The sequence below is a fragment of the Pristiophorus japonicus genome, chromosome 8 (genome assembly GCF_044704955.1).
Source record: "Pristiophorus japonicus isolate sPriJap1 chromosome 8, sPriJap1.hap1, whole genome shotgun sequence".
NCBI classification, from domain to species: Eukaryota; Metazoa; Chordata; class Chondrichthyes; family Pristiophoridae; genus Pristiophorus; species Pristiophorus japonicus.
Window position 1 is genome coordinate 17,938,466 of NC_091984.1, and position 288,358 is coordinate 18,226,823.

The window sequence follows — 288,358 nt, forward strand, 5'->3', positions numbered from 1 at the left end:
AGCATCGACACGGAGGAACCTGAAGAAGACCATGAGATGGAGCTCACAACACCGCCAGTGAACGAGCAACAAGAGCAATCAGAAGAATGCACAGTCCCTTTGGTCAGCCCGGACAGGGCGGAATCACCACAGGTGACAGACACTCATGTCAGTGTCCAACAACCAGAGCCCCAACTGCGGTGCTCCACGAGGGAGCATAGACCACCTGAAAGACTAAACCTATGATCCCAATAAGACTTTGCGGGGGTGGGGGGGGAGGGGGGGGCGGGGTGAGGAGGTGATGTCATGTATGTAACCACAATGTAACACCACTGTATTACTGTATACACTCAACCTAGATGCACACCTTGACCACAAGGGGGTGAACTTGTGGGAGACACTCCTTACCTGATCACACAGGTATATAAAGGGAGGTCCCACACAGGGTCATCGTCTTTGGAGCCTATGAATAAAGAGTCAAGGTCACAAAGTGACTTTGTCCCCAGAATGTGCCCCGTGTGGTTTCATACTTTAGAGTAAGGACTTTTCAGCATTCTGGGACAAATGTGCACGGATTTAGGAGGTGGCAACAAGTTCAAGCATTTTGGAGAGGAAAGGGAGGTTGGAGATGGGGCGGTAGTTTGCAAGGACAGAGGGGGTCAAGAGAGGGTTTTCTGGAGCAGAGGGGTAATGACAGCAGATTTGAAGGAGAGGAGCAGAGTACTTCAGGAAAGAGAACTGTTCGCATTATCAGCTAACATGGAAGTCGGGAAGGGTTCGCCAGTGTCAGTCATTGCTCAGTCGTAGCACTCTCACCTCTGATTCATACGGTTATGAATTCAAGTCCCACTCCAGGGATTTGAGCATATAATCTAGACTGGCTCTCCAGTGCAGTACTGAGGGAGTGCTTTTGAACGAAGCGTTAAACCAAGGCCCTGTCTTTCTTCTTGGATGGACGTAAAAGATCTCATGGCACTGTTTTGAAGAAGAGGAGGCAAATTCCCTCTGGTGTCCTGGCCAATATTTATCTCTCAAACAACATTAAAACAGATGAACCGGTCATTATCACAGTGCTGTTTGTGGGATCTTGCTGTGCACAAATTTGCTGCTGTACTTCCTACATTACAACAGTGACTACACTTCAGAAATAATGGCCCGATAATTGCGGCCTCTCCGGGTGCGTACGATGTGCGCACGCACCCGAAGACGCCTCGCAAATGTTGGTTCTCAGCACGCAATGCGCACGTGCCGAGAACCAGCTTTTGTTTCATTTGCTAGATCCCCGCAGGAAGCACATTTGCAGGCGGAGATTTGGACTATTTGCCCAACTCTTGCCAGCAAATGTCCTTCAAACTCTTACGCCTGGTAAAAGCAGGCGTGTAGCTTACTTTTACCAGCACAAGAGTTTTAAAACATCCAAAAATTAAATGTTACTAATTATTTTTATATTAAAAACCCTGTCTATGAAGGTAAGTTTATTTTTAACACTTATTAAAACAGTTTTTTTTAATTTCAAAAAATTAAATTTTTCTCCAAAACATTTAATTTAATGCAATTTCTATTCATTTAAAAAAAAGTGAAGTATTTTTTAAAATTTATATTGTGTTGTAGTTGATTTTAGGAGGTATTCTCATTGATAATAATGGGAGCTTGGAGCTCCCATGACTATGAATGAGAATACTACACTGTGATTGGTGGTCCAGGCCCACATGATCCCAGAATACACATATGATCCTGGAAGACATGTTCCCGTATGCTGGACTGTGCCGCTAGGCCTCAGAGCACAAGTCTACGTTGCTCCGGTCGGAGGTGTTCGCCCGCAGCAAGCCTCCAACCGCAATTTCCCGCCCAATATGTTGGCTGAGAAGTGCTTTGGGATCTCCTGAGGTTGTGAAGGGTGCTGTACAAAGTTTTTCTTTCTTTCATGTTAACACCCTCCACACAATTCGCATGTTAAGCAAAGATCACAACCCGTCGGTGCAGAAAAATCAGTTTTCACAAACCCACATTCTACCTCTGTCAGAGTATCAGAGCAATGACATGTTGCACCAGCATAATGTCGAAAACATAAGCAACCACCAGATTAACATCGTTCGATTTTTATATCTGGGCGTGTAGGAAGAATGCAAACAGCAAGGCAGACAGAGTCAGGATTTGGGAATGTTCTGGAACCTGCTGAATCTAAAATTTAAAAAGAAATTGTTGCAATAAAGATCTTACTCAGTCCCAGTCCAATCTGTTCAATCAGTCTACAACTTCCAGCTTGTAAAAGCAGATTCAGCAATGCTCAGCTTTTGAGTCCTGGCTTGCATGTTGTGAAGTAATCCAGTGCCATGCACAAGCCTAATAAGTGACCTAATCAAAACTTAAGGTATTAACTGTGACTTATAGTGACACAGTGTGAACTCACACAGCTCAAATTGTTCACTATGTTACAGAAATATTCTAACAGTCTGTGAAAATATGTTGTTCGTTAAAAGGAACAAGTGCTCACAATTAAAAATGCTGTTTTTCTGTTAGAGGAGTTGGATGAGAAGGCTATCAACTCCTATCCTATTTAGGTACACAGCTTTAAAAAGACCACAGAGGTACCCTCCTATGTGTCAGCTATGGCTCCGTGGTACCACTCTTGTTACTGAGTCATGAGGTCATGGGTTCAAGTCCCACTACAGAGACCTGACTACATAATCGAAGCTGACACTCCAGTGCAGTATGAGAGAGTGCTGCACAGTCAGAGGTGCCATATTTCAGATGAGACGTTAAACCAAGGCCCCATTTGCCCTCTCAGGTGAACATAAAAGATCCCATGGCCGTATTCAAAGAAGAACAGAGGAATTCTGTCTGGTAGCTTGGCCAATATTTATCCCTCAACCAACATCATTAAAATTAATGATCTGGTTATTATCTCATGACTGTGTGTGGGACCTTGCTGTGCACAAAATTGGTGGCAATGTTTCCGACATTACAACAGTGATGGCATGTTGTGAAAGGCGCTATATAAATGCAAGTACATTTGAAGTGTAATCACCGTTGTAATGTAGGAAATGCAGCAACCAATTACTGTACACCAAGCTCCTACTACAGCAATGAGATAAATTACCAGATTAATTTGTTTTTAGTGATGTTTGTTGAGGGATAAATATTGTCCAGGACACCGGGGAGAACTTCTTTGCTCCTTCAAATAGTGCCATGGGATCTTTCACGTCCACCTGATAGGGCAGACGAGCCTCCCTCAGTACTGTACTGGAATGTCAGCCTAAAGAAAGAAAGAACTTGCATTTATAGAGTGCTTTCAGGACCTCAGGAAGTCCCAAAGACAATGAAGTACTCTTGAAACGTAAACACTGTTGTAATATAGGGAATTACGGCAGCCAATTTGCATACAGCAAGCTCCCACAAACAGCAATGAGATAATGACCAGATAATCTGTTTTATGTGCTAACGTCTCTGGAGTGGGGCTTGAACCCATGCCCCAAGAGCCTCTTTACTCAGAGTGTTAAATGTTTGGAATAATTTGTTGGTTGTGGCAGTAGAGACAAAGCAATGGGGTTATTCAAGTACAGTTGGGTGTTCGGATGAGCACTAAAGTGATGAACTTCAATAGGCCAAATGGCCTTTTAAAAAAAAAAACATTTTCCACTCACTTCTTGGTCTGTGTTGAGTCAGGATATTGGTAGGGACACTACAGTTGGCCTCATCAACCCAACCCTCAGGAGAGAAAAAATAAATAAGCTAAGAAAAGCCACTCCTGATCACTATCCAATGACTTGCTGGAAAGTGCAAGTGTGAGGGCATCAAGTAAGGACAGGATGGGGCTATGAAGAATTACCACTGAAGAAGACTCATATAAAGAATGGGCACTTGGGGTGAAGGATCAGAGGGCTGCCAGCAGCTTCAGGAGAGGATGAGAAACAGACTGGAGAACAAAAGGCCGGTGTTAGTGGGGTCATTTTCCAAGATGGCGTTTCTGGCTGGGCCACTGCCCCCTGGAGGCGCCTTTTGGAAATTCGGGCAAAAACGATGCATGATTTTCCAACTGTGCGGAATATAGGAATTGCTCGATGAAAAAAGACCAAGGCCTATCTTGTTCACTTTCTACCTTGCTAATACAGGTGTTTAAGATGATTAAAGGATTTGATAAGGTAGATAGAAACTATGGGGCCGAATTTGGTCAAGGCCTCCACCCACCCAAGTGCCGCCCAAAGTGCCGCCGAGGTACCAGGACAGTGGGATCACTGAGGTCCCTCGAAGGTTGGCGGGTGGCAAGAACGATGATGGAAGGATTTGATAAGGTAGATAGGAACTATATCCTCTGGTGGGGAGAACAAGAAGGCCAAACCTACAAAATTGAGCTCGGTTTCAGTTGTGAAGTCAGGTACATCTTCTTCATACAAAGGGTGGTGGAAATCTGGAATTCTATCCCTCAAAAACCTGTTGAGGCTGGGGGTCAATTGAAAACCTCAAAGCTGAGATTGATAAGATTTTTGTTAGGCAAGGTTATTAAGGGTTATGAAACCAGGGCGGGTAGATGGAGGTGAGATACAGATCAGCCATGATCTAATTGAAAGTCGGAACAGGCTCGAGAAATTGACCAGCCTACTCCTGTCCGATGTTCCATCCTGGCAGTAGCATGATACAATGAAAATGGAGTTTTTGACTAATCATAGCAATCAGTCTTAATTAGTCTACAACAGATCCAGACATGAAGTGAGGACAATCCCAGTTGTGGAGAGCTTTAGGAACCATGGGTCCAAAGTTACCTGTTCCTCCCAAGCACACTACACTTACCACATGTCATGTCTCAAATTACTCCTATACTGCATCCCCAAACTGTTATTTTCTGAAAGTTAAAGTCGGAATATTAAGTACAGCGCGTACCTGAGCTTCTGATGTGCATTTCCCGTAGGAATGATTGCCTCCCAGCAGTGTAAAGTTGCATAACTGCTCTTCAATGTCATCCGACAACCAGTTCATCCAATAATCTTTTCCAATCGATCACAAAACAATTTTTTTGTCACTTGAGTTGGGTAAAGCAAAATACGCTTTTGCTTGTCTCCCCTCCAAACATCCTGTAAAGATGATCGAATTGCTCATGCACATATCGATCCTCCAAGTCAGTTATTGTATTTTTGCCAAGAATGAGAGGTGGTCCCATAAATTTAGATCCTTTTGTATTAATTTTACTCTGAAAAACTTTAACATTTAAAAATAATCTGATTATGTGGGACAGTTTTGAGGATGGGATGATCAACACACTATGGGCCAGACTTTCGCCTTCATTGTCGGCGATTTTCTCGGCGGTACAGCTGTTTATGCGCCCGGCGAAAGTTTCCGCTTAAGTTTTTCCATGGTACTGTCCACATCTGAACACGCCCGCTGGGACCAAACCGCCCACGTGCAACGCCAAGAACAATCGCCAGGGCGTAAGTTTGGCCTCAACCGCCGATGTCCAGATCGCCATGAGACCCACCCTGTAAAAGCTGCTTAAACAGGAGTGGTAAGGGGGGGGGCCCTGCAAAGAAAGGTAAGTTACAGTTTATTTATTTATTTATTTTTCATTTTAAAACAGCGATTAGGTATAAAAATGTCTTCGGAATGCTTTGTACGTTTTTATTATCTTTTTTATTGAAATTTTTTAAAAAAGTTATCCCCCCTCCCTAGGCCCAATCGCAGCCTCGGACTAAATTTTAGTACTTACCATCCATTCCAGTAACGACCACCCATGTTACATAGAAACATAGAAACTAGGTGCAGGAGTAGGCCAATCCGGCCCTTCGAGCCTGCACCACCATTCAATAAGATCATGGCTGATCATTCACCTCAGTACCCCTTTCCTGCTTTCTCTCCATACCCCTTGATCTCTTTAGCTGTAAGGGCCATATCTAACTCCCTCTTGAATATATCTAATAAACTGGCATCAACAACACTCTGCGTTAGAGAATTCCACAAGTTAACAACTCTCTGAGTGAAGAAGTTTCTCCTCATTTCGGTCCTAAATGGCTTATCCTTTATCCTTAGATTGTGACCCCTGGTTCTGGACTTCCCCAACATCGAGAACATTCTTCCTGCATCTAATCTGTCCAGTCCCGTCAGAATTTAATATGTTTCTATGAGATCCCCTCTCATTCTTCTAAACTCAAGGGAATACAGGCCCAGTCGATCCAGTCTCTCCTCATATGTCCAGCCATCCTGGGAATCAATCTGGTGAACCTTCGCTGCCCTCCCTCAATAGCAAGAACGTTCTTCCTCAGATTAGGAGACCAAAACTGAACACAATATTCCAGTACCAAGGCCCTGTACAACTGCAGTAAGACCTACCTGCTCCTATACTCAAATCCCCTAGCTATAAAGGCCCAACATGCCATTTGTCTTCTTCACCGCCTGCTGTACCTGCATGCCAACTTTCAATGACTGATGTACCATGACACCCAGGTCTCGTTGCACCTCCCCTTTTACTAATCTGTCACCATTCAGATAATAATCTGCCTTCCTGTTTTTACCACCAAAGTGGATAACCTCACATTTATCTACATTATACCACATCTGCCATGTATTTGCCCACTCACCTAACCTGTCCAAGTCACCCTGCAGCCTCTTAGCATCCTCCTCACAGCTCACACCACCACCCAGCTTAGTGTCATCTGCAAACTTGGAGATATTACACTCAATTCCTTCATCTAAATCATTGATGTATATTGTAAATAGCTGGGGTCCCAGCACTGAACCCTGCGGCACCCCACTAGTCACTGCCTGCCATTCTGAAAAGGACCCATTTATCCCGACTCTCTGCTTCCTGTCTGCCAACCAGTTCTCTATCCATGTCAATACATTACCCCCAATACCATGTGCTTTAATTTTGCACACCGATCTCTTGTGTGGGACCTTGTCAAAAGCCTTTTGAAAGTCCAAATACACCACATCCACTGGTTCTCTCTTGTCCACTCTACTAATTACATCTTCAAAAAATTATAGAAGATTTGTCAAGCATGATTTCTCTTTCATAAATCCATACTGACTTGGACTGATCCTGTCACTGCTTTCCAAATGCGCTGCTATTTCATCTTTAATGATTGATTCCAATATTTTCCCCACTACCGATGTCAGGCTAATCGGTCGATAATTCCCCATTTTCTCTCTCCTTCCTTTTTTAAAAAGTGGTGTTACATTAGCTATCCTCCAGTCCATAGGAACTGATCCAGAGTCGATAGACTGATGGAAAATGATCACCAATGTATCCACTATTTCTAGGGCCACTTCCTTAAGTACTCTGGGATACAAACTATCAGGCCCTGGGGATTTATCGGCCTTCAATCCCATCAATTTCCCTAAAACAATTTCCTGACTAATAAGGATTTCCTTCAGCTCCTCCTTCTCGCTAGACCCTCGGTCCCCTAGTATTTCCGGAAGGTTATTTGTGTCTTCCTTTGTGAAGACAGAACCAAAGTATTTGTTCAATTGGTCTGCCATTTCTTTGTTCCCCACTATAAATTCACCTGATTCTGTCTGCAAGGGACCTACGTTTGTCTTCAACTAACTGATACTAATTTTCCACTTAACCATCGAGAAAACAGCTGACAATGAGTGTGCAACACCCATTTTCTCGTTGGGTGATTAGCTTTTGTAGTGTATGAATAAAGAGTCTGACCAGATACTGTGAGCTCAAAGTAAAGTGTGACCTTAGTCTTTTATTGCAGGTCTCCAGAGTGCCTCTCCAACCTGTGAGGCCTCCTTAAGTACCAGGTGCTCCCAAGGGATTGTGGGATCCCTTGGGACTCCAGGGGATGAGCCCTCTGGTGGTTAAACAAGGTATTTACAGGTTTACATATATAACAGTTTTCATTACTTTTAACATAAAAATGGAAATTCTCATCAGCGTTACTCACCGCACATTTTGTGGTTCTTCTCAGCGGGTGTTGAGGGGCTTTCGGGAAAGTCTAGCCCATGGGGATGACAGTCAGTTCTGTGCTTCAGCGATTATGCTGTCATCTGTGGGCCAGGAGTCCATCCTGGAGTTTTAGAAAGTCATGTTAAACCTTTATAAATCACCGGTTATGACTCAGCTGGAGTATTGTGTCCAATTTTAGGCACCACACTTTGGAGAGAATGCAGAGGCGATCCTCCAGAATGGTACCAGGGAAGATCATTTCAGTTATGTGGAGAGACTGGAGAGGCTGCGGTTGTTCTCCTTAGAGCAGAGGTTAAGGAGAGATTTAACAGAGGTGTTAAAAATCTTGAACGTTTTGATCTACAAGCACAAGTCAGGAGTGTGTTGGAATACTTGCCACCTGCCTGGATGAGTGCAGCTCTCAAGACTCAACACTCAAGAATCTCCCAGGAAAAGTGGTCCAACCATGGCTAACAACAGAAGTTAAAGATAGTATTAGATCAAAGGAAGAGGCTTTTAATGTTTCCAAAAAGAGTAGTAAGCCTCAGGATTGGGAGGATTTATAATTCAACAAAGGAGGGCCAAGAAATTGGTTAAGAAAGGGAAAATATAATATGAGAGTAAACTAGCGAGAGAACATAAAAACATAAGAAATAGGAGCAGGAGTAGGCCATTTGACCCCTCGAGCCTGCTCCGCCATTCAGTAAGATCATGGCTGATCTGATCATGGACTCAGCTCCACTTCACTGCCCGCTCCCCGTAACCCTTTACTCCCTTATCGCTCAAAAATCTGTCGATCTCCGCCTTAAATATATTCAATGACCCAGCCTCCACAGCTCTCCGGGACAGAGAATTCCACAGATTTACAACCCTCTGAAAGAAGAAATTCCACCTCATCTTAGTTTTAAATGGGCGGCCCCTTATTCTGAGACTATGTCCCCTAATTTTAGTTTCCCCTATGAGTGGAAATATCCTCTCTGCATCCACCTTGTCGAGTTCCCTCATTATCTTATATGTTTCGATAAGATCACCTCTCATTCTTCTGAACTCCAATGTGTATAGGCCCAACCTACTCAACCTATCTTCATAAGTCAACCTCTTCATCTCCGGAATTAACCTAGTGAACCTTCTCTGAACAGCCTCCAATGCAAGTATATCCTTCCTTAAATACGGAGACCAAAACTGTACGCAGTTCTCTATGTATATCCTCACCAATACCCTGTACAGTTGTAGCAAGACTTCTCTGCTTTTATACTCTATTCCTCTTGCAATAAAGGCCAACATTCCATTTGCCTTCCTGATTACTTGCTGTACCTTTTGTGTTTCATGCACAAGGACCCCCAGGTCCCTCTGTACTGCAGCACTTTGCAATTTTTCATCCATTTAAATTATAATTTGCTTTCCTATTATTTCTCCCAAAGTGGACAACCTCACATTTTCTCACATTATACTCCATCTGCTAAATTTTTGCCCATTCACTTAGCCTGTCTATATCCCTTTGCAGATATTTTGTGTTCTCCTCACAATTTTCTTTCCCACCCATCTTTGTATCATCAGCAAACTTGGCTACATTACACTTGGTCCCTTCATCCAAGTCATTAATATAGATTGTAAATAGTTGAGGCCCCAGCACCGAACCCTGCGGCACCCCACTAGTTACTGTTTGCCAACTGGAAAATGACCCATTTATCCCGACTCTCTGTTTTCTGATAGTTAGCCAATCCTCTATTCATGCTAATATATTACCCCAACCCCATGAACATTTATACGGAAAATCCCTAGAAATTATACAAATACTGTCTGTCTTCAAGGAAGAAGACGCAAAAAAGCTTCCTGAAAATAGTGGAGAACCAAGGGTCTAGTGAGAATGAGGAACTGAAACTAATTAGTATTGCCTAAAAAAATAGCACTGGAGAAATTACTGAGACTGCAAGTTGATCAATCCGATGGACTGATGGCCTACACTCTTGGGTTTTGAAAGAGGTGGCTATAACGATAGCGGATGCATTGGTTGTCATCTTCCAAAATTCCATAGATTCTAGAACGCTATCCGCGAATTGGAAGGTAGCAAATGTAACCCCAGTATTTAAGAAAGGAGGGAGAGAGAAAATGGGGAACTACAGACTAGTTAGCTTGACATCGGTAGTAGGGAAAATGCTAGAATCTATTACTAAGGACGTGGTAACAGGGCACTTAGAAAATAATAATAGCATTGGGCAGATTTATGAAAGGGAAATCATGTTTGACAAATCTGTTAGAGTTTTTTGAGGTTGTTACTGGCAGAATAGATAAGGGGGAACCAGTGGATGTGGTGTATTTGGATTTTCAGAAGGCATTCGATAAGGTGCCACACAAGAAGTTATTAAACAAAATTAGGACTCGTAATCCATGCTAATATATTACTGAGGGTAATATATTAGCATGGATTGAAGATTGGTTATCAGACAGAAAACAAAGAGTAGAAATAAACAGATTATTTTTGGGTTGGCAGGCTGTAACTAGTGGGGTACCACAAGGATCAGTGCTTGGGCCTCAGCTATTCATAATCTATATCAATGATTTGGATGAGGGGACCAAATGTAATATATCCGAGTTTGCTGATGATACAAAGCTAAGTCGGAATGTAAGTTGTGAGGAGGATGAAAATAGGCTTCAAGGGGATATAGACGGGCTAAGTCAGTGGGCAAGAACATGGCAAATTGAATATAACATGGAGAAATGTGAAGTTATCAACTTTGATAGGAAAAATAGAAAAGCAGAGTATTTTTTAAATTGTGGGATTGGGAAATATTGATGTTCAGAGTGACCTGGATGTTAACATGCAGTTACAGCAAGCAATTTCTTCACTCAGAGGCTGGAGAATCTTTGGAATTTACTACCGTAGAGGGCTGTGGAGGCTCAGCCGTTGAGTATATTCAAGACAAGAGATCAATAGATTTTTGGATATTAAGGGAATCAAGGGTTATGGGGATAGTGCAGGAAAGTAGAGTTGAGGTAGAAGATCAACCATGATTTTACTGAATGGCAGAGCAGGCTTGAGAGGTTGAATGGCCTACTCCTGCTCCTATTTCTTATATCCTTATGTTCTTACCATCCAGGACAAAACAGCTCGCTTGATTGGCACCCCATCCACCACCTTCAACATTCACTCCCTCCACCACCGGCGCACCGTGACTGCAGTATATACCATCAACAAGATGCACAGCAGTAACTCGCCAAGGCTTCTTCATCAGCACCTGCAAAGCCCATGACCTCTACCACCTAGAAGGACAAGGGCAGAAGGCGCATGGGAAAACCATCACCTGCAAGTTCCCCTCCAGGTCACACACATCCAGACTTGGAAATATATCGCTATTCGTTCATCGTCGCTGGGTCAAAATGCTGGAACTCCATCTCTAACAGCACTGTGGGAGCACCTTCACCTCACGGACAGCAACGGTTCAAGAAGGTGATTCACTACCACCTTCTCAAAGGTAATTAGGGATGGCAACAAATGCTGGCAATGCCCACATCCCGTGAATGAATACATTTAAAAAAAGACAGGGAGAAGCTGTTTCCACTGGTAACCAGAAGACACGGATTTACATAGAAACATAGAAACATAGAAAATAGGTGCAGGAGTAGGCCATTCGGCCCTTCTAGCCTGCACCGCCATTCAATGAGTTCATGGCTGAACATGCAACTTCAGTACCCCATTCCTGCTTTCTCACCATACCCCTTGATTCCCCTAGTAGTAAGGACTTCATCTAACTCCTTTTTGAATATATTTAGTGAATTGGCCTCAACAACTTTCTGTGGTAGAGAATTCCACAGGTTCACCACTCTCTGGGTGAAGAAATTCCTCCTCATCTCAGTCCTAAATGGCTTCCCCCTTATCCTTAGACTGTGTCCCCTGGTTCTGGACTTCCCCAACATTGGGAACATTCTTCCTGCATCTAACCTGTCTAACCCCGTCAGAATTTTAAACGTTTCTATGAGGTCCCCTCTCATTCTTCTGAACTCCAGTGAATACAAGCCCAGTTGATCCAGTCTTTCTTGATAGGTCAGTCCCGCCATCCCGGGAATCAGTCTGGTGAACCTTCGCTGCACTCCCTCAATAGCAAGAATGTCCTTCCTCAGGTTAGGAGACCAAAACTGTACACAATACTCCAGGTGTGGCCTCACCAAGGCCCTGTACAATTGTAGCAACACCTCCCTGCCCTTGTACTCAAATCCCCTCGCTATGAAGGCCAACATGCCATTTGCTTTCTTAACCGCCTGCTGTACCTGCATGCCAACCTTCAATGACTGATGTACCATGACACCCAGGTCTCGTTGCACCTCTCCTTTTCCTAATCTGTCACCATTCAGATAATAGTCTGTCTCTCTGTTTTTACCACCAAAGTGGATAACCTCACATTTATCCACATTATACTTCATCTGCCATGCATTTGCCCACTCACCTAACCTATCCAAGTCGCTCTGCAGCCTCATAGAATCCTCTTTGCAGCTCACACTGCCACCCAACTGAGTGGCATCCGCAAATTTGGTGATACTACATTTAATCCCCTCGTCTAAATCATTAATGTACAGTGTAAACAGCTGGGGCCCCAGCACAGAACCTTGCGGTACCCCACTAGTCACTGCCTGCCATTCTGAAAAGTCCCCATTTACTCCTACTCTTTGCTTCCTGTCTGACAACCAGTTCTCAATCCATGTCAGCACACTACCTCCAATCCCATGTGCTTTAACTTTGCACATTAATCTCTTGTGTGGGACCTTGTCGAAAGCCTTCTGAAAGTCCAAATATACCACATCAACTGGTTCTCCCTTGTCCACTCTACTGGAAACATCCTCAAAAAATTCCAGAAGATTTGTCAAGCATGATTTCCCTTTCACAAATCCATGCTGACTTGGACCTATCATATTACCTCTTTCCAAATGCACTGCGATGACATCCTTAATAATTGATTCCATCATTTTACCCACTACCGATGTCAGGCTGACCGGTCTGTAATTCCCTGTTTTCTCTCTCCCTCCTTTTTTAAAAAGTGGGGTTACATTGGCTACCCGCCACTCCATAGGAACTGATCCAGAGTCAATGGAATGTTGGAAAATGACTGTCAATGCATCCACTATTTCCAAGGCCACCTCCTTAAGTACTCTGGGATGCAGTCCATCAGGCCCTGGGGAATTATCGGCCTTCAATCCCATCAATTTCCCCAACACAATTTCCCGACTAATAAGGATTTCCCTCAGTTCCTCCTCCTTACTAGACCCTCCGACCCCTTTTATATCCGGAAGGTTGTTTGTGTCCTCCTCAGTGAATACCGAACCAAAGTACTTGTTCAATTGGTCCGCCATTTCTTTGTTCCCCGTTATGACTTCCCCTGATTCTGAGTGCAGGGGACCTACGTTTGTCTTTACTAACCTTTTTCTCTTTACATATCTATAGAAACTTTTGCAATCCGTCTTAATGTTCCCTGCAAGCTTCTTCTCGTACTCCATTTTCCCTGCCCTAATCAAACCCTTTGTCCTCCTCTGCTGAGTTCTAAATTTCTCCCAGTCCCCTGGTTCTCTGCTATTTCTGGCCAATTTGTATGCCACTTCCTTGGCTTTAATGCTATCCCTGATTTCCCTTGATAGCCACGGTTGAGCCACCTTCCCTTTTTTATTTTTACGACAGACAGGAATGTACAATTGTTGTAGTTCATCCATGCGGTCTCTAAATGTTTGCCATTGCCCATCCACAGTCAACCCCTTCAGTATCATTCGCCAATCTATCTTAGCCAATTCACGCCTCATACCTTCAAAGTTACCCTTCTTTAAGTTCTGGACCATGGTCTCTGAATTAACTGTTTCATTCTCCATCCTAATGCAGAATTCCACCATATTATGGTCACTCTTCCCCAAGGGGCCTCGCACAACGAGATTGCTAATTAATCCTCTCTCATTACACAACACCCAGTCTAAGATGGCCTCCCCCCTAGTTGGTTCCTCGACATATTGGTCTAAAAAACCATCCCTTATGCACTCCAGGAAATCCTCCTCTACCGTATTGCTTCCAGTTTGGTTAACCCAATCTATGTGCATATTAAAGTCACCCATTATAACTGCTGCACCTTTATTGCACGCACCCCTAATTTTAAGGTAATCGGCAAAAGAATCAGAGGAGGAGATGAGGAGAATTGTTTTATGCATCAAGTTTTTTCTGATCTGGAATGCACTGCCTGAAGGATGCTGGAAGCAGAATGAACAGTAACTTTCAATGGGGAATTGGATGTATACTTGAACAGCATAAACTTACAGCGCTATGGAAAAGAGCAGGGAGTGGGACTAATTGGATAGCTCTTTCGAAGAGCCAACATAGGCACAAGAGGCCGAATTACTTTCTGTGCTGTAAGGTTCTATGATTCTATAATTTTACATTATTTCGTGGATGGTAGAATGATTGGTGCCAAGGATTGGACAGACTATACATTGTCTGGGAAGGAGCAGGCATGATTGTTAATGTTTTGTAAGTACAGCATCAGTGTCTGTTTAGTACGTTAAAGTAGTTTCTGTTTGTAAACCATTGATTCCCACATTGTTTTTCAAGTGCCTGCACATATCAATGTATGTTTATTTTAATAAATGCTTTGAAGTTTTGGCTCCTTGAATCACAAGCTAATTACAGATGAGGAAGGCCATTCGGCCCATCTAAATTTATCCATCCGGAGAGATCATGCAATGGTAGTATCCAATTGTTGCTTATATAATTCCAGTGTTTTTTGCCTCCACTATTCTATCTGGAAGTTTATTCCATGTTTGCTCACACTCTTGTGTGAAGAAGTAAATCCCTGATATCTGTCCTAAAAGTACCCTTCTCTAGTTTGAACCTGTGCCCCCTAGTTCTGCTCTCGCAATTTAATGCAAAATAATAATCTGGGTTAACTTTTTCGCTACGTAGGTCACGCATAGAATTTCACTTCTACATATTTATTTTATATGTTTAGAAATATTGCAATTAACTGGATCTGCATTTCTGTAATTCAGTACAAACACATGGGGCTAGAAATTGCACTTAGCCTGTCCGTTTACCGCCCGAAATGACCAATGTGGAAATTACCGCCTGTATATCACCTGCGATAATTTCGGCATTCACCCTCCCACTTCTATCACCCAAAATTCACCCCCAGCTCGAAATTTACCCAATCACCCATTTTTACCGCCTGCTACCACTGCAGAAACATACCGCCCATTTTTCACAGACTGGCGGTACTTGTGCATGAAACACAAAAGTATGCAGGTACAGCAAGTGATCAGGAAGGCCAATGGTATCTTGGCCTTTATTGCAAAGGGGATGGAGTATAGAAGCAGATGTCTTGCTACGCTATATAAAGTATTGGTGAGGCCACACCTGGAATACTGCAGTTTTGATTTCTATATTTACGAAAGGATATACTTGCTTTGGATGCAGTTCAGAGAAGGTTCGCTTGGTTGATACCGGGGATGAGGGGGTTGACTTATGAGGAAAGGTTGAGTAGGTTGGGCCTCTACTCATTGGAATTCAGAAGAATGAGAGGTGATCTTATCGAAACGTATAAGATTATGAGGGGGCTTGACAAGGTGGATGCAGAGAGGATGTTTCCACTGATGGGGGAGACTAGAACTAGAGGGCATGATCTTAGAATAAGAGGCCGCCCATTTAAAACAGAGATGAGGCGAAATTTCTTCTCTCAGGAATGTAAATTTGTTGAATTCGCTGCCTCAGAGCTGTGGAAGCTGGGACATTGAATAAATTTAGGACAGAAATAGACAGTTTCTTAAGCGATAAGGGGTTATGGGGAGCGGGCGGATAAGTGGAGCTGAATTCATGATCAGATCAACCATGATCTTATTGAATGGCGGAGCAGATTCGAAGGGCTGTATGGCCTACTCCTGTTCCTATTTCTTATGTTCTTATGTTCTTATACCCTTAATAATCGCATATACCTCGGTAAGCTCACCTCTCAGACGCTTCCTTTCGAGTCTGTAAAGCCCAAGTTTCTCCAGTCTTTTCTCAAACCCTTGGCATTGGCGATCGGCCTTTGTTTTTTTTCTGCACTGCCTCCAACATTTAAATGTATCTGATGTACCCTGGTGATTGGAACGGGACACAGTATTCAAGGTGTGGTCTGGGCAGAGCACAAGAAAGTTTGATCATTACCTCCGCTGACTTGAGATTCCCTTGTTCTTGTTCACCATCCTATTGGTTTTGTTGAGTGCTGCTCTGTATTGGTTGGATTTATTGAGTCAAGTCTACTAAGGTCTCTTTCATCTTCATCCTTAGCTATTTCAATGCTATTCATGGAGAATGCAAGTTGATGTTTCCTTCCTCTGTGTAACACTTTACATTTGTCTGCATTAAATTTCATCTCCCATTATTCTGCTCACTTACATACCTTGGATGGACAATAAATGTTGGCCTTGCCAATGACGCCCACATTCCATGAACGAATTAAAACATATCTTGTCCAACTCATTCTGTAATTTATGAGTTGCCTCTCCTAGTTTGGCATCATCTTCAAATTTCACCACTTTGCATTATGTTTCTGAATTTAAATAAATTAGAAACAGTAGTGGTCCCCAGCTCCAAGCCCTGAGATACCTCCACTCAGTACTTTACCCCTACTCTAACATCACTCCTCTGCAAAGTATTTGCTGTTTCCTACCATTTAACCAGTTTCTTATCCATTCCCAGTGTTTAACTTGAATCCCCAGGGCTTTGAGGTTAATTAAAGTCTTTCATATGGAACTTTATCAAAATCCTTCTGGAAGTTGGGCTTCCTACAGTCCAGTTGGGTTGTCACTTCCTCAGAGAAATCGAGAAGGTTGGTCAGGCAGGATCTTCACCTTCTGAATCCACGTTGACTACTGTTAACATTGTTATTGTTGTGTAGATCATCCTTCAGTTTACTCCTGATAATTGATCCCATTATTTTACATGGAAGACATCTGTAAGGATCTGTAGTTGCCTGTGTCTGTTATGTCCCTCTTTTTAAAATATGGGCACCATGTGAATTCAAAGTATTTGAAAGAAAGAACTTGCATTTATATAGCGTCTTTCACAACCACGGGACGTCCCAAAGCGCTTTACAGCCAATTAAGTACTTTTGAAGTGTAGTCACTGTTGTAACATAGGAAATGCAGCAACCAATTTGCTCACAGCCAGCTCCCACTAAACAGCAATGACCAGATAATCTGTTTTTGAGTGATGTTGGTTGAGGGATAAATATTGGCCAGGACACTGGGAACTCCCCAGCTCTTTTTTTAATATTGCCATGGGATCTTTTACATTCACCTGAGAGGGCTGACATTTCATTCGAAAGACAGCACCTCTGACAATGCAGCAGAAGCTCCCTCAGCACTGCACTGGAGTGTAAGCCTAGATTTTGTGCTTGGGTGGGTCTTGAACCCACAGCTTTCTGACTCACTGGGCCACAGTGACAAAGCGTTGTTAGTTCAGAATTTCTCCATCGCCCGATTTGTGAGAGCTCTTTATTGGTATGCTTTAAACAGGTTAGCCTCTCAGTTAAAATATTGCACAAAAGAATATCATCTGAATGATCATGTGCTAGTCGTCAGAGCTGAATTTTAAGGCTAAGGTGACCCAGTTTCAGTACTTACAAGAGAGCGCTTAGATCCCAACACTGAAATGTGAGTCAGGATGTTAGAACTTGGCTTTTCTCAACATAATGACTTTAGCACTCCTTCGCACAAAGGATAGTGGAAATCTGGAACTCTCACCCCTCAAAAAGCTGTTGTGGCTGGAGGGGGGGTCAATTGACAATTTCAAAACTGAGATTGACAGATTTTTGTTCGCAAGGTTATTAAGGTTTACAGAACCAAGGCAGGTAAATGGAGTTAAGATACAGATCAGGCTCGAGGAGCCGAATGGCCTACTCCTGTTCCTATGTAACTCCCCCTCATCTTTCTCTTCTCAGGGTGAGCAATCTCTCCTCGTAACTCAGTTGTTGCACAAAGTTTGCCCAATGCACTCGGTGATGGACAATGTAGTGCCCTTAAAATGGTTCCTGTCCTCATTACATTTGGGTTGACTCAAGAATCATCATCATCATAGGTAGTCCCTCAAAATCGAGGAAGACTTGCTTCCATTCTAAAAGTGAGTTCTTAGGTGACTGAACAGTCCAATAAGGGAATTACAGCCTCTGTCACAGGTGGGACAGACAATGGTTGAAAGTAAGGGTGGGTGGGTAGTCTGGTTTGCTGCACGCTCCTTCCGTTGCCTGCACTTGTTTTCTGCATGCTCTTAGCGACGAAACTCGAGGTGCTCAGCGCCTTCCCCACCGACACCTGTCTTTGGCCAGGGACTTCCAGGTGTCGGTGGGGATGTTGTATTTTTATCAAAGAGGCTTTGAGGGTGTCCAATCATCAGGTTGGAAGTCCACGTTCAGGACCTGACTGATCTTTATTGGGACCTGACCAAAGAACAGAAACTCCAGTGTGGAGTTTCCTGTGCAGTTGAGGTATTTCTGGGGCCAAAAAAATCAAAAAATTCGAGGGCCAGTGTCATCTCACGCAACAGATCCTGCATTCCCATTAAACCACCCCCCCCCCCCATCTCCTTGCCCTGTATTTGCTCATCGTTACTGACTTCGTGTTCCTCAGCATTCCAAGGTCCCTCGCTTCATTTCCAAGTCTGTCCACAGCCTCACCTCTCCCCAGCTAAATGATCTCTTCCAAACCTATTTTCTAGCAACCCCTGTCTTACTGCCTGTTCCCCACACCCTTTACTATTGGTCACTACGTCACTGCCCTCTGCAACTCTCTCCCTAAACCACTCAGCCTTGCTGTTTCTCTCTGCTCCTTCAAAAGCATTGTTAAAAATCTGTCTTTTTGAGTGTGTAGCACCTCCACCCAACACCCCACCAATCTCATGTCCCTGCTCAGCGCTGTCTTATCATCGAATCTTACAGCACAGAATGAAGTCATTCAACCCATTATACCTGAGTCGGCTCTTTGAAAAAGCTATTCCATTATTTCAACTCCCCTGCTCTTTCCCCACAGCCCTGCAAAATTTTCCCCTTCAAGTTTTCATCCAATTCCCTTTCTGAAAGTTACGATTGTATTTGCTTCCGTCTTTTCAGGCCATGCATTCCAGATCATCTTCCCTCAGGTTCTTTTGCAAATGATCTTAAATCTGCGTCCTCAGGTTACCGAGCCTCCCTCCAGTGGAAAGTTTCTCCCTCAACACTCCAACAAAACCCTTCGTAGTTTTGAACACCCCTGTTAAATCTCCCCTTACCCTTCTCTGCCGCGAGGAGAACAATCCGAGCCTTTCTTCTTGTAAAGTGCTCAAGGTGCGGGCCACTGTCCAACTGCAGGTTGTTGTTGTATTTGAAATCATGGACAAAAGTGCACACATCGGGTCAATAAAACAACAGGGGACAGTTTGTTTTTAAAGTGCTTTACTTGCTGAAGACGCTGGTCAACTCATCGTGCTCGTTGACAAACCAGCTGCAACCACAAGGAACTTAAATTAGTGTTTTGTGACAGAAGTATTAAAAAAAATACACGGACATTTTGCGAGATTCTGTTACGGACCCACAAAGTATAAGGTACCTTTTACTAATTGCTTAAGTGCCCTAAAATGCCACGTACTAGTGTTTTTAAGGATTTATCATAGTGCAGTCACAGCAATACTTCCAGGGAGGGGTTAGCGCTGGCAAATGCAAAATTCAAGTAACCATTCTAAGAGTGAATACATAGTCGTGAGCTTTGTGGCGCTCAATAGAGAAGTGCTGAGATGTGGTGTTGCGGAAGAATCTATATATATATATATATATATATTTAGAGATATAGGTACAGATATATAACTATGTACACAGTCACATTATGGACTATAGAAAAGCAAACAATACTAAGCACATAAGCAGCTACTCGATAGAACAACAAAGTTGTCCAGGGTTGCCACCTACCCTGTTTAAGCAAAGGGCCAGGTCACTGGGGGTCATTCCCAACAGGTGGGTAACCAGATGGAGCAGAGTTCCCGCCCGCTCCAGAACCTGCCTGATTTTCATCCCGTTGAAATCAATGGAACGAAATTCGGGCGGGTTCTGCAACAGGCGGACAATCCGCTCTGCCGGGGTACCACCCCAGGCGGTGAAGGTGAAAATGAGCCCCACAGAGTGGTGTGACCAATGAGAATTGGGTGGTCAGAGTCAAATGTGTACCTTGCCACTGATATTTAACACACCGTCGAGGCGCTCTTCGTAAATTCCTGCCTCTGCTATTTTAACGTAGTCGTTAACTACATAGAATATACAGCACAGAAACAGGCCATTCGGCACAACTGGTCCATACTGGTGTTTAAGCTCCACACGAGCCTCCTCACAGCTCTCTTCATCTAACCCTATCCCTATCAACATATCTTTCAATTCCTTGCTTCCTCATGTGTTTATCTAGCTTTCCCTTAAATGCTTCAATACAAGTTCATTCTAAACAGGTTAACAGCTCTGATAAAGAGCACAGACCGGAAGTTTACAGAATGCATTAACCAGTGGTTGACAGAGAACCAAACCTCCACAATACTGATTTATTTTTCTGTGTGATGACCGGGGGACATCGGATATTTAGGTTTTCAATGAATTTTCACCATCAGCAAAGCAAACATCAGAACTCAAGATATGATTCCATCTCTTCTGCCACTCCATGCCCCAACATTATCCCACCTGTGTCATGTCCCATCCCATGCTCCTCCCCCACCCCCCATCCCACCCTCTATATCATCACTATCCCACCTCCCTGCCCTGACACTATTCCACCCTTTCCCATCCTCCACCTTGCCCCTATGCAGACCCTGGCCCAATCGTATCCTGCCCTTGCCCTGAACCTCCTGCCCCAACCCTATCCCACCCTCCACTGACTATATCCCAAACCCTGCCCCTTTATTATCCCACCTGCTACTTCAACCCTATCCCACCCTCGGCCCTGACATAATCCCACCCTCTGTTCTGTCCCACACCAACACCCGTCCTGCTCTTGACCTGTGCTCTGTCTGAAATTGAGATTGGTCAAAGGCAGCAACCCTAACAGTATTCCTGCTGGTCAAACTCATAACCAGAAAGGAATAACAAAGTGGCTGATAATCCAAAGTTTCACAAAGTTTATTGCAAGTAATATAAGTGCAGGAATATCCCATTGGCCAAGTAAAAGGTCTTTCATCATTGCAACTGCAATTTCCAATCTGGCAACCAATCTGGACACGGCCTTACAAAGCAACACAAAGGGGTCAAAATTCCCTTTATAACGCCGCCCATTAGCACTGGTGCTAGGCGGCTAACAGGCGGCAAAGGCCTACCGTTGGTGTTAAGCAGCGTCCACGGCTCGGGAAAAATTCAGTAGGCTCTTTGGTAGAAGCGCCAAGAGGCAATGCCGCGCCGTCTAATGCCACCCACGTGGTGATGTCATCCAGCGTGCAATGCCCCCGTGGCGCTGCTCCTGCGATATTTGGTTTGTACGGACGCCTAACGGCAAGGCATCCGTACTGCCGGGGAAAAGTGGAGGGAACATCGAGGTGCTCGGGTGTATTCGCCCAGGGATCACGGTAAGTTTGTTTCCATATTTATTTCATCTTCTTTTCATTAGTTGTAACAGTGGGGAAGTTTTTTGTGTCGATCGGAGAAGTTTGAGGTTTTTTGTTTTTCTTCCCTTCCTGTTTTCCAGCGAGCATGGCAGCAGCCTCCCATTGCAAAATTCAGTCGGCCTCCTGACTCCCGCCCGAGGGATGAGTGTGCAACACCACTTTTTAGCGCTGCTCTCTCATCTTCAGTAAAAACTGAATTTGGCAGTTGGAGCCTGCACCTAACGCCCGGCGGTAAAATCAACCCTCAGGCAGTGACAAAAACAGCGGTACCCAATTTCACCCCCAAAGACTTTATAAAAATCCTGGATACTCTCTTTTGGAAACCTCCCTGAGTCTATAATTAATTATAGGCACCGTGCAACATGATCCATCGTCTTTGCCCCAGGAGAGGTGCTTCTTCGAGGCTTCCCCCGTCGTGGGACAAGAACAGATTTGCTTCACTTTACTCTATCTGGTTCCCACAACGAAGTGGAACTTAGTCCCAGCACTGCCTTGAAAGTCAACTGTGCGAAAGCTCCCACGTGAACAATTTAAGAGTTGGTATGTAATATCCCGTCCGCTATTTTATCCAATGTACTAACCCATAGCATGCAAAAGGGCTAAGCAAGGGGCATCCCAGATTTCTGCCCTTGCCAATTGCAGAGAGCATGCCACAGAGGCTTGAGACCCTCAAAATCTCAATCCAGGCCCCCGATTAATTAATCACATTGTTGACACCAACAGATCTTAGCATCCTGATTTAGGATTAATCTACCAATGAGAAAGAAAGATCTTGCATTTATATAGCGCCTGTTACAACCTCAGGATGTCCCAAAGCGCTTTGCAGCCAATGAAGTACTTTTGAAGTGTTGTAATGGAGGAAACGCGGCAGCCAATTTGCAAACAAGGTCCCACAGATGGCAATGAGATACATAACCAGATAATCTGTTTATAGTGATGGTGGTTGAGGGATAAATATTGGCCAGGACACCGGGGAGAACTCCCCCGCTCTTCTTCGAAATAGTGCCATGGGATCTTTCACGACCACCTGAGAGAGCAGACGTGGCCTCGGTTTAACATCTCATCCAAAAGACGGCAGTGCAGCACTCCCTCAGTACTACACTGGAGTGTCGGCCTAGATTTTGTGCTCGAGTCTCTGGAGTGGGGTTTGAAGCAACACTGTGAAGAAAAAGCCCTTTGCAAACGTGCGGACCCACAAAATTCAAACGGGACAAAAGCAACGAGGAAGAAATACAACTGAATGGTTAGTGCTTCAAGGGCCATATTGCCAAGGCTTGGGGGCTGCAGATGGCCCATGAGCCGCAGTCGACAAGACAATGCGTTAAGCATTCGCACAGAGTCCGTTCAAGGTTGTGGTTTACTGTGAGTGTGCTTACAAGGGTCCATTGGGCAGAGGGACTCCAATGTACCCATTCAGATGCCTCATGGTGTCTGTTCCAAGGTAGGCCATCAGGAGCTCAGTGCGACGTTGTATCAGGTGCAAGATGTCCTCAGCAAGACACTCTGTGCTGGTGTACCTCACCTTTTCGAAATCAAAAATGTCCTTCAGGAAGAAAAGAATTTGTTCCTATAAAAAAAGATATTAAAACATCTCTTAGATTATCGGCTGCGTAACTTTATTCCGACTACTTTATCAAACAGCAACATCGGTTTACGACAAACCTACCATTAATTGCGCTTTCTGCCTGTTTTGGTGATTCAGGCTGGTCTTAAAGGTCCCGTGGTGCTATTCAAAGAGCAAATGTTCCGGCCAACATTCCTCTTTCAACCATCACCATCAAAAAAAAGATTAGCTGGCGTAAAATGGCTCTAGTGCAAAAAAATGACTGCATTTCAAGTGGTACTGAGCATCTGTACCAGAATAATACCATAGGAACAGATGCAGATTATTCAATCCCTTGAGCCTGCTCCGCCATTCAATTAGATCATGGCTGATCTGTACCTCAAACTCTATATACCCGCCGTAGCTCCATATCCCTTGATACCCCGACCTAAAAATCCATCAATCTCAAGTCTTGGAAACTCCAATTATCCACAGCTTTTGGGGGATAGAATTTCAGATTTCTATTCCATTTATGTGAAAAAGTGATTCCTGATTCCCCTCCTATACGGCCTTGCTCTAATTTTATGATGCCATCTTATTCTTGAATCACGCACCAGAGGAAATAATTTCTCCATATCTACCCCAGCAAATTCTTTTAACATTTTAAACACCTCGATCAAATCACCCCTCAATCTTCTATACTCAAGGGAATATAAGCCAAGGATAAACAACCAGTGCTACACCCCCTCCAAGGCCAACATATCCTTCCTGAGATGCGGTGCCCAAAACTGAACACAGTACTCCAGACGGGCTCGGAATAATACTCTGAACAACTGAAGCATAACTGCCTCCCCTTTATAGTCCAGCCACCTTGAGATAAAGAGGGCCTTTATTACTCATTTAGATATACACAAAATCCACGCCCCCCTCCACCCACCAAAACAAGTGACTTGATACACATGAAGGTCACTAACAAGTGATGTACTTTTAAAGAGAATGAGCAGAACTTTCAAATTCAGTGGGGGAGTACTTCAATGAAAAGAGAAATCGTGCAGGGGTTGGGGGATGGGGGCAGGGGAGAGGTGTAACAGCCGGCTGGTCCACTACTGCCTGTTTTACGCCCCCCCCCACAACCGAAGCTGAAAGTCCTGCCCGACGTTACAGCCGCACACAAAAAAGACGTGCATACCTTAAAGAAGCAGCACAAATCACAGAGGGAGTTTCTGGGCCCTAAGAAGCCCCAGGCCAGGACTGGGCTGATGTGTTCGCAAACAGCGTAGAAATGAGCGATGAAGCCATCGGGCACCTGTCACAGTCAAAGCACACAAGAGAGAGAAAGAGAGGTGACCAATGGTTTTACTGGAGTGATACGTTTCCCCAACTTCACCCGCAGACATTAACACCCGTCAATCACTAATTAAAGGCCTCCTCACTATTGCTGAGTTGCATGGAGACTGTCCAACTCATTTCACATAGGACTCTTACAGCCAGTTGACAGTGAAAGAAAGACTTACATTTATATAGCGCCTTTCACGACCACCGGACGTCCCAAAGCGCCTTACAGCCAATGAAGCACTTATGAATTATAGCCAGTGTTGTAATGTAGGAAATAACATTTGTGCACAGCAAGGTCCCACAAACAGCAATGTGATAATGACCAGATCATCTGTTTTTGTTATGTTGATTGAGGGATAAATATTGGACAGGACACCGGGGATAACTCCCCTGCACTTGTTACAAATAGTGTCATGGGTTCTTTTACATCCACCTGAGAGAACAGACAGGGCCTCAGTTTAACGTCTCATCCAAAAGCTGGCACCTTTGACAGTGCAGCACTCCCTCAGCACTGCACTAGGGTGTCAGCCTAATTTTTTGTGCTCAAGTCTCTGGAATGGGACTTGAACCAACAACCTTCTGACTCAGAGGCAAGAATGCTACCCACTGAGCCACAATTGACTGGAAATGTTCATCATAATAAATCTGGACTGGATTTGAACCCAGGTCCTAGAGGTGGCATTTAACCCACTGCACCACCCAGTTCCATAGGCCACATTCCCACTTTCTACACCACCAACCTGTGGAGTCTCTCTGTGTGAGGTTGCCAATTGAGCATCAACTAAAGCTAAATTAGGGGCAGTTCTGTGGGCCCAAGATTACTAGGATGAGAATGCTCAACTCATTATTTTAATTTCATAGAATCACACAGCACAGAAGGAGATTATTCGGCCCATCGTGCCTGTGCCGGCTCTTTGAAAGAGAGATCCGATTAGTCCCACTCCCTCTGCTCTTTCCCCACAGTCCTGCATTTTTTTTCTTTTTCAAGTATTTATCCAATTCCCGTTTGAAAGTTACTAATGAATCTACTTCCACCATACTTTCAGGCAGTGCATTCTAGATAACAACTCATGTGTAATAAATTATTCTCCTCATTTCCCCTCTGGTTCTTTTGCCGATTATCTTAAATCTGTGTCCTCTGGTTACTCACCCTCCTGTCAGTGGAAACCGTTTCTCTCTATCTACTCTATCAAAACCACTCATCATTTTGAACACCTCTATTAAATCACTCTTAACTTTCTCTGCTCTAAAGAGAACAATCCCAGTTTCTCTAGTCTCTCCATATTCCTGAAGTCGTTCATCCCTGGTAAATCTCCTCTGCACCCTCTCCAAGCCTTTGACATCCAGTTGTTCTTGAGATGTGGATTATACTGGCAGGGCCTCATTTATTGACTCTTATTTTAGTCAGGGAAAAGTCTACATTTAAACTTGCTCTTTGCTATATTCGGGGAAATACATTTGTCTCCTTCCATTTTCTTACAGTGATACATTTTAAGGAAAGTTGCTACTCAAGAGGTCGCTTGCTACAATAAGGCTAGCGACTGTCACAGTGTCACAGCTCGTGATTTATGTAACCTGCCATGACAATGTTTACGTACTTTAGAAGGAACGTCAGGGCCATGGACAGGGTGCAGAAAGATGATCCCAGGAATGGGAGGCACTAGAGAAACTGGGGCTCTTTTCAATAGAACAAAGAAGGTGAGAGGAGATCTGATGAAGGGTTTTGATCAAGTAAATGTTTCTAGTTGGTTGATGAGTCATTAGCTAGAGGGCAAAAATATAAGATTATAACCAAAAGAGCAAAGGGAGAGGATACGATCATTATGTTCACGAAGGGTTGTTAGGACATGGAATGCCCTGCCAGAAACAGTGGTGGGAGCAGAATCCATCGTAGCTTTAAAAAGAGAAGTCGATAAATATTTGATTTTGTTTTTAAAAGGCTATGGGGAAAGGGCAGTGGCATGGGATTAAGTGGATAGCTCTGCCAGAAAGCCAGCAAAGTCACGATGGACTGAAGGGGAAAGGGCAGTGTAATGGGATTAGTTGGATATCTCTATCAGAGAGGCACAGACAGGATAGACTGAAGGGGAAAGGGCAGTGTAATGGGACTCGGTGGATATCTCTATCAGAGAGGCACAGGCATGAATGGCCCTCTGTGCAGTAAGATTCTATGATTCTATGATTCTATAAGCATGAATTTACTCCCAAGTACTGTGTTATTTTTAACAAACTTATGACTTTTCATGAAATTCTTTTCTAAATCCGCTGCTATGGACAGAGTTGAGGTTGGAAATTGAGATAACCAGCAGGTAAGACGCCTGTCTGTAGCTTAGTTTAAATGAGATCGGCCACACGTTAACCAAGCCCGCCCGATCACCCCATTCCATGAACATCAAAGGTACGGGGTGTATAACGGGAGCCCCATCTGCTATCGTCCGTGTTGTGACCCCGCCCAAGTTGAACTACATCCCACCCCAAGCCGCTGGTTGCCTCCGCAGGGTAGGTGTGAAGGTTTGTGTACCACACTGCATGTTTTGGAGATTGTGAATTGTGGCACAGAGTATTTTAGGTTTTTTTATTAAATGGGAGAAATGGGAAACTATGAACATAGAACATCAATACATCTGAGTGCTGGGACTACTGTTGTTCACAATTTACATTAACGATTTAGACTTTGGAATCAAAAACACAATTTCTAAATTTGCGGATGACACCAAATTGGGGCGGAATAGTCAATACTGAGGAGGACTGCAACAAATTACAGGAGGACCTTAATAAACTTGCAGAATTGGCAAATGAGGTTCAACACAATTAAATGTACGGCATTACGGGCTGGATCTTTTGGTCTTCTGCACTCCGGGTTTCACCCCAGAGCGGCGGCCATGGCGGCGGTGAGGGCTTCTGGGCGGGGCGGGAGGGCAGGGCGGGGGGAGGGTTCAGTCTCCAGCGCCCCACAGCGATCCTCGAGTCCGGTTTTGTGGCAGCGCTCAGCAGCACCGGAAGAGTTGCGCCCTGTGTGCAAAGCACCTGGCCGACCCGTCCACCCAGAAACGTCCCGCAATGACCGCCTGGGAAATCAGGGCGGTCCAACCATCCCATCGGCAAAGCGGTCGGTAATGGACACCTAAGGTAAGTCTGATTGTTTTTTCTTTTAATTTTTTTTTTTAGCGATTTGTGTTGTGGTGGCACGGGCAATGTTTTGGGAATATTTTTGTGGGTTTTTTTAGGTCGTCTCCCCCACTCCCAGACGTTTTTCGGTGCGCTCCCGGCCCAGCTCTTTAGCTCGGGAGTTTCCCATCCTTGCGCCAAGAGAGGTGTACAACGCCTCCCTTAGCACTGCGCCCCCTGAAGCAGGGCCCAGATGCCCAAACTTATCTACTGAGGCGCAAACTATTCCTGGCTGCTAACTTTCCCACCTCGATGCCATTATCGCCCCAAAAACATAAAAGCCTAAAATCCAGCCCTACATTTTGGTAGGAAGAATATGGAGGTCTCTTATTATTTGAAGGGCGCGAGTCGAGGTGAGGTAGAGGAACAAAGGGATCTCGGAGTACAAATACACCAATCACTAAAAGTTGCAAGGCCATAAAAAAGCAAACTGAGCATCAGGGTTTATTTATAGAGGCATAGAATTGAAAAGTAGGGAAGTTATGCTAAACTTGTATCGAACCTTGGTTAGACCACACTTAGAGTACTGCGTTCAGTTCTGGTCACCATATTATAAAAAGGATATAGAGGCACTGGAGTCAGTGCAGAGAAGATTTATAGGGATGATAACAGAAATGTGAGGGTATACACATCAGGAAAGGATGAACAGGCTCGGTCTCTTTTCTCTTTTCTCTTGAAAAAAGGCTGAGGGTGACCAAGAATAGAATGGTTACAGCACAGAAGAAGGCCTTTCGGCCCGTCGAGCCCGAGCTGACTCTCAGCTCGTCCCAGTCCCTGCCCTAATAGGGGTCTTTATAATTATGAAAGGTTTTGATAGAGTAGATACAGAGAGAATGTTTCCAATTGCAGGGAAGAGCATAACTAGAGGCCATCAATATAAGATAGTCACCAAGAAATCCAGTGCGGAATTCAGAAGAAACTTCTTTACCCAGAGAGTGGGGAGAATGTGGAATTTGCTACCACAGGGAGTGATTGAAGCGAATGCATGCATTTAAGGGGAAGCTGAACAAGCATATGAGGGGGAAGAGAATAGAGGGTTATGCTGGTAGATTTAGATGAGGAAAGACGGGAGGAGCCTCGAGTGGAGCATAAACACCGGCATGGACTGGTTTGGTCGAATGGCCTGTTTCTGTGCCATAAATCCTCTGTAATGTAATTTGTGCTGTCAATGCAGCTTAAAATTTCCAGATATATTTTAGTGTTTTTTTTTCTATAGTTACCTTCATCTGCTGTCTCTTGCTTTTCAGAACTGACCAACAACTTGAAGCCACAGCCTGAAACAAGGGAACAAAATTAATAGATGAAGACGATTCAACTTGTAGCATTTATGATAGAAAGAACTTGCATTTATATAGCGCCTTTCACATCCTCAGGATGTTTTTTTTTTAATTTGTTCCTGGGATGTGGGTGTCACTGGCGAGGGCAGCATTTATTGCCCATCCCTAATTGCCACCTTCTTGAACCTCTGCATTCTCTGTGGCCGGTTTTATTCTTATTATTGTTTTCTGAAAGCGGTTTGATACAACTGAATGCGCACAGTGGTTCGCTCGGCCATTTCAGAGGGCAGTTAAGAGTCAACCACATTGCTGTGGGTCTGGAGTCACGTATAGGCCAGACTGGGTAAGGACGGCAGATTTCCTTCCCAAAAAGACATTAGTAAACCAGATGGGTTTTTAACGACAATTCGGTATCACCATTACTGACTGATACTAGCTTTTTTTAATTCCAGATTTTTATTTAATTAACTGAATTTAAATTCCCCAGCTGCTTTGGTGGAATTTGAACTCATATCTCTGGATCATTAGTCCAGGCCTCTGGATTACTAGCCCTGTAACATAAACACTGTGCTCGCACATAGCGGGGTCCCACAAATAATGACCAGGTAATCAACTTCTGGTGACGCGAGTTGAGGGATAAATATTGGAGAGAACTCCCCTGCTCTTCTTCAAAATAGTCCCATAGGATCTTTACATCCACCTGAAAAGGCAGACGGGACCTCAGTTTAACATCTCACCTGAAAGACGGCACCTTCAATATTGTACTGCAGTGATGGCCTAGATTGTGCGCTCAAGTCTCTGGAGTGGGACTTAGAACCCACGACCTCCTGACTAAGAGGCAAGAGTGCGACCAACTGAGCCAAAGTTGCCACATAGGGATAGGTATTCTGCAACACCCACTCCTGGTGCACACAGAGAGCGGGTATTGAATGGATATTGTAATTGTAGACTGGGGCCTAGGAGAGGCGTGAGTTTGGGGCCCAGGAGAGCCAAGGGCCCAGGGACAGCACGGGCCAGCCCACACTGCGATATGTGTGCGCACTAGGTCCATGCAGCAGAGCTTGGTCTTCAGTCGTCCTGGTTAATCCTTGCCACTGGACCAAGACCTAGCTTTGTCAAGCCCGTGTGATGGCTGTTGTGCAACGGTCACCACACGTTAAAAAAATCCACGCACAGGCATCTTCCACCCTTCAACATATAGTTCGGGACCTGGAATATTAGGTCCTTCATTGAAACACCTGTGCACTTTTTGGCGTGGAAGCAAGTCATCCTCGCTTCGAGGGACTGCCTATGATGAAGATGATTGTAATGGGCTGGGAGTGGCCAAGCTCTCTCGAGTGTGTGTCAGGAGCAGCCACAACTTGGCTCAGTTGGTAGCACTTTCAGCTCATGGTCAGAAGACTTTGGACTCAAGCCCCACTTCAAGTCATGTATACTGTGTCTGCTGCGCTCACATAAACAACAACAGTTACCGTGTTTCAAAGTACCGTGTGTGATATGCTTTGCAACATTTCTGAGACTAACTACAAGTCTTTCCGTTTTTTTAACAACATTTTGATTAGAGAAGATCCGGTATAAAATGGGGTGAAAACGTTCATCTAAACCTTCAGCAGTTTCAGGGAGTGTAAAGGTCTTGTGAGGTAAGAATTTCTTAGATCAGAGAATCTTACACAGGAGGCCAATCGGCCCACCGTGCCTGTGCCGGCTCTTTGAAAGAGCGATCCAATCAAGTCCCACTCCCCCTGCTCTTTCCCCATAGACCTGCAACTTTCTCTTTTCAATTTTTCTCTTATCTATCCGATTCCCTTTTGAAAGTTACTATCGCATTTGCTTGCACCATCCTTTCAGGCGGTGAATTCCAGATCGTAACAACTCGCTGCATCAAAAATTCTCCCCATCGCCCTCCTGGATTTTCCCTCCGCTATATGTTGCTATACTTGTAGCTATATCATAAATGTGTTGGTGAGGATTTCATCTGGCCAGTAGAAATCTTCGTGAGCTTACTCAGTGTCGCCACGCACAGTAAGCCGAGCTTTTTTTTTGTTTAATACGCAAGTTCAAATCGGAAAGCTACAGGAGAAATTCACACATATAATCCCGGAGGTAGATCGAAAACACAAATGAATTTGATTTGTTCCAGTTCATATTCACAAATGATTTTGTGATTTTTTTTTTCATATGGATGATCATTTTTATTAAATTAATTCTCAGATTATGGCATCACTGGCAAGGCCGGCATTCATTGCCCATCCCTAATTGCCCTTGAGAAGGTGGTGGTGAGGGGCCTTCTTGAACCGCTGCAGTCTGTGTGGTGAAGGTGCTCCCACAGTGCTGTTAGGGAGGGAGTTCCAGGACTTTGACCCAGCGGCGATGAAGGAAGGGCGATATATTTGCAAGTCAGGAAGGTGTGTGACTTGGAGGGCAACTTGGAACTGATGGTGTTCCCATACCCCTGCTACCCTTGTCCTTCTAGGTGGTGGAGGTCGTGGGGTTTGGGAGGTGCTGTTGAAGAAGCCTTGGCGAGTTGCTGCAGTCCATTATAACATGGAAAGCCACAAGAGGCTACTGAGTCAGAGACTATGATTGAGAATTGGTTAAGTATTTGAAAAGGAAGAAATTCTGGGAAAAGGACAAGGAAGCAGGTTTAGAGTTGACCCTTTCAGTGAAAGAGCTGGAACTAACAGAGGCTCCAAGGGCCAAATGACCTGTTTCTGCACTGATGGTTGTAATAAACCAAACTGGTTCACCAATGTCCGTCAGGGAGGCGAGCCGGCTACTCGGTTTGACCTAAATGTGTCTCCACCCCATACAACATGGTTAACTCATAATTCCCCTGACGTGGGCCGAGTGAGCTAATCAGCTGTAAAAACAATGGCTGTGATAGAAGGTTCACCACCATCCTCCCAGGGTAACGAGAGATGGGCAATAAATACCAGTGTTGCCCACATCCTAAGAACAAATACATAAAAAAAACTCTATGATTCTCAAAAAGGCGTCACTTCCAAAAATAAAATTTTTGTAACAAATTTCCCCGACAGAATACGTTTCCTCTCACAAACAGTGATTCGATCCCTGTATTATTTTTCTCCTAGTTCCACTGAAATTTATTTTGCTTTATTTGCCAAACCAGCTCTCTCATGATGACCAGCACTCCTGCAGTGTCCAACTGAGGCCTCCCTCGGACCCTTTGCCAGAATCAATCGATCGTGCTAAGTTTAAAACATAAACCAGTTATAGCTTATTAGGCCGCATTGGCACGTTTCGATGTGTTTTTCTGCTCCGATTGAGTCTTCGTTTCAAAAGCTGAATTTTTCTTATTAAGCTGCATACCACAGTAAGAAAACACTTTCTTTTTTTTGTCAGACACAAAGCCGGAGCAGAGGCCAAAAAAAGCAATTCCATTGCCAAGTTCTTAGCTATATATCTCAGAATACTTCAGATTACTTTAACCAAAACCATACAGCTGAAGTATGTGAGCTGGTTCTGATGATACTAATTTTTTTTTTAAACTAACATACTTTGGATGGTTAGAATGCGAGAATGCAGTTATGTCCATATAAGGCATTAACCCACCATGATTAACGGGAGTCCTGAAATACACCTCAAATATTGATCAGCGAAAACCTGATGACATAGAATTACATTTACACTTACAGCGTAGAAACAGGACATTCGGCATAACTGGTCTATGCCGTGTTTATGCTCCACACGAGCCTTCTCCTAGGTCTCTTCATGTAACCCTATCAACATATCCTTCTATTCCTTTCTCCCTCATGTGTTTATCTAGCTTCCCCTTAAATGCCTCCATGCTATTCATCCCAACCTGTGGTAGGAAGTTCCACATTCTAACCACTCTCTGGGTAAACAAGTTTCTCCAAATTCCCTTTTGGATTTATTGACTATAGAAAGGAGGAGGAACTGAGGGAAATCCTTATTAGTCGGGAAATTGTGTTGGGGAAATTGATGGGATTGAAGGCCGATAAATCCCCAGGGCCTGATGGACTGCATCCCAGAGTACTTAAGGAGGTGGCCTTGGAAATAGTGGATGCATTGACAGTCATTTTCCAACATTCCATTGACTCTGGATCAGTTCCTATGGAGTGGAGGGTAGCCAATGTAACCCCACTTTTTAAAAAAGGAGGGAGAGAGAAAACAGGGAATTACAGACCGGTCAGCCTGACATCGGTAGTGGGTAAAATGATGGAATCAATTATTAAGGATGTCATCGCAGTGCATTTGGAAAGAGGTAATATGATAGGTCCAAGTCAGCATGGATTTGTGAAAGGGAAATCATGCTTGACAAATCTTCTGGAATTTTTTGAGGATGTTTCCAGTAGAGTGGACAAGGGAGAACCAGTTGATGTGGTATATTTGGACTTTCAGAAGGCTTTCGACAAGGTCCCACACAAGAGATTAATGTGCAAAGTTAAAGCACATGGGATTGGAGGTAGTGTGCTGACATGGATTGAGAACTGGTTGTCAGACAGGAAGCAAAGAGTAGGAGTAAATGGGGACTTTTCAGAATGGCAGGCAGTGACTAGTGGGGTACCGCAAGGTTCTGTGCTGGGGCCCCAGCTGTTTACACTGTACATTAATGATTTAGACGAGGGGATTAAATGTAGTATCTCCAAATTTGCGGATGACACTAAGTTGGGTGGCAGTGTGAGCTGCAAGGAGGATTCTATGAGGCTGCAGAGCGACTTGGATAGGTTAGGTGAGTGGGCAAATGCATGGCAGATGAAGTATAATGTGGATAAATGTGAGGTTATCCACTTTGGTGGTAAAAACAGAGAGACAGACTATTATCTGAATGGTGACAGATTAGGAAAAGGGCAGGTGCAAAGAGACCTGGGTGTCATGGTGCATCAGTCATTGAAGGTTGGCATGCAGGTACAGCAGGCGGTTAAGAAAGCAAATGGCATGTTGGCCTTCATAGCGAGGGGATTTGAGTACAAGGGCAGGGAGGTGTTGCTACAATTGTACAGGGCCTTGGTGAGGCCACACCTGGAGTATTGTGTACAGTTTTGGTCTCCTAACCTGAGGAAGGACATTCTTACTATTGAGGGAATGCAGCGAAGGTTCACCAGACTGATTCCCGGGATGGCGGGACTGACCTATCAAGAAAGACTGGATCAACTGGGCTTGTATTCACTGGAGTTCAGAAGAATGAGAGGGGACCTCATAGAAACGTTTAAAATTCTGACGGGGTTAGACAGGTTAGATGCAGGAAGAATGTTCCCAATGTTGGGGAAGTCCAGAACCAGGGGACACAGTCTAAGGATAAGGGGGAAGCCATTTAGGACCGAGATGAGGAGGAATTTCTTCACCCAGAGAGTGGTGAACCTGTGGAATTCTCTACCACAGAAAGTTGTTGAGGCCAATTCACTAAATATATTCAAAAAGGAGTTAGATGAAGTCCTTACTACTAGGGGAATCAAGGGGTATGGTGAGAAAGCAGGAATGGGGTACTGAAGTTGCATGTTCAGCCATGAACTCATTGAATGGCGGTGCAGGCTAGAAGGGCCGAATGGCCTACTCCTGCACCTATTTTCTATGTTTCTATGTTTCTATGAAACATAGAAAATAGGTGCAGGAGCAGGCCATTCGGCCCTTCGAGCCTGCACCACCATTCAATATGATCATGGCTGATCATGCACTTCAGTAACCCATTCCTGCTTTCTCTCCGTACCCCTTGATCCCTTTAGCCGTAAGAGCCACATCTAACTCCCTTTTGAGTTAATCTAAGGGTTAAGTCATGGCAGGAGAGCTCGGACACGTGTTATGCTCCTCCTGTACTATGTGGGAAGTCAGGGACGCTTCCAGTGTCCCTGACGATTACATGTGCAGGAAGTGCATCCGCCTGTAGCACCTGACAGACCGCGTTGCGGCACTGGAGCTGCGGGTGGATTTACTCTGGAGCATCCATAATGCTGAGAATGACGTGAATAGCACGTTTAATGAGTTGGCCACACTGCAGGTAAAGGGTACACAGCCAGATAGGGGATGGAAGACCAACAGGAAGAGCAGTGGGAGGAAGGTAGTGCAGGTGTCCCCTGCAGTCATCCCCCTGCAAAACAGATACACCGCTTTGGGTACTGTTGAGGGGGATGACTCATCAGGGGAGAGCAGCAGCAGCCAAGTTCATGGCACCGTGGGTGGCCCTGTTGCACAGGAGGGCAGGAAAAAGAGTGAGAGAGCTATAGTGGTAGGGGATTCTATTGTAAGGGGAATAGATATACATTTCTGTGGCCTCAACCGAGGCTCCAGAATGGTATGTTGCCTCCCTGGTGCAAGGGTCAAGGATGTCTCGGAGCGGGTGCAGACATTTTGAAGAGGGAGGGTGATCAGCCAGTTGTCGTGGTGCATATAGGTACCAATGATATAGGTATAAAACGGGATGAGGTCCTACAAGACGAATTTAGGGAGCTAGGAGCTAAATTAAAAAGTAGGACCTCAAAAGTAGTAATCTCAGGATTGCTACCAGTGCCACGTGCTAGTCAGAGTAGGAATCGCAGGATAGCTCAGATGAATACGTGCCTTGAGGAGTGGTGCAGAAGGGAGGGATTCAAATTCTTGGGACACTGGAACCAGTTCTGGGGGAGGTGGGACCAGTACAAACCGAACAGTCTGCACCTGGGCAGGACCGGAACCAATGTCCTAAGGGGAGTGTTTGCTAATGCTGTTGCGGATGAGTTAAACTAATATGGCAGGGGGATGGGAACCTATGCAGGGAGACAGAGGGAAGTAGAATGGGGACAGAAGCAAGAGTTAGAAAGAAGAAAAGTAAAAATGGAGGGCAGAGAAACCCAAGGCAAAAAGCAAAAAGGGCCAAATTACAGCAAAATTCTAAAAGGGCAAAGTGTGTTAAAAAGACAAGCCTGAAGGCTCTGTGCCTCAATGCGAGGAGTATTAGGAATAAGGTGGACGAATTAACTGCACAGATAGCAGTTAACGGATATGATGTAATTGGCATCACGGAGATATGGCTCCAGAGTGACCAAGGCTGGGAACTCAACATCCAGGGGTATTCACCATTTAGGAAGGATAGACAGAAAGGAAAATGAGGTGGGGTGGCGTTGCTGGTTAAAGAGGAAATCAATGCAATAGTAAGGAAGGACATTAGCTTGGATGATGTGGAATCTGTATGGGTGGAGCTATGGAATACCAAAGGGCAGAAAACATTAGTGGGAGTTGTGTACAGACCACCAAACAGTAGTAGTGAGGTTGGGGACAGCATCAAACAAGAAATTAGGGATGCGTGCAATAAAGGTACAGCAGTTATCATGGGTGACTTTAATCTACATATTAATTGGGCTAACCAAACTGGTAGCAATGCGGTGAAGGAGGATTTCCTGGAGTGTATTAGGGATGGTTTTCTAGACCAATATGTTGAGGAACCAACTCGAGGGCTGGCCATCCTAGATTGGGTGATGTGTAATGAGAAAAGACTAATTAGCAATCTTGTTGTGCGAGACCCCTTGGGGAAGAGTGATCATAATATGGTAGAATTCTTTATTAAGATGGAGAGTGACACAGTTAATTCAGAAACTAGGGTCCTGAACTTAAGGAAAGGTAACTTCGATGGTATGAGACGTGAATTGGCTAAAATAGGCTGGCGAGTGATACTTAAAGGGTTGACGGTGGATAGACAATGGCAAACATTTAAAGATCACATGGATGAACTTCAACAATTGTACATCCCTGTCTGGAGTAAAAATAAAATGGGGAAGGTGGCTCAACCGTGGCTAACAAGGGAAATTAAGGATAGTGTTAAATCCAAGAAAGAGGCATATAAGTTGGCCAGAAAAAGCAGCAAACCTGAGGAATGGGAGAATTTTATGTTACAGGAAAGGAGGACAAAGGGTTTAATTAGGAGGGGGAAAATAGAGTATGAGAGGAAACTGCTGGGAACATAAAAACTGACTGCAAAAGCTTCTATAGATATGTGAAGAGAAAAAGATTGGTGAAAACAAACGTAGGTCCTTTGCAGTCAGATTCAGGTGAATTTATAATGGGGAACAAAGAAATGGTGGAACAGTTAAAGAAATACTTTGGTTCTGTCTTCACGAAGGAAGACACAAATAACCTTCCGGAAATCCTAGGGGAGCGAGGGTCTAGTGAGAAGGAGGTACAGAAGGAAATCCTTATTAGGCGATAAATGGTGTTAGGGAAATTGATGGGATTGAAGGCCGATAAATCCCTGGGGCCTGATAGAGTACATCCCAGAGTACTTAAGGAAGTAGCCCTAGAAATAGTGGATGCATTGGTGATCATTTTCCAACAGTCTATCGACTCTGGATCAGTTCCTATGGACTGGAGGGTAGCTAATGTAACACCACTTTTTAAAAAAGGAGGGAGAGGGAAAACGGGTAATTAGAGACCGATTAGCCTGACATCAGTAGTGGGGAAAATGTTGGAATCAATTATTAAAGATGAAATAGCAGCACATTTGGAAAGCAGTGAAGGGATTGGTCCAAGTCAGCATGGATTTATGAAAGGGAAATCCTGCTTGACAAATCTTCTAGAATTTTTTGAGGATGTAACTGATAGAGCGGACAAGGAAGAACCAGTGGATGTGGTGTATTTGGACTTTCAAAAGGCTTTTGACAAGGTCCACACAAGAGATTGGTGTGAAAAATTAAAGCACATGATATTGGGGGTAATGTACTGACGTGGATTGAGAACTGGTTGGCAGACAGGAAGCAGAGAATCGGTATAAACGGGTCCTTTTCAGAATGGCAGGCAGTGACTAGTGGGGTACCGCAGGGCTGGGACCCCAGCTATTTACAATATACATTAATGATTTGGATGAGGGAATTGAGTTTAAAATCTCCAAGTTTGCAGATGACACTAAGCTGGGTGGCAGTGTGAGCTGTGAAGAGGATGCTAAAAGGCTGCTGGGTGACTTGGACAGGTTAGGTGAGTGGGCAAATGCATGGTAGATGCAGTATAATGTGGATAAATGTGAGGCTATCCACTTTGGTGGCAAAAACACGAAGGCAGAACATTATCTGAATGGCGTCAGATTAGGAAAAGGGGAGGTGCAACGAGACCTGGGTGTCATGGTACATCAGTCATTCAAAGTTGGCATGCAGGTTCAGCAGGCGGTGAAGAAGGCAAATGGTATGTTGGCCTTCATAGCTAGGGGATTTGAGTATAGGAGCAGGGAGGTCTTACTGCAGTTGTACAGGGCCTTAGTGAGGCCTCACCTGGAATATTGTGTTCAGTTTTGGTCTCCTAATCTGAGGAAGGTCATTCTTGCTATTGAGGGAGTGCAGCGAAGGTTCACCAGACTGATTCCTGGGATGGCAGGACTGACATATGAGGAGAGACTGGATCGACTGGGCCTGTATTCACTGGAGTTTAGAAGGATGAGAGGGCATCTGATAGAAACATATAACATTCTGATGGGACTGGACAGGTTAGATGCAGGAAGCATGTTCCCAATGTTGGGGAAGTCCAGAACCAGGGGACATAGTTGAAGGATAAGGGGTAAGCCATTTAGGACTGAGATGAGGAGAAACTTCTTCACTCAGAGAGTTGTTAACCTGTGGAATTCTCTACCGCGGAGAGTTGTTTTTGCCAGTTCATTGGATATATTCAAGGGGGAGTTAGATATGGCCCTTATGGATAAAGGGATCAAGGGGTATGGAGAGAAAGCAGGAAAGGGGTACTGAGGTGAATGATCAGCCATGATCTTATTGAATGGTGGTGCAGGCTCGAAGGGCCAAATGGTCTACTCCTGCACCTATTTCCTATGTTTCTATGAATATATCTAACGAACTGGCCTCAACAACTTTCTGAGTAGAGGATTCCACAGGTTCACAATTCTCTGGGTGAAGAAATTCCTCCTCATCTCGGTCCCAAATGGCTTACCCCTTATCTTTAGACTGTGACCCCTCTTATATTTATGCCCCTAGTTTTAGTCTATGATACCTGAGATAAAATACTTGTTCCCTCAAAGCATTTTTAAGGATGTGAATAAGAACTGGAGTGATATAGAGGGCGGATTTTCAACTTGCCAAACCCGGACGTAAAACTATAGAAACTGCCCGATTCCCATTGCCCTTTCTTTCAATGGGGATGAGAATTGGGCAGTTTCTGTAATGGGCGGCTGATTCACAACACGCAGCGGTGGGGGTGGTGGAAAATCTGCGAACTTACCACATAGAGCCAAAAGGAAAATAAACGCTGCAAATGCTGGCAATCTGAGAGGAATACCCTGAAAGTTTGTGTTCAGCTCCCAAAGCACATCACAACCAGTCACTGTTGCTACAGAGGCAAATGCAGAGAGCCACAAACGGCAAATCGATGAATGACCATTTTGCTAGGCCCTAAGCTCTGGACTTCCCTCCCTAAACCTCTACACTTCTCTCTCTCTCGCTCCTCCTTTAAGTTGCGACTTAAAACCTACCCCTTTGCCCAAGCTTTTGGTTACCTGTCCCAATAGGTGGCTCGGTGTCAAATGTTGTATTATATCGCTCATGTGGAGCACCTTGGGACGTTTCACTACGCTAGTTGCTGTGGTTATTACACTGATTTATGGCGAGAGCATGCAGAAATCAAGTGCAGGCAGTGGAAAGAGCGTTCAGCAAACCAGTCCCACCCATCCCTTCCCTCAACGACTATCTGCCCCACCTGTGACAGAAACTGTGGTTCTCGTATTGAACTGTTTAGCCACTAAGAACTCATGTTAAGAGTGGAATCAAGTCTTTCTCGATTCCGAGGAGCTGCCTATAATGATGATGATGATGATTTATGGAGGGAAGTACCGGCTCGATGGGCCAAATGGCTGCTTTCTGTGCTGTAACCATTCTATGTAACCATTCTAAGTCATGTGTGCAATATTAGTAACTGATTACCAACGTGGAATGGAATTGGAAGTAGACAAGTTAACACGTTTGATACATTAGCAGACAATGGAGCTTCATTTAAACTTGTTAATGTGATTCACACAATGAGTTTCAGCCCAGTATATCAACATATTTTAGATTACTGAAAAAGTACGCAATAGAATTCTTAAAATCCTGTAATATTCATACCAGTCTGTTAACATTATGTACAATTTCCTGCTTACAGTTTCCTTGAAGGAAGTGTTCAGCCAGCGATTGTTGACTACATTCTGTATCGATGTAGGGGGATTGTCCAGATCCTCAAAGGAATCCATCAGGATGAAGTCCAGGACAACGTCATAAAAATTCATATGTTTAACCTGTTTGGGATATAAACGCAGTTAGAATAAATCAGTGTATCAATGCAACAAGCTCACCAACGCACCTTATGGAAGTAGATCTTTTGCTTCAGTGCTCCAAGCACTGACGTTCATTCCCGATACGTGCTGCTCGTACTGAAGCTCGGTACTGTGATCACTAAAAGTGGAAATTTACCCGATAGAACACAAAGACATGAGGAAAATGTTCAGCTCTTGAAGCTCAACCCTCGTTCATTAAACTTTCCTCAAAGCTATCCCTCTAGATCATTAATCTGCCATCAAACTCCATCAGTCTAGTATGTTAGCTCTCTTATTGAAGTCCATCTCAGTACAATATTATCATCATCATAGGTGGTCACTCGAAACGAGGATGACTTGCTTCCACGCTGAAAAGGGATGAGTTCATAGGTGTTTCAATGAAGGACCTAATATTCCGGATCCCGAACTACATCCTGAAGGGTGGAAGATGCCTGTGCGTGGATTTTTTTAACGTGTGGTGACCGTTGCACACCAGCCACCACACGGGCTTGACAGAGCTAGGTCTTGGTCCAGTGGCAAGGATTAACCAAGACGACTGGAGACCTGCTCTGCTGCACGGACCTTGTGCGCACACATATCGCAGTGTGGGCTGGCCCGTGCTGCCCCTGGGCCCTCGCCTCTCCTGGGCCCTGATCACATCCCTCTACAAACTCTTGCCATTCCTTCGCCCTGACCTCGCCACTCCTGCTGCATCTGCCCGCACTGCAGTCAGCCGTCGCCTTCCTGCAGCAACTCTGTAGTGGTATGCCATCACATGCTGCTCCCTCTAATGGCCATTGTAGTAATGACAGTGAGGGAGCTGAAGGAATTACCCTGTTGCTGAAGGTCTTCTAGTGAAATTAGCATGGTCCCGGCCTGCAAGACCATCAGCAGGCTGGGGCCATTCGAGTAGAATATTAATTCCTCCATCAAAGCCCACCCCTCCAGTACATTAACCTTCCATCAAAGCCCAACCCTCCAGTACATTAGCTTTCCGATTGAAGTCCATCCCACTAATACATTAACTCCTCCATAAAAGTCCATCCCTCTAAACATAGAATCATACATAGAAACATAGAAACATAGAGAATAGGTGGAGGAGTAGGCCATTCGGCCCTTCGAGTCTGCACCACCATTCAATATGATCATGGCTGATCATGCACTTCAGTACCCCATTCCTGCTTTCTCTCCATACCCCTTGATCCCTTTAGCCGTAAGGGGCCACATCTAACTCCCTTTTGAATATATCGAATGAACTGGGCTCAACAGCTTTCTGTGGTAGAGAATTCCACATGCTCATAACTCTCTGAGTGAAGAAGTTTCTCCTCATCTCGTTCCTAAATGGCTTCCCCTTATCCTCAGACTGTGACCCCTGGTTCTGGACTTCCCCAACATCAGGAACATTCTTCCCGCATCTAACTGTCCATCCCGTCAGAATTTTAAATGTTTCTATGAGATCCCCTCTCATTCTTCTAAATTCCATTGAATCTCAGCCTAGTCGATCCAGTCTTTCTTCATATGTCAGTCCGGTCATCAGTCTGGTGAACCTTCGCTGCACTCCCTCAATAGCAAGAATGTCCTTCCTCAGATTAGGAGACCAAAACTGTACACAATATTCAAGGTGTGGCCTCACCAAGGCCCTGTACAACTGTAGTAAGACCTCCCTGCTCCTACGCTCAAATCCTCTCGCTATGAAGACCAACATGCCATTTGCCTTCTTCACCGCCTGCTGTACCTGTATGCCAACTTTCAATGACTGATGTACCATGACACCCAGGTCTCGTTGCACCTCCCCTTTTACTAATCTGTCACCATTCAGATAATAATCTGCCTTCCTGTTTTTACCACCAAAGTGGATAACCTCACATTTATCTACATTATACCACATCTGCCATGTATTTGCCCACTCACCTAACCTGTCCAAGTCACCCTGCAGCCTCTTAGCATCCTCCTCACAGCTCACACTGCTACCCAGCATAGTGTCATCTGCAAATTTGGAGATATTACATTCAATTCCTTCGTCTAAATCATTAATGTATATTGTAAATAGCTGGGGTCCCAGCAATGAACCTTGCGGTACCCCACTAGTCACTGCCTGCCATTCTGAAAAGGACCTGTTTATTCCTACTCTTTGCTTCCTGTCTGCCAACCAGTTCTCTATCCATGTGAATACATTACCCCCAATACCATGTGCTTTAATTTTGCACACTAATCTGTTGGGACCTTGTCAAAAGCCTTTTGAAAGTCTAAATACACTATATCCACTGGCTCCCCCTTGTCCACTCTACTAGTTACATTCGTAAAAAATTCTAGAAGATTTGTCAAGCATGATTTCCCTTTCATAAATCCATAGTGACTTGGACCGATCCTGTCACTGCTTTCCAAATGCGCTGCTATTTCATCTTTAATAATTGATTCCAACATTTTCTCCACTACCGATGCCAGGCTAACCGGTCTGTAATTCCCTGTTTTCTCTCTCGCTCCTTTTTTAAAAAGTGGGGTTACATTAGCAACCCTCCAGTCCATAGGAACTGATCCAGAGTCTATAGAATGTTATAAATTGACCACCAATGCATCCACTATTTCTAGGGCCACTTCCTTAAGTACTAAGGGATGCAGGCTATCAGGCCCTGAGGGTTTATCGGCCTTCAATTCCATCAATTTCCCGAACACAATTTCCTGACTAATAAGGATTTCCTTCAGTTCCTCCTTCTTGCTCGACCCTCGGTCCCCTAGTATTTCTGGAAGGTTATATGTGTCTTCCTTAGTGAAGACAGAACCAAAGTATTTGTTCAATTGGTCTGCCATTTCTTTGTTCCCCATTATAAATTCACCTGATTCTGACTGTAAGGGACCTACATTTGTCTTCACTAATCTTTTTCTCTTCACGTATCTGTAGAAGCTTTTGCAATCAGTTTTTATATTCCTGCAAGCTTACTCTCATATTCTATTTTCCCTCTTCTAATTAAACACTTTGTCCTCCTCTGCTGAATTGTAAATTTCTCCCAGTCCTCAGGTTCGCTGCTTTTTCTGGCCAATTTATATGCCTCTTCCTTGGATTTAACACTATCCTTAATTTCCCTTGTAAGCCACGGTTGAGCCACCTTCCCCGTTTTATTTTTACGCCAGACAGGGAAGTACAATTGTTGAAGTTCATCCATGTGATCTTCAAATGTCTGCCATTGCCTATCCACTGTCAACCCTTTAAGTATCATTCGCCAGTCTATCCTAGCCGAATCATGTCTCATACCGTCAAATTACCTTTCTTTAAGTTCAGGACTCTAGTCTCTGAATTAACTGTGTCACTCTCCATCTTAATGAAGAATTCTACCATATTATGGTCACTCTTCCCCAATGAGCCTCGCACAACAAGATTGCTAATTAATCCTCTCTCATTACACAACAGCCAATCTAGGATGGCCAGCTCTCTAGTTGGTTCCTCGACATATTGATCTGGAAAACCATCCCATATACACTCCAGGAAGTCCTCCTCCACAGTATTGCCACCAGTTTGTTTAGCCCAATCTATATGTAGATTAAAGTCACCCATGATGACTGCTGTACCTTTATTGCACGCATCCTTAATTTCCTGTTTGATGCCATCCCCAACCTCACTACTGCTGTTTGGTGGTCTGTACACAACTCCCACTAGCGTTTTCTGCCCTTTGGTGTTCCGCAGCTCTACCCATACAGATTCCACATCATCCACGCTAATGTCCTTCCTTAATATTGCATTAATCTCCTCTTTAACCAGCAACGCCACCCCACCTCCTTTTTCTTTCTGTCTATCTTTCCTGAATATTGAATGCCCTTGGATGTTGAGTTCCCAGCCTTGGTCACCCGGGAGCCATGTCTCCGTAAACATTACTTTCCCATTATGGCATCTCAATTGTATTTTGAATAACTCCAACATGTTTCCCTTTATTACCCGTTTGATAGATAACTCTAAACAGCCCTTTAAATGGAGATTTTTCCTAAAAATCTGTTTTAAATTAACTTTTCACTAAATTCCAACTTCTGCTAATCTCTTGGCTTACTTTGTAAGGGTTTTCCTTATCTATGCAATTAATACTCCGCAATGACGCACACTCTTCGCAGCATTTCTAGATGGTAAAACTCACATTTCTCTACTTGTTCCTCATAGCTCATCCCCATTACATTCAGGGTCAGTTTGTTTCTCTTTACTAAACCTTTCTTTTAATGTTCAGCAAGGATGTTAGCAGAGGGAAGCAGAACTCCTCCCCATTTGAAGCCAGTGTCAACATCATGCAATCCCAGGTCAGGCATCGCATGGATTAGATGCAGAGTAAATCACCCCCTGCTTTATCCCAATAGCAGGCCTTGGGTCCAAATTCAGAACACTTGTTTTCCACTTCCTACACCAGTCAGCCTGCATGCAGCCTCTTTGAGTGAGAGTGCTGATCTGTGTCCATTTTGCACTGTGGGCTCCTGCCCGCTAGGAACTGACTGAGGCTGCCCAAACTCACTTCATGCTGAACCCTTACAAGCCAGGAGACATTCATCCCATCAGCTAGGCTGGAATGGTGCACAGCTCCCAGAGATAAAAGGCCAGGGTCTAACCCATTATGTCACCCATTCAAATGGGAGTATTACTTATTTGCGGTGTTTTGATTAAAACTAAACATAGTTATTTATATGAATACAAAAAAAAAGGCATATAAGAAATCTATTATATGAGACAGACCATTATGTATGGGCCATCATGACACTGAACATGGACACAAAGGACAATGTGAAAATATTTGGTCCCAATATGACATAGCATCAGGATCAAGTTGTTTAGTACAGCCCAGTGGCCATAGAATCACAGAAGTTAACTGCACAGAAGGAGGCCACTCGGCCCACTGTGTCTTTGCCGGCTGAAAAAAAGCTATTCAGCCTATTCCCAATTTCCAGCTCTTGGTCCGTAGCCTTGCAGGTTATGGCACTTCACATGCATATCCCAGTACTTTTAAAATGCAATGAGGGTTTCTGCCGCTACCACCCTTTCAGGCAGTGAGTTCCAGACACCCACCACTCTCTGGGTGAAAAAAGTTCTCCTCCACTCATCTCTAATCCTTCTACTAATTACTTTAAATATACTGGTTATTGACCTCTCTGCTGAGGGAAATAGGTCCTTCCTATCTGTTGTGTATCTATAAAGCATGCACTCCCATGTTCTGCCACCAGGGAGCTCATCCCTGAAGTCCCAAGGGATCCCAGAATCCCTTGGGAGCACTGTATATAAGCCGGCCCCTAAGGCCTGTTCCTCACTCTAGAGTGCCTTATTAAAGACTGAGGTCACTGTTACTTTAACCTCCCTGTGGGCAGCCTCATCTGTGTTAGGAACACAATAACTGGCGACGAGTACACGAATCCAACGCAAAGATGCAGCAAACTGTGGGCATCCTGGAGAAGTTCTTGGAGGGTGAGGACTGGGAAGCCTATGTCAAACGGCCAGACCAGTACTTTGTAGCCAACGAGCTGGATGGAGAAGCAAACGCTGCAAAAAGGAGAGCGGTCCTCCTCACAGTTTGCGGGGCACCGACCTACAGCCTCATGAAGAATCTTCTGGCTCCGGCGAAACCCACAGATAAGTCGTAGCCGAGCTAAGGCGACTTGCAGGACAATGTGAGTTTGATGGTTACCTGGAGCAAATGCGCAGAGACTTTTTTGTACTGGGCATTGGCCACGAGACCATCCTACGAAAACCTTTGACTGTATAGACACCGACCCTCAGTAAGGCCATTGCGATAGCACAGGTGTTTATGTCCTCCAGTGATAACACCAAACAAATCTCTCAGCACACAAGTGCTATCAATGTTCATAAATTAACTGGAACTGTGTTTGCGAGCAGAAATGTACAGGGCAGAAACCACGAGTCTGCAACTGCCAGCAGGTCTCAGGTGACCCAGATGACTCAGAGTCCGCAACAAAGGATCAATGCAAGGCAATGTACACCTTGTTGGTGTTGTGGAGGCTTCCATTCAGCCTATTCATGCCGCTTCAAAGGGTATGTTTACAAGAGCTGTGGAACAATGGGACACCTCCAACGAGCTTGCAAACGAGCTGCAAGCTCTGCAAAACCTGCTAACCACCACGTGGCAGAGGAAGATCGGCCCATGGTGGATCAAAGCTATTTCGAGCCTCAGAGGAGGCAGATGCTGAAGTACATGGGGTGCACACATTTTCGACTAAATGTCCACCTATAATGCTAAACGTAAAACTCAATGGCTTACCCGTAGCCATGGAACTGGACACTGGCACGAGCCAATCCATCATGAGTAAAAAGATGTTTGAGAGACTGTGGTGCAACAAGGCATTCAGACCAGCCCTGAGCCCCATCCACACGAAACTGAGAACGTACACCAAAGAGCTTATCACTGTCCTGGGTAGCACCATGGTCAAGGTCACCTACAAGGGCACGGTGCATGAACTGCCACTCTGGATTGTCCCGGGCGATGGCCCCACACTGCTTGGAAGGAGCTGGCTGGGCAAAATCCGCTGGAACTGGGATAACATCCGAGCGCAATCACATGTCGATGAGGCCTCATGTACCCAGGTTCTTAACAAATTTCCTTCCCTTTTTGAGCCAGGCATTGGAAACTTTTCCAGGGCGAAGGTGCGGATCCACTTGGTCCCAGAGGCACGATCCATTCATCACAAGGCACGAGCGGTACCTCACATGATGAGGGAGAGAGCGGAAATCGATCTGGACAGGCTGCAACGCAAGGGGATCATCTCCCCAGTGGAATTCAGCGAGTGGGCCAGCCTGATTGTTCCAGTACTCAAAAGTGATGGCACGGTCAAGATTTGCGGCGATTATAAAGTAACTATTAATCGTTTCTCGCTACAGGACCAATACCCGCTACCTAAGGCAGACGACAAATTTGCAACGCTGGCAGGAGGCAAGACATTCACCAAGCTCGACCTGACTTCGTCCTACATGACGCAGGAGCTGGAGGAGTCTTCAAAGGGCCTCACCTGCATCAACACACACAAGGGACTGTTCATCGACAACAGATTCCCGTTTGGAATTTGATCGGCTGCAGCGATCTTCCAGAAAAACACGGAGAGCCTACTCAAGTAGGTACCACACACAGTACTGGATGACATATTGGTCATGTTCGGCGGTGTCCCAACCCACCTACAAAATGTGAAGGAGGTCCTCCAGCAACTGGATCGCGTAGGGCTGTGGCTGAAGAGGTCGAAATGCGTCTTCATGGCAACAGGAGTGGAGTTTTTGGGGAGAAAGATCGCGGCGGATAGCATTCGGCCCATAGAGGCTATCAGGAACACGCCCAGGCCACAGAACATCATGGAGCTGCGGTCGTTCCTGGGACTCCTCAACTATTTTGGTAACTTCCTACTGGGGTTAAGCACCCTTTTAGAACCCCTACATGTGTTATTGCGTAAAGGTGAGAACTGGGTATGGGGAAAAAAAACAAGTAATTGCTTTTGAGAAAGCCAGAAACATTTTATGCTCCAACAAGCTGCTTGTATTGTACAACCCGTGTAAAAGACTTGTGCTAGCATATGACGCGTCGTCGTACGGAGTCGGGTGTGTATTACAACAAGCTAACGTTGCGGGGAAGTTGCAACCTGTCGCCTATGCTTCCAGGAGCTTGTCTATGGCCGAGAGGGCCTACAGCATGATTGAGAAAGAGGCATTAGCATGTGGGTTCGGTGTAAAGAAAATGCATCGTACCTGTTTGGCCTCAAATTTGAGCTGGAAACCGATCACAAGCCCCTCATATCCCTGTTCGCTGAAAACAAGGAGATAAATACTAATGCCTCAGCCCGCATACAAAGGTGGGCACTCGCGCTATCAGCGTATAACTATACCATCCGCCACAGACCAGGCACCGAGAACTGTGCGGATGCTCTCAGTCGGCTACCATTGCCCACCACGGGGGTGGAAATGGCGCAGCCGGCAAACTTGTTGATGGTGGCGCAGCCCACAGACTTGTTGATGGTCATGGAAGCGTTTGAAAATGATAAATCACCTGTCATGGCCCGCCAGATTAGGACTTGGACCAGCCAAGATGCTCTGCTGTCCCTAGTAAAAAATTGTGTACTGCATGGGAGCTGGGCCAGCATCCCCATTGAAATGCAAGAGCCAATCAAGCCATTCCAGCAGCGAAAGGACGAGCTGTCCATTCAGGCAGACTGCCTGTTGTGAGGTAACCGTGTAGTGCTACCAAAAAAGGGCAGGGAGACGTTCATCTCAGATCTCCACAACACACACCCGGGTATAGTAATGATGAAAGCGATAGACAGATCCCACCTGTGGTGGTCAGGTATCGACTCTGACTTAGAGTCCTGTGTACGGCAATGCAGTGTGTGTGCTCAGTTGAGCAACGTGCCCAGAGAGGCACCACTAAGTTTGTGGTCCTGGCCCTCCAGACCATGGTCGAGGATCCATGTCGACTATGCGGGCCCGCTTCTCGGTAAAATGTTCCTGGTGGTGGTGGATACTTTTTCAAAATGGATTGAAAGTGAAATAATGTCGGGAAGCACCACCACTGCCACCATTGAAAGCCTGAGGGCCATGTTTGCCACCCACGGCCTGCCTGACATACTGGTCAGTGACAATGGGCCATGTTTCACCAGTGCCGAATTTAAAGAATTCATGACTCGCAATGGGATCAAACATGTCACCTCGGCCCCGTTTAAACCAGCCTCCAATGGGCAGGCAGAGCGGGCAGTACAAACCATCAAACAGAGCCTTAAACAAGTCACAGAAGGCTCACTCTAAACCCGCCTGTCCCAAGTACTGCTCAGCTACCACACGAGACCCCACTCGCTCACAGGGGTGCCCCCGGCTGAGCTACTCATGAAAAGGACATTTAAAACCAGACTCTCGCTGGTTCACCCCAACCTGCATGATCAGGTAGAGAGCAGGCGGCAGCAACAAAATGTAAACGATGGTCGCGCCACTGTGTCACGGGAAATTGATCTGAATGACCCTGTGTATGTGCTAAACTATGGACATGGTCCCAAATGGATCGCGGGCACGGTGATAGCTAAAGAAGGGAATAGGGTGTTTGTAGTCAAACTAGACAATGGACAAATTTGTAGAAAGCACCTGGACCAAACGAGGCTGCGGTTCACAGACTGCCCTGAACAACCCACAGCAGACACCACCTTTTTCGAGCCCACAACACACACCCAAAGGATCAATGACACCACGCCGGACCCGGAAATCGAACCCATCACGTCCAACAGCCTAGCAAGGCCAGGCTCACCTAGCAGCCCTGCAGGGCCAACAACACGCAAGCTCAGCGAGGGCACAGCCAACACACCAGAACAGACATTTGTACCGAGGCGGTCCACCAGGGAAAGAAAGGCACCCGACCACCTCACCTTGTAAATAGTTTTCACTTTGACATTGGGGGGGCGGGGGGGGGTGATGTTGTGCATCTGTAAAGCATGCACTCTCATGTTCTACCACCAGGGAGCTCATCCCCTGAAATCCCAGGGGATCCCAGCATCCCTTGGGAGCACTGTATATAAGCCGGCCCCTAAGGCCTGTTCCTCACTCTGGAGTGTCTTATTAAAGACTGAGGTCACTGTTACTCATCTCACATCACAGCCTCATCTGTGTTAGGAACACAATACTATCCACTCTATCTAGACCCCCCCATAATTTTATACACCTCAATCAAGTCTCCCCTCAGCTTCCTCTGCTCTAAAGCAAACAACCCTAGCCTATCCAATGTTTCCTCAGAGTACAATTCTCCAGTCCTGACAACATCCTTGTCAATCTCCTCTATACCCTCTTCAGTGCAATCACATCTTTCCTGTAATGTGGTGACCAGACCTGCACGCAGTACTCTAGCTGTGGCCAAACTAGTGTTTTATACAGTTCGAGAATAACCGCGCTGCTCTTGTATTCTATCCCTTGGCTAATAATGGAAAGTATCCATAATAATGGACGGGATTAGGGGTTATGGGGAGCTGGCAGGGAAGTGGACCCGAGTCCATGATCGTATTATATGGCGGAGCAGGCTCGAGGGGCCATATGGCCTACTCTTGCTCCTATTTCTTATATTCTTATCCCTTATGTCTTCTTAACCATCTTATCTACCTGGCCAGCTATCTTCAGGGATCTGTGGACATGCACTCCAAGGTCCCTTTGTTCCTCTACACTTCTCAGTATCCTACCATTTAATGTGTATCCCTTGCCTTGTTAGCCCTCTCCAATGCATTACCTCACACTTCTCCGGATTGAATTCCATTTACCACTTTTCTGCCCACCTGACCAGTCCATTGATACCTTCCTGCAGTCTACAGCTTTCTTCCTCACTATCAGCCAATTTTTGTATCCTCTGCAAAATTATTAATCATGCCCCCCTGCATTGAAGTCTAAATCATTGACTGATTCAAAAGGAATAGGCTCGTCCAAGACTTGGACATAGATCATGGTGCAGCGCACCCAGCCTCGTATCCCAGCTCCCTCTCAATGCTCACTGAAACTGGTCAAGTGTGGACAATCGCAAGGTGGGTTCAAAGGCCGTTGGTCAATTTGGTCTTTTCCTTCAAGAATAACAGTCCTACTGTCTTCCCATCAAAGCTGCTAATGTCCACTGCCTAGGCCAACATCCCCAGCATCGAAGCACTGACCACACCCGACCAGCTCCGTTGGGCAGGCCACATTGTTCGCATGCCCGACACGAGACTCCCTAAGCAAGCGCTCTACTCGGAACTCCTACACGGCAAGCGAGCCCCAGTTGGGCAGTGGAAATGTTTCAAGGATACACTCAAAGCCTCCTTGATAAAATGCAACATCCACACCGACACCTGGGAGTCCCTGGCCAAAGACCACTCAAAGTGGAGGAAGAGAATCCGAGAGGGCGCTGAGAACCTCGAATCTCGTCGCCGAGAGCATGCAGAAAGCAAGCGCAGGCAGCGGAAGGAGCGTGCGGCAAACCAGACTCCCCACCCACCCTTTCCTCCAACGATTGTCTGCCCCACCTGTGACAGAGATTATAATTCCTGTATTGGACCGTACAGCCACCTAAGAACTCACTTTTAGAGTGGAAGCAAGTCTTCATCGCTTTTGAGCGACTGCCCATGATGATGATGAACAGGCAGACAAGACCCGGGATTAAATTTTCATTTGAAAGGCAGGTTTGCCCAGTGGAGCACAGACCAAGCAACAGGACAGCTTGTTCCTGGATCTGAGCTCCAGAAGTAGCAAGAAGACAAATGTCAGCACACCCATGGAAGCTTTAAACAATTTGTACTTAACTTTTGCAATTTGTTTGAAAATTAGTCACAGGACTGTGTTTATTAACTGGATACATGAGGACAGACTATTCTTTAAGGGCAGCTCTATTCCTAGCAAAGCTAGATCATCCGTAACAGAAATTTGAACAGTCCGATACATCCATGCACTTAAGGAAATTACCAGATGTCTCAGCTAGTTAAGGCAGTGAGTAGCCGACGTATGTCGACCAGAGGGCCAATCCCTAGTCTATGCTCATTTAGCTGCTTAGGTGTGACAATTTTCCTCAGTAACCCAGGGTTACAGGGGGAAGGAAATCAACTTGGACTCTTACTCTTGATCTCCAACCAAAGGAATCTGTTGGAAAAGCATACATATGTGGTCCAGAAGTGAGCATTGCCCCTCACTCAAATAATCAGGTGTCACTCACTATTATAGGAATCAAGCGATATGGGCATAGTGCAGAAAAGTGGAGTTGAGATAAAAGATCAGAACATAAGAACATGCTGACAAGAGTTGGGAGAGAGACTTTAGAAAAGTTGAATGGGAATTTACAATGCTAAGTGTGGGATTTTCACCCACTTGGTACATTTATTCAATTCCTCCTTCCCAGCCTTTTCCATTACTCTACAAGGCTCACCCCTCGTGTTGCCAGTTCTCGCTGGGTCGTCTCCCAGTGATCGGTTTGCTGCAGAAAGTACATCATCTCCTCAAAGACCTCCTCAAATCTTTTTGGATTCTAGAAAAATCGAGGAAACATTAAAATTAGTCCTCACCTTCATTTTGACCTGTTCATTTTTTCCCCCTTCTGGGGAGGCCATGATTTCGCAGGGAGTCCCTGAAATTTCACAAAGCCAGGGGAAGACACAATGTGCGATAGAGAATCAGCAGCCCGCCTCTCCAATGAAGTCAATGGAGATGTAAAACTGGCTGCCGATTCGCTATCACCCATTTTACAATTATCACACAAAGTCAAAATATATCCAAAGGAATTTTGCACAGGATTCTGCGAAGAACCCAGTTTTACAGTACCTCTGAAAAGATCGTGACTAACACTGACCTAAAACACCACTCCAATAGTGGGCTGGACATTTTATTTAAAGAAAATCTCTCTGATTAAAACAGAAACTGCTGGACAAACTCAGCAGGTCAGTCAGCATCTGTCGAGAGAACAGTCAAGTTAACCTTTCAGGGGTGGACTTTACATCTTCCGTTATTGTTTCAGATTTCCAGCGTCTGCAGTATTTTTCTTTTTATCTTTCTGTTGCTGTTGTTGCTTATGTACTGCAAATTCATGAAGACGTCTTTTTTTCGCGAAGGTGATCAGCCGTGGCTCAGTGGATAGCACTCTTGCATCTTAGTTAGAAGGTTGTGGGTTCAGAGCCCATTCTAAGCCTTGACACTCCAGTGCAGTATGGAGGGAGTGCTGCACTGTCCGAGGTTCATCTTTCAGATGAGGCGTTAAATCCACATCATCTTCTGATTGTTCAGGATTCCATTGCATTATCTGGAGAGCAGAGAGTTCTTCCTTTGTCCAAACCAACATTCCTCTCTCAACTAGCACCATCAACGATGCAAATTCACTGGCCACTCATATCATTGTGGGACCTTGTAGCCACAGAATGGCTGTTGTGGTTTTTCTGTAATGAACTTCAAAAGTCATTTATTGTGTGAAGAGGTTTATAGGGGTGCGGATAATGGGCGAGCCTGGCTAGTGGAAGAACGTGGATGATGCAAGCATCAATAATTGGTGCGGTTGATGGGACTGCATTAATGGACTAGCATGGATGGTGAGATTGCTGATGATAGGAGAGTGGGGATGATGGGGGAATGGATGTTGGGAATGTGGATCATATAGATGATCGAGGTCTTACTTTATACCAAAATCTCTGCTATAAACGCTAAAGAAAATGACTCTCCCATGTCATCTGATGAACAGCCCCCAATACCGTTTGCTTTATTGCGGCAAGAGATGAAGATGGGGGATGACCACTGCACTGACAAGTGTTACTACACAAAACAGTTAGAACCCGTACCTTGTGTGCTTTCATCATGATCGCGGACAGAATCTTTTTCCCCATCTCTGCGAAAAACTTTATATTTGTGGCATCAGAAAGAATTACCTGCAAAGGTGGAGTAATGAGTGTGAAACAGCTTCTGTACGTGTGTTTCAAAACTTCGACTTCTTAGCTAGTTTTGTCAAAGTACTATCACTTTAGGCTTTCCTGTTCCCTATCAGTTGGGCTCACTGCACAGCACTGCAGGCTCTGTATCAGGACACTTGGGGTTCGAGCCCCACTCCAGGATCTGAGTACATAGTCTAGTGTCGCACTGAGGGAGTGATGCATTGTCAGGGATACTGTCCTTCAGATGAGATGTTAAATATCCCGTGGCACAACTTGAAGAAGATCAGTAGGATTTCCTAGCCAACATTCTTTCTTCAACCAACGCCACCCAAAAAGGATTTATGCAAATACTCTCAATGGGATTTATGCAGTGCGCAAAATGGTTGCTGCATTTGCTACATAATAAGTTATTGCACTTTAAAGGAAGTCACTATATTGAATTGCTTGACTTGCATCAGCCTTGACACAGTGGGTAGCACTCTTGCCTCTGAGTCAGAAAGTTGTGCGTTCAGGTCCCACTCCAAAGACTTGAGCACATAATCCAGGGTGACACTCCCAGTGCGATGCTGAGGGAGCGCTGCACTGTTGGAGGTGCCGTCTTTTGGCTGAGATGTTAAACCGAGGCCCCGTCTGCCCTCCCAGGTGGACGTAAGAGATCTTGTGGCGCTATTCAAAAAGGAGAACGAAAGTTCTCCTGGTGCCCCGGCCAATATTTATCCCTTAACCAACATCACTAAAACAGATTATCTCATCATCATCATATTGCTGTTTGTGGGAGCTTGCTGTGAGAAAACTGACTGCCACGTTTACTTGTATGACAACAGTGACTACACTTCGAAAAGTACTTCCTTGGTTACCATGCTATTCTAAACTTAATTCATAGAATCATATAAGCTTACAGCACAGAAGGCCTTTTGGCCTAACGTGTTTGTTGGCTGTTGGCAAAATTTTCCATTTGAAATATACAGGTGGAGTGTCTGAAATCCGGAAACCTCGGGACCAAGGCCTTTCCGGATTTCGGGTATTTCCGACGTCCCGAATCCGGAAATGCCTGGGCCGAGGTACGGCAGGGCTGGCTGGAGGGGAGGGGTTTGGGGTTGGGGCGGCGGCGGCCAAGGCGGGGGGAGGTCGGGCGGCCGAGGAGGAGGCGGGGGGAGGTCGGCGGGCGAGGAGGGGGGGGGTCTGGATTTCGGAACATTCCAGATTTCAGAACATTCTGAATTTTGGAACTCTGGATTTCGGACGCTCAAACTGTATATCTAATTCCCTTTTGAAAGTTACTATTGAATCCGCATCCATCGTCCTGTCAGGCAGTGCATTCCAGGTCATAAAAACTCGCTGCATTAAAATATTCTCCTCTTCTCCCCCCTGATTCTTTTGGCAATTATCTTCAATCTGTGTCCTCTGGTTACCGACCTGCCTGCCAGTGGACACGGTTTCTCATATTTACTCCATCAAAATCCCTCATAATGTTGAACGCCTCTATTAAATCTGCCTTAACGTCTCTGCTCTGAGAACAATCCAGGTTTCTCCACTCTCTCTCCCTCACCCCTGGTACCATTCTAGTAAACCACTCCTGCAACCTCTCCAAGGCCTTGACATCCTTCCTAAAGTGTGGTGTCCAGAATTGGACACAATACCCCAACTGATGTAAAATGATACTCGTTTTCATATATGAACCAGTAGTTGAGTTCCGATGATGTTACCTGGAAAGCTTGACGCACGCAGTGTACCTTGGCCAGAAAGTCACTGTCCCCAACGCATTCGAGCAACTCGGTCCTTTAGTTAAACATGAGATGGAAACAAATATCAAGGATCAGCCATGTTTGTCAAGAATATTTAATAGCCGAACTGTATAGCACTTTGCCAATATTTGCGGCAACCCGCTATAGACTGGACATTTCTACTGCAGATAGTCAGAAAATGCTGGAAATAACACAACAGATCCATCAGCCTCTATAAAGACAAAAGAAAAGATCGTGTTACGGGAAAATCAATATTAATAGATTGAGTAAACGAGCAAAACTGTGGCAATGGATTTCAAGTGCAAGCAAGTGTGAGGTCATCCACTTTGGACCAAAAAAGGATAGATCAGAGTACTTTATAAATGGTGAAAAGCTAGAAACATGCACATAGGGTCCAGGTACACGGATCATTAAAATATCATGAACAGGTACAGAAACTAATCAAAAAGGCTAATGGACAAAGGCTAGAGGACTAGAATACAATACAAAGTGCTGGTTAGATCACACTTGGAGTACTGTGTTCAGTTCTGGGCACCACACCTTAGGAAGGATATATTGGCCTTGAAGGGAAAACAGCATCATTTTACCAGGATTATACCTGGATTCCAAAGATTAAATTACAAGGAGAGATGACACAAACTAGGTATATATTCCCTGGAATTTACATGGTTAAGGGGCGATTTGATTGAGGTTTTCAAGCTATTAAGGGGAACGGATAGGGTAGATAGAGAGAAACCCTAGTCTAGGACTAGGGGGTATAGTCTAAAATTTAGAGCCAGGCCTTTCAAGAGTATAGTTAGGAAACACTTCTACATGCAACGGGTGAAAGAAGTTTGGAACTCTTTTCCGGAAAAGGCAGTTGATGCTGGGTCAATTGTTAATATTAAATCTGTGATGGATAGATTTTTGATAATCAAAGGTATTAAGGAAAAGACGGCTATATGGAGCTAGGTCACAGATCAGCCATGATCTCATTGAATGGCGGAACAGGCTTTGTGACTTCAGGCTCAATGTCTTCAATCCCTAATCTCCAACTCATCCCAAACTCTGCTTCACACATCCTTCTGTATTCAAAGACCCACTTACCTGCCAGCCCTGTCCTCACTCAATCCAATGGCTCCCTATCCACCTACATACTGATTTCAAAGTCCTTGTCCATTTCCAAATCCATCCACGACCTTGCCCTCCCTCCCCACGTCTGCAGTATCTCAGATTGCACCCTCTGCTCTGCCAGCTCTGGCCTACGGTACCACCCCTGACCTACCCTGCCTCCCTTAGCCTGCTGCCACTCCCCTGGCCTACTGCCCCTCCCCCAGTCTACTACCCCTCCCCTGGCCTACTGCCCCAACCCCAGCCTACTGCCAATCCCCCGGCCTACTGTCCCTCCCCCAGCCTACTACCCCTCTCCCGGCCTACTACCCCTCCCCTGGCCTACTGCCCCTACCCCAGCCTACTGCCAATCCCCCGGCCTACTGTCCCTCCCCCAGCCTACTACCCCTCTCCCAGCCTACTGCCCCTCCCCCGGCCTACTGCACCTCCCCGGCCTGCTGCCCCTCCCCCCCGCCTACTGCCCCATCCTCCCTACTGTCCCTCCCCCGGCCTACCATCCCTGACCTACCCTGACTCCCCAACCCTATTGCCCCTCCCCCGGCCTACTGCCCCTCCCCCAGCCTACTACCCCTCCCCAGGCTTACTGCCCCTCCCCCGGCCTACTGCCCCTCTCCCCTCCCTCTGCTTCACCATCAGTGGCATAGATTTCAGCCAGCCTGGCCCTACTCTCTCCAAATCTCCTCCTAAAATCATCTCCCTTGCTACACCTTCAGGAGCCAACCTTACCTTCAGGCATGTCTTCTCATAACCCCTGCACAGTGTACGTTTCCATGTTCCCCTTGAGACCTCTCTCTCTCTCAGTCAAAGGAGGTACAGAAGCGTTGAGATGTTGATGGACCTGCACTGCATTTGGATTAACCGGCCAATCGCAGTGGTAGACTTGTTTACCTTAGTACGCGGCAAAAAACTTTCCCGTCTTCTGCCAAGTGCATCGCTTCTTCATAAAGTGGCAGGTGACACCATGACCCCAGACCGTAAGCAGTGCCTCGATTGTCCCTGTGCTCTGTAAGCTGTTGGGAGCATTGGGATAAAAAGGCAGACCATCAGACTCTTTTTAATCGTCATAGAACAATCCAAATTGGAGATCCAAGTGCCAGCTGTGGCTCAGTAGGTAGTAATACGTCCTTACTACACAGTATAAATGCACACGAGGCCCATGCTTGAGAGAAGGTCAGTCTGTGATCTGTCCTTTATTCCTTAGCACTCAAGAGATGAAGGTGGATGGAGCTCCCCTTTTATACCTGAAGGTCCAGGTTAGGAGTGTCTCCCACCTAGTGGTCATTGTTCTCACAGTGTACAACTTAGGTCAGATTATACATGGGTTACAATGCTGGTTGTCTACATGACAGGTAGCACTCGTGCTGCTGGGTCAGAAGGTTGTGGGTTCAAATCCCACTCCAGAGAATTTAAGCTGGAGGCTGGCACTCGAGTGCAGTGCTGAGGGAGTGCTGCACTGTCGGAGGTGCTGTCTTTCGGTCGTGGTGTTAAACTGAGGCCCCGTTTGCCCTCTCGGCACAATTTGAAGAAAACTTGGATTACAAAGAGCAGGGGAGTTCTCCCTGTTGTTTTGGCCAATATTTATCCTTCAGCCAACATCACTATAACAGATTATCTGACCATTGCTGTTTGTGGAACCTTGCTGTGTGAGAATTAGCTTGCTGCGTTTCCTACATTACAACAGCGACAACCCTTCCAAATGTTTTAATTGGCTGTAAAATGATGTTCTGAGGTCATGAAAGACACAATATAAATGAAAGTCTTTCTTTCAATCAAATGCACTGCCATTCAACTTTGCGACAAAATGAAACAAACATCCCAAGGAATTCATGAAACATTCAGACGTCTTAGTGTAGAATTTTGCGTTGCCAATCTCCTGTGGATGAATCTGGGGCTTCCATTCGTGCCACATATCTACACCTGGCTCTGCACTAAATCTTGGGCTCGGGGGCAATATTAATGATAGTTGATCGCTGTGTGTAGTGTAGTGGTTATGTTACTGGACGTGGTTATGTTATGTTAAACGACTTTTCGCTTGGACGCAGCACTGCTAACGACTCTCGGTAACCGATAGCAACCCCCTCCGCTGAGCCGTCGATGGTAGCGTCATCGCCGTGCGCAGCGCCCAATTTTTGGAACCCGAAGCTGCGTCAGGCGTTGCCAGCGACAACTTCAGGGGGCGTGCACCAGGCTGCAGGCCACTCGCGGGGCGAAATTTAAAGGGGATCGAGGGGTCCGTGCCGCGATCTTGCAGCCCAGCACTTCGCTTGTGAGCCGGGCTGCTGCCGTGACAGCCCGCTCCCTGGTGGTCCAGGGATGGACTCGTTTCCCACCCGCAGACTTGGCAGCTTGCCCCTCCCCCCGGGATCCCTCCCGGCCCGACCGTGCCCCACCCAGCAAGTAGAGCGCGATATTTTGCGCTCCACTCGCTCTCAGGGGCAGTGGTGGCGGGGCGGGACTTCCGAGCCTGGTTCAGGAACTCCAGCCTCGCGGCTGTTACCGCCCCCAAACAGGGCGCTACGCAATTTCACCCCCCTTAATGCTTCAAGTGGCCTATCCAGTCATTCAGCCATACAGATTCAGGGCAGCGAGGGATGGTAATAAATGCAGTCTTGTCAGGGGTCACCCAGATCCTGAGAGCAAATTTAAAAAATTATAATTTCCGGGATACAGTCAGGGTGCCGGGACCCCATTTCTAACATTCATTCTGGCGTGGAGATGTAAGATTAATTTAAATTTACATGTGGAACAATGTTGGATGAGCTACTTAAAGATATAAAATGCACTCTTATTTGTAGCCAGGTTAGCTCTTGGTACAATATTCTGAATTTCTTTGAAAAAATACACCCATATGTATTAAAATGTATATTCAGCTTGATTATTTCATTTTAGGTCATAGGTAAATTATAATACAGTCATACAGCACAGAAGGAGGCCATTCGACCCATCATGACTGTGCCTGCTCTTTGAAAGTCCCAAGCCCCTGCTCTTTCCCCAGAGCGCTGCTAATTTTTCCCCTTTAATTATTTGTCCAAATCCACCTCCCTTTCAGACAGTGTGTTCCAGACCATAACAACAGTGTAATGTATTTATTAAATGTGCTACCATTAGCCTGCTTTGCTAGGATGGATTATCTTGGGATTTATTTTTCATGATTTATTTGCAACAGGAATTGTTTGAAAGTTCTGTCTGAGTCACTGATTAATCGGAAGTTACAGCCAGCTTGTTGGAGTTAATCTCCAACTTACGATTACCCAACTTTCCTTTCTCAGCTTTCAAATAGTTTTACAAGGCACGAATCATACTGCAAAAAGCAATTCTGACCGCAAGTAGCTTATTTTTTATTATGTATAAAAGGAGGGAGGTTTGTATAGTGGCAGCTGTCAGAAGCAGGCAATTCTCTCCAAAGAGCTGTGTGTGTGTGTTGTTTTTGAAGATAAAGCAACGTTTTTTTCTCTCTTAACCGTCAGACACCAGGAAGAACAGAGCACAGACTGAAGTGTGACAGCTGGAACGTGCTGGCTTGCACGGCTGACCTCTTCCATGCTATCACCAAGAGCCAGCTCCTCTGTCATCTTAACTGTGGTGTAACTTTAATTGCTCCACAATTGGTGGCCATGCCTTCAGCTACCGAGGCCCTCTCTCCTCCTGAAAGTTGCTTCTTAAAACCTACCTCTTTGACCAAGCTTTTGGTCACCTGTCCTAATATCTCCTTATGTGGCTCGGTGTCACATTTTGTTTGATAACGTTTTTGCGAAGCGTCTTGGGATGTTTTACTACATTAAAGGCACTACATAAATGCAAGTTGTTGAAGTTGGTGATCATCATCATCATCATCATAACAGGCAGTCCCTCGAAATCGAGGAAGACTTGCTTCCACTCTAAAAGCGAGTTCTCAGCTGACTGTACAATCCAATAGGGGAATTACAGTCTCTGTCACAGGTGGGACAGACAGTGGTTGAAGGAAAGGGTGGGTGGGACTGGTTTGCCGCACGCTCTTTCCGCTGTCTGCGTTTAGTTTCCGCATGCTCTCGGCGACGAGACTCGAGATGCTCAGCACCCTCCCGGATGCTCTTCCTCCACTTTGGGTGGTCTTGGGCCTGGGATTCCCAGGTGTCGGTGGGGATGCTGCACTTTATCAAGGAGGCTTTGAGGGTGTCCTTGAAACGTTTCCTCTGCCCACCTGGGGCTCGCTTGCCGTGTAGGAGGTCCGAGTAGGGCGCTTCCTTAGTGATTCTCGTGTCGGGCATGCAGACGATGTGGCCCGCCCAACGGAACTGGTCGAGTGTGGTCAGTGCTTCAATGCTGGGGATGTTGGCCTGATCGAGAACACTGACGTTGGTACGTCTAACGTCCCAGTGATTTGCAGGGTCTTGCGGAGGCAGCGTTGGTGATATTTCTCCAGCGCTTTGAGGTGTCTATTGTATATGGTCCATGTTTCTGAGCCATACAGGAGGGCGGGTATTACTACAGCCCTGTAGACCATGAGCTTAGTGCCAGATTTGAGGGCCTGATCGTCGAACACTCTTTTCCTCAGGCGGCCGAAGGCTGCACTGGCGCACTGGAGACGGTGTTGGACCTCATCGTCGATGTCTGCCCTTGCTGATAGTAGACTCCCGAGGCATGGAAAATGGTCCACCTTGTCCAAGGCCGCGTTGTGGATTTTGACGACCAAGGGGCAGTGCTGAGTGGCTGGGTCAGGTTGGTGGAGGACCTTTGTCTTACGGATGTTTAGTGTAAGGCCCATGCTTTTGTACGCCTCGGTGAAGATGTTGACAATGGCTTGGAGTTCAGCCTCTGAATGTGCGCAGACGCAAGCGTCGTCCGTGTACTGTAGCTCGATGACAGAGGAAGGGACGACCTTGGATCTAGCCTGGAGGTGACGAAGGTTGAACAGGTTCCCACATTGGTTCTATAGTTTATTTCCACTCCAGCGGGGAGCTTGTTGAGCGTGAGATGGAGCATTGCAGCGAGGAAGATCGAGAAGAGTGTGGGGGCGATGAGACAGCCCTGCTTGACCGTGAATTACAGAGCATTCACAGTGCAGAAATGGGCCATTCAGCTCTACGCCAATGTTTATGCGCCACATGGGCCTCCTTCCACTCTAGGTACTTTATCTCAACCTATCAACAGGTCTTTCTATTCCTTTCTCCCTCATGTGTTTATCTAGCTTGCCCTTATATACATCGATGCTATTTGCTCCAACCACACCTGGTGTAGCGAGTTTCACATTCTCACCACTCGCTTGGGAAAGAAGTTTCTCCTGAATTCCTTATTGGATTTATTAATAACTATTTAATATTTATGACCCCTAGTTTTGGACTCCCATACAAGTGGAAAAATATTTTCCATGTTTACCCTATTGAACCCCTCCTAATTTTAAAGATCTCTATCAGGTCACCGCTCAGCCTTCTCTTTTGTCTTTTGCCCAAAAATGCCGCCTCTCACAATGTTGTGCTAGGATGAGTTTTTAGGCACACGGTGTGTGGTGGCTGGTGTGCCTAAAGATCCACCCACAGACATCTTCCACCCTTCAGGATGTAGTTCGGGACCTGGAATATTGGGTCCTTCATTGAAACACCTGTGAACTCATCTGGAAGCAAGTCATCCTCGTTGGATGATGTACCTGCTGAGACTAAAATGATAAATGTTCTTAGGATGGATTGAACCGGGAACTTAAAGAATCTTACAGCACAGAAAGAGGCCATTCGGCCCATCTTGCCTGTGCCGGCTCTTTAAAAGAGCGATCCAATTAATCCCACTCGCCCCGCTCTTTTCCTACAGCTCTGCAAATGTTATGGCCTCGAATAGTTTCTGATATAAGGGTAACAAAACTTTACAGGAAAGGGGATTGAGGGGAGACTTTCCTACGTAAACTGCAATGAAGGTTCAACGATTTCAAACTCGCGTGTCCAGTTATCAAGTAAATAGGATTCTGGAACAGGAACTTACAGTCTTCTCTTACAGCCAGACAATGCATGCACCCCAAACACCCATACTCAGAGACTCAAGAGGCGAGAGTGCTACCAAATGAGCCACAGCTAACATGTCGTAAAGCATTCCAAGGTGCTTCACAGGAGCCTAATCAAAAAATAAATTGACACCAGGCCAAAGGAGACATTAGGCCAGGTGACCAAACGAGGTTTGAGGAGGGAATTCCAGAGCCTGGGGCCTAGACAGCTGAAGGTGAGGCAAAGAAAGTTAGGGATGTGCAAGAGGCCAGAACTGGGGGAACGCAGAGATCTCGAGGGGTTGGCCGGCTGGAGGAGGTTACAGAGATAGGGAGGTATGGGGCCATGGAGGGATTTGAAACACAAGGACGAGAATTTTAAATTTGAGCCGTTCTGGAGTTGATGTCGGTCAGGGAGCACAGGAAGGTAAGTCCGCTTCCATCACACACAATGGATCTGTCAGTGGAGACGCTAGCACAGCACCTTGTGCTCTAGTCGAAGTGGCCGATTCATTTGTGGGCTGAAGACGCTAAGGACTTCTATTTCGGCAAAGATAGCAGTTCATATACTCGCCTCTGAGTCAGAAGATTGTGGGTTCAAGTCCCACTCCAAAGACGTGAGCACATAAATCTAGGCTGACACTCCAGTGCAGTGCTGAGGGAATGCTGCACTGTCGGAGGTGTCATTCTTCGGATGAGATGTTGAACTGGGGTCCCACCTTCCCTCTCAGGTGGCCATAAAAGATCCCATGGCACTATTCGAAGAAGAGCAGGGGAGTTCTCCCTGGTGTCCTGCCCAATATTTATCTCTCAACCAACATCTATAAAAACAGATCGGTCAGCTCAATATCACATTGAGGTGTTGAAATTGGCAGTCATGTTTCCTATTACAACAGTGAATACACTTTGAAAAGTACTTCATCGCTGTAAAGTGCTTGGGGACGTCCCACAGTCATGAAAGGCGCTATATAAATGCAAGTCTTTCTTTTTTTTCTTTTTCTAGGTTGCCATGGGGTTTGCAAGAAGCCAACCAAATATTAATTGCTCGACGGTAAATAGCAGAATTCCTTGAGTGGCAGTTTTGGTTCAGAAATTGTCTCCTTGTACAGTACAGTAACCAGAAACAGGTGACGGGACATCAAGTTCAGTTGAAAACTGACCCACTTATTTATTTGGTACTAAAAATAGACACATCTATCTTGATTTCAAATCCGTAATGAAGCACTGTGTATTCAAAAGCCGTGACTAATTTAAGTGAGGCCTACAGGAAATATGCGCCCAGTTTGATTTCCCTTTATACATTGACGACCATGGCAGTGAAATTCGATAGCGTGGCTAAACTGCCGGTGCCACCCGTAAAAAAACGCAGGCAGCCCAGTTATTTTGGGGCTGCCTGCTGACTTAAAATGATTAGAGCGCAGAACCTACCGTGTAATGCGCTGTTTTGGGTGGCAGTCTCAGCAGGAGGCATAATGTAGCACGACCACAGCGTCATTGGAGCGAGGCAGCGTTGTCTTAAAGCTGGCCTTTCATTGTAGAAAGCAGTCTCGAGCCCTTAAAGGGAAACTGCCTTCCAAAATGAAAAAAATAAAAAGAATTTAAAAACAGGCAGTCTTCAACTGCCTTCTGAAAAAAATGTTAAAAATAATCCCAAAATGGCTGTCTTTGGCTCCTAAAGCTGAACTGCCTTCTGCGTATAACAAAATGGTAAAAGTGCTTCAGCACTAACACAAACGGCTCAGCAAGCCAGGGAAGGGGCGCCCAGGGTCTCGCACGCAGCACTCCAACTTTGTGCAGGGGGGGGTCAATACTGCAAAAAAAGGTCCTCTACCCACAGTGGCCAGTTGGCCCTTACCCCCAGGACCTGGCTCCAGTGCCCAAAGAGGTTTCATGACCTCAGACGCATGGCCAAGGTCAGTGAATGCACCCTCAAACTTTGTCTCCTATCAACAGCACCACTAGCCTCACACACTGCTCACTGTATGACCCCCTCCACCACCCCGCCAATGACACACCTACCAACAATCTGTACCAAACACGAGGCACACCTCACACTTGCAGCTTCACCTCACCCCCGTGGAGGAGACGGTGCTGGCCATTCTGGGCAGGGGCATGGCTGAGCCCTTGGTCAATGGCAGGGCCCAAAGAATACAAGAGGCTGGTATCCTCATACGTCATCCTCCTTTTCACATCCCACTTCCTCCTCATTCCACAATATCGCCTGATTTACAAGCTGCACATGGTGTAAGCATGCACCTCTTCCTTTCCCCCTCCCCTCACCACAACCCTAACCCCCTTGGGCCTTCTTCATTCCAGACACCCAAGAAATCCAGCCTGCTCAGCCAGTGGGTCAGCAGAGAGTGAAGAAGAAGAAACACCAGACTTGATTTGACACGCCCAGCCACCAACTCCGCAAGGCCATTTACAGTGCCCCCCGCTGAAAGTCAGCAGCCTTCCACCAGCCATGCTACAGCCACTGGGGTAGTACTGCGTGACATCAGTAGGATAGGCAAAGGCACACACAGGACAGTCACTAAGGGAATGCACAAAGGTAATTAACTGATTTCATGCTACTACGTTGGATGGATAGATATATAAAGTTGGATTGGAAAGTTTGCTTTGTGGTGGCTTTTATTTCAGCATCGTAGCCAAGAGGACGCTGTGATGGTCAGTAACAGAAGGTAAGGTATGCGACAAATGTTGAAAGGGGCTGTCTGGGTTGCATCCTTCCTTCCCGCTTCCTCCTCTTCCCTCTGCGAACAACTTGTCCTCATTGCTACCTGTGCTTCATCTCCATGTCCCCAGGACTGTGAGCAAGTGGTCTTCTCCAAGTCGAAATACTGCGGATGCTGGAAATCTGAAATGAAAGCAGAAAATGCTGGAAACACTCAGCAGTTCAGGCAGCATCTCGACCCGAGACGTTAACTCTGTTTCTCTCTCCACAGATGCTGCCTGGCCCGCTGCATATTCCCAGCATTTACTGTCTGCTCAGAGGCCTTACTTTACCAGCCTAAGCATTGCAAGTGTCCCTGCATACTTTAACAACATTTAAAATCAATCGCACCAAGCCACTACTTCAATTTAATATATATTTTTTAAGTTGAAAAGCTGAAATCCAAACATAGCTAAAAGATGTGTGTTTCCCTTTAAGAAGCAATTGACAGTGTCTCTGCAGGGCTGCTTCACGCTCGCCTTTCTGTGCATGGTTAGGACCCGGCGTAGTGGTGAGCGAAAACGTCCAAATTAGCAGTCGTGGTGTCAAGTCAGGCATTGCACTCCGATTGTGCTCACGGTGTGCTTATGTAAATTTGAGAGGCCAGCACTGTCAACGACTGGCGCGACATCGAATTTCTAGGCCTCTGTCTCATTCACTGGAGCCACTTGGATGATAATATGCAACACAATTGTTGTGCTCATTTACACTTAATGGTTCTCGGGCGCCAATGAGGCCATGGGTTTCCAAAGTGCGATGCCTAGAACCTCAGGCCTTGGCGAGGGGAGATCCCAGGAAATCCGTGTGCTCAGTTAATTCTGTCTGTTCCTCATTAGATTTCTCCTCCTTTCTGAATTGGTTGACTTCCTTGCCCATCGTGGCTCCATACTAAGGAGAAAGTGGCAACCAGAGCAGGTCAGAGGCTGGGTATCCTATGGCGAGTGTCTCACCTCCTGACCCCAAAGCTGAGAATGTGAATAGAGGGATTGTGAATGTGTCAAGTGGTGAAGAGAATCATGGGAAGATAGCTGAAAGAAATGTCAATCTGCAATACTTGCAGTGTCGACACAAAAAGAGGTTACTCAGAGTGTGGTCAAACACGAGTTATGGGAAAAGCGAAGTCAGGTATGAGTCATACGAAGGGACTGCTATAACAAGCCATAAAATAGGGAAGAATCCGTAAGCGAAACCGTAAACAGACTAACATTAGCGCTCGCCCTGTCTGGGGGATCTGTCGGCCTGCCGTTGGATGTATTCTGGGGAAAGCAGAAAGTGATTGGATGAACTAAGTGCTAATCAAATGTGTTCTGTTTTGAAAATGTATAACTGCTGTGGTTTCGCGCTGTAACGAGACTTGTCCTGAGGGAGTTGAACAAGCTCTAATAGAGTGTGTTCCTTTATCTTGACAAGTCCCGATCGGAGAATCTTCAATAAAGGTCTTTTACAGAAAAGGCAACATGGGTGTTCGTGTCAGTGTATTCGCTGAAGCAGATTGAGAGAAAAAGAATCCGTATTATCATTTGGTGTCAGAAGTGGGATCTCAACAGACGACTGCCGAAAACTTGCGAACTAAGAGCCGAACTAGCCTCGGACGAGACGGGAGGAAAGTGGCCACTGGAGTGAATATACTTTAAATACCACTTCGGTTTCCTCCAGTCCAAAAGTCTGAGGAAAGTCTGGCCACTCGCTGGTTCTCAGGTAGTGTTTGAACGAGATCCAGGTCAATCTGGCGAATACCTTCTAAACTTAGGAAATCGCACGGCGACGCGAGGGGAATTAAGTAAGGCTTATCGCACGGTGACGCGAATAGGAGAACCGCGCGGCGACGTGGAGGTTAGGGAATTAGGTAAAATTAAGCTGCGGGGCGACGCGGGACTGTGTAAATTTAAAATTGTACTTATGCCAGGTACGGCGTCGATCTTGTATATCACTTGGTCCGCCTAGGCTCTGGATAAGATAACTTATTCCACGTGGGGCGACGCGGGGACAATCGGGATTAATTAGGACCCTGATCCTACGGGGGGGCGACGCGAGGATGGATAATTTAGATAAAACTACCTGAATTCCCTGAAAGATCATGGATCCAAAAATAGAGCCGGCCAAAACAATTAATAGGAAAGAAGAGAGACTTTTGTGAACGTCTGTTTTGAATGAGAAGTACTTGTGTGATTTTGACTGCAGAATGAAAGCCTGTTTGGGAAACCAGGGAGTTATGGTTTGTTTTAGCTCCACCCACTTTTTCAAACAGAGTGAAAGTTTTTTTAACCCTTCGTAGTGTTGTCCTGTATGTGGGAAGTTTAAGAGTGTGAACCTTATTGAATTACATTTTAAGTTAGAAATGCAGGTGTGGATTTATTCGGATGAATCACTTCCTTCTGTCAAGTTGGCAGGAAAACGCCACTAAATTAGGATTCTCATTGATTGAGGGAGGACATGTTAAAACCGTAGACGTCTTAAAGAAAGAGTGCGCGCATGAAAAACGTACTAAGAGTTCCACTGGGACCTCTGAGAAGGGTATCGACAGACTATGTAGTCAAATGGTTGGCTTTGCGTTGACCGAGGCTGATGATGAAATTGAGGAATGGTCACTGACTCGGAGCCCGACGGCGCCTCCCGCAGCCCCTGGCCCCTTACCACAGCCCCCTTCCTGTCAACCTCCACTCTATACTCCGGCGGTAGGAGGTAATGATAGGCAGTCTCGCGAATCAGCGAGTCAAAATACCAACCGCGAAAGGCAAAACAGACCCTCACCCGGCCATGACGACACTTGGTGGAAGTGTAGGGGACTGAAACAGGACGGTCCCGACGGCTCCGAGCCACCCTCCGACCAAGAAACGTCCTCCGAGACTGACGTCCCCACCCCAAAGCCCCGGCAGCAATTCCCAGTTCGACCAATGCCAAACCCTGACGCACAACAGGCTGCAGCACACCCCACCATAGATGTTTATGTGCCTTGGAAACCAAATGAAATCATGACCATTCTGGCCAGTATGCCAGATCGAAAAAAAGAACCTGTCAAGTTTATAGATTATCTCCGAACTACCATCGCAGTCTATAATGCGGAATCAAGGGACTAGTGGAACAGGGGATTTTGGTTCAATGTCAGTCCCCGTGTAATACACCAATACTGGCAGTCCCTAAGCCAGGCAAAACAAATCAGTTCCGTTTGGTCCAGGACCTTCGAGCCATCAATGCTATCGTCTAGCCCCTACACGCTCTGGTTCCCAACCCAGCACAGATACTGTCGTTAATCCCAGCAAACGCCAAGATCTTCACAATAATAGACCTCCAACACGCCTTCTTCGCCTTGCCACTAGCCCAGGCGAGTCAGTACCTGTTCGCCTTCACTTACCAGGGACAGCAATATACATGGACTAGACTTCGCCAAGGGTTCATCCACTCCCCGACCTTGTTCTCAAGGTGCCTGCAGGAACAGTTACAGTCCCTCACGCTGACTAAGGGATCCACTTTAATTCAGTATGTAGACGATTTACTGGTAGCCAGCGCAGATGATCCAAGTAATAGGGAGGATGCTAATCAGTTACTGAATTACTTGTCCTCCCTGGAATACATAGTTTCCCCATCAAAGGTCAAAATTGGCCAGTCTCAAGTCAAATTTCTTGGGATCATTTTATCAGGCACCCACCGAGCCTTGGAGGCTAGCCGAGTCGAACCCATCTGCCAGTTTCCAGTCCCTAGCACGGCCAGACAAATGCGGCAGTGGTTGGGGATGATTAATTACTGTAGATCCTGGATCCCTAATGTTACCCTGATGACCAAGCAACTCACACCATACACAACCAAGGAAGGCAGCATTGAAATAGAAACCGCAGACGTCCAAGCCTTTAAGGAACTAAAGACAACCCTGCTGCAAGCTCCGGCTTTGGGCCGGCCCCTCTATGACCGGCCCTTTCAACTGTATTGTACGATCCTGAAAGATTGTGCTACCGTTGTCTTAACTCAGAAACACGGGGATAAGCATAGGCCTGTTGCCTACTACTCTTCCAAAATAGACCCCGTTGCCTTGGGACACCCTGTATGTACTCAAATATTAACTGCCATTTACAATAGCCTTCAATCTGCCGCCAACCTTACCCTCCAGCAGGATATTGTTGTATATACCTCTTACCCGTAGCTGCCCTCTTGGGTCAACTGCAGACTCAACACCTTACCATGGCCAGGCAAAGCAGATATGAGATCTACCTACTAAATAATCCTAAGCTGACCTTTCGGCACTGTACTGCCATTAATCCGGCCTGTTTTCTTACCGAGCCACCCCAAGATGAGGAAGAATCGAGTCACGACTGTCTATCTTTAATTCAAGAGGCCACCTCGGTCAGGGAAGATTTAGTTGATGTACCAATGGAGGACCCCGACTGTATTATGTATGTTGACGGAAGCTCTTCCATTGACCCAGAAGGCGGACGAATTTCGGGATATGCCATAGTAAACCAGGAGAATCAGGTCCTGGAATCTGCCGCCTTTGAGACCGCCTATTTCGCCCAACAAGCTGAACTATTCGCTCTCACTCGAGCCTGTATCTTAGCTAAAGACCTCAAGGTCAATATCTATACCGACTCTGGGTATGCCTTTGGGGTAGCCCATGATTTCGGACAATTATGGAAAAACAGGGGATTCTTAACCTCAAATGGAAATGAGATATCCCATAGGCAATTAGTATCAGACTTGTGTAGGCCCTCATGCTCCCCAAGCGTATTGCCATTGTCAAGTGTACCGCCCACACTACTGGAAAATCTCTGGTTGATATAGGAAACCGCTGTGCTGACAGAGAGGCCAAACAGGCCTCTCGCAGACAACAAATGGTGGTGGCCAGAATGATGAGTCAGATTAGAAATCCTGCAAAGGATAAGTCAGCCTTGGAAAAACCAATGCCAACCATCCAAGATGTCATTAAAGCACAGGAGGACGCTCCTGAAAAAGATAAACTGTTGTGAAAAGATTATGGATGTACTTATGACAATGTTTCTAAACTCTGGACCACTCCCGCGGAACAGACTTGCATGTCTGACGAGTTGGCCCTATGGGTTATTGAATGTATGCACTTTGCTACTCATTGTGGAGCAAGGACAACAAGTGACACGCTTTTGGCCACTTGGTGGCACCCTAGACTCCAGGCGCTGGCCCAGAACATCAGTAGTCGCTGCCTTGTTTGCCAACAGCATAATCCAGGGAAGGGAGTCCCCTGTGATTGGGGTAAGACGCCCCTACCAGAAGGTCCCTTTGAGACCTTGCAGTTGGACTACATTGAGTTGCAAAGAGTTCAGCGTTACAAATATGTGTTAGTAATAGTAGATGTGTTTAGCAAATGGATCGAAGCTTACCCTACCCTGGACAATAAGGCTCAAACTGTTGTTAAGGTGTTAATGAGGGAAATTGTTCCTAGATATGGTATCCTAGCTCGACTGAGTTCCGATAATGGCCCTCACTTTATTGGCCAAGTTAACAAAGAATTCTGTTCCCAGATGCGCATTAACCAGCAGCTGCATTGTGCCTACCGACCCCAAGCTGCGGGACTGGTTGAACGTGCTAATCAAACTCTTAAAACCAAGCTTGCAAAACTGGTAGCATCGACTGGACTCAATTGGCTCAAACTCCTTCCCATAGCCTTATTCCAGATCCAAACTACTCCCACCGGTAAGGCTAGACTGACCCCCGCTGAGGTCATTTATGGTAGGCCCCTTAGGACCCCATGGAATCAGAATGTCCCCTCCACTGTCCAATTCCACCACATGACTGAGGAAATGACTACCTATGTTCTTGCCCTGACTCAGGCTCTGCGAATAGCCCACAACCAGGTTCGAGATGCTCACCTCGACCTCCCAGTCTTACCTGAATCGTCTCTCGTGGCACCAGGGAAGTATGTCCTGATTAAGAAATGGATTCGAAAGGGACTAGAGCCACGATGGGAGGGGCCTTTTCAGGTGTTACTCACTACCCCCACTGCAGCTAAGGTTGAGGGGAGAAGCGTCTGGGTTCACCTGCACCACTGCAAGCTCATCACCCTCTAACGAACCTATTTTACTGGTTGTCCTAACCCCTGTTTCTGTTCCAGACTTCCTCTTCTCCATAGCTGAATAAGGTCCTTCCTAGGAGCGTCCCGACTAACTGAGTGGGTCCCGAGGAGAACAGTTTGAACCCCTGCCCGTAGAGATAGACAACCAGCTACACCGACGGTGACCTGAGAAGAGAGGCAAGAAAACCGAACTCTTTGAATCAGCAAAATATTCGGACTATTTATCCTTGTCCATAGAGATGCTACAAGAAACATTTTGTTCTCGAGTAATTGTTAACCTAGAGCGATAAGATGAAACTGTGTCTGTGTGCCAGTCTGTATAGTAGTGTTAGTGTACGTCAAGTGCAGCGCGTGGGAAGCGAGACTGAAGCGAGAGCTCCATGTAAACACCTTTTTGTATATGTCTTATGTTTATGCGCGAAATGGGAACTTTTCTAGTTGCTGGGTGTGCTCACATATCCCTATACATTCCAAAGGGGGAATTCCACTGATCCTGAGACTGTCAAGTGGCTTCTGAGCCAAACTAGCATGAGAGGAGGGGGGCCAATGCAAATACGAAAGATGAAAGGCAGGTTAAGAGAGGGATCACGGAGAGCAGGAGGAGCATCATACTGTTACCATGTGGACAACCACGGGGACGTCACCGAGAGGGAGAGTGCTGGGTACCCCATTAGTCAAACGTTCCAGGGATGGTACCAACCACCCTATGACCATAAAAAGGAACCCCCATTCTTAGTCCTGACCAATACCTCGGGGATCGGGAGGCCAACCGGGACCATATGTTTAACCCAAAATGACACCAGCAGCAAGGGACATATCATAGGGTACAGCGATTGGCCATACAACCTCAACATCACAACAGATGCACGAGTCACTATCCTCTCTCACCTTCCGAATAAAACAGGTGGAGGTCTGTGGGCCCAGTCTTGGGACCCCAACACAATATACGAAAAGGCAGCGTATAACGGCACGTATTTTGTGTGCGGGCATAGGGCATATCCCTGGTTACCTAGGCGATGGACAGGGTCCTGCTATTTGGGATATGTGGTGCCATTTGTGCGGCAAACACGTACCCTGGCGGAAGCACATGCCTCCAGCCGACACAGGCGAGCCCTCACCCCCGTCGAGAGGTTCTTTGGGGTCATGATGTTCCCATTCAGGATAGGACGCACCATGGATGAAGTACAGAACCTAGAGAGGGTATTGGAACAGATAGCTAACTATACTGCTGAAGCTCTGGAGGACATCACGGCTGAAATGGTAGCAATACGGACCGTAGCATTACAAAACCGAATGGCCCTCGATTACCTGTTAGCTGAGAAAGGAGGGACATGTGCCCTGATAGGATCTGAATGTTGCACTTACATTCCCGATAGTTCAGAAAACATAACCAATCTCGCTGATCACATAAGAAGGGAGGTAAAGAAGTTATCCACGCCAGCAGGAGGATCTAGCTGGTTTGATTGGCTATTAGGTGGATCCTGGGGATCCTATCTAATGCATGGGGCAATTATTCTCATCGTAGTAATAATTACCTGTTGCTTGATTATTGGTTGCTTTAACCTTTGTTGTAAAGTCATGATGGCAAGGTTAGCAAACCCGCTTGTGGCCATGGGCTCCCGGGTTATGATCCAGCAAACTAAAGACCTACTCGACAAGGAGGATCAGGAAAGAGAGTGCGAACGGCTGAATGCGATACTCCTGGAATAGTCACCAGGGTTATCATGGAATGATAAAAGGGGGGAATGAGAATGTGAATAGAGGGATTGTGAATGTGTCAAGTGATGAAGAGAATCATGGGAAGATAGCTGAAAGAAATGTCAATCTGCAATACTTGCAGTGTCGACACAAAAAGAGGTTACTCAGAGTGTGGTCAAACACGAGTTACGGGAAAAGCGAACTCAGGTATGAGTCATACGAAGGGACTGCTATAACAAGCCATAAAATAGGGAAGAATCCGTAAGCGAAACCGTAAACAGACTAACATTAGCGCCCGCCCTGTCTGGGGACCTGTCGGCCTGCCATTGGATGTATTCTGGGGGAAGCAGAAAGTGATTGGATGAACTAAGTGCTAATCAAATGTGTTCTGTTTTGAAAATGTATAACTGCTGTGGTTTCGCGCTGTAACGAGACTTGTCCTGAGGGAGTTGAACAAGCTCTAATAGAGTGTGTTCCTTTATCTTGACAAGTCCCGATCGGAGAATCTTCAATAAAGGTCTTTTACAGAAAAGGCAACATGGGTGTTCGTGTCAGTGTATTCGCTGAAGCAGATTGAAGGAAAAAGAATCCGTATTATCAAAGCCTTTCCACCATCTACAAGGCTCAAGTCAGGAGTGTGATAGAATACTCTCCACTTATCTGGACGAGTGCAGCTCCAACAACACTCAAGAAGCTCGATACCATCCAGGACAAAGCAACCCACTTGATTGGCACCCCATCCACCACCTTCAACATTCACTCCCTCCACCACTGACGCACCGTGACTGCAGTGTGTACAAGATGCACTGCAGCAACTTGCCAAGGCTTCTTTGGTAGCACCTCCCAAACCCGTGACCTCTACCAGCTAGAAGAACAAGGGCAGCATGTGCATGGGAACACCACCATCTCCATGTTCTCCTCCAAATAACACACCATCCTGACTTGGAAATATATCGCCGATCCTTTATGGTCGCTGGGTCAAAATCCTGGAACTCCCTCCCGAACAGCACTGTGGGAGTACTTTCACCACATGGCCTGCAGCGGTTCACGAAGGCTGCTCACCATCTTCTCAAGGGCAATTAGGGATGGGCAATAAATGCTGGCCTTGTCAGCAACGCTCACATCCCATGAACAAATTCAAAAAACATGCCTTTACTGCAACGATATATAGGGTGGGGCGATCCCAGGAGTGTGACAACGTCTACAGGGCACCCCTGGAGTGTCTCAATAAATATAGGGATCCCCAGGAGAGAGTCAATATCTCCAGGCAGTTTCCTGCAGTGTATCAATGTTTACATGCTGCCTGTAAACATGGGCACACTCCTGGGGACGCTCTGATGAAACTGACACACTCCTGGGGTTCGCCGCAGCCTTACTCATGAAAGGCAAAGGAAATTGTTCTTGAATGGATAATTGTTTCTTTAAAATTCCATCCTGGGATGTGGACGTTGCTGGAAGGGCCGGCATTTATTGCCCATCCCTAGTGGCCCTTGAGAAGATGGTGGTGAGCCACCTTCTTGAACCGCTGCAGTTCGTGTGATGAAGGAACTCCCACAGTGCTGTTAGGGAGGGAGTTCCAGGATTTTGACCCAGCAACGATGAAGGAATGGCGATATATTTCCAAGTCGGGATGGCGGGTGACTTGGAGGGGAACTTGGAGGTGATGTTGTTCCCATGCGTCTGCTGCCCTTGTCCTTCTAGGTGGTAGAGATCGCGGTTTGGGAGGTGCTGCCAAAGAAGCCTTGGCGAGTTGCTGCAGTGCATCTTGTAGATGGTACACACTGCAGCCACGGTGCACCGATGGTGGAGGGAGTGACTGTTTAAGGTGGCGGATGGCGTGCCAATCAAGCGGGCTACTATGTGCTGCAGGATGGTGTCGCGAGTATGGCAGGGCTCCTCCTGAGAGGTCCAGTCAGTGGAAGTGTTGTTAAGCACCTTAGTGGTCTGCTCAATCACATTCCATGTGGCAGCAAGGCTTTCGCTATATGCATGCTGCCCACGTGTGCTTGGGTTGCTCACCAGTGTCTTGAGCCAGGTCATCAGTGGATAGCCCTGGTCACCCTCGGATTTGTCATGGTGTCTCCAATGCTGATGGAGCAGCGGACTGCCGCAGAATGAAAGCATTATGACTGCTGCCAGGATACCGGGCATTGACCTGCGTGATGCGCTGAGTATGGTCACACACCAGCTGGACACTGAGGGAGTGGAATCCCTTACGGTTTGCGGTCCATCTCTGAATTCACATGCGACGCCGGCAAATGGCACCCTGCACCATGGAGAAGCCTGCCATCCTGGCCATGCCAGTGCTCGCTCCACCTGCTTCTCCCTGGCAAGCGAGAATGAAATGTATTCAGCTCTCTCTGCACACAGAGCCTCATCCACCTCACTTGTGCAACGGTGCATGGCAAACTGGGAGATGTTGGAAATACCGCCTGCTCCAGCCTAGAAGGAGCCCCCGATGCATAAAATTCATGGCCACGCTCACCTTCACGGCCACTGGCAATGCCGTCCTCACCCTGCTCTGAGGCTGCAGTCCCGCCTGCAACAAGAGGCAGATTTCAGTCAGCACCTCCTTCGTGAAGCAGAGACACTGCTGACACTGTTCCTCGTTGAGGTTGAGGGAGGAGAATTGTTCCCTGAAACCGTGGGTGGATTTGGCTTCCTGCTGAGAACCCTTCTCCCCCTCCTCCTCCTGCCTCTTCCAGCAGCTTGTCCAGTTTCTGCATCGCCTCTGCTCATTCTCCCTGTCATGCTGCAGGCCGGCCATGGGGGATACACACTACTGCACCCATGTCTGGGAGAAACTGGTCTGAGCAGAAGCCTTGAAGTAACCTGGCACACCATTCCCTGGAGGCTTCAGCAACATGGAATAACGCAACTGTAATATAGAACTCCACCTCGTGGACAACCAATGTAATGCAATTGCTGATGTAAATACAATAAAGGGTCATGTGACAAGGTCACATGATGACAAGTTTTCTTCAGTGTGTTGTGTGCTTAGTGATGTCGTAAAGAATATATCACATTGGCGATGAGGATGGGATAATTGGATTCCCTAGCTGAAATTTGTGTTGGAGGATGATTCCTGCCAAACAACAGAGAGACTTTGAGAGGTTCTTTGTTTTGCAGCATAGCTAAAAATCCAAGGTCAATTACAAACACACTGTTGACATTGCCAGAGTCCTGATGGCCACGCCTATGGGAATAATAGGGCACTTGGGTGAGTTACATCGCGACCGAGAGACTTTCGGAGCATATGTGGAGCGGCTAGAAATGTCTTTCACCACAAGTTGTATCGTCGCAGTCCCCAATGATGAAAACCGTAATCGGGTGGTGTTAGAAAGAAAACGGGCTATTTTCTTGACTAAAGCAGGCCCCGCGTTGTATGAAACCCTGAAAAATTTGCTTGTGCCTGACATAATAGGCCGCAATTTTGTTCAGAAGAATTTGCACAGTTTATGAGCAGAAATGGTATGAAACATAACAAGGTTCCACACTGCTTCAAATAGTGCAGCAGAGCACAGAGTGCAAATTGTAAATGTTGGATTCAAATCCAAAGAAATGGCAGTTGTCGCTGGATCACATATTGGCAAATTTTCCAATTACTTATCGTAATACTCCTCATACAATTACTGGTAGAACACCAGCAGAGTTGTTTCTCAGCCGACAGCCACGAACCAGATTCTTGTTGTTAAAGCCAAACTTAGCACAGTCAGTAGAAGAGAAACAATTAAGACAGAAAGAGAATCATGATAGAGGTAGAGTAAGAGAGAGAAGTTTGAAATTGAATCAGAAGATGATTGAAGAACCATCACTATAAATGGTTAAAGTGGTCACCAGGAAGAGTAGTGAAGGTATGTGGCCCTTGCACATATTTGGTCAAGATATTTGATCGTGTACAGGTTAGGTTTGTTCGCATTGTTCATATTTTACCTACAGATATGGAAGGAGTTGAAAGTTGGAATGATTCGATTATTTCTGATGAGTCAGATAGTCTTGTTACAAGTAGAGTACCAGTCGCAAATCCTACATCAGATGTACTAGAAACAAGTCCAAGAGAAAGTCAGAATTTATGTCCAAGTCTGAGTCAGGCAGACAAACAGTCTGAAGTTGTAGAGAGTCCAAATGTAAATCAAAGGTTGCCCTTGGAGAAAAACTTTCCTCAGGCTCAGGCTAGAATGAGTCTAAGTTCAACACCAAGTTTGGAAAGTTCTGTTCAAGAGCGAAGGTATCCTCTTCGAAACAGATAACTAGTGGTAAGTTTGATTTGTAAATATGGCAAAATAAGTCCATATCTATTAGAAACATAGAAACATAGAAAGTAGGCCATTCGGCCCTTCGAGCCTGCACCGCCATTCAATGAGTTCACAGTTGTGCATAACCATGCAAGTTATGTATGATGATTATTTTGTTATAATTACTTCTTCATTAAGGAGGGAGAAGTGTAACATAGAGCTCCCCCTAGTGGACTACTGCTCCACCTAGTGGACAACTGATGTAATGCAACTGCTGATGTAAATATAATAAAGGGTCACATGATGACAAATTTTCTGTAGAGCCACCTTGTGTGTAATGTGCTTAGTGATGATGTAAAGAATACATCTCAATAATAAACCACCAAACCATTCTACAAACTCACCAAGAGCCAGTAGAAATCAATTAGCAACTAACCTGAAAGCAGTTGATAATCCCTTTAAACAGTGTTGGTGGGTGGGGGACCCAAGTTCATGTTCAGCTGTGCATGTTTAAGAGAGGGTGTTAGCAGGAGCATTGAGGTCGAAAATGGCAGCACTGGCTGATGTCACGATTTGCCTATTCTGCATACTTCTGGTGCACGCTCCTAGCTAACGACCTCACCAAAATGGCGGCCGGCCCGTCCCATACTTAACGTGTGCGCCTGCGCAACACGGATGCCATTTTGGACCCACAAAGGCACCCACAGTGCTGAAAAAGCAGACGCTATGGAGCCAGGTTTCACTGCCATGGTCTTCAATGTATAAAGGGAAATCAAACTGGCCGCATATTTCCTGTAGGCCCCACTTAAATTAGTCACGGCTTTTGAATAGACAGTGCTTCGTTACGCATTTGAAATCGAGATAGATGTGTCTGCTTTTAGTACCAAAGAAAAAAAAAGTGGATAAGTTTTCAACTGAGCTTGATGTCCCATCACCTGTTTCTCGTTACTGTACAAGGAGACGATTTCTGAAGCGAAACTGCCATTCAAGGAATTCTGCTGCTTACAGGCGAGCAATTAATATTTGGTTTGTTTCTTGCAAACCCCAGTGCAGCCTCTGTACTGATATCTTCATTGAAATAGTACTCCTTAGCATCTTTAGCCCACAAATGCAGTGTGTCAATATTTACAGGGGGTCCCCGGGAGTGTGTCAATATTTACAGGGAGTCCCCGAGAGTGTGTCAATATTTACAGGGGGTCCCCGGGAGTGTGTCAATATTTACAGGGGGTCCCCGGGAGTGTGTCAATATTTACAGGGAGTCCCCGGGAGTGTGTCAATATTTACAGGGGGTCCCCGGGAGTGTGTCAATATTTACAGGGAGTCCCCGGAAGTGTGTCAATATTTACAGGGGTCGCCGGGAGTGAGGTGAGTATTTACAGGGGGTCCCCGGGAGTGAGGTGAATATTTACAGGGGGTCCCCAGGAGTGTGTCAGTATTTATAGGGGGTCCCCAGGAGTGTGTCAGTATTTACAAGCGGTCCCCGGGAGTGTGTCAGTATTTATAGGGGGTCCCCAGGATTGTGTCAGTATTTGCAGGAAGTCCCCAGGAGTGTGACAATATTTACAGGGGGAACCCAGGAATGCGTCAGTACTTACAGGAGGTCCCCAGGAGAGTGTCAGTATTTACGGGGGGGGGGGTCCCCAGGAGTGTGTCAATATTTATTTACAAGTGGTCCCCAGGAGTGTATCAATAGGTACAGGGGGTCAATTGGACTTGGAGTCAATATTTGCAGAGGAACACTGGATTGTGTCAGTATTTATAGGGGGTCTCCAGGAGTGTGTCAATATTTACAGGGGGACCCCAGGCGTGTGTCAATATTTATTTACAGGGGTCCCCAGGAGTGTATCACATTTTTCAGGAAGTCCCCAGGACTTGGACTGTGTCAATATTTGAAGAAGGTCCCCAGGAGGGAGTCGATAATTCTGAGAACCCTGCCCCCCCATCCAGTTTCAAAACCTCTGACTTGAAGTGCGATGGAGCAACCCCTCCCAACTGCAAAACTGTTTTCATTTTGCACAAGACCCACACCAGTGCCACGGGCGCCTAAAGTAAGGTAGTCCAATTCACTAAGGGCGCCAGTCCTGGAAGATCCTGTTATATATAAAGAGAAAGCAAGCCACAGGTTTCAGCACATCCAATTCAGGTTACTCGGGGGGTGTTGCCGATTTCCAACCCAAGGATCTCCAGCAGCCGGTGGCACCTGAGGAAGGCGGAAATCCCGAACCAACACCGCAAATACCATCAACTGACTGGCGCTGTGCGAATACCCTGCGATTCCTGAGACAAGGGTCAATTTTTGACTTGCCTGGCTCGCACAGGACATATGCTACAGCGGGCTGGGTCCCTATTCCAATGCACTTCTGGCCGGCCCCCCCACCTACCATTCTCTGTAAACTTAAGCTCATCCAAAACTTGGCAGCCCATGTCCTAACTCACACCACGTTCCGTTCACCCAACGCCCCTGGGCTCGCTGACCTACACTGGTTCCCAGTTAAGCAAAGCCTCGATTTAAAAATTCTCATCCTTGTTTTCAAATCCCTCCAAGGCCTCCCCGCTCCCTATCTCTGTAACCTCCTCCAACCCCACAATTCCCCCCCCCCCCCCCCGAGATATCTGGGCTCTTCCATTTCTGGCCTCTTGAGCTTCACCCGATTTTAATTGCTCCACCATTGGTGGCCATGCACCAAGCTGCCTAGGCCTTAAGCTCCGGAATTCCCTCCCTCAACCCCTGCACCTCCACACATTTCATTCTCCTCTTTGATCAAGCCTGTCCAAATATTTCCTTCTCTGGTGTCAGATTTTGTTTGATAATGCTCCAGTAAAGCACCTTGGGACATTTTACTACGTTAAAGGCGCTATATAAGAACATAAGAAGTAGGAGCAGGAGTAGGCCATTAGGCCTCTCGAGCCTGCTCCGCCATTCAATAAGATCATGGCTGATCTGATCATGGACTCAGCTCCACTTCCCCGCCCGCTCCCCATAACCCTTTACTCCCTTATCACTCAAAAATCTGTCTATTTCCATCTTAAATATATTCAATGGCCCAACCTCCACAGCTCTCTGGGGCAGAGAATTCCACAGATTTACAACCCTCTGAGAGAAGAAATTTCTCCTCATCTCAGTTTTAAATCGGCGACCCCTTATTCTAAAACTATGCCCCTTAGTTTTAGATTCGCCCATGAGCGGAAACATCCTCTCTGCATCTACCTTGTCGAGCACTTTCATTGTCTTAAATGTCTCAATAAGATCACCTCTCATTCTTCTGAACTCCAATGAGTACATGCCCAAACTGCTGAACCTTTCTTCATAAGTCAACCCCTCATCTCAGGAATCAACCAAGTGAACCTTCTCCGAACAGCCTCCAATGCAAGTATATCCTTCCTTAAATATGGAGACCAAAACTGCATGCAGTACTCCAGGTGTGGCCTCACCAATACCCTGTATAGTCGTAGCAGGATTTCTCTGCTTTTATACCCTTTACAATAAAGGCCAACATTCCATTTGCCTTCCTGATTACTTGCTGTACCTGCAAACTAACTTTTTGTGTTTCATGCTCAAGGACCCCAGGTCCCTCTGTACTGCACCATTTTGCAATTTTTCTCCATTTAAATAATAATTTTTTAAAAATTCTGCCAAAGTGGATAACCTCACACTTTCCCACATTATACTCCATCTGCCAAATTTTTGACCATTCATTTAGCCTGTCTATATCCCTTTGCAGATGTCGTGTGTCCTCATCACAACTTGCTTTCCCACCCATCAACAAACTTGGCTATATCACACTTGGTCCCTTCATCCAAATCATTAATATAGATGGTAAATAGTTGAGGCCCCAACACCAATCCCTGTGGCACCCCACTAATTACTGTTTGCCAACCGGAAAATGACCCATTTATCCTGACTCTCTGTTTTCTGTTAGTTAGCCAATCCTCTGTCCATGCTAATATATTACCCCCAACCTCATGAACTTTCATCTTGTACAGTAACCTTTTATGTGGCACCTTATCGAATGCCTTCTGGAAATCCAAATACACCACATCCACTGGTTCTCCCTCATCCATCCTGCTCGTTACATCCTCAAAGAACTCCAGCAAATTTGTCAAACATGATTTCTCTTTCATAAAACCATGCTGACTCTGCTTGACTAAATTATGCTTTTCCAAATGTCCCACTACTGCTTCCTTAATAATGGACTCCAGCATTTTACCAACAACAGATGTTAGGCTAACTGGTCTGTAGTTTCCTGCTTTCTTTCTGCCTCCTTTATTAAATGGACGCATTTATTTGTACTGTAAAAATGGCCACCCTTTGTCTCTGATTGGTTCCCTTGGAGGGTAAGCCACGCCCTGAAGTTTCTCTGGAATGTGTAACTGGAACCGCACAGCCCAAATTCTCACTGACTTCGCAAATTGTAACTCAATCCACTTTGACTTCCAGAAGCCACGGAGGATAGATCTCCCCAGAAGCACCAAGTGCCAGCCGAAGTCCCTTATCCCAGCACAAGTGTGCCCCTCCCTCCAGCCAAAGTCCCTTACCCCCCAGTGCAAGTGTGCCCCTCCCCCCAGCCGAAGTCCCTTATCCCAGCACAAGTGTGTCTCTCCCCCCAGCCGAAGTCCCTTATCCCAGCACAAGTGTGCCCCTCCCCCCAGCCGAAGTCCCTTATCCCAGCACAAGTGTGTCCCTCCCTCCAGCCGAAGTCCCTTATCCCAGCACAAGTGTGTCCCTCCCCCCAGCCGAAGTCCCTTATCCCAGCACAAGTGTGTCCCTCCCCCCAGCCAAAGTCCCTTATCCCAGCACAAGTGTGCCCCTCCCCCCAGCCGAAGTCCCTTATCCCAGCACAAGTGTGTCCCTCCCCCCAGCCGAAGTCCCTTATCCCAGCACAAGTGTGTCCCTCCCCCCAGCCGAAGTCCCTTATCCCAGCACAAGTGTGTCCCTCCCCCCAGCCGAAGTCCCTTATCCCAGCACAAGTGTGCCCCTCCCCCCAGCCGAAGTCCCTTATCCCAGCACAAGTGTGTCCCTCCCCCCAGCCGAAGTCCCTTATCCCAGCACAAGTGTGTCCCTCCCCCCAGCCGAAGTCCCTTATCCCAGCACAAGTGTGTCCCTCCCCCCAGCCGAAGTCCCTTATCCCAGCACAAGTGTGTCCCTCCCCCCAGCCGAAGTCCCTTATCCCAGCACAAGTGTGTCCCTCCCCCCAGCCGAAGTCCCTTATCCCAGCACAAGTGTGCCCCTCCCCCCAGCCGAAGTCCCTTATCCCAGCACAAGTGTGTCCCTCCCCCCAGCCGAAGTCCCTTATCCCAGCACAAGTGTGTCCCTCCCCCCAGCCGAAGTCCCTTATCCCAGCACAAGTGTGTCCCTCCCCCCAGCCGAAGTCCCTTATCCCAGCACAAGTGTGTCCCTCCCCCCAGCCGAAGTCCCTTATCCCAGCACAAGTGTGCCCCTCCCCCCAGCCGAAGTCCCTTATCCCAGCACAAGTGTGTCCCTCCCCCCAGCCAAAGTCCCTTACCCCCCAGTGCAAGTGCTGCCTCCCCAGCCAAAGTGCCTTACCCCAGTGTAAGTGCTGCACCCCCCAGTCGAAGTCCCTCCTTACACCAGAGCAAGTGCTTGACAGCCCCCCTACCCCCACCATAGATGGGGCAGGCGTTGAGTACGGATTGTTAACAGGTTTATTGGGTATGAAGTGAATAGTGACAGTGTAGTGATTTCTGGATTTCATCCACTCCAACGATGTCCCTTGTAGGGAGTTGTAAGAACTTGATTCGTCTTCCCCGAGTTCCCTTTCTCACCTCCGACGCCCCCCCCCACCCCCATCTCTCTCTCTCTCTCTCTCTCTCTCTCCCCGCCCCTCCCCCCAGGCTCTTTCTCTTTCTCCCCCAGGTTCTCTCTCTTCCCCCCCAGACTCTCTTTACCGCCATCCCACCCCCACTCCAGGCTCCCTTTCTTCCCCCCCATTCCCCACCCCACTCTCGGCCACCCGCCGGCTCAGGGCCACTCGGATCGGGGGCTCAGCGGGGAACTTGGTTGGAATGATTCCGGTTTGGGGCCGCACTTCCAGTCCGGCAGAAGTCCAGTTCAGGTGGAAGGATCGGGGGGGCGGGAGCTCGACCGGGCGGGAGGATCGAGGGCGGGGACTTGACCGGGCGGGAGGATCAGGGGCGGGGACTTGACCGGGCGGGAGGATCGGGGGCAGGGACTTGACCGGGCAGGAGGATCGGGGGCGGGAGGATCGGGGGCAGGGACTTGACCGAGCGGGAGGATCGGGGGCAGGGACTTGATCGAGCGGGAGGATCGGGGGCGGGGACTTGACCGGGCGGGAGGATCAGGGGCGGGGACTTGACCGGGCGGGAGGATCAGGGGCGGGGACTTGACCGGGCGGGAGGATCGGGGGCAGGGACTTGACCGAGCGGGAGGATTGGAGGCGGGAGGATCGGGGGCAGGGACTTGACCGAGCGGGAGGATCGGGGGCTGGGACTTGACCGAGCGGGAGGATCGGGGCGGGGACTTGACCGGGCGGGAGGATCAGGGGCGGGGACTTGACCGGGCGGGAGGATCAGGGGCGGGGACTTGACCGGGCGGGAGGATCAGGGGCGGGGACTTGACCGGGCGGGAGGATCAGGGGCGGGGACTTGACCGGGCGGGAGGATCAGGGGCGGGGACTTGACCGGGCGGGAGGATCAGGGGCGGGGACTTGACCGGGCGGGAGGATCAGGGGCGGGGACTTGACCGGGCGGGAGGATCGGGGGCAGGGACTTGACCGAGCGGGAGGATCGGGGGCAGGGACTTGACCGGGCGGGAGGATTGGAGGCGGGAGGATCGGGGGCAGGGACTTGACCGAGCGGGAGGATTGGAGGCGGGAGGATCGGGGGCAGGGACTTGACCGAGCGGGAGGATTGGAGGCGGGAGGATCGGGGGCAGGGACTTGACCGGGCGGGAGGATTGGAGGCGGGAGGATCGGGGGCAGGGACTTGACCGAGCGGGAGGATCGGGGGCGGGGACTTGACCAGGCGGGAGGATCGGGGGCGGGGACTTGACCGAGCGTGAGGATTGGAGGCGGGAGGATCGGGGGCGGGGACTTGACCGAGCGTGAGGATTGGAGGCGGGAGGATCGGGGGCGGGGACTTGACCGGGCGGGAGGATTGGAGGCGGGAGGATCGGGGGCAGGGACTTGACCGAGCGGGAGGATCGTGGGCAGGGACTTGACCGAGCGGGAGGATCGGGGGCAGGGACTTGACCGGGCGGGAGGATCGGGGGCAGGGACTTGACCGGGCGTGAGGATTGGAGGCGGGAGGATCGGAGGCGGGGACTTGACCGAGCGGGAGGATCGGGGGCAGGGACTTGACCGAGCGGGAGGATCGGGGGCGGGGACTTGACCGGGCGGGAGGATTGGAGGCGGGAGGATCGGGGGCGGGGACTTGACCAGGCGGGAGGATCGGGGGCAGGGACTTGACCGGGCGGGAGGATTGGAGGCGGGAGGATCGGGGGCAGGGACTTGACCGGGCGGGAGGATTGGAGGCGGGAGGATCGGGGGCAGGGACTTGACCGAGCGGGAGGATCGGGGGCAGGGACTTGATCGAGCGGGAGGATCGGGGGCAGGGACTTGACCGAGCGGGAGGATTGGAGGCGGGAGGATCAGGGGCGGGGACTTGACCGAGCGGGAGGATCGGGGGCAGGGACTTGACCGGGCGGGAGGATTGGAGGCGGGAGGATCGGGGGCAGGGACTTGACCGGGCGGGAGGATTGGAGGCGGGAGGATCGGGGGCAGGGACTTGACCGAGCGGGAGGATCGGGGGCAGGGACTTGATCGAGCGGGAGGATCGGGGGCGGGGACTTGACCGGGCGGGAGGATCGGGAGCAGGGACTTGACCGAGCGGGAGGATCGGGGGGCGGGGACTTGACCGGGCGGGAGGATTGGAGGCGGGAGGATCGGGGGCGGGGACTTGACCGGGCGGGAGGATTGGAGGCGGGAGGATCGGGAGCAGGTACTTGACCGAGCGGGAGGATCGGGGGGCGGGGACTTGACCGGGCGGGAGGATTGGAGGCGGGAGGATCGGGAGCAGGTACTTGACCGAGCGGGAGGATCGGGGGGCGGGGACTTGACCGGGCGGGAGGATCGGGAGCAGGTACTTGACCGAGCGGGAGGATTGGAGGCGGGAGGATCGGGGGCGGGGACTTGACCGAGCGGGAGGATCGGGGGGCGGGGACTTGACCGAGCGGGAGGATCGGGAGCAGGTACTTGACCGAGCGGGAGGATTGGAGGCGGGAGGATCGGGGGCGGGGACTTGACCGAGCGGGAGGATCGGGGGGCGGGGACTTGACCGGGCGGGAGGATTGGAGGCGGGAGGATCGGGGGCGGGGACTTGACCAGGCGGGAGGATCGGGGGCGGGGACTTGACCAGGCGGGAGGATCGGGGGGCGGGGACTTGACCAGGCGGGAGGATCGGGGGCGGGAGGATCGGGGGCGGGGACTTGACCAGGCGGGAGGATCGGGGGCAGGGACTTGACCAGGCGGGAGGATCGGGGGCAGGGACTCCACAGCAAAAGCAGAGTACAAATAGTCACTGTGTTTTTCCAGTCCGCTGGGACCTCCCCAGAATCCAGGGAATTTTGGTAGATTACAACCAATGCATCCACTATCTCTCCAGCCACTTCTTTTAAGACCCCAGGATGTAAGCCATCAGGTCCAGGGGACTTGTCCGCCTTTAGTCCCATTAGTTTACCGAGTACTACCTCAAGTTGTTGTTGGCCAGTGCTGTGAAGTCAGAAGATTAACCCCCCCCCCCCCCCCCCCCCCCCAAATAACAGTACAGGGCTGCACTCAGAATCTTCTGACACGACAGTCAAAACACTTGCTGAGCATGTGGAGGGATTTACAGCCTCTCTGACGATTGCAGCACTGCAATTATAAATGCAGCAAACTGCCAGTAGCCATCTGTTAGCAGATAGCCGGGATTTCTGAACACTCGGGGCCTGGCTTTTAAATAGACTTAAATTGCCTATTCTGCTTTCATTATGGGATCCTCGCTTTTTAAAAATTAATTCTTAGGATGCGGGTGTCACTAGCATGTCCCGCATTCATTCCCTATCCCGAGTTACCCATTGATACTTTGAGGGATTTGCTAGGCCAGTTCTGACTGGCAGTTAAGTGTCAACCATGTTGGTGTGGGACTAGAGTCCTACATGGACCAGGCCAGGTAAGGGCAGCAGTTTTCCTTCCCTAAAGGACAGTAGTGAACCAGTTGCATTTTTACAACAAACCTGCAGCCTCACGATTACATTTAATTGTGCCAACTATTTATTTCTCGATTTGTTTTGGTGTCATATTTGACCCTGAAATGAGCTTTTGACCACATATCCGCAGCATAACTAAGACTGTCTATTTCCACCTCCATGACATCGCCCGTCTCCGCCCTTGCCTCAGCTCATCCGCTGCTGGAGCCCTCATCGCTGTCTTTGTTACCTCTAGACTTGACTGTTCCAACACACTCCTGGCTGGCCTCCCACATTCTACCCTATGTAAACTAGAGGTGCTCCAAAACTCGGCTGCCCCTGTCCTAAATCGCACCAAGTCTCGCTCACCTATCACCCATGTGTTCGCTGACCTACATTGGCTTCCGGTTAAGCCACGCCTCGATTTCAAAATTCTCATCCTTATTTTCAAATCCCTCCATGGCCTTGATCCTCCCTATCTCTGTAATCTCCTCCAGCCCCACAACCCCCGAGATGTCTGCGCTCCTCAAATTCGGCCTTCTTGAGCATCCCTGATTATAATCGCTCAATCATTGGTGGCCGTGCCTTCTGTTGCCTAGGCCCCAAGCTCTGGAACTCCCTGCCTAAACCTCTCTGCCTCTCTACCTCCTGTGAAGTGCCTTGGGACGTTTCGCCAAGTTAAAGGCGCTATACAAATGCAAGCTGTTGTTTTAAAACTGAATTCAGATTCTCAACCTGCCATGGTAGGATTTGAACTCTCATTCTCTGGATTATTAGTTCAGTAATGGAACCTCTACACTCACTGTACCTACTGTATAATGATTATTTTTTGAGAATTTTTTTGCTGTTGGTTGCAATAGATTCTGTAGGTGTGAGTGCATGTGTGAGTGTATGTGCGTGAGTGTGTGTGTGTGTGAGTACATTTGCGTGCACGTATGTGTGCCTGAGCACGTGCATGTGTTTGTGTGTGTCTGCGTGCGTGTGGTGGGGAGGGGAGGGAGGAATTCCTGTAAAAACTGGCACTCTCTCAGGGATCCCCTGTAACCAATGCCAGACTTCTGGGAACCCCCAGGAAACACTAACACACTGCCAAAGATTCTCTGACAATATTGACACACTCCTGGGGAACCCCTGAAAACACCTTCTATGCGTTTACCCTATCAAACCTTTTCAGAATCTTTAAGACCTCTCTCAGGTCAGTCCTCAACTTTCTCTTTTTTGTACAGAAAAGAGCCCCGGCCAGTTCCTGATAGTTCTAACCACTCAGCTCTGGTGTCATCCATGTAAATCTTTTCTTGCACCTTCTCCAGTGGCTCAATATCCTTTTTATAATATGGAGACTAGAGCTGTGCATCGTACTCCAAGGGTGGTCTAATCAAGGTTCTTTGCAAGCTTAGCATGACTTCCCTGCTTTTGCATTCTATTCCTCGAGAAATGAATCTCAGTGGTTTGCTATTGTCCATCATCATCATCATCATCATAGGCAGTCCCTCGAAATCGAGGAAGACTTGCTTCCACTCTAAAAGTGAGTTCTCAGGCGACTGAACAGTCCAATATGGGAATTACAGTCTCTGTCACAGGTGGGGCAGACAGTGGTTGGAGGAAAGGAGGGTGGGACTGGTTTGCCGCATGCTCCTTCCGCTGCCTGCGCTTGCTTTCTGCATGCTATTTTTGTGGCCTTGTTAACATAGTGAGCTCGATTTTAACTTCCGGACACCTGACCGGAAGAGCGCTCAAGCCAATCGCCGCGCCTGAGGCATAGACGCCCCCCCACTCTTCCCCCCCCCCCCCCATTTTGAGGCCCGGGCCTCATGTGCGTCAGGCCAGCAGGCTGTGGATGCCTCACGGGTATCCCGAGGCAGTTCGCAGGCTTTGGCCCACAGGAATGTCGGCCGATTGGGACACTGCAGGTAAGTTCGGGCCGGTTAGTGGGGGGGGGGGGGGGGGGAGGGGGAAGAGAGGGGAGGGAAGGGGCAAGCCTGAGCCCGAGCCGCTAGTATTTCTGCTTTTTCAGGCCCCACAAAATTAATTCTAAATGTTCCTTTTTTCCCTTCGGCTCTGCCACCCGTAGAACTGATTGTAACGTGCACGCCGGACTCTCCGACTGGTTCAATTCTTAAAATGGCAATTTGGGTATGACATAGGTCAGAACATTAATGGGCTCACCACCTGAAACAAGCTTTGGGCGGCCAGCGTAGGCTGCAGAGAGCCGATCAGCGGTATTGTCGGGGTGGTTACTCAGTCCACTGACCCCATTTTTAGATCCAAAGTGAAAATCAGCCTCATTAACAGAATTCTTGGGACCCGCCCTGCAAATATTGATACATTCTTTGAAGTTCATCCTGCTGGAAGCTTTTCTGAAGACATAAGATAGAAAAAATGATCTCAGTACATTTCAAAGCGCTTTACAGACAATGAAGTACTTTTGAAGTGTAGTCCCTGTTGCAATGTAGGAGACACAGCAGCCAATTTGTGCACAGCAAGCTCCGACAAACAGCAATAATATAATGACTTGTTAATTTGCAACATCTAAAGCTCTGATTGGGTCTCTTGATCACAAGACCTGATCGCTGATTGATCCCCTTGGAGGATAAGACACACCCAGCAGTTTCTCTGGAATGTGTAATTAGAACCGCTATGCCTGTGTAATCAGTGACTTTGCAAAGTGTAATTCGAGCCATTGTGACTGCTGACTCCAGGCACAGCAGAACGGACAGGGCTCACTCTCACGGATAAAGATCCCCCAAACAACTTCCTGCCCCCAGCCCCCCCCACCGCCCCAGTTTCTGACCCTCACCCCCCCGCCCAAGTGCCTGACGTCCCCCCCCCCACCCCAACCCGGCCCAAGGTCCTGATTCCTCCCCCCCAACCCCCACCCGAGTTGCTGACCTTCTCCCCCTGCCCAAGTTCTCCCTCCAACAAATTCATGACCTTCATCCCCCTCAACAAGTTCCTGACCTTACCCCTCCAGCCCCCTCCCCTCCCCCCCCGCGCCATAGATGGGGCATTGTGTGTGGGTCACGGATTGTTACCAGGTCTGTTGGATAGTGTCAGTGACAGTGACAGTGTCGTGACTTCCGGATTTCGTCCAGCCCATTGATGTCACTTGCCACACATGCACTGAGCTCTTTGAGAAATCAACCAGGTGTAGGGGAAGGATGGAGAATGTGGAGCGGGCGTAAAGTGAATGGGGTTGGAAGAACGTGATCTGTTTTATCATCTGGATCGCATTCTCGCACTCAACACCACCCCACCCCGCCCCCCCCCTTTAGACCTGGATCACGTTCTATCCTCATCCTCACTGTGCTCACTGTGCTCTTTATCCCCACCCTCCCACCACTGAATTCCTGACCTCCTCTCCCTGATTTCCTTCTCTCTCCCCTCCAATCCCCTCTCCCTACCCCCTCTCTCTCGCCGTCTCCTCTCAGTCTCTCTCTTCCCCTCGTGCCTAGTGTTGAATTACAGGCAGTTATGTGCTGCAGACTCACACCCACCGGGGACTGCATCAATGCCGCCCAAACTCTAACACCTAAGGTAGGCTAAAGCGGAGGGCCCGAAACGGACGCAGGAATCACGATGCGGGATTAACCCGCGCCCGTTGCTTCCGACCCAGGCAGCAGGCCAACTCGGTGCTGCCTGCTAACTTGCATGGTTGCTGCGTGCAGCCAGCACTAACCGAGCTGTTGAGTGGCTGCACACCTCAAGCAGGGGGCCCAAAATTGTGAGCGGTTAGCTCCACTTAAAGCCAACCTGCACCTCCTAAAGGGAAGAGGCAGTGTCACCATTCAGATAATATTCTGTCTTCCTGTTTTTGCCCCCAAAGTGGATAACCTCACATTTATCTACATTATACTGCATCTGCCATGCATTTGCCCACTCACCTAACCTGTCCAAGTCACCCTGCAGCCTCTTAGCATCCTCCTCACAGCTCACACCGCCATCCAGCTTAGTGTCATCTGCAAACTTGGAGCTATTACAGTCAATTCCTTCATCTAAATTATTGATGTATATTGTAAATAGCTGGGGTCCCAGCACTGAATCCTGCGGCACCCCACTGGTCACTGCCTGCTATTCTGAAAAGGACCCATTTATTCTGACTTTCTGCTTCCTGTCTGCTAACCAGTTCTCTATCCACGTCAATACATTACCCCCAATACCATGTGCTTTAATTTTACACACTAATCTCTTGTGTGGGACCTTGTCAAAAGTCTTTTGAAAGTCCAAATACACCTCAATACTGGTTCTCCCTTGTCCACTCTACTAGTTACATCATCAAAAAATTCTAGAAGATTTGTCAAGCATGATTTCCCTTTCATAAATCTGACTTGGACCGATCCTGTCACTGCTTTCCAAATGCGCTGCTATTTCATCTTTAATAATTGATTCCAATATTTTCCCCACCACCAATGTCAGGCTAATAATTACCTGTTTTCTCTCTCCCTCCTTTTTTTAAAAGTGGTGTTACATTAGCTACCCTCCAGTCCATAGGAAATGATCCAGAGTCAATAGAATGCTGGAAAATGATCAACAATGCAGCCACTATTTCTAGGGCCACTTCCTTAAGCACTCTGGGATGCAGCCTATCAGGCCCTGGGGATTTATCGGCCTTCAATCCCATCAATTTCCCTAACACAATTTCCTGACTAATGAGGATTTCCTTCAGTTCCTCCTTTTCATTAGACCCTCGAACCCCTAGTATTTCTGGAAGGTTATTTGTGTCTTCCTTAGTGAAGATAGATCCAAAGTATTTGTTCAATGGGTCTGCCATTTCTATGTTCCCCATTATAAATTCACCTGATTCTGACTGCAAGGGACCTACGTTGGTCTTCACTAATCTTTTTCTCTTCACATATCTATAGAAGCTTTTGCAGTGAGTTTTTATGTTCTCTGCAAGCTTCCTCTCATACTTTATTTTCCCCCTCCTAAATGTCCTCCTCTGCTGAATTCTAAATTTCTCCCAGTCCTCAGGTTTGCTGCTTTTTCTGGCCAATTTATATGCCTCTTCCTTGTATTTAACACTATCCCTAATTTCCCTTGTTAGCCACGGTTGAACTGCCTTCCCCTTTTTATTTTTACTCCAGACAGGGATGTACAATTGTTGTAGTTCATCCATGTGATCTTTAAATGTCTGCCATTTGCCTATCCACTGTCAACCCTTTAAGTATCATTTGCCAATCTATCCTAGCCAATTCACGTCTCATACCATCGAAGTTACCTTTCCTTAAGTTCAGGACCCTAGTCTCTGAATTAACTGTGTCACTCTCCATCTTAATAAAGAATTCTACCATATTATGGTCACTCTTCACCAAGGGGCCTCGCACAAGATTGCTAATTAATCCTTTCTCATTACACGTCACCCAGTCTAGGATGGCCAGCTCTCTAGTTGGTTCCTCGACATATTGGTCTAGAAAACCAACCCTAATACACTCCAGGAAATCCTCCTCCACCACATTGCTACCAGCTTGGTTAGCCCAATCTATAAGAAGATTAAGTCGTCCAGTAATCTGTCCTCCAACAGATTGCTAGGAATGCTGAGGCACCGCCCCAGGGCAGTGGCAGTGGCTCCATGGAGCACGAACCTGCTGTCTTCTCTCTGGATGACAGCATTCATCCCCCCACCACCGCCACTCTACCAGTGCCCTTGTTGTTGCTTGTCAGCCAGTCAGACCATACCGAGGTGGTGAAGTCCGAAGCCGGGCCTTCTAGGCTCAGAGCTGGACGAGGTCATCCTCCAAGGCCATCTGCAGTCAACCCCTACTGAAAATCAGCAGCCTTCCACCAGCCATGCTGCAGCCACTGGGGTAGCACTTCGGGACTGCACTTGGACAGGCAAAGACACACGGAAGACAGGCACTAAGGGATTGTGCAAGGGTGATTTGTTTATGTTTGTATTCATTTATGGTTTAATTTATAAATTTGGTTTGGAATGTTTGTGTTGGGTTTTAGTTTTGCGTTGTGGTCATTGTGATGGTCAGTACAGAGGGAAGGTGAATTGTGGAACTGTCGGTGATGGGGAATTGGGGTTGCGTTTACTGGTATCACAGTTGGAGGAGTTGTTCACGGACAGCCCAAGCAGAGAGGGCCTGTCGAGATGGCCTCCTCCCTTCCTCCTCCTCTTCCTCCTGCTCACCGTGTAGCTTGTGGCAAGGGCTCTGCCCACAAGATGGCAGGGTTATGCAGCACGCAGCAGACCACCACGAATCTTGACACCCACTCTGCCGAGTACTGTAGGGCTTCTCCAGAGCGGTCCGGGCAGCTGAAGCGTTGCTTCAGCACGTCAATGGTCTGCTCCATGATATTTCGTGTGGCAGCATGCTTTTCGTTGTATGTATGCTGCCCACGTGCCCAACGTCATGGCATCAGCCCTCATCGCCCAGTAGCCCACCCTCTGGTTTGTCGTGGTGGCTCAAATGACACAACGGACTGCTGCAGAAAGAATGCATCATGACTGCTGCCAGGATTGTGGTTATTGACCTGCGTGATGCGCTGAGAATGGTCGCACATCAGCTGGACATTGAGGGAGTGGATCCCTTCTGGGTGCGGTACATCTCAGAGTTGACATGCAGCGCCCACAAAGCGATGTGCGTGCAGTCAATGGCACCCTGCACCAGGGGTACCAGGGGTCACAGTCTAATGACAAGGGGTAAGCCTTTTAGGACCGAGATGAGGAGAAACTTCTTCACTCAGAATTGTGAACCTGTGGAATTCTCTACCACAGAAAGTTGTTGAGGCCAGTTTGTTAGATATACTCAAAAGGGAGTTAGATGTGGCCCTTTTGGCTAAAGGGATCAAGGGGTTATGGAGAGAAGGCAGGAATGGGGTACTGAAGTTGCATGATCAGCCATGATCATATTGAATGGTGGTGCAGGCTCGATGGGCCGAATGGCCTACTCCTGCACCTACTTTCTATGTTTCTGTGTTTCTATGCACCGTGGGGAAGCCTGCAACCCTCGCAAAGCCTGTGCTGGCTCTGCCTGCTGATCTCCGGCAATAGAGAATGAAATGAGAGCCTCAGTGGCTTCCCTTACGGCAAACTGCGAGATGTGGCAAATAATCTCCAGCTCCAGCCAGGAAGGAGCACGACGCCATAAAGGTTCATCGCCATGGCAGCTTCGCAGCCACTGGCAATGCCGCCCTTGCCCTGCGCTGAGGATGCAGCTGTGGCTGGAGTAGGTGGCAGATTTCAGTGAGCACGTCCTTTGTGAAGTGTAGGAGTCTCACACACTATTCCTCGCTGGAGTTCAGGTGGCTGCATTGCCAGGGTGGATATGGTCCCCTGCTGAGAGCCCTTCTTCCCCTCTTCCTCCTCCCTCCTCCCTCTTCCAGCATCTTGCCCTGCTCTGTGTCGCCTCAGCTCATTCTCCCTGTCATGCTGGAGGACAAGGGGAAGGCCGACTGCTGCACCCATGTCTGGGAGCGACTGGTTTGTGCAGAAGCCTTGGAGTCAGGACAAGATCTTTCAGCCCCTGCCACACCACTCCCTGGCGACTTTAGCAACTTTAAAGAACTTTAGAAACACTTGTTTAATCGCAGCGACAGCAGTAGAAATCAATCAGTAGCTAACCTGAAAGTATTTGATGCTCGCTTTAAATTGCCCTCGTGTGGAGTCCTTCCTGCTGCTGAACATTTGTTCAGCTATGCGAGCTTAAGAGAGGGCACAGACTGGAGCGCTGAGCTCCAAAATGGCAACACTGGCATCAAATCAGCATTACACACTGATTGACGTCACAATCTACTTACTCTGCATATGTCCGCCGCACTCCCACTGGGCCTGTGCTAACGCCCTCACCAATATGGCATCCGGCGCGACTCACACCAGAAGTGTGGACCCGCGCCGTGGAAGACATTTTGGATGTGTTAGGGCACTCGCAGTGGCCAAAAGATGGGCGCTAACGGTTCCAAATTTTGCGCCCAAGCTCATTTAATACCCATTGGATACTTGGACCCAAGTCTCGGTCAGGGTTCCCATTCCTCTTCGCTATCCGGTGACCCCTGTCATGCTGACCTCCAGTGAGGGCTTGAGTGGGTTGTAATGAACCCCTTGGTCGAATAGGCCGTTGACACTCGGTAAAGAATGGCCGGGGTACCGGGGCGGCGGTAGGGTGGGGGTCCTTGGACACCAGCAACCATATCCCGGTATCTCCTGGGCGGCGGCCAGGGTGGGGGCAGGGGGGAATAGAGGATATCGATAAAGTGCCATTTAACCATTTGCCTGTAAAAGGCAGAGAATGAAGAAATGGCTTTTTTTTTTAAAAAGCAGGGAGAGGGAATCAGACAGTATTGTGGACAGAGGTGCTGTTCGTGTCAGGCATGTACCCACCTCAGCTGCTGAGAGAAAGGAGTCCGTCGATGCGATGCTGGTAGTGTCCCTCAGGCAGAAGTCGTCAGTGTCTCGGACGGTGATGTCGGTCTCCCTGTCTGTATAAACGAGAACGATTACCCGGTTAGTCTACATTCGGGCACTATTTAAGGGGCGTCCGTAGACAGCGACACTCCACTCAAGCACCAACATCACAGGGACAGGAGGAAGCCACTCAACCCCCACGAGCCTGTTCCACCATTCACTTAGATCACGGCCGATCTGTGAACATGGTCACATTTCCAGGGAATATCGACAAGCTCTTGGGAACCCTCTGTCAATAGTGACACACCGGGGGGGGCGGGGGGGGGGGGGAGGGAAACCTCTGCGAATACTGGCACACGTCTAGGACATTGCTCCAAATATTGACGTTCTCCAGGGGATCTGCTGCCTTAACTTCTGAAAGACAGTGTCAGCTGCCCAAAGGAATCCAGTGCCATCATTGCGGAAAGTGTTTTTTTTAATACTATACAGCAACAGAAAAAGCACACCAGCAAGTTGGCAAATACAAACCTGATGTTAGACAGATGGATTGCTCTGGCAAAGAGCTGGCACAGACATGATGGGCCGCATGGCCTCCTTCTGTGCTGTAATCCTCTATGGGTCTCTATCATGGAAACCCCATTGTTCATGACCCCATTGTTCATGACCCCATTGTTCATGATGACCAATGTATTAACCCCCAAATCCTTGTCCTTTGTACTAATCTCTTCATGGCCTTGGTCGTCTCCACCTTGGCAAACTTCTCCAAGACATACGTGACAGTCTTCTGTTGCTCGCGTACTGTGCCTCTCTATTCCCTCTACCTCCCTTCCGCATTCCACCATTAACCAGAGCTTTCAGTCATCACAACCCTGCATTCCATAACCCTCGTCCTCAAACTCTCCCACGCTACGTTCCGCAACCCCTCCCACTCATCTTGACAGCTGTGGCTCCGTTGCTAGCACTCTTGCCTTTGAGTCAGAAGCTCATGGTCACAAAATCTAGGCTGACATTCCAGTACAATAGTGTCATGTATGTATGCTTGGGTTTACTAGCCACCAGGTGGCGCCACTGCCGGAGGTCATTGGGCTGTGTGCACGTGTGTGCGGCCCGGGTATAAAAGGCCAGCCATCTTGTAATGTTATCACTTCGGGCCCTAATAAAGTAGAGCCAGGTTTGTACCTGTTCGGAGTTTACAGTATTCAGTCTATTGAGTTATTGCATACACAATATTTGGCGCGAGGTAACAAGAACCTTCGTCTGCAAAAATGAGCACAATTGGAATTCTAGAGTGATTTGTGGAGGAAGAAGATTGGGCAGACTTTGAAGCCTGCTTGAACCAGTACTTTGTGGCCAACAAAATGGAGAAAGAGGACGCGCAGTTCGGTGCCGGGCGGACCTCCTCACGGTTTGCACTCCTTAAGTCCAACGGACAAGGACTCTGAAACATTGTGTGGTCTGGTACGTGACCATCTCAAACCAGATGAAGGCATCATCATCGCAAGATATCAATTCTATACGCACGTTCGTTCTGAGGGCCAGGATGTATCGGAATTTGTTGCCGACCTAAGACGTCTAGCTGGACTGTGTAAGTTCGAAACTGCGTTGGCAGACATGCTGCGGGACTTCTTTGTAATTGTCATCAGCCACGAGGTGATCCTGCGTAAGCTACTGGCGGCGGATAGGCTGGATTTGAGCAAGGCCATCACATGATGACGGACAAAAGCTTAAAGCAGATATCACTGAAAAATCGGAACTTGGCAATTACTGTAGACAAGATAGTATCATTGTTTGGCAGAGCTGCATATGGCAGGGCCTACCCGACTACGTACACAAAACCTGTGGCTGCTCAAAGTCCACCAACGGGAATGAATCCGATATCACCGTGTTGGCATTGTGGGGGAAATCATCGGCATCATCAGTGTCGGTTTAAACAGTATTTTTGTAAAGGCTGTTCGCGAGTGGGGCATCTCCAGCGCATGTGTCCGCAACTGAGCAAGCGTGCTGCGACATACCACATGGAGGATGATGACCAGTCTAGCGCAGATCCGGACATGCGATCCGAGATACCAGAGGAAGAAGTGCATGGACTGTATTCGTTCCTAGCAAAGAGCCAGCCGATAATGATTAATGTAAAACTTAATGGTGTGCCGGTATCGATGGAATTGGACATGGGTGCGAGTCAATCAATAATGAGCCAGAGGACATTCGCCAGGCTGTGGGATACTAAGGCTGTGAGGCCTAAGCTGAGTCCAGTCAATGCCAAGTTGCATACGTACACTAAAGAACTCATAACGGTGATTGGCATTGCAGTCGTCAAGGTGTCGTATGATGGAGTCGTTCACAATTTACCGTTATGGATTGTTCCAGGCAATGGTCCAACACTTTTCGGCAGGAACAGGTTAGTAAAAATCAAATGGAACTGGAACGAGATCAAAGCGTTGTTGTCGGAGGATGATACTCCATGTGCTCAAGTGCTGAGCAAGTTCCCCTCGCTGTTTGAACCAGGCATCGGCAATTTCACGGGAGCCAAGGTGCAGATTCATGTGGACTCGGATGCAAGACCGTCCCATCATAAAGCTCGGGCTGTTCTGTATATGATGAGGGAGAAGGTCAAAATCGAACTGGACAGACTCCAGCGTGAAGGGATCATATCACCGGTCGAATTTAACGAATGGGCCAGCCCCATTGTTCCCATGTTGAAAAGTGATGGCACTGGCAGGATTTGTGGAGCCTACAAGGTTACGATCAACCAAGTTTCGAAACAGGATCAATACCCGTTACCGAAGGCTGATGACCTATTTGCAACGCTAGCCGCGGGGAAGTCATTCACAAAACTGGATCTGACGTCAGTCTACATGACACAGGAGCTGGTCGACATGTTGAAGAAATTTACGTGCACCAACACTCATACAGGACTGTTTATCTACAACAGGTGTCCTTTTGGAATTTGCTCGGCTGCAGACATATTTCAGAGGAACATGGAGAGTCGACTGAAGTCGTCGTGTTCCAAGATAACATACTGGTCACGGATCATGACTCCGCCGAACATCTGAACAACCTGGAAGAGGTTCTACATCGTCTGGACAAAATGGGACTCAGACTGAAACACTTGAAGTGCATCTTCATGGCACCGGAAGTCGAATTCCTGGGGAGGAAAATTACTGCTGACGGTATCAGGCCTATGGACTCGAAAACCAAGGCCATCAAAAATGCACCCAAGCCTCAGAATGTGTTCGTTCCTTGGTCTACTCAACTACTTCGGTAATTTCTTACCTCGATTGAGCACCTTATTAGAGCCACTGCACATGCGACAACTGGGTTTGGGGTGCGTCTCAAAATAGAGCTTTTGAGAAAGCTACTAATCTGCTTTGCTCTAACAAGCTGCTGGTACATTATGATCCATGTAAGCGTCTAGTATTGGCCTGTGATGCTTCGTCATATGGAGTTGGTTGCGTGCTCCACCAAGCTAATGAGTCGGGCAAATCACAACCTGTTGCTTCAAAAAGTTTGTCAAAGACGGAAAGAGCCTACAGCATGGTAGAGAAAGAAGCATTAGCCTGTGTGAATGGGGTTAAAAAGATGCATCAGTACCTGCTTGGTCTTCGGTTTGAACTGGAAACAGATCACAAGCCACTCATTTCATTGTTTTCGGAAAACAAAGGTATCAATACCAATGCATCGTCCCGCATCCAGAGGTGGGCGCTGACATTATCTGCCTCTGATTATGTCATTCGCCATAGACCTGGCACTGAGAATTGTGCCGATGCATTGAGCCATCTGCCGTTGCCTACACCGGAGGTGGAAACGCCACAACCGGCAGACCTACTGTTAGTCATGGATGTTTTTGAAAGTGAAGGAAACCCTGTCACGGCTCAACAAGTTAAGACCTGGATCAGCCAGGTCCCGATATTATCAGTTGTGAAACGTTGTATCCTTAGTGGTGGTTGATCTGCCATACACAAGCAAATGTGTGAGGAGATCAAACCTTACATCCGTCTCAAAGACAAACTATCCATTCAATCAGATTATATACTGTGGGGTAATCGTGTTGTTATGCCCAAGAAAAGCAGAGAGAAATTTGTGCATGACCTACATAGCACTCATCCCGGTATTGTCATGATAAAAGTCATTGCCAGATCTCATGTATGGTAACTCTGATCTGGAAGCATGTGTGCATCAGTGCAACACTTGCATGCAGCTTAGTAAAGCACCAGTGGAATCGCCGCTGAATCTGTGGTCGTGGCCATCTAAACCATGGTCCAGGATCCACATCGACTTTGCAGGTCCTTTCCTGGGAAAGATGTTCTTAGTTGTGGTGGAAGCTTATTCCAAGTGAATAGAGTGTATAATCACGTCATCCAGCACATCCACAGCTACCATTGAGAGCCTTCGTGTCATGTTTGCTACGCATGGTCTGCCTGACATCGTTGTAAGCGACATCGGATCTTGCTTCACCAGTATGGAGTTTCAAGAATTCATGAAACTCAATGGTATCAAACATGTGAGGTCAGCACCATTCAAACCCGCATCCAATGGACAAGCAGAGCGTGCGGTCCAAACCATCAAGCAGAGTATGAGACATGTAATTCATGGTTCACTGCAAACTCGCTTGTCACGCATATTGTTTAGTTACAGGACAAGACCCCATACGCTTACCGGGGTCTCCCTTGCTAAACTATTGATGAAGAGAGGTCTCAAGACCAGGCGCTCTCTTGTCCACCCCGACATGAATAATCGTGTCGAATAATCGTGTCGAATACAGACGTCAAAGTCAGCAAGACTATCATGATCGCGCTACTGTGTCACGTGACATTTCTATCAATGATTCTGTGTATGTACTGAATTATGATCAAGGTCCCAAATGGATCGCCGGTACTGTTACGGCCAAGGAGGGTAACAGAGTGTTTATCGTTAAGCTCAAGAATGGGCAAACATGCAGGAAACATGTTGATCAGGTAAAGCTGCGACACACGGATGAACCGGAACAGTCTGAGGAAGACACAATCAGTGCCCAACCAACCTACCCTCAGTCATCAGAGGACTCCGCTATCATCAATGAATCTGGACTTTCAATCCCTGACATGGTCAATGCCACTCCCATCAGATCGGGTACCCAACCCCCAGTCACAACAGACTCAGAACGCTCACCCAAGGCTGGAGTTGAACTGAGACGTTTAACTCGGGAGAGGAAAGCCTCGGATCGTCTTGTAAAAAGATCGTTACTAACATCTTTTTGTCATGTATGTATGCTTGGGTTTAATAGCCGCCAGATGTCGCCACTGTTGGAGGTCATTGGGCTGTGCGCAAGTGTGCACGGCCCAGGTATAAAAGGCCAGCCATCTTGTAATGTGATCACTTCGGGCCCGAATAAAGTAGAGCCAGGTTTGTACCTGTTCGGAGTTTACAGTATTCAGTCTTTTGAGTTATTGCATACACAACAAATAGCCCGTGTCCTAACTCGCACCAAGTCCCACTCACCCATCGCCCCTGTGCTCGCTGACCTACATTGGCTCCGAGTTAAGCAACGCCTCGATTTTAAAATTCTCATCCTTGTTTTCAAATTTCTCCATGGCCTCAGCCCTCCTTATCTCTGTAATCTCCTCCAGCCCCACAACCCTCCGCGATCTCTGCACTCCTCTAATTCTGGCCACTTGAGCATCTCTGATGTTAATCACTTTATCCTTGGTGGCCGTGCCTTCAGCTGTCAAGGCTCTAAGCTCTGGAATTCTCTCCCTAAACCTCTCCGCCTCTATCCTCCTTTAAGACGCTCCTTAAAACCTACCTCTTTGACCATCTGTCCTAATATCTCTTTATGTGGCTCTGGTGTCAATTTTTTTGTCAAACACTCCTGTGATGCGGCTTGAGACGTTTTACAATGTTAAAGGTGTATATAAATACAAATGTTGTTGTTGCAGTAGTAAGGAGTGCTGCACTGTTAGAGGTGCTATCTTTCGGATGAGACATTAAACCGAGCCCGTCTTCCCTCAGGTAATTGTAAAAGATCCAATGGCGCTATTTTGAAGAAGATCTTTGGTGTTCTCCTCGGGGTCCTGGCCAACATGTATTCCTCAATGCAACACCTACAACGGTCATTATCACATTGCTGTTTGTGGGAGCTTGCTGTGCGCAAATTGCCTGCCGTGTTTCCTACATTGCAACAGTAACCACACTTCAAAAAAGTACTTCGTTGACTGCAAAGCACTTTGGGATGTCCCGAGGTTGTGAGAGGCGCTATATAAATGCAAGTCTTTCTTTCTAATCTTCAAGAGCCCTGCATAATCTACCTCACTGACCACAGCCTTCAGTCACCTCTTCACTGAGCTCCTGTTCAGTGTCCGTTCTTCACTCTGCTCCTCCCGCCCATCCACAGAAAGAGATATTAGGACAGAAGGTCAAAAAGGTAGGTTTTAAGGAGCATCTTAAAGGAGGATAGAGACCATGACGGACCTTGTGATGTTTTGCTGCGTTAAAAGGTACAACACGAGTGTAAGTGGTTGTTTGAGCACCGTTGGGTGTCTGAAATGGCATCCTAATAAATCGCAAGTAAAAAGAGATGTGGAATGTATCACTTGGCAAAATCTGCCATTCTTCAGCGGTTACATCAGCTGTACTTGGAGGGTCTCCCACTTTCCAACTGCAAAATCAAACACCTAATATTGTGACATTTAAACTTCTTCTACAATAATACCAGCGCATAAACAGGAAGAACATTTCCAATAGAACTTTTTCATTTGAAAGGATGTTTGCCATAATTCAAAGGATGGGATTATTCTGAGCGAGCACTAGAAATATAAAGAATGGGCTTCCATTTATAGAGCACTTTTCACATACTTAGGACGTCCCAAAGCGATTTACAGACAATTATGTACTTTCAAAGTGTAGTCACTGTTGTAATGTGGGAAACGCAGCAGCTAAATTGCGCACAGCAAGGCTCCACAAATAGCAATGTGATAATGACCTGGTAATTGGTGTTGTCACTGTTGTTATGCAAGTAGAGCAGCCATTTTGCACACAGCAAGGTTCCACAACCAACTATTGATGAACAACCAGTTAACGGCCTGGATTTTGCTTTGCTTTGCTTTGAGCGCTGTTAGCCTCAGCGTTACTCTGGAGTAAATCGGACAGCAACTTCCGGAGTCCGCACATTCGCAGGTAAATGAGGAAATCGAGAAGTTGCTGTCCAGGTTCCCCTGCTCCTTCACAAGCTGTGACTAAGTCCTGGAGTGGGGTTTGAACCCAAAACCAGTTGACACAGAGCCGAGAGAACTACCACTGAGCCAAGTCAGCACTTGAATGCTGACCGTCTAGACTCATACATAAAGACTGGCCACTTGGGTGATGATGGTTGGTGTCCAAGGAATAGTCTCCTGGTAAGGAAAGAAAAAGGGGAAAAAACTGGCATTAAAAGTAAAGCTCCATGATAAAATCTACCCAACAGGTTTGGAGAAATTAATCTGATTACTGCATTGAAGCCTCCACAAGCCCAACATCTCAACTTCGGCATAACCACTGATTGGCACTCAGTGTACCATGAGGCAGGGTGCCAGGGTCTATGGGTGAGCACTTGTACTTACAGAACAGGAATGGTATCCCTTTCATTCTGGGCTGGGACAGAGATCAATAGATTTTTGGACATTAAGGGAATCGAGGGATATGGGGATAGGGCGGGAATGTCTAGTTGAGGTCAAACATCAGCCAAGATCGTATTTGTCATGTATTTAACTGTCATTGTAACCCATGTACAAACTGACTAGTTATACACTGTGAGAACATTTACCACTAGGTGGTGAACTTGTGGGAGACACTCCTAACCTGGTCTTTCAGGTATAAAAGGGGAAGCTCCACCCACCTTCATCACTTCAGTGCTGGAATAAAGTTGCTGGTCACAGAGTGACCTTCTCTCAAGTATGGGCCTCGTGTGCATTTGTACTGTATAGTAAGGACATATCATTGGCGACGAGAAACTGGGATTTAAACCATGCGAGCATGGCCACTAGCAGCACAGACGAGAGGTACTGTGTTGGTGATGATTGGGGCGATTTTATTGAGAGACTACAGCAAAGTTTTGTCACTAAGGAATGGCTGGGACAGGATTCGGCCGACAAACGCAGGACTCATCTCCTGACGATTTGTGGGTCCAGGACGTACTCCCTGATGAGGGACCTTCTAGCGCCAGAGAAGCCGGTGGACAAGACTTTTGAAGAGCTCAGTAAGTTGATCGGGGAACACCGTAAACCGGCGAGCAGCATGCACATGGCGAGACACTGGTTTTACACGCACCGGCGGTGAGAAGGGAAAGCGTTCCAGACTTCGTGGCAGATATCCGGCGAGCCTATGTAAGTTCCCAGATGCATGCAGAGCGGAGATGCTGCGAGACTTCTTTATTGAGGGCATCGGGCACGCTGGGGTTTACAGGAAACTGATTGAGACGAAAGACTTGACCCTGGAAACAGCGGCTTTGATGGCCCAAACATTTATCTCATGGGAGGAAGAGACCAGAATGATCTCTTGGTTTGACAAAAATCTTGGTTTAAATGCAGCAAAAGGACAGGGAGTCAACATTGTTAACGCGGCACACAGTTCCCCAGGCAGACAGTGGCAATCGGACATGCCCGAGCCTGTAGTCGAATCCAAAGGGGCACTTCAATAGAGACAATGGATAGCTGAACGGCGATTCACACCATCGCAAGGGACAATGCGGCCAGTAATGGGGCCATCAACACCTGTTAATGGTATTCTTAAAAACAGTTACAGAGACAGTCAGAGACGATCGACTGGTAATGGACCTTTTGTTTCCAACAATGGCTCATGTTGGAGGTGTGGAGGCAAACACACAGCCAGAGCTTGCAGATGTCAGCAATATACCTGCAGAAACTGCAACGTCAGCGGTCACTTGGCATGTTTGTGCAGGAAGCCTGCAGCCAGGTTGATGTACGAGGAGGACGGGCCCGATGTAAGCCCTACGAGGCCAAATGGACACTGGGGGAAATCGCTGGAAGCTGAAGTTCAGCGAGTTCATGTGGAGCACTTATACAGTTCATACACCAGGACGTCACCGATAATGATGAACGTGCTCCTCAATGGCATCCCAGTATCAATGGAGCTAGACACAGGGGCCAGCCAGTCCCTGATGAGTATCAAACAGTTCGACAAGTTGTGGGCGTCCAAGGCCAGTAGACCAAAATTATTGCCGATTAACGCACAGCTACGGACATATACAAAGGAGATCATTCCAGTGCTAGGCTGGGCCACGGTAGTCATGACCCACAAAGATTCGGAGAACAGGTTGCCACTCTGGATTGTTCCGGGGGACGGTCCCGCACTACTGGGTAGGAGTTGGCTGTCTGTCATGAACTGGAAATGGGGCAATGTCAATGCAATTTCTTCTGTGGAGCGAATATCATGCTCACAGGTCCTGGACAAATTTGACTCACTATTTCAGCCCGGCATTGGCACTTTCAAGAGGATTAATGTGGTGATTACAAGGCCACCATCAATCGGGTGTCACTCCAAGACCAGTACCCGCTACCGAGAACGGAGGACCTCTTCGTGACGTTATCCGGTGGCAAACTTTTTTCAAAATTGGACCTAACCTCAGCTTACATGACCCAGGAGCTGGCGAGTGAGTCGAAGAAGCTGACCACCATCACGACACACAAGGGGCTGTTTGAGCACAACAGATGTCCGTTTGGGATTCGCTCGGCCGCCGCGATCTTTCAACGCAATATGGAAAGCCTCCTCAAGTCGATTCCAAGGACAATGGTTTTTCAAGACGACATCCTCATCACGGGTTGTGATACTGAAGAACAGCTCTGCAACCTGGAGGAGGTGCTACGCAGACTGGACCGGGTAGGTCCGCGACTGAAAAAGGCAAAGTGCGTCTTCCTAGCTCCAGAGGTAGAATTCCTGGGGAGGAGGGTAGCAGCAGACGGGATCAGACTCACTGCGTCCAAAACAGAAGCGATCCAGAGAGAACCCAGACCCCTAACACGATGGAGCTGCATTCGTTCCTGGGGCTCCTGAACTATTTTGCTAACTTTCTTCCCAAATTGAGCACGCTGTTAGAGCCGCTCCACTTGCTCCTACGCAAAGGTCATGAATGGGTCTGGTGGGGACAGCCAAGAAAGGGCCTTTGTTAGAGCATGAAATTTGTTATGCTCCAACAATCTGTTAATGCTATATGACCCATGAAAGAAACTTGTTTTAACGTACGATGCGTCGTCCTATGGGGTCGGGTGTGTGTTGCAGCATGTTAATGCCATGGGTCAGTTACAGCCGGTAGCTTATGCTTCCAGAAGTCTGTCCCAGGCAGAAAGGGGCTACAGGATGGTAGAAAAGGAAGTGCTTGCGTGTGTATATGCTGTAAAAAAAATGCACCAGTACCTGTTTGGCAGGAAATTTGAGCTGGAGACAGAATTCAAACCCCTAACGTCCCTTTTGGCCGACAACAAGGTCATAAATGCGAATGCATCGGCCCGTATACAGAGGTGGGCACTCACGTTAGCCGCCTATGACTACACAATTTGGCATAGACCGGGCACCGAAAACTGCGCCGATGCACTCAGCAGGCTTCCACTAGCCACCACCGAGCGGGCAACCGAGCATGCTGCTGAGATGGTCATGGCTGTGGAAGCTTTCGAAAGCGAAGGCTCACCCGTGACAGCCTGTCAGATCAAAGTCTGGACAAATAGAGACCCGCTACTGTCTTTAGTCAAGAAATGTGTCCTTAATGGAGACTGGGCAGCCACATATGGGGCATGCCCTGAGGAATTCAAACCATTTCACAGGCGCAAGGATGAACACTCGATTCAGGCCTATTGCTTACTATGGGGAAACTGAATAGTCATGCCTCAGATGGGCAAAGAGATGTTCATCAGAGAAATGTTCATCAGAGAACTCCACAATGAGCACCCGGGCATTGTCATGATGAAGGCAATTGCCAGGTCACACGTTTGGTGGCCAGGGATAGATGCAGACCTGGAACCTTGTGTTCGCAGGTGCAACACGTGCGCCCAGCTGGGCAATGCGCCCAGGGAAGCCCCCCTTAGCCCCTGGTCCTGGCCCGCCAAGCCATAGTCACACATCCATGTGGACTACGCAGGTCCTTTCATGAGAAAAATGTTTTTGGTTGTAGTAGACGCCTACTCCAAATGGATCGAGTGTGACATTCTCAATTCAAGCACATCCTCGGCCACGGTAGAAAGTCTACGGGCAATGTTCGCCGCCCATGGTCTACCTGACGTCTTGGTCAGTGACAATGGCCCGTGCTTTACAAGCATTGAATTCCAGGACTTCATGACAGGAAATGGTATCAACCATGTCAGAACGGCACCATTCAAGCCAGCCTCAAACGGCCAGGTGGAATGAGCAGTGCAGATAATCAAACAGGGGATGCTCAGAATCCAAGGGGGTTCCCTACAAAGCCGCTTATCACGCCTCCTGTTGGCCAATAGATCACGACCACACTCGCTCACAGGAGTCCCACCTGCAGAGCTGCTAATGAAAAGGACGCTCAAAACCAGGTTATCCCTTATACACCCCACCATGAAAGAAATTGTTGAGAGCAGGTGCCAGTCACAATGTGACTACCATGATGGGAATGCGAGGGCACGATGCATTGATGTCAATGACCCTGTCTTTGTTCTCAACTATACTGCAGGGTATAAATGGCTCGCAGGCACTGTGATTGCCAAAGAGGGGAATAGGATTCTGGTAGTTAAACTTACCAGTTGACAAATCTGCCACAAACATGTGGATCAAACAAAAAGGAGGTTCAGCAACCCCATAGAAGAAGCAGAGGAAGAACACGCTGTAGAGTTCACTCCTCCACAGGTGGCTGAACACCGGAACCAAGTGGAGGAGAGCCCAGTCACTGTGGGCAGTCCAGACAGGCCTCAGGCACCGCAAACAGCAGACACTGAGGCCAGCGCCCAACAACCGTAGCCCCAACTCAGGCGCTCTACAAGGGATCGTAAACCACCAGAGAGACTTAACCTGTGATCCCAATAAGACTTTGGGGGGGGGGGGGGGGGGGAGGTGATGTCATGTATTTAATTGTCATTGTAACCCATGTATAAACTGACTAGTTGTACACTGTGAGAACATTGACCACTGAACCTGTCGGAGACACTCCTAACCTGGTCTTTCAGGTATAAAAGGGGAAGCTCCACCCACCTTCATCACTTCAGTGCCGGAATAAAAGTTGCTGGTCACAGAGTGGCCTTCTTTCAAGCATGGGCCTCGTGTGCATTTGTACTGTATAATAATAAGGACATATCAGTATTGAATGGCAGAGCAGGCATGAGGGGCCGTATGGCCTACTCCTGCTTCTATTTCTTAATCTATCTCATTGCTGTTTGTTCTTAATCTATCACATTGCTGTTTGTGGGATCGTGCTGTGTGCTAATTGGTTGACGACACTTCAAACATGCATTGAGCAATGTTCCTGTTACGCTGCGCAGCCAGGAGGTCCCGCACAGCTGGCTCACCGGCTTTTAAATGGAAAAACCGGACACGCACGGAATTTTGTATGGGCCGCGCAGCCCGCTAAAGGGGCCGTGCAGTACAAAAAAAATTACTGGGAACATTGACTTTGAGGTAATTCAATATGATGAAGCACTACAAAAACGTAAGGGTCGGAAAATTGGAGCCATTAACACCAGCCATTAAAGCCGTTTTGGAAGAAGAAATGGCGGCCGCCTCGATTCGTGACTTCCGGCACCGAGCGAGGCGGCCTCCATTTTGGGCAGGTCGGCAGCACTGCTGTTGCCTGCACTCACTTCACATATTTAAATAATCAAGATCGTGACGTGAATCGACGCCACTGCTCTTAATAGCGTGGTCTCCAGACCACGAGAGGCTGAATGTGCGGGCAGCAGTACAACAGAATCAATGCTCGCGCTTCTTAAAGGGACACACACAACTTTCAGGTAAGTTTAGATTTTTGTTTTTGTACTGGTTTCTTTACATTTTATTGGAGTAGTGGCTTGGTGCAATACATTTTAAAAGCTGTTAAAGTGTGCAGGAAGTGCAGGGAGTGCTGCTGGACGTTTGCAAGGCTTTGCCTCTTAAAGGAAGGCCTCTGAGAACACCACTTGCTCCCAGTCCTGGGGGCTCCAGTTGCAGTCCCCCTTGGGCTGGATCATGACATGGAGGTGGAGCAGAGGCAGCAAAGGGGACAAGCTGCTCGCAGAGGGAGGAGGAGGAGGAGGAGGAGGAGGAAGCAGTAGTGGAGGAAGCGGATGGAAGGATGCAACCCAGACAGCCCCTGTCTGGCCGGGATATCCGGGATCAAATCATCCGCCTGCAGTACCAGTGACCACAACCCCAATTCCCCTTTCAACATTAGTCCCACACCTTACCTTCCCTCTGTTACTGACCATCACAGCATCCTCTTGGCCACAATGCTGAAATAAAAGCTACTGCAAACTTTCCAACCCCACTTAATCCATATATGCATCCAATATTACATCAAAAAATCAACGGATCCCCCTTGTGCATTCCCTTCGTGAGTGTCTTGCCTCTGCCTTTGGCTATCCTAGTGACGTCACACAGTGCTACGCAGGGGCTGCAGCGTGGCTGGTGGAAGGCTGCTGACTTTCAGTGGGGGACACTGCAAATGGGTCTTGCAGGAGGTCCTCGAGGAGCAGGTGTCTGGGAGTGTGAAATCTTCTTCTTCGTATTGACTTACTGGCAGAGCAGGCTGGATTCCTTGGGTGTCTGAAATGAGGAAGGCCCAAGGGGTAGGGTTGTGGTGAGGGGAAGTTGTAAAACAAGAGGTGCACGCTTACACCATGTGCAGCTTGTAAATCAGAAGATGGTCGAATGAGGGGGAAGTGGGATTTGAGAAGGAGTATAATGAATGAGGATACCAGCATCTTGTATTCTTTCAGCCCCGCCAATGGCTAAGGGCTCAGCCATACCCCTGCAAGAATGGCCAGCACTACCTCCTCCAAGGAGATGAGGTGAAGTTAGGAATGCAAGGGGTGCCTCGCGTTTGGTAGAGATTGTTGGTAGGTGAGTGATTGGGGGTTCATGTATTGATCAGTGTCTGAGGCTAGTGGTGCAGTTGGTAGGAGACGGCTTTTGAAGATACATGCACTGACTATGACCACGCATCTGAGATCTTGAAACATCTTTGGGCACAGGAGCCTCATGGTGACACTGCGGGCAGTGTCTTCCTCGGCGACGTGGTCCCACATCCTTCTTTCTGGAGGGCCTCCTGGCCCTGTGGGTAGAGGACTGCTCTTCCAGTGCTGATCCCTTGAACAAAGCTCAAGTGCTGCATCTGAGACCCTGGGTGCCTTTTCCCTGGCCTGTTGAGGCATTTGTGTCAGTGCCCAAGCACTTGTAGCATTTGTGATCATCAGAGGGCAGCTCACCTTTAGGAGGTGCAGACTGCTCAGTGCCGAAGCAATTTTATTTATTTTTTATCTGCAGAAGGCAGCTCAGCTTTAAGAGTTGCAGACTGCATTTAGAAGGAGCAGGCTAGCTTTAAGTAAAGCTAGCCTTGCTCAAACAACGTGTAATTTGGCGCCCAGCGCCAGACTGTGTGGTACAATCGTGATAATTAGCAGACAGCATGAAGTTGATCTGCTGCCTGTGCTTTTTGAACGGGCGTGGGCATATCGTGCATCGCGGTGCCCATGCCTGTTTTTTGTCATTATCGAATTTCCCAGCCAAGGTTTTTTGGGTTACTAATTTAGTTTCCTTTCATTTGTTTCTTTCCAATGTTCTTTCTGAAGCCATTTTCTCCCCCCGCAGCACCCCCTCCCCCTCCAAAATGAGAAAATTATTACTAACACACTTTTAAATAAATCGCATTCTTTATCTTTGAGCTTTATCTGTATCTCTTTATATCCACAAGGCCGAGGCTCACCAAGATCCCCGTGCTGTTACTGTGCATCAGTAGCAGAAAAATGTCACCCGCTGTGACAGGGAGCACACAGCCTGGGCCCAAGCTATCAGGTGGCTCACTTCTCCATTTTCAATCCCTCAGCTGGGCGCTCAGCTCCAGTTACCGAACACGGAGCGGGGGCTGCCGAGTGTCTCTGTCCTCCCCTTCGCAACACTTGACAACGTCCTTCGGTTCCTATCAGCCACTGCTGTCGCGCTCACAGAAAATAACAGCCTGCCTGGTGCAGAAAGACAACAAGGCCGATCGCCAAGTCACTCTCTGGAACACTGCGTTCATCACCTCTTGTCCAAACCCGGCAATCCTTCATGCTATTGGCGTGAGTGCAGTGGACAATGAATCCTGCGCTATCTGCCCAGATCCAGAGATTGTTTGGAGCGAATCTGTTTCCTTCAGGAAGTCATCTTGACTTTCTGATAAGTTTTTCTCACTGACGTCAAGAAAGAATGATAGAATTTACTGGAACCTATTTTCAGGGAGTTATGTCTCCTTTTATAAGGACCTCTCCCACACATAGCAGAGGTAGAGTGTCTGACAGATTCATTTCACAGTCTTCCATTTGTGACTCATTCCTTCGTCAGGCTCCTCCAGACTGTGGAACTTCTTACTTCCCGCTGACATTCCATCCTGCTGAAATCTTCAGCTTTTAAAGCCCTAGATTTATATCACTCAACAGACTATCTGGTCAGTATCACATTGCTGTTTGTGGGATTTTGCTGTGCACAAATCGGCTGCCACGTTTCCTATATTGCAACAATGACTAAGTACTTAATTGGCTGTAAAGCACTTTGGGACATCTGGAAGTTGTGAAAGGCGCTATATAAATGCAAGTCTACTTTTCTTTAATCATTCATTTCGCTTCTTTTGCTTTAGTAGCTCCTTGTATATTGTTCGGATAGGGCTGCTGGTGTGTGGGTCTCGCACAACCAGTGTCAACACCAAGTAACCGTAGAGGATACACTAATGCCAGTGGACAAGGAGGTATGTGTTTTTACTGAAAATCACTTACCCACTATGTTCATCCACCTATCAAATCTAATCTTGAATGTTGACATGGTTTCTGCCTCAGTCACAAGCCTCGCAACTCTCTTGTGTCAGCTGTGGCTCAGTGGGCAGCACTCTCACCTCTGAGTCAGAAGTTTGTGGCTTCAAATCCCACCCCAGAGACTTGAGCACAAAAATCTAGGCTGGCACTCCAGTGCAGTACTGAGGGAGTGCTGAACTATCGGAGGTGCCGTCTTTCGGATGAGACGTTAAACAGGTCTCTTAGGTGGACGTAAAAGATCCCACGGCACAATTTTGAAGAAGAGCAGTGGAGTTCTCCCCGGTGTCCTGGCCAATATTTATCCCTCAACTAACCTCACTAAAAACAGGTCATTATCTCATTGTAGAACCTTGCTGTGCGTAAATAGGCTGCAGCATTTCCTACATTACAATAATGACTACACTTCAAAAATACTTCACTAGCTATAAAGCGCTTTGGGGCGTCCTGAAGTTGTGAAAGACATTATATAAATACAAGTTCTACGTTATCTTTTTAAACATGGAGAATGACATGGATGAAACCAACACTGGTTCCCGGTTTACACATTAGCCATTTTTATGTTGCTCTTCTTTTAATTCGGATTTTGTGAGCCCCATTTCCTTGGTATTTAGGCTGCTAATTCCAGTGCCGTGGACTTGTGAATCCAAATTTTAACCTGAACGTACAAATCTGGCACTGTCCTGGGCATTAGCAGCATAAATGGCAGGAACAGTTCATAGTTGCCTAGGATTGCAAGAGTCCGAATTAGTAATACGCCTATGTCTGGGGCTGCAGGAGAAACTACAGCCAAAGTGTGGTCCTCTTAAACAGGCACATCAAAACAGTTGGTTCTCATCATCCAAAGTATCAAGGATTGAACATGACACTGGAGGTGGAGGGTTGAGGAAGTTTGGGGTCTGAGGATAGAAAGTGCCACTCGAGTTTAGGGCAAAAAAATTCACAGGCAATCGCAGGGGGATAAATCGTGGGTCTGACAGTTCAGACAAAGTTAGTTGTTTGCCCACAAAACAGTGATCAAAAGTCCTGAGGGCAATGCAAATCATATCATCAAAGTTCCAGGAATGACTGGGTGTTATATATAAATACATGTCCAAAATTGTAGTCACAGGTGAGGCACTTACTAAATGCAAGATTGTAATTTCTTGTATGCAGGAACATTCAAATCTAAAATGTCATTGGTCAGATTTGATTCAGAAGATGGGGTTTGCATGGAATCTGAGATTGAATGTCGTGTACACAGCCAGAATGGGACACAGACAGGTAGAGAGAATGGGACACAGACAGGTCGAGAGAATGGGACACAGACAGGTCGAGAGAATGGGACACAGACAGGTCGAGAGAATGGGACACAGACAGGTCGAGAGAATGGGACACAGACAGGTCGAGAGAATGGGACACAGACAGGTCGAGAGAATGGGACACAGACAGGTAGAGAGAATGGGACACAGACAGGTAGAGAGAATGGGACACAGACAGGTAGAGAGAATGGGACACAGACAGGTAGAGAGAATGGGACACAGACAGATACAGACAGAGGAAGAATGGGACACGGACAGATACAGACAGAGGGAGAATGGGACAAGGACAGATACAGACAGAGGGAGAATGGAACAAGGACAGATACAGACAGAGGGAGAATGGGACAAGGACAGATACAGACAGAGGGAGAATGGGACAAGGACAGGCAGAGACAGAGGGAGAATGCGACACGGACAGATACAGACAGAGGGAGAATGGGACACGGACAGGTAGAGACAAAGGGAGAATGCGACAAGGACAGATACAGACAGAGGGAGAATGGGACACGGACAGATACAGACAGAGGGAGAATGCGACACGGACAGGTAGAGACAGTGGGAGAATGGGACACGGACAGATACAGACAGAGGGAGAATGGGACACGGACAGGTAGAGACAGAGGGAGAATGGGACAAGGACAGGTAGAGACAGAGGGAGAATGGGACAAGGACAGGCAGAGACAGAGGGAGAATGCGACACGGACAGATACAGACAGAGGGAGAATGGGACACGGACAGGTAGAGACAAAGGGAGAATGCGACAAGGACAGATACAGACAGAGGGAGAATGGGACACGGACAGATACAGACAGAGGGAGAATGCGACACGGACAGGTAGAGACAGTGGGAGAATGGGACACGGACAGATACAGACAGAGGGAGAATGGGACACGGACAGGTAGAGACAGAGGGAGAATGGGACAAGGACAGGTAGAGACAGGGAGAATGGGACCGGCAGCGGCAGATTGCCCCGGAGATGTCAATGAGGCCCGAGACTCAATTTCGAGACAATCTTGCTACCTCTCTGTTTGGGTTCAGGCAGAGCAGAGTCTAGGCCCGAATACAGACCCAGGCTCATTTCTTACCCTCATTGTCTAACCCTCACTGACGGTGGGTCAGCTGGGGAACTGCACCCAAGCAGGAGGCTACATTTTCAGGTGATTGGGGAAGGGAGAGAATTACCACAAAAGATGTATAAGAGGAGGCTCTATGAACATTTGGTGAATGTGGGAGGTGAGGCCTTATATCCCGTTTGGGTGTGGGTTCAACCCCACTTCAGAGACTTGTGCACAAAATCTAGGCTGACACTTCAGTGCAGTGCTGAGGGAGTGCTGTACTGTCGGAGATGCCATCTTTCAGATGTGACATTAAACCAAGGCCCCGTCTGCCCTCTCAGCAAAAGATTCCATGGCACTATTTCAAAGGAGAGCAGGGAAATTTTCCTGGTGGCCTGGTCAATATTTATCCTTCAACCAACATCTAAAAACAGATTATCTGCTCATTATGACATTGCAGTTTATGGGATCTTGCTGTGCGCAAAAATGGCTGCCACGTTTCCCACATTACAACAGTGACTGCAGTTCAGAAAAGTTCTTCATTGGCTGTAAAACGCTTCGGGACATCCCGAGGTCGCGATAGGCGCTATACAAATGCAAGTCTTTCTTTCGGTTAATGCTGGATTAGGAGTTCCAGTGGGAAATGGGAAAGAGTGAAAAAAACTGGCAAGACGGCAGCTGGCACCCTCATCATAGGCCACAAATAATAAACCTGACTCAGTCTCCAAGGACTTGTGCAGTGAGACACGTGGGGCCTGCAGCCTTCAGCCTGTCTGCTGAGCTAAAACAGCAGGTGACAGGAAAGAATGCAAGGCAGACAGCAAGCACCTAAATATGGCTCCTTCTCCCCCCCTCCCTCCTCCCCCATTCCCTGGAGAGCGAGGCATCAGACAATGCGATCAGTGCAGCCAGAGGGGGTCACTGCTGCCCTCTGGTGAGTTGTAGACCGTTTCCTCAATAAACTGATTAAAGAAAAAGAAAAGAAAGGAAGAACTTGCATTTCCGTAGCGCCTTTCACCACCTCAAGGTGCTTTACAGCCAATGAAACACATTTGAAGTAAAGTCACTGTTGAAAATCTGAAGCTCTCTCCCCCAAAAAGCTGTTGAGGCTGAGGGTCAATTAATAATTTCAAAACTGAGATTGGCAGATTTTTGTCAGGCAAGGGCATTAATGGTTACGGAACCAAAGGCGGCTAAATGGAGTTAAGATACAGTTCGGCCATGATTTAATTGTGTGAAGCAGCATGCTCGAGGGGCTGAATGGCCCACTCCTTTTCGTCTATTCCTGTGGAGCCAATTTGCGCACAGCAAGGTGCCACAAACAGCAATGAATAAATGACCAGATCATCTGTTTGGGTGAAAGGTCATAGTCTTGAAACGTTAACTCTGTTTCTCTTTCCATAGCTGCTGCCTGATCTGCAGAGTATTTCCAGCATTTTCGGTTAATATTTTGGATATCCGTCATCTGCGGTAATGTTGGTTGAGGGATAAATATTGGCCCGAACACGGGGGAGAATGGCCCTGCTCTCTCTTCTTCGAAATAGTGCCGTGGGATTGATAATTTTTACGTCCAGCTGAGAGGGCAGACGGGGCTCAGTTTAACGTCGCATCCGAAAGGCGGCACCTCCAACAGTGCAGCACTCCCTCAGTACAGTACTGAAGGCTGATGACAAGCATGGGGTAGTGGAGCAACTGTACTTCAGTACAAACTACTGCCTTCAGGAGAGTGCAGGGTGCGGGTGGGTCAGGGGGGAGGGGGATGGAGGGTGGTTGGGTGGGGGGGGGGGGGGGGGGGGGAGGGGGGAGGGAAGATACAATACAAAGCAAACCACTGAAGCAAACCACTGAATGCTGGGGAAGTGACTTGGAGGAGTCACTTGCCTCGATGGGGGGAGTGAATAGATACATTCAATTATCAAAAGTGCAGGCTGTGAATGATGATGATATTTCATAGACCATCCCACTGTGTGTTTCACAAAGGTCATCGAGTGAAAGCTTTGGACAGTTTTGTCATATCTCGTTGCCAAGTTTCCAAGCAACAACTTGTATTTATATAGTGCCTTCAATGTAGTAAAACGTGCCGAGGCGCTTCTGAGGAGCGTGATCACACACGAGCCACATAAGGAGATATTGGGACAGGTGGCCAAATGCTTGGCTAAAGAGGGAAGTTTTAAGCAGCGACTTAAATAAGGCGAGGTAGAGCGGCGCAGAGGTTTATCCAGGTAATTCCAGAGCTCAGGGCCCAGGCAGCTGCTGTCACGGCCGCCAATGTTGGGACGATGAGAATCGTGGATACGCAAGAGGCCAGAATTGGAGGAGCGCCAAGATCTCGCAGTATTGTAGGGCTGGAGGAGGTTACAGAGATAGGGAGGAGCGAGTCCATGGAGGGATTTGAAGATAAGGATGAGAATTTTCAAAACGAGGCGTTGTTGGACCAGGAGTCAGTGTAGGTCAGCGAGCACGGGGAAGATGGGTGAACAGGATTTGGCGCGAGTTGTGGTACAGGCAGCAAAGGTTTGGATGCGTTTGAGCTTACGGAGGGTGGAAGATGGGAGGCCGGCCAGGAGAGAATTGGAATAGAGATTTAGCACATTCACAATTCCACAGACAGGCAGTGGGTTCTACAAATTGGCTACACGAGCACAGACTCACCAATGTCATTTGCGAGAGAAGCTGGGTCAGATACGCCCAGAGTGGCCTCAAACTCTTCCTGCAGACGATAAGCCCTCTGAAGCAATGACTCCAACTTGTGTATGAATTCCGCACTAATGATGTCCTATTGGGGGCAAGAAGAGATGGTTTCAATACCCACAATCAGATAATGCTGGGCTTTTAGAATGTGCCCAATAAGTCAGATTATTTAATGGCAGCATGTAGAAGGTCGTGGGTTCAAGTCCCACTCCAGACTTGTTTTAACTTCTCAACATATAAGAACATAAGAAATAGAGGTAGGAGTAGGCCATTTGGCCCCTCGAGCCTGCTCCGCCATTTAATAAGATCGTGGCTGATCTGATCATGGACTCGGCTCCACTTCCCTGCCCGCTCCCCATAACCCTTTATTGCCTTATCGTTCAAAAATCTGTCTATCTCCGCCTTAAATCTATTCAATAACCCAGTCGCCACAGCTCTCTGGGGCAGAGAATTCCACAGATTTACAACCCTCTGAGAGAAGAAATTCCTCCTAATCTCAGTTTTAAATGGGCGGCCCCTATTCTGAAACTATAGCCCCGAACTTGTGGAAGCTAAGTTCCGTCCAAAGGACCACTGAGATACCTGACGGTACTTTGGGCAGGAGTTTCGTGGAAAAGACCGGGAAAGACCGCCCGGCGGCAAAAAAACGACTTACGCCTCGAATCTGGGCGGCAGCTGGCGGGACCTCCCAATCTCAGCGGCAAATGCAATCCTCGGCAAAGTACTGCCGAGGATTGAGTCCCAGGGAGGGGGGAACATATAAAATCAAAATTTTCAAAGAATAAAAAAACCCACTGGAAAACCTTCAGGGGACCCCATCCTCCTGAATCGCTGGGAAAAAAAGAAATAAAAGAAGTTCACTAACCTTTTTTTGCAGGTCTTCTTACTTACCCTTGAGGTTAGACCTGCCTCCACGTGACGGTCCTTCCCCCTGCCACAGCGGACTCCTGCCCGGACCAAACTGGCAGCTCGGGGGGGGCGGGAGGACAGTTACTTGAGTTGCGCGCCAGCGGATGTCAGCGGGCGGTTCCTAGTGGTCTTCCCTCCCCGCTGGCGGGAGGCCTCCTCCAAACTCGCCCGGAGGGGAGACCATCCAGAAAACTCGATGGCAGTCGGCGGTGAGTTCACCAAGTTCGGCCCCAATGTCCCCTAGTTTTAGTTTCCATGATAAGTGGAAACATCCTCTCTGCATTCACCTTGTCGAGCCCCCTCATTATCTTATATGTTTCAATAAGATCACCTCTCATTCTTTTGAACTCCAATGTGTATAGGCCCAACCTGCTCAACCTATCTTCATAAGTCAACCCCCTCATCTCTGAAATCAACCAACTGAACCTTCTCTGAACAGCCTCCAATGCAAGTATATCCTTCCTTAAATACAGAGACCAAAACTGTACGCAGTACTCTAGGTGTGGCCTCTCCAATACCCTGTACAGTTGTAGTAAGACTTCTCTGCTTTTATATTCTATCCCCCTTGCAATAAAGGCCAACAATTAATTTGCCTTCCTGATTACTTGCTGTACCTGCATACTAACTTTTTGTGTTTCATGCACAAGAACCCCCAGGTCCCTCTGTACTGCAGCACTTTGCAATTTTTCTCCATTTAAATTATAATTTGCCTTTTTATTTTTTCTGCCAAAGTGGATAACCTCACATTTTCCCACATTATATTCCATCTGCAAAATTTTTGCCCATTTACTTAGCCTGTCTATATCCCTTTGCACATTTTTTGTGTCTTTCTCACAATTTGCTTTCCCACCCATCTTTGTATCATCAGCAAACTTGGCTACATTACACTCGGTCCCTTCATCCAAGTCATTAATATAGATTGTAAATAGTTGAGGACCCAGCACCGATCCCTGGGGCACCCCACTAGTTAGTTTGCCAACCGGAAAATGACCCATTGATCATGACTCTCTGTTTTCTGTTAGTTAGCCAATCCTCTATCCATGCTAATATATTACCCCCAACCCCGTGAGTTTTTATCTTGTGCAGTAATCTTTTATGTGGCCTTATCGAATGCCTTCCTGAAATCCAAATACACCACATCCACTGGTTCCCCTTTATACACCCTGCTCATTAAATCCTCACAGAACACCAGCAAATTTGTCAAACATGATTTCCCTTTCATAAAACCATGCTGACTCTGCTTGATTGAATCATGCTTTTCCAAATGTCCCGCTACTGCTTCCTTAATAATGGACTCCAGCATTTTCCCAACAACAGATGTTAGGTTAACTGGTCTATAGTTTCCTGCTTCCTATCTGGCTCCTTTTTAAAATAGGGGTGTTACATTTGCAGTTTTCCAATCCGCTGGTACCTCCCCAGAAGCCAGGGAATTTTGGTAGATTACAACCAATGCATCCACTATCTCTGCAGCCACTTCTTTTAAGACCCTAAGATGTAAGCCATTAGATCCAGGGGACTTAGATACATAGATACATAGAAAATAGGTGCAAGAGTAGGCCATTCGGCCCTTCTAGCCTGCACTGCCATTCAATGAGTTCATGGCTGAACATGAAACTTCAGTACCCCATTCCTGCTTTCTCGCCATACCCCTTGATCCCCCGAGTAGTAAGGACTTCATCTAACTCCCTTTTGAATATATTTAGTGAATTGGCCTCAACAACTTTCTGTGGCAGAGAATTCCACAGGTTCACCACTCTCTGGGTGAAGAAGTCTCTCCTCATCTCGGTCCTAAATGGCTTACCCCTTATCCTTAGACTGTGACCCCTGGTTCTGGACTTCCCCAACATTGGGAACATTCTTCCTGCATCTAACCTGTCTAACCCCGTCAGAATTTTAAACGTTTCTATGAGGTCCCCTCTCATTCTTCTGAACTCCAGTGAATACAAGCCCAGTTGATCCACCTTTAGTCCCATTATTTTACTGAGTACTACTTCATTAGTGATAGTGATCATATTAAGTTCCTCCCTCCCTATAGGCCCTTGATAATCCACTATTGGGATGTTGTTAGTGCCTCCTTCCATGAAGACCGATACAAAATATTTGTTCAACATCTCTGCCATTTCCCTGTTCTCCATTATTAATTCCCCAGTCTCATCCTCTAGGGGACCAACATTTACTTTAGCTACTGTTTTCCTTTTAATGTACCTGTAGAAACTCTTGCTATCTGTTTTTATATTTCGTGCTAGTTAGCTTTCATAATCTATCTTCCCTTTCTTTATTATTTTTTTAGTCATTCTTTGCTGGCTTTTAAAAGTTTTTCAATCCTCTGGCCTCCCACTAGTCTTGGCCACATTGTATGCCTTTGTTTTCAATTTGATACCATCCCTTATTTCCTTAGTTAGCCACGGATGGTTATCCCTTCTCTTACAGTCTTTCCTTTTCATTGGGATACATTTTTGTTGCGAGTTATGAAATATCTCCTTAAATGTCTGCCACTGCTCATCAACCGTCTCATACTTTAACCTATTTTCCCAGTCCACTTTAGCCAACTCTGCCTTCATACTTTTGTCGTCTCCTTTATTTAAGCTTAACATTGGTTTGAGATCCAACTTCCTCACCATACAACTGAATTTGAAATTGAACCATGTTGGTAACTGATTCAATGAACACCTGGTAATTGTATCTAAGTGCTCTTTTCCACGCTTGCTACCCCACTTACGCTTCCCCACATTAAATTCCATCTGCCACAGTTTTGCACACTTAATCAAATCGCCACTTAACCTTTTATATTCCAGGGAATACAAGCCTAGTTTAAGGTAATCTCTCCTGATAATCTAACCCTTGAAGCCCTGGTAACATTCTGCTGAATCTACACTGCACTCCTTCCAAGGCCAATATATCCCAAGGTGCGGTGGCCAGAACTGTACACAGTACTCAAGATGTGGTCTAACCAGCGCTTCGTAAGCCTACAGCAAAACTTCCACCCCTTTATAAACGGGGTAAACGGGTCCTTTACAGAATGGCAGGCAGTGACTAGTGGAGTGCCGCAGGGCTCAGTGCTGGGACCCCAGCTCTTTACAATATACATTAACGATTTAATGAAGGAATTGAGTGTAATATCTCCAAGTTTATTGATCACACTAAACTGGGTGGCGGTGTGGGCTGTGAGGAGGACACTAAGAGGCTACAGGGTGACTTGGACAGGTTAGATGAGTGGGCAAATACATGGCAGATGCAGTATAATGTGGATAAAGGTGAGGTTATCCATTTTGGGGGCAAAAACACGAAGGCAGAATATTATCTGAATGGCGGCAGATTAGGAAAAGGGGAGGTGCCACGAGACCTGGGTGGCATGGTTCATCAGTCATTGAAAGTTGGCATGCAGGTACAGCAGGCGGTGAAGGCGGCAAATGGTATGTTGGCCTTCATAGCTAGTGGATTTGAGTATAGGAGCAGGGAGGTCTTACTGCAGTTGTACAGAGCCCTAGTGAGGCCTCACCTGGAATATTGTGTTCAGTTTTGGTCTCCTAATCTGAGGAAGGACATTCTTGCTATTGAGGGAGTGCAGCGAAGGTTCACCAGACTGATTCCAGGGACGGCTGCTCTGTCATATGAGGAGAAACTGGATCAACTGGGCCTTTATTCACTGGAGTTTAGAAGGATGAGAGGGGATCTCATAGAAACGTGTAAGATTCTGATGGGACTGGACAGGTTAGATGTGGGAAGAATGTTCCCGATGTTGGGGAAGTCCAGAACCAGGGGACATAGTCTTAGGATAAAGGGTAGGCCATTTAGGACTGAAATGAGGAGAAACTTCTTCGCTCAAAGAGTTGTTAACCTGTGGAATTCCCTGCCGCAGAGAGTTGTTGATGCCAGTTCAATGGATATATTTAAGAGGGAGTTAGATATGGCCCTTGTGGGTAAGGGGATCAAGGGGTATGGAGAGAAAGCAGGAAAGGGGTACTGAGGGAATGATCAGCTATGATCTTATTGAATGGCAGTGCAGGCTCGAAGGGCCAAATGGCCTACTCCTGCACCTATTTTCTATGTTTCTATATTTCTATACTCTAGCCCTCTGTTATAAAGGCTAACATTCCATTAGCCTTTTTACATTTCAGTGATCTCTGTACTTGGACCCTTAAATCTCTTTGCTCTTGCACAGTTCCTAGCTTTTCACCATTTAGGAAATACTCTGATCTATCTTTCCTCGGTCCAAAGTGGGTGACCTCACATTTCCCCACACGGAACGCCTCCTGCCGAAGTTTTGCCCAGCCACCTAAACTATCAATGTCCATTTGTAACTTTCTTCTCCCATTTACACTACTTAGGGGCCGATTTTCAGCAAGGTCCTCCACCGGCCCAAGTGCTGCCCAAAGTGCCGCCGATGGCCGCCGAGATACCGGACGGTACTTTGGGCGGGATATTCATGAAGAAGGTCCCTCGAAGGTCGGCGGGCGGCAAATGGAAGACGTACGCCGCCAATCTGGGCGACAGCGGGCGGGAGGTCTCATTCTCGGCAGCAGAGGCGCTTGCCGCCCAAGTGCCGCCGAGGATGGAGTCGGTCGGGCCCACGGAGGGTCGAAAACCTGAAAATAAAAATCACAAATAAAAAATACAAAAACTATCTGAAGACCTTCAGGGGACCCCACGCCGGTAAGTCGCTGTTGAAAAAATGTTTTAAAATGTTCACTTGCCTTTTTTTTTTGCAGGTTCTTTAGACTTACCGTCGGGGACAGAGCAGCCTGCAGCCAGCGGCCCACCCCCCGCTCTGCCGTCGAGTGCCGCAAACTCCCGCCCGCAGGAATCTGGGAGCTCGGCGGGCGGGAGCTCAGCTGCGCCACTCGGCCGCCCGCTGACGTCAGCGGGCGGTTCCCGGCGGCTCTCCCCTCCCGCCCCCGCTCCAGGCCGCCCCAGAAAGTGTCACTGGGCGGATCTGCAGGAGGGCTGTCGGTGGGAGTGGGCGGCAGTCGGCGACAACGGGCGGTGAGGTGCTGAAAATCGGCACCATTCGGTGCCACCTAACTTAGCAATATCACCAAATGTGGATATGCAGCTCTCTATTCCTTCATCTAAGTCACTGATAAATACCGTGAAAAGCCGAGGTACCCAGAACAGATCCCTGGGGGACACCACTGGTCACATCCTGCCAACTGAAGAACTTACCCTACTCTCTGCCTCCTACCTCCTAACCAAATCCCTACCCAAGCCAATAGATTGCCTCCAACTCCATTCTCATTTTGGCTAGCAGTCGCTTGTGTGGAACCTTATCGAATGCATTTTGGAAGTCTATATAAATAACATCCATAAACTCCTTTATCTTGCACTTTAGTTATCTCATTAAAAAATTCTACTCGGTTCATTAGACTTGACTCACATTTTATAAATTCATTATAAATGTTGGGGAAGTCCAGAACCAGGGGTCACAGTCTAAGGATAAGGGGTAAGCCATTTAGGACCGAGATGCGGAGGAACTTCTTCACCCAGAGAGTGGTGAACCTGTGGAATTCTCTACCACAGAAAGTTGTTGAGGCCAATTCACTAAATATATTCAAAAAGGAGTTAGATGAGGTCCTTACTGCTAGGGGGATCAAGGGGTATGGCGAGAAAGCAGGAATGGGATACTGAAGTTGAATGTTCAGCCATGAACTCATTGAATGGCGGTGCAGGCTAGAAGGGCCGAATGGCCTACTCCTGCACCTATTTTCTATGTTTCTATGTTTCTATGTTGGCTCTCTCTTAACACCAAGGGGGTGGAATTGACTGTTTTTATAGCCTCCGGGGGGTGGGGGCAGAGAAGACTTTTCGCCCAGGGGAGGCGGGGAGGGTGGGGGGGAGGGTGGGCGCTGGGAAATTGGCCGGGAGTTTGTGAAGATACTGGCACGGCAGCACCGTTGTTAGTGCCCCGGGCCACCGCGCAACCGGCGATGACATCATCGCCACACACGGCGACCCCCTCCCCACCCCTCGCCAACCCCTTAACGCTCCGCGGGGGGGGGGGGGGGGGAAATTGCCCCGTGAGCCGCGAAGCTGGGCGACATCCACTCTCGGGGGCGGGTCTTAAAGGGGAGGGTGCCAGCGCCCTGGGCCGCCATCTTTTTGTCGCCTGCCGACTCGCGAGTCGACTCGACGATGGCGGCTCTCGCGTGGTCCGGGCCGCCATCGTGCAGCCTGGCACTCCGTCCTGGGTGCCGAGCTGCAGGCCCGGTCGCATGCTGCCCTGCTGGCTGAGTGGAGGCCATCGGAGGCCCTGCAGTGTGCGCAGCGGCCCTCCCCTCTGCGCGAGAATGGGGGCCGCTTCCTTTGAGGGGCGGTAAGGGCAATTCCGCAGCGAGGGCGGGACTTCTGCGCCAGTGCAGAAAATCCTGGCCCCAGATGGCTATCGCCCCCAGTCAAGGCGCAGGGCAATTTCGCTTCCCCCACCCACCCACCCCCTACCCACCCACCCACCCCCCCCGCCCCCTGCCCCCAACATTACTACAAACAGATTAACTGGTCATTAATCTCATTGCTATTTGTGGGATCTTGCTGTGCGCAACTTGGCAGCCACATTTCCTATATTACAATAGTGACTACACATTAAAAGTACTTAAAGTGTAATGAGGTCCGACAAAAGGTCATCGGCCTGAAACGTTAACTCTGTTTCTCGCTCCACTGATGCTGCCTGACCCACAGAGTATTTCCAGCATTTTCTGTTTTTATTAAAAGTACTTAATTGGCTTATGAGGTCAGGGCACTGCATACAATATTCGAGACACAGCCTTAATAAACAGGCTATTCAGGGTTAAAATAACCTATTTTGACTTATAAACATATGCCCTGATCAGCCTTGTTGATAACTGATTCAATGAACAGCCGGTAATTGTAACTAAGTGCTCTTTTCCATTCTTGCTCATGGGCCCCATTCATTGTATATGTTTCCTTCTTCCTGTTCCAAATCTGCCCTTCATTATCTCTCCACAGAGCTTTGCATCATTAGCAAATATTATAATGCTAGTTGTTCCATGCTCTATTATTTACAAAAAGTGTAAACATGACAGATTCAAAATTAGAACTTCACTAAGTTCGTGCCCCAGAAAGAGTCTTAAATATTTACTGTCAGCTTCGGATTTAAAAAGGTGTCAGCCGTGGCTCAGTGGCACTTGGTAGCACTCTCGCCTGAGTCAGGAGGTTGTGGGTTCAAGTCCCACTCCAGAGACTTGAACACATAATCTAGGTTGACACTCCAGTGCCATACCGAGGGAACGCTGCACTGTCAGAGGTGCCGTCTTTTGGATGAGACGGGTGGACGTACAAGATCCCATGGCACTATTTGAAAGAAGTCCTGGCTAATATTTATCCCTCAACTAACATCACTAAAAACAGATTATCCGGTCATTTTCACATTACTGTTTGTGGGACCTTGCTGTGCGCAAATTGGCTGCCGCATTTCCTACATTATAACAGTGACTACACTTCAAAAGTTCTTCATTAGTTTGTAAAAGGCGCTATTGTAAATCCAAATTCTTTCTTGACACTATCTTGCTCCAATATTTAAGGGGAGGATGATGCATTTAAGGGGAGGCTCGATAAGCATATGAGGGAGAGGGGAATAGAGGGTTATGCTGATAGATTTAGATGAGGAAAGACGGGAGGAGGCTCGAGTGGAGCATAAACACCAGCATGGACTGGTCGGGCCGAATGGCCTTTTTCTGCGCTGTATATTCTATGTAATCCTGTGTAACATTCCCCATTGCTGTGTTACCCGGGATTGCTCAGTGCTCCGTCAATGTTTTATGTCGTCTTCTCTTGGCTAAATCTTACCTCCACCGTTTCTTCCGCAATTGCATCTCCTGCCCCCAGCTTGACAGCGGTGCAATTCGCCTCATCCTCCGCCTGCCTGCTGCGGAAAGTCAAAGCCTGCTCCCATCGCTGGAGTGCCTCCTCAAACAGTTCCATACCTGCACAGGGGTGCGAGTCAGAGAGGAACAGCAACATCTTCGTTACTGGCACAAGCCGCGCACAGATTAAAATAAACGCTGCCAATATTGAAGAGCGAAAAGAAAGAACTTGCATTTATATAGCGCCTTTCATTGGTGGAGGTGCCATCTTTCGGATGAGACGTTAAACTGAGGCCTCGTCTGCTGTCTCAGGTGAATGTAAACGACAACATGGCACTATTCAAAGAAGAGCAGGGGCGTTCTCTCAGCAGTGTCCTGGCCAATAGTTATCCCTTGACCAACATCACTAAAACAGATTATCTGGTCATTTTCACATTGCTGTTGGCGGGATCTTGCTGTATGAAAATTGGCTGTTGCCTTTCCTACACTACAACAGTGACTATACTTCAAAGGTACTTCAGTTGTTGTGAAGCACTTCAGGATGTTGTGAAGGGCGCTATATAAAGGCAATTTCTTTCTTCCTTTAGATCACTCAGTCAGGCATTTACAAGTCTCCATTGTGTTCCCCCATCACATACCCATCAGATATAAGTTTTCAGGAGTAGTCACCGGCACATTAACCAGGTTGATTTCATTTTCTTTATCGACCTTGTCCCACAAGTTAGACGCAACACATACACAGCTGTGGGAGGAATTCACACTCCGGACCTGGGTACAAAAACAAGTGAACGATGGTTTCAATCACTTTAACGTTAAAAAATGCAACATGCCTCCCTCAATCAACACCAAGAGAAAGAGATCAAGTGGTCACTTATCTCACTGTTGTTTGTGAGACCTTGATGCGCCCAGATTGGCTGCCGCGTTTACCTCAAAATAACAGTGACTACACTTGAAAAATAAGCAACTCATTGGCATTTTAGGATCTCACGCAAGGTGAGATATAAATGCCAGTTCGCTCGCTCTTTGAAAATTTGGAGGCACTAAGACTTTCGTACCCGTGAAATGGGACTCGCCGGGAGCAGGGTCTCACAATTTCAGGCTCAGAAGCACAATCGATTTCCTTCCTATTTCTAATTGTCATTTCCCCTGGGCACTGTTCGTGGCGTTCCCCGTCAGCCTCCTTCGAGCTGGCTGCCTCCTGTGCCACTCGAACAGCCCAGGGCCACTCACTTTGGACTTTGTTCGAACATCCTGTTGGTGGATGAAGTGGAGAGTCAGCGGGCTGAGGATAAATGGGGGAGGGGATTCAGTGGCGAATATGAAAAGGAGGAAGAGAAGGAGGAACATGTTGGCGATCAGTTCATAAGCCTGGTGTAATGTATGCACCTGTGAGGATGCTCACAGGTTTGTAGAGATGTTGTTGCTCCTGGGCCTGGCCAAGGTGGCCATTAACCAGTCCAGGCAGCGGGCGGTCGTTCAGCCCGACTGCCTGAACTCTCTTCCGCGCCTACATCCGGTCCAGGGTGTCCTTAGAGATGGAGCACGCGGTGTCCACCGGTACGCTCACGGCCTTCCGCGAGAGGTGGGCGCTGGAGGGACTGGAGTGCATCATCATCCCCGGCAACCAAATTTTAATTTGATTTTATGTTTTAAAGTTTCATTTGTTTTAATTGCCGGGTTTTAGTGTCCCCCCTCCCCTTTTATAGGGGGCACTTGTAAATTATATGGTTTTAATGCCCCAAAAAAATCACAAAAAAAACCACAAAAAAAAACAAAAAATATAAAAAAAAGAGGGCAGTTAAGTGTATGGAGTGTCCCCCAGATCGGGGGGGGCACTTGATCTAATGTTTATTTTGTTCCCCCCCCAAAAGAGTTGTAGAGATGTTGTTGCTCCTGGGCCTGGCCAAGGTGGCCATTAACCAGTCCAGGCAGCGGGCGGTCGAGGGGGTCGTTCAGCCTGACTGCCTGCCTCTCTTCCGCTCTTACATCCGGGCCAAGGTGTCCCTGGAGATGGAGCACGCGGTGTCCACCGGTACGCTCGCGGCTTTCCGCGAGAGGTGGGCGCTGGACGGACTGGAGTGCATCGTTACCCCCGGCAACCAAATTTTAATTTGATTTTATATGTTTTCAAGTTTAATTTGTTTTAATTGCCGGTTTTAGTGTCCCCCTTCCCTTTTATGGGGGCACTTGTAAAATATATGATTTTAATGCCCCAAAAAAAAAATCACAAAAAAAAACCACAAAAAAAAAAAAAATTTTTTTTTAAAAGAGTGCAGTTAAAAGTGTCTGGAGTGTCCCCCAGATCGGGGGGCACTCGATCTAATGTTTATTTTGTCCCCCCCCCCCCCAAAAGAGTTGTAGAGATGTTGTTGCTCCTGGGCCTGGCCAAGGTGGCCATTAACCAGTCCAGGCAGCGGGCGGTCGAGGGGGTCGTTCAGTTCGACTGCCTGCCTCTCTTCCGCGGTCACATCTGGGCCACAGTGTCCCTGGAGTTGGAGCATGCGGTGTCTAACAGTACGCTCACAGCCTTCCGCAAGAGGTGGGCATCAGAGAGACTGGAGTGCCTCATCATCCCCGGCAACCAAATTTTAATTTGAACTAAGTTTCCTTTAAAGTTTTATTTCGAAATTTGTGGGTACTAGTGTCCTTAAAAGGAGGCACTTGATTTAAAATTACAATTAAAATAGTTGTAGAGCTGTTGCATTGTGAGCAGCTTAGCCAGTCAATGATGTTCACAAGCCTCAATAAAACCCCAATCAGTTGGGTCTAGGTCATCCACGGTGAGGTATGCAGTTGTGAGCCTAGTGGATGAACTGGTAATGTGCAGTGTGAATGCTGTCAATTTGTTTTATCTCATAACACTCTTGTGAAGCGCGTTGGGACGTTTCACTACATTAACGGTGCTATATAAATACAAGTTACATAAGAACATAAGAACATAAGTTGTTGTTAATAAACCAACAATGTGTTGCTATGAATTCTTCAGCAAAGAACCCATGAAGCAAATATATTACACCTGGCAACTGACCAAGACATCCAAAGAGTTTATATTGTTATAAACCTGAGAGAGCTCCAGCTCTGGATTGTTGCATAGAATCTACAACACAGAAACAGGGCTTTTCGCCCAACTGATCCGTTCCGGTGTTTGTGTTCCACACCAGCCTCCTCCCACTCTAATTAACGCTTCCCACCCTGCACTCGCTGACCTACATTGGCTCCCGGTCCTGCAACACCTCGATTTTGAAATTCTCATCCTTGTTTTCAAATCCTTCCAAGAAACTCGGCCCTCCCTATCTCTGTAACCTCCTCCATCCCAACAACCCTCCAAGATCTCTGCGCTCCTCCAGTTCTGGCCTCTTGCGCATCCCCGATTTTAATCGCTCCACCATTGGTAGCCGTGCCTTCAGCTGCCTTGGCCCTAAGCTCCAGAAATGTCCTCCTGAAACCTCTCCGCCTCTGTCTCTCTCTTCCTTTAAGACACTCCTTAAAACCTACCACTTTGACCAAGCTTTTGTCACCTGTCCTAATATCGCCTTATGTGGCTCGATGTCAAAATTTGTCTGATTACACTCCTGTAAAGTGCCCTGGGGTGTCTTACTAAATTAAAGGTGCTGTATAACTAAAGGTTGACACCGAGTTGTACCCCTCCATTCACTTCTCCCTCACGTGCATAAAACCTCCTTTTAAACGCACCAATGTTATCTGCTTTAACCGCTCTGTGTGGCAGCAAGTTCCACGTTCTCCCCACTCCCTGTGAAAAGTTATCGCTCCTCAATTCTTTATTTGGTCTATTGTAGCTTTCGTATATTTATGCCCCCTTTTTCTCTGCTCACCCACAAGTGGAAACAATCTCTCCACATCCACTCTAGCGAACCCCTTTTCAGAATTTCAAAGACCACTATCCGGCCTCCTCTTAGTGTTCTCTTTTCCGGAGGAAAGAGCCCCGGTCTTTCCCAATAGTTGTCTCGTTTTTGCGGGCTTGTCGGACATTGAGGGGCCAGCCATAAAGTATGTGGACCAGTGAGCAGCAACAGAGGTTGAAAACATGCAGCGGGGGAGGGGAGCTGTACCAAATCACAATTACACCACTTTCAATCCTCTGGGAACTTGTATCATTGGCAGCTGTTAATGTTATCCCCATTAAAATACTGAGCTATTTCCAAGGTTTTATGAAATGTGTTTTTATCTGATTTGAAGTTGCATTTGAGGTACAGATTACTTATTTTTATGAGGAAGGGGCGCCAAACAGAAAGGAGCCTCTCGGCTTTAACCAGTGGCTTGCCTAAACCTCCGGAGACTTGGCTTGTTGCTCGTCAACTACTTACCGAGGCCAGGCTCTGCACTGAGCCAGAGTACTTGCTGATCAGCCCCGCAGATGCGTACATGTTATACGAGTGCGATCCCTTCGATTGCAAGGAGAGGCTCAGATTTTGTCGACTGCTAGCACAACTCGAACCTATGAACGCAAATCACAACGGCAGGACGATAGTCACAAATGTATTTTTTTGCTTTACCCTGCTGACTTTCCGATTTACTTTCACAGTTTGAAAGAAAGAACTTGCATTTATACCCCACCTTTCACGCCTCAGCACATCCCAAGTGTAATCATTGTTGTAATGTAAGAAACGCGGCAGCTCAAATCTGAACACAGCAAACAGTACAAACAGATCATCTGTTTTTAGTGATGTTGGTTGAGGTATAAATATTGGCCTGGACACCGGGGGGGAGAATCCCCTGCCCTTCTCAGCAAAATAGTGCCATGGGATTTTTATGCCCACCTGAGAGGGCAGACAGGGCCTCGTATTAACATCCGAAAGACAGCACCTCCGACAGTGCTCAGCTTAGATTATGGAGTGGGATTGTGAACCCACAAACCTCTGACTCAAAGGTGAGAGTGCTACCAACTGAGCCAAGGCTGATTCACACTACCTATGCTCAGACACGTAGCTGCCTTTGTGCACATGATAGCACTTGTTAAAGGAGCAAACTAGTCTGAGTTATCCAAAGAGAATTGATTGAAGACTGGTGAGGCACTAGATTTGTGAACAGCCACCTTGACCTAGCCTTGCAAATGTTGTTGAGACATTTTAAAGATCTCAATTAGATCAACCTTCTAAACCCTGGTTTATGCAACCTGTTCTCATAATTTAACCCTTTAAGCGCCAGTATCGTTTTGGTGAATCTGCACTGCACCCCCTCCAAAGATAATATATTCTTCCTGAGGTGCAATGCCCAGAACTGAGCAGTCTGCCAGAGGGGCCCTAACCAAGACTCTGTACAACTGACGCTAAACTTCCACCCCTTAGGATTACAGCTCATCCTTCCCTGCAATGTCACTCTGCTGTACAGCCTTTTAACCTGCCACATCACTTCCCGAGTAAGCCGTGGTTCTATGGTATCACTCTTGCCTTTAAAATCGTCGTGGGTTCAAGACCCACTCCAGAGATTTGAGTACAAAATCTAAGCTGACACTCCAAAGCAGGACTGAGGGAGTGCTGCATTGTCGGAGGTGCCGTCTTTAGGATGAGATGTTAAACCAAGGCTCCGTCTGCCCTCTCAGGTGGACGTAAAAAATCCCATGCCAGTATTTCAAAGAAGAGCAGGGGAGTCCTCCCTGTGTTCTGGCTGATATTTATCACTCAACCGAAATCACTAAAACAGATTACCAGAATGATACCCGGACTCCAAGGGTTAAGTTACGAGGTGAGGTTACATAATTTAGGGTTGTATTCCCCAGAATCTAGAAGGTTAAAGAGTGATCTGATCGAAGTTTACAAGATATTAAGGGGAATAAATAGGGTAGATAGATAGAAACTATTTCCGCTGGTTGGGGATTCTGGGACTAGGGGGCAGTCTAAAAATTAAAGCCAGACCTTTCAGGAGTGAAATTAGGAAAAAATTCTTCAGGCAAAAGGCGGTAGAAGTTTGGAACTCTCTTCAGCAAATGGCAATTGTTGCTGGATCAATTGTTAGTTTTAAATCAGAAATTGATAGGTTTTTGTTAACCATAGTTATTAAGGGATATGGGCCAAAGGTGGGTATATGGAGTTAGGTCACAGATCAGCCATGATCTCATTGAAGGGCGGAACAGGCTCGAGAGGCTTAATGGCCTACTCCTGTTCTCATGTTCCTATCTGGTCATTATCACATTGCTGATTGTGGGATCTTGCTATGCGCAAACTGGCTGCTGTATTTCCTACAGTACAACAGTGACTATACTTCAGAAATTACTTCATGGGCTATAAAGCATATGGGACTCCTTGAAGTCGTGAAAGGCACTATATAAATGCAAGTTATTTATTTCTTCTACCAAACAACAACAACTTGTATTTATATAGACCAATGCGTATAAGGTGGCCAAGGTTAGTGGGAAGCTAGAGGATTGGGAAAATTTTAAACAACAGCAAAGAATGACTAAGAAAGCAATAAAGAAAGGAAAGATAGATTTCGAAGGTAAACTTGCGCAAAACATAAAAACAGATAGTAAAAGCTTTTACAGATATATAAAACGGAAAAGAGTGACTAAAGTAAATGTTGGTCCCTTAGAAGATGAGAAGGGGGATTTAATAATGGGAAATGTGGAAATGGCTGAGACCTTAAACAATTATTTTGCTTTGTTATGCACAGTGGAAGACACAAAAACCATGCCAAAAATTGCTGGTCATAGGAATGTGGGAAGGGAGGACCTTGAGACAATCACTATCACTAGGGGGGTAGTGCTGGACAGGCTAATGGGACTCAAGGTAGACAAGTCCCCTGGTCCTGATGAAATGCATCCCAGGGTATTAAAAGAGATGGCGGAAGTTATAGCAGATGCATTCGTTATAATCTACCAAAATTCTCTGGACTCTGGGGAGGTGCCAGCGGATTGGAAAGCAGCTAATGTAACGCCTCTGTTTAAAAAAGGGGGCAGACAAAAGGCAGGTAATTATAAGCCGGTTAGTTTAACATCTGTAGTGGGGAAAATGCTTGAAACTATCATTAAGGAAGAAATAGCGGGACATCTAGATAGGAATAGTGCAATCAGGCAGACGCAGCATGGATTCATGAAGGGGAAATCATGTTTAACTAATTTACTGGAATTCTTTGAGGATATAACGAGCATGGTGGATAGAGGTGTACCAATGGATGTGGTGTATTTAGATTTCCAAAAGGCATTCGATAAGGTGCCACACAAAAGGTTACTGCAGAAGATAGAGGTACGCGGAGTCAGAGGAAATGTATTAGCATGGATAGAGAATTGGCTGGCGAACAGAAAGCAGAGAGTCAGGATAAATGGGTCCTTTTCGGGTTGGAAATCGGTGGTTAGTGGTGTGCCACAGGGATCGGTGCTGGGACCACAACTGTTTACAATATACATAGATGACCTGGAAGAGGGGACAGAGTGTAGTGTAACAAAATTTGCAGATGACACAAAGATTAGTGGGAAAGTGAGTTGTGTAGAGGACACAGAGAGGCTGCAAAGAGATTTGGATAGGTTAAGCGAATGGGCTAAGGTTTGGCAGATGGAATACAATGTCGGAAAGTGTGAGGTCATCCACCTTGGGGAAAAAAAACAGTAAAAGGGAATATTATTTGAATGGGGAGAAATTACAACATGCTGAGGTGCAGAGGGACCTGGGGGTCCTTGTGCATGAATCCCAAAAAGTTAGTTTGCAGGTGCAGCAGGTAATCAGGAAGGCGAATGGAATGTTGGCCTTCATTGCGAGAGGGATGGAGTACAAAAGCAGGGAGGTCCTGCTGCAACTGTATACGGTATTGGTAAGGCCGCACCTGGAGTACTGCGTGCAGTTTTGGTCACCTTACTTAAGGAAGGATATACTGGCTTTGGAGGGGGTACAGAGACGATTCACTAGGCTGATTCCGGAGATGAGGGCGTTACCTTATGATGATAGATTGAGTAGACTGGGTCTTTACTCGTTGGAGTTCAGAAGGATGAGGGGTGATCTTATAGAAACATTTAAAATCATGAAAGGGATAGACAAGATAGAGGCAGAGAGGTTGTTTCCACTGGTAAGGGAGACGAGAACTAGGGGGCACAGCCTCAAAATACGGGGGAACCAATTTAAAACCGAGTTGAGAAGGAATTTCTTCTCCCAGAGGGTTGTGAATCTGTGGAATTCTCTGCCCAAGGAAGCAGTTGAGGCTAGCTCATTGAATGTATTCAAGTCACAGATAGATAGATTTTTAACCAATAAGGGAATTAAGGGTTACGGGGAGAGGGCGGGTAAGTGGAGCCGAGTCCACGGCCAGATCAGCCATGATCTTATTGAATGGCGGAGCAGGCTCGAGGGGCTAGATGGCCTACTCCTGTTCCTAATTCTTATGTTCTTATATAGCGCCTTTAACGTAGTAAAACATCCCAAGACATTTCACAAGACAAAATATAGGTCAAAAAATTTGACACCAAGCCACATAGGGAGAAATTAGGGCAGATGACCAAAAGCTTGATCAAAGAAGTAGATTTTAAGGAGCATCTTAAAGGAGGAAAGAGACATAGAGAGGCGAAGAGGTTTAGGCAGGGTGTTCCAGCGCTTAGGGCCTAGGCAACAGAAGGCACGGCCACCAATGGTGGAACGATTATAATCATGGATGCTCAAGAGGGCAGAATTAGAGGAGCGCAGACATCTTTTGGAGTTGTGGGGCTGGAGGAGATTAGAAAAATAGGGAGGGGCAAGGCCATGGAGGGATTTGAAAACAAGAATGAGAATTTTGAAATCGAGATGTTATTTAACCGGGAGCCAATGTAGGTCTGCGAGCACAGGGGTCTGATTGATCGGGACTTGGTGCGAGTTAGGACGCGGAAGCCGAGTTTTGGATCACCTCAAGTTTATGCAGGAGAGGCCAGCCAGGAGTGCGTTGGAATAATCAAGTCTAGAGATAACAACGGTGTGGATGCGGTTTTCAGCAGCAGATCAGCTGAGGCAGAGGAAGGGTCGGACAATGTGGTCGGAAGCTCATTTCAGGGTCAAATATGACACCAAGGTTGCGAACAGTGTGATTCAGCCTCAGACAGATGTTAGGGAGAGTGACGGAATCAGTAGCTAGGGAAAGGAGTTAGTGGCGGGGACTGAAAACAATGGCTTCGGTCTTCCCAATATTTAATTGGAGAAAACTCCTGCTCATTGAGTACTGGATGTCGGACAAGCAGTCTGACAATTGAGAGACCATGGAGGTGTTGAGAGAAGTGGTGGTGAGGTAGAGCTGGGTGTCGTCAGCGTACATGTGGAAACTGACGCGTATTTTCGGATGATGTCGCCAAGAGGCAACATGTAGATGAGAAATAGGAGGGGGCCAAGGATAGATCCTTGGGGTACACCAGAGGTAACCTTGCGGGGATGGGAAGAGAAGCCATTTCAAGTGATTCTTTGGCTACGATTAGATAGATAAGAATGGAACCAGGTAAGTGCAGTCCCACCCAGCTGGACGGTGGAGAGGCGTTGGAGGAGGATGGAATGGACAACCATATCAAGTCAAGAAGGGATACCTTTGTCACAGTCACAAAGGATGTCATTTGTGACTTTGACGAGGGCCATTTCGGTACTGTGGCTGGGCAGAAACTTGATTAGAGGCATTCAAACATGGAGTTCCGCGAAAGATGGGCACAGATTTGAGAGGCGACGACATGTGTAAGGACTTTGGAGAGGGAAGGGAGGTTAGTGATAGGGTGATAGTTTACAAGGACGGAGGGGTCAAGGGTTGTTTTTTTGATGGGAGGGGTGATGATGGCAGATTTGAGGGCGAGGGGCACAGTACCTGAGGAGAACCGTTAACAATATCAGCTAACATGGGAGCCAGAAAAGGAAGTTGGGTGGTCAGCAGTTCGGTGGGAATAGGGTCAAGGGAGCAGGAAGTGGGTCTCATGGACAAGATGAGCACAGAGAGGACATGAGGGGAGATCGGAGAGAAACTGGAGAAGATGAGAGTTCAGGGCTAGGGTTGGGGGGATCGTTTGGCCCGGTGGGCTAGGGGAAGGAAGGGAAGTGGCAGAGGCAGCTGAAAGGATGGTCTCAATCTTAAAGACAAAGAAGTCCATGAGCTCCTCACACTTGTTGTTGGAGATGAGGATGGAGGAGACAGGGGAGAGGGACTTATGAAGACGGCTAGCCGTAAAAAATAGAAACCGGGATTTACCTTTGCATTTCAGAATGATTCTGGAATAATGAGCAGTTCTGGCAGACGAGAGCAGGACCCAATAATGTTTATGGTCCAGCCAGATCTGGCGGTGAATGGCTAAACCAGTTGTCCGCTATATCCGTTCAAGTCTGCGTCCCTTGGACTTAAGTGAGTGAAGGTGAGGGCCTTACCAGGGGGAACTGACAGGGTGAGAGAGGGTAATTGTTTTAATAGGGACTAAGGCATCAAAGATGGTGGTGAGGGTGAGGTTGAGCAAATTGGTAGCTGAAGAAATGTCATAGTGAATGGAAGGCCAAAGACTGCACAGTTGGGATTTCCTAAGTACAGTTGTAAGAGACTTGGGAGAGAGTTTTTTCCAGGGGCGGTCACAAAAGTAGGGTTAGGAGTGAGGGGGATGTGGGTGGAGAGCGATACGAGGAAGTGGTCAGAGAAGGCCTTACCTGCGATGGGAGTAGCGAGGCCACAAGAGATGGCAAGGTCAAGGGGGTGGCTGTGAATAATATGGCAGGGGGATGGGAACCTATGCAGGGAGACAGAGGGAAGTAGAGCGGGGGCAGAAGCAAAAGATAGAAAGAAGAAAAGTACAAGTGAAGGGCAGAGAAACCCAAGGCAAAAAGCAAAAAGGACCACATTATAGCAAAATTCTAAAGGGGCAAAGTGTGTTAAAAAGACAAGCCTGAAGGCTCGGTGCCTCAATGCGAGGAGTATTCGGAATAAGGTGGACAAATTAACTGCGCAGATAGCAGTTAACGGATATGATGCATCACGGAGATATGGCTCCAGGGTGACCAGGGCTGGGAACTCAACATCCAGGAGTATTCAACATTCAAAAAGGATAGTCAGAAAGGAAAAGGAGGTGGGGTGGCATTGCTGGTTAAAGAGGAAATTAATGCAATAGTAAGGAAGGACATTAGCTTGGATGAGGGGGAATCGGTATGGGTGGAGCTACGGAATATCAAAGGGCAGAAAACACTAGTGGGAGTTGTGTACAGACCACCAAACAGTAGTAGTGAGGTTGGGGACAGCATCAAACAAGAAATTAGGGATGCGTGCAATAAAGGTACAGCAGTTATCATGGGGGACTTTAATCTACATATTCATTGGGCTAACCAAACTGGTAGCAATGCGGTGGAGGAGGATTTCCTGGAGTGTATTAGGGATGGTTTTCTAGACCAATATGTCGAGGAACTAACTGGAGGGCTGGCCATCCTAGATTGGGTGATGTGTAATGAGAAAAGACTAATTAGCAATCTTGTTGTGCGAGGCCCCTTGGGGAACAGTGACCATAATATGGTAGAATTCCTTGTAAGATGGAGAGTGACACAGTTAATTCAGAGACTAGGGTCCTGAACTTAAGGAAAGGTAACTTCAATGGTATGAGACGTGAAATGGCTAGAATAGACTGGCGAGTGATACTTAAAGGGTTGACGGTAGATAGGCAATGGCAAACATTTACAGATCACATGGATGAACTTCAACAATTGTACATCCTTGTCTGGAGTAAAAATAAAATGGGGAAGGTGGCTCAACCGTGGCTAACAAGGGAAATTAAGGATAGTGTTAAATCCAAGGAAGAGGCATATAAATTGGCCAGTAAAAGCAGCAAACCTGAGGACTGGGAGAATTTTATAATACAACAGAGGAGGACAAAGGGTTTAATTAGGAGGGGGAAAATAGAGTATGAGAGGAAGCTTGCTGGGAACATAAAAACTGACTGCAAAAGCTTTTATAGATATGTGAAGAGAAAAAGATTAGTGAAAACAAATGTAGGTCCCTTGCAGTCAGATTCAGGTGAATTTATAATGGGGAACAAAGAAATGGCGGACCAGTTAAACAAATACTTTAGTTCTGTCTTCACGAAGGAAGATACAAATAACCTTCGGAAATACTAGGGGACCGAGGGTCTGGTGAGAAGGAGGAAGGGGGAAATGGTGTTAGGGAAATTGATGGGATTGAAGGCCGATAAATCCCCGGGGCCTGATAGTCTGCATCACAGAGTACTTAAGGAAGTAGCCCTAGAAATAGTGGATGCATTGGTGATCATTTCCTACGGACTGGAGGGTAGCTAATGTAACACCACTTTTTAAGAAAGGAAGGAGTGAGAAAACAGGAAATTATAGACCGGTTAGCCTGACATCAGTAGTGGGGAAAATGTTGGAATCACTTATTAAAGATGAAATAGCAGCGCATTTGGAAAGCAGTGGCAGGATCGGTCCAAGTTAGCATGGATTTATGAAAGGGAAATCTTGCTTGACAAATCTTCTAGAAATTCTTGAGGATGAAACTGGTAGAGTGGACAAGGGAGAATCTGTGGATTTGGTGTATTTGGACTTTCAAAAGGCTTTTGACAAGGTCCCACATAAGAGATTGGTGTGCAAAATCAAAGCACAAGGTATTGGGGGTAATATACTGACGTGGATAGGGAACTGGTTGGCAGACAGGAAGCAGAGAGTCGGGATAAACGGGTCCTTTTCAGAATGGCAGGCACTGACTAGTGGAGTGCCGCAGGGCTCAGTGCTGGGACCCCAGCTATTTACAATATATATTAATGATTTAGATGAAGGAATTGAGAGTAATATCTCCAAGTTTGCAGATCACACTAAGCTGGGTGGCGGTGTGAGCTGTGAGGAGGACGCTAAGAGGCTGTAGGGTGACTTGGACAGGTTAGGTGAGTGGGCAAACGCATGGCATATGCAGTATAATGTGGATACATGTGAGGTTATCCACTTTGGTGGCAAAAACACAAAGGCAGAATATTACCTGAATGACGGCAGATTAGGAAAAGGGGAGGTGCAACGAGACCTGGGTGTCATGGTACATCAGTCATTGAAATTTAGCTGCAGGTACAGCAGGCGGTGAAGAAGGCAAATGGTATGTTTGCCTTCATAGCTAGGGGATTTGAGTATAGGAGCAGGGAAGTCTTACTGCAGTTGTATAGGGCCTAAGTGAGGCCTCACCTGGAATATTGTGTTCAGTTTTGGTCTCCTAATCTGAGGAAGGACGTTCTTGCTATTGAGGGAGTGCATCGAAGGTTCACCAGACTGATTCCCGGGATGGCAGGACTGACATATGAGCAGAGACTGGATCGACTGGGCCTGTATTCACTGGAGTTTAGAAGGATGAGAGGGGATCTCTTAGAAACATATAAAATTCTGACGGACTGGACAGGTTAGATGCAGGAAGAATGTTCCCGATGTTGGGCAAGTCCAGAACCAGGGGACATAGTCTAAGGATAAGGGGTAAGCCATTTAGGACTGAGATGAGGAGAAACTTCATCACTCAGAGAGTTGTTAACCTGTGGAATTCCCTACCGCAGAGAGTTGTTGATGCCAGTTCATTGGATATATTCAAAAGGGAGTTAGATATGGCCCTTATGGCTAAAGGGATCAAGGGGTATGGAGAGAAAGCAGGAAAGGGGTACTGAGCTGAATGATCAGCCATAATCTTATTGAATGGTGGTGCAGGCTCGAAGAGCCGAATGGCCTACTCCTGCACCTATTTTCTATGTTTCTATAGGTTGCTTACATGGAGGGAGTGATTAAGGGAGGATAGGAGGCTAGTGAACTCAAGAGGAGAGAGTGTGTGATGAATATTCCTTCAGCAAACCATTCCTTTAGCAAATAGTCCCAAGACTGCTGCTATATAAAATCTATTTTTGAAGAGGATTTGCAAAACATACTTTACAAACAAAACAAAGTGAAATTCAAGCTGTTCTGCTCCCCAGCAGCTACATCACTCGGCTGGATGAGCACATGAAACAAAATGTTTCCCTTCTTTATTGATTCCAATTAGAAGCTGAGTTGGGGAAGTGTTGGTTCAATATTTCCACTCAATGCTCACTGCTGTGGTCAGCTTACAAGAGGCTTTTCAATCACGTGACACACAATTACGTTAAAATCCATTACTGCTTTCCGACTGTCAAACTGAATTACATTTTAGAAACCCATTTTAGAAATCCTGAAAAGGGCAGTGGGAGGGGAGAGAGTGTAGCTATTGTGATAAGCAATTTTGCAACCTGATTTCAGCTACCTCGCCGAGCAGACAACGCAGGATGACACAGATTTCTGCTGTGCTTTAGCACAGGGTGGAGATCATTTGGTCTTGGTTTTCGGCATTCCGCTTCGTATGTAATGTGCCTCATCTCAACAAAAACACAGAATGCTGAGATAGTGCACACATGCTACCTCATCAGCCATTTTGATTTGCCACTTTTGAGAGTGTGCTCCATCTGTTCCACTTGTTCTGGCCTATGGTTACCTAACCCATCTACACGGACAAATGATGGTAGCTTTTAAGCCTTTCTCATCCTACAATGCCATAATTACGGCCAACTTACAAGAACTTACACTGACCCATCAAAAGTGGCTTCTGTAAAAAGACTTGCATTTTACACAGTGCCTTTTACAGCCCCAGGACCCAAACGCTTTACAACAAATGAAGTACTTGTGAAGCAGGGAGGTCCTGCTGCAACTGTACAGGGTATTGATAAGGCCGCACCTGGAGTACTGCGTGCAGTTTTGGTCACCTTACTTAAGGAAGGATATACTGGCTTGGAGGGGGTACAGAGACGATTCACTAGGCTGATTCCGGAGATGAGGGGGTTACCTTATGATGATAGATTGAGTAGATTGGGTCATTACTCGTTGGCATTCAGAAGGATGAGGGGTGATCGTATAGAAACATTTAAAATCATGAAAGGGATAGACAAGATAGAGGCAGAGAGGTTGTTTCCACTGGTAAGGGAGACGAGAACTAGGGGGCACAGCCTCAAAATACGGGGGAACCAATTTAAAACCGAGTTGAGAAGGAATTTCTTCTCCCAGAGGGTTGTGAATCTGTGGAATTCTCTGCCCAAGGAAGCAGTTGAGGCTAGCTCATTGAATGTATTCAAGTCACAGATAGATAGATTTTTAACCAATAAGGGAATTAAGGGTTACGGGGAGCGGGCGGGTAAGTGGAGCTGAGTCCACGGCCAGATCAGCCATGATCTTGTTGAATGGCGGAGCAGGCTCGAGGGACTAGATGGCCTACTCCTGTTCCTAGTTCTTATGTTCTTATGTTCTTATGCAGCCAGTGTTGGGGAACCACAGCAGCCAAGGTCCCACAAACAGCAGTTGAGATAAACAGCCAGTTAATCTACTCTCGATCGTGTTGGCCGAGGGAGAAATACTAGCCAGGACACCGGGGCGGGCGGAATTGCCCTCCGCCCCGAACATTACGCACTTACTGTTTTTTTAAGTGTTTTCTCCGCCCCAATGCATGGGGCGGAGAATGCGGCGAAATTCAGCTCTTTATTTTTTATTGCAGCGGGGCGGCTGTGGGGCAGAGCGGAAGTCCCGTTGTGTTGGGTCAGCCGCCGCTCTGAGTCATCAGCGCCGCACTGGCGCATCACAACGTCCTTCGCCTTCAGTTAAAGGGGAGAGCCACTGCCAGCTCTGCAGCCAATTGAGTGGCATCCACTCGGCCACCAGGGAGGATTTTAGCCGGGCCAGCGGCCCGTTACCCAAGAGGGGGTTGCCGGGCTGCCTGTTGGCGGTCTGGCCGAACCCGTGGCTGCCATCGCCGGGCAGTCTTCGGAGTCGGCCGACAATTAAACTGAAATGGCAGCCGCGGCAGTGAGCCCTCCCCTTTAAGGACAGGCGCGCTGGCCAGCCACAAGAAGCTTCCCGCCGGGGAAAGCTGTCGGGGGTCACCGAGCGGAAGCCGATCCGCTCCTGCGGGGCAATTTTCCGCGCGGGGCGGAAAGGGGGTCGCCGCCAGTTGTTAAGGGGTCGGCGTGTGCCTGACGGGTCGGTAAGACAGCTGGGGTGGTCCTGTACACCGCTCCAAAAATAATGGAAGGCCATTTTCAAAATGGCGGCCCCTCCTCGCCAACCGAGCGGCGAGTCCTTACCGATCCGGGGCTGCCTCTTTGAGGTGGTCACGGCTCTTATAGAAAGGGGCAATTTCTGACCCCAGAACTCCCCGCTCAGCTTTGAAAGGTGCCATGGAATCTTTGAACGTCCACCTGAACCACCAGAATAGACAGTCAGGATCTCGGTTTAATGTCTCATCCGAGGGACCTTGCCTCTGCCAACGCAGCCCTCCATCGGTGCTACACTGAGGCTTCAGCACAATGAATGTTGAAATCCTTGAACCGTCAACCTTTGGACTCAGAGTGCAATCAACTGAGCCGGGCATATGGTGAACCTTTTAATAGAAAACGAGTGGATGAATTTACATTCAGTTGTGCATTAGTTATCAGTTAGCTTCAGGGTGTTTAACCTTCTTTGACCTGCAATTGCACATCAGGATTGAAAATGTTCTGCTTTAAAGTATCATATGGCAGTGACCGCAATGGTCCTCCTAAGGGACAGTTAATGACTAAAAGCATAAGGTCAGAAGAATTTTAAAAACAGGAAGAGTCCATTAGTCTCAAACAGGGCTGTCCCGTTTTCACAGATCAACCCCCAACTATTACCCTCTCACCATCCCCTTCAATCCTTTCTCTCTCCGGAAACACATCTGATTGCTTCTTGAACCCATTTATGACATCTGGTTCAATGACCTTCTTGTGGTGACATATTCTACACATCTTAATACCCGTTGGGTTAAAAGTTCAACCTGAATGCTGAGGGAGTGCTGCACTGTCGGAGGTGTCATCTTTCTGGTGAGCCGTTAAACCGAGGCCCCGTCTGCCCTTTCAGGTGCACATATAAGATCCCGCGGCACTCTTTCGAAGAAAAGCAGGGGAGTTCTCCCTCCTGTCCCGGCCCTATATTTATCCCTCAACCAGCATCACTAAAACATAATCTCTGATTAGTTACCTCACTGCTGTTTATGGGATCTTGCTATGCTCAAACTGGCTGCCACGTTTTCTAAGTTACAACTTCAAAAGCCCTTAAATTGGCTATAAATTACTTTGACGTTGTGAAAGGCACTATATAGATACCAGTTCTTTCCTTCTACCTGCAATTAATTGAAGCATGTGGGCAGTGCAGACAGTACTGTCAATGCTATTTAAACATTAATAATTGAACTTCTGAGAGAGAAACTCTGCAATTGCGCGTAAGTACTCTTCGACAAACCTTTCCTTTGTGGAGCATAATTGAAGTTTCAGTCAGGCAGACTGAAGGAGGTGAACTGTTAAGTTACTAAAACTCAGCTAAAATCTAGTGCAAAAAGGAATCAAAGAGGCTAATTTGAATGCTGGCCTTTATCTCAAGGGGGTTGGAATTCAACAGTGAGGAATTGATGTCTCAGTTGCACGGAGCCTTGGCCAGACCCCATCTAGCGTTCTGCGTTGAGTTTTGGGCACCGCACCTCAAGATATACCGGCCTTGGATGGGGTACAGTGCTAATTCACCAGAATGATACCGGGACTAAAAGGACGATATTATGAAGACAGGTTGCACAAACTTAGGTTTGTATTGCCTTGAGTTTAGAAGGTTGAGGGGTAATCTAGTGTTTAAAAGGGAAGATATGCTATGTCCTTCGATGGGGGAATCCAAAACAAGAGGGCATAATCTTAAAATCAAGAGCGAATAAATTTAAAAGAGAAATCAGAAAGTATTTTGTAAATAAATGGTAGGAGAAATCTTGAACTTTCCTCCAACACACAGTAGATGCTGGGTCAATTGAAATTTTCAAGACTGATATCCATAGATTTTTGTTGGGCAAGAGTATTGTTATATATGCATGTAAACCTCACTAATATGTAAGACTTGCCACCAGGGGGCACACCTGTGGGAGACCTAAGGGTCACCTGTGCACCCTGGGCAAGCAGGTATAAAAGGTAATCCGCCATGCTGCTTCCTCACTCTGGAGTCACATTAAAGAGACCAAGGGCACAACAGTTTGAGCTTACAATAGTCTTGTGGAGTTATTCTGAACATAACAATTGGCGACGAGGATGGGGTCATGAACTTTCATGTGGTAATGGCTGCCGTTGGTATTCTTGAGAGATGTGTTGAGGATGATGATTGGGAAGCCTTCGTTGAGCATCTCGGCCAGTACTTCGTGGGCAACGAACTGGACAAGGCTGAGACGGTGATCAAGCGCAGGGCGATTCTCCTCACCGTATGTGGGTCTTCGATATATGGCCTCCTCAAAAATCTGCTGGCACCGGACAAACCAATGGACAAGACTTACACAGAGCTGTGCATGCTGGTTCGGGAATACCTCAAGCTGAAGGAGAGCATTTTAATGGCCAGGTAACGCTTTTACACGCACCATCGCTCCGAGGGCTAGAACGTGGCAAGCTTTGTCGCCGACCTAAGACGCCTTGCGGGACAGTGCGAATTTGCCGGATCTTTGGGGGAAATGTTGCGGGACTTTTTCGTGCTTGGAATCGGCCACGAGGTCATTCTTCGCAAACTGCTGTCTGCCGAATCCCTAGATCTGAGCAAGGCCATCACGATAACCCAGGCTTCCATATCCACGAGCAACAACACAGATATCTACAAGTACTCATCAGCAAGTACTGTGCATAAAATAATGCTTTCAGCAGGCAGAACTGTACATGGCAGGGCCTACACGACCGCAGAGGCCAGACCTAGGGTGACTCAGAGTCCGCTGTGGGGCGTGAATGCGTATCCATTAACACCATGTTGGCGCTGCGGGGGCAGTCATAGAGCCCATCAATGTCGATTCAAGCACCATGTGTGCAAGGGCTGTGGAACAATGGGGCACCTCCAGCGAATGTGCAAACGACCTGTGACTCACCACATGGCAGTTTCAGGAGAGGACGACCGATTCAGCGAGGATCACGCTGAACGAGCAGGAGAGGCAACTCAACCTGGAGGATGAAGAGGAAGTATATGGGATACACACCTTCACTACCAAAAGCCCTCTGATAATGTTAAAAGTTAAACTCAACGGCACTCCAGTCTCCATGAAATTGAACACGGGGGCAAATCAATCAATAATGAGTCAGAAGGCATTTGAGAGGCTGTGGTGCGATAGAGCACAATGACCCAAGCTGCGCACCTACACCAAGGAACTGATACTAGTTATTGGTAGTGCGGACATAAGAGTATCCCATGAGGGAGCGGTGCATGATTTACCACTGTGGATTGTTTCAGGTGATGGGCCAACGCTGCTTGGGAGAAGGTGGATGGGGAAGATTCAATGGAACTGGAAAGACCTCGGTATACCTTCTCCAGCGAACGACGTCTCCCTTGCTCAAAGGCTGAGCAAGCTCCCACCTTCAGCTGAACCAGGCATCGAAGTGCAGATCCATTTGCAGATCCCTGAGTCACAGGCCGCTCATCACAACCACGAGAAGGTAAAGACCAACTGAGCAGCGGTACAGGCGCGGTACCCACCACCCAAAGCCGACGACCTCTTCGCGACGATGGAAGAGGCTCCAGGTCGACCAAGCAGAGTGGGACTCCGGCCGAAATGATCCGAATGCATCTTCCCGACGCCAGAGGCAAAATCCCTGGGGAGGAAGATCGCAGTAGTCAACTTCACGGACACGGACGAGAGTGCGTCCAGACTACGGAATGAAAGAGCATCCAGACCACGGGACAAGAGAGCGTCCAGACCACGGGACGAGAGTGCGTCCAGACCACGGGACAAGAGAGCATCCAGACCACGGGATGTTGCCGCACGGGGTGTTGTCCAGCAAGGAAGACAACTGGGCTTGGGGCAAAGATAAAGGGGCGGCCGCTGAGAAGGCCAGGAACCCATTACGTTCCAATAAGTTGTTTGCACTGTGTAACCCATGTGAGCCTATTTCGCGGCTAATGATGTACTATCATATGGGGTCGGGGGTACCTTACAACAAGCCAAAGTAGCGGGCGAACACCAACCGGTCATATATGTATCTGACAAGGTACTTGTAGCAAGTGATATGTTATCACACGGGGTCGGGTGTGTTGTACAGCAAGCCAAAGTAGCGGGCGAGCCCCAACCGGTTGTACATGTGTCCAATAAGTTAACCAAGGCAGTAGTCTGGGTTCACGGGACAAAAGAGACGTACCAAAGTGTGTCTCAATATTAGCTCGAGTCACAGCTGCCAATCTCACAGTTTTTGGAGAGCAGAGGCACTATTATCAATACTTTGTTTTGAATATGTCTAACACTGTCTGTGCACTGTAACCTGATCCACCACGGGCCAGGCACTGAGAATGGCGCTGATGCTCTCAGTTGGCTACCGTTGCCCACCAGTAGGGTGGAAATGGCGCAGCCCGCAGACCTGCTTGTTGTTAAGGAAGTGCTAGAGAGCGAGGGGTCAACCGTAATGGCTCGCCAGTTTAGGACCTGGACCAGCCAGGATCCCACGTTACCGCCTGTTAACGGCGAACCGCTAGATGGGATGTTGCAGCTTATCCGTCGCAAAGACAAAATGCTCATCCCATCAGATTGCCCCCTTTGGGGCAACCCTGCAACACTGCAAAGAAAGGCAGGGAGGCTACGCAGAGTCGGTGGTCCGGGGCCTCCATGCCATGGCCCAGGATCCACGGGGACCACGCGGCCTCTCGCCACTACTGAAAGTCTCAAGGCCATATCGGCCATCCTTGGCTTGCCAGACCTTAGGGTCAGCGACAATAGTCCGGAGCGGGCAGCCCAAATCATAAAGCCAAGCACCACACGTGTCACCGTAGACTCCCTACAGACCCGGCTATCCCGGGTGCTACGCAGTCACTGGACAGAATCACTCAGAATCGAGCCTTCCGTATGCTATCAGCAGAGAATGTACCATGATCGCACTGCTCCTCCACGCGACATCAGAATAAATGATGTAGACCATGTTCATGGCTCCAGATGGGCTGCTAGCACTGTATTAGCCAAAGAGGGGAATGGAGTGTTTGCGATGAAAATGGAGTATTTGTTGTGAAACCATGTACTGGGAAAACGCAGAAAGCATTTGGACCAGACCAAACTGTGAACTACAGATAACCAGGAACTACTGTGAAAGGACCTGGCCCCCAGCGACCCACTAACACAATCGACCTCGCTGTCAACCACGAGGATGAACCTACCATGCCCATCAGTCCAATCAAACCAGCCGCGCGGCCGTGCAGCTATGATCCGCCTAACTCACTCATGCCAGGACTTCAACTCAGCCGATCGACCCAGGAACGCAGAGCGCCAGATCGCCTCAACTTGTAAATAACTTGTACATAAGATTTTGGGGAGGGGGGGGGAGTGATGTTATGTATGTATGTAAACCTCACCAATATGTAAGACTTGCCACCAGAGGGCACATCTGTGGGAGACCTAAGGGTCACCTGTGCACCTTGGGCAAGCAGTTATAAAAGGTAATCTACCATGTTGCTTCCTCACTCTGGAGTCACATTAAAGAGATCAAGGTCACAACAGTTTGAGCTTACAATACAGTCTTGTGGAGTTAGTCTGAACATAACAGGTATCAAGGGATATGGAGACAAGGTGGGTAAATGGAGTGAGGTACTGATCAGCCATGATCTAACTGAATGGCAGAACAGGCTCGAGGAGCTGAATGGCCTCAGCCTGTTCCTATTCTTCACAGTCACCAGCAATGCTCGCTCTAAATTTTCTTTGTACTGGCCGGGCTGCAAACTCCTCTGAGCACTACGTTTCTGTCGGTGGGCAGGTTACATCGGCCAGTGCCACACTCCACCAGTTGTGAGTGGCCTGTTTATGTCAATGCGCGGTATATTCCAGAGCTCTTCAGTGCAGCCCTCGCCGTGTGTCCAGATTTGCAGCTGTCTGCTGCATGCTGCATAACTTTTCCATGATGATGGACTCAATACATAGGCAGCAAGAGGTGGAGGAAGAGCAGGAACAACATCGACCACCAGTGTCCCTAGCTATCAGAGCTCTTGAAAAGCAACTCATCCAAGAATGCTTTACATGAACTATCACCTCTCCTATCTTGAATACACTTAACAGTCCCGCAATCCTTAACACCACTGATCTTCCTTCAGTCCAGCCTTATATATCTTGCCCTCACTTCACAACAAATATATTGCCATAACAGGGTCCAGTGAAGCATGTTCAACCGTGTCTCTTGATATTCTCCACACGTAAACCTGGGTGTGCATTGGCTCGGATAGTTCAATACTGCAAGAATATGTGCTTTGTATTTTCCAAGTATATATCTGATTTTAGATGCTATAGAAATGTTAATATTTCCTTCTGAAGTGCACTGATCACAAGCTGATTTCTTGCCCAAATTTAAATATTCTCTGCTGTAACTGTGATTCTCTGAAGCAAAGTGTGTCAGCTGTTGTATGTTAAAATTGGGGATCATAATGAATGCCCCAAAAAGTGGTGTCAAATAAGAACATAAGAAATAGGAGCAGGAGTAGGCCATACGGCCCCTCGAGCCTTCTCCGCCATTTAATACGATCATAGCTGATCTGATCATGGACTCAGGTCCATTTCCCTGCCTGCTCCCCATAACCCCTTATCAGTTAAGAAACTGTCTATCTCTGTCTTAAATTTATTCAATGTCCCAGCTTCCACAGCTCTCTGAGGCAGCGAAATTGGCAGATTTACAACCCTCTGAGAGAAGAAATTCCTCTTCATCTCAGTTTTAAATGGGTGTCCCCTTATTCTAAGATTATGCTCCCTAGTTCTAGTTTCCCCCATGGGTTTAAATATCCTCTCTGCATCCACCTTGTCAAGACCCCTCATAATCTTATACGTTTCAATAAGATCACCTCTCATTCTTCTGAATTCCAATGAGTAGAGGCCCAACCTACTCAACCTTTCCTCATAAGTCAACCCCCTCGTCTCCGGAATCAACCCAGTGAACCTTCAAATGGCTGATCCAAAAGCATTTGAGCTTTAAACAAAGGGTAGCAGTTATATTTGGGGTAAGTACTGTAGAATCATTGGCATCACTGGCGCAACAGTTGTTTTCAAAGGGCCAGTCGGATCCGTTGTACAGGGGGACAGATTTTCTGGTAATGCTTGTATTTTTGACTAAGACCCATACCTGGACCCTCTGGCTAATGGCTTGTTTGGCTGGTTAATGCAGGCAGACTGGTTGCTTTGCGTAAACCAGGCTGAGGTGAGAAAATTCCTGACATCTGGGGCCATTTTGGGAGCAGATGAAAGTTCTGCCTCAAACAAGTCCCCACAGAAACTACCAACAAAGGCTGAGGCATGTTGGATCCACATCCTGGTACAATTTCTGGTCTCTCCAAAGCCCTTCCAGGGGACTTGCTCTGGCAGTGTAAATTAGTAAAATAATACAGATCGGTAAAATAATGTTTCTTTAACTTAACACTATGCTTGTTACTGGCCAGGATTGCTTGCTGATAAAACACTCGGGTTGCTGAGGCCCTTACTGACTAACCCCTCTCGGCCGCACTTGCACTCCCACTGCACACTGCACCTTCGCCCCGATGACCGACTCCAGGCAGGCAGCTGTGCTGCACCCTAATCGTGATGGCAACCGTGTGATTGGCAGGCCTTCTCCTCGCTCCGATTGGCCGCAGACCCCTGGTTGCGAACCCCTGCAGTTATGTTGCTTGCGTGCATGGCCCGTTTAGTTAACTGCGCAGCCCACTCAAGATTGCCGCGAGGCCATGCACGCCCGCAGCTTAGAGGGAATATTGGTTACCAGTATATTACAGGAAAACATTCTGTGACATCAACATGAGAAATGATTGATAGCCTGTCCTGGAAGGTATGCAGACAACATGAACCAAGCTATAGAAAAAAAAAGTGTCTACATTTACCTTTTTCTGATGCCGCTGTCCTGGAAAATTCTGGAACAAAAAGCTCTTGCTCCCATGGCAACTGTTCCTTCTCCTTCTCCTTCTGCTTCTTCTTCCCACGCTTTCGCTTCAACTGATGAGCCAAAATAGCGAATGAAGCAGCACCCACGACAGAGATCAGGAAGAGCTTCCTCACAAGAGGAGAGAGCTTTACCTAACGCAGGTGGGAAGGGGAAAATGACCCATTCATAAGTTTATTCATTAATAACTGCAAAAATGCAGAATGCAGAGGATCTCTACAGCTGGCTCTGAAACATTGCAATACAACATCACCGCTGGACTGAAGTGATTGGTGGGCTGCAGTTACACCTCTGGTGCAGCCCCACCCTTTCTTCAGCCCGCCATTGGTGGCCCTGTCTTCGGCCATTTAGCTCCCACTCTCTGGAATTCCCTCCTTAAACCTCTGCTCCTTTAAGACAATTTAACACCTTGAATTTGGACCCTATCCTGAGACGTGGGAATACATTTCAGGAGCAATTTTCTGATTTGGTACTCCTGGTGGGAAGCCTCCCCTACTGGGAGTGCACACTGTAAACCCGGATGTGCAATGCAGCACTCGATGAGCGAGACTCTCTGCCAGGGGATCTGTCAGAAAATCACTCCTTTTTTGCTTCTGGGTGGAGAACACTAACATTCTAAAATAAAGCTCAAACTAGCAAGGGTACTCATTTTTATAGCTCAGGGACGATAATGGCAGGTCCTATAGGTCCCAAACTCTGGAATTTCCCCCTCCATCTCGCTTGCTTTAAGACCCACTTAATTGACCAAGCTTCTGATCTCCATTCTTTCTTTGGCTCAGTATCAATTTGTGTCTGCTTATGCCTCTGTGAAGCACCTTGGGACATTTTTCTACAATAAGGGTGTTATAGAAATACAAGTTCTTGAAGGGTTTTGATAAGAGTACATAAAGAGAAACTTTTCCACTGGCTGAAGGGTCAGTAACCAGAGGACAAATATTCAAGGTAATTAGTAAAAGTGCCAGAGAGGAGATGAGGAGAATGTTTTTTTAATGCAGCAAGTTATTATGCTCTGGAATGCACGGCTTGAAAGGGTGGAATAAGCAGATTCAACAGTAACTTTCACAAGGGAATTGAATAAATACTTGAAGGGGAGAAGATTGCAGGGCTATGGGGAATGAGTAGGGAAGTGGGATGAATAAGATAGCTTTTTCAAAGAGCTGGCATAGGCATGATAGGCCGAATGGTCCCCTCCTGTGTGGTAAGATTCAATAATTATGATTCTTGGTGATGATGATGGCGATGATGACAATGACGACGATGATGGCGATGACGATGATGATGATGATGATGGCAATGATGATGATGATGGCGATGATGATGACGATGATGGCGATGATGATGACGATGATGATGACGATGATGGCGATGATGATGATGATGATGGCGATGATGATGGCGATGATGATGGCGATGATGATGATGATGACGACGATGATGGCGGTGATGACGACGATGATGATGACGGTGATGATGATGGCGATGATGATGGCGGTGATGATGATGATGGCGATGATGATGGTGATGATGACGGTGATGGCAGTGATGATGATGATGGTGGTGGTGATGATGATGATGGCGATGATAGTGAGACCAATTGTGCCACACCAACCACCACCCAGGTTGAGATCACTTAACTCGGCACTGAATCTACAACCTTCCTGGTCTATATGGCTCAACTACTCACTGGGAAAACTCTTTAGGGAACCGAGAGGAGCCAGAGCTCAACTTCTGTTTTCATTCAAATTAAGATGCTGGTTCTGAGAGGCAGTGACTAATAAGCCAGCATCTTTATTAAACGCACCCATCTGTTACAGGGCACTTTTAAATTTTAAATTAAATCTTGTTGGTACAGTGTGATTCAAAGCAGCCATTAAATACTCAACTATTACAGCACCTGGAAGCTATACCTCGTCCACCTTTTTCTATCAGGTCAATATTGCTATGGTCAGTGCTTCATAGAACTTTCACCTCTGCATCTTCCTAAGCTGCAACTATTCCATACTACACACTCGTCCTCCTCGCTCCAACCTGATTACGTTGAAATCAAGGCCCCTCGCACTCTCTCCCACCTAAACTCATTCTTTTCCAACATCTCAAAACAATCAATTGGGGGGATAATCCATCCCAACTCCCCAAATCTTACCTTCTTCCTTCAGGCATTTAAAACTCAAGCTTGAGGTCACCTAATTTAAAATCCTCATAATGTAACCCTTTTAGCCCCATTATCATTCTGGTGAACCTGTGCTGCACCCCTTCCACGACCAATTTATCCATCCTGAGGTATGGTGCCCAGAACTGGACGCAGTATTCCAGATGCGTCTAACCAGAGCTTTACACAATGGCAATAGTTAGGTAATTTAGAGAGTCCAGAACAAGAGGTCATAACCTTACAATTAGAGCTCGGCCGTTCAGGTGTGATGTCAGGAAGCACTTCTTCACACAAAGAGTAGTGGAAATCGGGAACTCTCTCCCCCAAAAATCTGATGAAGCTGGGGGTCAATTGAAAATTTCAAAACTGAGATTGATAGGTTTAGATAAAAGTACCAAGGGTAATATAAATAGAAAATGCTGGAAATACTGAGCAGGTCAGGCAGCATCTGTATTAAGAGATATGGAACCAAGGCGGGTAAATGGAGTTAAGATACAGATCAGCCATGATCTAACTGAATGATGGAACAGGCTCGAGGGGCTGAATGGCCTACTCCAGTTCTTATGTTCCTAATCTCGACTTCCTGTTTGAGCTCAGCTTCTCCTTTCAGCCTAGGCTGGTGTCCTGCACAATGGGTCTTTTTCCTTCACCTTAAAGCACTGGCTTACCTGTAAGCAAGTGAACAGAATCACAGTCCGCAAGGACAGGTCTACTCCACAAGTGGGTTACACTGGTTGGTCAATCAACTACAGTTTCCTGAGCACTGCCAATCTGCCTGGTTGAGGATTCAGAGTAGCCACTTGGGGTTGACTTAGTTTCCAACTTCCATCACCAGGTCTGTCACTTTGATCTCAAAAAGACCGTGTTTTACCTGCACACCCACCCCCAGGAAGATTATGTCCAAAGACAGCCCTAGTTTATCTGGATGGGTGTTGTAAAACTAGCACTCAGCACGCTGGACTCAGTAGGTACTCCCTCCCCCACTGCCGTACTGTGACTTCAGTATGCACGATCTACAGGATTGCACGGCGGTAACTCACCAAGATTACTTCGATTGGCACCCCCTGTAGACTTTCAGCATCATCCCTTTTGTCATTTAATCTCTCCTGCCTTCCACCCGATCACAGATCTTGTACTTGGTTAAAACCTGTTACACCTCTAACTTTTTCCAGTTCTGGCGAAATGACGATTGAAACGTTAACTTTCTTTCTCTCTCCACAGATGCTGCCTGACCTGCTGAGTATTTCCAGCATTTTCTGCTTATATCCGTAGTATTTTGCTTTAAGATTACTTTGGCAGCACCTCCCTCTCCTATGACCTGTAAAACCATGAAGAACAAGAGCAGCAATGTTGTGGGAACACCATCGCCTCCAAGTTCCCGCCCTCAACTCACACACCATCCTGACTTGGAACTATATCACTATTCTTTCATCATTGGTAGGTCAAAATTCTTCAATTGCCCACCTAATATCATTGTGGGATTCCAGAGATGAGGGGGTTGACTTATGAGGAAAGTTTGAGTAGGTTGGGCCTCTACTCATTGGAATTCAGAAGAATGAGAGGTGATCTTATCGAAACGTATAAGATTATGACGGGGCTTGACAAGGTGGATGCAGAGAGGATGTTTCGACTGATGGGGGAGACTAGAACTAGAGGGCATAATCTTAGAGTAAGGGGCCGCACACTTAAAACAGAGAAGAGGAGAAATTTCTTCTCTCAGAGGGTTGTAAATCTGTGGAATTTGCTGCCTCAGAGAGCTGTGGAAGCTGGGACATTGAATAAATTTAAGACAGAAATAGACAGTTTCTTAAACGATAAGGGGATGAGGGGTTATGGGGAGCGGGCAGGGAAGTGGAACTGAGTTCATGATCAGATCAACCATGATTTTATTAAATGGCGGAGAAGGCTCGAGGGGCCATATGTCCTACTCCTGTTCCTACTTCTTATGTTCTTATGTTCTTAAAGATGGCAACATTTCCAGGGGTAAGCCCATTATCTTCTCAGGGAAACTAGAAATGGGCAATAAAATGCGCATGTCACCCACATCCCATGAACAAATTTTAAAACCTTACAGTTCAATGTTTTAGAATCATAGCCAATTCAATTTATGGAAACACTTGAACAAAATAACACTGCACACGATAAATGGTTTTAACATTTTTCTGTGTTTTCAACTCTGCAAATACTGATGCACTCCCGAAGACCCACCCCCTAAAAATACTGACACACTGCCAGAGACCCCCTCCAAATACTGACACACTCCTGGAGACCCCCTCCAAATACTGACACACTCCCAAAGACCCACCCCCTGAAAATACTGACACACTCCCGGAGACCCCCTACAAATACTGACACACTCCCGGAGACCCACCCCCTGAAAATACTGACACAATGTCAGAGACCCCCTACAAATACTGATGAACTCCCAAAGACCCCCTCCAAATACTGAGACACTCCCGGAGACCCCCTACAAATACTGACACACTCCCGGAGACCCCCTCCAAATACTGACACACTCCTGGAGACCCCCTGCAAATACTGACACACTCCCGGAGATCCCCTGCAAATACTGACATACTCCCGGAGACCCCCATAAATACTGACACACTGCTGGAGACCCCCTATAAATACTAACACACTCCCGGAGACCCCCTATAAATACTGACACACTCCCGGAGACCCCCTATAAATACTGACACACTCCCGGAGACTCCTATAAATACTGACACACTCCCAGAGACCCCCAATAAATACTGACACACTCCCGGAGACCCCCTGCAAATACTGATGCACTCCCGGAGACCCTATAAATATTAACACACTCCTGGAGACCCCCTATAAATACTAACACACTCCTGGAGACCCCCTATAAATACTGACACACTCCCGGAGACCCCCTGCAAATACTGACAGACACCCAGAGATCCCCTGAAAATACTAACGCACTGCTCGAGACCTCTGCAAATACTAACACACTCCCAGAGACCCCCTGTAAATACTGACACACTCTCGAGACCCCCTGCAAACACTGACACAGTCTTGGGGACTCCCTGAACAGTGACAGATTTCCAGTGGGGTCCTGTCTTAACTTCTGAGAAACAAGCAGTGTCAAATATCTGTGGTATTATTGCCAAATGCTTTCATTATTCGTGTACAAACAGAAAACGTGCCAGAAAGTCAACAAAATAGAATTTTTTAAAAAAAAACTGCTATCAGACAGACTGATTTCTGATGAGCGGGCAGACCTCTCCCTGCACCATCCCTTTGAAAAAGCCAAAAGGTGTTGGGCCGGGGCGAGCAGCTTGTTCCCAACTTCACTGGCTACAAGCACGTTCAATTCAAGAGGTAAGTGGGCTAACCTCGGGCAGGGAATTGTACAGAGACACCGGCAGATCAACCGCTCGCAGTGCCAGGCTCTTTAAAGTACGCCGTGGATCGTCAATGGTTTCCTCGGATAGATCTTGCATATCTTCCACTTTCCATCCCCCTCCAGCCAGCCAGCCGACCTGTTAAGGTGCAACTTGTCAAATGCAAAACGCAAACATCACTCAACCATCAACATCAACAAAAATTCAGTCAAATCGGTCGCCCAATTTTGCATTAAACACAATGAATGACATTTGCAAACAGACATTCAAGAATATTGATGCACTTCTCTACGTTGATACTGGACCAGCATGCAGCTCAGTCTCGACTTCCCCTTGAAATCTGTTTATGCAACAAAAAAATACGTAAAAGTAAGGATTGAAATAATTTAGTATTTGGCCGGAAAAGATTTGCAAATAGCAACCGTCGCCCTGAATTCTTCCAGACGCATCAATGCACCAAGGTGCCTCTCAATGCACTTACCAGTCCTGATAACATGCAAAACAGCGACCAAGAGAGAGCGAAGGTGGGGCTTGTTTCGTCTACCTTGTGACTGTGTGGAAGAGATGGGCAGGGAATGCAGCGATCGCTGTCCGTGGGTGGGAGGGTGCTGCAGGCGAGGGAGTGCTGATGGTGCATTCAGCGCCGCCTGCTCCTCCCGGCCGGGCTCTCGCTGAGTGCCTGGCTGTGATTGACAGCAGGCGGACGGCCACAACTTCCGGGTTCCACAAGTCACCCAGCAAAGCTGGCGTGCAGTGCAAAAATGCACCAACCACAACGTTGGGATGCAACGTTGAGCAATGTGGTTTGTACACCTGACGAGTAAAAGTGCAGAAAAAAAAAGCTCCTGATGGAATTTGGCAATGATCTTAGCTGCAAGTATACTGCAGCCGGCAAGCAAGATCTGAATATAAAAACAGAAGCTGCAGAAAATACTCAACAGGTCAGGCAGCATCAGTGGAGAGAGAGAGAGAGACAGAGTTAACGTTTCAGGTCGATGACCCTTCGTCTGAACTGGAAAAAGTTAGAGATGTAAGAGATTTTAAGCAAGTGCAGGGGCAGGGAAAGGGGGGATAGAAGGAAAGAACAAAAGGAGGGAGGAAGGTGTGATTAAATGGCAAACAGTATGATACTGTAGGAGCAGGTCGGGGAGCGGAAGGAGGAGCAGTTTGCGCTGCCCCCGGCCTGCGAGCACCATTGAAGCAGGCCGGGGAGCAGAAGGAGCAGTGTGGCGACATAGCACTCCAGGGAGCAGCACGTGCTGGAGCAGGAGAGCAACGGCAGTGAAGAATGACGTCGCCAGGATCCAGGTCGGTGATTGGAGCGTGGACAGGTACAGCAGGAGCGGCAAAGTCGGGGCGAAGGAGCGGCGAGAGATTGTAGAGGGATGTGATTGGGGCCCAGGAGAGGCGAGGGCCCAGGGGCAGCACGGGCCAGCCCACCCTGCGATATGTGTGCGCACTGGGATCCGTGCAGCAGAGCTGGTCTCCAGTCGTCTTGGTTAACCCTTGCTACTGGACCAAGACCCAGCTCTGTCAAGCCCGTGTGGTGGCTGGTGTGCAACAGTCACCATATGTTAAAAATAATCCAAGCACAGGCATCTTCCACCCTTCAAGATTTAGTTCGGACCCGGAATTTTAGGTCCTTCATTGAAACACCTGTGAACTTTTTGACGTGGAAGCAAGTCATCCTCGATTCGAGGGACTGCCTATGATAGTACAAAGTAAAAGGTAGTACAATATAGTACAAAGTAATAATGTTAACTCTGTTTCTCTCTCCACAGATGCTGCCTGACCTGCTGAGTATTTCCAGCATTTTCTGTTTTTATTTCCGATTCCAGCATCCGCAGTATTTTGTTTTTGTGATACAGTAAACTCTCGTTTACCCAGATACGAATGTAAAAGAAAACCCGCCGTAACGGAATTTAAAATATTGCAAGATTTGGCAATTTGTCACACACGTGAATATCTCACTCACTTCATCTATCGCAAACGTGGACAGGTTGCTCAATTACACATAAATTGACGCAGGCGTGGATTTCTTGCTCACTTTTCACCTGTCACACACACATTGAAAGCAGTTCATTGCCACACATCAGTCTGTTGAGTGTACTTGTTCAAAACATCCTGAAATCAAACAATTTAAAATGCCTTCTGACAGCACTAAAAGCAAATGCAGCATAAGGAAATGACAAGTATTGAACATTCAGCAGAAATTAGAAATTATAAAGAAGTCTGAAGCTGGCAGAAGTGTGCGTACTTTGATGGACGAATATGATGTTCTTTAAATTAAGAAGAAAATGAATTCATTTAAACAAGCAGATATAAGATTGCTATTTTAAAAATCAATCTCAAATGTCAACGCAGAAAAAGGAGCATCTGCAGATGAAGAAACATTGCCAGAAGTAGCAATTGAAGAAGAAGCAATGGCAGAATAAGCAAATTTAACAGAATAAAATAATAAAATGAACTAAATATTTTGTTTCATAGACATTTATTTTTAATTTCTAAAAGTTATGAATCAACTTTCATGTATTATGTTCACATTCAAATAACATGAACTAACTCTTCGTTTTATTTATTCGACCTTATAAATTTAGCACTTGTCAATTATTTGTTTTATATTTCGAAAAGTTCTGAATTGATTTTCAATCTGAATAGCTCATTGGAAAGAGCGGATCAAGATCTATACGATATATTAATTATTTCGTGGGTGGTTCTATCACCTTCAAATATTAACTTTAAAATGTAAATTCTCCCTATCGGAAAATTTGTTTACCCGGAGTTGCCAAATCCCCAAACAATCCGGGTAAACGAGAGTTTACTGTAGTTCAAAGCAATATCTGATACACAGTTAGCAGCCCCCATATATTAGTTCCACACTGTCATCAAGGCGTAGCGACAACATAGCTCAGTGCATGTGTGCTTCGACATGCTCCTTGACCTCTGCCTGTCTAAGCAACTAGTCTTAGTGTGGGCGAGAGTTTTCCCCTTAAAATGTTAAAATGGGCAATAAGCCAAAAAGCTGATATTAGTAAAAGTGTCCCCGAAGCTGTCAGATTGTTGTAAAAATCCAACTGGTTCACTGATGTCCTTCAGGGAAGGAAACCTGCCGCCCTTAACAGATCTATATGTGACTCCAATCCCACATTCTCGCTTCTAAGTCAGAAGGTTGTGGCTATGAGTCCCACTCCAGAGACTTGAGCACAAAATCTTGGCTGACACTCCAGTGCAGTGCTGAGAGAGTGCTGCACTGTTGGAGGTGCCATCTTTCAGATAAAATGTTAAACCGAGGCCCCATCTGCTCTCTCAGGTGCAAACAAAACGTAAAAACAAGAATTAGGAGCTGGAGTAAGGCATTCGGCCCCTCGAGCCTGCACAATATTCAAAAATATTGTGTTCCTAACACAGATGAGGCTGCACACAGGGAGGTTAAAGTAACAGTGACCTCAGTCTTTATTAAGACACTCCAGAGTGAGGAACAGGCCTTGGGGGCCGGCTTATATACAGTGCTCCCAAGGGATGCTGGGATCCCTTGGGACTTCAGGGGATGCACTCCCTGGTGGTGAGACATGGGAGTGCATGTTTTACAGATTTACAACATCACTCCCCCCCCCCCCCCCAAGGTCAGTGTGAAAACTATTTACAAGGTGAGGCGGTCGGGAGCCTTTCTTTCCCTGGTGGACCGCCTCGGTACAAATGTCTGTTCTGGTTTGTTGGCTGTGCCCTCGCTGAGCTGGCGTGTTGTTGGCCCTGCAGGGCTGCTGGGTGAGCCTGGCCTTGCTGGGCTGTTGCACGTGATGGGTTCGATTTCCTGGTCCATGGTGTTGATCCTTTGGGTGTGTGTTGTGGGCTCGAAAAAGGTGGTGTCTGCTGTGGGTTGTTCAGGGCAGCCTGTGAACCGCAGCCTCGTTTGGTCCGGGTGCTTTCTGCAAATTTGTCCATTGTCTAGTTTGACTACAAACATCCTACTCCCTTCTTTAGCTATCACCGTGTCCGCGATCCATCTGGGACCATGTCCATAGTTTAGCACATACACAGGGTCATTCAGATCAATTTCCCATGACACAGTGCAGGTTGGGGTGAACCAGCGAGAGTCTGGTTTTAAGTGTCCTTTTCATGAGTAGCTCAGCCGAGGGCACCCCTGTGAGCGAGTGGGGTCATAAGAACATAAGAATTAGGAACAGGAGTAGACCATCTAGCCCCTCGAGCCTGCTCCGCCATTTAACAAGATCATGGCTGATCTGGCCGTGGACTCAGCTCCACTTACCCGCCCGCTCCCCATAACCCTTAATCCCCTTATTGGTTAAAAATCTATCTATCTGTGATTTGAATACATTCAATGAGCTAGCCTCAATTGCTTCCTTGGGCAGAGAATTCCACAGATTCACAACCCTCTGGGAGAAGAAATTCCTTCTCAACTCGGTTTTAAATTGGCTCCCCCGTATTTTGAGGCTGTGCCCCCTAGTTCTAGTCATTCCGACCAGTGGAAACAACCTCTCTGCCTCTATCTTGTCTATCCCTTTCATTATTTTAAATGTTTCTATAAGATCACCCCTCATCCTTCTGAACTCCAACGAGTAAAGACCCAGTCTACTCAATCTATCATCATAAGGTAACCCCTTCATCTCCGGAATCAGACTATTGAATCGTATCTGTACCCCCTCCAAAGCTAGTATATCCTTTCTTAAGCAAGGTGACCAAAACTGCACGCAGTACTCCAGGTGCGGCCTCACCAATACCCTGTACAGTTGCAGCAGGACCTCCCTGCTTTTGTACTCCATCCCTCTCGCAATGAAGGCCAACATTCCATTCGCCTTCCTGATTGCCTGCTTCACCTGCAAACTATCCTTCTGTGATTCATGCACAAGGACCAATTGTGGAGCAGTGGAGGCGTGTCCTGCACAGTAGGAGCTGTGAGCAGTGAGGAGAGCTGCTATCAACTTGAGCTCCTGCCTGGAGAGCCCTGAGACCAGCCCAGGAAGAGAAGGAAGGAAGGGGCTTCAACACCAACTTTACCCAGAGGGAGAGGAGGAGAACAGAAAACATTTAACAACTTTTTACCATTCTGCAAGGAGTTGGAGAGAGGGGGAAAAACCAACAACATCCAGTGTGGAAGGAGGGAGACTCTACATTTCAACAGGTGGGTGTTGGTGCATTTCCCAAAAAGACTTTGTTGTATCGGTGGGGGGAGGAAAGAAGACCACTGAGGGCCTGAACATCGCGGGGGGTGTGTGTGTGTGTGGAAGTGTGCGTGGGGGCCGTGCTTACAACTAGGCCCCCCCCCACAATTGGAACCCCCCCCACCCCCCACATTTGCCTAGCCTGGGATAGCTGGAGCTACCAGGCTGAAGATTGTTTTCTTAATCACCCAATTAAAGATCGTTAGTAGTGTGTGCCTGGTGGCTCCAGCTACCCCAGGTGAAGACATCTTCTCCTCCCACCTGAAGACCACCCCAAAGACTTTTTGTTTTGCCATCTGGGGAGTGCACCCACCCACAGCTGCGAGGGGAGACCTGCCCTCGCAGTCCCCACCCCCCCCTTCCCACCCCCCTCTCTCTTTCTCTGTTACACTGTTTCTCCCCTCTCTCTGAGAGCCCTTCCTTCCAAATTTAATTTAAAAAAAAAACCAATTAAGACAACTGAGCAGAGGGAGCAAGGCCCCTCCCCAATTGCCAACTAGGGGAGAGGTACCTCGTTAAGAGCTCCTCTGCTTCAGTCTTTTAGATAAGAGGCCTAATTAAGACCATTAAGGCCTGTGACTTTGGGGTGGGTGTAGCCCTTAAAGGGACCCCGTGATGGCGACCCCATCCACGCCGGTGGCAGGGCCAGCAAGGACGTATGCGCAGGCGGTGTCCACATCCACGGCACCTCCTGCGCCACCCGCTGCCCTGCCACCATTTAGATTAATTACTAAAAAACACGGGGTCAAGAGCTACACTCACCCCACAATGACCATCGAGGAGTGCGTGCGGGCGATGGCTGGGGTAGTCGGCCCCTCGGCCATTGTCGCAGCCTCCAAGATGTCTGGGAAGGCCGTGTTCTTCCTGGGGTCGGAGCGGGCGGTGTCCCTGGCCCTTGAAAAGGGGCTCACGGTGGGCGGGACGTTCCTGCCGGTGGACCCTCTCGAGGCCACCGCGCAGAGGGTCATCATTTCAAACGTCCCGCCCTTTGTTCCCGCTGAGCTCCTCCTCCCTCACCTACACCAACTGGGGGAGGTAAGGTCGGGGATCAACCCCATACCGCTCGGCCTCAGGGAGAACAGCCTGCGCCACGTGTTCTCCTTCCGCCGCCAGCTCTTTGTCCGGCTGGCGCGGGAGGAGACGACGGAGGGGAACTTTAATGTGGTGCACGAGGGGACTGCCTACCGCGTCTTTTGGACGTCGGACGGCGTGCGGTGCCATGCCTGCAGGGAGGTGGGGCACGTTCGCAAGAACTGCCCCGCCTCCAAGGCCGCCAAACCACCGAAGGCGGCCAAGGCTGGCGCCGCCGCCACCCCTCCCCCTAGTTGCGTCCGCGTGCCGGGAGCCATGGGTGCGCGGGCATCGTCGGAGGCCTTTGTTTTCAGGGCCTCCGGCGGGGGGGAGGGAGAGCGTCCGAGCGGAAAGAAGGCGCGGAAGAAGGAGAAACATCTAGAGGCGGGTCCCCTCGGTGCGCCGGAAAGTTTGACCACCGCGCTCAGCCCAACCCAGTCACCGGCGAGCGCGGGGTGCCCCGAGCCCGTGCCCGAGCCCTTGAATAACACCACAGAGGGGCCCGGGCGCGGGAAAGGAAAGGAAAAGGGGGGGGCGGAGCGGGAGGCCTCGGCAGACATGGGGGTCTCCCTGCCTCCGCGCACCCCCAGGAACAAAAGGAGGCGCGGCTCCGATGAAGCGGAGGGGGAACAACATCCCTCCGCGGAGGAGTCGGTGCCCGCCGCGTGTCCCGCGTCCCCCACCAGCGCTCCCAAATTGCGCTGCAGGCGCGAAGAGTCTGTCCCCGGGGAGGGTGAGGTAGTCGAGGCTGCCCAGCCGCTGCCTCCTGGGGATGGAGTGGAAGATCTGCCTGTCGTGGGGGGCGTGGGGACCGCGGAGGAATGCGTAGCCGCCGGGCCGGGCGTCCCGGGGACTGAGGCGGGCGAGGCCGAAAAGGCCGAACCTGAGCCCGCCCAGCCAATACCCAACTTCCCCCGGGAGACGCTCGACCCGGCAGAAACACAATTTACTGTTTTTAATGAAACTGTAGATGCTGGGCCGGGGGGTGGCAGCGGGGAGGGGGAGGAACACCCACCCTCGCCTCTTACTTTGGAGCTGGAGCACTTGGGGAGCCTGGGGATCTCCTATGGCCGGGTCTCTCCTTGTTCTCCGGTTCCTGGGGCGGAGGGGGAACCCCTTCCGCTGTCATTTCCCGACCCAGCACCATTTTTAAAAGAGCCCAGTGGGGACTCCTCTGCCGACGATCCTGGGGGTGGGATCGGGGCAGTGCCAGGGCCGGTTGGAGCGGCCGGTTCATTTGCCGTACCTTGTGCGGTCGATGGGCTGGCTGCTGGCGGCCACCTCCCGGAGGAGGACGGGGACTCGGTGGGGGACGCGGGTGAAGACCTAGAGACCACCGCCAGTGAGGCGGTGGATCTGCTCGCGGCCGCCGCTGAGGCCCTCCTCATTCCTGCAAAGGAACTCCGGGACTTTTTGGCCTAGAGCCGGGGTCGCCGCGACCAAGCCCGACTGGCCCTGGAAAAATGGTCCGAGCCAGAGCTGATCAAGGGGTCCGTCCGCGCCGCCGTTAAAACCTTGGCCGCGGGCGGGCCCTTGACAAAGGAGCAGCACCTTGAGCTGCGCGAGCTCGAGGGACTCCTCGCTGGGCTGCGGAGGGAGCGGAGTTCAACAAAAGTCTCCGTTCCCTCCCCCACAATAGGTTAAGGTAGAGGTTGCACTATGCTTTTGCCATGAAGATAACCATAGCCAGCCTCAACATCAACGGCGGCAGAGGGGCACGCCGTAGATTTGACAATTTTTCGCTCCTGCGGGAGGGGAAATATGCGGTGTGCTTCCTGCAAGAAACCCACACCGTTCCGGGAGACGAAGCCACGTGGCTCTTGGAATGGCAAGGAGAGGTCCGCATGAGCCACCTCACCGCCATTTCTAGTGGGGTGGCCATCTTGCTGGGCCCGCATTTTCAGCCGGAGATCTTGGGGGTCGAGGAGCCCGTGCCAGGCCGCTTGCTGCACGTAACGGTTCGCCTGGGGGACGTGCCGCTCCATCTCGTGAACGTGTACGCCCCTCATCCCGGCCCGCAGCAAACGCGCTTCTTTGAAGAGGTGTCCGCTCTTCTTGGCTCCGTCGACGTCGGCGACTGCATTGTCCTCGGGGGGGATTTTAACTGCACCCTCGAGGCGAGGGACCGCTCCGGTGCCCCGCAGTGCATGACGGCGATGGAGAAGTTGAGGGACCTGGTCGGGTCCTTCGACTTGGTGGACGTCTGGCGAAATCTCCACCCCGACTCCAGCGCCTTTACTTGGGTGAGGCCTGGAGTTGGATGGTCTAGAGTCGACCGCCTTTACGTGTCTCGGGCGTACGTTTCCTGCGTCCCGGCGGCCTCCATGCGGCCGGTGCCGTGTTCGGACCACCACCTGGTGTGGGCGGAGCTCGCTTCGCTCCGCGCGAGGACGGGGTCCGCGTACTGGCACTTTAACAACCGGCTGCTGGAGGACGTGCGGTTCCAGGACTCGTTCCGTCGATTCTGGTCCGACTGGAGAAGGAAGCAGGGGGGCTTCCCCTCCTTGAGGCTATGGTGGGACGTGGGCAAGGCTCACGTCCGCGTCTTCTGTCAAGAGTACGCGACGGGGTCGACCAAGAGGCGGGCGGCCAGAGTCGGGCGCCTAGAAAAAGAGGTGCTCGACCTGGAAGCCCGTCTCGGTCAAGTCGTCCAGGACCCGGCCCTGCGGACGGTGTACGAAGCGAAGAAGGCCGCGCTGAAGGACCTGCAGCTCGTCGGGTCCCGAGGCGCGTTCGTGAGGTCGCGGATCCGGTTCCTGCGGGATCTGGACCGCGGCTCCCCCTTCTTCTACTCGCTGGAAAAAAGGCAGAGTGTCCGTAAGCAGCTCTTGACGCTGCTGGCCGACGACGGCTCTCTCGTCTCGGATCCGGAGGGCGTCAACAACAGGGTCCGTGAATATTACGGGGCTCTGTTCTCTCCGGATCCGTCCAGCGAGGAAGCGCGTAGAGTTTTGTGGGAGGACCTGCCGAAGGTCGGCCCGGAGGGCGCCGAAAATCTGGAAGCTCCGCTAAGCCTGGCGGAGCTGACCGGTGCCCTCGCCCGGCTCTCGAGGGGAAAATCCCCGGGGCTGGACGGGCTGACCGTGGAGTTCCACAGGGCGTTCTGGGACGTCCTGGGGGGCGACTACGCGCGGGTCCTGGGGGAAAGTCTGGCGACCGGGGAGATGCCCCTCTCTTGGCGCAGGGCAGTCATCGTCCTGCTGCCTAAGAAGGGCGATCTCCGCCTCCTTAAGAACTGGCGCCCGGTCTCCCTCCTCAGCACGGACTACAAAATCTTCGCCAGGGCGATGTCTGCTCGCCTTGGTGCCGTGCTGGACCACATGATCCACCCCGACCAGTCATACACGGTCCCGGGCCGGACAATCCACGACAACATCCATCTGGTCCGGGACCTCATCCATTGCTCCCAGGAGGCTGGTCTGTCGGTCGCCTTCCTATCCCTCGACCAAGAGAAGGCGTTCGACAGGGTGGATCACGACTATCTGCTCGGAACTCTGCGCGCTTTCGGGTTCGGGACGCATTTCGTCGCCCGGATCCGACTTTTGTACGCCGCCGCGGAGTGTCTGATTAAGGTTAACGGGTCCTTGACGGCGCCCCTTCGCTTTAGGAGAGGGGTGCGCCAGGGATGCCCCATGTCCGGCCAGTTATACGCCGTTTGCGTGGAGCCTTTCCTGCGCCTCTTGCGGACGAGGTTGACGGGACTGGCTCTGCAAGGGCCGGGCGTGGAGGTCGTCCTCTCGGCTTACGCCGATGACGTGCTCCTCGCGGTAGAGGATCCCGCTGACCTGCGGAGGATGCGTGAGTGCCAGGAGATTTACTCGGCCGCGTCCTCCGCCAGGATCAACTGGGAGAAATGTTCCGGACTCCTGGTGGGTCAGTGGCGGGTGGACTCCCTGCCGGAGGAGCTCAGGCCTTTTGCCTGGAGCACGACCCATCTCCTCTATCTGGGAGTCTACCTTAGCCCCGACGAGGAAGCCTGGCCGGCGAACTGGCAGGAGCTGGAGGCCAAGGTCGCCGCTCGCCTAGGGCGCTGGACAGGACTGCTCCGAGTGCTGTCCTACAGGGGTCGAGCGCTAGTCATAAACCAGCTGGTGGCCGCAATGCTGTGGTACCGGCTGGTCACTTTGACCCCTCCCCCTGCGTTTGTCGCCAAGATACAGAAGAAGCTGGTGGACTTCTTCTGGAACAACAGGAAGCACTGGGTCTCTGTCGCGGTCTTGAGTCTCCCGCTTGAGGAGGGCGGTCAGTCGTTGGTGTGCGTCAGCGCCCAGCTCGCGACTTTCCGTCTTCAGACCCTGCAGAGATACCTTTACGTCGAGCCCCCTCCTAGGTGGTGTGCTCTGGCGAGGTATTTCTTCCGCCAGCAGCTCGACCTCAATTATGACACGCAGCTCCTGTTTGTGAACTTGGGGGGTGCCAGGACCGCCCTCCGGGAGCTGCCTGTCTTTTACAGGGAACTCATCAGGGTCTGGAACAAAGTCTCCACCAAGCGCAGCTCTCCGCCGGCTGGAGTGGCGGCCGTCCTGCAGGAACCGCTGCTCGGGAATCCGTACCTCCACGGCCGAGGCTTCATGTGGCGGTCGGAAGAGAGGGCTGTGGCTGGTGAGGTGACCAGGGTCAGGGACCTGCTCGATGGCGGAGGAGCGGGCTGGATGGCGCCAGTCACGCTGGCGCGGCGCCTAAATTCTGCCAACGTCCGCCGCGCGGCCGATGCCATCGAGTCGCTAAAAACAGCTCTGGGCCCTGACTCCGTTAGGTGTATCGAGGAGGCTCAAGCACGTGGGGAGATCCCGTCCGAACTGACCCCCGTCCGGACGGAATTCCTCATCGGCGCCAAACCCCGGAACCTCCCTCGGGGGCCGGCGCCTCACAACTTGAGCCGCCTCGGGGAAATCCCCTCCGTGCCTTTCAGTTCCGCGCGGAGGGGTTTCCTGTACGGGCTGCTCCTGCACACCCTCAACTTTGCCATCCTCGCCGGCCGTCCGGACACGCCATGGCGTACCATCTTGCCGTCCGGAGGAGGCGGGGGTCCCCGATGGAGGGCCCTCTACGCAGGGGTCCTCCCACTATTCATCGGGGACTTGGCCTGGAGGGTGGTGCACGGAGCAGTGCCGTGCAACAAATTTTTAAGCCGGTTCACGGACTCCCAGGCCGCCTGCAATTTCTGCGGTCTGGAGGAGTCCGTGTTCCATGTTTTTATGGAATGCACGAGGTTGCAGCCCCTGTTTTATTATTTGAAGGGGCTGCTCCTGAAATTCTGGCTGCACTTCAGTCCCACTCTCCTGATCTTTGGGCACCCTGTGCGGAGGGGAGCGGGTAGGTCCGAAGGCCTCCTCGTAGGACTGCTCCTGGGCACGGCCAAGGGTGCCATCAGCCGGTCCAGGCAGCGGGCGGTCGAGGGGGTCGTTCAACCTGACTGCCTGCCTCTCTTCCGCTCTTACATCCGGTCCAGGGTGTCCTTGGAGATGGAGCACGCGGTGTCCACCGGTACGCTCGCGGCCTTCCGCGAGAGGTGGGCACCGGAGGGACTGGAGTGCATCATCACGCCCGGCAACCAAATTTTAATTTGATTTTACGTTTTAAAGTTAATTTGTTTTAATTGCCGGTGCTTTTAGTGTCCCCTTCCCTTTTATAGGGGGCACTGGGGAAAAATTGTGATTTTAGTGCCCAAAAAAAAACAAAAAAAAAAGAAAAAACACAAAAAAAAACAAAAAAGGGGGGAAAAAAAGGGCCTTGTAAATGTCTGGAGTGTCACCCAGGTAAAAGGGTGGCACCGTTTAATGTCTTTATGTTTTGCAGGTAAACTCAAAAGAGTTTCATGCACAAGGACCAATTGTGGAGCAGTGGAGGCGTGTCCTGCACAGTAGGAGCTGTGAGCAGTGAGGAGAGCTGCTATCAACTTGAGCTCCTGCCTGGAGAGCCCTGAGACCAGCCCAGGAAGAGAAGGAAGGAAGGGGCTTCAACACCAACTTTACCCAGAGGGAGAGGAGGAGAACAGAAAACATTTAACAACTTTTTACCATTCTGCAAGGAGTTGGAGAGAGGGGGAAAAACCAACAACATCCAGTGTGGAAGGAGGGAGACTCTACATTTCAACAGGTGGGTGTTGGTGCATTTCCCAAAAAGACTTTGTTGTATCGGTGGGGGGAGGAAAGAAGACCACTGAGGGCCTGAACATCGCGGGGGGTGTGTGTGTGTGTGGAAGTGTGCGTGGGGGCCGTGCTTACAACTAGGCCCCCCCCCACAATTGGAACCCCCCCCACCCCCCACATTTGCCTAGCCTGGGATAGCTGGAGCTACCAGGCTGAAGATTGTTTTCTTAATCACCCAATTAAAGATCGTTAGTAGTGTGTGCCTGGTGGCTCCAGCTACCCCAGGTGAAGACATCTTCTCCTCCCACCTGAAGACCACCCCAAAGACTTTTTGTTTTGCCATCTGGGGAGTGCACCCACCCACAGCTGCGAGGGGAGACCTGCCCTCGCAGTCCCCACCCCCCCCTTCCCACCCCCCTCTCTCTTTCTCTGTTACACTGTTTCTCCCCTCTCTCTGAGAGCCCTTCCTTCCAAATTTAATTTAAAAAAAAAACCAATTAAGACAACTGAGCAGAGGGAGCAAGGCCCCTCCCCAATTGCCAACTAGGGGAGAGGTACCTCGTTAAGAGCTCCTCTGCTTCAGTCTTTTAGATAAGAGGCCTAATTAAGACCATTAAGGCCTGTGACTTTGGGGTGGGTGTAGCCCTTAAAGGGACCCCGTGATGGCGACCCCATCCACGCCGGTGGCAGGGCCAGCAAGGACGTATGCGCAGGCGGTGTCCACATCCACGGCACCTCCTGCGCCACCCGCTGCCCTGCCACCATTTAGATTAATTACTAAAAAACACGGGGTCAAGAGCTACACTCACCCCACAATGACCATCGAGGAGTGCGTGCGGGCGATGGCTGGGGTAGTCGGCCCCTCGGCCATTGTCGCAGCCTCCAAGATGTCTGGGAAGGCCGTGTTCTTCCTGGGGTCGGAGCGGGCGGTGTCCCTGGCCCTTGAAAAGGGGCTCACGGTGGGCGGGACGTTCCTGCCGGTGGACCCTCTCGAGGCCACCGCGCAGAGGGTCATCATTTCAAACGTCCCGCCCTTTGTTCCCGCTGAGCTCCTCCTCCCTCACCTACACCAACTGGGGGAGGTAAGGTCGGGGATCAACCCCATACCGCTCGGCCTCAGGGAGAACAGCCTGCGCCACGTGTTCTCCTTCCGCCGCCAGCTCTTTGTCCGGCTGGCGCGGGAGGAGACGACGGAGGGGAACTTTAATGTGGTGCACGAGGGGACTGCCTACCGCGTCTTTTGGACGTCGGACGGCGTGCGGTGCCATGCCTGCAGGGAGGTGGGGCACGTTCGCAAGAACTGCCCCGCCTCCAAGGCCGCCAAACCACCGAAGGCGGCCAAGGCTGGCGCCGCCGCCACCCCTCCCCCTAGTTGCGTCCGCGTGCCGGGAGCCATGGGTGCGCGGGCATCGTCGGAGGCCTTTGTTTTCAGGGCCTCCGGCGGGGGGGAGGGAGAGCGTCCGAGCGGAAAGAAGGCGCGGAAGAAGGAGAAACATCTAGAGGCGGGTCCCCTCGGTGCGCCGGAAAGTTTGACCACCGCGCTCAGCCCAACCCAGTCACCGGCGAGCGCGGGGTGCCCCGAGCCCGTGCCCGAGCCCTTGAATAACACCACAGAGGGGCCCGGGCGCGGGAAAGGAAAGGAAAAGGGGGGGGCGGAGCGGGAGGCCTCGGCAGACATGGGGGTCTCCCTGCCTCCGCGCACCCCCAGGAACAAAAGGAGGCGCGGCTCCGATGAAGCGGAGGGGGAACAACATCCCTCCGCGGAGGAGTCGGTGCCCGCCGCGTGTCCCGCGTCCCCCACCAGCGCTCCCAAATTGCGCTGCAGGCGCGAAGAGTCTGTCCCCGGGGAGGGTGAGGTAGTCGAGGCTGCCCAGCCGCTGCCTCCTGGGGATGGAGTGGAAGATCTGCCTGTCGTGGGGGGCGTGGGGACCGCGGAGGAATGCGTAGCCGCCGGGCCGGGCGTCCCGGGGACTGAGGCGGGCGAGGCCGAAAAGGCCGAACCTGAGCCCGCCCAGCCAATACCCAACTTCCCCCGGGAGACGCTCGACCCGGCAGAAACACAATTTACTGTTTTTAATGAAACTGTAGATGCTGGGCCGGGGGGTGGCAGCGGGGAGGGGGAGGAACACCCACCCTCGCCTCTTACTTTGGAGCTGGAGCACTTGGGGAGCCTGGGGATCTCCTATGGCCGGGTCTCTCCTTGTTCTCCGGTTCCTGGGGCGGAGGGGGAACCCCTTCCGCTGTCATTTCCCGACCCAGCACCATTTTTAAAAGAGCCCAGTGGGGACTCCTCTGCCGACGATCCTGGGGGTGGGATCGGGGCAGTGCCAGGGCCGGTTGGAGCGGCCGGTTCATTTGCCGTACCTTGTGCGGTCGATGGGCTGGCTGCTGGCGGCCACCTCCCGGAGGAGGACGGGGACTCGGTGGGGGACGCGGGTGAAGACCTAGAGACCACCGCCAGTGAGGCGGTGGATCTGCTCGCGGCCGCCGCTGAGGCCCTCCTCATTCCTGCAAAGGAACTCCGGGACTTTTTGGCCTAGAGCCGGGGTCGCCGCGACCAAGCCCGACTGGCCCTGGAAAAATGGTCCGAGCCAGAGCTGATCAAGGGGTCCGTCCGCGCCGCCGTTAAAACCTTGGCCGCGGGCGGGCCCTTGACAAAGGAGCAGCACCTTGAGCTGCGCGAGCTCGAGGGACTCCTCGCTGGGCTGCGGAGGGAGCGGAGTTCAACAAAAGTCTCCGTTCCCTCCCCCACAATAGGTTAAGGTAGAGGTTGCACTATGCTTTTGCCATGAAGATAACCATAGCCAGCCTCAACATCAACGGCGGCAGAGGGGCACGCCGTAGATTTGACAATTTTTCGCTCCTGCGGGAGGGGAAATATGCGGTGTGCTTCCTGCAAGAAACCCACACCGTTCCGGGAGACGAAGCCACGTGGCTCTTGGAATGGCAAGGAGAGGTCCGCATGAGCCACCTCACCGCCATTTCTAGTGGGGTGGCCATCTTGCTGGGCCCGCATTTTCAGCCGGAGATCTTGGGGGTCGAGGAGCCCGTGCCAGGCCGCTTGCTGCACGTAACGGTTCGCCTGGGGGACGTGCCGCTCCATCTCGTGAACGTGTACGCCCCTCATCCCGGCCCGCAGCAAACGCGCTTCTTTGAAGAGGTGTCCGCTCTTCTTGGCTCCGTCGACGTCGGCGACTGCATTGTCCTCGGGGGGGATTTTAACTGCACCCTCGAGGCGAGGGACCGCTCCGGTGCCCCGCAGTGCATGACGGCGATGGAGAAGTTGAGGGACCTGGTCGGGTCCTTCGACTTGGTGGACGTCTGGCGAAATCTCCACCCCGACTCCAGCGCCTTTACTTGGGTGAGGCCTGGAGTTGGATGGTCTAGAGTCGACCGCCTTTACGTGTCTCGGGCGTACGTTTCCTGCGTCCCGGCGGCCTCCATGCGGCCGGTGCCGTGTTCGGACCACCACCTGGTGTGGGCGGAGCTCGCTTCGCTCCGCGCGAGGACGGGGTCCGCGTACTGGCACTTTAACAACCGGCTGCTGGAGGACGTGCGGTTCCAGGACTCGTTCCGTCGATTCTGGTCCGACTGGAGAAGGAAGCAGGGGGGCTTCCCCTCCTTGAGGCTATGGTGGGACGTGGGCAAGGCTCACGTCCGCGTCTTCTGTCAAGAGTACGCGACGGGGTCGACCAAGAGGCGGGCGGCCAGAGTCGGGCGCCTAGAAAAAGAGGTGCTCGACCTGGAAGCCCGTCTCGGTCAAGTCGTCCAGGACCCGGCCCTGCGGACGGTGTACGAAGCGAAGAAGGCCGCGCTGAAGGACCTGCAGCTCGTCGGGTCCCGAGGCGCGTTCGTGAGGTCGCGGATCCGGTTCCTGCGGGATCTGGACCGCGGCTCCCCCTTCTTCTACTCGCTGGAAAAAAGGCAGAGTGTCCGTAAGCAGCTCTTGACGCTGCTGGCCGACGACGGCTCTCTCGTCTCGGATCCGGAGGGCGTCAACAACAGGGTCCGTGAATATTACGGGGCTCTGTTCTCTCCGGATCCGTCCAGCGAGGAAGTGCGTAGAGTTTTGTGGGAGGACCTGCCGAAGGTCAGCCCGGAGGGCGCCGAAAATCTGGAAGCTCCGCTAAGCCTGGCGGAGCTGACCGGTGTCCTCGCCCGGCTCTCGAGGGGAAAATCCCCGGGGCTGGACGGGCTGACCGTGGAGTTCCACAGGGCGTTCTGGGACGTCCTGGGGAGCGACTACGCGCGGGTCCTGGGGGAAAGTCTGGCGACCGGGGAGATGCCCCTCTCTTGGCGCAGGGCAGTCATCGTCCTGCTGCCTAAGAAGGGCGATCTCCGCCTCCTTAAGAACTGGCGCCCGGTCTCCCTCCTCAGCACGGACTACAAAATCTTCGCCAGGGCGATGTCTGCTCGCCTTGGTGCCGTGCTGGATCACATGATCCACCCCGACCAGTCATACACGGTCCCGGGCCGGACAATCCACGATAACATCCATCTGGTCCGGGACCTCATCCATTGTTCCCAGGAGGCTGGTCTGTCGGTCGCCTTCCTATCCCTCGACCAAGAGAAGGCGTTCGACAGGGTGGATCACGACTATCTGCTCGGAACTCTGCGCGCTTTCGGGTTCGGGACGCATTTCGTCGCCCGGATCCGACTTTTGTACGCCGCCGCGGAGTGTCTGATTAAGGTTAACGGGTCCTTGACGGCGCCCCTTCGCTTTAGGAGAGGGGTGCGCCAGGGATGCCCCATGTCCGGCCAGTTATACGCCGTTTGCGTGGAGCCTTTCCTGCGCCTCTTGCGGACGAGGTTGACGGGACTGGCTCTGCAAGGGCCGGGCGTGGAGGTCGTCCTCTCGGCTTACGCCGATGACGTGCTCCTCGCGGTAGAGGATCCCGCTGACCTGCGGAGGATGCGTGAGTGCCAGGAGATTTACTCGGCCGCGTCCTCCGCCAGGATCAACTGGGAGAAATGTTCCGGACTCCTGGTGGGTCAGTGGCGGGTGGACTCCCTGCCGGAGGAGCTCAGGCCTTTTGCCTGGAGCACGACCCATCTCCTCTATCTGGGAGTCTACCTTAGCCCCGACGAGGGAGCCTGGCCGGCGAACTGGCAGGAGCTGGAGGCCAAGGTCGCCGCTCGCCTAGGGCGCTGGACAGGACTGCTCCGAGTGCTGTCCTACAGGGGTCGAGCGCTAGTCATAAACCAGCTGGTGGCCGCAATGCTGTGGTACCGGCTGGTCACTTTGACCCCTCCCCCTGCGTTTGTCGCCAAGATACAGAAGAAGCTGGTGGACTTCTTCTGGAACAACAGGAAGCACTGGGTCTCTGCCGCGGTCTTGAGTCTCCCGCTTGAGGAGGGCGGTCAGTCGTTGGTGTGCGTCAGCGCCCAGCTCGCGACTTTCCGTCTTCAGACCTTGCAGAGATACCTTTACGTCGAGCCCCCTCCTAGGTGGTGCGCTCTGGCGAGGTATTTCTTCCGCCAGCAGCTCGACCTCAATTATGACACGCAGCTCCTGTTTGTGAACTTGGGGGGTGCCAGGACCGCCCTCCGGGAGCTGCCTGTCTTTTACAGGGAACTCATCAGGGTCTGGAACAAAGTCTCCAGCAAGCGCAGCTCTCCGCCGGCTGGAGTGGCGGCTGTCCTGCAGGAGCCGCTGCTCGGGAATCCGTACCTCCACGACCGAGGTTTTATGTGGCGGTCGGAAGAGAGGGCTGTGGCTGATGAGGTGACCAGGGTCAGGGACCTGCTCGATGGCGGAGGAGCGGGCTGGATGGCGCCAGACACGCTGGCGCGGCGCCTAAATTCTGCCAACGTCCGCCACGCGGCCGATGCCATCGAGTCGCTAAAAACAGCTCTGGGCCCTGACTCCGTTAGGTGCATCGAGGAGGCTCAAGCACGTGGGGAGATCCCGTCCGAACTGACCCCCGTCCGGACGGAATTCCTCATCGGCGCCAAACCCCGGAACCTCCCTCGGGGGCCGGCGCCTCACAACTTGAGCCGCCTCGGGGAAATCCCCTCCGTGCCTTTCAGTTCCGCGCGGAGGGGTTTCCTGTACGGGCTGCTCCTGCGCACTCAACTTTGCCATCCTCGCCGGCCGTCCGGACACGCCATGGCGTACCATCTTGCCGTCCGGAGGAGGCGGGGGTCCCCGATGGAGGGCACTCTACGCAGGGGTCCTCCCACTATTCATCGGGGACTTGGCCTGGAGGGTGGTGCACGGAGCAGTGCCGTGCAACAAATTTTTAAGCCGGTTCACGGACTCCCAGGCCGCCTGCAATTTCTGCGGTCTGGAGGAGTCCGTGTTCCATGTTTTTATTGAGTGGACAAGGTTGCAGCCCCTGTTCCATTATTTGAAGGGGCTGCTCCTGAAATTCTGGCTGCACTTCAGTCCCACTCTCCTGATCTTTGGGCACCCTGTGCGGAGGGGAGCGGGTAGGTCCGAAGGCCTCCTCGTAGGACTGCTCCTGGGCACGGCCAAGGGTGCCATCAGCCGGTCCAGGCAGCGGGCGGTCGAGGGGGTCGTTCAACCTGACTGCCTGCCTCTCTTCCGCTCTTACATCCGGTCCAGGGTGTCCTTGGAGATGGAGCACGTGGTGTCCACCGGTACGCTCGCGGCCTTCCGCGAGAGGTGGGCACCGTAGGGACTGGAGTGCATCATCACGCCCGGCAACCAAATTTTAATTTGATTTTACGTTTTAAAGTTTAATTTGTTTTAATTGCCGGTGCTTTTCGTGTCCCCTTCCCTTTTATAGGGGGCACTGGAAAAATTTGATTTTAGCGCCCAAAAGAAAAAACCAAAAAAAATGAAAAACACAAAAAAAAAGGAAAAAAGGGCCTTGTAAATGTCTGGTGTGTCACCCAGGTCGGGTGGCACGGTTTAATGTTTTATGTTTTTGCATGTGAACTCCAAAAAGAGTTTCATGCACAAGGACCAATTATGGAGCAGTGGAGGCGTGTCCTGCACAGTAGGAGCTGTGCGCAGTGAGAGGAGCAGCTATCAACCTTAGCTCCTGCCTGGAGAGCCCTGAGACCAGCCCAGGAAGAGAAGGAAGGAAGGGGCTTCACCACCAACTTTCACCCAGAGGGAGAGGAGGAAGCAGAAAACTTTAACAACTTTTACCATTCTACAAAGAGTTGGAGAGAGGGGGAAAAGACCAAAACAACATCCAGTGTGGAAGGAGGGAGACTCTACCATTCTACAGGTGAACTCCAAAAAGAGTTTCATGCACAAGGACCAATTGTGGAGCAGTGGAGGCGTGTCCTGCACAGTAGGAGCTGAGCTGCAGAGAGGAGAGCAGCTATCAACTTTTGCTCCTGCCTGGAGAGCCCTGAGAACAGCCGAGGAAGAGAAGGAAGGAAGGGGCTTCACCACCAACTTTCACCCAGAGGGAGAGGAGGAGAAAAGAAAACTTTAACAACTTTTATCATTTCTGCAAGGAGTTGGAGAGAGGGGGAAAAGACCAACAACAACAACATCCAGTGTGGAAGGAGGGAGACTCTACCATTCAACAGGTGGGTGTGGGTGCATTTCCCAAAAAGACTTTGTTATATCGGTGGGGGGAGGAAAGACGACCACGGAGGGCCGGAACATCGCGGGGGGTGTGTGTGTGTGTGGAAGTGTGCGTGGGGGCCTTGCTTACAACTAGGCCCCCCCCACAATTGGAACCCCCCCCCACCCCCAACATTTGCCTAGCCTGGGATAGCTGGAGCTACCAGGCTGAAGATTTTTCTTAATCACCCTATTAACATCGTTAGGAGTGTGTGCCTGGTGGCTCTAGCTGCCCCAGATGAAGACATCTTCTCCCCCCACCTGAAGACCAACCCAAAGACTGTGTTTTTTTGTGTTTTGCCATCTGGGGAGTGCACCCACCCACAGCTGCGAGGGGAGACCTGCCCTTGCAGTTCCCCCGCCCCCCCCCCTTCCCACCCCCCCCTCTCTTTCTCCGTTACTCTCTGTTTCTCCCCTCTCTCTCTGAGAGCCCTTTTCCTCCCAAATCAATTTAAAAAAAAACAATTGAGACAACTGAGCAGAGGGAGCAAGGCCCCTCCCCAATTGCCAACTAGGGGAGAGGTGCCTCGTTAAGGGCTCCTCTGCTCAGTTAATATACGAGGCCAATAAAGACCATTAAGGCCTGTGACTTTGGGGTGGGTGTAGCCCTTAAAGGGACCCCGTGATGGCGACCCCATCCACGCCGGTGGCAGGGCCAGCGAGGACATATGCGCAGGTGGCAACCGCTTCCACGGCACCTCCTGCGCCACCCGCTGCCCTGCCACCATTCAGATTAATCACCAAAAAACACGGGGTCAAGAGCTACACTCACCCCACAATGACCATCGAGGAGTGCGTGCGATGGCTGGGGTAGTCGGCCCCTCAGCCATTGTCGCAGCCTCCAAGATGTCTGGGAAGGCCGTGTTCTTCCTGGGGTCGGAGCGGGCGGTGTCCCTGGCCCTTGAAAAGGGGCTCACGGTGGGCGGGACGTTCCTGCCGGTGGACCCTCTCGAGGCCACCGCGCAGAGGGTCATCGTGTCAAACGTCCCGCCCTTTGTTTCCGCTGAGCTCCTCCTCCCTCACCTACACCAACTGGGGGAGGTAAGGTCAGGGATCAACCCCATACCGCTCGGCCTCAGGGAGAACAGCCTGCGCCACGTGTTCTCCTTCCGCCGCCAGCTCTTTGTCCGGCTGGCGCGGGAGGAGACGACGGAGGGGTCTTTTAATGTGGTGCACGAGGGGACTGCCTACCGCGTCTTCTGGACGTCGGACGGCGTGCGGTGCCATGCCTGTAGAGAGGTGGGGCACGTTCGCAAGAACTGCCCCGCCTCCAAGGCCGCCAAACCACCGAAGGCGGCCAAGGCTGGCGCCGCCGCCACCCCTCCCCCTAGTTGCGTCCGCGTGCCGGGAGCCATAGGTGCGCGGGCATCGCCGGGGGCCCTTGCTATTTACGGCCTCCGGCGGGGGGGAGGAAGAGCATCCGAACGGAAGGAAGGCGCGGGAGAAGGCAAAACATCCAGAGGCGGGTCCCCTCGGTGCGCCAGACAATTTGTTTACCGCGCTCGGCCCAACCCAGTCACCGGCGAGCGCAGGGTGCCCCGAGCCCGTGCCCGAGCCCTTGAACAACACCACAGAGGGGCCCGGGCGCGGGCAAGAAAAGGAAAAGGGGGGGGCGGAGCGGGAGGCCTCGGCAAACATGGAGGTCTCCCTGCCTCCGCGCACCCCCAGGAACAAAAGGAGGCGCGGCTCCGATGAGGCGGAGGGGGAACAACATCCCTCCGTGGAGGAGTTGGTGCCCGCCGCGTGTCCCGCGTCCCCAACCAGCGCCCCCAAGCTGCGCTGTAGGCGAGAGGAGTCTGTCCCCGGGGAGGGTGAGACAGTCGAGGCTGCCCAGCCTCTGCCTCCCGGGGATGGCGTGGAAGATCTGCCTGTCGTGGGGGGCGTGGGCATCGCGGAGGAATGCATTGCCGCCGGGCCGGGCGTCCCGGGGACTGAGGCGGGCGGGGCCGAAAAGGCCCAACCTGAGCCCGCCCAGCCAATACCCAACTTCCCCCGGGAGTCGCTCGACCCGGCAGAAACCGAAATTATCAAGAATTTTAATGAAACTGTAAATGCTGGGCCGGGGGGTGGCAGCGGGGAGGGGGAGGAACACCCACCCTCGCCCCTTACTTTGGAGCTGGAGCACTTGGGGAGCCTGGGGATTTCCTATGGCCGGGTCTCTCCTTGTTCCCCGGTTCCTGGGGCGGAGGGGGAACCCCTTCCGCTGTCATTTCCCGACCCAGCACCATTTTTAAAAGAGCCCAGTGGGGACTCCTCTGCCGACGATCCTGGGGGTGGGATCGGGGCAGAGCCAGGGCTGGTTGGAGCGGCCGGTTCATTTGCCGTACCTTGTGCGGTCGATGGGCCGGCTGCTGGCGGCCACCTCCCGGAGGAGGACGGGGACTCGGTGGGGGACGCGGGAGAAAATCTAGAGACCACCGCCAGCGAGGCGGTGGATCTGCTCGCGGCCGCCGCCGAGACCATCCTCATTCCTGCAAAGGAACTCCGGGACTTTTTGGCCCAGAGCCGGGGTCGCTGCAACCAAGCCCGACTGGCCCTGGAAAAATGGTCCGAGCCAGAGCTGATCAAGGGGTCCGTCCGCGCCGCCGTTAAAACCTTGGCCGCGGGCGGGCCCTTGACAAAGGTGCAACAACTTGAGCTGCGCGAGCTCGAGGGACTCCTCGCTGGGCTGCGGAGGGAGCGGAGTTCAACAAAAGACTCCGCTCCCTCCCCCACAATAGGTTAAGGTAGAGGTTGCACTATGCTTTTGCCATGAAGATAACCATAGCCAGCCTCAACATCAACGGCGGCAGAGGGGCACGCCGTAGATTTGACAATTTTTCGCTCCTGCGGGAGGGGAAATATGCGGTGTGCTTCCTGCAAGAAACCCACACCGTTCCGGGAGACGAAGCCACGTGGCTCCTGGAATGGCAAGGAGAGGTCCGCATGAGCCACCTCACCGCCATTTCTAGTGGGGTGCCATCTTGCTGGGCCCGCATTTTCAGCCGGAGATCTTGGGGATCGAGGAGCCCGTGCCAGGCCGCTTGCTGCACGTAACGGTTCGCCTGGGGGACGTGCCGCTCCATCTCGTGAACGTGTACGCCCCTCAGCCCGGCCCGCAGCAGACGTGCTTCTTTGAAGAGGTGTCCGCTCTTCTTGGCTCCGTCGACGTCGGCGACTGCATTGTCCTCGGGGGGGGATTTTAACTGCACCCTCGAGGCGAGGGACCGCTCCAGTGCCCCGCAGTGCATGACGGCGATGGAGAAGTTGAGGGACCTGGTCGGGTCCTTCGACTTGGTGGACGTCTGGCGAAATCTCCACCCCGACTCCAGCGCCTTTACTTGGGTGAGGCCTGGAGTTGGATGGTCTAGAGTCGACCGCCTTTACGTGTCTCGGGCGTACGTTTCCTGCGTCCCGGCGGCCTCCATGCGGCCGGTGCCGTGTTCGGACCACCACCTGTTGTGGTCGGAGCTCGCTTCGCTCCGCGCGAGGACGGGGTCCGCGTACTGGCACTTTAACAACCGGCTGCTGGAGGACGTGCGGTTCCAGGACTCGTTCCGTCGATTCTGGTCCGACTGGAGAAGGAAGCAGGGGGGCTTCCCCTCCTTGAGGCTATGGTGGGACGTGGGCAAGGCTCACGTCCGCGTCTTCTGTCAAGAGTACGCGAGGGGGTCGACCAAGAGGCGGGCGGCCAGAGTCGGGCGCCTAGAAAAAGAGGTGCTCGACCTGGAAGCCCGTCTCGGTCAAGTCGTCCAGGACCCGGCCCTGCGGACGATGTATGAAGCGAAGAAGGCCGCGCTGAAGGACCTGCAGCTCGTCGGGTCCCGAGGCGCGTTCGTGAGGTCGCGGATCCGGTTCCTGCGGGATCTGGACCGCGGCTCCCCCTTCTTCTACTCGCTGGAAAAAAGGCAGAGTGTCCGTAAGCAGCTCTTGACGCTGCTGGCCGACGACGGCTCTCTCGTCTCGGATTCGGAGGGCGTCAATAACAGGGCCCGTGAATATTACGGGGCTCTGTTCTCTCCGGATCCGTCCAGCGAGGAAGCGCGTAGAGTTTTGTGGGAAGACCTGCCGAAGGTCAGCCCGGAGGGCGCCGAAAATCTGGAAGCTCCGCTAAGCCTGGCGGAGCTGACCGGTGCCCTCGACCGGCTCTCGAGGGGAAAATCCCCGGGGCTGGACGGGCTGACCGTGGAGTTCCACAGGGCGTTCTGGGACGTCCTGGGGAGCGACTACGCGCGGGTCCTGGGGGAAAGTCTGGCGACCGGGGAGATGCCCTTCTCTTGGCGCAGGGCAGTCATCGTCCTGCTGCCTAAGAAGGGCGATCTCCGCCTCCTTAAGAACTGGCGCCCGGTCTCCCTCCTCAGCACGGACTACAAAATTTTCGCCAGGGCGATGTCTGCTCGCCTTGGTGCCGTGCTGGACCACATGATCCACCCCGACCAGTCCTACACGGTCCCGGGCCGGACAATCCACGATAACATCCATCTGGTCCGGGACCTCATCCATTGTTCCCAGGAGGCTGGTCTGTCGGTCGCCTTCCTATCCCTCGACCAAGAGAAGGCGTTCGACAGGGTGGATCACGACTATCTGCTCGGAACTCTGCGCGCTTTCGGGTTCGGGACGCATTTCGTCGCCCGGATCCGACTTTTGTACGCCGCCGCGGAGTGTCTGATTAAGGTTAACGGGTCCTTGACGGCGCCCCTTCGCTTTAGGAGAGGGGTGCGCCAGGGATGCCCCATGTCCGGCCAGTTATACGCCGTTTGCGTGGAGCCTTTCCTGCGCCTCTTGCGGACGAGGTTGACGGGACTGGCTCTGCAAGGGCCGGGCGTGGAGGTCGTCCTCTCGGCTTACGCCGATGACGTGCTCCTCGCGGTAGAGGATCCCGCTGACCTGCGGAGGATGCGTGAGTGCCAGGAGATTTACTCGGCCGCGTCCTCCGCCAGGATCAACTGGGAGAAATGTTCCGGACTCCTGGTGGGTCAGTGGCGGGTGGACTCCCTGCCGGAGGAGCTCAGGCCTTTTGCCTGGAGCACGACCCATCTCCTCTATCTGGGAGTCTACCTTAGCCCCGACGAGGGAGCCTGGCCGGCGAACTGGCAGGAGCTGGAGGCCAAGGTCGCCGCTCGCCTAGGGCGCTGGACAGGACTGCTCCGAGTGCTGTCCTACAGGGGTCGAGCGCTAGTCATAAACCAGCTGGTGGCCGCAATGTTGTGGTACCGGCTGGTCACTTTGACCCCTCCCCCTGCGTTTGTCGCCAAGATACAGAAGAAGCTGGTGGACTTCTTCTGGAACAACAGGAAGCACTGGGTCTCTGCTGCGGTCTTGAGTCTCCCGCTTGAGGAGGGCGGTCAGTCGTTGGTGTGCGTCAGCGCCCAGCTCGCGACTTTCCGTCTTCAGACCCTGCAGAGATACCTTTACGTCGAGCCCCCTCCTAGGTGGTGTGCTCTGGCGAGGTATTTCTTCCGCCAGCAGCGCGACCTCAATTATGACACGCAGCTCCTGTTTGTGAACTTGGGGGTGCCAGGACCGCCCTCCGGGAGCTGCCTGTCTTTTACAGGGAACTCATCAGGGTCTGGAACAAAGTCTCCAGCAAGCGCAGCTCTCCGCCGGCTGGAGTGGCGGCTGTCCTGCAGGAGCCGCTGCTCGGGAATCCGTACCTCCACGACCGAGGTTTTATGTGGCGGTCGGAAGAGAGGGCTGTGGCTGATGAGGTGACCAGGGTCAGGGACCTGCTCGATGGCGGAGGAGCGGGCTGGATGGCGCCAGACACGCTGGCGCGGCGCCTAAATTCTGCCAACGTCCGCCACGCGGCCGATGCCATCGAGTCGCTAAAAACAGCTCTGGGCCCTGACTCCGTTAGGTGCATCGAGGAGGCTCAAGCACGTGGGGAGATCCCGTCCGAACTGACCCCCGTCCGGACGGAATTCCTCATCGGCGCCAAACCCCGGAACCTCCCTCGGGGGCCGGCGCCTCACAACTTGAGCCGCCTCGGGGAAATCCCCTCCGTGCCTTTCAGTTCCGCGCGGAGGGGTTTCCTGTACGGGCTGCTCCTGCACACTCAACTTTGCCATCCTCGCCGGCCGTCCGGACACGCCATGGCGTACCATCTTGCCGTCCGGAGGAGGCGGGGGTCCCCGATGGAGGGCACTCTACGCAGGCGTCCTCCCACTATTCATCGGGGACTTGGCCTGGAGGGTGGTGCACGGAGCAGTGCCGTGCAACAAATTTTTAAGCCGGTTCACGGACTCCCAGGCCGCCTGCAATTTCTGCGGTCTGGAGGAGTCCGTGTTCCATGTTTTTATTGAGTGCACAAGGTTGCAGCCCCTGATTTATTTGAAGGGGCTGCTCCTGAAATTCTGGCTGCACTTCAGTCCCACTCTCCTGATCTTTGGGCACCCTGTGCGGAGGGGAGCGGGTAGGTCCGAGGGCCTCCTCGTAGGACTGCTCCTGGGCACGGCCAAGGGTGCCATCAGCCGGTCCAGGCAGCGGGCGGTCGAGGGGGTCGTTCAACCTGACTGCCTGCCTCTCTTCCGCTCTTACATCCGGTCCAGGGTGTCCTTGGAGATGGAGCACACGGTGTCCACCGGTACGCTCGCGGCCTTCCGCGAGAGGTGGGCACCGGAGGGACTGGAGTGCATCATCACGCCCGGCAACCAAATTTTAATTTGATTTTACGTTTTAAAGTTTAATTTGTTTTAATTGCCGGTGCTTTTAGTGTCTCCCTTCCCTTTTATAGGGGGCACTGGGGAAAAATAGTGATTTTAGTGCCCAAAAAAAGAAACCAAAAAAAGAAAAACACAAAAGAAAACCAAAAAAAAAGGGGAAAAACAAAAAGGGCCTTGTAAATGTCTGGTGTGTCACCCAGGTCGGGTGGCACGGTTTAATGTTTTTTGTTTTGCAGATGAACTCCAAAAAGAGTTTCATGCACAAGGACCCCCAGGTCCCTCTGCACCGCAGCATGTTGTAATTTCTCCCCATTCAAATAATATTCCCTTTTACTGTTTTTTTTTTGCGGTAGCTGAACAGTACTCGGGACAGGCGGGTTTGGAGTGAGCCTTCTGTGACTCGTTTAAGGCTCTGTTTGATGGTTTGTACTGCCCGCTCTGCCTGCCCATTGGAGGCTGGTTTAAACGGGGCCAAGGTGACATGTTTGATCCCATTGCGGGTCATGAATTCTTTAAATTCGGCACTGGTGAAACATGGCCCGTTGTCACTGACCAGTATGTCAGGCAGGCCGTGGGTGGCAAACATGGCCCTCAGGCTTTCAATGGTGGCGGTGGTGGTGCTTTCCGACATTATTTCACATTTAATCCATTTTGAAAAAGCATCCACCACCACCAGGAATATTTTACCGAGAAACGGGCCCGCAGAGTCGACATGGATCCTCGACCATGGTCTGGAGGGCCCGGACCACAAACTTAGTGGTGCCTCTCTGGGCGCGTTGCTCAACTGAGCACATACGCTGCATTGCCGTACACAGGACTCGAAGTCAGAATCGATACCGGGCCACCACAGGTGGGATCTGTCTATCGCTTTCATCATTACTATACCCGGGTGTGTGCTGTGGAGATCTGACATGAACGTCTCCCTGCCCTTTTTGGGTAGCACTACGTGGTTACCCCACAACAGGCAGTCTGCCTGAATGGACAGCTCCTCCTTTCGCCGCTGGAACAGCTTGATTAGCTCTTGCATTTCAACGGGGATGCTGGCCCAGCTCCCATGCAGTACACAGTTTTTTACTAGGGACAGCAGAGCATCTTGGCTGGTCCAAGTCCTAATCTGGAGGGCCGTGACAGGTGATTTATCATTTTCAAACGTTTCCATGACCATCAACAAGTTTGCAGGCTGTGGGCAATAGTAGCCGACTGAGAGCATCCGCACAGTTCTCGGTGCCTGGTCTGTGGCGGATGGTATAGTTATACGCTGATAGCGCGAGTGCCCACTTTTGTATGCGGGCTGAGGCATTAGTATTTATCCCCTTGTTTTCAGCGAACAGGGATATGAGGGGCTTGTGATCGGTTTCCAGCTCAAATTTGAGGCCAAACAGGTACTGATGCATTTTCTTTACCCCGAACACACACACACTAATGCCTCTTTCTCAATCATGCTGTAGGCCCTCTCGGCCTTAGACGAGGCTGCTCCTCAAATTCTGGCTGCACTTCAGTCCAACGCTCTTGATCTTTGGGCATCCTGTGCGGAGGGGAGCGGGCAGGTCAGAAGGCCTCCTCGTAGGACTGCTCCTGGGCATGGCTAAAGTGGCCATTAACTGGTCCAGGCAGTGGGCGGTCGAGGGGGTTGTTCAGCCCGACTGCCTGCCTCTCTTCCGCGGTTATGTTCGAGGCAGGGTGTCCCTGGAGATGGAACACGCGGTGTCCACTGGTACGCTCGCGGCCTTCCGCGAGAGGTGGTTGCCGGAGGGAATAGAGTGCATCATCATCCCCGGCAACCAAATTCTAATTTGATTTAATGTTTTCGTTAAAGTTTTAAATTGTTAATTTGTGGGTTCTAGTGCCCTTGCAAAAAGGGAGCATTTAATTTACGTTTCAGCTAAAATAGTTGTAGGTGGGCGCCGGAGGGACTGGAGTGCATCATCACTCCTGGCAAATTTTAATTTGATCCATTTAATGCTAAAAGTTTAAATTTGTTTAATTTGCAAGTTTTAGTGCCCTTTAATTACGGGGGCACTTGATTTATTGTTTTGCACGAAAATAGTTGTAGAGCTGTTGAGTTGTGAGTGAATTAGCCAGTCACGTGATAGTCACAAGATTCAATAAAATCCCAGCCAGTTAGGTTCAGGAGATCCACAATGAGGTAGGTAGTTGTGAGCCTGGTGGGTGAATTGGTAATGTGTAGTGTGATTGTTAAATCTTTGCCAATAAACCAACTAGTTCTTAATAGCAATGTGTTGCTATGAATTCTTAATCAAAAAACCCATGTAGCAAATACATTAGCAAGGATAAGATGAGCGTGGAAAGATCATGAGGGGAGATAGGAGAAAAACTGGAGAAAGATGTGAGCTCAGGGCTAGGACTGAAAGGGAACCTTAGAGGAAGTTTGGCCTGGTGGGCTAGGGGAAGGATGGACTTATCTGCGATTGACACGATGGGAATAGAGAGGTGATGAGAGATGGCAAGGTCGGGGGGTGGCCATGAATATGGATTAGGAAGTTTGCATGGAGGGAGAGATTGAAGGAGTATAGAAGGCTATCCTCAATGGAGAACAAGCATGACCAATTGAGATGGAGGTTGAAATCACCGAGGATGAAAAGTCGCTCAGTGCTCAAAATTTGATCTAAGCCATTTTGGAGTGAAATCATGAAGGCTAGTGGAAATCTGGAACTACCTTCCCTAAAAGGGATGAGTTCACAGGTGTTTCAGTGAGAAACCTGACATTCCAGGTCCCAAGCAACATATTGAAGGGTGGAAGATGCCTGTGCATAGATTCTTTTAATGTGGGGTGGCCGTTGCACGGGCCACACAGGTTTGACAGAGCTAGCTCTTGGTCCAGTGGCAAGGGTTAACCAAGATGACTGAAGACCAGCTCTGCTGCACAGACCTAGTGCGCTCACATACTTCTACTGTCCATAGATTGCAGTGTGGGCTGGCCCGTGTTGCCCCTGGGCCCTCACCTCTACTGGGCCCCGACCATGAAGTTCCTGGGCCCCGATCTCTCACCGCTCCTCCGCCACGATCGTTCGCCGCACCTCCGCCCCGATCTCTCACCGCTCCTCCGCCACGATCGTTCGCCGCATCTCCACCACGACCTCTCGCCGCACCTCCGCCACGATCTCTCACCGCTCCTCCGCCACGATCGTTCGCCGCATCTCCACCACGACCTCTCGCCGCACCTCCGCCACGATCTCTCACCGCTCCTCCGCCACGATCTCTCACCGCTCCTCCGCCACGATCTCTCACCGCTCCTCCGCCACGATCTCTCACCGCACCTCCGCCACGATCTCTCACCGCTCCTCCGCCACGATCGTTCGCCGCATCTCCACCACGAACTCTCGCCGCACCTCCGCCACGATCTCTCACCGCTCCTCCGCCACGGTCTCTCACCGCTCCTCCGCCACGATCTCTCACCGCTCCTCCGCCACGATCATTCGCCGCACATCCGCTTCGAACTCTCGCCGCACCTCCGCCACGATCTCTCACCGCTCCTCCGCCACGATCTCTCACCGCACCTCCGCCACGATCTCTCGCCGCACCTCCGCCACGATCTCTCTCGCCGCTCCTCCACCCCGACCTCCACGCTCCTCTGCTGTACCTGGGCCCCGCCAGTGGTCCTGCCTACGCTCCAATCGGCAACTGCCAGGTCCCTCACTGAAACACCTGTGAACTCACCCCTTTTTGGTGTGGAAGTGGGTCATCCTCAACACGAGAGACCGCCTAAGAAGAAGACATTTGTTGGCGGGGGATGCTGGAGGCGGGGACTTGTTGTTTGGGTGGGCTTGCTGGAGCGTGAGAATTTAGATTGAAAGGAGCTCCCGGTGGCAGGGTTTCTCTGATTGACAATCGCTGCTGGAACTGGGACCCTGTTCAGTGCAAGTGGGGACAGGGTTCCAGTGATTGTCAAGGGGCACACAGTAGGATCAAGAAAAAAAGGGAGGCTTATGACAGATACCAAGGGCTCAATACTGCAGAAACCCGAGAGGGGTATAGAAAATGCAGGGGTGAAATTAAAAAGGAAATTAGGAAAGCAAAGCGAGGGCATGAACAATATTGGCAAGTAAAATCAAGTAAAACCCAAAGATGATTTATAAATACAATAAGAGCAAGAGGATAACTAAAGAAAGAATAGGGCCTATTGGAGACCATAAAAGTAATCTGTGCGTGGAGGCAGAAGATGTGGGTATGGTTCTTAATGAATACTTTGCATCTGTTTTCAAAAACGAGAGGACCAATGCAGACATTGCTGTCAGGGAGGAGGAGTGTGAAATATTAGATGAAATAAATATAGAGAGACAGGAAGTATTAAGGGGTTGAGCAGCTTTGAAAGTGGATAAATTCGCAGGCCCAGATGAAATGTATCCCAGGCTGTTAAGAGAAGAGAGGAAATAGCAGAGGCTCTGACCATCATTTTTTAATTCCCCTCTGGCTAGAGAAAGAATTCTGAGGGACAGTATAAATCTTCATTTAAAAAGTCACAGATTAAGCAAGGACTATCAGCATGGATTTGTTAAGGGAAGGTCGTGTCTGACTAACTTGATTGAATTTTTTGAGGAGGTAACAAGGAGGGACATAGGCCCCAAGTTTCGACATGATTTGCTCCTGATTTTTAGGAGCAACTGGTGTAGAACGGAGTATCTTAGAAATCAGAATTCTCGTCATTTAGTTTGCTCCAGTTCTAGTCAGTTAGAACAGTTTCACTTTGGAACAGAATTTTTTTTTCAAAAGGGGGCGTGTCCGGCCACTTACGCCTGTTTTCAAAGTTTCGTCAGTGAAAACTTACTCCAAACTAACTTAGAATGGAGTAAGTGAAGATTTTTGTACGCTCGAAAAAACCTTGTCTACACTTTAGAAAATCAGGCGTAGGTTACAAATCAGGCTTAGGTAATGGGGGGGGGGGGGGTTTAAGGGAAGTTTACAAACATTAAATACTTCAGTTTTACAAATAAAGAGCCATCATCAATAATAAATGATAAAAACATCAATAATTCAACCAATAAATCAATCAAAAAAAATTAATAAGAAATAATTATTTTTTTTAAATCAATAAATAAAACATTTTCTACTTACCGACTGCAGCACCGGGAGCCCTCCAACAGCGTGCTGGGATGCACCCCCCCCAATGTGTCTCTATCTCTCTGTCTGTCTGTGTGTGTGTCTCTCACTCTCTGTCTGTCAGTGTCTGTGTTTCTGACAGCGAGGGGAGGGGGGGGGAGAGGGGTAGAGGGAGAGAGGGGGGGGAGCAGAGGGATGGGGGAGAAGGGGGAGGGATGGGGGAGAAAGGGGTGGGATGGGGAGAAGGGGGAGGGGAGAAGGGGAGGGGAGAAGGGGGAGGGGGAGGGGAGAAGGGGGAGGGGAGGGGGGAGAAGGGGGAGAGAAAGGGGGGGGGAAGGAGATGCGGGGGGGGAGGCTGAACGGGCCGGGCCCGGCCAGACTTCGGGCAAGGCCCAAGACTTCGGGCAGGGCCTGTCCCAAGCACCAGATTTACAGGTTGGGTCGGTTCGGGTCGGAGGGAGGGAGGGAGAGGGAGGTCAGGTCGGGGGGAGGGTGGTCAGGTCGGGTCCAGTCCGGGGGGGGGGGGGAAGCAGGAGTCGGGTCGGTGTCGGGTCGGGTCCGGAGGCGGGAAGCGGGAGTTGAGTCGGTGTCAGGGTCAGGTCTGGTCCGGGGGAGGGGGGAGAAGCGGGAGTTGAGTCGGGTCGGGAGGAAGCAGGAGCTGGGCGTGGGAGGCAGCCTTATTCACGCAGCCCCAGTGAGGCCATTCAGCCAGGGCTAGGGGCTGCGTGCTTCGGCCCCTCCCACACAGTTTTGGGCGCCTGGAGCTACTGCACATGCGCACCCACTGTAGCGCGCATGTGCAGAGGTCCCGGCACTGTTTTCAGCGCAGGGACCTGGCTCCGCCCCCTATAGCTCGTGCTGCGCTGCGCCGAGCTGCAAACGACCTGCAGGGAGCTGGAGAATCTGGAAGTTTTTTTTTAGGCGCACTTTATGGTGCGAAAAACGGGCGTCCAGGTCGGGACTGCCCCTTTTTATAGGCGCGGCTCGAAACTTGGGCCCAATGAGGGTAGTGCGTATGTTGTCGTGTATATGGATTTTAGCAAGGCTTTTGATAAGGTTCCACATGGCACATTGGTCATGAAAGTAAAAGCCAAGGCAAAGTGGCAAGTTGGATCCAAAATGGCAGGAAGCAAAGGGTAATGGTCGTCAGGTGTTTTTGTGGCTGGAGGGCTGTTTCAGTGGGGTTCCGCAGGGCTCAGTACTAGGCCCCTTGTTTTTTGTGGTATATATCAATGATTTAGACTAGAATGCAGGGGGTATAATTAAGAGGTGTGCAGATTATACAAAAATTGGTCGTGTGGTTGATAATGAAGAAGAAAGCTATAGACAACAGGAGGATATCAATGGACTGGTCAAGTGAGCAGAACAGTGGAAAATGGAATTCAATCCGGAGAAGTGTGAGGTAATGCATTTTGGGGAGGGCCAACAAGGCAAGGGAATACACTTTAAACGGTAGGATACTGAGAAGTGTAGAGGAAAGGGACTTTGGATTGCAGGTCCACAGATCCCTGAAGGTAGCAAACCAGGTAGATAAGGTAGTTAAGAAGGCATTCGGGATACTTGCCTTTATTAGTCAAGACATAGAATATAAAGAAAGAAAGCAAGAAAGATTTACATTTACATAGTGTCTTTCACGACCATCGGATGTCTCAAAGCGCTTTACAGCCAATTAAGTACTTTTGGAGTGCAGTCACTATTGTAATGTGGGGACTGCGGCAGCCAACGTGTGCACAGAAAGCTCCCACAAACAGCAATGTGATAATGACCAGATAATCTGTTTTTGTTACGTTGATTGAGGGATAAATATTGGCCAGGACGCCAGGGGATAACTCCCTTGCTCTTCTTCGAAATAATGTCATGGAATCTTTTACGTCCACTAGAGAGAGCAGACAGGGCCTCGGTTTAACGTCTCATCCGAAATAGCAGGGAGGTTATGCTTGAACTGTATAAAACACTCGTTAGGCCACAGCCAGATTGCTGCGTGCAGTTCTGGTCACCACATTACAGGAATGATGTGATTGCACTGGAGAGGGTACAGAGATTTACAAGAATGTTGCCTCGACTGGAGAATTTTAGCTGTGAGGAAAGGCTGGGTTTGTTTTCTTTGGAACAGAGGAGGCTGAGAGGAGACCTGATTGAGGTGTATAAAATTATGAGGGGCCTAGATAGAGTGGATAGAAAGGGCCTGTTTCCCTTGGCACAGGGGTCAACAACCAAGGGACATAGATGTAAAGAAATTGGGGGGAGGTTTAGAGGGGAGTTGAGGCGAAATTTCTTCACCCAGAGGGTGGTGGGCATTCTGGAACTCACTGCCTGAAAGTGTGGTAGAGGCAGAAACTCTCACCACAATTAAAAAAATACTTGGATGTGCACTTCAAGTGCATTAGCCTACAGGGCTATGGACCAAGAGCTGGAAAGTGGGATTAGGCTGGATAGCTCTTGGTTGGCCAGCATGGACACGATGAGCAAAATGGCCTCCTTCCATACTGTAAATTTCTATGATTCTATGGATTCTATGATGATTGACAGGCGCGGGCATCCTGGGGTTCAGCGATTGATAGTAGGTTTTAGAAGCGGGGTTGTATGATTGTATGTTGGAGCAGGGAGTCGGTGATTGGATGGCGTGGCCGGGGGCGTGACTCGATGATTGGCTGGAGCTTTTGGAGCGGCTGCAGGACATTCTGGGGGGGAAAGTGTGAACAGATAGAAAGAGGGATGAGGACCTGCAGGCAGAGTTAGGGAGCTAGGAGAGAGATTAAAAAGCAGGACCTCAAAGGTCGTAATCTCCGGATTACTCCCGGTGTCACGAGCTGGTGACTACAGAAAAAGGAGGATAGAGCAGATGAATGCGTGGCTGGAGAGATGGTGTAGGAGGGAGGGCTTTCGTTTTCTGAGGCATTGGGACCGCTTCTGAGGGAGATGGGACCTGTACAAATCGGATGGAGGGAGATGGGACCTGTACAAATCGGATGTGTTGCACTTCAACAGAGCTGGGACCAATATCCTCGCAGGGGTGGGGCGTTGCTAGTGCTGTTGGGGAGGGAATTAAACTAGCTTGGCAGGGGGATGGGAACCTCAGAATAGATTCAGTAGGAGGGGGAGTAAAGCTGGAATTAGAAAGCAAAAATGTAGAAAGTGAGTTTGAAGGTCAGAAGAAACAAGCAGGAAAAAATGGTAAAAAAAAAACAAATTTAAAAGCTCTTTGTCTAAATGCACATAGCATTTGTAACAAAATAGATGAGTTGACGGTACAAATAGATACAAATGGATATGATCTGATAGCCATTTCAGAGATGTGGTTGCAAGGTGACCAGGACTGGGAACTAAATATTCAGGGGTATTTGACAATTCAGAAGGACAGACAGAAAGGAAAAGGAGGTCGGGTAGCATTGTTAATAAAGAATGGGATCAGTGCATTAGTGAGAAACGATATTGGCTCAGAGGATCAAGATGTTGAATCAGTTTGGGTGGAGATAAGGAATAATGAAGGGAAAAGTCGCTGGTGGGCAGAGTCTACAAGCCTCCTAACAGTAGCTACACTGTTGGACAGAGTATAAATCAAGAAATAATGGAGGTTTGTAAAAAAGGAACGGCAATAATCATGGGTAATTTTAACCTTCATATTGATTGGACAAAGCAAATTGTCCAGGGTAGCCTTGAGGAGAAGTTCAGGGAGTGTATCCAGGATAGTTTCCTTGAATAGTACATTGCAGAACCAGCCAGCGAGCTGGCTATCTTAGATCTAGTACTGTGTAATGAGGCAGGATTAATAAATGATGTAGTAAAGGATCCTCTGGGAATGAGTGACCATAATATGGTTGAATTTCAAATTCAGTTGAAGAGTAAGAATGTTGGTTCACAAACAAGGGTCCTAAGCTTAAATAATGGAGATTACAAAGATATGAGAGCAGAGTTACCTAAAGTGGACTGCGAAAATAGACTAAAGTATGGGACGGTTGATGAGCAGTGGCAGACATTTAAGAAGATATTTCATAACTCGCAACAAAAATATATTCCAATGATAAGGAAAGACTGTAAGAGAAGGAATAAGCATCCGTGGCTAACTAAGGTAATAAGAGAGGGTATCAAATTGAAAACAATGGCATACAATGTGGTCAAGACTATTGGGAGGCCAATGGATTGGGAAATTTTTAAAGCCAGCAGAGGACGACTAAAATAATGATTAAGAGAAGGAAGATAAGATTATGAAAGTAAACTAGCACGAAATATAATAACAGATAGCAAGAGTTTCTACAAGTACATAAAAAGGAAAAGCGTGGCTAAAGTAAGTGTTGGGCCCCTGGAGGATGAGACTGGGGAATTAATAATGGAGAACAGGGAAATGGCAGAGACGTTGAATAAATATTTTGTATCGGTCTTCATGGCAGAAGACACTAAAAACATCCCAATAGTGGATAATCAAGGGGCTATAGGGAGGGAGAAACTTAATACAATCACTATCACTAAAATAGTACTAGGTAAAATAATGGGACTAAAGGCTGTGGAGGCTGGGTCATTGAATATATTTAAGGCGGAGATAGACAGATTTTTGAGCGATAAGGGGTTATGGGGAGCGGGCATGGAAGTGGAGCGGAGTCCAGGATCAGATCAGCCATGATCTTATTGAATGGCAGAGCAGGCGAGAAGGGTCAAATGGCCGACTCCTGCTCCTATAAACGTGATTAGGGGTGAACGAGGCTCGGTGATTGGCAGGAGGGGCGGGGCGAGGCTCGGTGATTGGCAGGAGGGTGTGGGGCGGAGCTCAATGACTGACTGGCCGGGCGCGGCTCCATGATTGACAGGAGGGGGCGGGGCGGGGCTCGATGATTGGCAGGAGCGGGACTGGACTCGATGACTGACAGGCAAGGCGCGGCTTCATGATTGGCGGGAGGGCGGGACTCGGTGATTGATCGGCGGGGCGCGGCTCAATGATTGGCAGGAGTGGGCGGGGCGCGGCTCCATGATTGGCAGGTGGGGGCGGGACTGAGTGATTGATCGGTGGGTGCGGAGCGGGACTCGATGATTGGCAGCTGGGGGCAGAGCGGGGCGAGGCGAGGCTCCGTGGAGGGGGCGGGGCGTGACTCCATGATTGACGGGACTCGATGATTGACGGGAGGGGGCAGAGCGGGGCGAGGCGAGGCTCCGTGGTGGGGGCGGGGCGCGGCTCCATGATTGACGGGACTCGATGATTGACGGGAGGGGACGGAGCGAGGCGAGGCGAGGCTCCATGGAGGGGGCGGGGCGCGGCTCCATGATTGATCGGAGGGGGCGGGACACGATGATTGACGGGAGGGGCGGAGCGAGGCTCCATGATTGACGGGAGGGGATGGAGCAGGGCGGGGCGAGGCTCGATGACTGACAGGTGCGGAGACGCTGTAACTTGGTTGCGGAGGCTGGGCGCGGACAGGCCGAGCAGAGACGATCGGGTGAGTGAGAGCCGGCGAGCGGGGCTTGGACTGGGCCTGAGCTGTTCCCCTCACCGAGTGACACATTGTATCGGCGGGCGGCCCGCCTCGGGGTGTGGGCTGGGAGGGTGCGGGGTCTGAGGCTCGGTGTAGGCCGTAGCGCGGCGGGACAGCCGGCGTGCCCGAGCCTGGGGAGGGCGCAGTACTGCCGGGCCGAGGAGAGGAGAGCGGGCCACCCACCGGGGCTCGGCTGGTGAGCGGGATTTATACTGAGGGAAGGTCCGTTCAGTAGCGAGCCCGGCACCGGCATCCCGATTGAGAATAATCCGCAACCTGGATCTCCTGCCCCGCCCCGCAATCCCCACCTTCTTTCCCTTCACGCACTCTCCCCTCTCCCCCGAACCCTCTCCCCCGAACCCTCTCCCCCGAACCCTCCCCCCCCCTCTCCCCCGAACCCCCCCCCCCTCTCCCCCGAACCCCCCCCTCTCTCCCCCGACCCCCCCCCCTCTCCCCCGAACCCCCCCCCTCTCCCCCGAACCCCCCCCTCTCTCCCCCGACCCCCCCCCTCTCCCCCGAACCTCTCCCCCGAACCCCCCCCTCTCCCCCGAACACTCCCCTCTCCCCCGAACCCCCCCCCCTCTCCCCCGAACCCCCCCCCTCTCCCCCGAACCCCCCCTCTCTCCCCCGACCCCCCCCCCCCTCCCCCGAACCCCCCCCCTCTCCCCCGACCCCCCCTCTCTCCCCCGACCCCCCTCTCTCCCCCGACCCCCCCCCTCTCTCCCCCGACCCCCCCCCTCTCTCCCCCGACCCCCCCCCCCTCTCCCCCGACCCCCCCCCCTCTCTCCCCCGACCCCCCCCCCTCTCTCCCCCGACCCCCCCCCCTCTCTCCCCCGACCCCCCCCTCTCTCCCCCGACCCCCCCCTCTCTCCCCCGACCCCCCCCTCTCTCCCCCGACCCCCCCCCCCTCTCCCCCGACCCCCCCCCCTCTCTCCCCCGACCCCCCCCCTCTCTCCCCCGACCCCCCCCCTCTCTCCCCCGACCCCCCCCCTCTCTCCCCCGACCCCCCCCTCCCGACCCCCCCCCTCTCTCCCCCGACCCCCCCCCTCTCTCCCCCGACCCCCCCCCCTCTCTCCCCCGACCCCCCCCCCTCTCTCCCCCGACCCCCCCCCTCTCTCCCCCGACCCCCCCCCTCTCTCCCCCGACCCCCCCCCTCTCTCCCCCGACCCCCCCCCTCTCTCCCCCGACCCCCCCCCCTCTCTCCCCCGACCCCCCCCCTCTCTCCCCCGACCCCCCCCCTCTCTCCCCCGACCCCCCCCCTCTCTCCCCCGACCCCCCCCCTCTCTCCCCCGACCCCCCCCCCTCTCTCCCCCGACCCCCCCCTCTCTCCCCCGACCCCCCCCCTCTCTCCCCCGACCCCCCCCCCTCTCTCCCCCGACCCCCCCCCCTCTCTCCCCCGACCCCCCCCCTCTCTCCCCCGACCCCCCCCCTCTCTCCCCCGACCCCCCCCTCTCTCCCCCGACCCCCCCCCTCTCTCCCCCGACCCCCCCCCTCTCTCCCCCGACCCCCCCCCTCTCTCCCCCGACCCCCCCCCTCTCTCCCCCGACCCCCCCCCTCTCTCCCCCGACCCCCCCCCCTCTCTCCCCCGACCCCCCCCCTCTCTCCCCCGACCCCCCCCCTCTCTCCCCCGACCCCCCCCCTCTCTCCCCCGACCCCCCCCCCTCTCTCCCCCGACCCCCCCCCCTCTCTCCCCCGACCCCCCCCCTCTCTCCCCCGACCCCCCCCCTCTCCCCCGACCCCCCCCTCTCCCCCGACCCCCCCCCTCTCTCCCCCGACCCCCCCCTCTCTCCCCCGACCCCCCCCCCTCTCTCCCCCGACCCCCCCCCCTCTCTCCCCCGACCCCCCCCCTCTCTCCCCCGACCCCCCCCTCTCTCCCCCGAACCCCCCCCTCTCTCCCCCGACCCCCCCCCTCTCTCCCCCGACCCCCCCCCTCTCTCCCCCGACCCCCCCCCTCTCTCCCCCGACCCCCCCCCTCTCTCCCCCGACCCCCCCCCCTCTCTCCCCCGACCCCCCCCCCTCTCTCCCCCGACCCCCCCCCCTCTCTCCCCCGACCCCCCCCCCTCTCTCCCCCGACCCCCCCCCCTCTCTCCCCCGACCCCCCCCCCTCTCTCCCCCGACCCCCCCCCCTCTCTCCCCCGACCCCCCCCCCTCTCTCCCCCGACCCCCCCCCCTCTCTCCCCCGACCCTGCCCCTGACCTCTCCCCTCTTACCCCCCCCCTCCAAAAAAAAAACCCTGGAACAGGTTCCCTAGGTGGAAACAGTTCGATCTGATTCATTCAGTTGTAAATTAGATACTTTCTTACAGAAATTAACATTTTGGGATACAGTAAATGAGTAATTTGAGACATGATGTGGTATGTGTGTCGTGGTATGTATAGCATGCTTGGGAGGAACTTGGGATCTATGGTTCCCAAAGATCTCCACTACTGGGGTTTTCTTTGCCTCAAGTCTGCGTTTTCTGTAAACTAATTGATAGCGATTGATTGCCATGATTAGTCAACAACTCCATTATCATTGTCTCATGCAAGGATGGTAGAAAGCAAAGTGGATGGGTCTTCGTCTTTTTTTCTATCGCAATTACTATGCTCCTAATTTGATTTGATAATTCTGGATTTGACTGGTGTCCTGAACTATGTAAACTAAACTGTTGATTGGCTTTATAATCATCATCTGAAACCCGAGAGGTGGACACTGCTAATTAGTATACGGCAGTACTATTATATCATCAGCGGCTGGTCTATGGATCGGAAGTGATCAGTGTGTCTTTGATGTGCCAGGGCGTTCTGTCATTTTGCAATTGTCCTTTTTTTTTTCTTCATTGAGAAACCAAGTTGCAGGGTCAATCCCATAGTGCAGGACATCACCAAGGTTGAGAAGAGAAGGCTTGATGCATCAGGAGGTATTCATTATTCTTTCTGGAGATATGGGTGTTCCTGGCAAGGTGAGCATTTATTGTCCCCCTCCCGAGTCTCCCTTGTGATGGTGAGCCACCTTGAGTTGCTGCAGTCCCAATGGGACCCAGGTCTGTTAGGCAGGGCGCTCCAGGATTTTGACCCAGTGACTATGGAGGATTGGCGGCGATACATGTCCAAGAAGATCTGGCGTGTGACTCGTGCGTCTGCTGGCCTTGCCTTTCTCGATGGTGGTCAGGGCTTTGGGAGGTGATGTGATGACAAGCTCGAGTTTTAAAAGCCCGAGGGTTGTATGAGGAAGAAAAGATTGAGAGAAGTGAGGCCTTCTGCAATGTTGAGAATATAAGAACATAAGAAATAGGAGCAGGAGTCGGTCATTTGGCCCCTCGAGCCTGCTCCACCATTCACTACGATCATGGCTGATCTGATTTTGGACTCAACTCCACTTCCCTGCCTGCTCCCCATAACCCTTGACTCCTTTATCATTCAAAAATCTGTCCATCTCCACCTTAAATATATTCAATGACCCAGCCTCCACAGCTCCCTGGGGTAGAGAATTCCAAAGATTCACGACCCTCAGAGGAAATTCCTCCTCATTTCCATTTTAAATGGGCTAAGCCTTATTCTGAAACTATGCCCCCAGTTCTAAATTCCCCCCTCTGCATCTATCTTGTCGAGCCCCCTCAGAATCTTGTATGTTTCAATAAGATCACCTCTCATTCTTCTAAACTCCAATGAGTATAGGCCCAAACTGCTCAGCCTTTCTTCATAAGACAACCCCTTCATCTCCGAAATCAATTTCGTGAACCTTTTCTGAACTGCCTCCAATGCAAGTATATCCCTTCTTAAATAAGGTTTTAGGATTCATTTAGGGTACAGACCCATGGGTGCCAGCGTGCCTCTAATATTTCACCCACTTGGCTGTGGGAGAGCCAGGGCAGTGAGCAGCGGCAAGGTCATTGGCAGATTGCTGAGACCAAGGGTTGCTGGATAGCAATCAGGATTGGAAATCCTGGGCCCTGTGGGACTCTGAAGTGATGTTATAGCATCCGTACTCAGCACAGATCAGGTGAGTCTGCTACTCTCTGGTCTGTGTAGCTCAGTAGCACACAGGTGTTGTAACTGAGTCAGCCCTGTTCATTTCCTTGTACGATCACACAGCAGCTTAACAATTGCAATGTCACCACTGCAGATTTGTTGAGACTCGTGCACCATATTCCGCCGTCACAGTATTAATAATTGGGAAGGGGGTGTCAGTCATTTTTTTTAATCACTCCTGGGATGTGGGTGTCGCTGGCAAGGCCAGCATTTATTGGCCATCTCTAATTGCCTTGAGAAGGTGGTGGTGAGCCGCCTTGAACCGCTGCAATTCCTGAGGTGAAGGTACTCCCACAGTGCTGTTAGGGAGAGTGTGCAAAGATTTTGACCCAGCGACAATAAAGGAACGGTGATATAATTCCAAGACAGGATGGTGTGTGACTTGGAGGGGAACTTGTTGGTGGTGGTGGTCCGATGCACTTGCTGCCCTTGTCCTTCTAGTCGGTAAAGGTCATGGGTTTGAGAGGTGCCGTCGAAGAAGTCTTGGCGAGTTGGTCCAGTTCATCTTGTCGATGGTACACACGGTGCGCCGGTGGTGGACGGAGTGAATGTTTAGGGTGGTGGATGGGGTGCCAATCAAGTGGGCTGCTTTGTCCTGGATGGTGTCGAGCTTCTTGTGGTGTTGGAGCTGCACTCATCCAGACAAGTGGAGAGCATTCCATCACAGTCCTGACTTGTGACTTGTAGATAATGGAAAGGCTTTGGGGAGTCAGGAGGTGAGACACTTGCTGCAGAATACCCAGCCTCTGACCTGCTCTTGCAGCCACAGTATTTATGTGGCTGGTCCAGGTAAGTTTTCAGTGAGCAGGTTATTGGTGAGTATGTGCCACATGATAGCACTGTCGACGACACCTTCCATCACTTTGATGATGATTGAAAGTAAACTGTTGGGCGATGACTGGCCGGATTGGATTTGTCCTGCTTTTTGTGGCCAGGACATACCTGGGCAGTTTTCCACATTGTTGGGTGAGATGCCAGTGTTGTAGCTGTACTGGAACAGCTTGACTAGAGGCACGGCTAGTTCTGGAGCACAAGTCTTCAGCATGACAGCCGGGATGTTGTCGGGGGCCATAGCCTTTGCTGTATCCAGTGCGCTCAGCCGTTTCTTTATCATGTGGAGTGAATCGAATTGGCTGAAGACTTGCTTCTGTGATGCTGGGGACCTCAGGAGGAGACCAAGATGGATCATCCACTTGGCACTTCTGGCTGAAGATGGTTGCAAACGCTTCAGCCTTGTCTCTTGTGCACGTGTACTGGGCTTCTCCAACATTGAGGATGGGGATATTCATGGAGCCTCCTCCTCTCCATAGTTGTTTAATTGTCCATCACCATTCGCGACTGGATGTGGCAGGACTGCAGAGTTTTGATCTGATCTGTTGGTTGTGGGGTCGCTTAGCTCTGTCTATAGCATCCTGCTTCTTGTGATTAGCATGCATGTAGTGCTGTATTGCAGCTTTCCCAGGTTGGCACGTCCTCTTTAGGTACGCCTGGTGCTGTTCCTGGCATGCTCTTCTGCACTCCTCATTGAACCAGGGTTGATCCTTTGGCCTGATGGTAATGGTACAGAGAGGGCTATGCTGGACCATGAGGTTACAGATTGTGATGGAATACAATTCTGCTGCTGATGACCCACAGTGCCCAGTTTTGAGCTGCTAGATCTGTTCAGAATCTATCCCATTTAGCACGGTGGTAGTGCCACACAACACGATGGAGGATGGCCTCAGTGTGAAGACAGGACTTCGTCTCCACAATGACATTGCTGTGATCACTGTTACCAATGCTATCATGGACAGATACATCTGCAACAGGTAGATTGGTGAGGACGACGTCAAGTAGATTTTTTTCCTCATGTTGATTCTCTCTCCACCTGCTGCAGGCCCAGTCTGGCAGCTATGTCCTTCTCTTGGTGATGAACACTGAAGTCCTCCATCCAGAGTACATACTGTGCCCTTGCTACCCCCAGTGCTTCTTCCAAGTGGTGTTCAACATGGATGAGTACTGATTCATCAGCTGAGGGAGGGCGGTAGGGGGTAATCAGCAGGAGGTTTCATTGCACATTCTTGACATGAAGCTATAATACTTCATTGGGTCCGGAGTCAATGTTGAGGACTCCCAGGGCCACTCCCTCCTGATTGTCTCCCACCGTGCTGCCACCCCTGGTGGCTCTATCCTGCCGGTGGGACGGGACGGGACAGGACATACCCAGGGATGGTGATGGAGGAGTCTGGGACATTGGCTGACAGGTATGACTTTGTCAGGCTGTTGCTTGACTAGTCTGTGGGACAGCTCTCCCAATTTTTCGCAAGTCCCCAGATGTTAGTGAGGACTTTGCCGGGTCGACTGGGCTGGGTGTGCTGTTGTCATGTCTGTAGCCAGTGCCGAGGTCTGCCCAGTTTTATTCTTATTGCTTCTTGTCGCGGTTTGTTACAACCGAGTGGCTTGCTCGACCATTTCAGAGGGCAGTTAAGAGTCAACCACATTGCTGTGGGTCTGGAGTCACAAATAAGCCAGATCAGGCAAGGACGGCAGATTTCCTTCCCTAAAGGCCATTAGTGAACCAGATGGGCTTTTACGACAATCCGATAGTTTTGTGGTCACCATTACTAATACTAGCTTTTTATTCCAGCTTTATTTAATTAACTGAATTTAAAATTCCCCAGCTGCTGTGGTGGGATTTCAACTCGTGTCTCCACATCAATAACCCAGACCGCCTGGATTACTGGTCCAGTAACATAACCACTATGCTACTGTTTATACACTTCAGCTGTAATCTTGTTCTGGGCCCTAAAGTAATGATTCTGACCAGGGAGCGGGGAAGCCTAAACTTTGTAGAGTATATTAAACTACTGATAGCTCAGCATTCAGTGGGAACTGGTGTGAGAGAGGATTTCTTCAGCTCATTTAGCAAATGAAGGATAGAATTACACTGCCACTTTCACACCAGTGTTCAGTGGTTCCAAATCTGCAATGATGCAAAAAATGGCAGCATAACTCAGAGTCAGGTAGCAATCTGACTTTGAGCTCACTAAAGCTGCAATGTGAGACCCCCTCTCTTGGGTTTGTCACTCCTGGAGTATAACTCCATTGCCCCATCTTATCTCTGGAACCTCCTCCACCCCCTGCAACCCTCCAAGAACTCTGCCTTCCTCCAACTCTGGCCTCTTGTGTATTCTCTACTCCCTTTGCTCTACCATTGGCGGCCATGCCTTCAGCCATTTAATCTGTAAGCTCTTGAATTCCTTCCTGAAACCTCTCGGCCTCTCTCCTCTTTTAAGACCCTCTTCCTCGTTGACCAAGCCTTTAATCACCTGTCCTAATATCTCCCCTCTCCATTTTAATCTGATTACGCTCCTGTGAAGTGTCTTGGGATCTTTTCCTTCGTTAAAGACTCTATATAAATGTAAGTTGTTGTAACTGGGATGAGAAAGTTTTCAGAGATGTGAACATTTATAAACTAACTGCCAAGTCTTTAACATCATGGAAGTGTGAACATCCTTCCCTGCACTCTGCGAACATTAAAATGTTACCAGCTAAGAGGCAGAGCTGCAGGAACAGGTGCTACTTTGGAGGGCAGAATATGGTTCGCAATGTGAGTTATAGGATGCGTTTTGCAGCCTACAGCTGTTGATCTCGTTTGTGCAATATAACTGCATCCTTGATCAGTGGTCATGTCCAAGACACAATAGGTCATTTTTTATAGGTATAAAAGGCAGCTCTTTATGACTTTAATCCCAGTTCCTTGCCCTTTGCTCCATATCAATATTTTCCAAATGAAGGCCGATCTCCCTTTTAAACCCCTTAATTGATTCTTGATCTACAACCTTTTGGTCCATTGCATTTCACATTCTCTCAACCCTTTGTGTGAAGCTATTTTCTGTTCTCACTTTTAAATGGCTTGGTCCAAAATTAGATCTGGTTTAAAACATCCCACTTAATTTCTTTTTAGTTTTAATTAAAAATTCTACTTGCTCATTTCACACTGCCAAAGGTGGTGTAGTATTGGTGATTCATCGAAGTGGATTCGTCTTTCGGATAAGACATTAAACCAAGGCTCCGTCTGCTCTCTCAGGTGGCCATTAAAGATCTCACATCACTATTTTGAAGAGCAGGAGTGTTCTCCCTGGTATCCTGGCCAATATTTATCAACTGTCAACATCACTAAAACAGATTATCTGGTCATTATCACATTGCTGTTTGTGGGAGCTTGCTGTGCACAAATTGGCTGCTGCATTTCCTACATTACAACAGTGGCTGCACTCCAAAAGTACTTCATTGGCTATAAAGGGCTTTGGGACCTCCAGTGGTTGTGAAAGGTGTTTTTTTCCCCTCTTGTTTGCATCATGTTTAAATACCAGCTTTGATTTGATCAAATAGGCTTTTAGGGAGTGATATGAAAGTCATCGTTAGCATTCTCCTCAACCGTCTTCGCCCTGTGGCTGAGGAGTTCCTCCCGGTGTCACAGTGCAGATTCCATCCACTATGGGATACAACGGATATGATCTTCACGTTGCGACAACTGCAAGAAAAATGCAGGGAATAGCACCAACCCTTGTACATGATCTTCTTTGACCTCACAAAGGCCTTTGACACTGTTACCCGCGAGGGACTATGGAACGTCCTCCTCCGTTTCGGCTGCCACCAAAAGTTCGTCGCCATCCTCCGCCTGCTCCATAACGACATGCAAGCCGTGATCCTGACCAACTGATCCACCACAGACCCAATCCACATCCGGACCAGGGTCAAGCAGGGCTGCATCTTTGCACCAACCTTCTTCTTGATCTTCCTCGCTGCAATGCTCCATCTCAAGCTCCCCGCTGGAGTGGAACTAAACTATATAGAACCAGTGGGAATCTGTTCAACCTTCATTGCCTCCAGGCTAGATCCAAGACTGTCCCATCCTGTCGTCGAACTACGTAAGTAGATGACACTTGCGTCTGTGCACATTGAGGCTGAACTCCATGCCATCGTCAATGTCTTCACTGAGGCATACGAAAGCATGGGCCTTAAACTAAACATCCATAAGACAAAGGTCCTCCACCAACCTGACCCCGCCACACAGCACTGCCCCCCGGTCATCAAAATCCATGGCGCGGCCTTGGACAACGTGGACCACTTTCCAAACGTTGGGAGCCTACTATCAGCAAGGGCAGACATCGACGATGAGGTCCAACACCACCTTCAGTGCGCCAGCGCAGCCTTTGGTCGCCTGTGGAAGAGAGTGTTCGAAGATCAGGCCTTCAAATCTGGCACCAAGATCATGGTCTACAGGGCTGTAGTGATACCTGCCCTCCTATATGGCTGAGACGTGGACCATATACAGCAGACGCTTCAAATCGCTGGAGAAATACCATCAACGATGTCTCTGCCAGATCCTGCAAATTCTCTGGGAGGATAGACGCAACAACGTCAGTGTTCTCGATCAGGCTAACCTCCCCAGCATCGAACCACTGACCAGCTCCATTGGGTGGGCCACATTGTTCGCATGCCCGACACAAGACTCCCAAAGCAAGCATCCTACTCGGAACTCCTACACGGCAAGTGAGCCCCAGGTGGGCAGAGGAAACATTTCAAGGACACCCTCAAAGCCTCCTCGATAAAGTGCAACATCCCCACCGACACTTGGGAATCCCCGGCCAAAGACTGCCCAAAGTGGAGGAAGAGCATCCAGGCGGGCGCTGAGCAACTCGAGTCTCGTCGCCAAGAGCATGCAGAAACCAAGCGCAGGTAGCGGAAGAAGCGTATGGTAAACCAGACTCCCCACCCACCCTTTCCTTCAACCACTGTCTGTCCCACCTGTGACAGAGACTGTAACTCCCGTATTGGACTGTACAGCCACCTGAGAACTCACTTTTAAGTGGAAGCAAGTCTTCCTTGATTTCGAGGGGCTGCCTATGAGAATGATGGATGCCAGTTTGTTGGGCGTGGATGGAGGACTAAAAAGTTGCAGTAAAAGTTCCTGTTTCTGCATCTAAACAAAAAAACTTGCCTCGGGATGTCCCAAGTAAGAAAAATAAAAAAGCAAATTATTATTTAAATGGGGAGCGATTACAAAATACTGTAGTACAGAGGGATCTGGGGGTTCTTGTACATGAAATGCAAAAAGTTAGCATGCATGTACAGCAAGTAATCAGGAAAGCAAATGGAATGTTGGGCCTTTATTGCAAGGGGGATAGAATATAAAACCAGAGAAGTCCTGCTACAACTGTACAGAGTATTGGTAAGGCCACACCTGGAGTACTGCGTACAGTTTTGGTCCCTTATTTAAGGAAGGATATACAGGTACTTGCATTGGAGGCAGTTCAGAGAAGGTTCACTAGGTTAATTCCTGAGATAAAGGGGTTGTCATATGAAGAAAGGTTGATCAGGTTGGGCCTATACTCAGGAGTATAGAAGAATGAGAGGTAATCTTATTGAAACACAAGATTCTGAGGGGTCTTGGCAGGGTAGATGCAGAGAGGATGTTTCCCCTCTTGGAGGAATCGAGAATAGACGGCATAGTTTCAGAATAAGGGGTCGCCCATAGAAATAGAAAATAGGTGCAGGAGTAGGCCATTCGGCCCTTCGAGCCTGCACCGCCATTCAATGAGTTCATGGCTGAACATGCAACTTCAGTACCCCATTCCTGCTTTCTCGCCATACCCCTTGATCCCCCTAGTAGTAAGGACTACATCTAACTCCTTTTTGAATATATCTAGTGAATTGACCTCAACAACTTTCTGTGGTAGAGAATTCCACAGGTTCACCATTCTCTGGGTGAAGAAGTTTCTCCTCATCTCGGTCCTAAATGGCTTACCCCTTATCCTTAGACTGTGACCCCTGGTTCTGGACTTCCCCAACATTCATAAGAACATAAGAACATTGAACAGGAGTAGGCCATCTAGCCTCTCGAGCCTGCTCCGCCATTCAACAAGATCATGGCTGATCTGGCCATGGACTCAGCTCCACTTATCCGCCCGCTCCCCATAACCCTTAATTCCCTTATTGATTAAAAATCTATCTATCTGTGATTTGAATATATTCAATGAGCTAGCCTCAACTGCTTCCTTGGGCAGAGAATTCCACAGATTCACAACCCTCTGGGAGAAGAAATTCCTTCTCAACTCGGTTTTAAATTGGCTCCCCAGTATTTTGAGGCTGTGCCCCCTAGTTCTAGCCTCCCCTACCAGTGGAAACAACCTCTCTGCCTCTATCTTGTCTATCCCTTTCATGATTTTAAATGTTTCTATAAGATCACCCCTCATCCTTCTGAACTCCAACAAGTAAAGACCCAGTCTACTCAATCTATCGTCATAAGGTAACCCCCTCATCTCCGGAATCAGCCTAGTGAATCGTCTCTGTACCCCCTCCAAAGCCAGTATATCCTTCCTTAAGTAAGGTGACCAAAACTGCACGCCGTACTCCAGGTGCGGCCTTACCAATACCCTATACAGTTGCAGCAGGACCTCTCTGCTTTTGTACTCCATCCCTCTCGCAATGAAGGCCAACATTCCATTCGCCTTCCTGATTACCTGCTGCAACTGCAAACTAACTTTTTGGGATTCATGCTCAAGGACCCCCAGGTCCCTCTGCACTGCAGCACGTTGTAATTTCTCCCCATTCAAATAATATTCCCTTTTGCTGTTTTTTTTTCCCAAGGTGGATGACCTCACATTTTCCGACATTGTATTCCATCTGACAAACTTTAGCCCATTCGCTTAACCTATCTAAATCTCTTTGCAGCCTCTCTGTGTCCTCTACACAACCCGCTTTCCCACTAATCTTTGTGTCATCTGCAAATTTTGTTACACTACACTCTGTCCCCTCTTCCAGGTCATCTATGTATATTGTAAACAGTTGTGGTCCCAGCACCGATCCCTGTGGCACACCACTAACCACAGATTTCCAAACCGAAAAGGACCCATTTATCCCTCTCTGCTTTCTGTTAGCCAGCCAATTCTCGATCCATGCTAATACATTTCCTCTGACTCCGTGTACCTTTATCTTCTGCAGTAACCTTTTGTGTGGCACCTTATCGAATGCCTTTTGGAAATCTAAATACACCACATGCATCGGTACATCTCTATCCACCATGCTCGTTATATCCTCAAAGAATTCCAGTAAATTAGTTGCACGTGATTTCCCCTTCATGATTCCATGTTGCATCTGCTTGATTGCACTATTCCTATCTAGATGCCCCGCTATTTCTTCCTTCATGATAGCTTCCAGCATTTTCCCCACTACAGATGTTAAACTAGCCGGCCTATAGTTACCTGCCTTTTGTCTGCCCCCTTTTTTAAACAGAGTCGTTACATTAGCTGCTTTCCAATCCGATGGCACCTCACCAGAGTCCAGAGAATTTTGGTAGATTATAACGAATGCATCTGCTATAACTTCCACCATCTCTTTTAATACCCTGTGATGCATTTCATCAGGACCAGGGGACTTGTCTACCTTAAGTCCCATTAGCCTGTCCAGCACTAACCCCCTAGTGATAGTGATTGTCTCAAGGTCCTCCCTTCCCACATTCCCGTGACCAGCAATTTTTGGCATTTAAAACTAAAATGAGTAATTTCTTCTGAGGGTCGTGAATCTTTGGATTTCTCTTCCCCAGAGAGTTGTAGAGGCTGGGTCTTTAAATATATTTAAGGTGGAGATGGACAGATTTTTGAATGGTAAGGGAGTCGAGGGTTACGGGGAGCGGGCAGGGAAGTGGAGCTGAGTCCATGATCAGATCAGCCATGATGTTATTGAATGGCAGAGCAGGCTCGAGGGGCCAAATGGCCTACTCCTGTTCCTAATTAAATTATGTAAATTGCATCACAGATACTGAACCACATTTGAAGTCTACCTATTAAACAGTGACTAATCAGGTAACTCATTTGCACACAGCAATGCCCAACAAACAGCAAATGCGATAAATGAATCTTTAATCTGTTTTTAGTGGTGGTTGAGGGATAAATGTTAGTCAGGACACCAGGAGAATTCCTTGCTCCTTGAATTTTTTTTTGTAATATGTGAATTTTAATTTGATTTTGTAGCTTACTAGCTATTTTTACACCCTGCAAGTTTATGGGAACAAGTGGGTGAGAGAGAGTGTCCCAAAAGCACAGTAGTTCTGAAGAATCAAACTTCAAGATCATTTTGAAGGAAAAAGTGGCATTTCATCTCGTCCTCCTGGAATTAATATGAGCCCCACTGCCTTACCATTATAGCTTTTCTTCCACCTGCACAGGCATAAAGATTAACATCAAAGGTGTTTTCTGGCAATGCAGTATTATATTGGAGTGCCAGCCTCAGTCGCATGCTCCAGTCCTGGTATAGGGCTCAAGCCCCCAACCTTCTGACTCGGAGGCTATAGTGGAACCCGCTGAAGCAGGCTGGTGTTGGAACTGCTTCAAATGCCTCCCTTCAGTTTGCATTTGTTCATTTCGGATGGATTTCCACTCTGCAATTTGGCTATGCCATTGCCAAAGCAGGGAAGTTTTGCTACAGCTATATAAGGTATTGGTGAGGTCACACCTGGAATACTGCGTGCAGTTTTGGTTTCCATATTTACGAAAGGATATCCTTTGGAGGCAGTTCAGAGAAGGTTCACTGGGTTCATTCCGGGGATGAGGGGGTTGACTTGTGAGGAAAGGTTGAGTAGGTTGGGCCTCTACTCATTGGAGTTCAGAAGAATGAGAGGTGATCTTATCGAAACGTATAAGATTATGAAGGGGGCTTGACAAGGTGGATGCAGAGAAGATGTTTCCACTGATGGGGGAGACTAGAACTAGAGGGCATGATCTTAGAATAAGGGGCATTTAAAACAGATGAGGAGAAATTTCTTAGGGTTGTAAATCTGTGGAATTCGCTGCCTCAGAGAGCTGTGGAAGCTGGGACAGTGAATAAATTTAAGACAGAAATACACAGTTTCTTAAATGATAAGGGAATAAGGGGTTATGGGGAGCGGGCGGGAAAGTAGAGCTGAGTCCATGATCAGGTCAGCCATGATCTTATTGAATGGCGGAGCAGGCTCGAGGGGACGTATTGCCTACTCCTGTTCCTATTTCTTATGTTCTTATTCCATTTGCTACATCTATTTCTAGGAACGGGAGTAGGCCATTCAACCCCACAAGTCTGTTCCATCATTCAGTTAGATCATGGCTGATCTGTTTCTTAACTCCCATCTATCCAACTTGGTTCCATAACCCTTAATACCCAGCCTAATAAAAATGTGGCCGCAATTCTGTGCAGTGATTTTGAATATAGAATTTTGCAGCACAGAAAGAGGCCATCAGAAAATCTTGCTTATTCTAGCTCTCAAAGAACTATCGACTTAATCTCATCCCACAGCACTTCCCTTTTTTTAAAACATTTTAAAATATTTATCTGCTTATCTATTATTTCTGGTAGGTCATTCCATGTCCTAACAGCCCTCTGCATCAAACACTTGTCTAGCCTCCTTTAGTGATGAATTTATGTCCTCTAGTTACTGACCAGTGGAGATGGGTTTTCCCCATTCATCTTCTCAAAACATCTTTAACAAGCTTATTGAAACATAGAAACATAGAAAATAGGTGCAGGAGTAGGCCATTCGGTCCTTCGAGCCTGCACCACCATTCAATAAGATCATGGCTGATCATTCCCTCAGTACCCCTTTCCTGCTTTCTCTCCATACCCCTTGATCCCCTTAGCCGTAAGGGCCATCTCTAACTCCCTCTTGAATATATCCAATGAACTGGCATCAACAACTCTCTGTGGCAGGGAATTCCATAAGTTAACAACTCTGAGTGAAGAAGTTTCTCCTCATCTCAGTCCTAAATGGCCTACCCCTTATCCTAAGACTGTGTCCCCTGGTTCTGGACTTCCCCAACATCGGGAACATTCTACTAACCTGTCTCATCCTGCCAGAATCTTATATGTTTGTATGAGATCCCCTCTCATCCTTCTAAACTCCAATGTATAAAGGCACAGTTGATCCAATCTCTCCTCATATGTCAGTCTTGCCATCCCGGGAATCAGTCTGGTGAACCTTCGCTGCACTCCCTCAATAGAAAGAACGTCCTTCCTCAGATTAGGAGACCAAAACTGAACACAATATTCCAGGTGAGGCCTCACCAAGGCCCTGTACAACTGCAGTAATATAGAAACAGAGAAAATAGGTGCAGGAGTAGGCCATTCGGCCCTTTGAGCCTACACCGCCATTCAACAAGATCATGGCTGATCACCCACCCCAGCACCTCCCCCTCCCCCCCCCCCACCACGCCCCCTCCACACCACTCCGACCCCCCCAGCCGCAAGGGCCACATCCAACTCCCTCCTGAACACATCCAATGAACTGGCATCAACAACTCTCCGCGGCAGAGAACCCCACAGGCCAACAACTCCCCGAGTGAAGAAATCCCCCCCAACCCCAGCCCCAAACAGCCCACCCCCCCCATCCCAAGAGCGTGCCACCCCCGGCTCCGGACTCGCCCAACACCGGGAACACTCCCCCCACACCCAACCCGCCCCCTCCCAAATGCTGAACACCCCCGGATGTTGAGCCACGCCCCCGTGACGCTGACACCAACCACACCACATCTACCAACCGCCATCTGCACAGTCAACCTGTCCACCCCACTCTGAACACTCCCCGCACCGAGGCACAGAGCCCCCAGGCCCGCCCCTCCAACACACTTCGCCCCCCCAGACCTTCGCTGTAATGTGGCCCCTCTTGTCCCCCGCCCTGGGTTTCTCCGCCCCCCACCTCCACCATTCTCCCCTCCATCCCCCGCCCCCGTCTCCCCTCATCTTCCCTCTGCCTCCCCGCACAGGATCCCATCTTGGGGGCGGTAACCTTCTGGGGCAGGGAATTTTAGCCCCCAGCGTGGAAGTCCTGCTCCCGCCGCAGAATTGGCCTTACCACCCCACAATGGAAGCGGAGTGCAATTTCCCACACTCCACTTCCTTTGGGGGCAGTTACTGGGGCACGACTGGATGCTCCTGTGACAGTTTGAACTGGTGCTCTCCACTCTCCCATCCTGTGACGGTCTGCACTGGTGCTCTCCACTCTCCCATCCTGTGACGGTCTGCACTGGTGCTCTCCACTCTCCCGTCCTGTGACGGTCTGCACTGGTGCTCTCCACTCTCCCGTCCTGTGACAGTTGGAACTGATGCTCTCCACTCTAAGACCTCCCTGTTCCTATACTCAAATCCCCTAGCTATGAAGGCCAACATACCAATTGCTGCCTTCACCGCCTGCTGTACCTGTATGCCAACTTTCAATGACTGATGAACCATGACACCCAGGTCTCGTTGCACCCCCCTTTTCCTAATCTGCTGCCATTCAGATCATCTATCTTTGCGTTTTTGCCCCCAAAGTGGATAACCTCACATTTATTCACATTATACTGCACCTGCCATGCATTTGCCCACTCATCTAACCTGTCCAAGTTACCCTGCAGCCTCCCAGCGTCCCCCTCCCAGCTCACACCGCCACCCAGTTTAGTGTCATCTACAAACTTGCCGATATTACACTCAATTCCTTCATCCAAATCATTGATGTATATTGTAAAGAGTTGGGGTCCCAGCGGCATTCCACGAGTCACTGCCTGCCATTCTGAAAAGGACCCGTTTATCCCGACTCTCTGCTTCCTGTCTGCCAGCCAGTTCTCTATCCACGTCAGTTTATTACCCCCAATACCATGTGCTTTGATTTTGCACAACAATCTCTTGTGTGGGACCTTGTCAAAAGCCTTTTGAAAGTCCAAATACACCACATCCACTGGTTCTCCCTTGTCCACTCTACTCGTTACATCCTCAAAAAATTCCAGAAGATTTGTCAAGCATGATTTCCCCTTCATAAATCCATGCTGACTTGGACCGATCCTGTCACTGCTTTCCAAATGTGCTGCTATTTCATCCTTAGTAATTGATTCCAACTTTTTCCCCACTACTGATGTCAGGCTAACCGGTCTATAATTACTTGCTTTCTCCCTCCCTCCCTTTTTAAAAAGTGGTGTTACATTAGCTTACCCTCCAGTCCATAGGAACTGATCCAGAGTCAATAAATTGTTGGAAAATGATCACCGATGCATCCACTATTTCTAGGGCCACTTCCTTAAGTACTCTGGGATGCAGACTATCAGGCCCCAGGGATTTATTGTCCTTCAATCCCATCAATTTCCCAATACAATTTCCCGCCTAATAAGGATATCCTTCAGTTCCTCCTCCTCACTAGACCCTCGGTCCCCTAGTACTTCCGGGCGGTTATTTGCGTCTTCCTTTGTGAAGACAGAACCAAAGTATTTGTTCAATTGGTCAGCCATTTCTTTGTTCCCCATTATAAATTCACCTGAATCCGACTGAAGGGACCTATGTTTGTCTTCACTAATCTTCTCCTCTTCACATATCTATAGAAGCTTTTGCAGTCAGTTTTTATGTTCCCGACAAGCTGCTTCTTGTACTCTATCTTCCCCCTCTTAATTAAACTCCTAGTCCTCTGCTGAATTCTATATTTCTCCCAGTCCTCAGGTTTGTTGCTTTTTCTGGCCAATTTATATGCCTCTTCCTTGGATTTAACACTATCCTTAATTTCCCTTGTTAGCCACAGTTGAGCCACCTTCCCCGTTTTATTTTTACTCCAGACAGGGATGTACAATTGCTGAAGTTCATCCATGTGATCTGTAAATGTTTGCCATTGCCTATCCACCGTCAACCCTTTAAGTATCATTTGCCAGTCTATTCTAGCCAATTCACGCCTCAAACCATCGAAGTTACTTTTCCTTAAGTTCAGGACTCTAGTTTCTGAATTAACTGTGTCACTCTCCATCTTAATAAAGAATTCTACCATATTATGGTCACTCTTCCACAAGAGGCCTCACACAACAAGATTGCTAATTAATCCTTTCTCATTACACATCACCCAGTATAGGATGGCCAGCCCTCTAGTTGGTTCCTTGACATATTGGTCGAGAAAATCATCCCTAATACACTCCAGGAAATCCTCCTCCACCGCATTGCTACCAGTTTGGTTAGCCCAATGAATATGCAGATTAAAGTCACCCATGATAACTGCTGTACCTTTATTTGCATGCATCCCTATTTTCTTGTTTGATGCTGTCCCCAATCTTACTACTACTGTTTGGTAGTCTGTACACAACTCCCACTAGCGTTTTCTGCCCCTTGGTGTTCCGTAGCTCCACCCATACCGATTCCACATCATCCAAGCTAATGTCCTTTCTTACTATTGCATTAATTTCCTCTTTAACCAGCAATGCCACCCCGCCTCCTTTTCCTTTCTGACTATCCTTCCTAAATGTTGAATACCCCTGGATGTTGAGTTCCCAGCCTTGGTCACCCTGGAGCCATGTCTCTGTAATGCCAATGACATCATACCCGTGAACTACTATCTGCGCAGTTAATTCGTCCACCTTATTCCGAATACTCCTCGCATTGAAGCACAGAGCCTTCAGGCTTGTCTTTCTAACACACTTTGTCCCTTTAGAATTTTGATGTAATGTGGCCCTTTTTGCTTTTTGCCTTAGGTTTCTCTACCCTCCACTTTTACTTTTCTTTCTATCTTTTGCTTCTGTCCCCATTCTATTTCCCTCTGTCTCCCTGCATAGGTTCCCATCCCCCTGCCATATTAGTTTAACTCTTCCCCAACAGCACTAGCAAACACTCCCCCGAGGACATTGGTTCTGGTCCTGCCCAGGTGCAGACCGTCCGGTTTGTACTGATCCCACCTCCCCCAGAACTGGTTCCAATGTCTCAGGAATTTGAATCCCTCCCTTTTGCACCACTCCTCAAGCCACGTATTAATCTGAGCTATCCTGCGATTCCTACTCTGTCTAGCATGTGGCACTGGTAGCAATCCTGAGATTACTATTTTTGAGGTCCTGCTTTTTAATTTAGCTCCTAGCTCACTAAATTCGTCTCGTAGGACCTCATCCTGTTTTTTTTTACCTATATCATTGGTATTTATATGCACCACGACAACTGGCTGTTCACCCTCCCTTTTCAGAATGCCCTGCACCCGCTCCAAGACATCCTTGGCCCTTGCACCAGGGAGGCAACATATCATCCTAGGGTCTCGGTTGCGGCCGCAGAAACACCTATCTATTCCCCTTACAATTGAATCCCCTATCACTATAGCTCTCCCACTCTTTTTCCTGCCCTCCTGTGCAGCAGAGCCACCCACGGTGCCATGAACTTGGCTACTGCTGCCCTCCCCTGATGAGTCATCCCCCTCAACAGCACCCAAAGCGGTGTTTCTGTTTTGCAGGGCAATGACCGCAGGGGACCCCTGCACTACCTTCCTTGCACTGCTCTTCCTGTTGATCATCCATTCCCTATCTGGCTGTGTACCCTTTACCTGCGGTAAGACCAACTCACTAAACATGCTATTCACGTCATTCTCAGCATCATACATGCTCCAGAGTTCATCCATCCGCAGCTCCAGTGTCGCAGTGCGGTCCTTCAGGAGCTACAGGCGGATGCACTTCCCGCACACGTCATCGTCAGGGACACCGGAAGCATCCCTGGCTTCCCACATAGTACAGGAGGAGCATAACATGTGTCCGAGCTGTCGTGCCATGACTTAACCCTTAGATAGACTTAAGTTGGCAACAACAATGCTAAATGTTACTTATTGATACAGAAAAGAAAAAGAAAAACTACTTACCAATCACTTAGCCCCTTGGCTGTGACGTCACCTTTCAATTTCTTTCTGCTTTTTTGCCTTCTCTCCCTGCTGCAGCTGCACCAGCTGGCCTCTCCGAACTCCCCGCTCGAACTGTCGTTGGGCTTTTTTTATGTGCCTCTCTTCTGACGTCCCCGGACTCCCGCCTCTCCAAACTTGGTCTTGTTCACAAGTGAAATAAAGCAAGCAGTGCTGGTTGGATCATAGGAACAGGAGGAAAGCATTTAGCCCCTTGAGCCTGTTGCCATTCAGTGAGATCATGGCTGATCTGTGACCGAACTCCATATATCTGACTTGCCTCATATCCCTTAATACATTTGGTTATCAAAAATCGATCAATCTCAGATTTCAACTTGACAATTGACCCAGCATCAACTGCTGTTTACGGAAGAGTGTTCCTAACCTACCACTCTTTGTGTGTCGAAGTGTTTCCTAACTTCACTCCTTAAAGGTCTGGCTCTAATTTTAGGCTATGCCCCCTAGACTCTACAACCATTTTTAATAGTTTCTCTCTATCTACCCCATCAGTTCCCCATAATACCTTAAACTGCAATCAAATCATCTCTTAACCTTGTTTGTGTTAGGAGTCCTCTAGGATATATTGTGTTGTTTACAAATACTCCAAGAAATACGAGTAGGCTATTGGGCCCCTTGAGCCAGTTCCTTTTTGTGTCGATGACCAATGTCCAAGGCTTTCATGGTGACACAGCCAGCACGCCTGTGCTCCCGTTGGTTGTTGACTGTTTTATGCTTTTACTACTTCAAGAATGGATTTCTCCCACACTCCCTTTACTGGTCCCTATCCTCCTACAATCTATCCAGCACATGGCAGCTTGTTTCCTCACTCACGAGGGACCATACACCCATCGTTCCAGGACTTGGTAAGCTCCACTGGCTTCTGTGTCCCTCAAAAAAAAACGATTTTTGAAGATCCTCGTTTGCCCCTTGTAACAATATGTGGTGGTCGTGGTCGTAATGTGAGATGATCTTAAGGTGTGTTTACACTACTGTTTTAGCGTTGGTTGGTTTCTGCAGCCAAAGGTGTCGTGTTAATCTAGAGTCACAGCGTGAAGTGTTTCTGGAGCAAAGCAGAGTAAGAACACCTGAAAACCAATCATGTCGATGCTAAACTGTGGAGTATCACACATACTGTATTGGCTTAAATGTGACTTTAAAAAATAAAGTAAACCCCGCAACAATACTCATTGGCTGAAGGTTGGTGCAATATCCTGCACAGTGTAGGATCATTTGCGGAGAAACCTTTTTTGATATTTTCATAAACAGCAGGAGTTAGTCTCTCGCTGCTTTGATTGGCTCGCGGTGAGTGGAGAGCAATTCCTTCAGCCTTAAGGTAACCTGTTTTGCTGAAATCATTGCTGCTGTTTTTCAGTGAGCAGCTGTATCCCCTTCTCAAAATAGCACAATCTACTTAACTGCAATTGTTTTCACTTGTGCAGGTAGCACTGAATCCCGAAGCTGCAGGAGGGTGTTGCTGTGAAGATGTCGCATCTCAGTGGTGACTGCGTTCATTTGGAATCAGTGGGCGAAGTAACGAAAGACGAACTGATCGAGAAATCCCATGTAAGTTGCGCCTTGTGCGCGAATTGCCTTTTAATTTGAAGAGCGATTTCTTACCCCCGCCCCTCTGATAGATTTATGGTCCCCACTCCCCTTGTGAAGATGTTGGACTCTTTCTAACGCGCAGTCTGCTCGAGTCCTCTTGCAATATGCTGTGTGGATGGCGATGGACTGTTCTACTCGGGTAGAGTTTTTTCCTCGCCATACCTGATGACCCCACACTCTGGGGTTCAATGATCAACGCTCGGGAGTGATGTGGACTGCTGCCACCACCCCAGCTACTCGCAGGAAAATTGCACTGAGCCGTTGGCAGCAAACAAACAACCACCTGCGTTTATATAATGCCTTTAATGTTGCAAAAATGTCAGAGCAGCATCCTGAATTTATTTACAGTCAAGGACACTAATGCAAAAAATAAATAAGCATAGTATTCCACAGTAATACTTTGTTGGGTGATTTGCAATAGTTAAAACTAGATCTGAGGTGATCGAGGTTCCTTGTCCACTGTGATTTTGCTTCCAAGCACTGTTTTTCAAGTAAAAAGAAAGAAAGACTTGCATTTATATAGCACCTTTCGCGACCACTGGACGTCTCAAAACACTTTACAGCCAATGAAGTACTTTTGTAGTGTAGTCTCTCTTGTAATGTGGGTAATATAATTCAAAGATAGAGAGCACCATTCATGACCTTGTCGCACTGAATCATAGAATCATAGACATTTACAGAGCGGAGGGAGGCCATTTCGGCCCAACATGTCCGTGCCGGCCAACAAGAGGCTATCCAGCCTAATCCCACTTTCCAGCTCTTGGTCGGTAGCCCTGTAGGTTATGGCACCTCAAGTGCACATCCAAGTACCCTTTAAATGTGGTGAGGGTTTCTGTCTCTACCACCCTTTCAGGCAGTGAGTTCCAGATCCCCACTATGCTCTGGGTGAAGAAATTTCCCCTCAAATCTCCTCTTAAACCCCCTACCAATTACTTTAAATCTTTGCCCCCTGATTGTTGACTCCTCTGCAAAGGGAAACCGGTCCTTCCTAACCACTCTATCTAGGCTCCTCATAATTTTATACACCTCAATAAGGCCTCCCCTCAGCCTCTTCTGCTCCCAAGCAAACATACCCAGCCTATCAATCTTGCCTCATAGCTAAATTCTCCAGTCCAGGCAAGATCCTTGTAAATCTACTCGGTACCATCTCTAGTGCAATCACATCTTTCCTGTAATGTGGTGACCAGAACTGCACACGGTACTCTAGCTGTGTCCTAACTAGTGCTTTATACAGTTCAAGCATAACCCTGCTGCTCTTTTATTCTATGCCTCGGCTAATAAAGGCAGTTATTCCATATGCCGCCTTAACCTTATCTACCTGGCCTGCTACCTTCAGGGATCTGTGGACATGCACTCCAAGGTCCCTTTGTTCCTCTACACTTCTCAGTATCCTACTTTTTAATGTGTATTCCCTTGCCTTGTTTGCCCTCCCCAAATGCATTGCTTCACACTTCTCCCGGATTGAATTAAATTTGTCACTGTTCTGCCCATCTGACCAGTTCATTGATATCTTCCTGCAGTCTACAACTTTCTTCAAGATCAACCACACAGCCAATTTTAGTCTGAAAACTTCTTAATCACACCCCCTACATTCAAGTTTAAATCATTGATGTATGCCACAAAAAGCAATGGACCTAGTATTGAGCCCTGCGGAACCCCACTGGAAACATTCTTCCAGTCACAAAAACACCCATCAACCATTACCCTTTGCTTCCTGCCTCTGAGCCAATTTTGGATCCAACATGCCACTTTGCCCTGGATCCCATGGGCTTTTACTTTCGTGACCAGTCTGCCATGTGGGACCTTATCAAAAGCCTTGTTAAAATCCATATATACTACATCAAACGCACTACCCTCATCGACCCTCCTTGCTACCACCTCAAAAAATGGAATCAAGTTAGTCAGACACGACCTTCCCTTAACAAGTCCATGCTGACTGTCGTTGATTAATCCATATCTTTCTAAATGAAGATTTATCCTGTCCCTTAGAATTGTTTCCAATAATTTTCCAACCACCGAGTTTAGATTGGTCTGTAATTACTTGGTCTATCCCTTTCTCCCTTTTTAAACAAAAGTACCATGTTAGTAGTCATCCAACCCTCCAGCACCATACCTGTAGTCAGAGAGGATTGGAAAATAATGGTCAGAGCCTCTGCTATTTCCTCATTTGCTTCTCTTAACAGCCTGGGATGCATTTCATCCGGGCCTGGGACTTATCCACTTTCAAAGCTGCTAAACCCCTTAATACTTCTCTTCTCAATATGTTTATTTCATCTAATATTTCACACTCCTCCTAACTGATAGCGATGTCTGCATCGCCCCTATCTTTTGTGAAAACAGACGCAACGTATTCATAAAGAACCATACCCACGCCTTCCACCTCCACGCACACATTACCCTCATGGTCTCTAATTGGCCTAATATTTTGTGCTCCAGTCTCCGAGCCTGACTCGGAAGCAAGAGTGCTGCCAACTGAGCCACAGCTAACACCAGAATTTAGCGTGTTTCAATATTATTTGAGCTCTTTGCTGATGGAAAGGAGATCTGAGAGTTAGCAATTCCTGCCTGGCAAGGGATGTTTGAAATGTCCTGAGATGATCTTCCATCCACTTTCCTCTTCCCTTCTGTTCTTGGGACAGCTAAGACCGTGAATTTGCTTTATAGTAATCGTGTTCTTAAAATTGGCATAATGCCAGTCCATGACTCAGTGGGTTGGTATGCAGCACCAGAATTTACCTGTACTGCTTGGATGTGCCTTCTTCATGTTTTCTGGGGGGTAGGGTGGGTTTAAAAAAAATAATAATTAGAAAGCAAAGTGCCAAGCCAATAATCACAGTGCAGGACACCACAGGTCGAAAAGAGTAGTTGAATCAGGCTGTTGTAATTAGGTGACCACCCCCTCTCACCCCCATCCCAAACTTGTCTTTTAAAATCTTTTAGGAAGTGAAAGAGATTAGGAGCCCCAGTTTTGAGGTCTAGCATAAAATGAGTTGGATTAAGAGAGCAAAAGAGAAAATTGGGTGAAGAGCTTTTTAAAATACCAATGGCAAACCCCCATCCCCATCCCCATCCCCACCTCCACTGTAAATGGAAGCTCTAATCAAAGTTTAGCACAAGGGACTCTTATTTTACTTCCCTCTTTTTCTGAAGTGATAACTATATTTTCTCTCTTTTCTGGATAGGGTACTTGTCAAGACTGTAAAGTTGGAGGGCCAAACCTCTGGGCGTGTTTAGAGGTAAGTTGATGTACAATCTATGGTTCTGATACATTCCGACTGGCATTGGAAACTCTTCACATTCTCATTTCTGGGCTTCTTTCCTTCGCTAACAGAATGGCTGTTCCTACGTTGGATGTGGAGAATCCCACTCGGATCACAGCACCATTCATTCCCAGGTAGGCATGGATTTTGCTTTTATAAAAGAAGACAGATTGACCTGCATTTATATCGCGCTTTTCACAACCTTAGGGTGTCCCGAAACACTTTACAGCCAATGAAGTACTTTTTGAAATATAGTCACTGTTGTAATATAGCAAATACGGCAGCCAATTTGTGCACAGCAAGCTCACACAAATAGCAATGTGATGAATGACCAGATAATCAGTTTTTGGAGATGTTGGTTGAGGGCTAGATATTGGTCAGGACACCAGGGGAAAAGCTCCCCAACTCTTCAAATAATGGCGTGGGATCTTTTACAACCACCCGAGAGGGCAGATGAAGGAAAAAGTAAATGGATTGTCAGTTTTTGGAAGGTATTTACAAACTTCTAGTACATGTTTCATAGTTATGAATTGACAATATTTTTTTTAAAATATGGTGTTAAGCCACCTTTTATAAAGAATCGTTGATAAACTTCTGAGATGCTGCACTTGCATCATGGTAATATTCTGTGGTGTAATTTTTTTTAAATATATATATATATATATATATATAGTGCCTTTAATGTAGTAAAACGTCCCAAGGCACTTCACAACAGTGTTACAAGACAAAACACATAAATTTGACACCGAGCCACAAAAGAGGAAATTAAGGCAGATGACCAAAAGTTTATTTTAAAGTGGTAGGTTTTAAGGAGCGTCTTAAAGTTGGAACGAGGTAGAGAGGCGGAGAGGTTTAGGGAGGGAGTTCCAGAGCTTGGGGCCCAAACAGCTGAAGGCACGGTCACCGATGGTTGAGCAGTTATAATGTGGGTTGTTCAGGAGGGCAAAATTTGAGCAGTGCAGACCTCTTGTGGGGTTGTGAGGCTGACCAGATTAGAGAGAGGATGGGGCAAGGCCATGGAGTGATTTGTAACCAAGGATGAGAATTTTGAAATGAAGGTTTTAACCAGGAGCCAATGTAGGTCAGAAAGCACAGGGGTGATGGGTGATCGTGACTTGGTGCGAGTTAGTACACAGGCCGCTGAGTTTTGGATGACCTCAAGTTTAGGTAGTGTAGAATGTGGGAGGCCGACCAGGAGTGAGTCAAGTCTAGAGGTAACAAAGGCATGGATGAGGGTTTCAGCAGCAGAAGAGCTGAGGCAGGAGCGGAGGCGGGCAATGTTACGGAGGTGGGAAAAGGCGGTTTTAGTTATGCCGCGGATATGTGGCTGGAAATTCATTTCAGGATCAAATATGACACCTAGGATGCGAACAGTCTTGTTCACCCTCAGATTGATGCTAGGGAGAGGGATGGAGTCAATGGTTCGGGAACACAGTTTGTGCGGGAACCAAAGATAATGGCTTCAGTCTTCCCAATATTTAATTAGAGAACATTTCTGCTCATCCAGTACTGGATGTCGGACAAGCAATCTAACAATTTAGATACCAAGAAGGGGTCGAGAGAAATGGTGGAGAGGTAGAACTGGGTGTTGTCAGCGTACATGTGGAAATTGACTGTTTTTGGATGATATCTCCAAGGGGCAGCATATGGATGAGAAATAAGAGGGGGCCAAGGACAGATCCTTGGAGGACACCAGAGGTAACAATGCAGGAATGGGAAGAGAAGCCATTGCAGGAGATTTTCTGGCTACGATTAGATAAGAATGGAACCAGGCGAATGCAGTCCCACCCAGCTGGATGATGGTGGAGAGGCGTTGGAGAAGGATGGAGTGGTCAACTGTGTCAAAGGCTGCAGACAGGTCCAGAAGGATGAGGAGGGATAGTTTACCTTTGTCACACTCTCTAAGGATGTCATTTGTGACTTTGAGAGCCGTTTCGGTTCTGTGGCAGGGGCGAAAACCAGATTGAAGGGATTCAAACATTGAATTTATGGAAAGACGGTCACAGATTTGGGAGGGGACAACACGTTCAAGTACTTTGGACAGAATGCGGAGGTTGGAGATGGGGCGATAGCTAGCAAGCAAAGTGGGGTCATGGGTTTTTTTTGAGGAGAGGGATGATGACGGCAGATTTGAAGGAGAGGAGAACAGTACCTGAGGAGAGAGAACCGTTTACTAAGTCGGCTAACCTGGGAGCCAAAAAAGGAAGTTGGGTGGTCAGCAGTTTAGTGGGAATAGGGTCAAGGGAGCAGGAAGTGGGTCTCATGGGCAGGATGAGTTTGGAGAGATCAAGAGGGGAGAACATGGAGAAAGATGAGAGTTTAGGGCTCGGGCAGTGGGAGCATCAGGTGAAGTTTGGTCCTGTGGGCTAGGTGAAGGAAGGGAACTCGCAGAGGCAGCTGATCGGATGGTCTCAATCTTTGAGACAAAGAGGTCCATGAGCTCCTCACACTTGTTGTTGGACGTGAATGTGGTGGAGACAGGGGAGTGGGGTTTAAAAAGACATTTAGCTGTTAGTGTATTCTAAGAGTAATAGTAACGTACAGCACAGAAGGAGGCAATTTGGCCTGTCGTGCCTGTGCCAGCTCTTTGATAGAGCAGACATAAGAACATAAGAAATAGGAACAGGGAGTAGGCCATTTGTCCCTTCGAGCCTGCTCCGCCATTCAATAAGATCATGGCTGATCTTCTACCCCAACTCCACCTTCCCGCACTATTCCCATATCCCTTAATTCCCTAAAGATTTATCAACCTCTGTGTTGAATATACTCAATGACTCAGCATTCACAGCTCTCTGGGGTAGAGAATTCCAAAGATTCACATCCCTTCGAGTGAAAAAATTCCTCCTCATCTCAGTCCTAAATGGCTAACCTCTTATTCTGAGACTGTCACCGTGTTCTAGATTCCCCAGCCAGGGGAAACATTTTCCCAACATTAACTCTGTCAAGCCCCTTAAGAATATTATGTTTCAATTAGATCACCTCTCACCAATCGTGCTTAGTCCCACACCCTGCTTTTTATCCATAACCCAGTAAGTTCCTCATCGTCAGGCACCTGCTCAACTCCCTTTTAAAAATTATTTATGGAATCCGCTTCCAGCACCTTTCAGGTGGCGAGTTGCAGATCCCGAGTGGGGGCAAAAGATCTCCTAATTTCCCCTCTAGATCATTTGGCAATAATTTTAAATCTATGACCTCTGATTATTTGCCAAATAGATTTTCTCTATCTACTCTATCAAAACCCCTCATTATCTCGAACACCTATATTATGTCACCTCTTGACCTTCTCTGTTCCAAGGCAAACAGTCCTAACATTTCCTAACCTCTTGTCATAACTGAAGTCCCTCATCCCTGGTAACGTCCCGGTAAACCTCTGTACCCTACCTTTACACCTTTCCTGAAGTGCAGTGCCCAGAATAGTCCACATCATTATCATAGGCAGTCCCTCGGAATCGAGGAACACGTGCTTCCACTCCTGAAGTGAGCTCTTTGGTGGCTGAGCAGTCCAATACGAGAGCCACAGACCCTGTCGCAGGTGGGACAGACATTTGTCGAAGGAAGGGGTTGGGTGGAACTGGTTTGCCGCACGCTCCTTCCGCTGCCTGCGCTTGACCTCTTCAAAGCTTGGATGCACTTTCTCCACCTAGGGCGGTCTTTGGCCAGGGACTCCCAGGTGTCAGTGGTGATGTCGCACTTTATCAGGGAGGCTTTGAGGGTATCCTTGTAATGATTCCGCTGCCCACCTTTGGCTCGTTTGCCGTGAAGGAGCTCCGCATAGAGCATTTGCTTTGGGAGTCTCGTGTGCGAACTAGGTGGCCTGACCAGCGAAGCTGATCGAGTGTGGTCAGTGCTTCAATGCTGGGGATGTTAGCCTGGACGAGGACACTGATGTTGGTGCGCCTGTCCTCCCAGGGAATTTGCAGGATCTTGCGGAGACATCGTTGGTCCACAATACTCCAGCTGAGGCCCAACCACTGATTTATAACGTTCTATTCAACTTGCTCATCATTAGAATTGTTTCAATACCTCTTTTAAATTTAATTTGTCGAACAGAATTGATTTGGTTTAACGTCCTTTTAAATCCTTGGTTTCAAAAACAATGAATGATTTTTAAGTGTAAATAGTTAGTGCTGACTGGGAGTTAGTATCCTGCTGCCACTGTTCTTTCTGTTCCCCATCGCCCACGCATAGGTTTTAAAGTCCTTGTTTACAAATCCTTCCTCACCCTTTGTCCACTCTTACTCTGCAACTTCCTCCAGCCCACACCCTCTGCTCTTCAGTCTCTGGGTCTGCCTCCCCCTCTCCTCCTCCATCTGTGACTTGACAGCCAGCCAGCATGTCCCTGCACTCTGGAACTTTCTAACCCCATTAGATGTTACCTCGTGCCTCGTCTCCTTCAATTAGCTGCTTATCGTACTCATTCTCTTTTTTTTCCCCGCCCCTTTTATAAAATATCTCTTGATGTGCATTAAAAATCAACAACAATAACTTTCATTTATGTAGTGCCTTTAATGTTGTGAAAACATCCTATAGGTGTTTCACAAAGCCGTGTATAGTACGAACTTCCTGTCACGCTTTCCCCATCTCACTTTTATCTATCATTACAAAATGGTGTATCCTGCAGCTTGCTGTGAGCAGCACGATGGGAGGTCTGCCAGTGTTGGGGAGGATTTCAATACAGGGCTGCCGAAGGTTAATGATACGATGATACATCACAACCATTAGAATATACATCATTTATTTTGCCAGATGTGACAACCAGCAAACTTTAAAGTCATTTAAACATTCTTCTATGTAAACCCATAGAGTTTCCATTCTGCCACTTATTGCAATGTGAACAGATTCCTGTTAAAATGAGATGACGCTGGTGAATCATTTATTTAGAGCAGAGTCTGATTTTTCTCCCCTCCTTGCCTGAAGGAGCTGACTTTTACTGGCCTGCAAAGCCACAATGCCCACTGACTTTTCATTACGTCAGCCATTCTTTGACTGACGGGGTGTCACAGAAACATAGAAAATAGGTGCAGGAGTAGGCCATTCGGCCCTTCAAGCCTGCATCACCATTCAATATGATCATGGCTGATCATGCAACTTCAGTACCCTATTCCTGCTTTCTCTCCATACCCCTTGATCCCTTTAGCCGTAAGGGCCACATCTAACTCCCTTTTGAATATATCTAACGAATTGGCCTCAACAACTTTGTGGTAGAGAATTCCACAGGTTCACAATTCTCTGAGTGAAGAAGTTTCTCCTCATCTCGGTCCTAAATGGCTTACCCCTTATCCTTAGACTGTGACCCCTGGTTCTGGACTTCCCCAACGTCGGGAACATTCTCCCAACATCGGGAACATTCTTCCTGCATCTAACCTGTCCAATCCTGTCAGAATTTTATATGTTTCTATGAGATCCCCTCTCATTCTTCTAAATTCCAGTGAAAATAAGCCTAGTCGATCCAGTCTTCACATGTCCGTCCTGCCACCCTGGGAATCAGTCTGGTGAATCTTCGCTGCACTCCCTCAATAGCAAGAATGTCCTTCCTCAGATTAGGAGACCAAAACTGTACACAATATCAAGGTGAGGCCTCACCAAGGCCCTGTATAACTGTATTAAGACCTTACTCCTACACTCAAATCCCCTAGCTATGAAGGCCAACATGGCATTCGCCGCCTGCTGCCAACATGCCAACTTTCAATGACTGATGTACCATGGCACCCAGGTCTCGTTGCACCTCCCCTTTTCCTAATCTGTCGCCATTCAAATGATATTCTGCCTTCCTGTTTTTGCCACCAAAGTGGATAACCTCACATTTATCCACATTATACTGCATCTGCCATGCATTTGCCCACTCACCTAACCTGTTGGATATCCGAGTACCAGGGCGGATTGGTCTCTTCACCTTTAAGTAGCAACACAGGTTAACAACCTAGCTGGAAAAGTCAAATTCCATATTTATTGCAGAACTCTAAACACTTTTTTTAAACTGGTGTTTTAGGGGTCGGATTCTACAATTCAGTGAAAACGAGACCGATGATATTGCCGATACTGTACGGGGGAGCTGCTTTTCCTTCCGGTCAGCACCGCTGGTCAAATCAAGTTGAGTTTTTGGCGAGAATTTGTTTTAGGACAATCGCTTTCAATGATTCCTCCAGTATTTCCATTAAAACTAGTGCTTTAATTATTATACAGGGGACAGAGACCAGAGCCGAGTCTGATCCTGACCATATTTGTCATTATTTTCACTTTCCAGCAGTGGTTAGTGTTCAGTTGTCGGAACTCGGTTGTTTTTTTATGTTGGGTGCAGTTGGCCTTTATAGGATTCTTTCACCTTCACCGTGGTGTTGCACGCCCCTTGCTCGATATTTGAACTTTTTTTTTTCTTCTGTGAAGCTGTCGACAAAGACTTGTATCTCCCCATTGCCCATAGCATTGTAGTTTTATGGCAGCACATACTTGCTATTTACACCGGGGACACCATGAGGAGGTAGAAGCTGCCTGATGTTCTTATGATCAAAACATTTTGAAGTGCAGCCCATTTGAGGCATTTTTGTTGAACATTGGTGCCCTCCTGGGGCAAGTCAAATCTATCGGTGGCCATATTTATTCAAGCTTTGCATAAGTCAATGACACGGCGACTACTATGACTCCCAAGCTAGAGGACAATGTACAGGTGGTGCTCCTGTACAGGTGGTGCTCCTGTGCATGTTCAACTGGCTGTAATTGGGTAATGTGTCTGTGTCGACCTCCTCTAACTATGACATTTGTGGACAGCTGCATTCACTGCTGCACGACGTATTTGGGAACCCTGTGTTTCTGAACTCTCTGTTGGGGCAAGTAAAGCAAGATGATGATCTGTTTCTGGAAAGCATCTTGTGCCATCTAGTGGGAGATCAGCTTTACTGCTGCTATGGAAATAAAGGTTGAGAGAGACCCAGGAGCAGTGGCTATAGGAGTGGATTCACACTTTAGGAAAGGGAGAGCTCCTCTTTTGTATGTACGGATTTGTTATGCAGGTGCCTCCTGTGCACATAAATATTTGGCCACACTCATTCTTTGCTATTAATTTTTGCTTGGTGAGATGGCTTAAAAGGCAGCATTTGCTCTTGGAATTGATATTGACCCGGAATTTGTGGTCCGCAGCGAAGTGATAGCGATCGCCGCTGACCTCGAAGAAAGGTTCCTGCAAAGATCTAGCCATCTCTGGCTTGAATTTCACTCCTCCCGACGTTAGTTTGAATCTAACGCCAAATCAAGTGAATCTCCAGTGTCCAGCAACAGTAATGTCATCGAGCAGGCTAAGCAGCCAATCACATTTAAGAATTCTCATAACAAACCAGGAAGTAAAATGTGCAAATTATCCTCTTTTTTTTTTAAATTTTAGAGAGCGAAATAAAGATTGGGATATACAGATAGGTTTAAGTTAGTTGAAATATCAAATATTTTTAAAACATTGTTTAACCATTCTTCTTAAAGGAAAAATTTGACAAATATACAAATATAAACTTAGTTTTTCAGGGCCAGAACAGTTGTTCAGCCAAAAAAAAAAGTTGCACCTCTTTCAACAAGGCTTAATTTTTTTTAAAAACAGCGTAATGGGGAGAGTTTGGGTCGGGAACTACATTTCAGAGTGATTTAACTTGATTGCCGGCTCTCGGGAGTTCCACCGCGCAACCGGTGGAGAAGCATAGAATCACTGACAGCAACTTCTGGATTTCCATCTGCACTGAATCCAGAGGTTGCTGTCGCTTTCAGAAGAGTAATGACGGCTTACCTGTTTCGCTGTTATTACCACCGCAAAATCTGGGCTATAAAATCTGATTTTCCTTTCGAATTAAAAGACATTCTCAAACATGCTGCTCATACTTTTTTAGGAAACCAGGCACAATCTCACTGTAAACCTCACCACTTTGAGAGTCTGGTGTTACGCATGTGGGAAAGAAGTGTTTTTGGAGCGGAAGCTTGGGCCTCCGCCAGTAGCGGAACGTGGGAGATCACCGCTTGTGCACGTACGCCAGGTAGGATTCCATTCAAATGATACAACTGATGTGTGAGAGCCAGGTACTGTTGATTTTAGATATTACAAAAGGTGTACGAACATCAAGTACTATTATTAAATGTTACTACATGTGCGTTCACTCCAGATATGTTTCCTGTTGATTTGTTAAAAATATTTGTTCTTTGGGTGTGGGCATTGCTTGCAAGGCCACCATTTATTGCCCATCCCTAATTGCCCTTGAGAAGGTGGTGGTGAGCCGCCACCTTGAACCGCTCCATTCCATATGGTGAAGATACTCCCACTGTTGGGAAGGGAGTTGCAGGATTTTAAACCAGTGACAAATGAAGGAATGGCAATGTATTTCAAAGACAGGATGGTGTATGACTTGGAGGGGAACTTGCAGGTGATCCTGTGCATCTGTTGCCCTTATCCTTCCAGGTGGTAGAGGTCGCGGGTTTAGGACATGCTGTCGACATGTTGGCGAGTTGCTGCAGTGTATCTTGTAGATGGTACACACTGCAGCCATGGTACGCCGGTGGTGGAAGGAGTGAATGTTTAAGGTAATGGATGGGGTGCTAGCAAGCGAGCTGTTTTATCCTGGGTGGTGTCGAGCTTCTTGTGTTGTTGGAGCTGCACTCATCCATGCAAGTGGAGAGTATTCCATCACACTCCTGACTTGTGGAAAGGCTTTGGGGAATCAGGTGAGTCACTCGCTGCAGATACCCAGCCTCTTGCTTGCTTTCGTAGCCACGGTATTTATATGGCTGGTCCAGTTAAGTTTCTGGTCAGTGGTGACCCCTCAGGATGTTGGTGGGGGGATTCGGCGATGGTTGGCGATAGCCATTGCCTGGCACTGGTATAGCGAGAATGATACTTGCCACTTATCAGCCCAAGACTGAATGTTGCCCAGGTCTTGCTGCATGCGGGCATGGATTGCTTCATTATCTGTGGATACATTCACTCCAGATACCATTCCTGTGAATCTGACAAATTTGCTTCCTGGGCATTTTGTTGGGGGCCAGGAGAGATCAAATGTGATTTGTGAATGTAAATTTAATAGTGAGCGACTCTCAGAAATTTACGGAGGCTAAAACTACCTTTATTGAAATTGGATGGTTACTGCTGTTAAACCAGGCTTGACTTATACTAGCTGAACGTAGTCCCTCTAATAGAAAGTAACAAGATTGTTAAGATGTGAAGTCTGTTGACTGCGTGTTGGGTATTGCAGGATTAAATTTGTTCTCTGTATATGGGACAATGCTGAGGAGGTCATATAGTTGCTCTGTGAAGGTGATGGTAATGATTGATTTGTAGCTTAGTCGCTTGCTCTGCAGAGAGTATTAAGAGTCACACTGTGGCACTGGAGTCATGTGTAAGCTAGACTAGGTAGTGGGGGGTGACAGGTTCCCGTCCCTGAAAGACACCCGTGAATCTGTTGGGTTTTTCTGATCAACGATTTTATTTTTGTCTGGTGCTATTGAATTGATTTTCACCCTTGCCATGGTGGGATATGATCTCTCAGTTTCTGGGTTGCCAGTCTGATACAATAACTACTACACTACCAGGCGTGTATGGAAGTAGTTTAAGTGAAACTAAAGCAGCACGTGTGTTGAATCCTTTTTGGCCTTGGATCTTCACTTGGCACCTCCAAATATGCAGCCAGTTCAGAATTTCTGTAGTTCTGACACCTCATGGGGAGGAAGCCAAACTACTGTGGAACAGTCCACTGCCAGGGAGCACTGCTGTCGACATCTAATAGCTTTTTAGACTGGGGAAGGTAGTTCTTCATGTGCTGTGAGCATCACTGCAATGAAGATATCGCCTAACGGGTAGAAAAATTTAACTTTTCTAAACCTTTAAGGGTCCTTCCCCTTTTTTAAAAGGTTTAGTGCCAAATGCTGAAAGACAAAGCAGATGGAAAGGTGAGTGTGCCCTGCACACTCATAATTGAGTGTGCACTACATGGTTGTAATGCACCGGTCGTTAGCTATCTTAATCGCTAAGTTGTCCTTGACTTTGCTTATGTCCTTCTGTGGGTTTGTATTCTAGGACTCCCCTCCTTGTGACCAGCCATTGAAGGCTCCTATTACTATAGTGGGAAATGATCTAGATGCAGAAGCTGAATATGATGACATGAAGACAAGAGGTTTGACATTCACGTTGCTGTTCCTGTGCTGCTTTAACGTTCCTCTGTGTACCTGTGAAAATACCTTTTAATTTGGGAAAGTGAAATCTTTTTTTTAAGTAAAGGTGACAGTTACAGTGAAACTGGGTATAATGGTCAATAAGTAACATTCTAGTCATGCAAAAGCAAGTTGTAGTTCAAAGGGTATGGATTTTGAACTTGCTTTTATTGTGTTTCCAGGTCTCACTGGACTGAAAAACATTGGAAACACTTGTTATTTGAATGCCGCTCTTCAAGCTCTTTCCAACTGGTAAGACCAGTTTTCTCGAAATAAATTTTTCCTGTTTCTTTTCCCAAAGCGAATGTTATGGAATGCAGCCTGTTGCTGATAATTTAGTTGGTTTCTTCTGTGTGGTGCTTGGTGTACTTTCTCATCATTTTTGTTTTTGTACGCCCCTCGCTGCTCCCCTCAGCTGGTTAAGGTCAATGACTCGCTGAGTCACAAGGAAGTGGCTGTTCATAGCTTCAGTCCTCAGTCTCTGCTGAGCAAGCTGATATATTGGAGCTACTATAAAGGATGCTACATTTGGGCTCTCTCTTCCCCCTGACCTGGGATGGGAAAAATCAAACGGGGAAAATCAAGCAGCTCCTGATTGGTATGCCCGAGAGCGCAAGTGTGGATGTCTGGTGAGAGCAGGGTCATGCTCAGCTGTGATTTCCCCATCAGTCAAACCTCCTGCTGCCCCGGTTCACTCTCTTTTCCCCCCCCCCCCCCCCCTCCCCCTCCCCAAAAAAGCGACCGCTTGGATGAGTTACATGAGGGTAACCATTGAACCGCGCAAGGAATCAACACTTTCAGATGGTAGGGTTTAAAAAAAATGAATTTTCTACTCTGCGATTTATCGTCCCCCTTAAAGTGACATTTTATTTTTATGTTTCTTTATGCTCTAACCTGTTAATTGTGAGGTTCCTTTGGGGAAAAGTAATTGCACAAATCACGTTTTTATTTCTTTCAATTTTTTAGTTAAAGATTGTTTTATTTGTTCTTGGGATATGGGTGTCAATGGCACGGCAGTTTTTTTTGCTCAACCCTAGTTGTCCTGAGGAGATGGTGGACCTTCTTGCATTTCGGGAGTCCTTGTGGTGATGTAGTAATACGCGCCCTCCTGTATGGGTCAGAGGCATGGACGATGTATAGAAGGCACCTCAAGTCGCTGGAGATATATCACCAACGATGTCTCCGCAAGATCCTGCAAATCCTCTGGGAGGACAAGCACACCAACGTCGGTGTCCTCGACCAGGCTAACATCCCCAGTATTGAAGCACTGACCACACTCGATCACCTTCGCTAGGCAGCCCACATAGTTTGCATGCCAGATACGAGACTCCCTAAGCAAATGCTTTTATGCGGAGCTCCTTCATGGTAAACAAGCCAAAGGAGGACAGCGGAAACATTATAAGGACACCCTCAAAGCCTCCCTGTTAAAGTGCGACATCACCACTGACACCTGGGAGACACTGGCCAAAGACCGCCTGAGATGGAGGAAGTGCATCCGGGAGGGCGTTGAGCTCTTTGAGTCTCAACGCAAAGAGCATGAAGAGGCCAAGCGCAGGCAGCGGAAGGAGCGCACGGCAAACCAGCCTCACCGACCCCTTCCCTCGACTAATGTCTGTCCCACCTGTAACAGGGTCTCGTATCGTACTTTCAGCCATCAAAGAACTCATTTTGGGAGTGGAAGCAAGTCGATTCCGAGGGACTGCCTATGATGATACCACAATGGCGTCAGGTAGCGAAGTCTAGCAAATTTGACCCAGCGCCGATAAAGGGACTGAATTATGTCACTGTGTGGATGATGTGTGGCTTGGAGGGAAAATCAGAGGTGATGCTATTCCCATGATATTGTTGCTCTTGTCCTTCTCGGTGGCAGAGGTCATGGGGCAGAGGCGCTGTTGAGGTAAATGAAAACTGTGGCTTTTCTGGCGAAGAATGTTTGTAAACAATGTCATCTTTCTTCCCCAGCCCCCCAATGACTTTGTTTTTCCTTGAATGTGGAGGCTTGGTGCAGACAGACAAGAAGCCGGCTCTGTCGAAAAGCTACCAGAAGCTGATGACCGAGATATGGCACAAGAATCGGTAAACTAGACAACAGTTACCACATACATTTTATATTAGACCCTGGAGTTAGTAGATCATTTTGGAGCACCTTACAATAGGGAGAGGGGAGGGTGCTGGGCAGATTGGGAGAGAGACTTTTTTTTTGTTAAGCATCTTTTGAAGGAGGGAAGTGAGGTAATGAGGTAGTGGTTTTGGAAGAGTTCCAAAATGACCTCCAATGGTGGAGCAAGGGTGTGGGAATGAACTGTAATTTAGAGGTTGTGGGCTCGGCTGTACAGCTGGAGCAGTTAATGACAAGTATTGGGAGAGCTACATCAATGCAGGTACTTTCTTTGGCTGCACATGTAGTTGCCAAAATTTATAAATACAGTCCCCACCACTTGAAACATCCACATTTAAAACGGGCCATCGCTTATATGGCGAAGTGACAACCATTGTATTTGCTTTATCATTAGGTTACCGGTTACAGCGTCTTAAGCACTCCATTTATTTGGGGCAGAAACAACTGTGCTTATGCACTAGTTTGCATCTCATTATCATTAAAGCGCCCCAAGGCGCTTCACTAGAGTATTATAAGACCCAAAATTTGACACTGAGCCACATAAGGAGAAATTAGGCCAGGTGACTAAAAGCTTGATCAAAGAGGTAGATTTTAAGGAGTGTCTTAAACGACAAAATAGAGGTAGAGAGGTTTCGGCAGGGTGTTCTAGAGCTTGGGGCCTAGGCAACAGAAGGCCACCAATGGTTGAGCGATTATAATCTGGAATGCTCAAGAGGGTAGAAATAGAGGAGCACAGATATCTCGTTGGCCGGGGGGGAGGGGGGGGGGGGGGGCTGAAGGAGATTACAAAGATGGGGAGGAGCTAGGCCATTGAGGAATTTGAAAACGAGGATGAAAAATTTTGAAATCGAGACGTTGCTTAACCGGGAGCCAATTTAGGTCAGCGAGCACAGGGGTGATGGGTGAATGGGACTTGGTGCGAGTTGGGACATGGGCAGCCGAGTTTTGGATGACCAAGTTTACGTAGGGTGGAATGTGGGAGGCTAACCAGGAGTGTGTTGGAATAGTCAAGTCTAGAGGTAACAAAGGTATGAATGAGGGTTTCAGCAGCGGATGAGCTGAGGCTGGGGCGGAGACTGCCGATCTTACGGAGGTGGAAATAGTTATGCCGCAGATATGTGGTCGGAAGTTCATTTCAGGGTCAAGTATGACAGCAGGGTTGCAAACAGTGTGGTTCAACCTCAGACAGAAGTTATGGACTGGGATGGAGTCAGTGGCTAGAGAACTGAGTTCGTGGCAGGGACCAAAAACAATGACTTTGGTCTTCACAATATTTAATTGGAGAAAATCTCTGCTCACCCAGAACTGGATGTCTGTGTTCGGTGAACGAGTTAGAGTTGTGTGTGTACCCCTCACTGGGTCTTGCTGCGATGCAGTACCTGCGAATGGCTTGTTTTTGAATGCCCTCGGGTTCAGCAGTAAACGGGCTCATTCAGGGAGCAGCAATGCTGATGAGCGACAACAGCATTCTTGTTACGTATCGCTAACTGTAACACTAATTGTATTCTGGCCATCGTGTATAACGGGCAAATAGAGTTCACACAAAAGCACCCGCCATAAGCGGTGGGCCTGCATATATATAAACTAACCAATGTTGTTTCCTAATGTTTTTCCATGATTGTTTCTCCAGCCCCAGCTACGTTGTGCCTACAAGTCTGTTCCAAGGAATTAAAACTGTGAATCCAATGTTTCGGGGGTATTCTCAACAGGTGAGAGTTTTATCACGAGGGTTTTTTCACTAAACTTTTTATGGTTATTGAATAGAAATTGAAAATGTTCAATTACAATATATTTAACCTATTTGAAAGGAACAAAATCTTTAGTTAACCCTCTTTGGATAAAGACAGTGTGTAACTGAGGCATGGAGACCAGGAAGGTGCCCGTTTCGGTTTCATGTTGGCACTGAGTTAGCTAGTCTTAATCAGGCGATCAAATAGTTAGTAGCCCAAACTATGATCAAATGATCCTCATCAGTCAGTACCTCATACAAGGGCCCTTAAATTCCGGTCGAGCTCTTCCCGCGGGCAAACGACAGACAAAGAGAAAAAAGATGCGCACTTAACTGTTGCTGCTGTGCCTGTTGGAACTTCCGAGCCTGAGACCTCTTGTGACTGCGCGTCGCAGCGCGTGCACGTGGGGACATGTGCAGGCCAGGATCTGGAGACAGCAGCCAATCAGATGTAGTATAGATTCTCATTCATAGGAATTCTGTAAGTCCAGAACTCCTATTACGATGAATGAGAAGCGCTTCCCTTCCCCCCCCCCCCACTCCCAAAACACAATTTAAAAAAAATAGAAAATAAGCTACATATTTAACATTCATTTAAATTAAAGTTGTTATAAAAAGATACATTTTCCCGACTTTTTAAAATGTTTTTTTTAAATTAAGCCTTAAAATAAACTTGCCGTAGTGGAGGGTTTTTAACAATAAAATGTGTTTTTATAACTTTATTTAAAATGTTTTTGTGTATTTTTAAACACTTGCGCCTGTAAAAGTAGGCTATATGCCTGCTTTTTCAGGCGCAAGATTTTAAACGACATTTGCAGGGCAAGATATTCGTAAAGATCGGAAATCTTGCCTGCAAGTGTCTTCGCTCCCGAGATACGGAGGATCTGTCAAGCCAGAAACTTGACAGATCGGAAAAGCCGGTTTTCAGCCCGTGCGCACACTGAAAACCGGCTTTTCCGATGCCTTCCCAGGTCCGTAGAAACTTCATACGGACCCGGGACATCGGAATTTCAGGGCCATTATGATCAAACCACTTTCAGCTCACTGCTTCATCACCCAAAACTCACCAACATCACCGAAATGTATTCTAGCTTATCATCCGAAAATTATTACCCCCAAGTTTACCCCAAGCTGCTTTCTAAAATTGAATTCTACCAGCCACCCTGCTCCCTTACACTGTCACTTCACCTGTACAGCCATTACTTCAGCGCTAGTCACTTTGATCTTGGTCACTATTTCACCACTTCACAAATGGTCGTGACTCCTTTGGGGCTGAAATCTGTGGTTAAAAACAGCCCCATCAAGTGTAGTAAGCACAGCTGCATTGTGCACCTGCCGCTTTTGTCTGTAGTTTAATTCCATGGTAATACCAGACCCTGGTACAGGCAGCCATGTGCTGCAGTGGCCTTTTTAATGCGGCTGATGAGTTCGAGGTGCCACTGTGCATTGCAAATGAACATGCTACTCAAGGGAGCTAAGATTACAAAGGAGAGGTAGTTTATGCTTCAGGATGCCTCGAGTAGAATCTCATCTGGAGTACTGTGTTCGGTTTTGGGCACAGAACCTCGGGAAGGATATATTGGCCTTGGAAGGGGTGCAGCGCAGATTCACCAGAATGATACCAAGGCTTAGAGAGTTAAATTATGAGGACGGGTTGCATAAACTTGGCTTGTATTCCCTTGAATATGGAAGATTGAGGGTTGGTCCGATTGAGGTGTTTAAAATGTTAAAAGGATTCGATGAGGTTAGTAGACCTTAGTAAATAAATGATTTCCTCGGGTGGGGGAATTGACAATGGGACTTAATCCTAACAGCGCTAGGCCATTGAGGAGAGACCTCAGGAAACACATTTTCACACACAGGGTAGTAGAAATCTGGAACACTCATTCAAATGGCTGTGGAGGCTGGGGCAATTGGAGCTTTCAATACTGAGATATAGATTTTTAAGTTAAGGGTATCCAGGGATATGGATCAAAGGCGGGTAAATGGAATTGAGATATCGATCACCAATGATCTTATATAGCGGAGCAGGCTCGAGAAGCTAAATGGCCTACTCCTGTTCCTATGTTCCTACATGAAACTATCTGTGGCATAGCTTTGTGTCCCTCTTAGGTTTGTTGTAGGTTGGGTGCAATTTGTTGCAACAGTTTTGTATTTAGCAAGTAATAATGTACACAAATGTTTAACAGTAACAGTCTAAATAAATGTCTATTTTATTCCATTAAAGGTTAACATTTTAAATTGACTGACTGGAATATATAGAACAAGCAGCTTCTGTTAGAATTTTGAATAGCTGTTGCTAGTTGGTTGTTGTATAGACTTAAACAATGGTTCTGACTTGCCAAAAGTTAATTAAGATACTGTTATCTCGCTTTCCCAGGATGCCCAAGAGTTTCTGCGTTGTTTGATGGATCAACTTCACGAGGAGTTGAAGGAACAAGTTATGGAACAGATTGAAGATTCTTTGTGTGTAACCATGGAAGAGCACATGGAAGAAGAAAACCTGTCAGATAATGAATTTCAGTCGTGTGATTCATGTGCTGGCAGCGACAAGGCTGATGCTGAGACCAACTCGAAGATGTTGACAGAAGACCGAACGGAGGCAGAGCTGCTAGTGCATGAGGAAGTGAAGAATCGAGGATCAGCTAAAGGCTGGCAACGAGAGAGGAGTTTGCTACATAAGCTTTATAGGCCCAACTCGGGAGATGATTTGGATAAAGACATGGACACTTCAGGTGCTGATCAAATGGTAGACAGTCATGGGACAGTCAAAGTGCAGATACAAGGCAGGTTGCCAGGTAACCGGGGGTGTACTTGTCTACATTGTGTGGATTTGATCATATTCTCCTATTTACTCAAAGCAGTTCTTAATCTTTCATTTAAAGTTGTATAACCCTACCACTAATAACTAGAGGATACATGATAGTGAGGGAGATGACTAGGGTTTCTGGTTTCTACTGTTTAATGTTTATTTTGTTAAATTTGAATATATATATATATATATATATTTATATAATCGTTGCTCAGTTTGCTGACATGAGGTTTAGCAAACAGTAAAATACTTCAGGAAGACATAGAGGTTCGTGGAATGGGTAGGCAGGTGGTAGATGCAAAATAAGGTAGATAAGTGTGTGGTAGTGCGCTTTGTGAAAACCAGGAATGGGAGTATATTCTCAGTTTTTTTTTTAAATACTGAAGTGTGTGCAAGAACAGAGACTTGGGGGTTTAAATACCTAATGTCCTGAACATGCAAGTGTGGCCTGATGAAACTGTAGCACAAGCCAGTGGCATAGAGTACAAGAGGGGGAAAAAAATGCTAAACGTATGCCAAACGTTGGTTAGGTCACAGCCAGAGTATGGTGTGCAATTTTGAGCACCCCTTTGTAGAAATATAGAAACATAGAAAATAGGTGCAGGAGTAGGCCATTCGGCCTTTCGAGCCTGCACCGCCATTCAATGAGTTCATGGTTGAACATGCAACTTCAGTACCCCATTCCTGCTTTCTCGCCATACCCCTTGATCCCCCTAGTAGTAAGGACTACATCTAACTCCTTGAATATATTTAGTGAATTGGCCTCAACAACTTTCTGTGGTAGAGAATTCCACAGGTTCACCACTCTCTGGGTGAAGAAGTTTCTCCTCATCTCGGTCCTAAATGGCTTACCCCTTATCCTTAGACTGTGACCCCTGGTTCTAGACTTCCCCAACATTGGGTACATCCTTCCTGCATCCAACCTGTCAAAACCCGTCAGAATTTTAAACGTTTCTATGAGATCCCCTCTCATTCGTCTGAACTCCAGTGACATTGTATTATAGCCAGAATGTGTTCAGTATAGAGTCATCAAGGTGATGCAAGGGGTGGGAAACTATGGCCATGAGAAGAAACGTGTGAAATTGGAACTATTTCTACTGGAGCAGAGAGGGTTTAAATAAGATTTAATAAAGGTTTTTAAGAGTTTTGATCGTGAATAAGAAAAGACTGTTTCCTCGGGGAGTCAGTTATTGAAAGTGAGGAGTGGTTTCTTTACAGAGAGGGCTTTCACAGCACGGAATGCTTTGTCACTGAGTAGTTGGGGCAGAGAGTATTGCATCTTTTAAAGGAAAAGTGGATAAATATTAGAAGCAGATGAAGATAGAGGTCGATGGGGGGGCAGAGAAGGGCAGTAGACTGATGTGACTAGCTGAATAACCTCCTCTGTGCTATAAACTTTCATGCCTCAACACTGAACGAATGTTCAGTGCTGATAACAGGATTGCAAATTAGATGAAGCTGCAGTGTTTGTGGCTGTTTTTTTTAGTGGAATGCTGACTTTGTGAGGCTGCAGGTTGAGTTCAAGGTTGTTGCTGAATGCTTAGTTAATGTGCAACATTTTGTGCAGCTTACCCACTGAGCACTGAAACGTACAAGGAACTGAATCTAAACTGAGTAAGTGTGGGTTGGTAAAGCCAATAGCGGTTTGAGTTTTATAAAGCGAGGCATAGAGTAGAAGAGTTTTTTTTTTTAATTGTACAAAATGTTAAGTTAGGCCACAGCTGGTGTTCTGTGCACAGTTTTGAGTGCCCCATTGTAGAAAGGGCATTAGAGCCATAGAGAGTGTAGAGTCACCAAGATGATACCAAGGATAGTTAACTAGATACTCCCTATGACAGAATTCCATGTTGCGGAATAGTTAGTGTGGAATTTTATTTATAAATGTTTTATATGTTCTATATTCCTGATTTCTCTTTTGCAGTTTTAAATTTCATAAAAGCTCGTTTACAAATTTGTGGGAGATTTTTGGGTCAGGTTGGCATGGATGCAGGATTGGGGATGCCCAAAGGTGCATTGGGGTACTGTTGGAGTTTAATCAGATAAAAGCATACCTCTTACAAACACAATACTGCTGTAGATTCCTGCTGCTTAACGAGCTGGAACCACTCTGCCCATTAAAGCATTGGCTTGCAGGGCTAAGTATGGAAGAGAATCCCAGCTTCCAGTGATGCGTCTACCTTTCCAGGTGTTGTATTGATGCCTTTTGGTTTATACTGGAGTTCCTAGGTCGGATCTGTATTCATGGGTGGAGCTGATCTGATGAAATTTTGAGTGAGTAATAGGCAAGGATTTGGGTTATTGACGTATCTTGGTTAGGGTTTCTATTTTAATGGCGTAGCCAAGTGTTGCATATTTGATATTTGCGGCCAATTTATTTTCATTAAGAATTGAACTGATGGTCAGGTCAGAGTCTGTGTCTGGATGAAATATTTAATGTGGTCTATTCTTGATTTTTAAGAACATAAGAACATAATAATTAGGAACAGGAGTAGGCCAGCTAGCCCCTCGAGCCTGCTCCGCCATTCAATAAGATCATGGCTGATCTGGCCGTGGACTCAGCTCCACTTACCCGCCCGCTCCCCGTAACCCTTAATTCCCTTATTGGTTAAAAATCTATCTATCTGTGATTTGAATACATTCAGTGAGCTAGCCTCAACTGCTTCCTTGGGCAGAGAATTCCACAGATTCACAACCCTCTGGGAGAAGAAATTCCTTCTCAATTCGGTTTTAAATTGGCTCCCCTGTATTTTGAGGTTGTGCCCCCTAGTTCTAGTCTCTCTTACCAGTGGAAACAACCTCTCTGCCTCTATCTTGTCTATCCCTTTCATGATTTTAAATGTTTCTATAAGATCACCCCTCATCCTTCTGAACTCCAACGAGTAAAGACCCAGTTTACTCAATCTATCATCTTAAGGTGACCCCCTCATCTCCGGAATCAGCCTCGTGAATCGTCTCTGTACCCCCTCCAAAGCCAGTATATCCTTCCTTAAGTAAGGTGACCAAAACTGCACTCAGTACTCCAGGTGCGGCCTTACCAATACCCTATACAGTTGGAGCAGGACCTCCCTGCTTTTGTACTCCATCCCTCTCACAATGAAGGCCAACATTCCATTCGCCTTCCTGATTACCTGCAAACTAACTTTTTGGGATTCATGCACAAGGACCCCCAGGTCCCTCTGCACCTCAGCATGTTGTAATTTCTCCCCATTCAAATAATATTCCCTTTTACTGTTTTTTTTTTTTTCCCCCCAAGGTGGATGACCTCACACTTTCCGACATTGTACTCCATCTGCCAAACCTTAGTCTATTCGCTTAACCTATCCAAATCTCTTTGCAGCCTCTCTGTGTCCTCTACACAACCCGCTTTCCCACTAATCTTAGTGTCATCTGCAAATTTTGTTACACTGCACTCTGTCCCCTCTTCCAGGTCATCTATGTATATTGTAAACAGTTGTGGTCCCAACACCGCTCCCTGTGGCACACCACTAACCATAGATTTCCAACCCGAAAAGGACCCATTTATCCCGACTCTCTGCTTTCTGTTAGCCAGCCAATTCTCGATCCGTTCTAATACATTTCCTCTGACTCCGCGTACCTTTATCTTCTGCAGTGACCTTTTGTGTGGCACCTTATCGAATGCCTTTTGGAAATCTAAATACACCACATTCATCGGTACACCTCTATCCACCATGCTCGTTATATCCTCAAAGAATTCCAGTAAATTAGTTAAACATGATTTCCCCTTCATGAATCCATGTTGCGTCTGCTTGATTGCACTATTCCTATCTAGATGTCCCGCTATTTCTTCCTTAATGATAGTTTCAAGCATTTTCCCCACTACAGATGTTAAACTAACCGGCCTATAGTTACCTGCCTTTTGTCTGCCCCCTTTTTAAAATCTTTTGTGGCCTCCCTTCCAGAAATTTACCGGAGTATGTTTCGCGCTGCTAAGCATCTGGTGTAGAGCCTCGGCCGCTAGCAGCACGGAGAGATGAATTGGGTGCAGAAGTGCTGACCTCTAGACTAATTCTCCGATCCGTGCTCCCGCAAACGAGGCCCTGAGCCCGGAAGGCAACAAATTCACATGGCAGACTGGTCACGAAAGTGGCATGTTGGATCCAAAATTGGCTCAAGGGCAGGAAGCAGAGGGTAATGGTTGATGGGTGTTTTTATGACTGATGGGCTATTTTCAGTGGGGTTCTGCAGGACTCAGTACTAGGTACCTTGCTTTTTGTGGTATATATCAATGATCTCGACTTGAATATAGGGGGTATGATTAAGAAGTTTGCAGATGATACTAAAATCAGCTGTGTGGTTGATAATGAAGAAGAAAGCTGTAGACTGTAGGAAGATATCAATCAACTGGTCAGGTGAGCAGAACAGTGTCAAATGGAATTCAATCCGGAGAAGTGTGAGGTAATGCATTTGGGGAGGGCTAACAAGGAAAGGGAATACACATTAAATGGTAGGACAATGAGAAGGATAGAGGAACAAAAGGACCTTGGAGTGCATATACACAGATGTCTGTAGGTAGCAGGCCAGGTAGATAAGGCCTATGGAATGCTTGCCTTTATTAGCTGAGGTATAGAATACAAGAGCAGGAAGGTTATGCTTAACTGTATAAAATACAAGTTAGGCCACAGCTAGAATACTGCGTGCAGTTCTGATCACTGCATTACAGGAAGGACGTGATTGCACTGGAGAGGGTACAGAGGAGATTTATGAGGATGTTGTCGGGAGTGGAGAATCTTAGCTATGAGGACGGATTGGATAGACTGGGTTTATTTTCCTTGGAACAGAGGAGGCTGAGGGGAAACCTAATTGAGGTATATAAAATTGAGGGGCCTAGATATAGTGGATAGAAAGGGCCCATTTCACTTAGAAGAGGAGTCAGCAACCAGGGGGCATAGATTTAAAGTAATTGTTAGGTTTTGAGCCTAGAGGGTTGTGGGGGTCTGGAACTCACTGCCTGAAAGAGTGGTAAAGGCAGTAACCTTCACATTTTAAAAAAAATACTTAGATGTGCACATGAAGTGCTGTAACCTGCAGGGCTACGGACCTAGAGCTGGAAAGTGGGGTTAGGCTGGATAGCCTCTTGGCCAGCACGGGTACATCAGGTCAAAATGGCCTCCTTCTGCGCTGTAAATTTCTATGATCCTACGATGGTTTAAATAAGATTCATGCCAAAACCGTGCGCATCTTTGTTCAGATGAGTCTGACCTGATGACCGAATGAATAAGGCCAGAGAATGCGGAGTCAGGCGGCAAGTAGCAGATTGGATAGCTAGCTAGCCTCAAGACAAAGGAGAGAGTAAAGGGTAGGTAGCTATTCACAGTGGCAGAAGGTAGGTTGTAGTGTTTCACAAGGATCAGTGCTGGGACCACTGTTGCTCACAATTTATATTAACGATTTAGACTTTGGATTGCTAAATTTGTGGATGACACCAAATTGGGTGGGGTGGGGGATAGACAATACTGAGGAGGACTGCACCAAATTACAGCAGGACATTAATAAACTTGCAGAATGGGCATATAATTGCCAAATGAAGTTCAACACACAAATGTGAGGTATTCCATTTTGGTAGGAAAAATAGTGAGGTCACTTATTACTTAGAGGGCGAGAGTCTGGTTGAGGTAGAGAAACAAAGGAATATACAAATCGCTAAAAGTAGTGACCAGAGTTAACCAGGCCATAAAAAAGCAAAACCCAGCACACTGGTTTATTTCTAGAGGTATAGAATTGAAAAGTAGTGAAGTTATGCTAAACTTGTATCGAACCTTGGTTAAACCACACTTGGAGTACTGCATACAGTTCTGGTCACCATATTATAAAAAGGATATAGGGGCACTGGAGAGGGTGCAGAGAAGATTTACAAGTAGGATACCAGAAATGTGAGGGTATATCTATCAGGAAAGGATGAGCAGGCTGAGTCTCTCTTCGCTTGAAAAAAAGAAAGCAGAGGGGTGACCTAATAGAGGTCTTTAAAATTGTGAAAGGTTTTGATGTAGATACAGAGAGAATGTTTCCACTTATGGGGAAGAGCATAACTAGAGGTCATCAATATCAACAACTTAAATGGGAAATTCAGAAAGAACCTCTTTACCCAGAGAGTGGTGAGAATGTGAAACTCGCTACCACTGAGTAGTTGAGGCAAATAATATGGATGCATTTAAGGGGAGGCTAGACAAGCATATGAGGGAGAAGGGAATAGAGAATTATGCTGATTGAGTTCGATGAGGAAAGATGGAAGGAGGCTCGAGTGGAGCATAAATGCGCGACATGGGCCGAATGGCCTGTTTCTGTCCCGTATATCCTGTGTAATCCTATGTAATCTGACCTGTTCAGTGTCTTAGTATTTTGTTAATCCAGTCATGCGTGTCTAAGGCTGCAGTTGTACTGTTTTTTGATTTGCCGTTGAGCAGATCACAGCAAAACAACATTGATAATATAACTGAGTCAAGTCTGACAGTTTAGTTCTCAATTAAAATAAATTGCTTGTGAATTTCAAATGTGTAACACTTGGTTAATACTGCACTTAAATACAAACCCTAATCAAGAGCTGGAGGATGCATCAATAACCCTGTCTCTCTGCCAGTAACTGACTTTGGGAGCAATATTGCTCTCTGTACAGTCACACTCGCACGGGTTGGGCTTGATGGCGTATGGAGCACCACTCCAGTACTGTGTCAGTCTGGGTTTAGTAAACTGCAGAGTCAATTTCCTTGGTGTTTTTGTGTGGAGTTGCTCGAGCCCACTCTTTCAAAACATTTTAAATTTACTGGTCAGCTCTGCGTGCATCCTGCAGTATTAGTCTGGCTGCATTCACCCTGTGTGGTTATTGATCTCAGTCTAGTTATGTAATATTAACCACAGCCTTAAACACCATGTTGCCTCATTGACTTTCTTGGATTACTGCTGGGCAAACTGTTCATTTACTTCATATACCAGCAGTTGTGATTGTGTCTAAATAAGAATTGCTTCCCTCCTCTCACCCGGAATATTGATTTCAGAACCATTGAAGTTTCTGCACAATGTTTGGTAGTTCTTGCAAGTTTCAGATTAGCACAGGAGGTGGTTTTCCCCAAACTCACCTTCCCAGTGCTATTGCAACATCGCTACGCTAATCCATTTCCCTGCCCTATCTCTGTATCCTTTAATATTTTCTCTCTTTAAGGTGTTAATCAAAGTCCCTCTTAAATGTTCGGTTTGATTCAGTAGCCATTTGTAGTGATGCCCAAATGACTGCTGGCATCAAAAAGTTCTGACCTCCCCTTTAAACTTCTTGTACCAATCCTAACTTTATGCGGAAGTTATCTTTCACTATTTATCCACAAACACGCACATAATTTTGAACACTAATTTTAGATTCCTAACCACCTCCCTCACTGCCCAAGCTTTTCAAATCTCTCTCTCGCTTTTCTCCAACAGCACCTCCCAAACCTCCACCACTTAGAAGGACAAGGAAAGCAGGTTTTATGGGCTTACCATCTGCTCCAAGTTCCTCTGAGTCTCTCATAACTACAAGTTGCATTCATATAGTGCCTTTAACTTAGTAACATGGCCCAAGGTGTTTCAGAGGAGTGTTATGTGACGACGTTTGACACCGTAGCCACACAAGCAGATATTATGACGAGAGATCTGATTACCTTCACCACATGGACTGCAGTAGTTCACGAAGGCTCACCACCACCTTCAAAGAGCAACTAGAGATGGCCAATAAATGTAAGTGATGCCCATAATCCTGGAAATGAATTTCCTCTCATCCCTGATACCATTTTAGTAAACCTGTTGCCTTTTTTTTTCCTATGGCTTCAATATCCTTTCTATAATGGGCAGGCCACAACTGCGTACAGTACTCCTACTGTGGCCTAACCAGTTTCTTCTACAAATTTGTCCTTCTTTTTTTAAAAAAAAAACATTTTTTAAATAGCTTTTTCTAAAATTTGTGCTCTATATATAATTTGCTGCCCTTCAGTCTTTTTCCATCTGCTATCCTCCTTTAATGATATCTATCTATGCCAAGTGAATTATGTTCAACTGTATTTGCCACACATCAGCCCATCCCCTAACCTGCTCGGTCTTCCTACAGTGTCTCAATTCTTTGTTTTCCTGCCTCCTACCTTGGTATTGTCAACAAAAGTTTGATATTCATTCTTGGTATTCATTCTACACCCATGTCCATGTCGTTTAAGTACAACAAGCGCAAGCGGACCCAACACAGATTTATGGGGCATGGCACTGACTACATCATATAATAAAACTACTTTCAAGTTTTCTTTTATTTGTACAGTACAACTAACACACATTTTTCTTCCTTTTTAGAGGTTGCCTCTGATGTATCTATGCGCAGTCCCTCAAGACCTAGCAGTCCCATGTTCAATGAAAAGATGAACTCGAGGCTGTCCAGCAGTCCTCCCAGATCCACGTCTGTATGGGGAGGTCTTGTTTCCTCGCATAAAAAAGGTATGCTCTGCTATAGATTAGAGTTCAAAATTACCGCAGACATTATTCCCAGTGGGTAAGATCACTGTGGTGCTGTGGTACTGAGTCATAAAGACCTGAAGATTCCAAGTTGCATCTCTGGTCTGTACTGCATGAGCTGATTTCATCTGAGGCAGTAATTGGAGAGCTACAATTGTAATCAGTGCTCCTAGACTAGGTTTGGGATGAATGGGGTGGGGAGAGGAAATTAGTTCGGATTTCCACTTCTGCTTCATTGTCCCCTGCTGGAAATTGGTTGACAAAACGATCGGGCATGGCTGTGATGATCGGAGATCCTGCTAATGCTTGCTGAGGTTCGTGCATGAAGCCTGGCCACTTGAGTAAGGTACCCAAGAGCCGTTGGCACTCGTGGAACTGTACCCTAGCATGGTGTGTGTCACTTTGGGAAAGGAAGGGTGGCAATCAGTCATTTTCCCGTTAACCTGAGCGGGTTCTGCAGTATCTGATACAATTATTCTGATCAGTAGGTATTCTAACAGTGAGAATGGAGTAGTGTTTTGAACATGTATGTTTATTCTGAAATGATGCTCTAATGATTCTTGTGCTGCTGGGTGATAAAAAGGAAAAACATGATGGAATTAGATCATGGGCACGTGTGACCAACAGTACAACTATATTCTGTTTACTTGGAGCCAGTTTTTAAAAGGCTGGGGGGGGAATTGCAACTGCCTGGTTTTCAATTAGAAATCTTTGAAATTTTTTGCTCATTGCTAATGGATCATTTTTCTATTTGGGCACCCACCATCAGCACCAAGCTCTCCCACGTCAAGTATGCTGTGGTTTGATTGTGGTGTATAGCTCGCTCTACTTGGCCCTAACTTCAGCAGCTAACACACTGTTGCCCGCCACTGCTGCAATTTTCGATCCCCACACTTGGCATTCTGGGTAAGATTGCAAAATTAAATTCGAGGCAGTTTTATGCCGTGAGCCCGTGGAACTGGATCGAGACTGATCAAGCTTTTTTTCCACTGAGCCAGAGGAGACTTTCTTCCTATCCGTTGCTGCTGGATTTGAGCCCAGGTGCCGGAACTGATAGAAAAACGTTTCTGCCTCCCAGTCTCTCGGCAACGGTCCCTTTTATTACCCAACCAATGTAACTGGAGTAAAGTGTGAGGCTTTATTAGAATGTCCCATTCATAAAATCATTTGTTAATTAGAATTCCTTCCTAATGGCATTCTTTTCATGTTTGCTTTCTACTTTTATACTTTAGTTACCTCTTTCATGCCTCTTAAAAAGAGAAAGCAGGCAAAATACAGGAGTGTTATCTCTGACGTCTTTGACGGCACTATTGTGAGCTCGGTGCAGTGTTTGACCTGTGATCGGGTAAGTATACCACTTGTGGCCAATTCAAATATGACTTGCAGCCTAAATTTAGCTATATTGAATTAAGTAAATTTGGCTTTTGGTATATAGCCATTTAAAGCTCCGAGTTCTCTAGAATGACAAATGAACCATGTGCTTTTGTTTCCCCAGTTGTTTTTTGATTGTCGTATTGACACATGCTTGCACAAACTTGCATCCTCCTGCCAGCTTTTCAGTATATAGCCATTTAAAGCTCGGAGAGTTCTCCAAAAAGACACATCAACAGTGTGCTTTTTTTCCCCAGTCATGCTGTGTTGGGTTTTTTCCATCGTATTTAGCAATTACATGCATAAACTTGGATCCTCCTGCCAGCTTTTGGCCTTTCAGCACTTTTTTCAGCAAAGCGTAATGGAAATCTGGAATTCTGTTTCTCCCAAAAGCCTATGAATGCTGGGTCAATTGAAATTTTCAAGACTGAGACCAGTAGATTTTTGTTGTGCAATAGTAGAGGGATATGGATCAAAGGCAGATAAATGGAGTAGAGTTGTGAATCAGCCATGATCTAATTGAATGGCAGAACAAGCTCAAGGGGCTCAAGGGGCTGAATGGCCGCCTATGTTTGTAGAACGCCCAAACTGGATGCAATATTCTAACTGACCTAACCAGTGATTTGTATAGGTTTAGGTTTGCATCTTTTAATTTTGTACTTTGTGCCCCTATTGATATAACCTAGGATCACAAATGCTTTTTAAAAACAATTTACAACTTTATCACTTTACTTTACCCCTTGTCTGGTTTTCAGTTGCTGGAATCGCTGGCCAGCAACGCCCAAAGCTGGACTGTCCAGTTTGAAATTGGTCATTCCATCTCCTGGACTGGGGTACTGAAGTTGCATGATCAGTCATGATATTGAATGGTGGTGCAGGCCTACTCCTGCACCTATTTTCTATGTTACTATTCCTGCGAATAGCAATGGAGGCATTCTGCCTTCATGCTTGCAATCTTATTGGGTGCACTCCATATAAGAACATAAGAAATAGGAGCAGGAGTAGGCCATGCAGCCCCTCGAGCCTGCTCCGCTATTTAATACGATCATGGCTGATCCGATCATGGACTCTGGTCCACTTCCCTGCCCACTCCCCATAACCCTTTATTCCCTTATCGGTTAAGAAACTGTCTATCCTTGTCTTAAATTTATTCAATAACCCAGCTTCCACAGCTCTCTGAGGCAGCGGATTCCACAGATTTACAACACAGAGGGAATTCCTCCTCAACTTAGTTTTAAATGGGCAGCCCCTTATTCTAAGGTTCTGCCCACTAGTTCTAGTCTCCCCTATCAGTGGAAACAACCTCTCTGCATTTACCTTGTCAAGCTCCCTCATAATCTTATACGATTTGATAAGATCACCTCTCATTCTTCTGAATTCCAATGAGTAGAGGCCCAACTTCCTCAACCTTTCCTCATAAGTCAACCCCCTCATCTCCGGAATCAACCTCGTGAACCTTCTCTGAACTACCTCCAAAGCAAGTATATCCTTTCTTAAATATGGAAACTAAAACTGTATGCAGTATTCCAGGTGTGGCCTCACCAATACCCTGTATAACTAGCAAGACTTCCCTGCTTTTATATTCCATCCCCTTTGCAATAAAGGCCAAAGATTCCATTGGCCTTCCTGCTCACTTGCTGTACCTGCATACTATCCTTTTTTTCATGCACCAGGTCCTGCTGTGCTGCAGCACTTTGCAATTTTTCTCCATTTTAAATAATAACTTGCTCTTTGATTTTTTTTCTGCCAAAGTTCATGATCTCACACTTTCCAACATTATACTCCATCTGCCAAATTTTTGCCCACTCACTTCGCCTGTCTGTCCTTTTGCAGATTTTTTGTGTCCTCCTCACACATTGTTTTTCCTCCCATCTTTGTATCGTCAGCAAACTTGACTACATTACACTCAGTCCCTTCTTCCAAGTCGTTAATATAAATTGTAAATAGTTAGGGTCCCAGCACTGATCCCTCCGGCACCCCACTAGTTACTGATAGCCAACCCGAGAATGAACCATTTATCCCGACTCTCTTTTCTGTTAGTTAGCCAATCCGCTATCCATACTAATATTACCCCCAACCCCGTGAACTTTTATCTTGCGCAGTAACCTTTTATGTGGCACCTTGTCAAATGCCTTCTGGAAGTCCAATATACAGGTACAATGTCCCAAATCCGGAACTCCAAAAACCAGACATTGTGCGCATAGCTGATGGAGTCATCCGGGAATCTGTAATTATTGTCCGAAAACCGGACATTTTTGAGGCAAAACCCAAAATCCAGTCAAGGATTCCAGATTTCAGAGTTGATTTTCTTGTTTGAAATCTGGAATCCTCAACCGAATCCGTGCTGGATTTTGGGTTTTGCCCGATTTCGGATTTCGCCACTCAAAACCAGTCACGGATTCGGTCGAGGATTCTGGATTTCAGACTATTGATTTTCTTCTCTGAAATCTGGAAAAACCCAAAAACCGGAACTGACTCTGTCCCGAGGATTCCAGTCTTTCGACCTATACTCAGGACATCTTAAGTTCTGTGAGCTAAAAAGTGGGTGCTCATGTAAACCGCATGCAATCCCATCTTGCTGATAGTACAGAAATATCCTGCATCTGCTTTAATTAGAAGAACTGGATTTAGTTTACCAAGCCAATTATTGTCCTTGGCTAGACTAGGCTGAATTTAAAATCTTGTTGGACTTATTGGGTAATTCCTGCCTGAGAAATAATCTTAGATTGTGCTAGGCCAAACCAAGTGGTGGTGCAGCCTGCTAAAGATTGCCCATAATCTGGGAGCAACTGGATCTCATTACTCACCGGGTGGTTAGAGTGGTGATTGAGGTGACTTAACAGTGATAGAGTTAGGGTTTGAGAGATCCTGATAGTGTGCTCCAGAGAGAGAGTGCACTGTATATAATGTGCTTGTGGGTCAGCTAAACCAAGGGACTTGATGCATGATATATACAGTTACCACGTGTGCTGTGATTTGCTGCCCAATTTTGCATAGAGTCATTGAATCAGAGAAAATGCTGGTTTCTAAGCAGGTATGACTAATAAGTTATTTGCCCGAGGGATTGTTTGACGCTGATGTAGAAACTGCTTGTGGGAGGGAAGTGTTTGATTGCTCAACATAGTCATTCTTCTGCTTACCACACAATCTACAGGGAATTATTTTTGTTAATTTTATCCTATTTAGTGTATAATGTTCCCTTTTTTATATTTTTTAAAACCCAGGTACATGTTGCATTAAAGATGGGAAAAGGAGTGTATTATATGTGGGGGGAAATTAGTTGCGATATAAATCATGAAATTATAAACTTTAGTACTGAGTGTGAATGCTATCCATTAGCAGCTCCTCTTTGCATTACTATTTAGCATATTTGGCTGGCCACTGCCTGCTCTTCTTCCACTCAGACTGGAGAAACTCGAAGTTCAAAGCCATGAACACCTGACAGTTGAATTTGTTTTGATTGCCCTATAAAGGGGCTCTCCTCTCTAAGCTGTACCAGTACTGATGAGCAGTCTGTGACCAGAATGTTAACCTGTCTCTCTTGGTGACTGGCAGTCCTGATGTATAATTGCAGCATTTGCTTGTTTCATATTTTCAGCGTTTGCTCTTAATTTTTTTAAATCTCTGGTCTTTTCTGCTTGTGCTTTTGCCTGTAGGTGTCCACCACTTTGGAGACATTTCAGGATCTCTCTCTGCCTATCCCAGGTAAAGAAGACCTGGCCAAGCTGCATTCCTCGAGTCACCAAATGTCCTTGGTGAAAGCAGGGTCTTGCGGTGAGGCATACACTCCACAAGGTTGGATAGCGTACGTCATGGAATACATTAAGAGGTGCATGTCGACCTTTTTTGGGGGGTGGTTTATTGCATTTTTCCATTAAAGCTGCTTTCCTCCTGTGAGAGCAAAGCTGTTGCAGCCTTTTCAAATCTATAATATTTCGGTGTTTGTTGTCTTCTGTGTTCCTAGTTGGTTCTGGGGTCCTGTAGTCTCCTTGCAGGATTGTCTGGCTGCCTTTTTTGCTAGAGATGAACTCAAAGGTGAGTAAGGATCCTGTGTACAATGAAAATACTTTTTATAGTGGCAGGGAAAAAGTGTGGGGTGGCCATACTGGTCTCTGCATGTTGCATTAAAAGGGAAAATCACTAACTTTGTTCAGCTTCAAGCTGTCTTCTAAATCAACTATGTCAACAGCAAATGTGTTGTACTATATTACAAAGAATATGTTGTAAATTGGCAGCAGCATGTGTTTATATTACAAGTGGGCTAGTGTATAAAAATACTGTCTAGTGTGGTACTACAGGCCAGAAAGTTGACTGGTCAGTTCCGGTTTTGTGCTGATCCATTCAAGGAGGAACTAGATGAGATCTAGCTGAGATGCAATCAACCTTTGTGCCTCTGGGCTCAGGCTGGGAAATAAAGATCTGTCTGGTTTATTCCTGCCACTTGTTGTCCAGAGATTCCTGGTGGAAAGTATGCAAGTGCATACGTATACGTCCGGTAAAGGCAGGGCTAAGCTCACTATGACACCCCACGGCCAAATAACCTGCCAACTCTTGCAGTCAAGGCTGCCATTTATGGGGCCGTGTCAGAAGCATTCATTGATATAGAATCCCGCAGGGGTGCCCGCGGGAGGGGAAATGTAGAATCATATATATAAGAACATAAGAGTTAGGAACAGGAGTAGGCCATCTAGCCCCTCGAGCCTGCTCCACCATTCAACAAGATCATGGCTGATCTGGCCGTGGACTCAGCTTCACTTACCCGCCCGCTCCCCGTAACCCTTAATTTCCTTATTGGTTAAAAATCTATCTATCTGTGATTTGAATACATTCAATGAGCTAGCCTCAACTGCTTCCTTGGGCAGAGAATTCCACAGATTCACAACCCTCTGGGAGAAGAAATTCCTTCTCGACTCGGTTTTAAATTGGCTCCCCCGTATTTTGGGGCTGTGCCCCCTAGTTCTAGTCTCCCCAACCAATGGAAACAACCTCTCTGCCTCTATCTTGTCTATCCCTTTCATTATTTTAAATGTTTCGATATGATCACCCCTCATCCTTCTGAACTCCAATGAGTAAAGACCCATTCTACTCAATCTATCATTATAAGGTAACCCTCTCATCTCCAGAATCAACCTAGTGAATCGTCTTTGTACCCCCTCCAAAGCTAGTATATCTTTTCTTAAGTAAGGTGACCAAAACTGCACGCAGTACTCTAGGTGCAGCCTCACCAACACCTTATACAGTTGCAGCAGGATCTCCCTGCTTTTGTACTCCATCCCTCTCGCAATGAAGGCCAACATTCCATTCGGCTTCCTGATTGCCTGCTGCACCTGCAAACTAACTTTTTGGGATTCATGCACAAGGACCCCCAGGTCCCTCTGCACCTCAGCATGTTGTAATTTCTCCCCATTCAAATAATATTCCCTTTTACTGTTTTTTTTCCAAGGTGGATGACCTCACATTTTCCGACATTGTATTCCATCTGCCAAACCTTAGCCCATTCGCTTAACCTATCTAAATCTCTTTGCAGCCTCTGTGTCCTCTACACAACCTGCTTTCCCACTAATCTTTGTCATCTGCAAATTTTGTTACACTGAACTCTGTTCCCTCTTCCAGGTCATCTATGTATATTGTAAACAGTTGTGGTCCCAGCACCGATCCCTGTGGCACACCACTAACCACCGATTTCCAACCCGAAAAGGACCCATTTATCCTGACACTCTGTTTTCTGTTAGCCAGCCAATTCTCGATCCATGCTAATACATTTCCTCTGACTCCGCGTACCTCTATCTTCTGCAGTAACCTTTTGTGTGGCACCTTATCGAATGCCTTTTGGAAATCTAAATACACCACATCCATCGGTACACCACATCCATCGGTACACCTCTATCCACCATGCTCGTTATATCCTCAAAGAATTCCAGTAAATTAGTTAAACATGATTTCCCCTTCATGAATCCATGTTGCGTCTGCTTGATTGCACTATTCCTATCTAGATGTCCCGCTAATGATAGCTTCAAGCATTTTCCCCATTACAGATGTTAAACTAACCGGCCTATAGTTACCTGCCTTTTGTCTGTCCCCTTTTTTAAACCGAGGTGTTACATTAGCTGCTTTCCAATCCACTGGTACCTCCCCAGAGTCCAGAGAATTTTGGTAGATTATAACGAATGCATCTGCTATAACTTCCACCATCTCTTTGAATACCCTGGGATGCATTTCATCAGGACCAGGGGACTTGTCTACCTTGAGTCCCATTGGCCTGTCCAGCATTACCCGCCTAGTGATAGTGATTGTCTCAAGGTCCTCCCTTCCCACATTCCCGTGACCAGCAATTTTTGGCACGGTTTTTGTGTCTTCCATTGTGAAGACCGAAGCAAAATAATTGTTTAAGGTCTCAGCCATTTCCACATTTCCCATTATTAAATCCCCCTTCTCATCTTCTAAGGGACCAACATTTACTTTAGTCACTCTTTTCCGTTTTATATACCGGTAAAAGCTTTTACTATCTTTTTTATGTTTATTTTCGTAATCTATCTTTCCTTTCTTTATTGCTTTCTTAGTCATTCTTTGCTGTCGTTTAAAATTTTCCCAATCTTCTAGTTTCCCACTAACCTTGGCCACCTTATACGCATTGGTTTTTAATTTGATACTCTCCTTTATTTCCTTAGTTATCCACGGCTGGTTATCCCTTCTCTTACTGCCCTTCTTTTTCACTGGAATATATTTTTGTTGAGCACTATGAAAGAGCTCCTTAAAAGTCCTCCACTGTTCCTCAATTGTGCCACCGTTTAGTCTGTGTACTTTAGCCAACTCTGCCCTCATCCCACTGTCGTCCCCTTTGTTTAAGCATAGTACGCTCGTTTGAGACACTACTTCCTCACCCTCAATCTGTATTACAAATTCAACCATACTGTGATCATTCATTCCGACAGGATCTTTTACTAGGAGATCGTTTATTATTCCTGTCTCATGACACAGGACCAGATCTAAGATAGCTTGCTCCCTTGTAGGTTCTGTAACATACTGTTCTTAAAATGCATACGGGATTGTTTTTTTATGAATTCCTCCTCCAGGCTACCCCGTGCGATTTGATTTGACCAATCGATATGTAGGTTAAAATCCCCCATGATTACTGCCGTTCCTTTTTCACGTGCCTCCATTATTCCCTTGATTATTGCCCGCCCCACCGTGAAGTTATTATTTGGGGGCCTATAAACTACGCCCACCAGTGACTTTTTCCCCTTACTATCTCTAATCTCCACCCACAATGATTCAACATTTTGTTCATTAGAGCCAATATCGTCTCTCACAACTGCCCTGATATCATCCTTTATTAACAAAGCTAGCCCACCTCCTTTCCCTTCTTGTCTATCTTTCTGAATTGCAAGATACCCCAGTATGTTTAATTCCCAGTCTTGGCCCCCCTGCAACCACGTTTCTGTAATGGCCACCAAATCATACCCATTTGTAATGATTTGTGCCGTCAACTCATTTACTTTATTTTGAATGCTGCGTGCTTTTAGGTAGAGTGTTTTAATACTAGTTTTTAAACCATGATTTTTAGTTTTGACCCCTCCTGCAGCCCCTTTATATTCATACATATTGTCCCTTCCTATCATCTTGTGGTTTACACTTACCCCAGTGCTACTCTGCTCTGTTGCCTCCTGCCTTTTGCATTCTTTCTTGGGGTCCTGTTCATCTGAGCACTCACCCACTCTAGCTCGGAGCCCTCTCCTGGGTTCCGAATACTCCTTGCATTGAGGCACTGAGCTTTCATGCTTGCCTTTTTATTACACTTTGACCCTTTAGAATTTTGCTGTACAGTGGCCCTTTTTGTTTTTTGCCTTGGGTTTCTCTGCCCTCCACTTTTACTCATCTCCTTTCTGTCTTTTGCTTTTGTCTCCATTTTGTTTCCCTCTGTCTCCCTGCATTGGTTCCCATCCCCCTGCCATATTAGTTTAAACCCCCCCCCCCCCCCCCAAACAGCACTAGCAAACACTCCCCCCTAGGACATTGGTTCCGGTCCTGCCCAGGTGTAGACCGTCCGGTTTGTACTGGTCCCACCTCCCCCAGAACCGGTTCCAATGGCCCAGGAATTTGAATCCCTCCCTGCTGCACCACTGCTCAAGCCACGTATTCATCTGAGCTATCCTGCGATTCCTACTCTGACTAGCTTTATATAATGTACTTGATAACTGTTCACTTATGTCACTATAAAGCTTTGTATTGATTGTTTTTGGTACCAACAGTAGATATTAAAATCTGAGACGGTTCTGAAAACCAGGATGTGATTGATTCAGCAAACATCTTCCTAGTTGTCATTTGTATACATTGTTGTTTTGCTTTGTTACACATCTTTACATTTATATCCTTTGTAAAATTGTTTTTTATAATATTACAGGTGATAACATGTACAGCTGTGAAAAGTGTAAAAAGTAAGTCCAGTGCATGTTTCTGCCATCTATGGTCCAACCTATGTGTTTAGATTTGTTAAATCTCTTAGATATGCACCCGTTTAATAATTTTCTAGCCCTGTTAGCCATTCTAAACTTTGCTCATGTTTTTAATGAGCAATTATCAAGCCATCTTCAGCTGATTATCTTCAGGATTTAAACAATTTATTATTGGGATATGGGCATCGCTGGCAAGGCCAGCATTTATTGCCCATCCTTAGTTGCCCCTGAGAATGTGGTGGTGAGCCGCCGCCTTGAACCGCTGCAGTCCGTGTGGTAGAGGTACTCCCACAGTGCAGTTAGGGAGGGAGTTCCAGGATTTTGACATAGGTTATTCGTGCTTTTCCCACACTATTGTAAATATCTTGGAAAAGAAGTATGTAGAGTAGCATCAGAGAGCGGTGTTATGAGCAAAACCTGGACAAATGAGAGAATAAAAGCAGGACATATGGAAACCACAGCAGGTCAGCCAGGACCTGTAAAGAGAAAAGACAGTTATTGATGTTTAAGCATTTAATGGCCACTCTAGTTGCCCTGAGAAGATGGTGGTGTGCGGCCCTCTTGAACCGCTAGTGGCGGTTTGATACAACTGAGGGGCTTGCTCGGCCACTTCGGAGGGCATTTATGTGTCAACCACATTGGTGTGGGGCGGCAGAGAAGGACAGGTTATTGATGTTTAGGGTTGTAACGCTTATCGGGTTGCTGTGGTTCTTGTGTGATGAGGGCAGTGTGGTCTAGGGAATATTTGTGATGGGAAACGCACACCCAAGTTGAATTGTGTTTGGATAAATGACTATTCAGTTTTGCTGAATTACTTCAAGGGATCACTGAGCATTTGTACAGATCTTTCCCTCGGGAAATTAACTGGGTGGTAGAGTCCACTAAAGAGTAGATTGTATGTGGATTCTGCAAGACGACCCTTGTTCTGTGCTTATTTCAACATTGAACGGTTAATTTAAAATCTCTTTTTTAGATTGAGAAATGGAGTGAAATTCTGCAAAGTGCAAAAGTTGCCAGAGGTAAATATTTTCTATAATTTAAAATTCCATGTTTCTTCCATAAAATTTGGTTAAATAACCCTTTGAATGTAGGTAGCTTTCAACCATAAATTAATCCGGGAATCCTGAGCTCTTTCTCTTCCTCCTTCATCCCTCAACAAAAGGCTAATCTATGCGATTTCCTTGCCGATGTGTAATTGCAAAGATATATCTGTATTAGAGAGAACACTGTAAGAGCTCCCCATTGACTGTGAGTTGAGCTGCTGCCCAGTTGCCCTACAGACCAGAAAATCCGAGGTGTTATCATTGGACTCTGACAATATTCCAGTTGGGTGCTATAATTGGTTCTGGTAAGGGGGGGGGAAGTCAGAGTTCCCACTCCCGATTGCGTTCCATGGACTTCTATTGGAATGTGATGGTCCCACTGGTGAAATGGCCTGCCAATTGATAGTGGTAGCGCTCTTGCTTGAGTGTCAGCCATGACTCAGTTGCTAGCGCACTCTCCTGAGTCAGAAGGTTATGGGTTCAAGACCCACTCCAGAGACTTGAGCACAAAAATCGGCTGACATTCCAGTGCAGCACTGAGGGAGTGCTGCACTGTCAGAGGTGCCATGAGACGTTAAAACCGTCTGACCTTTCGGGTGGACATAAAAGATCCTGTGACCCTATTTGGAAGAAGAGCAGGGGGGTTACCCCAGTATCCTGGCCAATATTTATCCCTCAACTAATTATCTGGTCATTATCACATTGCTGTTTGAGGGAGCTTGCTGTGTTTCCTACATTGTACATAATTGACTATAAAGCGCTTTGAGACGTCCTGTGATTGTGAAAGGCACTGTATAAATGCAAGAGTTTTTTTTGTTAGGTCGTGGGTTCAAGCCCACTATAGAACTTGAGCGTATAACTCTAAACTTTGACAATTTACCTCACTGTTGTTTGTGGGATCTTGTTTTGCATAGAATATCTACCATAAGTCATTGCATTTTAAAGCAATATGTGAAGCACTTTGAGAGTCATAAAATTATAATTGCGGGTCCTCTTTTATTGTAGATTTTATGCATTCACTTGAAGCGATTCAGACACGAGCTCATGTTTTCCACCAAAATCAACAACCATGTGTCCTTCCCATTGGAAGGACTTGACCTTCAACCTTTCCTTGCTAAAGAGAGCCCTTCTCAAATCACTACTTACGGTCTTTTATCCGTTATCTGCCATCATGGTACTGCCAGTTGTGAGTATCATGAATGAATGTTTTAATATAATGCATTGACCGAGCGGTTGTATTCTTCGAAGGTTGTGTGACACAAAGTTAATTTTTTTTTAAGTTAAGGTAGTGCATTGTGCTTCAGATGGAACGCTAATCCGAGGTCCCATCTGCCTGTTCTAGTGGTCTAGTTGTTGTGATAAAAATGTCTGGCTAATATTTTGCCCTCAACCAGTTTTAATTTAAAAATGGATTGATCATCTCATTGCTGTTTACAGAATATTGTTCACTCAGAATGGTTGCTGCCTTTTGAGATGTTTTTATGTAAATTGTTAAGTTAATTCTATTCTGAAGGTTTTGTATAACACCTGAATAAATCAGGAAAATTTGTTTAGCACAACACAGAGAAAACAATATTTTGTGCTATGGTTATTTAGCCCTCAACCAACATCACAAACAGATGATCTGGTCATTATCACATTGCTGTTTGTGGGACCTTGCTGTGTACAAATTGGCTGCTGCATTTACTACGTTACAACAGTGACTACACTTCAAAAGCACTTAATTGGTTGTAAAGTGCTTTGGGGTGTCCTGAGGTCATGAAAGGTGCGATATAAATGCAAGTCCTTTTTTTTAAATAGTGCAGTAAAATGATTCTGTGATTCTAATAAAACATTTATAGATTTACAGAAGGTAATTTTGCTTACTGTGTGCATGCTGCCATCTTCACCTGGAGTTATCAACTCTTAATTGCATCTCTCTGCTCTTCCCCTATATCTATCCATATTTTTCTATTTTAAACATTTATGCAATATTACTTTAAATGATAAAGCCCCTGTCCCAATAGCCATTTGTAATAAAGGATTCTATATTCCATTGACCCTCTGTGTATAAATGAGTTTTCTAACTTCTCCTTAGACCTTCTAGTAATAATCAGTCTACACTCTTTGCTGATTTTAACCTCAAAGCTTTTCATATTTTAATACAAACCCTTCCATTCTCTGTTCCGGTGGGAAAAGCCTCAATTCTTTGAGCCCTTCTTCGTAACAATTTAATCTTTGCAGATCCTTTCCACAGCTCTGATATCTTTTATAAAGAGGTGCCCAAAATGCATGTAGTGTTTGAATTGTGGCCTAATCAATGTCGTGTACAAATTCAGTACCATTTCCTGGCTTTTATGTTCAATGGCCCTTTGTATAAAGCTCAGAATCCCAATTGCTTTTTTTTTTAATCACCCGCTCCACCTTTGTCCGCATTGTTAAAAATTGTACCTGTACCATGTAGTGCAGTGTTGTCAAATAGAAAGTTAGGAACAAGAAGGGGAGTCAGATGGGAATGCTTACAGAATGAATTGCCGGAGAAGTTTGTTGAAGCAGATAGTGTAACTGCATGCAGGAGACAGTTGAAATGCTGGAAGGAGAGGAATTGAGGGATATGGTGCAAAGTCAGGAAGGTGGGGGGCTGATCTCTTAAAATATTTGTGGTGACTCTCTAGTCTGCTCTCATAAAGGCTCATTCCTTTGCACTTCTCGGAGAAGGGAGAATCCCACTTTTACTAAGTGCAAACTATTTGTCGTCATTATACGCAGTCCCTCGACTTGCTTAGAAACATAGAAAAATAGGTGCAGGAGTAGGCCATTCGGCCCTTCGAGCCTGCACTGCCATTCAATAAGATCATGGCTGATCATTCCTTCAGTACCCCATTCCTGCTTTCTCTCCGTACCCCTTGATCCCCTTCCCCATAAGAGCCATATCTAACTCCCCCTTGAATATATCCAGTGAACTGGAATCAACAACACTCTGCGGCAGGGAATTCCACAGGTTAACAACTCTTGAGTGAAGAAGTTTCTCCTCATCTCCGTTCTAAATGGCCTACCCCTTATCCTAAGACTATGTCCCCTGGTTCTGGACTTCCCCAACATCGGGAACATTCTTCCCGCATCTAACCTGTCCAGTCCCATCAGAATCTTATGTTTCTGAGATCCCCTCTCATCCTTCTAAACTCCAGTGAATAAAGGCTCAGTTGATCCAGTCTCTCTTCATATGACAGCCCAGCTATCCCTGGAATCAGTCTGGTGAACCTTCGCTGCACTTCCTCAATAGCAAGAACGTCCTTCCTCAGACTGGGAGACCAAAACTGAACACAATATTTCAGGTGAGGACTCACTAAGGCCCGGTACAACTGCAGTAAGACCTCCCTGCTTCTATACTTAAATCCTCTAACTATGAAGGCCAACATACCATTTGCCTTCTTCACCACCTGCTGTACCTGCGTGCCACTTTCAGTGACTGATGAACCATGACACCCAGGTCTCGTTGCACCTCCCCTTTTCCTAGTCTGTCGCCATTCAGATAATATTCTGCCTTCGTGTTTTTGCCCCCAAAATGGATAACCTCACATTTATCCACATTATACTGCATCTGCCATGCATTTGCCCACTCACCTAACCTGTCCAAGTCACCCTGCAGCCTCTTAGTGTCCTCCTCACAACTCACACCGCCACCCAGTTTAGTGTCATCTGCAAACTTGGAGATATTACACTCTATTCCTTCATCCAAATCGTTAATATATATTGTAAAGAGCTGGGGTCCCAGCACTGAGCCCTGCGGCACTCCACTAGTCACTGCCTGCCATTCTGAAAAGGACCCGTTTATCCCGACTCTCTGCTTCCTGTCTGCCAACCAGTTCCCTATCCACGTCAGTATATTACCCCCAATACCATGTGCTTTGACTTTGCACAACAATCTCTTGTGTGGGACCTTGTCAAAAGCCTTCTGAAAGTCCAAATACACCACATCCACTGGTTCTCCCTTGTCCACTCTGCTAGTTACATCCTCAAAAAATTCCAGAAGATTCGTCAAGTATGATTTCCCTTTCTTAAATCCATGCTGACTTGATCTGATCCTGTCACCGCTTTCCAAATGCGCTGCTATTTCATCCTTCATGATCGATTCCAACACCTTCCCCACCACCGATGTCAAGCTAACCGGTCTATAATTACCTGTTTTCTCTCCCTCCTTTTTTAAAAAGTGGTGTTACATTAGCTGCCCTCCAGTCCATGGGAACTGATCCAGAGTCGATAGACTGTTGGAAAATGATCATCAATGCATCCACTATTTCTAGGGCCACTTCCTTGAGCACTCTAGGATGCAGACAATCAGGCCCCAGGGATTTATCGGCCTTCAATCCCATCAATTTCTCTTAACACAATTTCCCACCTAATAAGGATATCCTTCAGTTTCTCCTCCTCACTAGACCCACTGTCCCTTAGTACATTCGGAAGGTTATTTGTATCTTCCTTCGTGAAGACCGAACCGAAGTATTGGTTCAATTGGTCTGCCATTTCTTTATTCCCCATTATAATTTCACCTGAATCCGACTGCAAGGGACCTACGTTTGTCTTTACTAATCTTTTTCTCTTCTCACATTTATAGAAGCTTTTGCAGTCAGTTTTTATATTCCCTGCAAACTTCCGCTCGTACTCTATTTTCCCCCTCTTAATTAAACCCTTAGTCCTCCTCTGTTGAATTCTAAATTTCTCCCAGTCCTCAGGTTTGTTGCTTTTTCTAGCCAATTTAAATGCTTCTTCCTTGGCTTTAACGCTATCCTTAATTTCTTTTGTTAGCCATGGTTGAGCCACCTTCCCAGTTTTATTTTTACTCCAGACAGGGATGTACAATTGCTGAAGTTCATCCATATGATCTTTAAATGTTTGCCATTGCTTATCCACCGTCAACCCTTTTAGTATCGTTTGTCAGTCCATTCTAGCCAATTCACGCCTCATACTGTCGAAGATACCTTTCCTTAAGTTCAGGAACCTAGTTTCCGAATTAACTTTGTCACTCTCCATCTTAATAAAGGAATTCTACCATATTATGGTCACTTTTACCCAAGGGGCCTTGCCAAGGGGCTTCCACTCTAAAAGTGAGTTCTCAGGTGGATGTACTGTCCAATACAGGAATTACAGTCTCTGTCACAGGTGGGGCAGACAGTGGTTGAAGGAAAGGGTGGGCGGAGAGTCTGGTTTGCCGCACGCTCCTTCCACTGTCTGCGCTTGATTTCTGCATGCTCTCTGCGACGAGACTCTGTGCTCAGCACCCTCCCGGATGCTTTTCCTCCACTTCGGGTGGTCTTGGGCCAGAGATTCCCAGGTGTCGGTGGGGATGTTGCACTTTATCAAGGAGGTTTTGAGGGTGTCCTCTGCCCACCTAGGGCTCGCTTATCATGTAGGAGTTCCGAGTAGAGCACTTGCTTTGGGAGTCTTGTGTTGGGCATGCAGACAATGTGGCCCGCCGAATGGAGCTGGTCGAGTGTGGTCAGTGCTTCGATGCTGGGGATGTTGGCTTGAGCGAGAACATTGACGTTGGTGCGTCTATCCTCCCAGTGGATTTGCAGGATCTTGCGGAGGCAGCGTGGTGGAACTTTTCCAGTGCTTTGAGGTGCCTACTATACATGGTCCATGTCTCTGAGCCATATAGAAAGGCAGGTATCACTACTGCCCTGTCGAACATAAGATTGGTGCCAGATTTGAGGTCCTGGTCTTCAAACACACTCTTTCTCAGGCGACTGAAAGCTGTGCTGGCACACTGGAGGTGCTGTTGCACCTCGTCATCGATGTCTGCCCTTGCTGATAGTAGACTCCCGAAGATGGTTTGTCACCATCCTCCATCTGCTCCATGACAACATGCAAGCTGTGATCCTGACCAACTGATCCACCACAGACCCAATCCACGTTTGGACTGGGGTCAAGCAGGGCTGTGTCATCACACCAACGCTCTTCTCGATCTTCCTCGCTGTAATGCTCCATCTCACGCTCAACAAGCTCTCCGCTGGAGTGCAACTAAATGATAGAACCAATGGGAACCTGTTCAACCTACGTCGCCTCCAGGTTAGATTTAAGGCCGTCCCAAATTCTGTCATCGAACTACAGTATGCGGACGACGCATGCGCCTGCGCACGCTCCGAGGCCGAACTGCAAGCCATCGTCAACACCTTCACCGCGGCATGGGCCTTACGCTAAACATCCATAAAACAAAAGTCCTCCACCAACCTGACCCCGCCACACAGCACTGCCCCGCCTCTTCACACCCACCCACCCCCCCGGTCATCAAAAGCCACGGCTTGGCCTTGGACAACATGGACCATTTTCCATACTATTTGTGGGGTAATGATGGCTCCTTTATATATTATCAGCAGGGACATTGGATTTCTGAGCTCCCAAAATGTTAATTAAAAAAAAATCCCCATATAATAATAGTATTGAGCTTTTCTGTCACCAAGTCAGTGGCCCTGATTTATAATAATGTGATCGTTCAGTTTATCTATCATTCAAAGCACTGTACTTTGGCAGGTTAATATCTGTATTTTTCTAACTCTAGGTGGCCATTATACAGCATTTTGCCTAAATGATCTGAATGACCGATGGTATGAATTTGATGACCAGAGTGTTACGGAAGTGTCTGAATTGACGGTGCAGAACGCGGAAGCTTATGTACTCTTCTACAGGTAACTCCATTCTCTAGATGATAGCTGCTGGTTTTTGTTTTCCATGGAAAAGCGCATAAAATTGCGTTCCCACATAATAGATTTTAACTTACCCAGGCCCCACAAACCAGTGGCCCTGCCAGTTCATGATAAATTTTACTGTCTGGATTTTAGGCAGCAAAGTGACAACTCACTTGCAGTCTTGTATAAACACACCAAGTTTGGATGAGGAAACCCAGTGGCCCTGCTCCTGATTTTGTGGTGTTGGCTGTGGCTCAGTAGTGGCGCTTTCGCTTCTGTGCCAGAAGGTTAAAAGTTCAAGTCCCACTCCAGAGACTTGAGCACAAAATTTAGGCTGACACTGACTGAGGAGCAGTCTTTCGAATGAGATGTTAAACCAAGACTACATCCGCCCTCTCGGGCGGCACTATTTTAAGAGATAAGGCGTTTTCCCTTGTGTCTTGGCCAATATTTATTCCCTCAACCAGCATCATTAAAACAGATTATTGGTCATTATCATATTGGTGTTTGTGGGATCTTGCAATGCATAAATTGGCTGCTGCATTTCCTACATTACTACATACTTTGTTGGTTTTAAAGTGCTTTGGGACATCCCGAGATTGTGAAATGTGCTCTATAAATTCAAGTTTGTTTATTCTTGCCAATTTGTGCCTCTCTGCCTCTCCTGAAGTCATCGTCTCTTGCTGGTCTACTGTTCCAGTGAGTGCTGTTTGGTACCTCACCTGATTGTAAACTGAGGTATTGAGTATTGGAAGACTGCTTAACCAGGGATGAAGTCATGTCCCAGTCTGATTCTGTCCTTAACTGACATTTACATGCATGTCTATTTCAGCAGGATTATTGGACATCAGTCATTTGCCCTCACCTAGTGACTCTTTGCCCTTAGTCCAGGGGCACTCGGGCTAATTTCAGCACTCTGGCTGAGATGAACAAACTCAAAATATAAGCGAACTGAGAGTCTTTAACTAGTCTCTGAACAAAATGTAAGCCAGTTGCACAATTTTGCTTACTGCACTGTATTTTTCTAGTTGCTTAATATAGATAAAATCGCAACTATAGTGCAGTACATACATTGCAGACTGTGGCATGCAAGTCTTATGTGACGGTAGATTAACTACAGGTAAGATCTAACCACCACTTCTTTGCACAAAAGATGGATATGGGTGAGGAAGGACCTATGCTTAAGAAGGGAGATAGAACACGTCCAGAGAACTATAGACCAGTCCAGCTTAACATTGGTGGTAGGAAAAATAATAGAATCCCTATTAAAGGTATCAATAGAAGCCAAAAATATAATAATGAATAGTCAGCATGGATTTCAAAAGGGACAGTCTCGCTTGACCAACCTCATTGAATTTTTTGAGGTTACTGAGAGAATAGACAAGGGTAATGCAGTAGATGTAATTTATCTCGATTTTCAGATGTAATTATCTAGATTTTTAAAAGGCCTTCGATAAAGTACCACATAATAGACTAATGAATAAGGTCAGAGAATGTGGAATCGGGGCATGTAGCAGAATGGATAGCTAGCTGGCTTCAAGATAAAGCAGAGAGTAGGGTTCAGTGGCAGAAGGTGGGTAGTGTTCCACAAAGATCAGTGCTGGGACCACTGTTCACAATTTATATCAACGATTTCAAATTTGGAATCGAAAACAATTTCTAAATTTGCGGATGACGCCAAATTGTGGTTATAGTTGATACTGAGGAAGACTGCAACAAATTACAGGAAGACATTCATAAACTTGCAGAATGGGCATATAATTGGCAAATGAAATTCAACACCAATAAATGTGAGGTATTGCATTTTGGTAGAAAAAATAGGGAGGTCACTTATTACTTGGGTGCAAGTCTGGTGTGGTAGAGGAGCAAAGAGCTGAGTACAAATACACATCACTAAAAGTAGCGACACAGGTTAACCAGGCCATAAAAAGGCAAAACCGGCACTAGGGTTTATTTCTAGAGGGATAGAATGGAAAAGTAGTGAAGTTATGCTAAACCTGTACCGAACCTTGGTTAGCCCACACTTGAACAAAACATATAGCATTTCTCAAATTGATTCACATCGGCATTTGAGTCGCAGTGAGGAGAAATAGAAATCAATTGAAGTTCTTTCGCTGTATGTCCATTGTATCTTCAGCTTTTCCATCCTTATAAAATAATAGTTTCAAGCCATATTATAAAAAGGAGAGAAACACTGGAGAGGGTGCAGAGAAGATTTACAAGGATGATACCAGAAATGTGAGGGTATACCTATCAGGAAAGGATAAACAGTCTGGGTCTCTCTTCAGTTGAAAAAAGAAGGCAGGGGGGGTAACCAAATTGAGGTCTTTAAAATTATGAAAGGTTTTGATAGAGTAGTTACAGAGTTTTCACTGGTTCTGCTCTTCCTCACAAGAGGCCAGTAATATAAAGATAGTCACCAAGTCAAATAGGGAATTCAGAAGAAGCTTCTTTACCCAGAGATTGTGAGAATGTGGAACTTGCTACCACCGGGAGTGGTTGAGGCAAATAGTATCGATGCATTTAAGGGGAGGCTAGACAAGCATATGAGGGAGAATGGAATAGAGGGTTATGCTGACAGATGGTGAGGAAAGACAGGAGGAGGCTTGAGTCGAGCATCGGCGCAGGCATGGACTGGTTGGGACAAATGGCCTGTTTCTGTGCTGTATATCCTATGTAATCTTGTTTCTGTGCCGTATAATCCTATGTAATCCCTATGTAATTTGGTTCTTAAGGGCTCTTCTAATCAGAACAGTCCTATTGCCCCTCTCCCCATCACAGAAACCAGCTGGTTATTAAATCATTCCAGGGTTTTTTGCTTCCACTACTCTGCTCTCGTCAATTCCATGCATTTATCTCTAAGCATCGCCTGCCATCAGAGACAATGTTCCCTCATTTTTTTTCCCAGTGCCAGCCTTTTAAATTAGCTACATGGCCGCGTGGGACCTCACAATTGGTGGAACGTTGATAACTTTGCCTTCGCTAGTTGGGATCTGTGTCCCCTTGTCCTGGTGTCACTTCTTAATTTGAAGTAGAGTTCTGGATTTGCCTTTTCTATATATTTTTCATTCTTGTATACCTCTGTCATGTTGCTATGCTCTTCAGCATATGTTGAAGCACTATAATGGTTCTCCCTGTGTTGAGCTTTGGCAGTGAGCTGACTTTGTTATGCATATTATACTGAGCTCCCAGACACTGCGTTAAAATTAGTTTACTGGATTTTTCTCATTCAATCTCTGCATGTTTATACAAGACTGTTTTGGAAGCTCGTTGGTTGATTTTTCTGCGCAAAGTCCAACTGATACAATTTACAATTGTGAATCGGCAGCGCTGCAGGAGGAAGGTAATTGTGAAGTCGTCTCACCTAACAACAGCTCAGAGTTTACAATGCAAATTCACTAGAATCTGCCACGCAGCTCTGCAGTAAAAACTGATCCAATTCATGTGCAGCTGCTGTGAATCGGAATGCCTTTCGGGGATCTGCATAATTAACAAAATTTTCACACATGTACTCTCCTTGGGGGAGAAATTTGGGAGCGCTCCATTTAGGACGCTAACTTTTAAAAGTTGAAAAAATTAGCATCAGGCACTAATGATTTTCAACTTCAAAAAAAATTTGAATCGAGCATTCCATTTCCTTCCTGGAGCACTACAGGACACAGGCGGGGCGATAGTTGTGCAGCACTGCACAATGGGCCGTTCTGCGGCTTTTCCCTCCAGTGAGCTGGTCCCCGACGGCAACCGTGATCCTTCCCGATAAGCCTGATGCATTCCAGCGTGCCCTGCTGATGGCTAGCTGACGAAAAGGAATCCAAAAAATGTAAAAACAGCATTTAAAATTTTTTTCCACTTGCCTCGACCACCTCCCCGCTGAATTTCGCCCAGCCTCCTGATCGATGCCTCCTGCAGCTGCCGGTGTTTTCGCCCGGCAATGCTGCAGGGGGCGGAACCGAAGTTCGGATCCTGGCCGCTGCCAGGGCAATGAGCACGGCAATGACGTCCCCGGGCGTAAAGAGATCGGGGTGCAACATCCGACTGCCACCACAAAGCTCCCGCCGAAGTTAGTGGGAGTCACTCATCTCACCCGGTCGGTAAGTGATTAGCACCTCATTGTCACCCCTCGGAGGCAATAACGGGAGGTGCTAAGGAGGCCAATTTTTAGACCTTTACATGTTCTTTTGGAAGTTAGACATATAGTTTGAAGTCAATTCAACAGTGCATGTGTGTATATACTGTAGGTAGCTGTATAATCGTGCAATGTAGTTACTTCCTTTTGCTACAACCAACAAGAATGATGAAAATGATTGACTTATTTTAGTGCACTTACTTTAAAGCTGCAAACCCTATAAAGCTTATACAGTGCAGCATTTAGTATTCCTCAGTCAAAAACTCGTCTGTTTCAACATCTACAAAGCTAATTTAGAGTTGAGTACAATACTAAAGGAAAAGCCATTATTTTTGGGGGATGTTCTTTATCCTTTTTTAACTCTGGATATTTTTGGCTACTTGAAACTACTCTTCTAGGTGAGTCTTTGCTCCCAGTGTCAAGAAAGTCTCTTCATTTGTCCAGATATCTACAAGTGTACCCAGGGAACAAATAGAGAGCCACCTTCCATTTCCTTTCGCTAGTTGGGATCAGTGTATTGCTACTGATTGTATCATGTGCCTTTCACAATCATCCTGAAGAACAACATTAAAACTAGACTTGGATTTGGGCTTTAATTGGCAAGCAAATTTATCAAACAGTAAAAACAAGTGAATAGTTGTAGTTAAATTCAGAAAAAGCTGCTAATCAAAAATAGATTTGAACGAATCACAAGCGCTGTTTGTATTTGAATTGAATTTCTCATCCCTCGGGCACCTACCCAATGATGACCACTGATTCAAAACAATTGTATCATGAGATAAAACACTTTCTATCTAGAATCATAGAATAGTACAGCACAGAAGGAGGCAATTCGCCCATAGACTGCGTCGATATATCATGACAAAACCAGATTTAGGTTGGTGTCGGTACTTTCAACAGAAATGCTTCATTTTTGTCACAGCCATCTTTTAACGCTCGTTCTCTAATCTCGTTTATAAAAAAAAATGACCACTTGGCCATGGTATCATTCCCCAGCAGGATTGGTTATTTTTGCCGTGATTAGAAATTAGAAGTTGGAGATCAAGCACAATTAATCTGAAATTCTACAACTGCGGTATGGATTAGTTTCCTGATAATATGCACTTACTGATAAAATTACATTTATTCTGATCAGTTTGAATTGAAGTCCAAAGATCCCACTATTCGAAGAAGAGCATTGTCCTGGCCAAATTTCCGCCCTCAACCAGAACCACCAAAGACAGATGAACCGGTCATCCATCCCATTGTTGTTTGTGGGACCTTGTGTGCAAGAGCAGTTGCTGCATTTGTCTATGCAACAGTCAGTGCACTTTAAAAGTAATACATTGTGTGTGAAGTGATATATACATACAATACACTATTTCTTTACTATTGGGGTGTAATGTTTTTGAAGAAAATTAAACACCTTTCAAACATTTTGTATTAAATTGCAACATGGCTTTTAATATATCTTTGATAGAAAGAACTTGCATTTATATAGCGCTTTCACCAGGATGACCCAAAGCGCTCGGCAGCTAGTGAAGTACTTTTGAAGCGTAATCACTGATGTAATGTAGGAAACGCAGCAGCCAATTTGCACACCCAGTTCCCACAAACAGCGATGAAATAATTGGCCAGATAATCTGTGGGTGTCGGAGGGGGTGGGGAGCGGTGCAGGGGGGTGGGGGGAAGGAAGAGGGGAGAGAGGGAGAAGAGAGGATGTAAGGAGGAGAGCACTTTCTAACAGTGCGTTATGATCTGGAATGCACTGAAAGGGGGATGGAAGCAGATTCAGTAGTAACTTTCAAAAGGAAGTTGGATATATACTTGTAAAGGAAAAATTTGCAGGGCTATGAGGAAAGGGGAGTGGGACTAATTGGATAGTTCTTTCAAAGTGCAGGCCATGGGCTTCCTATGCTGTGTGATTCTAGGATTTTAATTCCAAATATGGATTGTGTCCGGTGAGGATGACGCTTAATGGTGTCTCGTGGATCAATTTGAGGTGATGAGTACACAGTGTATTGACTTGTGATTTTTTTTTTTGTGCAAGGACCAACAATATTGGTGATAACGCTGCAGTAAGAGGATGAAACGATTCTGTGGTGAGGTCAACAGGAAATCCTGCTACTATGACTTTTTAGTATTGCACTGTCTTGTCATTTTTATTTGGCAGAAAAAGCAGCGAGGAGATGCAGAAGGAACGGCAGAGGGTGACTCATCTACTGAACATGATGGAACCTAGCCTGCTGCAGTTCTACATATCGCGCCAGTGGCTTAACAAATTCAAGACTTTTGCTGAGCCAGGCCCTATTAGCAACAATGAGTTCCTTTGTGTTCACGGAGGTAAGACAGTACTTGAAATACATTAACCCCTGACCCATCAGTTGCTAATCGGTCCCAGATTCAATCCCCGTTTTGTACGGCATTAACTGATCTCCGCTGAGGTGGCAGTCGGAGCTTCCGTTAAAATTAATCTCTGCATTCCTGGGCTCGGAAGAGGGAATGTCCACCAGGGTTTCTGTTCCTGAGCCCTATCCAGTGAGCTTTTTGATTTGAAATGTGTATGTCATTACATTGGATTTGGCTGTTGCCTGTGGAACTTTACCCAGCAAAGAGTCAACATCTTCAGGAGAAGGGGGAAGAAAAACACCATCAAAACAAATTCTTGCTATTGACAGCATTGCATATTTTCTGTGAAAAAATCATAGCAACAGGCCACTGTACTTGCTTAAAACCTGTTGCCTTTTCCAGTTCTGACGAAAGGTCATTGACCTGAAATATTAGCTCTGTTTCTCTCTCCACAAATGCTGCCTGACCTGCTGAGTGTTTCCAGCATTTTCTGTCTTTATTTGATTTCCATCGTCCGCTGTATTTTACTTTTGTATTGGTGTTTAATTCACTGCCACTTCTCTTCCAGGAATGCCCACCTTGAAGTTCTGCTCTTCTCTCCAATGGGATTTCAGTTTGTCTCTTACCTTGTTCATTTTCGTTGCTTTCTGTTTCTCTTCTCATGTTTGGTCAGGTATTTACCAAAACTCACTTTCACAGCCACGTCTCTTTCCTCAGCAACTGTCTCCGGCTCCGACTTATTCCACATGGATTCCAACTGAAATTCCACCCTTCACGCTTCAGATCCGCCCATGATTACAGATGTCTCCAGGATATTCAGCATTCCTTAAACCACTGCTCTCTCCCCATTTCGAGATCCACGCTCCACACCATGTGCTCAATCTCTCTTCTCCAGCACCAACTCGCTCTATCTCAAAGCTGTCCTGGTCTGCAGTTCTATTTCATCCTTCACCTCATCTGGCGTTTTAACAAATGTTTATTCTTCCCTTCAGGTGTCAAGTATCAAAAGCTTCAACAACACTTGGATACCAGCACCACTCCAGAATCACCTTTCCCTTCACTTTCCTCAGCCCTTCCTCCAGTCTTCAGAATACTCATTCCACCTGGACCCCTTCCTCTAGCCTCTTACCCTTTCTAAATCTTTTCATTGGAACTGCCAGTGTGACATCGGCCATCTCAATTTCTTTGCTCCACTCATTCACTCTAACCTGCCCCCTCTCTGAACTTGCAGCACTCCGTTCTCTCAGATCTAACCTCATCAGCTGTTGCTGTTTCGTGAACCAACTACTAACTTGCTGAGGCTGAATGCCAACTCTCCTAACACCTACTTCCCTCTGGACCATGTCCCCACCACCGAACATCAAGCCTTCGTTTCCAAAACTATAGCTGACCTCATCTCCTCTGAAGATCTTCCCTCCACGGTCTCTAACCTCATAGTCCCCTAATCCTACACAGCCCTCTTCTACCTCCTTCACAGGATCCAGAAGTAAGACTGCCCTGCTAGACCCATCGTTTCAACCTATTCTTGCCCCATGGAACTGATTTCTTCCTATCTCGACTCACTTTCTTTCGCCTTGTCCAGTCTTTTCCTATCCACATCCGCAGCTCTCCTTTGACTCCACTCACTGCCTCCAAATAAAATGTGTTGCTATGGGAACCCTTATGGGTCCTAGCTATGCCTGACTTTCCGTGGGATATGTGGAACATTCTTTGTTCCAGTCCTACTCTGGTTCCCTCACTGACCCCTCTCTTTTTCCGGTACATTGATGACTATCAGTACAGCTTCCTGCTCTCACCCCGAACTGGAAAATTTGCTTCCAATTTCCACCCTTCCCTTCCCTTCACGTGGTCCATCTCCAACTCTGCCCTTCCCTTCCTCGACTTTTCTGTCTCCATTTCCGGGGATAGGCTAGCAACCGATATCCATTATAAGCCTACTACCTTGACTGCACTTCCTCCCACCCTGCTTCCTGAAAGGACTCTCTTCCATTCTTCCACTTTCCTCATCTCCGCTGCATGTGTTCTGACGATGCCACCTTCCATACCAGTGCATCCGGATATGTCTTCCTTTTTACCTCAACTGAGGATTCATCTCCATTGTGGTTAACATTGCTCTCGACCGTGTACATTCTACTTCTGCTCTCGCCCCCTCCCTCCCAGAACCACAATAGGGTTCCCTGTGTCCTCGCCTTTCACCCCACCAGCCTCCACATTCAACAGATCATCCTCTGCCATTTTCAGTGTGATCTCACCACCAAACACATCTCTTCGCCCCCACCCCTTCCCCTTTCAGCATTCTGAAGGGACCGCTCCATCTGCGACACTGGTCCACCCCTCTATCACCACTCACTCCCCTTCCCAAGGCATCTTCCTGTGCGAGCACAGGAGATGCAACATTTGCCCTTTTACCCTCCTCCCTTCCCACTATCCAGGGGCCCCAACACTCCTTTCAGGTGAAACAGTGACTTACTTGTACTACTTTCAATTTATTATACAGGTTGTACCTCCCTTACCCGGCACCCTCGCGACCTGGCCTGTGCCAAATAAGGGATTTTGCCAGATAAAGGGAGGTCAGCTTAGGGTTCTGGGGGGGGGGGGGGGGGGAGAGAGGTCGGTGCCCCAGGTGGGCCCGAACTGTTGGTGGTTCCCCCAGCAGGCAGAGTGTCGGCGCGGCCCCCAAAGTTGGGATGGAGGTCGGCTGCGTTCTGCGCATGCGCCCCCCTGGCCACCAGAATCATGCCGGACGAGGGGCGGTGCTGGATAAGGGAGATCCAACCTGTACTGTATTCGCCGCTCAAAATGTGGTCTACTCTACATTGGGGCGACCAAACGCAGATTGGGTGACCATTTTGTGGAACAGCTCTCTTCCATCTGCAAGCGTGACCCCGATCTTCCAGTCGTCTGTCATTTTGATTTTTCGGCCTACTTCCACTCCCACTCTGACCTCTCTGTCCTTGGCCTCCTAAACTGTCCCAGCACAGACACGATAGGCCAAATGGCATCCTTTTATATCATACATTTCTGTGATGGTCAACGTAAGCTTGCGAAACAGCGCCTCATTTTTCTATTAGGCACTTGACAACCATTGGGCACTTGACGTTCAACATGAGTTCAACAGTTTCAGAACAGAGCCTCTGCCCCTATTTTTTTGGATGGCAGCTGTTGGTGATTCTGCTATTCCCATTTACGCCTCCTCTAGACTAATCTTTTGTTTCTGTACTTGTCCCATTACCACCTCCGTTCACTTTGCACCATCATCCCTTTTGTTATTTAATCTCTTTTGCCTTCCACCCTATCACAGACCTTCCCTTTTAGTCTTTCCTCACCGCCCCCTTTCCCTGCCTCTGCACTTGCTTAAATCTGTTATCTCTTAACTTTTTCCAGTTCTGACAAACGGTCATCGAGCTGAAATATTGGCTCTGTTTCTCTCGCCACAGATGCTGCCTGACCTGAGCATTTCCAGCAATTTTCTGCTGTTATAGCAACAGGCCATATAGTTAGTCAACATATATGGTTAATTGGGGGGAAAGTGGTCTATTCACTGAAACATGTCTCTTACAGGTGTCCCCCCTCAGAAGGCCAGTTACATAGATGACCTGATAGTGATGTTGCCTCAGAATGTGTGGGACTATCTGTACAGCAGGTGAGTAATGTGGCACCTTTTCCATCAAAGGTCATTTTCAACTCCCCTCCCCTGGGAGGTGACTGTTTAAGGTTAATTTTTCACTGGGTAAATGCTCGTGTCCAATAGTGCCTTTACAGATTGTCAACGCCGACTTCTTATTTGCAAGGCCACTGGTCTTTACGGATAAACACATACTTGCGAAAGGCAAACTTAATCTAGATGGAATCATGACATTCGATCCCTGAAAGAGAGTTACGCAATAGCATCCTGTAAACAAATTAAAAATCCCAGAACCGCTGAAGTGGAATTTGATACACTAACCAGTGGCCCCTTTCTATATTATGTACAAGGCCATTGATTTTCCATTTTCCCAGATTGAATTCTGGTTTAAAATTACTTTTGTTAATATAAAAAACTGGGGGATCTTGTTCTTGAGCCACAAGATAAGTCTGTAATTTTACTTCAGTCAGCATTGTCTCGCTGTTGTTGCAGTCAAAAAAAAAATTGAGTCTTCTCCATTTTGTTTGTAACTGCGACCTGCCTTGTATTTTTGGTGTGGCCCTCACTGGAGATGCTGGATGGAATGTTCAGCACCAGAGCACCATTATATATTTTTTTATTGCGTGTTTGAGTAAATCATAGCTTGTTTCAAGTTCCTCACGTTCTATCGTGGGACTTTTCTGGCAGCTGATGGGCATCAATGGCTCTTTTGTCGGGAGTTGGATAACACTAGTAAGTCAATGATCTTGATGCCTTTTGGTTCATACCATTGCATGGCCTCACACACAATGTGTGCGTCTATTTTTTTATTAAGAGGAGGCATCAAAGCTTTATAATAGTCACACCACTGGGACAAAATGTACTGACCAAGTCACTCGAGTTTGTTGCATCCTAAATCAGGCCCAAATGTTTTCCCTCCCTGCACTTGTCTGCCGCCTCTTTTATCTCTTAAGACTCTCCTTAAAACCTACCTGTTGAACCAAGCTTCTGGTCACCCCTCCCCCCCCCTAATATTTCCTCTTTTGGCTCGGTCTCAATTTTTGTTATTGCACTCCTGTGAAACGCCTTGGAATGTCTTACTATGTTAAATGTGCTCCATAAGTATAAGTTGTACTACTTAGTTGATGGTCTTTTTCAACAAAAAAATACATAGGGAAATAACAAAGTTAGGTACGGTAGCAAATGGTATAGAAAATTTAAGTCTGGAATCTATTTTAAAATAAACTATGACGGGTCAAAGAGAAGCACAAGGTCAACTCCTGGAAGGCAAGATTAGCACTGATTTCCAGAAGCCCACACAAAAAATGACCAACACGTGGGATGGACTTGTGTGGAATAGTGAAGTCAAAAAGCTTGGCTTCATTGAAGGAGCAGTTGGATGCTTTGATTGCTGTTGGGGGAGGGGGGAGAACTGTCACACTGCGCTAGGGTGAGCCCAATCTTGTGACCTCTCGTTAGAAATTCTGGTACCTGAATTTTACTTACCGTCACATCCCCAGGAGCTCAAATATGGATTTCACTCTGCATTTTTATAGCCTTTTACTATATTGCAAATAACAGGAATGATCTGTGTAACGCTGGACAATTTTTGTTCGATTATCCAGCTGCTATGTAAAGATAGTCGAGTGTCTTAGTCAGTTTGCTGCAGTCATTCAAAACACTGGATGGTGACCTGCAAAGCCAGGTTAAAATATGCTTAATCAAAATCCTATTGGCAACCATGTATAAAAGTGCATATTTCTTGATTTCCACTCCAGAGACTTGAGCACATAATCTAGGCTGACACTATGCAGTATTGAGGGAGTGCTGCACTGTCGCAAGTGCCTATTTTGAGATGAGACCTTAAACCGAAGCCCCGTCTGTCCTCTCGGATGGACATAAAAGATCCCAAATCATTATTCAAAGTGTCTTGATCAACATTTATCCCTCAACCAACATAATTAAAATAGATTAACTGGTCATTCATCTCTTTGCTGTTTGTGGGACCTTGCTTTGTGCAAATTAATTGCTGCATTTTCCTAGATTACAGCAGTGACTGCACTTCAAAATTACCATTGGCTGTGAAGCACTTTGGTGTGTCCTGAGGTCATAACAACTTCTATATAAATGCAAGTTCGTTATTTCCTTGATTTTACATGCAACAATGTAAGTTCTACTAAAACTAGGACTTCTGTGTCTGCTCTCATCTCAGGTATGGAGGGGGACCAGCTGTCAATCATCTCTACACCTGCCAAACTTGTCAAATCGAGATTGAAAAGCTTGAAAAGAGACGGAAGATGGAACTGGAAATGTTCATACGGGTAGGGAAACAAAAATGTCTTGTTAAAAATCTTGAAGTTTTATTTGCATTTCAATGTGGACTGAAATGTCCAACCCAAAATTGAAATATGTAGAGTTTTTGGGGTATATATTTTGCCAATTTTACTGTTTTAGTTGATTGTTGGATTGCACTAAAGTGTTGCATTTTAATCAGAGAAAAATTGGAACAAAATCAGGTAAAATCTTTGCACAATTTCTGACAGTTTAATCATTTCAGCCTGTGCAGAATGGAGAATTAAGCCTTGTGCTATGCCAGTGCATGGTAATGGAGTGAACAAAACCCGAGACTAAAATCTAAAGTTTTTCTGTGTAGAAAAAGTTGCCTCCCCAACAAAAATAGCATTGGGATGTCATGGCACTTTAGACAATAAACAATGATTTCAAAATTTTCGGCCAGTGGCGTGGTGGGAGGTAACTATTGGGTTTACCCTGAAACCCCAAAATAGAATCATCCAGCGCAGAAGGTAGCCATTCAACCCATTGTGGCCATGCCAGCATTTTGAAAGAGCTATCCAATTAGTCCCACCCCCTGCTCTTTGCATTGCCCTACAAATGTTTCCACTGGATCTTTTGCCAATTATTTTAAATCTGTGTCCGCTGCCAACCATCGTGCCAGTGGAAAACGTTTCTCTTTAATTTATCAAAACCACTCATAATTTTGAGCACATCTAGTAAATTTCCCCTTGAGCTTCTTTGCTCCAAGGACAGCAATCACAGCTGCTCTAGTCTCTCCACATAACTCAAGTCCCTCATCACTGAAGTTGCTTGGAATACACATTATGTTCATCCACATGTGTAAAGAGAGAGAAAAAATAGTCTTATATTTTAGGTGTCGACCCTTTCGGAATCCCTCCAATTAAGATGATTTGAGCTCTTGTCCCAACACTCCAGTCCGTGTTCATAGTTTCTGAGCATGGCGTGAATGGGTTAGTTTGCCGCAGTATTAATAACGGACCATTTTACTGAGTTATTTTGCAATGTAAGGCACCTGGGATGCCCACCTTGTTCTCCTAGCCTCGGTTAAGCTAAAACAACAAATCTGGTTTATTGCCAGATACAAATTTACAGAAGAAAATATACCAACAGGTAAATAACTATATACTGCACTTACACCAGAACCAAATTTGCAGTATTCAAATTGAGACAAGGGCCAGCCACCACAGATAATGGGACTGTGGAAAGTCTATGCTATGGTATACCTTGACTTCTAAAAACATTGATTGAAATTCTGCCCAAAAGTCTATTTAAAATTACGAGAGAAATGCAGGGCAAAGCCTGGGAATGGGTAAGATATTGGCTGAAAACTAAGGTATGGACAAGTATTAAGTGCGATGTCTCAGTATTGGAACTCACATGGTTTCTAATTTACATGAACAGCCTTGGCTGAAGCAACTCACTCCAAATTGGTCAAATGTATAGACAATACCAAACGTCTTGTGTATTTACATCACTTAGTTTTTATTTCAGATTTCCAGCCGTTGCAATTTTCTTTCTTGTCTCACTTGGAAAGTCCCAACTATATTGCCTTTTGTACTGAGCGCCTGAAGTTAATTGGTTTCTGTTTTGTTGGGTTTCGTGAGCCTGTTCATAGCATGTATATCAGCTTAACACCTTTAGTTAAACTTAGCACAACAAAAAATTAAGCATCTTAATTTCAATAAAATTACATTGTCCCATCATGTTCATTTGTGTTGGAAGGAAAAAGCAGCAAGAATATCACCTGCATTAATATCTTGGATATTTTTAAACCTATTCACACCCGCTTGTGAACCATCTAATAGCATATCTTTGCTCAACAGCACCACGGTATTTTGATCCATTCTTTAATGATTAACTGTAGGAAAACTGAAACTAGCTGTGTGCAGTAACAAAGATAATCTTTCAGCAGTATACCCCATCTGAAATTATGAACCCACTCAGTTCATTAAGATGCTCTTTCCTACTCTCTCTCCCTCACCTTGCATATAATAGGCTCAAATAACTTTCAGCTTAAATAAATCACTTCCAAAGATTACTTTTATTCATTGAAAGTGAAAGACTGGTAAGTTAATTTTGAGTTAATGTTTCTAATATTTTAATGTTTCAATTCTGTTTCAAGTTCTGAGCTCAAGTGAGCTCCCTTGATAATCTGGTCTGGCTAATCTGTGCAGCCCAGAAGGGTTCTGCCTTTGTTTTCCTGTGATCAACCTCTTGCTAGTGTGACTTTGCTTCCTTTTAACTGTATAGATTATCCTCATGAAGTTGCAATTAACGGCAATACATGGCGCTCCATGTAAAAGAATAGGTGGTTCTAAGAGAATTCAAAGGGACGGGTCCGTAGCCCCCAATGTTGAAGGAAAGGGTCAAACTGTAATCTTCGACTGAATGGAGGGATTTGCATACGATGGCCGGGTCCTTGAAATAGATTTGCAGGGTTAATAGGGAGTTAGAGGGGGGTTGTGCAAGGATGGAGGTGGTGAGTGTAAGATTGCCTCTTTTAAATATGTGTAATTTTTTCAGATGACTGTTTTCTATTAAATTTAAATGTACATCAAATATTTTTGGTTAACTTACTGATGCAGAATGAAATTGTCTGCTTTTGTTGTACCCCATTTTCAAATTATTTCTGTGGAAGCCAATTCAACAATAACTTTCTATCCTTCCCAAGCTCCACTCCCTCCTTCTGTCCACTGAATCAATTTCAACATCCTTGTTTTTAAATTCTGTCTGCTGTCCACACCACCATTATATCTGAGCATGTTTCTCTAGCTGTGCATCTTCCCATGCACCCTCCGCTCTGCTGCTTGTCCTCTGCCATACTCCCCCGTGGCTTCTATTTGTCACTGCAGCTCTGCCCTGTCAAAGTCGATCCCAAAATCTCTCTCTGCTTTCCCATTCTTCCCTCACCTCCATTCCAAACACTTGATTTTCACTTCCCTCCAACTTCTCCACAGTTTTCTGCTCCGAGTCTACCTTTTCCTATCTTGTTACTCCCTCCAAAACACCTCCTTTTCACGAGAAGCACGTCAGAGATGGTAGCGTAAGAAACACGGAGTGTGGCAGTTTACAGCAAGTACACGCATGTAGTCGTGACTCTGGGTAGCACTGAGTCCGAAGGTTCTGGGTTCAAGTCCCACTCCAGAGTCCCGAGGGCATAATCCAGGCTGACACTCCAGTGCAATACTGAGGGAGTGCTACACTGTCGGTGGTGCGGTCTTTTGGATGAGATGTTAAACTGTCCACCCCGTCAGGTGGACATAACCGATCCCATTACACTATTTAGAAGAGGAGCAGGGGAGTTCTCCGTGGTGGTCTGGCCAATAATTATCCCTCATCTACCATCACTAAAAAAAAAAACAATTATCTGGTCATTATTACATTGCTGTTTGTGGGAGCTTGCTTTGTGCAAATTGGCTGCCCCGTGTCCTACATTAAAACACTGACGAAACTTCAAAAGTACTTAATTGGCTGTAAAACGCTTTGGGATGTCCTGAGGTTGTGAAAGGCGCTATATAAATGCAAGTCTTTTTACACATGCAGTGCGGTTGCGTTATTAACTGTTTTCTGCGGGCCTTTGGCATGTTTGAAGTGTGGCCAATAAAGTAATTGCAACTTTGTTTTTTTTTAAATAGTTAAACAAAGCTTTCCAAGAAGAAGAATCGCCCTCTATTATCTACTGCATCAGCATGCAGTGGTTTAGAGAATGGGAAGGATTTGTCAAGGGCAAGGAACACGGTATGTCAACCACAATGTCGCAAACATGAAATGTCGGCTAACGTATTGTTTCTTTTGCCAGCTTTTATTTTCAGTGATCTGGAGGTGCTTTTTACGAGTATTTGTTTTCCTAGTGGGTGAACATTGTGAGGGTAACTTGCCATAAGAGCGTAAGAATGCAGGAGCAAGAAACGGCAACTTAGCTCATCTGGCCAGCTATAACGCTGGTCATGTTTTGGCATCCATGTCAGATGTGTTCACGGGGCCGAATGCTTGACCTGTCCACGGGTCGAAGCATGCTAATTGGCTCAGATTTCACACTCGTGCATCTGGTGCATGCATGACACGGCTGTAGTGTATTGGAGCATTTCCTTTTTTTTTTCTATCCCTCCATTCTTGCTGAATCGGATTAATGAGCGATCTAGTTCAAGGGCTGCAGTGCAGAGCAATACAAATTACAAAAGTGTGTGAAGTTACAGTGGTTGATTTTTGGGAAGCCTGAGTTCTAAAAGCCTGAAGATTGCAGGAATTCTCTTCTGAATATTTCAAGTGAGTCAGTGTTTACAGCCTGACTCTGGTGAAATACAGATTCATCGCACCATCTGTATTCCAGCTTGTTCTTTCTCAGGAGCTCAAAACGATGTCACTTCTTTCATCCATGTCTTCCCACCCCCTGCAAACTTCAGGTTTTTTAAATCCAAGCTCGATGTCACCTTTACACCACTTCCTGCTTTACCTCGCCTTTTATTCTGCCTGCTCTGCGAACTTTGCCCCTCGATTTCTCAATTTATTACAACATATGTGCTACACTAGCGCAAATTCTATCCCATAATTTAGCTTTAAGCACAAGGAAGTTTTGTCCTGAGTTTAATGCCTGGATTTCTCTGTTTAGTCTTGCAGTTCCTCGAATAGAATTTTTTTTTAAAAAGTACATACAGAACAAACATTAAAAAATATAAATTGTAAAATCATGGAAACCAAATGTAAAATAAACACTGTATAATTTCATAAAACAGTTAATCGTGACGTGCTTATAAAGTAAGTTCAGATTTACATACCTGGAGTGGTGTTGTAACTATATTCTGATCAATTTTTGACTCTTGGGTATTGAGATCTGTAGGATGTTTAATTATGACAGGACTTGCCGACCACAGTCATATGAAGTAGTTAAATATAAAGATGATGGAATGCAATACTGTGGGGCCTCTATTGAGTCTTTGATTTTTAAAAATTGTTCTATTTCTGTTTTAATAAGCTACCATTCAAATGGGAAAAAAATGCAAAATACATTGTTTACAAAATGTATTTGTAGTGATATATGATCTGCCTTGTGCCACCTATATAAATGACCAATTAATAGAAGATTATGCCACATGTTAAAAGTATTCTCCCCCGACTTAATGCTCATTTTGAATTCTTTTCATGTCTTAGAGCATCCTGGCCCAATTGATAACACCAAGATAGGTGTCGGCAAGGGCAGCCACGTGTCTTTAAAACAAGGTATGTGCATATTCTCCATTTCATGGTAGTATTTTTTTCCCCCAATAGAATAGAAAAGATATGTTATGTTAAACTTGTATAGAACTTTGGTTAGACCATACTTTGAATATTCTGTATAGTTCTGGTGATCTTATTACAAAAAGGCTTATAGAGGCATTGGAGAAAATGCAAAAAAGATTGATAAGAATGCTACCAGAACACTGAGGTTATAACTATCGGGGAAAGATTGACTAGAGGGCTGAGGCTTTTTTCTCTAGAATAGAGAAGACTGAGGGCTGATCTTAGAAGTCTAAAATTATGAAGTGGTTTGATAGGATAGACACAGAAGATGTTTCCACTTAGGGTGGACTCTAAAACTAGGGGCCACAAATACATGAAGGAGAAGAGTAGAAGGTTGTGTTGATGGGGTTAAATGAAGTATGGTGGCAGGATGTGCAGAGTATAAATGCCAGCATAGACCTGTTGGGTCAATTGGTCTGTTTCTGTGCTGTAAATTCTATGAGGGTATCTATGTTCCATTTATTGTTGGGGAAAGTAGTTTTGGGCAATGAGATATCCCGTGACAAACCCTGCAAATGTCTTGAGGGCCGCAGTTTTGTATTTGAAAAGTCTTAGAAACACTATCTGGATTTGAGTGATAAATTATTTGTCCTATTGATTATTGTTCAATATCACCAAACCAACTCAAACATTCAGTGGGGAAACACACCTTAAATCCAATCTATACCTAGCACCTCTTCCTCTTTCTCCCCCCCACCACCCCCCCACCTTAAAGATTGTTGCTTAATTTTGGGACCTCTGTGAATGGCCAAAAATGATCTCAGTCCCACAAATGAGTCCAAGGGTACTAATGAAATCTTTTGAAACCTGATGCGTGCGTAGGGTGAGCTGCTGTGTATATTTTAATAAATTATGTACAACCGAGTTTCCATTTGAGGGTGAATGCCATCAGTCGCTGTATTGATGAGCGAGTCCGCCTTCGAGAGGACTACTTATTTGAGTTTCCATTCAAAGCTGTGGGAATTGTAGCCTTTGTCTTGAGGGAGAAACAGGAAGCTGGAATAGCTGAGAGGAAGCTAGATAAACACATGAGGGAGAAAGGAGGAGTGTTACCGTGAAACGGTTCGATTGAAGAGGAATGTGAGGAGATTTGTGTGGAGCATGGACCAGCTGTGCTGAATAGCCTGTTACTGCAGTAAATTCTATAATTCTAATCGCAAGAAAACTCAACTGCCTTTTTTTGAATACCTCCAGTCTTGGTACCACCAAGAGATCCCCTTCTAGGCCTTACAGAAGTGGCCTCCTTCATGCATGCAGAGCCAAGGAATTTTGACTAAAAAGTCTTGTACAATGTTTTTTCCCAGGTGCTGTAGGTTGACTATGCATTATAGTGGTACTGAGAGTTATGCTGTCTACTTCCTTTGCTCCTCTTTGTAGACCACTGAGATATCCTCCTACCCATGAGCTCAATACAAATACAGATTGCATCTGTGTTCATTTCTCATCTGTTGACTCATTTTCCAAGTGGGCTGAGGCAAAAATCTCCCAAAGTGCATGGGTCTTAGTGTTTCAACTATCGAAGTGCCATCAGTTAGTCATGCTAGTGATTCCCGAACTTTTCCCACAGCCAAGCAGTCCATCTATAACACCGCAAGTGGTGAACTTTGCCCACAAGATGGGACATTGCTCAGACCTTTTGTCAAAACAACTTGGTCACTTAGCGCTGAATCTCATCAATAGTGCTCCCCATTCAATAGAGTGGCACACGTTGGACCAAGATTCAGGACTGGGCTCATGTTGGAGATTCTTCACTAAATATTTTTCCGTAACGTAATTATCCAGACATTATTAATCTTCAGTAATGAAAGACAAATGACAATCTTGCGAGTTTGGAGTTACATAGAAAATAGGTGCAGGAGTAGGCGATTCGGCCCTTCGAGCCTGCACCGCCATTCGATAAGATCATGGCTGATCATTCCCTCAGTACCCTTTTCCTGCTTTCTCTCCATACCCCTTGATCCCTTTAGCCGTAAGGGCCATATCTAACTCCCTCTTGAATATATCCAATGAACTGGCATCAACCACTCTCTGCGGCAGGGAATTCCACAGGTTAACAACGCTCTGAGTGAAGAAGTTTCTCCTCATCTCAGTCCTAAATGGCCTACCCCTTATCCTAAGACTGTGTCCCCTGGTTCTGGACTTCCCCAACATAGAGAACAATCTACCCGCTTCTAATCTGTCCTGTCCCGTAAGAATCTTTTATGTTTCTATGAGATCCCCTCTGATCCTTCTAAACTCCAATGTATAAAGGCCCAGTTGATCAGTCTCTCCTTATATGTCAGTCCGGCCATCCCTGGAATCAGTCTGGTGAATCTTCGCTGCACTCCCTCAATAGCAAGAACATCCTTTCTCAGATTAGGAGACCAAAATTGAACACAATCTTCCAGGTGAGGCCTCACCAAGGCCCTGTACAACTGCAGTAAGACCTCCCTGCTCCTATACTCAAATCCCCTAGCTATGAAGGCCAACATACCATTTACTGCCTGCTGCACCTGAATACCAACTTTCAATTACTGATGAACCATGATACCCAGATCTCATTGAACCTCCCCTTTTCCTAATCTGCCACCATTCAGATAATCTGTCTTTGCGTTTTTGCCCCTAAAGTGGATAACCTCACATTTATGCACATTATACTGCATCTGCCATGCATTTGCCCACTCACCTAATCTGTCTAAGTCATCCTGCAGCCTCTTAGCGTCCCCCTCACAGCTCACACCACCAACCAGTTTTGTGTCATCTGCAAACTTGGAGATATTACACTCAGTTCCTTCATCCAAATCATTGATGTATATTGTAAAGAGATGAGGTCCCAGCACTGAGCCCTGCGGCAGTCCACTAGTCACTGCCTGCTAGTCTGAAAAGGATCCGTTTATCCCGACTCTGCTTCCTGTCTGCCAACCAGTTCTCTATCCACATCAGCATATTACCTCCAATACCATGTGCTTTGATTTTGCACACCAATCTCTTGTGTGGCACCTTGTCAAAAGCCTTTTGAAAGTCCAAATATACCACATCCACTGGTTCTCCCTTGTCTACTCTACTAGTTCCATCCTCAAAAAAATTCCAGAAGATTTGTCAAGCCTGATTTCCCCTTCATAAATCCATGCCGACTTGGACCGATCCTGTCACTGCTTTCCAATACGCTGGTAATTCATCCTTAATAATTGATTCCAACATTTTCCCCACCACTGATGTCAAGCTAACCGGTCTATAATTACCCGTTTTCTCTCTCTCCCCTTTTTAAAAAGTGGTGTTACATTAGCTACCCTCCAGTCCATAGGAACTGATCCCGAGTCAATAGACTGTTGGAAAATGATCACCAATGCATCCACTATTTCTAGGGCCACTTCCCCAAGTACTCTGGGATGCAGACTATCAGGCCCCGGGGATTTATCGGCCTTCAGTCCCATCAATTTCCCTAACAATTTCCCGCCTAATAAGGATATCCTTCAGTTCCTCCTCCTCACTAGACCCTTGGTCCCCTAGTACTTTCGGAAGGTTATTTGTGTCTTCCTTCGTGAAGACAGAACCAAAGTATTTGTTCAATTGGTCTGCCATTTCTTTGTTCCCCATTATAAATTCACCTGAATCCGACTGCAAAGGACCTATTTTTGTCTTCACTAATCTTTTTCTCTTCACACAACTACAGAAGCTTTTGCAGTCAGTTTTTATGTTCCTGGCAAGCTTCTTTTCATACTCGATCTTCCCCCTCTTAATTAAACCCTTTGTCCTCCTCTGCTGAATTCTAAATTTCTCCCAGTCCTCAGGTTTGCTGCTTTTTCTGGCCAATTTATATGCCTCTTCCTTGGATTTAACACTATCCTTAATTTCCCTTGTTAGCCACGGTTGAGCCACCTGCCCCGTTTTATTTTTTACTCCAGACAGGGATGTACAATTGTTGAAGTTCACCCATGTGATCTTTAAATGTTTGCCATTGCCTATCCACCGTCAACCCTTTAAGTATCATTTGCCAGTCTACTCTAGCCAATTCACGCCTCAAACCTCAAACCTAGTTTCTGAATTAACTGTGTCACTCTCCATCCTAATAAAGAATTCTACCATGTTATGGTCACTCTTCCCCAAGGGGGGTCTCACACAAGATTGCTAAATAGTCCCCTCTCATTACACATCACCCAGTCTAGGATGGCCAGCTCCCTGGTTGGTTCCTCGACATATTGGTCTAGAAAAGCATCTCTAATACACTCCAGGAAATCCTCCTCCACCACATTGCTACCAGTTTGGTTCGCCCAATCAATATGTAGATTAAAGTCACCCATGATAACTGCTGTACCTTTATTGCATGCATCCCTTATTTCTTGTTTGATGCTGTCCCCAACCTTACTACTACTGTTTGGTGGTCTGTACACAACTCCCACTAGTGTTTTCTGCCCCTTGGTATTCCGCAGCTCCACCCATACCGATTCCACATCATCCAAGCTAATGTCCTTTCTTACTATTGTATTAATTTCCTCTTTCACCAGCAATGCCATCCCGCCTCCATTTCCTTTCTGTCAATCCTTCTTAAATGTTGAATACCCCTGGATGTTGAGTTCCCAGCCTTGGTCACCCTGGAGCCATGTCTCCGTGATGCCAATTACATCATACCCATTAACTGCTATCGACGCAGTTAATTCGTCCACCTTATTCCGAATACTCCTCGCATTGAGGCACAGAGCCTTCAGGCTTGTCTTTCTTAACACACTTTGCCCGTTTAAAATTTTGGTGTACTGTGTCCCTTTTTGCTTTCTGCCTTAGGTCTCTCTGCCTTCCACTTTTACTTTTCTTCTTTCTATCTTTTGCTCCTGCCCCCATTCTACTTCCCTGTCTCCCTGCATATGTTCCCATCCCCCTGCCATATTAGTTTAACTCCTCCCCAACAGCACTAGCAAACACTCCCCCTAGAACATTGGTTCCGGTCCTGCCCAGGTGCAGACCGTCCGGTTTGTACTGGTCCCACCTCCCCCAGAACCGGTTCCAATGTCCCAGGAATTTGAATCCCTCCCTGCTGCACCACTCCTAAAGCCACGTATTCATCTGAGCTGTCCTGCGATTCCTACTCTGACTAGCACGTGGCACTGGTAGCAATCCCGAGATTACTACTTTTGAGGTCCTACTTTTTAATTTAGCTCCTAGCTCCCTAAATTCGTCTTGTAGGACCTCATCCCTTTTTTTACCTATATCGTTGATACCTATATGCACCACGACAACTGGCTGTTCACCCTCCCTTTTCAGAATGCCCTGCACCCGCTCAGAGACATCCTTGACCCTTGCACCAGGGAGGCAACATACCATCCTGGAGTCTCGGTTTCAGACGCAGAAACGTCTATCTATTCCCCTTACTATTGAATCCCCTATGACTATAGCTCTCCCACTCTCTTTCCTGCCCTCCTGTGCAGCAGAGCCACCCATGGATCAATGAACTTGGCTGCTGCTGCCCTCCCTTGGTGAGTCATCCCCCTCAACAGTACCCAAAGCGGTGTATCTGTTTTGCAGGGGGATGACCGCAAGGGACTCCTGCACTACCTTCCTTGCACTGCTCTTCCTGTTGGTTATCCATTCCCTATCTGGTTGTGTACCCTTTTCCTGCAGTAAGACCAACTCACTAAACGTGTTATTCTCAGCATCGTGCATGCTCCAGAGTGAATCCACCCGCAGCTCCAGCGCCGCAATGCAGTCCGTCAGGAGCTGCAGCTGGATACACTTCCCGCACACGTCGTCAGGGACACCGGAAGCGTCCGACTTCCCACATAGTACAGGAGGAGCATAACATGTGTCCGAGCTGTCCTGCTATGTCTTAACCCTTAGATAAACTTAACTTGGTAACAACAAGGCTAAAAGGTTACTTACTGATATAGAAAAGAAAAACTACTTGCCAACCACTTACCCCTTGGCTGTGACGTCACCTTTCGCTTTCTTTCTACTTTTTTGCCTTCTTGCCCTCCTGCAGCTGCACCAGCTGGCCTCTTGTAGGCCGCCCGCTTCCCGAACTCCCGCCTCTCTCGAACTCCCGCTGCTCACTGACGGGCCTCTTGTAGGCCGCCCGCTTCCCAAACTCTCGTTTCTCACGAACTCCCGCTGCTCACTGACTGGCCTCTTGTAGGCCGCCCGCTTCCCAAACTCCCGTTTCTCACGAACTCCCGCTGCTCACTGACTGGCCTCTTGTAGGCCGCCCGCTTCCCGAACTCCCGCCTCTCTCGAACTCCCGCTGCTCACTGACGGGCCTCTTGTAGGCCGCTCGCCTCCCGAACTACGGCCTCTCACCACTCTTGATTTATTCTATCTCTCTTCAAGGTTCCTCTATCCCTTCCCTCCTTTTTCACTCATCTCTCCATGTTATAGAAAATGTTGGTTGAGGACGGAGGTCATCTCTGTAACCTTCCTGACCATTAAAGTCCTCGTTCTCCCGGCCACTTCAATGCAGCTCCTCTGGTCGTATTACACCAACTGTTATAGGTGGCTGATTGGAGTTAGCCCTCTGGTCCGGATGCTCTTGATAGAATTGTTGTTTGGCTTATTACATTGAAGTTTAGTTTTTTTTAAATCATATCTTCAAATCAAATACCTCCTGAAAAGCTTCCTTTTGTAAAGTAGAAAAGATTTGTTTTTGGTGGTTAGAAAAAAATCTCGTGCATCCCTTTTGATACTGCTCCCATCTTAAAATGAAGGCCTGAAATCACCGTTCGTATGTCTGTACATTGCAGGTATGGACTACACTGTAGAGCATCCTATCCTTGCTCTTCTAACTCTGATGCGAGAGTCCCACCACTGAGCCAAGGCTGACAGCTAAATGCATACAGGGAGACAAAAACAAAATCAGTTGGAGCTGAGGCCATTTGGGAGTTAATATTAAGTGACTTTGGATATAACACCTGTCACCCAGCCTGCCTCTTGGAGCAGTCCAGATACCTTTACCAGCCACAGGTGTTTAGATCGAACAGCAAGAATTGTATGGCTTTTGGCAGATCAGACCTAATTATGGTTTCAAAGGCTAGGATTTGTTTATTTTCCGCGCTCTTCCTAGCAACGTGATACAGGATGTGAACGCAGTAATATGCCAACAGATCAACTAACTCAGCAGCAAATAGGGATTGAAAGTGTGTACGGGTGAGGTCTACGTAGTTAGATTAGTCAAAAGCCCCAAGAAAGAAAGACTTGTATTTATATAGTACCTTTCATCACCTCACGACGTCTCAAAGCGCTTTACAGCCAGTTAAATACTTTTAAGTGTTGTAATGTAGGAGGTTTGTACATGCCTGGTAAATACAGAAATTATGATTTAACATGTAAACTTGTCCACATAAACTTGATTTAACTGGTATGTCCATGGCGAAGGTCTGACTGATTTTCAGGGAGTCCAGAGCCATGGACGGACTGACCTGGCTGTTGTGTACACATAAATAACTGACGAACTGGGCCAGGAGTAACTTGACTTAACTGTGCTTTTATACAACCCAAAATGGAGTTCCAAACCGGCATGAAGCAGCATGAGTACAGCAATTGTGAATAGCTCCCGCAGGGTCCTAATGCCCATCCGGTGAGCTGTAACAAATAAATAGAGTATGAACACAACATATTTACCCCCTTTTTTAAAACCAATCTATGTACAGACAAAGTCCGTGAGATAGCCAGGTCGTGTTCTGATACGCTGAGACCGACGTGGAGCTTGCGGTGTTTGCTCTAGGTTTTGTTTGGGAAACGGGCGGTGCCTCTTCCATCCTGCTGATCTCTTCACGCTAGGTTTGCTTGAGGGTTTGCGAATGTCCAGCAGCCAGCACCTCCGTTGCTTTGAAGATCGCACCAAGCAGTAAGGCGATGCTCGATAGCATGGCGAATGAGGAAATCGGCGAACTGGTCGGACACAAACTGTGGTCCATTGTCAGTGATTGACCTCTGGAAGGCCCCACTCGTGAACATAACGCTGCAGAATAGTGACGATCGTTGATGAGCTCACTGATCTTGTAGCAATTTCTGGCCATTTGGAATGCAGGTAATGTACTACAGCAAGGAAACGCTGGTCTTGTTGAGCTGCTTCAACTGGACCGAAGATATCCAACTGAAGTTCTTGCCATGGTCTTTGTGGCCATGGAATGGGCTTCATTGGCGCTGGTCGGATGTTTGTGGCCTTTTCGCTCAGACTGTATGTTTTACAGTGAGACACAAACTCTTCGATGCGAGTGTTAATCCCAGGCCACCATACTGAATCGCGATATATCTGCCTCGTGCTCCAGGGTGTCCATGTGCCAATGAGAGAACATGCTGTTGAAGCGACTTGGGAATTACTGCTTTGTCACCACAAGCTAGGCAGCTATCATTCCAAATGGAAAATTCATCGCGAAATCTGTGGAATGTTTGCAGCTCTTCCGGAATTTGCTTAGGCCACTTTGTCTGGAGGAAGGGGCACACGTGCTGGAGCGTAGCATCACTGCGATTCGGTTTTGAGTTCATCGCAGGAGACAAGGTTTCTGATGGACTGAGTGATGATCGACGTGACGTGTCATCTGTTAACAAGTCCGCACCAGAGTCCGAAGCAGTTGTCGAGCGGTTGAGCATGTCAGCTACTTGGTTGCGACTGTCAGCGATGGACTATACATCAAAGTTATGCTGATGAAGGCGATCTTACCATCGGCTGATTCGTAGTGGTCTGTGCTCAGATCCAGTTGTAGCAAGTAGTGCAGTTAGCGCTTGGTGATCTGTACGGAGGGTAAATTTCCTGCCATAGAGGTAGATGTGCCAGCGTTCACATGCGTAGATGCAAGCGAGTGCTTTGTATTCTCCTGGAGAGTATTTACTTTCTGCAGACGAGAGCGTGCGAGAGGCGAAGGTGACTGGGCGTTCCAGGCCGTCAATCCATTGAGAGCACAGCACCCATGGCGGTGCCTGATGCATCCGTGGTGACGTACGTAGTGACATTCTGATCAAAGTGCGCGAGGATAGCAGGGGATGTGATTTTCTTCTTAAGCGTGGTGAATTCCTAAGCCTAGGAATCTGTCCATTCCCAAGAGACGTCCTTGCGCATCAACCTGCGAAGTGGTTCGTCAATGTGCATGCAGTGCGGGACTTCAGATAGAAGTTGCAAGTGCCTAAGAATGATGAAAGTTCTTTTGACGTTGGTAGCCTCCTGCATTCGCTGGATAGCGTCAATGTTGAGCGTCGGCTTGACACCTTGTGCTGTGACTCTGTAGCCCAGAAAGTTTATTTCTTTAGTAGCGAATGTGCTCTTATCAGCATTAAGTGTAATGTTGTGTAGCAAGTCTAGCCATAACTGCATTAATTCGCTGGTCATGTTCTTCCATTGTCCGTCCATGGGCGACGATATCGTCAAGCAGATTGAGGGCTCCCTCTATACCTGCCATCATAGTAGTGACAATCTTCTGAAATGCACTTGGTGCAGAAGATAGTCCGTAGGGCTTGCGTTTATACTGATACAGACCATCATGCGTTGTGAATGTCGTGAGCGGCTTGCTGTCTGTCCTCTGCTAGGGGTATTTGCAGGTAACAGCGGCGTATGTCGAGTTCTGTTTTTAAAAAAAACAAAACAACTATTGAGCCGTGGAATTTTGAAGACAGTTCATCGATGGTAGGAAGAGGTTACTTGTCGGGGATGATGGCCTTGTTGACCTCTTTCAGGTCGAGGCATAGGCGAATCTCCCCATTTTTACGCCAGGAATGACTAAGTTCGAGATCCAAGGTGAGGAGTCTATGCTCTCAAATGATTCCCTGAGTTCGAGTCGCATTAATTCTGCGGATCCTGTGACGGACACCGCGAATGGGAGACGGCAATGTTGCTGTGTAACCGGTTTGATGGAAAGGTCAACGCGGGGATGATGGCAGAATTTTGTCATCACTCCAAACCCTGTGAAGATTGAGGGATGCTGCTCGTCAAAGTCCACCGTGTGCCGGTTGGGTCGTAAACTTTGAACCCAAGCTTATCAAAGGTCCCTTCGTGACATGAAAGGAAAAGTTCTCCAATATTATGTCCTTGTAGTATATTGGAACAGATATGACCCCAAGTATCTCAATTTTGGAGTCTGAGTACGCATGTAGAGTGGAAGTTGCAGGCTGAAGTTGACGGTGGGTTTTGTACACGGCCTCCCTCAAAATGGAGACTTTGGCTCCAAGGTCAATGAGTAGGCAGCAGGGCGTGACATCGGTGTTTACCTCGCAGTCCTTGAATTTGCCCGAACCGATGTGCGAAATGTCACTAACGCTGCAAGCCATTCTGGGTTTGGCAGTGCAGGTTCGAAGGATCGAATGGCGTACTCCTGCATCTATTTTCTATGTTTCTATCAGGGTTGTCCACATGTCGAATATGCTGCGATGAATGACGGACACTAGCAAAATGGTTAATTTTCCACAAGAAGAGCATTTCTTCCCACGTGCAGGGCATTTAGGACTCTTTGCTGAGTGTGATTTGTCCCCACAGTTAAAGCAGTAGAAGTTAGGTCCACGATCCGTAGTGGGTGGCTTATTACTAGCCCTGGGTCTCTGCTGTGATTTCCGCGTTGGACGAACGCCTTGCACATGGGCTGTAGCTGCAGTCTGCTGCACACGGAGCAGGGGATCTGATCGCTTTTGAATCGAAAAGCGCTGATTCGATTTGGATGGCCAAATTAGTTGCTTTGTCTAATGTTAATTTATCATCCTCCATTAGCAAGCGTTCCCGAATGCGGGGGATCGTTTTCTCAATTTGATCCCTGATCATTTCTTCTGAATGCTCCAAAGTTACATGTAGCGGCCAGTTCAGTTAATGAAACGGTCTACTGTTTGGTTCACTGTTCCCTTGCCCCCTTTGACAAAATTGGTATCTCTTTATCACAGTACTTTTCTTTGGCCCAAAATAGTTCTCTAGGACGCTTACTGTTTTGTCTTCGATTTGGCCAAAGATGCGTTGCCCTTTGGTGCCGAGGCAGTGGATAAGTATTGCACGGCGGCGAGCTGATACGTTGCCGCCATCTAACCCACTCGCCGTGATGTATGTAGAAAAACTTTTTATCCAACTCAGCCACACAATTGGAGGGTCCCCGGGTGTGGAGAGGAAAGGGGTGGGGGGGGTGTGGTAGGGAGGTTAATTTGAATCATCCTCGTCGCCAAATTATGTTGTGTACGCATAAATAAATGAAAAACTGAGCAGGAGTAAAGTAACTTAACTGCTTTTATACAACCCAAAATGGAATCCCAAACCGGCATGAACCAGCAAACCGGAATGAGTACAGCAACTGTAAATAGTTCCTGCAGGGTCCTAATGCCCGTCCAGTGAGCATTCGGCATTCCCTCGGATCGAGGATGACCTGCTTCCACACCAAAAAGGAATGAGTTCACAGGTGTTTCAATGAGGGACTTGACATTCTAGGTCCCGAACTACATACTGAAGGGTGGAAGATGCCTGTGCATGGATTCTTTTAACGTGGGTTGGTCGTTGCACACCAGCCACCACACTGGCTTGACCGAGCTTGGTCTTGATCCAATGGCAAGGGTTAACCAAGACGACTGGAGACTAAGCTCTGCTGCACTGACCTCATGCGCACGCATGCTCCTACTATTCATAGATCGCAGTGTGGGCTGGCCCGTGCTGCCCCTGTGCCCTCTGCTCTCCTGGGCCCTGATCTCACTGCTCCTCCGCCCTGATCAAAAATGGAGCAGTCAGAAACAGGATATCAATTAATCTTCTCTTATCTTGGAGACATCAAATATCAACACTGTTATGCTGTAACAAGAGTATGAGCACAACACTGGTCACGTGCAGGCTTCAGTTTGTCCAGAGAAACCAGCAACCCTGTTCCAGCAAACCCAATGAATCTTAATATGTTGGTGGGTTTGGTTTGGGTGGGCGCTATTTACTGGATCAAGGATCCCGTGTGTTAAGTGGAGTCCATTCTGGGTAGTGTCGCTCATCACATGTTGTAATTTTCCGATCCAGGAGCTGATTCCGGACAAATCTCCGAAGAGACCTGGAACTTCCTGCACTCCATCTACGGAGGGGGCCCGGAGATCACTTTGCGGCAGAACGTCAGCCATCCTGATGCGTCGTGTGTAGAAGAAAAAGTTGAGGTTGAAATCCGTCCGGTGCAATAATTGTTAAAGCAAATGTTTAAAAACTGAAACTGTGATGAATTATGCTGGATTCTAAGCATTCCAGGATGTGACATTTTCTGAAAACAATTCTTGCAGTGGCATTAACGATGTATGTTTTAGGGACAATCACAAAGTAACCCCCCGTTTTGTAATATAGTTCGATGTAGGTTTCTGGCTTACCTGATAAACTGTACTAAAGGGTGGAGGTGTTTTCAAGTGGTATGTGATGTAGCTTTGGTCTGTGAAAGGCCTGCGCACTGAAAGTGTACTAGTGTGAAACGGGTTGCTTATATTAAGTTGACTCCGGAAAGCACTGATATCTTTTGTTTGCACTGCACTGTGGATGAAAAATCGAAGATTTCAAAACTCTTGTCCGTGCTACTGTAAGCTGCTAAAGGAATATTCTCGGGTGAGCTTGCAAAAATTATAAAGATGAGTCTAAACGCAATATGTAGGGCAGGCTTATTCCCAGTACTTGTTCATCGAAATTACAAGTTACAAAGAAAGCCATTCAGCCCATTGCACTGGTGCCAGTGCTGGCTCTTCAACTACAGTTATCTTCTCTGAGCCCCTCCCTCCCTTTTTATAATTTTCAAATGCTTACCCACTTCCTTTTTCAATTGAATAGTATCTGCCTCAGTAGCCACTTGCAGTAAAGCATTCCATGTTCTGTGGGAATAAATT

The 288,358-nt window shown here is 47.7% G+C and overlaps 2 protein-coding genes across 2 annotated transcripts in view; one reads left to right on the forward strand and one right to left on the reverse strand.

The window, feature by feature from the left end:
- Nucleotides 1–20,838: 20,838 nt before the first annotated feature.
- Nucleotides 20,839–154,077, reverse strand: miga1 (mitoguardin 1). Its single transcript, XM_070886539.1, has 16 exons — nt 153,992–154,077; nt 153,502–153,648; nt 147,935–148,127; nt 128,465–128,595; nt 124,778–124,907; nt 124,123–124,259; nt 115,375–115,498; nt 94,387–94,484; nt 57,123–57,244; nt 55,086–55,158; nt 53,290–53,376; nt 51,894–51,992; nt 39,871–40,005; nt 28,737–28,790; nt 24,203–24,319; nt 20,839–23,037 (listed from the first exon to the last, which is right to left on the reverse strand). Exons 1-16 carry the CDS (start codon nt 154,004–154,006, stop codon nt 22,843–22,845), a joined length of 1,857 nt encoding a protein of 618 aa, XP_070742640.1. The 5' UTR covers nt 154,007–154,077; the 3' UTR covers nt 20,839–22,842.
- A 36,362-nt stretch (nt 154,078–190,439) lies between these two features.
- The window catches only part of usp33 (ubiquitin specific peptidase 33), a 99,812-nt gene continuing 1,893 nt past the window's right edge, over nt 190,440–288,358 (forward strand). Inside the window, exons 1-24 of the mRNA XM_070886538.1 lie at nt 190,440–190,527; nt 211,677–211,800; nt 215,025–215,078; nt 215,174–215,236; nt 222,968–223,111; nt 225,142–225,238; nt 225,458–225,527; nt 227,238–227,351; nt 229,025–229,103; nt 231,504–231,921; nt 240,258–240,398; nt 241,649–241,761; nt 245,444–245,616; nt 245,752–245,822; nt 250,189–250,222; nt 251,214–251,259; nt 252,289–252,469; nt 257,822–257,948; nt 264,227–264,396; nt 267,964–268,045; nt 270,219–270,327; nt 273,958–274,060; nt 275,471–275,539; nt 287,520–288,358. The exon at nt 287,520–288,358 is cut by the window's right edge and continues 1,893 nt beyond it. Coding sequence (XP_070742639.1) covers nt 211,720–211,800; nt 215,025–215,078; nt 215,174–215,236; nt 222,968–223,111; nt 225,142–225,238; nt 225,458–225,527; nt 227,238–227,351; nt 229,025–229,103; nt 231,504–231,921; nt 240,258–240,398; nt 241,649–241,761; nt 245,444–245,616; nt 245,752–245,822; nt 250,189–250,222; nt 251,214–251,259; nt 252,289–252,469; nt 257,822–257,948; nt 264,227–264,396; nt 267,964–268,045; nt 270,219–270,327; nt 273,958–274,060; nt 275,471–275,539; nt 287,520–287,674 — 2,694 coding nt within the window. The 5' untranslated portion in view covers nt 190,440–190,527; nt 211,677–211,719 and the 3' untranslated portion in view covers nt 287,675–288,358. The remainder of the gene's footprint in view (nt 190,528–211,676; nt 211,801–215,024; nt 215,079–215,173; nt 215,237–222,967; nt 223,112–225,141; nt 225,239–225,457; nt 225,528–227,237; nt 227,352–229,024; nt 229,104–231,503; nt 231,922–240,257; nt 240,399–241,648; nt 241,762–245,443; nt 245,617–245,751; nt 245,823–250,188; nt 250,223–251,213; nt 251,260–252,288; nt 252,470–257,821; nt 257,949–264,226; nt 264,397–267,963; nt 268,046–270,218; nt 270,328–273,957; nt 274,061–275,470; nt 275,540–287,519) is intronic.

Excerpts from the sequence above, each read along its gene's own strand:
- miga1 (XM_070886539.1), bottom strand. Across the intron at positions 57,245-94,386 it reads CCTTTCTCTCAGCAGCTGAG|CTTACAGAGCACAGGGACAA; the intron begins GTGGGTACATGC and ends TGCTCCCAACAG. Across the intron at positions 55,159-57,122 it reads GTTTTTTGCCGCGTACTAAG|GACCGAGTTGCTCGAATGCG; the intron begins GTAAACAAGTCT and ends GTTTAACTAAAG.